Below are 279,744 nucleotides of genomic sequence, written 5' to 3' on the forward strand. Positions count from 1 at the left end.
CACTGCTCCCTCATGCCCACCCTGCACTGCTCCCCTAGTGCCCACCCTGCACTGCTCCCCTCATGCCCACCCTGCACTGCTCCCCTCGTGCCCACCCTGCACTGCTCCCTCATGCCCACCCTGCACTGCTCCCTCATGCCCACCCTGCACTGCTCCCCTCGTGCCCACCCTGCACTGCTCCCCTGGTGCCCAGGCTCCCACCCACGTTGTGTGGCTGTGTCGGGAAGAGGTCATCCATGCCTGAAATGCTTTTGTACTCCCAACCCAAATCCCCGAGGAAGCAGGGATGTGAATGGAGTCAGGAATAAATTGCTAACCCCATTTCTAAACATGGGGCAGGGGAAAGAGGATGAAAATCTGTGCCAGGGAAGCTGCGGTCAGGCTGAGGGTCTGTCCTAAGTGCAGCACAAAAGAGGGCACAGCAAAGACGCCTGTCAGAGAGGAGGGGGCTGGGCTCATCCGCACATCACAGTCGTCTTCCTGCCTGCAGGTAGCTGAGGAGAGCTTGGGCTTAGCAGCAGCAGCCTGTCCTTTGTTCACTGCCTTTCTGACCTGGGGAAAAAAAAAAGCTGAATTGTACTCCATATGTAGGATTCTTGTTAAAATATTCCACATGATGAGACTGCTCAGGGAGGGCAGAATAGCAAGCGAAAACGAGCTAGGATTTTAAGAACGTTCCTCTCAAAGGGACCATTATGAGCCTGGCCCCTCCCGGGTCTGAGAGAGCAGCGTTTGCTGGTAATGCAGCAGAAGGCAGCAGGTGATCTGCTGCTGTGCTGGCCACAGGGCTGCCAGGACCTTGCTTTGGCTCTGTCATCTGCAAACTGGGGCAGCGAGGATGGACATGTCAGCCCTGGAGGAAAGATCATAGAATCTTGGAATGGGTTGGGTTGGAAGGGGCCTTCAAAATCATCTAGTTCCAACCCCCCTGCCATGGAGGTCCCTTCCAACCCCTACCATTCCATGGTTTCATGAGTCCATGATTCATGGGAGAGAGCTTAAACTATTTTTGTTTTGGTTTGGGTTTTTTGAGACTGTGCACACAGAACTGCGCTGATTTTGGTGGGGCTTGGTGGGGTCTTTGCCAGTGCAGATCAACAGCCCAGAGGCAACCCCAGCTCAGCACCCAGAGCTCTGAGCTCAAACCACTGGAGGTGTTTTTGGTGCCTTTCTGAGCCGTGGGAGCTTAACCTGGGCTAGAGTCGGACGGAGCCCATATGGCAGAGCTGTGACTGTGCTCCCGGTGAGAAATCCCTCTAGTGGGGAGGGGAAATGGGCAAAGGCACAAGGCCCCACATGTGCCTTCTGCAGGGCACGATTTGCACATGATTGCCTCCTCATTTGCATCCAGGAGAACATGAGGGAGCACAGAGCTAACAACTGGGTAATGAAAAGGGCAAGCAAAGACTCCAGATCCCTGGGGGTGCTGCTCCCTCTGACTGACATCCTGTTAGGAGCAGGGAGCCTGTCCCTTGAGGGAGTACATTTTATGAAGGGATCTTTGATTATGTGGGCACAGTAATCACGAGTCTTAATTATTATTACTGGGAGAGAATGGGCTCCAAATCTCCAGGGAAGGTGTCAGTCACAGACACTGTGCTGGTGCAGGCTGGCAGGGTGTGTTTTCCCCAGGATCATTTTCATTCCAACCTGCTCTTTAGCTGAAGTTCCTTTGACTACCAGTCATGAAACATTAAATATAGATTAGAGGCAGAGAGAGGCTGGAAGTTAGCAGTCACGGGAGGTGCACACCCCATGCACTTGAGAGACAGCCCCAAATGTTGTCCAGATGTTGTAGCAAGAAGGCTGAGGGTTCCCAAGCTGCGGTGCAGCCACAACAGAGGAGAAAGTGGATGTTTAGCATTCCAGCAGCCTCCTGTTCAGTTGACTTGCAGTAGATTTATTTAGCAGAGTCCCAGCAGCCTGTTAGCTGTAGCTGTTACCAAGTGTGCACTAGCCTGGAAAAAGGAGGAAACCCTTTTTACAGCAGTGAAGGGAATGATCCCAAAGCGTGGCACTGATGTGCCACACTTGCAGCCTGTGATGAGCATCAGCCTCCTCAGCACCCACACGTGTGTGCACTTCGGGCGCTGCTCCTCGAGGAACTGGCAGAACACCAGCTAGCAATCTCCAGTGACTGCTTAGAGGGTTGCCATGCCCTGGGCATGTCAGCAGCTATTGAAGCACTTGCCAAAAAGATATCATCTTCTAATGGACTCAGCGGTGGTAAGGATTGGGATTTGCCACTGCACGTTTTTGTGATTAGTTAAATCTCATTCCTCTCCAGGAGGGACAGGACAGTAGAACAGAGAACCACAGAATCACAGAGTCATAGAACTATTGAGGTTGGAAGAGATCTCTGTGGGCAGGCTGCAAGACTTGGGGCTGTTCAGCCTGGAGAAGGCTGCAGGGAGACCGTAGAGAAACCTTTGAGTACCTGAAGGGGCTGCAGGAGAACTGGGGAGGGACTTTTGACAAGGGCTTGCAGTGACAGGATGAGTGGTGATGGCTTTGAGCTGGAAGAGGGGAGATTGAGACTGGAGATGAGGAAGAAATTCTTGACAGTGAGGGTGGGGAGACACTGGAACAGGTTGCCCAGGGAGGCTGTGGATGCCCCCTCCCTGGAGGTGTTCAAGGCCAGGTTGGAAGAGGCCTTGAGCAAGCTGGGCTGGTGGGAGGTGTCCCTGCCCATTGCAGGTTTTGGGACTGGATGATGTTTAAGGTCCCTTCCAAACCAACCCATTCTGTGGTTCCAAAATCATGAAGTCCAAGAGCTCCCCTAGAGCTCACAAGGCTTTCCCAACAAGTTCTGGTGACTTTCATGTGCTGTCCTCCTTTACCTCTTCCATTCTTATCACTCCTCAGCTGCAGAGTGGTGGCAGGGCGAGTCTCTTGTCTTTGGTCACCCTTGCAGCATTTCCATCTCCCAGTCATGCAGTTCTGCACCCCAGTCTTCACAGTGGGTGTTAAGGTACTCTGTGGGAGTCCAGTGAACCTCCTGGGTGTTGTCCACCAGAGGAACTCACAGCAGAATCCATACAAGCAATTTCCAAATGCCAGGCCATGCACTTGCTGAAGGATGCCTAGAGAAGGCTCAGGTGAACTCCTGCAGCTGTCACTGACAGATAGAGTTTAAGTTCAGAAGTAACATTTGGACTTATTTAACCTGCTCTTTTGCCTCAAACAAGCCACAAAATTGCATCAGAAACAGCTGCATCAAATGTAAGAATTTGAGGGTGTGCAGGAGCTTATCTTCTGGGGAGATAGCTCATCTGGATTTAAAGGCTCCAAGGAACAGAGCTTCCAGCAGACTCTTCAGCAGCTGCTCTCATTCGGCAGTTTTGCTGTTAACAGCCTGCTCCTCTCCATATGAGCCACCTCAGAATGCACCACTGGACTTCAGGAAGGGGTTTGGGTTCTCCTGACACCCAAGAAGACAGCACAGGGTGCAAGGGCCAAAGCAGAGCCAAGCCACAGGCACTTGCCATGGTGCTGGGATTCTTTGGGGCTGTTCCCACTCTGCCAGCCCTGGAGCAGATGGGTGGGTGCAGTCTGTAAGCTCCAGTGGGCACACCAAGCCCTGAACTGCAGCCTGGGGCTCCTCTTGCATTTCAGTGAACCCTGTGGAGAGCAATGTAGGGTAGGCTGAGATGGTGCCAGCACCTACCAAAAAACATCAACATTTCCAGTGGCCAAAGTAGGTATGGGAGAGAAACAAGCCCCACATGTCATTTGCCATGACTGTCATGTTAGAAGACTTGCCAAAGGCAAAGGGAAACAGCTGGAAGGGCTTCCTGCCCACAGCCAGGAGGAAAGAGGGTTTTTGCAGCACCGAGGTAAGGAAACCATCTGCTGGCATGGCAAGGAGTTGGCAAGGCTGACTGAGAGTCAGCAGGGCAGTGGAGGGTCGGCGGGGAACAAGCCCTCAAAGACTAGAAGCAAGCTGGCTCATGTTTACTCCCTGGGGCCAGCACAAAGCATCCCCCACAGCAGATGACTTTATAGATCTGGAAACAGGAAAGTGAGCTTCAGAGTGCAGGAAATGGGGAATGAGGCTCTTTAAGCTGAAGTCTAAAGGTTTAAGGCTGGCAGGCAATGGGAGGAACTACCTAAATTTGACACCATCGCACTACCACTGGGTGCCAGGTAGCAGCAGATGACCATCTTAGAATCACAGAACTGCCTGGTTGGAAAAAACCTTAAGACATTTCAGTCCAACCCTAACCTAACATCTTCCAGTACACAACTCCTAGACCATGTTCCTAATCTTCTCACCCAAACATCTTTTGAACACCTCCAGGGATGGTGACTCCACCACTTCTCTGGGCAGCCTGTTCCAGTGCCTCAGCACCCTCATGGAGAGATTTTTTTCCCCATATCTCACCTCAATCCAGCTTCTTCCAGTCTAAAGCCATTAGCTTCAGCACCTGAACTGAGGCAGGTGCTTGTGGTTATGGTCTGGGCATGGAGAAAAGGCAACCCCAGGGGCAAGACTGGCTGCTGGGCATCCCCAGGTTGTGACAGTTCTTCTGAAAGCAGGGCCTGGCTTTGCTGGAGCACATGGTTGTGGGTGATATGTTGAGGGTGCTGCATGAAGAAGGTTTTTAAAAGACATGGAGTAGGTTGGCTGGCTGAGCTGTTTGCTGCTGCAGCCCCCACAGCACCCAGGCTGTTTGCAAAGTCAGGAGGCTTCTCCTCTACAGAACAGGAAAACTGGAAAGGCAAAGCAGGGGCAAGCTCATTGCTCTGTTTTATCTGACAGCAAAACAAACAGAATCCCCAGTGGTGGCTCCATCCTATCCTTCCTCCATACGTGGTACCTCCTTTGCAAAAGGGAGAACAAAGAAGGCCCATGGTCACCTTCCCCGGGGCTCAGCAGAGCTGCTGTCTGCAGTGGCCACCCGAGGCACTGCTGTTTACACCAGGACACTCCCAGAGCCTGAATGGAATGCCAAAGCTCCTTGCTTTGCAAGGAGTAACACAGAACCACACAACTGTGAGGCTGGCAGAGACCTTTGAGATCACCAAGTCAACAGCTCACACAGAGCTCACAGTCCCACCGCTGCTGTTCAGCCACTGCCACTAGCCCACATCCTCAGCACCACATCCAAGTGGCTTTCAAATACCTCCAGGGATGGGGAGTCCACTACCTCCCAAGGCAGCCCAGCTGTGCAAAGAGATGGGAACTGAGGGTACTCAGCTACAGACAGAACTAACCCCTCCGTAATCCCAGCCCATGTTGCCCCCCCAGTTCAAGAGATACATGGAATTACTGGAGGGAGTCTAACAGAGGCTCCAAAGATGCTGAGGTACCTGGAGTATCTCTGTGAGGAGCAAAGGCTGAGAGCCCTGGGGCTGTTTAGGCTGGGGCAGAGCAGCCCCAGAGGGATCTGATCAATGCTCAACAAGAGCTAAAGGGTGGGGAGCTCTTGTCAGCTGTGCCCAGTGACAGGACAAGGGGCAATGGACACAAACTGGATCTCAGGGAGTTCCACCTCAACATGAGTTAAAACTTGTTTGGTGTGAGGGTGCTGGAGCCCTGGAGCAGGCTGTCCAGAGAGGTGGTGGAGTCTCCTTCTCTGGAGACTTTCCAAACCTGTTTGGATGTGTTCTTGTGTGACCTGCCCTGGGTGACCCTGTGCTAGCAGGGAGGTTGGATTGGGTGATTCCCTGGAGGTCACTTCCAACCCACTCCATTCTGTGATTCTACTTTCAATATGCACCAAAGAGCCCCAAACAAACAAAGCCCCCACACTGCACCACTCAACAGGCAGCAGATTTATTTCTACTGCTTCTAGCCTTTGTTTTGTTTTGTTTTCCTGTAGTTGAAAGAAAAAGAAAAGGCAAAGCTCCAGGAACTGTTTGTGCCTCCCTGTAAATGCTGCTGCTGATGTCATTCTTTTGGAAGTGAGGAGCAATACTCCTTTGGAGGCTAATGAGAAGAGGCTGAGGCCCTGCACAGCAAGGCTGTGCTCTGGGATCACTGGGAGCCAGGCTTGCGACTGGTGCGGCACAGGCAGGCTAAGCCTCAGAGCGGTTCTGATGGGTGCCAGCGGGAAGTGGCAGTGCCACAGCTGGGGTTGGTCTGCACTCTGCCTGCTCCTGCTCTGCAGGCTGCCTTTGTGGATGGGACACATCATGGTCTCCTGGCAGGCATCAAGAAAAGTCTGGCCAGCAGGTCAAGGGAAGTTCTCTTACCCTTTGAGTCTGCCCTGGTGAGGCCACAGCTGGAATATTTGGTCTAGTTCTGGGCTCCCCAGTTCAGGAGGTTCAGGGATATACTAGAGAGAGGCAGAGGCCATAAGGATGCTGAGGGGCCTGGAACATTTGTGTGAGGAGGGAAGGCTGAGAGCCTCAGGGCTGTTGAGCCCAGAGAGGAGCAGTCCCAGAGGGGATCTGATCAGTGTCTGTAAGTATCTGAAGGGCGGGCCCTTGGGCAGCCTGCTCCAAGGCCTGGCCACTCATTCAAGAAAGAAATTCTTCTGATATGCAATTTAAGGTAGCCTTCAACTCCTCTTGGCAGGAGAGGCACCAATCCTGCATAGCCATTGCTCTCAATTCATCCCAAACCTGGCCCATATAGACAACCATCTCCTACTGCCTTCCCCCTGCAGTTCTTCCTCATATCTCTCTGACCTCTCATCACCCACACACCACAGCCCCCAGCCTTTTCATCTCTCTCTCCCATGTCCTCAGCACTATCTCCTCAGCTCTACATCCTGACCACCATCACCTGGCCAAGGGTGCCAGGTCTAGTAGCCTTTGTCACAGTGGTCTCCATTTGTTGTCACATGTGGGCTTACAGCTGGTAGGCTCCACCACTCAGGAACTGCAAGTCTGAGCAAGGTCTCCTCTTCCTGACCCAAAGGCAGAAGCTGAGGAGTCTGCAACCCTGGAAGTGTTGAAAGCCAGGCTGGATGGAGCCTCCAGGTTTTGAAGGGGGCTCCAGGAGAGCTAGAGTATGACTTTTGGTAAAGGCCTGGAGTGACAGGATGAGGGATGATGGCTTGAGACTGGAAGGAGCTGGATTGAGATGAGCCATGAGGCAGCAATTCTTGCCCAGGAGGGTGGTGAGACACTGTAACAGTTTGCCCAGAGAAGCCTGGCAGTGCTCAAAACCAGGTTGGATGGGGCCTTGAGCAAGCTGGTCTAGTGGGAGGTGTCCCTGCCCATGGCAGGGGGCTGGAACTGGATCTTGAAGGCCCCTTTGAATCCAGATCGTTCTGTGCTTCCATGATTGTAAGCTTCCACCTTATCACAGGTCACTCACATCCAACACTTTGACATTGCACCAAAGCCTTGGGATTCTTGGATCATAGCTTGTGGGGGTGTCAGCCCAGCAGCTTCTTCACATGAGGCTGGTGGCTGACTGTGGGTCTTCATTAAGTGCTGTGTAGAAGACTAGAGTTTATTTATTCAGCGTCAAGATAAGCAGCTTAATGTTGCTGATTTGAATGCAAACAAGGGCAAGACCTCATGCCTGGAGGACTCTCTGATGTGGTTACACTGGAAGTTTAGACTAAACACAAGTTGAAATCTGAAACAAAGTTGTCCCAGCCTACCAAATCAGTTTGCTTAAAGCATGGGCTTGGAAAGGCATTGTCTGCAACCAACCCCTGCAAGTTGTGCTGCTTTCATCTGGAGAATGTTGCACTTGCAGAGATGTGCTCCTGTTTTGCTAATTCACTGAAATGCCACCTATAGCACAGAACCACAGAATGGTTTGATTGGAAAAGCCCTTTCACATCACCCAGCCCCACCATTCTCTAATTCTACCAAGGCTGGGGCTAAACTATGGCCCTCAGCACCACATCTCTGCCTCCAAGAAACATCTCTGGGGATGGGCATTCAGCTGCCTCCCTGGGCAGCCTGTGCCAAGCTCTGAGAACACTTTCAGTCAAGAAGTTTCTTCTCATCTTCAACCTAAACCTCACCTGGGGCAACTTGAGGCCTGGCCTTCTTGTTCTATCACCTGATCTCAGGGAGAAGAGACCAACCCCCACCTGACTCCAGGCTTCTCTCAGGGAGCTGTAGAGAGCAATGAGGTCTCCCCTCAGCCTTTTCTTCTCCACACTGAACACCCCCAGGTCCCTCAGGTGCTCCTCACCAGCCCTGTTCTCCAGACCCTTCCACAGCTTCCTTGCCCTTCTCTGGACCTGCTCCAGCACCTCAACATCCTTCTTGGAGTGAGGACAACCCTCACTTGTCAGGGAGAAGAGAACTAGGCTTTGTAAGAAACTGCTTCCTGCTGTGATGGTACCTTCTGGTAGACATGGTTCATCAGTTTCATAAAGAATGTTGCAGAAAAGAACCTCTCTAAATTCCCTGACTTTGTTTTGAAGTGAGGCAGAATATCAGTGCTGCCAGAGAAGCTGAAACACCTTTGGATCACCCTGGTAAGGGCTCAAGTCCTCAATGTGCCAGGGGATAAACATACAAACAGGCAGCAGCACAGCATGCAGCAAAGGCTGTGAGAGACCTTTGTGAACCACTGCCCTGGGACAGCTCACACAGATCAGCCAACAGGACATTGCTGGCGCTCTTTTAAGCAACCTTGCTTAGTGCTGTACTAAATCTGTTGAAGTAACCAAGCACAGGGCTTTAGCTTTGCAATCCGTAAAATGCCCAAAGGCTGCCAGGGGATCTAGAGCTGCTGTAGAGCATGAGCTGCAGGTGTTCATGTTTTCCCTTCCTGTGGAGACTTCCATTTTTCATCTCTGAGAAGTATTAGAAAATAAAAAACCCAAACTGGTCCTCCAACCCTGCCATAGACACCAAGTCTGCATTATGACTAAATCTGTTCTCTGGTGCATAAATAACCCACACAGACTCAGCTGCAAGGAAACTGCTCCGAATGCCTCAGATACACTGACCAAAAATTCCAGCTGCAGCTGGACTCAGCTTGGACTTGGAGGTGATCAGCTCAGTGCTGAGCAGTGCAACTGTAAATGCTGAAATATCAAAAGAAAAAAAAAAGGGGTGGGGGGAAGAAAGCCTTGAGAAAAATGTGCACAATATCTGAGGAAGCAGGAACTGTGTTTATGTAAAACAAAATTTAAGATAAGAGGAAAAACCCTGCCCTCTGGTCCCACCTCATTAGAGGGGTTTTGTTAAGCTTCCCTCCCTCCTCCATGGCTGATCATGCAGCATGAGGTGAGAAAAAGGAGCCAAAACTCAGTTCCATCACCCTGTGGCCTGAAATGCTGTAGGAGCTTCTAAGACTAGAAGTCAGCAATCAATTCTCAGCATTAGCCAGGCTTTCCTAACAAAGCCATTGGAACAAGGAATTCGGAAAGGGAGAAAAGCCCGAGCAAGGTCTGTTGTGGTGGAAGGTTTAAAGCGAGAGTGCTGTCCACCAAACTGGAATGCTTCCAGGCACATCCCGGTTAACTCTGGAGTGACCAAACCCGCTAAACGCCGGGAAACGACAAACTGCTCCACTCTTTAAAATCCTCTGACAAACTGCAACAGTGGCTGGCACTCCGAGGCAGTCAGAAAAACCTTTTGGTTGTATTAGAATAGGAAAGGGGAAAGTCTGAAGCTGAGCGAACCCTTTAACAAAACACGAGGGGGGGGAAAAAGCACAAACTGATGAGCTGCTTTCTCCTGCTGTACAGATCTCTTCCTGGATTTCACAGCAGCGATCACAGCTCTGCCACATCCTGTGCAGTTCACACTGCTCCTATGGAGGGGTTAATCTAGATTGGGCCAGAGATAACACCCCAAAGTGCACAAAGAATTCCTGCACTGAACTCCAGCTCCTTACTGTGAATCAGCATAAAGAATCTTTAACAAGGAATGCCACACATCTGTTGTGTTCTCGCACAGTATTGGAGTCAGAAGGGTATGGAAAGGGACGAGGCAGCTTTTGTACAAAACCTCCATTTATTTCAGAGAAATTAAAAATATGGTATTTAATATATATAAATTTCTATTCCTCTATAAATATAGATGATCTGGTGATAGTGGACAGAAATAAATGCATACCAAGTTCAAATAATCTTGCATTTCAGGGTATGGCAGCATAGATAGTGTGTTTATGAACCTCAATACAGGCTTTGTAATGGGGGGGAGTGTAAAACGATACAGTCAGGAGAACAGCATTCTGATGGTTTCCATACAGAGGACTAAATATTCCAATGCATTTGTCCCAAGTTACATTTCAGGTTTGCCTCTTTCTTTCGTATGAAGCAGCACAGCCCCACACAGCTGGCACAGGCAGGGCAGCAGATAGACTGCCCACACGGCAGCTTCGCTTTGCGGGAGGCAAAGTTTTTACTGTACCGAGAAGACGGGGGAAGACAGCAGAGGCTCTTTTATGGTCTCACATCCCACCAGAGCGCTTAAAAATTCCGCTTTTGTTTTTATTACTGGTAAAAATAATCACACCCTCATTACATGTCGTGAATTAAAAGCCAGTGAATTAAAAGCCGATGAATTAAAATTCAGAGCAACGGCTCCAGTGTTTCCTGAACGGAGCCAGCGTACGGATACAATTAAGAGAGGCAAAAAACACAACCTCCAAGCTGCGGTTTATTCTGTTGAAGCTCCTCTCCGTTCCCCCCTCTCCACCCGAAAGTGAGCTCCGAAACACCCCCACACGACGGGGAATTTGGAAAGTCTGTGTCCCCATCCACCTCCCGAGCCTCAGGACTGCTACAGGTACAGCTAGTGTCCACTCGGGCAACAGGCCAACTCCTCTTGTACCGACGTGGAGCACTGGAACTGATCTTGTGAGACTGGAAGCGGGCACCCGGCAGCCGAGCGCCCTCAGCCCGCGGAGCGGCGCTCCCCGCAGGGGAAGGCCGCGCTGGGCCTGGCTTCTGCCCGCCCCACAACGCGGGGTGCCGGCTTCCCGCCCCGGGCCAGGGGGCTCGGCTCGGCCCAGGCCTCCCCTGCGCCACGGCCCGGCGCCTGCCCGCCTGGCTGTCCTCCCCTGTACGGGGACAACGGCGCCTCCGTCCTGCCTCCAGAGCCTCGGCGGCAAGCGGCTGCTGCTCCCCAACCCCACCTCCGCCGACGGGCCGGGCCCGGCTCGCCTCAGGAGCCCTGGGCAGAGGCAGCGGCCACGCTCCGAGCCCTGCCGCTCCTCAGCTCCCAGCAGAACCACGGCAAACCCCGCGCCGTGCGGGGAGGGGAAAAGGGGTTGTTTTGGTTTCTCTTACCGGCATTTTTTCCCCCATCCTTGCCCTACGAAATAAAAAAATTCAATGCCGCCTTTTTTTTTTTTTCAATTAAAAAAGAAAAAAAGGAGGGGGAGCGAGGAAGCGAAATCCGCCATGGGGTTAAAAGTGTCCTAAATAATTAAAAAAAGTGAGTTGGCTTTTTTCTTTTGTAATTTAAATACAAATATACTTACAAAATCTTACAGAGGCTATTTACATCCCTCTCCCCCAAACTGACAGTGCGTTTGCAGTTCCTACAAGAGAAAGACCAAGAGGAGCTGGGAAGATTCAGGAGGTCAAAGCCAGAAGGTCCCCAGACATTGAAGTCTCCACCTGGCTCATCCTCTGCTCCCTGCTGTCTGCAGAAGCCACTCGTGGTCCCCAAAGTTTGCCCAAGCTGGATAAGGAGCTGCTTCCTAAGACAGAGCCCCGGCTTTCCAGCTGCCTGCCATCCCTCTGGCCCGACGGGCAGGGGTCTCAAACTGTGGTCTCTCCCTGCTTGCTGTTGGTGAGTCTGGTGTAAAACTTCCTCCAAGAGTTCAGGGTTTTCCCAGACCAGATCCAGAAGCCCGAGGTGATGCCCACAATTAAGGTCATGAGATACTTGATCATGAAGACGGTGAAATCGGGGCTCATGGGCGGGTGGTGGCTGCTGTGGTTGTTGGGGCAAGGGATGGCATAGCTCTTACAGCTCTGCGTGACCCAGCTCCTCTCCCACTGTTCCCTAAAAGCTTGCTCATAAAAATAGCAGGCAATGACGATGGTGGCCGGCACCGTGTAGAGGACGCTGAAGATGCCTATCCTCACCATGAGCTTTTCCAGCTTTTCTGTCTTGGTGCCGTCGTGCTTCATGATTGTCCGGATCCTGAAGAGAGAGACGAAGCCGGCCAGCAGGAAGGAGGTGCCGATGAACAGGTAGACGAACAAGGGGGCCAGCACGAAGCCCCGCAGCGCATCCACGTTGTTGATGCCCACAAAGCAGACACCGCTGAGGACATCCCCGTCCACTTGCCCCAGGGCCAGGATGGTGATGGTTTTGATGGCCGGCACAGCCCAGGCGGCCAGGTGGAAGTACTGAGAATTGGCCTCAATGGCCTCGTGGCCCCACTTCATGCCGGCGGCCAGGAACCAGGTGAGGGAGAGGATGACCCACCAGATGGAGCTGGCCATGCCAAAGAAGTAGAGCATCATAAAGAGGATGGTGCAGCCCTCCCGCTTCGTGCCCTGGGCCACGGTCCGGGAGCCGTCCTCAGCAAAGCGCTCGTTGCAGACCACCCTCTCCTCCAGAAGGAAGCCGGCGATGTAGGCCACGGCCACCGCCGTGTAGCAGCCCGAGAGGAAGATGATGGGCCGCTCCGGGTAGCTGAATCGCTTCATGTCCACCAGGTAGGTGAGGACGGTGAAAAGGGTGGAGGCGCAGCACAGCACCGACCAGATGCCGATCCAGGTACGAGAGAAGCGCAGCTCCTCGGGCCCGAAGTACATGAGGCCGTAGAGGCGGCCGGGTTCACAGGGAGCCCCGCAGTCCTTCTCCCCCAGGAAGCGGTAGTTCAGGTAGGATGGCACCTTCAGAGCCCGCGGGCAAGAGAAGCGCCCGCGGGGCTCGCCGGGCCCGGGGCCGCCGCCACCGCTGCCCCCTCGGTGGGGGTTGCTAGTCCAGCTCTCGGGTCGCAGGGCGGGAGTGGGGGTACCGCGCTCGGAGGCGTTTTGCCCCACGCAGAGCTCGCCGGCACCGTGCACCGGGAACTTCTCGCAGCGCAGCGTGTCGGGCCACTGGAAACCGAACTTGTTCATGAGGGCCTCGCAGCCTTGTCGAGCCCGCTCGCAGAGGGAGCGGCAGGGCGGCAGGGCCTGCTCCAGCACCGTGCACACCGGGGCGTACATGGAGCAGAGGAAGAACTTGAGCTCGGCCGAGCACTGCACCTTCACCAGCGGGTAGAACTGGTGCACTTCCAGCCCAGCGTCCTCCTGGTTGGTGTGGCCCAGCAGGTTGGGCATGATGGTCTGGTTGTAGGCGATGTCGGTGCAGAGCGGGATGGAGATGGGCTGGCAGTAGCCGTGGTCCGGGATGGAGATTCCCCGTTCCCCGTTCGGAGCCGAAGGCTGGCCCCCGGCAGGCAGCGCCGCCGCCCACAGCAGCAGCAGCAGCGGCGGTAGCAGCCGTCGACAGCGGCTGCAGCCGCTCTCCCTCCGCCCGCCGCCAACTTCCCCTCCGCAGCCGCTCGTCGCCGGCCCGCGCCTCTCGGCCATGCTCAGTCGGTGTCGCCTGCCCAGCCGGGCTCCCGTCGCCCCGCCGCCGTCTCCTCCGCTGCTCCTCCCGGCCCGAACTTGCGACTCATGAAGGGATCGGCGGGCAGGGACGGGGTGGGGAACAACCCCGGCCGCCACTCGAGGGGGGCCGCGGCCGCGCAGCTCCGGCCCCGCACAAGCGGCAGCGCCCGGCCGCGCCTCCCGAGACTCTGCCGCTACCCCCGCCGTCGCCGCCGTCGCCGCCGCCTGACCATTTGTGCCGGCCCCTCGAGCCCGCGCCCCTCGCCTCGCCGCGCTCCCTCTGACCGGTTTCCAGGCGCCCCGCAGTCTGCCTTTCACCGGCAGGGAGGAGCCTTGAAACCGACGCCGAACTTTCCTTGCGTAAAGGGACCGGCTCCCAACGCCCTCAGCCGGGGGCGGGCGCGGGGCGGGGAGCGGGGCTGCCCCGCGCCCGGCACAAAAGGGCTGAGGCGCCGGGGAAGGGGAGGCGGCGGCGCTGTGGGGCTTCGTGCGGTTCCCCGAGGGGGTGATCGGGGCGGCTTGTGGGGGGATGTCTTTTCGGTCGGCACCGCGGAGGGGCTGGGGGAGGCCGGGCTGGCTCGGATGGATGGTGGGGGTTGCACCACGGGGCCGAGCCAAACCAAGCCCGGCGGTGCCGGCGGTGGTTTTGTTGGATTCCCGGGTGATGACGATAGCTGAGGGCATGGAGCTGGGCTCCAGGGCTCGGCAGGCTCGGCGTCTGCCCCGGCAAAAAGGCAGCTGTGCTAATTTGGGCTCCATTCAGAAGCCGGAGGGGGCGGCAAGGGGGTGAGGGATTGAGATGCGCTAAATAGCAAAGGGCAGGCTCGAGGGGTGCCCGGGCTGGGGGCGAGGCCAGGGCTGTAGTGAGGAGGCTGCTGCAGGCAGTGGGGAACAATCCGGAAGCGTCTTTGGAGCGCGGAAATCCAGGAGATGGTGTTGCCGTGTTAATTTAGGGGCAGCTGGAAGGTACAGAGCGAGATGTGTGCACCTCACGCCGGCAACCGGCGGTGTGCGAGCGGCCAGCCCTCGGCTTACTGCGGGTTTCGATGTGCCTCTTCCTCTTCTGTCTACAGGAGCTTGAAATAGGAACATCATCACATGGCTTTCCTATTCCTTATCTTCCCTTTGCCCAGTGGGCAGCTATTCCGGTTTAATTCAAAATCAGTGCTTGTGGCGCTGTCCCAGATCTGGATACTTTACCTGGTGTGCAAAATAACACTGGACACAGAGTGGAGGTGCTTGTGGAACTGCTGCCTAGCACCCTTTTTCTTTTGTACAGAATTGGATTGAAACAACAATCTTCACTCTGAGAACTGGGATCAAACGAATATCCTGCCTCTGTGTGTCCTTTAACTCAATAACCTGAGAGGGCTTTTCCAACCTTAGTGATTCTGACTCGTTTTGTGTCAGCTGGTTTTTGCACACCAAATAAAGACCCCAGGTTTGGAACAACAGTGGGACTGGGAAGTACCTCATCAGGTTCTTTAAATATTTTATTCTGCAGAGGGGGTGAATGCAGTGACCACCAACAGCGGCCATTTCTGCAGATCCTGGTGCCTCTTCCAAAATCTGTAGTCTGGGAAATGAGGGAGGCTGAGTGAGGGATTTACTGTACTCTCTGGAATTCAGTAAGAATAACAAACCATATTCCTGGAGAGGAGGAGGAGAATCCACACATTTGGTAACCAAGTCATGTACATGAACATCCTCATATTTGTCCAGCAGTTAATGCTGCCATTCAGAGCTGAACCAGGCATGAAACTTCTCCAGTCAGCTGTCTTCCTTCTCTGGGGCATGCTCCCATCCTTTCCATGTTATCCTCTAATGAGCTGCAAAACCCCTTTAGGAATAAGGCGAGCGCAGCACTTATTTCCAGCTGTCACAGGTGGCAAGGGTTAAAAAAAGGTATCCATACTTCTTGGAGAGCTGCAGACAGCATTTGGACCATGCTATTTAGGCCGCTTGCTTTCTCCCAGCAGTGCTGTCCCACATTCCCACTAATTAGCAGCAGGATCTGTGCTGTGTAAGGACTGCGGGAGCGGGATCCTGTTTAGGAATGGCACAGCCTCACATCTGTCAGGTGCTGGTGGCCTCGTTTGCTGAGGTGCATGGAGTTTGTCAGCTCTCAGAGGACTGCAGTTCAAAAGTGATCTGCACAAATTACATCTTCCATCTGCTGGCAATGTTTGGCTCCTAGCCTATCAAATTTACAGTTGTAAGCTACAGATCTTGTCTCGCCAGGTCTGCACAGAATTACTGATTCCTTCATAGCTCACACCCTGATTCCTGTTAGTCCTAAGGGACAGCATTATTTTCCTGCTCATCCTAAAACACCTGAGCACTGGATCTTACATAGCAGCAGCTACCAGATGTGCTCTGGCCCGCAAGAAAATGAGTGTCAATATCTAACTAGTCTCAGGAAGCCTCCGAGGCTTTCTGCCTGTGGTCTTCAGGCTTGAGACCTCATCACACTGTCCAGGAAAGGACACCTGAGTCCATCATCAGTTGACTGCAGTTCTGTCCACATGTGCATTTGAAACGTTTGGGAAATGGTTCTCAAGCTGAAAACCCTCTGAAGGGCTGTAAGTTGCCTTGTGCAAGAAGCCAGAAGGGTGTTCTACGAGAAGGGTCCACATATCAAGGACAAGGTTTGTAGTGTTGCTAACAGCCTTGTTCAGTCCAACTGATGGAGAAGAAAAAGTAGACAAATTTCTGTGTTAAAAACCTATCTTTATGGTTTGGAAGTGGTAACCAGTACAGAATCATATAATGACCTGCATTGGAAAGGATCTTCAAGATCATCCAGTTTCACCCCCCTGCCATGGGCAGGAACACCTCCCACTAGCCCAACTTGCTCAAGGCCAACCTGGCCTTGAACACTGCCAGGCTTGGAACCTCCACAGCTTCTCTGGGCAACCTGTCCCAGTGCCTCACCACCCTTCTGGGCAAGAATTGCTTCCTTATGGCTCATCTCAATCCAGCTCCTTCCACTCTCAAGCCATCACCCCTTGTCCTGTCACTCTGTGCTTTTGACAAAAGTCCCTCTCCAACTATCTTGGAGGCTCTCTTCAAATTCTGGAAGGCTGCTCCAAGTAACTACCAAAGCTAAATACAGCTTGAGCACAATTGCTTATACCTTAGGGATGTATTAGCGCAGCTCAGAAAGACAAAGTGGAGATGAGAATGGAGGGGATGTTGTGGGAAGAATGAAAGCCAAGAGCTGGGAAATTCAGGGAAGTTCCTAAGAGTTGGTGGCTTTAACTGTTTAATGATTTTCAGCATGACAGAAAACCCTGTGTGGAAAGAGTCTTCCCAGAAGCGCTTGGCCTACATTTTAAGCACACCAAACCACAAAACTCATAATTAGAAGAGTTATTCTCTGTGGTCCAAAATGCCAGAGCAGGTTAAATTATGCCTGAGCAAGAAAAGTAAGATGGCACTTTGGGACATGGTGGTCTTAGGTTGATAGTTGGACTCCATGATCTTAGAGGGCTTTTCCAACACAAACAATTCTGTCCTTCTGTGTGTTGATGCCTCCCATAATGGAGTGACAGGACAAGGGGTGATGGCTTTACATTGGAAGAAGCTGGATTGAGATGAGCCATGAGGAAGCAATTCTTGCCCATGAGGGTGGTGAGGCTCTGGGACAGGTTGCCCAGAGAAGCTGCAGAGGCTCCACAGTTAATATTGAGGAAGAAGATGGAAAGAAAGGATTTTTGGTAGCTGGGTAATGAGAGAGATTAGAGACAACTGTGATGTCTGTGTGGAATCCATGAAGTCTCTAGGAGTGACCTCTGGGTGTCCAGATGAGCCACTGCAGGTCCACAGCTCTGGTAGGTCTCGTTTGGCTCTCTGTCCCAGGGCTGTAAATGCAGTGAGGGGAAGGAGAAGCCATCACAGGGTGATCCAGCTCAGACTGCTAGATGAAATAAGGTCCCACCTTACGCTGCCATAGTAAAGCTACTGCATATTTCTAGTGATAAAATCCTGAATCCAGATAACAGACACTTCTCAAAGGAAGTTGTCTGACCCCAGGGGCTGCCACAGAGATCTGCAGACCAGAACTCTAGAGAGAAGGTAGACTCCCAAGCACCTTTTCCAGTTGCATGGTTACTGAGGTAGTTTTCACTTTGCAACGCGCCCATGACAAAGCCACCTGCCCCAGGGCCACAGACCATAGCAGCTGACAGGTTTAGTCCTTCCAGAAGAACAAAATCCTTAACATTTCAAAGCCTACCTTGGACATTGACTGTTTCTTGGAACCCCCAGAAGACTCTTGGAAGCATGCCTGTGCTGACAAAAATAGCAAACACATGGAGTGATTTGCAACGAAAATCAGTAGGAGCTGAATGTGAACCCGAGGTGATGGAGCAGGCAGCAGCCAAATTGCTAACTGCAGGGAAGGGTCTCAAGGCTGTGCAGCCAAATGCTCAGAAGGTCACCTTGGTGCAAAGGCAGTTGTTATTCATAGATATCTGATGAGATACCTGGTAAGATTCTCTTACCATCAAATGGCCCAGGTTATCTTACCCTCAAATTCATCCCAGATTCCTTTATATCTGGTTTTTATTAATGCATAGCATAGGCTCATAGAGTCATTTCAGTTGGAAAGGGCCTTTAAGCTTATCCAGTCCAACCATTCTCTAACTTTATGAAGGCTGGGGCAAAACCATGGCCCACAGCACCACATCTATGCCTCTTGGAAACACCTCCAGGGGCAGGGATTTGGCCACCTCTCTGGGCAGCCTGTGCAAGGCTTTGAGAACCCTTTCAGTCAAGAAGTTTCCTCTAAGATCCAACCTAAACCTCCCCTGGGGTAACTTGAGGTCATTTCCTCTTGCCCTATTTCTTGTTCCCAGGGAGAAGAGACCAACCCCCACCTGGCTCCAGCCTGCTTTCAGGGAGTTGTAGAGAGCTGTATCATGGAATCACAGAATGGGTTTAGTTGGAAACCACCTCCAAGATCATCAAGTCCAACCATCAACCTAAGACCACCATGGCCATTAAAGCATGTCCCAGAGTGTCCTCATGTTAGGTCTGTGATCCATGGGTTCACAGAAGGGATTGGGTTGGAAGGGTCCTTACAGACCATGCAATTTGCCAGGTCAAAGTCTCAGTTTTGTTTGTATTTAGGGGTGATGGGAATACAAGAACTAGACTGGAAGTGCAGGTCTGGCCACTAGGTCAGTGGTAATTTCCTCTTGCAGCCCAGACTGCTCCTCTTTCAGCATGGGCTAGGAGCAGAGCTTTGAGCAGCACCTGTGGCTGCCAGCCCCCCACACCATGACTGTAAAGGGGGAGGAGAGGACCCTTAGGTGCCATCCATGCGGGACTGCTAAGAATTCCTGCCTCCCACCACCCACAGCATGCATCCCTCCTTGCTGTGTGTTCCAGACCTAGGGGGTGAGGGCTTGGGTTGTTTTTCTTCTCCTGTCAGAAGAAATGCAGAGGCTCCCTCACAAATGAGAACTCTGCCTGACAACCTTCTCCACTGGGGCAAGAGGGGCTGCAGCCTGGCTGCTGCTTCAGAAGTGCTCCAGAGATCAAGGAAGAGTCACAGCCCTTAAAAGGGCAATTGCAGAGCACAAGGAATGGGAACATTTTTATTCTGGTTTTGTTTCCCTCTCTTGAGTTCCTCTGCGGTTCCACACAGAGCCTGGAAGCAGCCTGCCTCTTGTTCCTCCAGCAGAGAGGCTGATGGCAGGACCTGAGCCCTTGCTGCCAGGAGCAGCCCTGCTGACTTCACAGCTGCAAGGGAAGCTTCACAAGGCTGTGATGCAAGGAGGAGGGACGTGATGAGTTTTACTTCTGGCCTCACTGCTTGTGCCACGCTTCAAGTGGAAGAAATGAGTCCCTGTGCCCCTGCTGCGAAGGAGCCTCGGAGGATCCTGTTTTCTGCATTAGTGTTGTGAGACACACAGCGTGGAAAGGGATGTGTGTGGGATGTGGGGACAGAGAGGAGGAGCCTGGGGTTGGTGTGTGTCCTGGAGGTGTGCAGGTATTCTCTGAGGAAGTTATGGAGAGAGTGAGCAGAAGCAGATAAGAGCAGGGAGTCATCCCCAGCCTGCATCTGCCTGTCCCTGTGGAATGTGGCTTGGGACATGCTAAAGGACAATCTCAACTTTCACTTCAGAGAAATCATCCCTGGGGGGTTGCTTTACTTCAGAAAGACAGCTTTAAACATTCATCCAGTGTAAACAGGCAAACAAGACTGCAAAGAATGCGCCACTGGATCTGCTCCTAAGCACTTCATTCTTCTTGGGGTGGGACTGGATGATCGCCAGTGGGCCCCTCCAGCCCTTGCCAACCTGTGGGTCTCTGATTCATGTAGGAGGGGCAGCTATGTGCTGAAGAAAATTCTTTTCAGAAACTGGGGGCTGGTTCCATGAAAGGAATTGTCCTAGGGATAGCCAGTACCTTCTAGATTTTCATCCAGGTGTGCAGCTGACTTGTCTCAATTGAATCACAATGGATTGGGTTGGAAGGGACCTTAAAGCTCATCCAGTTCCAACACCCTGCCATGGGCAGGGACACCTCTCACTAGAGTAGGTTGCTCAAGGCCTCACCCAGCCAGGCAGCCTGTTCCAATCCCTGACCACTCTTGCAGCAAAGAAGTTTTTCCTCATCTCCAACCTAACCCTCCCCTGGTACATCTTGAGGCCATTTCCTCTTGTCCTGTTGTGGTAGTTACTTGGGAGAAGAGACAAACACCAGCCTCACTCCAGCCTCCTTTCAGGAAGCTGTAGAGAGCAATGTAGTTTCCCCTCAGCCTCTTCTTCAGGGCAAGCAAGCCCAGCTCCCTCAGCCTCTCCCCATAAGACCTGGCCTTTAAACCCCTCTCCAGCTTTGTTGCTCTTCTCTGTACCCGCTCCAGCACCTCAATGTCTTAATCACAACATGCAGACCAACTGCAGAGCATTCAAACCTCTGCTCCTCCAGCGCCCTTGTCAGGACCTCAAGCTGCTGCGCACTGGTGCCGGTCTCTTTGCTCTGGGTTTGATGCTGCCTCTGTTCCCACAGTGACTAACAGGATTGTGTCATTTTCACTGGATTTGGACTCCATGTGGAAAGCCACACACTCACCAGCAGCAGGGCTGTGACTGCAGCTCCATGTCCTTTCCTAAGGTATTGCTGACACTAACAAAAGTGCAAAACTGAAGACCAGCAGGACAAGCCACGTCACCTAGTGTCCCAGGTCTGCTGGTCCCTTCAGCTGGTCTCATGCCAAACACAGATTCATTTTGAGGCCAGGTGGTGACTGTAGAATCTTAGGATGGTTTGTCTTGGAAGGGACCTTCAAGATCATCCAGTTCCAATGCCCTGCCATTGGCATGGACACCTAGCCCAGATTGCTCCAAGGCCTCATCCAACCAGGCTTGGAACACTGCCAGGCTTGGAGACTCCACAGCTTCTCTGGGCAACCTGTTCCAGTGCCTCCCCACCCCCATGGGCAAGAACTGCTTCCTCATAGCTTGTCTAAATCCATCTCTTTCCAGTTAACACCATCACCCCTTGTCCTGTCACTCCCAGCCCTTGTCAGAGTCCCTCTCCAACTCTCCTGGAGGCCCCCTTCAAATCCTGGAAATCAGTATGGTCTGATGAACAAGCTGTGACAGAGCTGTGTTTCCACACAATGTGATCGACAGCAGCAGAGGTGAAGATGCTCCACATCACAGCAAGCCTTATTCTGAGCCACTGCAGCACTGAGTGCTGGGGACAGGACAGATCTTAACCTGGCTTTGCCATTTCTCTTCTTTTTTAGGCTGTGTCCCTTCTGAAATGCACACCACCAGGGACTTGGGGCTTAAAGGCTTGTCTTCATGGGGATTAAAAAAGTGCCAATGTTCAGCTGCCCTCTGTGCAGCCTCTGCCTGCAGTTTCCAAGTGCCTTTCATGGCATTATCAAGTGGATGCCTTGCTGACAGAAGCTGATCAATACCAGCCGCTCAGCCTGGGAGAAATTGGTCTGAGGGAAGGAGCTGCACCAAGTTCCTCACACATCTTTGAAAAGCCATTTTGTCCAGCCAGTTGTTTCTTCAGACTGGCAAGGCTTCACTCACTGAAGACCTGCAGCACAATGCTAGGGCCAGCTGGAAAATGACTCACTTAAGGGTACAGTGACAAATTCTGTGCCTTTGCCACCCATTAGAGCTCTGGAAGCTGCAGAGGTCAATAAACTTGGATCAGTTTTGCATCTGTCTTCAGCATCCCCATTTGTAAATGCAGGAAGCTAAAAGTGGAGAAGTGAAGCGTTAGCAAGGTCACAGGGAGTGTGGAAAGCTGGAGAGAAAAATGGAGAGATGTAGTTTTATCCCCAGCTCTCCTTTAGCCCACTTCTGATACTGAAAATCTGCTCTAAGGTCTCCCTGGAGCCTTCTCTTCTCCAGGCTGAACCCCAGCTCTCTCAGCCTGTCTCAATAGCAGAGGTGCTCCAGCCCCTGGATCATCTTCATGGCCTTCTCTGGACCAGCTTTACCAGTTCCACATCCATGTCCTTGTTTCCTGGCTGTGAGCACATGCTCAGAGCTGTGCTTTCCATCTCTCTATCACCAGTAAGCAGCAGAAAATGTGTTTGCCTTCTAGTGCAGGAGAGGTGATGGTGGACATGCTGGACTCTGTCATCTGCCAGCTCCTGCCTACCCTTCCCTGCTTCCGACTTGCAGCAGTTGGAGCTTTCAGGTGGTGATTGCTCCCTTGTGCTTTCCACAGGAAGGTGGTGATGATTTCTGCACAGTTGTGTTGTCAAATGAGTTATATTGAGAGCCTGATTTGCGGTACCCCGAGCACCCCTCTAAAGGCAGTTAGTAAACTCCCAGTTTTGGCCTTCATGGCAACGTTCAGGGAAGCTGCTCAAGATCTGCAGTGGCGACAGCTCCAGTTTTTCTCTGCTGTGTTGTCAGGCAGCCTGTGAGCTAATAGAAGAGATCTGCTCTCGGCTAGGGAGAGGATGAGCTGTGAAGTGTTCTCTGCTGGAATGCTCCTGCCTTCGGACATCAAAGCTTTGAGAGCTTCCACCCAGCAGAATGGAAACGGACATTTTATCACCTGGGGTGCTCTGCCCGCTCCCTGCTGCTCTGCCTGCCCCCTGCTGCTCTGCCTGCCCAGCAGGTCCCCAGGGCAGCAGAAGCAGTTCAGATCAGTGCCCAGGAGTGGGGGTATGCTCCTTGGGCAGTAGACAGAGGCCAGGACTAAAATGTAAAAGCAAGGCCAGCTGGGTTTGTGGGGAGCTTGCTAAAGACAAGGAGCTGCAGCTGTGTCCCTCTCGCTCCTGGGCGGGTACAAAAATCAAGCACCTGCAGACGTTTCTTCACTCTTTAAAGGCTCTGACCTTCAGCATCGGCTCTTTCTTCTCCTCCAGCATAGCATGGAGATAACATGGAACTGTGTGGCAGTGCCAGTCTGTTAAAAAGATTTCCTTGTCAGAGGCAGGATCTGGAGGAGGTTTTGTGCCCTGTCTCTTGCAGACAGAGCTGGAAGCAATTTGCCATTCCACACGGAGTCTGGGAGGAGGCAGCAGCAATGCCCCCTTGTCCCAAGTTTCACTCATGGGGAGACAGACTGAAGGCTCTACCATCACAAAGGGTGAGGACAAGGAGCTCCACAAAGAACACAGATGAGAACATCTCCAGGTAAGGGCTTTAAACTCCAAGAGGGGAGATTTGGACTAGATACAAAGAAGAACTTTATGGTGCTGCGGGTGGTGAGACACTGGCCCAGGGAGGTGGCAGATACTCCATCCCTGGAAACATTCCAGGGCAGGTTTGGATATTAGGAAGAATTTCTGTACTGAAAGAGTGAGCAGGCACTGGATCAGGCTGCCCAGAGAGGTAGGGCACTTTGAGATGTGGTCTGGTGGTTATGGAAGTGTTGGATGGAAGGTTGGACTTGATGATCTTAAGAGGGCTTTTCCAACCTCAATGATTCTATGAGTCAGGTTGGACAGGACATTGAGCAACTTGATCTGGTTGAAGATGTCTCTGCTTACTGCAGGGTGGTTGGACTGGATGACCTTTCAACTAGGTCCCTTCCAGCTCAGTGCATTCTGTGATTCTGAGGTCAAAGGCAGACAGTCCACAGGCTGCACAGAACTGGTCAGGGAGCAGTGTAAAACAGATGGCTGCTGCTGTGAATTTGCAAGGGGTCTCTGAACTATGTCAGATAGGAGCAATGTCAGATATGAACAGCATAAGGTATGAAGAACAACAGCAGCTATGAGCAGCACCAGACATGAACAATGGGGAGGCACAAACAGTGTCAAAGAGGAATTGGAAGGGTGACATTTTTTAAATGTTTATTGGGTGATTATCCACTTGTGAGAAATAAAGGCCAAGGCTTGGGGAAAACTAATGATGTCTGGAATTTATCTTGATCAGACAGCAAGATTGTGTTCCTGGAGTCCAAAGCTGTTAGCACAAGTATGAGATTGAGTTCCTTGCTTCTTTCCTGCTTTAAGAAGGGGGCAGGGGAGAGATTTTGTGAAGAGGCAGACCAGCAGTGCCATAGTGCATGAGTGCAGCCAGGGAGGATCTGCTGGCCAGGCTGCTGGGTACTTCTACAAAATACTGGTTTTACTAGGTTTAGGTGTCATGCCCCTCAGGCAAAATGCTCTTCTCAAAAGCCCTTTCCATGGTTTGTCTCCTTGTTTCCAAAAGACCCTGCAATCATCTAATCCTAGCATGGGCTGGAAGAGACCTTAATGATCACCCAGTCCCAACCCTCCCACCATGAGCAGGACACCTCCCACCAGACCAGGTTGCTCAAGGCTTTGTCCAGCCTGGCCTTGAACACCTGCATGGAGGGTCACATCTTTTGGGCTGTTGAGCCCAAGAAAAAAGGTGGGGAAAGTGGAAAATTATTCTTTTAAATTCAAACTGTGTACAGAAGGAAAACTCATCTGCATGTGCTGTCAGCTGCAGGTGAAGTTCCTCTTACTGTATACAAGAGCAGGAGAAACATTTGAATACACACTAATGGCACCTGCAGTACTGGCTCTTCAGGGAGCCTTGTGTCCAGCTCTGGAGCCCCAAACACAAGGACATGGAACTGATAGAGTGAGGCCAAAGGAGGCCACCAAGATTATCAGAGACCTGCAGAACCTCCCCTGTGGGGATGGGCTGAGAGAGTTGGGGCTGTTCAGCCTGGAGAAGAGAAGGCTCCAGGGAGACCTTAGAGCAGCCTTCCAGTACCTGGAGGGGCTACAGGAGAGCTGAGGAGGGACTTTAGACAAGGGCTGGGAATGACAGGACAAGAGGTGATGACTTCAAACTGGATGAAGCTGGATTGAGATGAGCCATGATGAAGCAATTCCAATTTGGCAGGCGAGTTGGAGTCGGTGATCTCCAGAGCTCCCTTCCAACCCCTAGCATTATGGTTCCATGATTCAGTGATTCTCTGATTGTCTGATTCACCACTTTCAGCTGGTAATTAAAATGCTCACAGTTTCTACAGCCCTAAACTTTAGCTGCCTGGCTACAGGAAGGGTCAGAAACAGCCAACGAAGAAGTCAGGGTGGCTTCCCTGTGCTGTGGACCTAGCACACCTGCAGGCATCTGCACAGTGAGGAGGCAGAAGAGCCAAATCAGAGGGAAGCTGCAGGATGTGCTTGGCAAGGCTCAGACGCCAGCCTGCACAGGAGCCTGCTCCTGAGCCAACTGCGATTTGAATAATTGAAACAGCATCTAATGGAACTGGAGCACAGACAATGAGACGGGGCGTGTGTGTTCACCTTCCTGACAAAAGCATCGATACAAAGGGACAATGTTGAGATTGTCTAGGAAAACATCTTGTCCTAGAAACCGTGAGAGCTTTGTGCTCAAAGGACTGGGAAAACAAACTGCCTCTCTGTGCAGCCCTGCCCCTTGGGATTCGGCTCAGAAAGAGAAAGAGAATTTCTGAGAAACAGCAGCTTCTTTGGCTGGCACAGTTTAACTTTGTTCTGACTGGAAACAACTCGAGCTCAAAAGGTAAATTTCCTTGAGTGTGGATTTTGCTAAGTGTGGGTTTATCAGAGAAAACAAAAGAAGGGGGAGGGTGCACTGAAACACGACTGCGCTTCCCAAGCCCTTTCTTCTTCCCCTTTGATAAGCACTTACCAGGAGGCTACTCGGCAAAAGCTGCCAGTTCCCATTTTTGTCCTGTATGTGCGGCTCCAGAGTGTCAGAGGAGACGTGGATGGCAAATGAGGGTGAAGTCTGTGGCCTGAATGTTAAATGAGAGGGCAAATTCTGCAGGATTTGTCCTAGGCTTTCCCTCTCCTCATTTGTGATTGCTTTGGGCAGGGCACCGCTGTAAGACTGGCTTGGAGATAGCCTCATAATGGAATGGTTTGCATAATAGAAAACAGCACTTGCCTCGGATCTCCCTGGGCATGGCAAACCCCTGATTAGAGAAATAATAGGATGGGGATGGAATTGGTGTTGATACAGCAGGCAGCAGAGCCAAGCTCAGTCCACCGCAGAACTGGCAGAGGCAGCTGCTAAACTGCCTGGAGATGAGGAAGAAATTCTTGACGGTGAGGGTGGGGAGACACTGGAACAGGTTGCCCAGGGAGGCCGTGGATGTTCCCTCCCTGGAGGTGTTTGCAGCCAGGCTAGATGAGGCCTTGAGCAAGCTGGGCTGGTGGGAGGTGTCCCTGCCCATGGCAGGGCATTGGAACTGGATGATCTTCAAGGTCCCTTCCAACCCAAACCATTCCACAGTTCTATAAAAACCTCTCTCTTTACAGTAAGTTTAGTTTGGAAATAGACTGGGAAACAAGGAGGAGTCTCTCCTATGGTGAGAAGTTCCTTTGCATGAGAAAAGGCTCATAGCTGTGGTTGTTTTGTGACAGCCACAATACAGCCCTAGGAAAATGGTTTGATATTGAACAGAATGTTCCCACTTTTCCATTACACATCTGATTCAACTTTGGCTGCTTGCAGTTTCTAGGTCCACCCATCATAGAAGCCTGGAATGGGTTGGGTTGGAAGGGACCTTCAAGATCATCCAGTTCCAACCCCCTGCCATAGGCAGGGACACCTCCCACCAGCCCAGCTTGCTCAAGGCCTCATCCAACCTGTCCTTCAACACTTCCAAGCTTGGAGTCTCCACAGCTGCTCTGGGCAGCCTGTCCCAGAACCTCACCACCCTCATGGGCAAGAATGGCTTCCTCATGGCTTATCTCAGTCTGGCTTCTTCCGGTTTGAAGTCACCACCTCTCATCCTGTCACTCCAGGCCTTTGTCAAAAGTCCCTCCCCAGCTCTCCTGTAGCCCCTCCAGGTACTGGCAGGCTGCTCTAAGGTCTCCCTGCAGCCTTCTCTTCTCCAGGCTGAACAGCCCCAACTCTCTGACAACTATGTATGCCAATGTTGGTGAAAGAGACCCAGGAATGCAGCTCCTCAGTGCCTGAAGAAGCAGGCTTCAGATTTGCTGCAGACTGATCCCAGTTTCAAGTGAGCTGTAAATGGAATAGTTGATGAGAAGACTCCAAAGATAACCCAATGTAATGATCACACAGAACATGCCTACCTAGATCCCCTCCCTGAACAGTGGTGTAGCTGCTTCCTTTGAGGAATGCTCTGCAGTTGATTAAGAGATGAATCTCCCCTCTTCTTTGACAGCCAGAGCCTGACAGCCAGACAACCCCCCCACCAGCAGGCTGAGTGCAGAAGCCCATCCATCCACGGGCCCAAATGCTGCTTAATAGCCCTGCTATGAAGTGCTAGCAACAGAATCATAGACTCAAAGAATGGTTTGGGCTGCAAAAGTCCTGTAAGATCACCCAGCCCAACCATTCTCTAACTCAGCCATGGCCTTCAGCAGCACATCTCTGCCTCTTGGAAACACCTCCAGGGATGGGCATTTAGCCCAGGGCAGCCTGTGCCAGGCTTTGAGAACCCATTCAGTCAAGACGTTTCTTCTCTTGTCCAATTTCAACCTCTCCTGGCATAATTTCAGGCCATTTCCTCTTGTCCTGTCTCTTGTTACCAGGGAGAAGAGCCCAAGCCCCACCTGGCTCCAGCCTCCTCTCAGGGAGCTGTAGAGAGCAATGAGGTCTCCCCTCAGCCTCCTCTTCTCCACACTAAACACCCCCAGGTGCCTCAGCTGCTCCTCCCCAGCCCTGTTTAGGTGGGTTGGATTGGTTGATGGGTTGGACGCGATGATCTTGAAGGTCTCTTCCACCCTGGTTCATTCTATGTATTCTATGTTCTTCAGACCCTTCCTCAGCTTCCTTGCCCTTCTCTAGACCTGCTGCTGCCCTTCAATGTCCTTCTTGGAGTAAGGACCCCAGAACTGAACCCAGCTCTCAAGCTGTGGCTTCCCCAGTGTTGAGTGCAGGAGGACAATCCCTGCCCTGCTCCTGCTGGCCACACCACTGCTGATCCAGGCCAGGATGCTGGTGGCCTTGTGGGCACAGCCTGGCTCATCTTCAGCTGGGCATCCATGGTAAAGTCCTGCACTAAGTCCCGCTTAAGGAGGGAGCTTTTCAGGCTGGTTATTGTACAGATTTGTTCTTCCCACTCTGCTTTGCATTACTGAGTTTCTGTCTCAGAGCTGTCCTTAGAGCCTTAGTTTCTTTCACATGCAAAAGCTTCTGTCAGAAAATGTACTGAGATCAGGCCCTGAGCTCTCCTAAGGCCTGGGCAGTCCCAGCTCAGAGCAGCTGTGAGCATGCCCCTGGATTACTGTGCAGAGCCAAACAAAGCCAAGCCCTGTAATGACACCCCTGGGAATTCCAGCAGGGTTTTCTCCTCTGCCCCACTTCCAGTAAGCTGCTCCTGCTGCCCGGCAGCCAGCTTGGTGTCTCTGCTCGTGACCCACAAGCAGCACACAAACAGATCCCGTAAGGCAGGCCAGAAGCTGGGTGAGCTGGTCAGGGTTACTGTCACTGGGGAAACCACTTCCTTAGCATCTATCTGCTCAGCACATCTGGCTGCCTCTGGCTGCCAAGGCCCAGGCGATGGCATGGGATGAAGAGCAAGGGGAAAATGAACCCAAGCCAGCTACCAAAGGCTCCATGAGTGTGCAAACATCAGCTTGGTAAATCAGCCCTGGGCAGCAACATCTTCCTGTGATCTGCTCTTACAGAGTCACAGACTGCATTGGGTTGGAAGGGACCTTCCAAGGTCATCTTGTCCAACCCCCCTGCAGTCAGCAGGGACACCTCCAACTACAGCAGGCTGCCCAGGACACAACCAAGTGTGACTTTGGCTGTCTCCAGGGCTGAGACCTCCTCCACATCCCTGGGCAGCCTGTTCCAGTGTTCCACCACCTTCTTGGCCACCTGGGCACTGTTGGCTTCCAGCACAACTTGCATTTTCCATGAGACCATCCTTCTATGACACTTCACCTTCAGGTCCTGTCTCTAGCATCCACCCTGCTCCATGTCCTGTGTGAGGCCTTGTGCCTGTGGCCCGCCTGTGCCAGCTGCGAGCACAGGAGGCTTTGTGCCAGGCAGGGCAGCTGCAGTGGTGCTCAGCAGGGCCAGCAGACCCAGAGGTGCTCCTTATGCCTTCCTGGCTCCTTCTCCTGCCAGACATGTCCCTGCAGTCAGGGTGTTTTGGTGTGATGCAAGCCCAGCAGCCCCAGCTGAGGGCTGGCAGGTCACCAGTGAGTCATGCAGTGACTTCTGGGCTCTTCAGTGGTGGCCAGTGACAGGGGCAACTGGCACAAACTGGAACCCAGGAGCTTTCACTTGAACTTAAGGAAAAACTTGTCTGGTGTGAGGGTGCTGGAGGCCTGGAGCAGGCTGCCCAGGGAGGTTGTGGAGTCTCCTCTGGAGACTTTCAAGCCCCATCTGGATGTGTTCCTGTGTGACCTGCTCCAGGTGACCCTGCTTCAGCCAGCTGCTCACCATCACCCCCAGGTCTGCTGAGCCTTCATGGCCTCTTATCTAAAGAAGGTTTGTGTGTAGCACTTGGCAGCAGGAAGCATACTCGGAATGAGCTTGCAATTAGAATCATAGACTGCATTGGCTTGGAAGGGACCCTTGAAGATCATGTTGGATGGGCAAGGATTGAAGCTTGAGGAGGGCAGATTGAGACTGGAGATGAGGAAGAAGTTCTTGACAGTGAGGTTGGGGAGACACTGGAACAGGTTGCCCAGGGAGGCTGTGGATGCCCCCTCCCTGGAGGTGTTCAAGGCCAGGTTGGATGAGGCCTTGAGCAAGCTGGGCTGGTGGAGGTGACCCTGCCCATGGCAGGGGTTGGAATTGGATGATCTCCATAGGTCCCTTGCAGCCCCTGCCAGCCAATGGCTCTGTGAAGGAGGGGAGAGATTCTGCTTGGCTTTATTTGATCTGGTGTGACAAGAGAGTTACAGCTGACAGAGCTGGGGACACAGACACACCACAGCTGGGAATGCCACATTTATTGCACTGCACTGCTGGCTGTGCCGCTCCTCTGGAGCGTGGATAGACACAGACCCTTCATTACAGTAACGCCATGGCCACGGCCCAGCTCCCCTGGACATGGAAACACCCAACAAAAACAGCAAACAGAGGCCCCCCCCCCGATGCCCCACTCCAGGGGGAAGCTGGCAAGCAGAGATTTGGGCTGCAGCACCTCTGGAGCATGGGTTGATTTGGGGTGGAGATGGGGATTATTGGGGCACCCTTGCATTTTAGGATGGTTTATTTTTTGCCTCTTTGAAAGGTGCAGGCACCCCACGCCGGTGGTGGCAGGGAGAGGGTTGTTATGGTCAGCAATGCAACATGCCTCTGGCAGGGCGATATGGAACTGGGACACCTCTGTGAGTGGGACAGGCTGAGAGATTTGGGGCTGTTTAGTCTGGAGAAGAGCAGGCATCTCATCACTGCTGAGCAATACTTCAAGGATGGGTGGCAGGATGGGGCCAGGCTTTGTTCACTGGTGCCCAGGGATAGGACAAGGGGTAAGGGGCACAAACTGGAACATAAGAAGCTCATCTGAACATGAGGAGGAGCTTCTGTGATTTAAGGGTGCTGGAGCCCTGAGGCAAGCTGTCCAGAGAGGTGGTGGAGTCTCTATCTCTGGCGTCATTCCAAACCCACCTGGATGTGTTCCTGCATGACCTTCTCTAGGTGACCCTGCCTTGGCAGGGGGTTGGACTTGCTGATGTCCAGAAGTCCCTTATAACCTCACCATTCTGTGGCTGTGTGATTCTGTTTCCAGGGGGTGTCTGCATTTTGCCCCCCAGTGTGTCCAGCCTGAGATGTTTTTCTCTAACAAAGATTCTAACCCAGACAGCCATGGATGATGTTTTGGCTGTGAACACACCAGAGCAGTGACCACCCAGTGGGTTCTGAGCGCTGGCATAGAGCACACAGGGGTGCAGAACAGCTACCAGCCTGCAGGGAATCCTACCTAGCCCCAGGAGTCTGCAGTGCAGGAGCTCTGGGCACCAAAGAGAAACCAAAGCTCCCTGTGCTTCTGTCTGCTGCAGGGAGATGTGCGGTGTTGCATCTGCTGACCTACCTGCATCAGAGCATGGTGCTGATGAGCAATGAGAATGGAAGGACCCAGGTGCTCCAGGACACCACACAGGAAGGCAGTGTTGGTACTAATGCAGTGTCCTGCCTGGTGGGGAGCCTGCTGGGTATGGACTAGGGCTGATCTGAACCCAGATGGAGAGGACTAAGCCGTCTCCAGCTGGTTGACTTGTAAAGTCAAGCTCTGTGAACCTGATTGTGTAAGGAATGGATTCAGACTCGAGCTGATTGAGGCTGGAGATGAGGAAGAAATTCTTTCCAGTGAGGGTGGGAAGACACTGGAACAGGTTGCCCAGGGAGGCTGTGGATGACCCCTCCCTGGAGGTTGAAGGACAGGTTGGATGAGGCCTTGAACAAGCTGGGCTGGTGGGAGGTGTCCCTGCCCATGGCAGGGTGTTGGAACTGGATGATCTTGAAGGTCCCTTCCAACCCATTCTATGCCTCTCTGTATCATGCAGTCCATTTCTATCACCATCCTCCTTTCCCTGCTCACTTCATATCAGGTCTCATTCAACATCAGAACTTGTCCTCCCACTTTGATCTGCCTGCTACCCCTGCTGCCCTGGGGCTGCTCTGCCCTCTCACAGCAAAGCCTCATCCTCTGGGTATCATCAGCAGGGATCTCTTGGGGCTCAACCAAGTGGTAGGAAAATGAGGCTTCTGCTGCTGCCAGCTATCAGCTCTTCACAAGTCCCTCAGGCGCTCAAGGACCATGCTCCAGGCACCACTGGTCACTTGAGCCAACTTTTGACTGTTGACAGCACAAATCATCAGGTCCCCAGCACCCACTGTGTGTCTGGAATAGCCATGCTGCTGCTTGTCCCTGTGAAGACTCTGGTGGGGATCTGAGTGGGGAAGAATGAGAGAAAAAGAGGGCAGTTCTACTACTGATCTTTGCTGGAGCTGACTCAAGAGCATTGATGGGGCTTCAAGAGTTCTGCAACACTGAGAAGAGTGGTGGTGAACCCCCAAACTTCTGCAAGGCGCTGGAGAGGTGAGCTAGCTGCCAGGGGGTGTCAGCTGGGCTAACCAAGGGCTCTGCCATGGGGTCCTGGACAAGGAGCTTCTCTTTTCTCAAACCCCCCCATGCTTCCCTGTAGATTTGATGTTCCAGAGGAACAGCTCACAGCAGCTTGCTGAGCATGGAGAAGTCCCCAGGGCTGATGATCCCACTGGAGAGCAGCAAACTCAAGTCACTTCAGGCTGCTTGGGAAGCAGGTGCATAAATGAGAGACCCTGGTCACTCCCTTGCTGAGCAGCAGCTGAGATGGCCCCAAGGGGCTGATTAGGAACCTAGAGCATTCTACCCTTCCCTTGGGAGCACTTGGGCCAACCTGATCTCAGTGGCAGTGGAGCAGAGGAGATAACCTGATGTGCAGATGTGTGCACACACACAGGCCTTAAGCAAGCACTGCACAGGAGTCACCGCAGGTAGGAAAGTGCCTGTGGGAATGGCTGAGGAATTCCTCTCTGTGTTAAACCTTCAGCCCCACCACTTGCCTCCCAGGTGAAGCTGCCAAGCAGCAGCAGCATCCACAGAACTTCCATTTCCTAACTGGAACCTGTGGCAGAGTTCCTAAAACCCTTTCAGGTTTTTGCAGCAGGTTTTGTGGCTTTTCTCTACAAAATAGCTACTTTGTAGTCATCAAACTGCACACGGTTTAAGTAGCAAAGATACTGTATAAAAAGACTTCTTCTCTTACAAAAAGAACCCAAACAAACCGAACGTGAAACCCCAACAAACCACCGGCAAGGCCCCTCTGGGGCTCTGATCAAGCCCAAAAGTTCACTGGTCACTTTCTCCCCCCCACCTCATAAACACTGGGGGGAAAATTATAGTAAGGTCCTGCCCAGAGAGGTGGTGGAGCCTCCATCATTCAAACCCCACTGGGACCTGTTCCTGGGTGACCTGCCCTGGGTGACCCTGCCTTGGCGGGGGGGCTGGACTCGATGATCTCCAGAGGTCCCTTCCAGCCCCACCATTCTGTGACTGTGATTCTGAATAGAATGGTGACTGAAGGTGGCTTTCAGATGGCTTTTGGCAGGATGTCAGTGGGGAAGATGTCTTCTGATGGCTGTGCAAATACAGAGAAGGTTGCCATGGTCCAGCAGAGCCCCAGATCCTTGCACACACCAGGATTTGCCTAACTGGGTGGCTATTGCACTGCTGGAGCTCACTAAAATGACAGTGGCACAAATCTTCTTCCCCTCCTTTCAGAGCCTGAAGACCCCCCCAGAGCCTCACCATGCTTGTTAAATGGCATTCAAGCCAAGGAGGTCCCATCTCTGTGGAGCTGTGGCTGGCCAGGCAGGCCCGGAGCTCGTGGCAGGGCTCTGCACCACATGCTGCCCTCTGAACACCAAGCAGGGCACTTGCAGCCCACCCCCAACCCACAATGGAGCAGGGGCTTCCTTCTCTACCACCACACCACCCAGGTGTCCTGCAGAGCTTGCATTTGAATGATTAACCCAGAGACACAGCATCTCCCAGTGCCTCCCCATCAGCTCAGAATCCCTGTGGAAGGGAGCTCAGGAGGTGCTTTGGTGTGGCAGGCAAACAGCCTGGGATGAGGAAAGCTCTGCACTGGGCTTTGTGTGTGGCACAGCTCGGTTTAATGCCTGGTTCAACAGAAGGTTTTCTGTACCCCAGGATCTGCTTTGAGTTAAACCAAACAGTTTCATCACCTCAGCTTTGCTTTTTTTTTTTTTTTTCAATAAAACATTCCAGAAAGCTAAATAGTGTGAGGAAAAAACAGAGAGATGTTAGCCAGGACCCATCAAAGAAAGAAATCTTCTTGAAGGGAACAGGACCCCCAGAAAGAACCCCTTGTCTGTCTGTCAGCTGCTGACGTCCCCCCGTGGCTTTGCTCCAGCTTTCTCTCCTGGAAAGGGGCGTGCTCCCCTGCCTGAGCAAGGACCCAGACTCACAGGTACAGAGGTACCCAGGCAGTTATTGCCAAGGTTCTGCAAATGGCCATGAACCTTCTGAGGAGATGATGAAGAGAGAACCTGACAGCGCTTCGGAAGGGGGGCAAGGTGCTGTCACTGCCAGCTGACTGGGCAAGCCGGGCTCGCTCTGGCAGAAATCCTCTTCCCATTGACTGCAGAACGTGCCCAGCTCTCACAGAAAACACAAGCTCTTTCCTGCCACCATTGGCTGGGGTTTCTCTGGTTGCTGCTGAGGAAGTGTGAACGCCGAGCGTGGTGTCTGAGCGTGTTTAAGACATGGCTGGTGGAAGCATCCGAATCCTTACGAAGATGCAGCGCCATGGTGGGAAAACAAACCAAACAGCCCCCAAACACAAAAGACTGCAAGAGTCCATGCCATGGATCAAGTAAGCAACAGCTTCATCTTCACACAGGTCTCTGAATTCACAAGGTATCCAAAACACGTGCAAGGTTGGAAAGAAACTGCAGGGGAAAAACCCAAACCCAAACAACCCAGGGTCTTGCCAGCTTCAGTTGTCCCTTGAATGACATTCACCGTGGAGAAAGAGAGGAACCGGGCCCTGGTGCCTCCCTGCTCTTGGCCGCCTCGCTAGCTTGGTGTTTCCCTCCTCCAAACTGGTGAATGCATCCTGTAAGGAAACAACACAAGTCACAGTCAGCCTCACGGGTGGCCCTTCCGAATGACACTCCACTTGGTAAAACGCAGTTGGTCCCCAGCTGCTCATGAAGCCGCTGGCTCGGAGCAAAGGACAGGGCTTCCAAAGCATTTCTGGAGCTGGGACCTCAGGTAAATGAACTCAAACCACCAGTGTTCAGATGGTGGTTGCCTACATGAGACCCATTCATCCATACTGACGTTTCTGCCCCGTGTGCTCCTCTTCAGAGGTGCCACCAGCACTGCCATTCCCCATGGAAACTGCAGGCAGGCAGGAGGGGACAGCTGGCCCTTCTGCAGCTGGGCACAGCCCTAGGTGCACAGGACCCTTGCCACGTGCTGCCACAGCTTCAGGACTCTTTGCCCCCTTTCTCATGGAGTCACACAGTATCACAGTATAACCAAGGTTGGAAGAGACCCCAAGGATCATCAAGTCCAACCTCTCCCAACAGACCTCACAACTAGAGCATGGCACCAAGTGCCACGTCCAATCTCCCCTTGAACACCTCCAGGGACGGTGACTCCACACCTCCCTGGGCAGCCCATTCCAATGACGAATGACTCGCTCAGTGAAGAACTTTCTCCTCACCTCGAGTCTAAACCTCCCCTGGCGCAGCTTGAGACTGTGTCCTCAGTGAACTGTTCCTTAGTGAACACCTTCACGGCAATGCTTGCAACTAGTTTATGGAAAGGCTGCCTCAGGTTTGCTACTCAAGAGTTATCTGGGGTACCCTGGGAAGGGCATGATGAACTTTTCTGCAAGCACAACCAGGTTGAGCTGTATTGAAACATACTCAGCCTCAAGAAGAGAAGGCTGCATGGCTCTTAGAGCAGCCTTCCAGTACCTGAAGGGGGCTACAGAAGAACTGGGTAGCGCTAGGATGAGGGCAGTGGCTTTGAGCTGGGAGAGGGGAGATTGAGACTGGAGATGAGGAAGAAATTCTTGACAGTGAGGGTGGGGAGACACTGGAACAGGTTGCCCAGGGAGGCTGTGGATGCTGTCTCCCTGGAGGTGTTCAAGGCCAGGCTGGATGAGGCCTTGAGCAAGCTGGGCTGGTGGGAAGTGTCCCTGCCCATGGCAGTGGGTTAGGACTGGATGATCTTGAAGGTCCCTTCCAATCCAACCCATTCTGTGATTCTGTGAACATACCAATTCCTGCTGCAGGCTCTATCCAGTACAGGCTGCCCATCAGCAATGAATCCCTCATGCTTCTCCCTCCACCACACTCTCCCCACTGCTCACCCTCCCTGACACAGTCCTGTGCTCATAGGTGACTTCTGTGGAACCCTTTTCAAAGCCACCCAGGCATTTCCAGTGCTGTCTGCAGCCGGGCAACAGCGAGCTGCAGCTGGCTGCTATAACTGTTAATGAAGTGTATCACCCATGCCCATGACGCAGCTCCCCTCTGCCCCACAGGCCCTGGCAGCCAGAGACAGCCTTTTCTTCATTAGTTTTCTATTTTTGAGGGCATTCAGTGTTCTCAAAAACAGCCATCAGCATCCTGTGCCAGAAGAGATGGAGCTGGAAATGAGCATTCCCACAGCACAGGTGAGTGACCTGTGGGAGCCAGCTCTGCCTGCCAGGGCTGTCACCAGCAGACACAGAGCAGCTGATGAGCTCAGAGCCTACCCTGCCACCAGCCAGGCTCAAGAGACTCATTAGAGAGAGCTCTGCCTGCACAAGCACCCCAGTGACACCTCATCTGCTCAGCCCCAGCCTCTGGGGACAATGCATGATCTCTGCAGCTGCACTCCTGCATTCCTGATTTGGAGGCACAAGTGAGGAGCACCTCCTTGCTCTGTGGAGCAAACTGGGGAAGGGAAGCCCTCTGGGTGCTAAATAGAGCAGACAAATGAACGCTGGCCAGCCTCCCCTTGCTCGTTTTCTTCTGCAGATACCTGTCTGCATGCACCAGGCCCTGTGTCAGATCTGTGCCTGTGACAGGAGTGCACAAACATGCAGAGAGTGTGCATGGTGCTGGGGGTGAGGTGGAAGCTCAGACACGCTCCTGTAGCTGTTCAGCCTGGAGAAGAGAAGGCTCCAGGAGAGCCAGGGAGGGACTTTTGACAATGGCCTGGAGTGACAGGACGAGGGATGATGGCTTCAAACTGGAAGAACTGGATTGAGATGAGCCATGATGAAGCAATTCTTGCCCATGAGGGTGGTGAGGCACTGGAACAGGTTGCCCAGAGAAGTTGTGGAGGTTCCAAGCCTGGAGGTGTTCAAGGCCAGGTTGGATGTGGCTTTGTTCAAGCTGGGCTAGCAAGAGGTGTCCCTGCCCATGGCAGGGGGGTGGGACTGGATGATCTTTAACCAGTCTATGATTCAAAAAGTGACATAACCTTTGAAAGGTGAGAAGTCTGTGGCACCATGGATACGGGGCAGAAATCAAGACTGGCTTTTGTCACTGTAGGTGGCCATAGGCAAGTGACTTTATCCTCCTGTGACCTCTGTTCTGTAACTAGGGCTCTGCTTTCTCCCCCAGCCTCCTCCTTCAGACTGTCTCCCAAAACAAGTGCCTGGTTTCAGCTGGAGCCACCAATAGTTCAGATTGCAGAAACACAACAAAATCTATCAAAAAGGCAAGTGTGGAACAGCTGCAAGCTCTGGATGGTGTGAAAACCTGACCTGGACAGCCGGGTTTCCCAGCTACAGCTCCATGCACGCTGAGAGTCCCCAGCCCTCACTGAGGGCTCTGTGAGCCTTCACCAGCAGTGCTGTGGGGAGGCTGCTTCAGCAGAGCCTGGAGCCAGCACTCAGCCCTGCAGCAGCTGCTGGGCAGCACAGCTGCAGAGCACTCATTCAGCCCAGCTCTGCAGGCCCTGAGCTCTTCAGAACTGGTGAATTCCTCCAGAGGCTGTTCTGTTAGGGCAGCTCCTGCAGCACCAGCCCTGATCTCCACCGGGATGCAGTCCCCATGCCCCTCCCGGTGACACCTGAGAAGGTGTCTGGTTTCACAGCTGGTTTGCAGGCTCATCTTTGAGTGTCTGTGCTAAGTCCCAGATCGGTTTCCTTCAATTCTTTCCTACCCTAGCAGCCCACAGCTGAAGGTTGTTGGTTCTTTTCCTTTCCAGTTGGGAACCAAGTCCACAAAGCCTCCTCCAGTTACCATCTGAATGAGGTCTCAGATGAAAAATGACCAGGACTGAGTCTGCCACGAGCCTTCTGCTGCTCAAGGATAACACAGCAGCCTTCTGTGAGTGAGCTCTGGGCACACTGAAGCCACCACAGAGCCAGCAGTGACACTGAGCTCAACACAGTTTGTAAGCAAAGGCAGAGAAACCCTATTAAAAACAACAAAACAAAAGCAAAACCTGAGGCTTGGGGGAGCACACTAAGGCCAGAAAAACATCAGAGCTATTTGTCTTCAAGAATGTCCTTCTGCAAGCTGACCAACAGCCAAACTCTACAACCTCAGGGATCACGCCCCTGGACTGGGCTCTGGGGAGGCCACACCTCAAATACTGGGCTGGGTTTTGGGCCCTTCACCCCAGGGCGGACACTGAGGGGCTGCTTATCATCTCCAAAATAAACTCATTTCTCCTGCCTAATCCACACTGCCAAAGGCAAGCAAGCCAGGTGACCTGCCCCCCCAGCTTCCCCTTTTCCCTCCCTCCCCACACAACAAGTGATAAATAGCTGCAGAGAGCTTAGACCTTCAGCCCTGGTGCTCCCTGCCGCAGCCTCGCATGTTGGCACACAACCACCACGTGAAGGCTGCAGCCTAGGGGCAGAGTGGCTGTGCCCAGCACAGCCAGACCCTCCCACTCCCCTGCCCCCATCCTGAGCCTGTGGGTACTGGAACCTTACCTTCCCTGCATTCCTTTACCTTGGCTGCTTCCCAAGTGGGTACAAGATAATTAAACAGGGGTTTGACCCTCTCACCTTCCCCACAAACTGCATCCCTACCTAATGCTGTTTACATAAATCAGATTAAAAAAAGAAACAACAATCATGCAGCAGAAAATGGAATTTTACAGCTGCAGAAAACCCCAACCATGCCAAGGGAGCTTATTTGGAAGCAGCTGGCAGAGCAGCAGCCCAGGGCCATGGCTGAGATTGGTTCCAATAAATCTGGGTGGGCACCTCGGTTACTTCAGTGACACTGGGGAGGCCACGCCGCACACACTGTGATCAGGCTTGGGGCCACCACTGACACAGAGGACATGGAGGGGCTGGAGCAGGTCCAGAAGCTGGGGAGGGATCTGGAGAACAGGGCTGGTGAGGAGCAGCTGAGGGACCTGGGAGTGTTTAGTGTGGAGAAGAGGAGGCTGAGGGGAGACCTCATTGCTCTCTACGGCTCCCTGAGAGGAGGCTGCAGCCAGGTGGGGCTTGGTTTCTCCCTGGCAACAAGTGATAGAAGAACAGGAAATGGCCTCAATTTGTGCCAGAGCTGCCAAGGGGACCTGGGACAAGTCCAGACAACAGCTAAGGAGCCCAGGCTGGCAGAGCAGAGCAGAAGGACATTCTGCAACCCAAGACAGGCAAGCACACAGCTACTAAGGCTGGGGTTCCAGTGCAGAAGCTGCTCTAAGATGGAAATGGATTCCTACCCTCCAGGCCCAGTTGTCACTACACCAAGCCCAGCTGAAGCTGCCAGCTGAAATGAGCAATTTCACATGAGCTTGGCAGGGGAACTGCCAGCTCTGAGCTTGTTTTCCACTGGTGCCACCCACTCTGCTAATCCCATTCTGCCTCCTGATTTGCTTTTAAATCATAATGAAGGCAGCAGATGGGAGGGGAGCATGTTCCCTGCAGTGAAGCCAGCAAGCAGGGGGGCTCTTTGCTTTCACAGATCTTGTGCAGAGCTGGCTGCAGCTGCAGTGCCAAGTGGTTAATGGTGGGTAAGGAGAACACCAGCACTTGCCATATTCTCAGGCAGCCCAGCCCTGGCCAGGAAGGGCAGGCAAACAAAGCAGCCAGGAGGATGACGCTGAAAGAGCCAACGCTAGACTTTGCCAAGCAGAGGGATGGATGACTGCTCCTGTCCTTGCAAACACCATTTTTGGGGGGGGGGTATGAGGAGTGGAATAAAGGGGGTTCAAATCAAACACCCAGGAAGAAAAGAGCAGGCTGAGGGGAGACCTCATTGCAGTCCACGGTTCCCTGAAAGGAGGTTAGATTGAGATGGGGGTTGGTTCTTCTGCCTAGGAACAAGTGATAGAAGGAGAGGAAATGGCCTGAAATAGTTCCAGGGGAGGGTTAGGTTGCTGCAAGAGTGGTCAGGGATTGGAACAGGCTGCCCAGGGAGGTGGTGGAGTCCCCATCCCTGGAAGTATTTAAAAGCCACATGGATGAGGTGCTGAAGGACGTAGTTTAGTGGTGGTGGCTCAGCAGGGGTGGTGGGATTGTGAGCTCTTGGTGAGCTGTTGGACCTGATGATCTCCAAGGTCTCTGCTGTTCCATCTGATGTCGGGAGCCGAGCACCCTGCCAGGAATGGAACAAATTTCATCCAGGCATCTGTGCTGGGCTGTTCCTTGAGCTAATTAAATTAGTTTCCTGTTGAGTAAGTAAAATCCTGGTGGCCAGGAACACTTGAGGTGACAGCTCAGAGGCTTGAGCACTGAACCATGAGGTGTCCCTGCCCATGGCAGGGGGTTGGAAGTGGATGATCTTTGAGGTCCTTTCCAACCCAAGCCATTCTGTGATTCACTTTTCCATGCCAGAGCTCTCTCAGACTCCAAGCTGCTGCCATGGGCATCTCAGTGCTCCCCACACCATGCAGGCACCACCATCGTGTCTGTGAGAGCTTAGCTCTGAGCTGATCTCTGCAGAAAAGCCCCTTCTGGAAACAGAGCTTTATAGAGAGGGACACAGAGAAACTTCCAGCTCCAGGGCCTCTGGTGGGCACTGCAAAACCAGAGCTGCAACACAAGGCCTGGGTGATTTTGTGGAGCACCCCATCAATCTTCTTTTGTCCCGTGAGCTCCAGCTTCCAGCCAAGAAAAACAACATTCTTCATGAAATTAATGAAAACAAGCTGCTCTCTGCCTACAGGAAAAAAATGAGAGATTTTTCTTAATTACATTTTTTGCTTTGAATCACATCCTGTAGGTTGATTAAATCCCCTTAGAAGTCCACACACACAAAAAAAAAAAGGGGGGGGGGGGGGGGAAGAGCAGAGCTCTGCAATGTGAACCTCAGAGGTGGTGGTTGCTTGGAGAGGATCAGCTGGGCTCTGGAAGCTGCTGTTCAAAGCAGGGTAAGAGCAGCCCACAAGACAGTTTTTATTGTTTCCATCATGTCACTGCATAAATTTATGTCCAGGGCTCTGGGCTGCAGAGAAATCTGAGCTGGGCAGTGTGTGTTAGAAATAAATGGGCTGTGGGAAGGGCTCAGGTAAAGGCAGAGCCCTGGAAGGCTGCTGAATCCCTTGGCGCAGCAAATCAGCCTTTCTAAAGCACTTCATGCAAAGTGGCTGCATCAAGGGGTTAAATACAGAAAATCTGAACAGTCAGAGGACAAGAAGTAGAGTGAAAGGTGCTGCAGAAAATGAGCCTGCTGCTGAGCAGGCACCCTGAGACTTTCACCTGTGCTCCGGCTGCAGCTGCTGGCACGTGCTAGGGGAACTCCAACAGCAACCAAGTCCACTCCTAGATCACTTTTCAGTACCACAGCAGAGCACTGTCTTGTGAGAACCAGCACAGGAACTATGTGGACAGAACTGTCACAGAATCACAACATCACATGGGTGGAAAAGGCCTGAAGAGCATCAAGTCCAACCATAATCCAAGGTCTCCCTGTACACAACTCTTAGACCATGGCTTTGAGTTCCTCATCCAAACATCTTTTAAACCCTGTCTCCTAACTCAAAAATAAACATGCCAGTTGTCTGTACCCTCACTGGGGGCTCATGGGCACAGGTCAGAGAACTGTTTGGGTTGGAGAAGCCCTCCAAGATCACTCAGCCCAGCCATCAACCCACCACCACCACGGCCACTAAACCATGTGCCCCAGTGCCATGGCCACACATTTCTGGAACCCCTCCAGGCATGTGGACTCATATCCTTCCTGGAAGACTGAATCTAACCTCCAGTGGAGACAGCAGACAGTAAAAAGACATCACTCATTCAGTTAAGCACTGATTGACACAGGTCCTGTTCACCTGAAAACGTCCCACCAGTCCTGAGTCAAGCCAGTCCAGAGAACAACCTTTACCAGGACTGACTCCTCACTCACACACCTGGCACCCAACGATTCCATCCAGAAGCCACCTTCCAAACTCTTCTTTGAATGCACTACTAAAGATCTACTTAAAAACCTGCCAATCCCCCAACCAATGACAAACAGTCACAGAATCACAGGATTATAGAAGTGTTTTGATCATCCAGCCCAACCCTTCTATAACTCCACCAAGGCTGGGGCTAAACCATGACCCTCAGCACCACATCTCTGCCTCTGGGAAACACCTCCAGGGATGGGCATTCAGCCACCTCCCTGGGCAGCCTGTGCCAAGCTGTGAGAACCCTTTCAGTCAAGAAGTTTCTTCTCATGTCCAACCTAAACCTCCCCTGGGGCAACTTGAGGCCATTTCCTTTTCTCCTGTCACTTGTTCCTAGGAAGAAGAGACCAAGGCACCCACCTCACTGCAGCCTCCTCTCAGGGAGCTGTAGAGAGCAATGAGGTCTCCCCTCAGCCTCCACCAGACTGAACAACCCCAGCTCCCTCAGCCTGTCCCTGTTGGGTTGACAGTGGGAGTTGTTGATCTTAGAGGTCTTTTCCCACCTTAATGTTCCCGTGATTCCACCTTATCTCCTGAAACCTTTGGTGCCCTACAATGGCATCTTTCCAGGCTTTCTCTGCCTGTGTGGGGGATGCTCCACTCCTATCCCCTGGACATTGTCAGGGCTTGGCCAGCTAAGCAAGCCTCAGGGCATCTTCTCACTTGTTATTTGGCATCTGGAGTACCACAGAGAGAAGCTGAAAGACAAAGGCCAAGAAAAGCCCAGGGCCCCACTCACCTGAGAGGCCCCACCGCAAAGGGAGCTGCTGCCAGAGCTGAGCTCACACGGCCCAAAGGCGAGCTGGAAGCTGTGCTCTCTCACTGTGCAAACTGGCTGGTAGGGTGTGTGCAGCTGTCACAATTCAGTGTAAAATGGCACTTCTGGGACAACCCAGCTTTACACTGGCACTTAAAAATAAGACAATACCCAAGCACTTCCTTGGGAGAAGCAAATCTTGCCCCCAAAAGACCACTTCATCACTATTTGTGTTCATTCACAACGCTGATCCCCTTACTCCCATGGCTCTGAGTGAGGGCGTGAAAATACAGCGATGAGGCAATGACAGCATTGCTGACTCGTCTGGGTTTGACCTCTGAGGAGCAGCTCAGTGTCATCCTGCAGCAGGAAGCAGTGGTAAAACATTTGTCTAGATGAAAGACCTCAAGCAGTTAACCTGCTCAGCAGAGGCAGCGCAGCTGGGCACCATGACTATGACCTCTGCCCAGAAGGGGAAGGAGAGCGGTGCAGTGCTGTGGCAGCCAGACAAAGGCTGGTGAGGGCTCAGCAGGACAGCGCCAGCAGTGAGAGAACTCATGGCACTCTGTGCAGAGCCAGCCTGGCTTTCCTTTCTGATGATCTCAGGCTTAGCATCTCTGTCTCCACATCACATCTCACTCTGGTCTTCAGCTCCATTCAAATCTCTTGCTTCCGTTCCAGTTTAATTCTTTTGCCCCCTCAACAAAGCTCCTGGTGGCACTGAGCACCCCATGTGGGTAGAAGCCACTGCAGAGGGACTTAGCCTTCCCCTCTGGCACCTGGCTGTTGGTCTGACTGCAGGGAGCTGTGACACTGCTCTCCAGCAGAAACCAGAGGAACCTGATCAGCCTCTTTAGCCAGTCCAACCTGTGCTGGCAGGTTCACTAATTCCTTATGCAGATATGAGGGCTGGGGATGCTTCTCATTTTTGATCCTAAGCTCTCCTCCTTTTTCCCAAGGAGCCACTGTCACACATCCACTTGTCACCAAAGCAGAAGGCCTTCAATATTTAGCCACTATTCTTTTTTTAGCACCACACAAAGAAGTTCTGGGCTTCAGCAGTTTGTTTCCAAAGCAGCAGCATGCTCAGACCTGTCTGTCTGGAGCTCTCTGCCTCAGGAGGCACAGCTCAGGCTGTGAGCTTTCCTCTCCACATGGCAGGCAGCTGCCAGCAGCAGAGCAGGGCAAGGGGTCACTGCAGCTGCTCAGCCAGCTCCCAGGGTTCCACCACCACGGCCAACAGCCTGCAGTGTGGAGCTGGGGCAGGGCTGCAGCAGCCTGCAGCGTAAGGTGACAGCGTGCCTGGCAGAGTGGCATCAGACTGGCTGGCTGCACAAGGCACTGCACTGTCCTCTGTGCTCAAAGGATGGACACGTAGGGCAGAGTTCAGAACAGGACTCCTTGCTGTCCTGTCCCACAGATGGGCTGGCTGAGCCCACGGAGGATCTGGAGATGTGCTGGCTGCATGAGCAGATGCTGCTGGGAGAACTGCATCTCCTGACCTTTGCAGGTCAGACGTGAGCGAGATGGAAACCATTGGCACTGACTGACCAGCAGAAGAGATGGCTCAGAGCAGGCAGATGCTGCCCCTCACCCTGTAGCTATTGATCAGCGTTGATGAGATCCTCCCTCAAGTTTCTTCATCTCCAGGCTGTTTAGGGTCTAGGCCTCTCCTCCTAAGGTGGATTTTCCAGCCCCCAACAAAGGGAAGCTGGGAAATGTAGTGAATATATCCTTTTATAAAGGAAGTGAAGAAATCAGCAACTTTATCCCCTCAAGGTAACTCCAGCATTAGGACAGGAAGGTGGCAAACATAAAGTTCTAATTTGCAGGTAGGGCAGAAATCACCTCCAAACCTGCCTGCTTTAGAGGACACTTACAGGGTACTCTAGTCATGGTTACAGAATCACAGAACCACCTGGCTGGAAAAGACCTTAAGACCATCCAGGCCAACCATAACCTAACATCTCTCTGTACACAACTCTTAGGCCATGTCCCCAAGCTCCTCATCCAAACTTCTTTTAACCCCCTCCAGGAATAGTGACTCCAACACCTTCCTGGGCAACCTGTTCAGTGCCTGAGAACCCTTGCTGGGAAGAAATTGTTCCTAATATCCAGACTGAACCTCCCCAGTGCAATTGAGGCCATTTCCTCTCCTCCTGTCACTTGTCCCTAGGGAGAAGAGCCCAACCCTCACCTGGCTCCAGCCTCCTTTCAGGGAGCTGTAGAGAGCAATGAGGTCTCCCCTCAACCTCCTCTTCTCCGGACTGAACACCCCCAGCTCCCATACCCTGTTGCAGACACTGCACAGACTCTGGGTGTTTGCAATGCTCACCATGAAGGTGAGGAACAAAACTCTGCTCCCTGACCAACAGAAGAAAGCAGCTGCAGTGACAACTTGCATGAGGGCAGAGGGAACGGGCAGGGCAACAGGGTTTATTTTGCTGCAACATGGAAGACAGGAGATGAGCAGACAGCAGATAGTCTCTCCTGTTTCTAGGGATCTCGTGCACACTGAATGCTGGTGGAGTTCCCCAGACAAGGAGCTTTAGCAAACCACATCTGTCTGCAGGGCTAACAAGCTGATGGCACTGGAACCTTTTCCTGCAGTTTCACACTGCCTGGTTCTCACTTTCAGAGCAGAGAACGCAGCCCCCAGGTGCACAGAACAAAACCTGAGCAAGCCTCTCAACTGCAAACCGCAGGGTTGTGCAGCAGGAGCTGCTGAAACAGTCTGAGTGCTAGGCTGAGACTAAAGCCTCCCAAACACCTGACCCCACAGGACTCTGCAACCTTCCAAGCACCTCTGAAAATTCTGGAGATCTATTGTTTAATCTGCTTCCATGGAGCATCCACCATGGGGACCACTGCTGGGGAGAACTGCTCACCCTGCTGAACGCTGGGAGGTTGTCAAGAAAGAGAAGTCACCACCCTGAAGGGAGGTAAATTCCTATACTTCCCATTCTCCTTACCATGAATACCAGCACTTGCACAGTAAGGGCCAGAGCTTCACAGATTGCATTGAGGTGGAAGGGACCCTCAAAGGTCAGCCTGTCCAGCCCCCCTGCACTCAGCAGGGACACCTCCAACTAGAGCAGGCTGCCCAGGGACACATCGAGTCTGATCTCTAATGTCTCGAGGGATGGGGCCTCCACCACCTCTCTGGGCAGCCTGTTCCACTGTCTCACCACCCTCACTGTGCAGAAGTTCCTCCTGATGCCCAAGCTGAACCTCCCCTGCTCTGGATGGTATTTATGGAGAGCACAGTGGTCCATGCTGGTTGCTGGGGAATCACCACAAAGCTGCTGCTTCAAAAAGCCTCCCACCAGAATTCTGAGCACTTCTGTCCCCCTTTTCCCTTTCAAATCCCCTCTCCCACATCCCTTACTGCAAAACCACAGCACAGTCCCTCTCTTTATCCCATCAACTCCTTCCCCTCACATTACTCAGGTTAGAGACCAGCTCCCTACAGTTGGTAGAGCACAGTGGGAGCTGAAAGGTGACCCTTGGAGGCATCCCCATGTCTGTGGACCCGAATTCCCAGCTTCCACTGGGATAGGAGCTTCCTCCCGTGGTGGGGCACACAGCAGCTGTTCTGTGGGGTGCAGGAGTTTCCTCTTGGCTAGGCCAGCCAAGCAGATGATCAATGGCACAGCAGCAGGCCACGATCAGCAATAAGCAGGATAATTGCATCCCAGACATGTAATTAACAACATGCTCCACTTAATGAGTGGCCACGGCTGTGATTCACAGCACAGCCCTCTGCAAGGCTTCCATTTTAGGCTACAAAGCTGGAAGACTCAGAACCCTTCCACAAAAAGGTCCTGCCTGTGATGATGATGTTCTGCTTGTGACATCACTCCAGCTGTAATTGTTATCCCACACTAGAGGAGCAGGGCAGGCAGCAGCTTCCAGCAGGCAGCTGGCAATTGGCTCATGGTGGTTTCACTGCCTGGCACCTTGCTGCCTTGCAGAAAGCTCCCTTGGTTTCTTTCCTAAAATCAGAGGCAGAATTGCTGACTGAGAAGCTCCACATCAGCCCTGAACTGCTACACTTTAGTTTCCAAATAAATTGTAAAGAGATGCATAAAGGGAATCATGGAGAGGGTTGGGTTGGAAGGGACCTCAAAGATCATCCAGTTCCAACCCCCTGCCATGGGCAGGGACACCTCCTGCCAGCCCAGCTTGCTCAAGGCTTCATCCAGCCTGGCCTTGAGCACCTGCAGGGAGGGGACATCCACAGCCTCCCTGGGCAACCTGTTCCAGTGTCTCCCTACCCTCACTGTCAAGAATTTCTTCCTCATCTCCAGTTTCAATCTCCCCTCTTCCAGCTCAAAGCCATCACCACTCATCCTGTCACTCCCAGCCCTTGTCAAAAATCCCTCCCCAGCTCTCCTGCAGCCCCTTCAGGTACTGGAAGGCTGCTCTGAGGTCTCTTTGCAGCCTTCTCCAGGCTGAACAGCCCAAACTCTCTCAGGCTGTTCCCATAGGAGAGGTGCTCCAGCCCTTGGGTGATCTTGGAACCGTAACTCAAACCAGAAGCCTGGAGCTGGTTGTTTCCAGTGCCAGCATTCCATGCTTGGTGACTGTTAAGTGAACTGTTCACAGGTTAAGCAGTGCATGGCAGCATTTTCCTAGAAGAGGGAAGGCCGTGGAGCAGCAGCATGACCACCATGGCTGTTGGCAGTCCTGGCCTACACCTTTGCATCCCGAACCTTTGCAGTCAGGCTCTGCCCAGGCAGGTTTTGTCTGCTTGGTCTTTTGGAAATGAGATGTGTTTGCTGCAACAGAGATTTCTATGGAGGTGCTCCAGAAACCTGTGGACATGGCACTCTGGGATGTGGTTTAGTGGCCATGGTGGCCTCAGGTCATGGTTGGACCTAATGAGGCCTTTTCCAACCCAAACAAGTCTCTGATTCTGTCTGTGTTTTCCTGTGTTTAGGTTAAAGATTTATCCAAGACAATTTCTTACCTTCCTTCTTGTCTTGAGCTCCTGCACCACCTAAGGATGTGCTGAAAACCACCTCATAACTGAGCCAAATGAGCGAGGCCTGAGCACAGATCTGTGTAACCCAATGAGATACAAGTCTCCTGTCACCCCCTGTGACACAGAGCCTGGCACAGCTGAGGACCACACTCTTCTGGAGATGAGTCTCCTTCTTCTGCTTTCCACTCCATGGGAAATGAAGAATGGCTGGTTGGTCCACATAGCTGCACACCCATTGCCTTTCCTCACCTCCTACACATCACCCAAGCTGCCTCCAAGGCTCTGAAAAAGGAGATCCCATGAAGCACAGCTCCTTGGAATACCAGCAGAGGACATCTATACAATCAGAGAGCCAGCAAATCATTCAGGGTGGGAAAGCCCTCTGCCAAGGCTGGGGTTAAGCCATGGCCTTCAGCACCACATCTCTGCCTCCGGGAAACACCTCCAGGGATGGACATTCAGCCACCTCCCTGGGCAGCCTGTGCCAGGCTGTGAGAACCCTTTCAGTCAAGAAGTTTCTTCTCATGTCCAACCTAAACCTCCCTGGGTGCAACTTGAGGCCATTTCCTTTTCTTCTGTCCCTTGTTCCTAGGAAGAAGAGACCAAGGCACCCACCTCACTACAGCCTCCTCTCAGGGAGCTGTAGAGAGCAATGAGGTCTCCCCTCTGCCTCCTTCTCTCCCAAAGGATGGACTTTGGCAGAAGTCCCACACTGTGGGTTTGACTCCCTCTGAGTCCAACAGGAGCAGGAGAGCTCTGCCATGCACTGCAGAGCTGGTTGGCAAAAGCTTTCTCTCCAAAGATGCCTTCTCCTCTGCTCATGACAGCAGGCTCAGCAGAGCTGGCCACAGGAGATGGACAACAAACGTTCCTCTTACTGCAAGGGTGGATCTGCTTGCTCTTACCCCTAGGGCTTGCCTCTGAAAGGCTAACAGGAGAGCTTTAGGCTCTCTCAGGGTCTTGGGGGCAGCGCCAGACCCCAGGAGCAATGCTGAATGAGGTGTAGGAAGCCCTGACCCCAGCCTGTCCCTCACAGCTAGCTCCTGTGGTGGTCTTTCCATAGGAAGGGTCTCTGTGAAGCACAACACAGCACATGCAGAATGAGTCCTTACAGGATGTGTAGATGGACAAGCAGCTCGCTTTCTAAACTGGTAAAGCCAGAGGCTAAGGAGGACTGAGGAGAGTTTGGCACAGGACAGGTTTTATCCTGCATAAACCAGGAGGATTCGAAGGTGGAATAGCCCCTGGGACTCCTCTGGAAACTCAGCTTCTGTCCAGAGTCTTGCTCTCAGCTCCATCATTTTAAGCATCCCATAAAGACACCTGGTGGGAATGAGGGGCAGGGATGAGGCAAAGAAAAAGAAGGGACCAACTCTCACTGACAACAAATGGGACCAACTTCCACCAGGAAACACCAAAGGGACTGACTCTCACTACCAACAAATGGGACCAACTTTTACTCTCACCCCAAACCAAGCAACCCAAACATCAAAGCAATTTACTCTTCATCTTAATGGCAGAGTGGCAGCAGCTGAGAGTTTCCTAAGCATTCTGTAAGTATGATGATGATGATCCTGACTGAGCAGGAAGCTGAGTACCTCTGGTTACAAGCTGTACAGTTTGCTAGGAGCTGCATAGATTTCCCAGCCTTTGGAGTGTGGCTAAAATAAACTCTCACTATGTGCTAGAAGCTTTTCTTTCTCTGCTGACAGGAACCCAGTACACTTTTGCCCCCTCTTAACCAACCCAGTGCACTTTTCACTCCATAAATCTCACATTACTTCCTTCCTTTGCATTTCTTCTGCACCAGAAGGAGGAGCTTTTTTTAACAGAAGGCTTCTATGGCAGCAGGAGGAAAACAGCAAATCAGGGGGGAAGCTGCATAAGGAAAGTAAATCAAAAGTAGTAAAATGATGGAGATCCAGCAAGCTTTGTTGGGGGGAAATGGCTTTGGAGTTGAGTGAATCCAGAGCTGGAGAAATGTGGCACGTGAGAGAACACCACTAAAAATCAGCCCTGCCCCTAACAGAAGAGATGGGAAATGAAGCAATAATTTGTAACAGAAACAGGGGCAAAACCTGCTAGGTTTGCAGGTCTGCAATGAGATGCACGTTGGAACAACTGCTAATGGCAGGCAGGCAGAGCAGTCTTCAGGGGAGAACAGCACAGAGCAGTTCATGAAGAGCCTAACAATCTGCTCTGCAACACAGCATCAGAAAGAGCACACTGCCTGCTGCTCCTGCCCAGCTAACCAGGGCTTGCTCCAACAGGGGAAGTCCTTCCTGGATTGAACTTGATCTGAAAAAATTATCAGTAATGATGCAAATCTTTCCTGGCAAGTGTTTTTAAGCAGTTCTTTAAGTGACAAGAGTGCAACACAAATGGAAACATCTGTGGTCACAAGGGCTTCTGCTAGGCACCGGATCCGAGCCACAGAATGGTGGGGTTGGAAGGAACCTCCAGAGATCATCCAGTCCAACCCTCCTGCCACAGCAGGGTCACCCAGCAACACATCCAGATGGGGCTTGAAAGTCTCCAGAGAAGGAGACTCCACAACCTCTCTGGGCAGCCTGCTCCAGGCCTCCAGCACCCTCACACCTAAGAAGTTTCTCCTCATGTTAGAGTGGAACTTCCTGGGTTCCAGTTTGTGTCCATTGCCCCTTGTCCTATCACAGGACACCACTGAGAAGAGCCTGGCCCCTTCTTCCCCCTCCCCTCCCCCAGATATTAACAGACATTGATCAGATCCCCTCTGGGGCTGCTCCTCTCCAGGCTCAACAGCTCCAGGGCTCTCAGCCTTTTGCTCCTCACACAGATGTCCCAGTCCCCTGTTACAAACACTCCAAAGGCATCTTGCAGCCCAGCTGCCTGCACCGTGGCCGGGACATTCAAAGGGTTAATGGCAGAGCTGAGTGTCTGCTCCATTTGCTGATAAGCAGAGAATGTTGTAATTTGGGGGATTTATGAATGGCTGGGGTCAGGCAGCAGCCTGCAGACAACAGGGTCTGTGCCTTACCTGCTGGGCAGGGACAATCCCTGCACGCCTGAAGCCCCTCAGCCCTCTAAGCTGCTCACTCTGTCACCCTGGCAGCTGGCACCGACTCAATTCTTCTCTGGTAGTTTATCTTTCTTTCTTCCTTTGTAGCTAAATAAAAACTCCAGAGCCCTGTTAGCCAACAACTGAGAGTGAAGTCACCAGGCTGCCACCCCCACCCCGAGTCACTCCACTGAGGTTTTCATTATGGATTTGCCAAGCCAGGGTCAACCAGAGGAAAACAGAAAGCACGTGGAGCAGCATGGCAGAGGATCCTCTGCCAAGCTGGCAGCTCCCTTTCAGCATGAGGAGGTGCAGCCTGCAAAAAACCATGCATTTTTCAAACTAAAAATGAAGAAACCCCAGTGGCCAATATTGCTGCTTGAGTGTGGACACAAAGCCAACTCCACAGCCTGCTCTGATGCAGCTTGGTAGAACAATCCCTTTGACATTCCAGAGGTTTGCTATTCCTTTCAAGAGTAATTAAAAAAGGACCTAATTTTCCATCAAGCAGGCAGTAGAAGTGACAGGTCTGAACTGCTCCATTTGCTAGGTGACATCTTCCTTGCATTAATTAGCAGGAAGGAGGATTAGCTAAAGGGATGGGGCTAAGCCAGTGTCAAGCCAGCCCAGAATCAAGGCCAGCCGGCTCTACACCACCAGTGCTTACTCCCACCCATTTCCAACAAGGTTTTGGCTCAGTAGAAGACGCTGGACCACTCATTCTCCTGAGCCATGCTGAAGAGGAGTCCCATGGAGAAGACAAGGGGGCATGGGGGACAAGTTACTGCTGGGGAGATTCCCACTGGACTCCAGAAGGAAATGATTCCCCCTTGGACATGGGAATCATCTCGCGAGGGAAGCTCATTTCCACTGCACCATCACCTGGAAAGGCTGGAGCAGGTGACCCCTGGGGTCCCTGCCAAGCTGGCACACTGTGATTCTCTGCAAGCTGGCTCGAGTTAGAGTCAAGAGGCTCTTCCAGCCCCATGCAGCCAATGATTCAAAGGCAGTGCAAAGGTGGTCACCTGCAGGCTGCCACCACCTGGACCAGGCAAGCTCTATACTCTACATGATGGCAAGGTGACAGCCTCAGCCATGAAGCTGCTCACAGCAGTGAAGCCCACAGCTGCACTTTAAACCCCTTGTTTGATTTTGGGTACAATCGAATATTTGGCTGAAATGACATTGTTCACAGATCACAGCAAGGGGGGTCTTGGAAGAGACCTCTAGAGATCATCCAGTCCAACCCCACTGCCAGGGCAGGGTGCACAGGATGGTGTCTTCTGCTGGAGGACAGTCAACTGGGTGGGAATGTGCCACTTCCTTTGTAACTTCCACTCTCAATCTGTCTTGCTCCCCTAAATTCCAAACCCTTTCTCCTCCAAACAGCCAAAGGAGTTCACCAAGACTGCAAGAGCCAAACCAGTCCCATTGTCATCCACAAACTGCAGGTCTGGTGTGCTTGAAGTGGCTTTTCCAGACTCAGCTGTCCTCCATGCCTGTGCCAAGGAGGAGCAGTGACCATGGACCTGAGGTGTGGCAGGAGCAGCCAAGGCTGGAAACCTTCCTTGGTGTCAAGAGTAAAGGAGAGCAGAGCTCTGGAGCAGTCTGCCCAGAGGAGGTGGCATTGCTGTCATTGGGTTAGTCAAATGTCTGTCAGTGACACAACCACAGCTGCTCCTGCCTGGGGAAGGCAGGAAGGGCCAGCTGCCTTCTGCAGCCTCCTGCTGCCCTGTTTTCTCTGATCCCTGATTCAGCCACAGCCTTGAAGCACCCTGGGCTGGACTCTATTCTCACCTCGGGGTATTTTTAAACTGCTGCAGCCTTGCTGACTTCAGTGCAGCTTTTCCTGCCTGTCCTGCAGGTACATGTGAGAAGAACCAGCACTCACCTTTCTCACCCAAGGGATCTGCTCTCCCCTGTGCTGCACAGCTGGCCCCTGAGCTGACTTCTATAGCCTCATTAAAGCAGGCAGTGGCAGTGACTTGATTAAATCCCTGCACTGCCTCAGTGAAAATCTAAGCTCCATTGTATGCAGCAAAGGCAAAACCAATGCTGAGTAGAACCACAGAATTGTGGGGGTTGGAAGGGACCTCTGAGTCCAACCCCCCTGCCAGAGCAGGGTCACCCAAGGCAGGTCACAAAGGAACACATCCAGATGGAGCTTGAAAGTCTCCAGGGAAGGAGACTCTACAGCCTCTCTGGGCAGCCTGCTCCAGGCTGCCAGCACCCTCACACCAAAGAAGTTTCTCCTCATGTTGAGGTGGAACTTCCTGTGTTCTGGTTTGTGTTCATTGCCCCCTGTCCTACCACAGAATGCCCTCTAAGATCATCCAGTCCAGCCATCAGCCCAACACCACCATGGCCACAAAACCATAGCCCCAGGTGCCATGGCCACGCATTTCTGGAGCACCTCCAGGGATGGCGACTCCACCACCTCCTGTGGCAGCCTGTTCCAGTGTCTCACCACTCTCACTCTAAGTGGGGTCACTCACTTTCCATGCTCCCACATCCCAGGAACAGAACTTCATGGTGAAGATACCAACTTGTTGGCTGCTGACTCTGCTCGTAACTGAACCTGGCACATTTCCTCTCTTCTGCTCTAATTGGGATTTGAATATTTGTTTACCTCAAGTCAAAGTTATGAAATCCCCTGAAACACAAAACTCTTGATGAAGAAGTCCCCAGAGCACAGAGGAGATTTAATTTACTCATGCAGGGCTTTGAGGTTTGGGTCTCCACTGAGCAGGACTTTATTTCCTTGGGATGCTGCAAGATTGCATAAAACCCAGAGGAGCCCTTCCATCCCACCCCATTCTTTAATGCTATGCTCTATTGGTATCTAATATACCCAGAGTAGCTGATAATACATCATAAACCTGTGAGCAGTTCTGGGCCCCTCAGTTCAGGAAAGATGTTGAGTTGCTGGAATGTGTCCAGAGAAGAGCAACAAAGCTGCGGAGGGGTTTGGAGCACAGCCCTGTGAGGAGAGGCTGAGGGAGCTGGGGTTGCTTAGCCTGGAGGAGACTCAGGGGAGACCTTCTTGCTCTCTACAACTACCTGAAGGGAGGTTGTAGCCAGGTGGGGGTTGGTCTCTTCTCCCAGGCAACCAGCACTAGAACAAGAGGACACAGTCTCAAGCTGTGCCAGAGGAGGTTTAGGCTGGATGTTAGGAAGAACTTCTTCCCAGAAAGAGAGATTGGCCATTGGAATGTGCTGCCCAGGGAGGTGGTGGAGTCACCATCGCTGGAGGTGTTTAGGAAGAGACTGGGTGAGGCACTTGGTGCCATGGTTTAGTTGATTAGATGGTGTTGGGTGATAGCTTGGACTTGATGATCTCAGAGGTCTTTCCCAAGGTGGTTAATTCTGTGATTCTCTAAAATCACAGAATCACAGAATTGGTTTGGCTGGCAAAGACCCCTAAGACCATTGAGTCCAATGTGTGACCTGCCCTGGGTGACCCTGCTGTGGCAGGGGGGTTGGACTGGATGATCTCCAGAGGTCACCACCACTGTGTGCTAACTTTCTATAAGAGAATCCAATCTATTATTGGAGTGTAGATGACTCTAAAAAGCTCAGGATTCCCTTTTGTTTTTAAAGGGATTTTTTGGTGTCCCCATTATACATAAAACCTCTTTTCTTTCAGATTCCCTTCTCAGCAGCTCGCTCCCTGTTTACAAACCTGCCCTGCCTGAGGCACGTGAAAGCAGTGACTCAGAAACTGGATGCTCTCATTTTCTTTCTAAATAAAATAAAATAATAAAAGGAAATAAAAGAAAATGCACTGAGACAGACCAAGCCTTCCGAGAGGACTGCAGCAATTATATCTGCACAGCTACAATACAGCCCAAGCCTTGGCCCAGGCTTTGATTATTGAACCATGGCTGAAGTGAATGGTTTGGCTTTCAGGCAGCAAAGCAGCACATTCACTCAGCCCACAATGCAGAGAGGCAGCTTTAATTAAACCTTATCAAAAGATGAAGGGACAATAAACTCCATGCCCATTCCACAGCACTCTGCTTTTCAGCTGCTGAGCTGAAGCTGGCCGTGTTCAGGCAGTAATTAAACCAGTGTCCAAGGAATGCTGGGCTTGTGTTAATGTTGGTAAAGATTTAATTAGTTCAATTATCTGGAGAGCACCGAAGGCTCAGCACAGCACCCATTTCTTCAGGCTTTTTGTACACACCTTAGATCAAAATACATTAAACTGGAATAGAAGGGAACAAAGAGAGCTCTGCTGTTGCACCCCAGCTCCTTGAATGGCTCATTTTATTGCCCTCACTGGAAAGCAAGGTCTCAGAAAGGGGAGAGCTGAGCTCAGACTTACCACAGCCAGCTCTTGCTGCCCTTCCCAGCTGGGATTCACCCATTCTGCCCCAGCCATTTGTCCCTTCCTAGCTGTCTTATCCATTCTTCCCCATCTTTTTCCTTTCCCAAGCCAACTCGCAAAGATGTTTTGCACAAAATCCATGAGATTTCAGCAAAGCAGCCTCAACACTCCTTTAAATGAGAAACAGCAGAGGTGCTTTTCCACTGATGAATGTTGTGCCGCCTTCCAGTGGCAGATTGCAGTCCTTTGATGGACAGTGAGGCATGGAGGCAGCAGTGGGAGCAGTGACACAGACAACTGTTTCAATCTGTCAGACACACGGACAGACAGGAGGGAGCAGCTCGAAGAATGGAGTGGCCCCAGGGCGGCCTGACCTTCCTGGTGGGAAAGCAGCAGAGCACAGGGCTCGACAAGCTCCCAACAAAGGAGGGGGTCTGGGCCCCCCCCGGGCTCTGACACGCTTCTCACAGCAGAAAAAACAACCCAAAGGCAGAGCTGGGGCAGGGGCTGTGGAGTGCTACTGACAAAGGCTGAGTGCTGCCTGGGGATGGCAGCCCCACGGCCTTACAAGCAGCAGAAGATGCAGACCACAAATACTGTCTCCTCCCTGGAAGGGTTCCAGGCCAGGCTGGATGGGGCCTGGAGCAACCTGGTTCAGTGGGAGGTGTCCCTGCCCATGGCAGGGGGTTGGGACTGGATGATCTTTCAGGTCCCTTCCAACCCAACCCATTCTGTGGTTCTCTGATAATTTTGCTACACACAAGCTGTGAGCCCTGCAGTGAGCCCTGCAGTGAGCCCAGCTCCTGCTCTGGAACACTCTTCAACTCTGTATCTGCAATGGTGTGGCCAGCAGGAGCAGGGCAGGGATTGTCCCCCTGCACCCAGCACTGGGGAGGCCACACCTGGAGTGCTGGGTTCAATTTTGGGCCCTCACTCCAAGATGGACATTGAGGGGCTGGAGTTGGTCCAGAGAAGGGCAAGGAAGCTGGGGAAGGGTCTGGAGAACAGGGCTGGTGAGGAGCAGCTGAGGGACCTGGGGGTGATTAGTGTAGAGAAGAAGAGGCTGAGGGGAGACCTCATTGCTCTCTACAGCTCCTGTCTGGAGCCAGGTGGGGCTTGGGCTTGGTCTCTTCTCCCTAAGAACAAGTGACAGGAGGAGAGGAAATGGCCTCAGATTGCCGCAAGGGAGGTTTAGGTTGGACATGAGAAGAAACTTCTTGACTGAAAGGGCTCTCAAAGCCTGGCACAGGCTGCCCATGGAGGTGGCTGAATGTTCATCCCTGGAGGTGTTTCCAAGAGGCAAAGATGTGGTGGGCCATGGCTCAGCCCCAGCCTTGGCAGAATCAGAGAATGGTTGGACTGGATGAGCTTAAAGGACTTTTCCAACCCAAACCATTCCGTGATTCCACTGATTCCCAGGGGCTAGCTAAACAGCTCGGGATGAAGATGGTTTGACTTGGTTACCTTAGAGCTCTTCTCTAACCTTAATAATACTCTGCTATGAAGAGCTTCTGTAATTCTAGCTCTCCAAGATGTCTGGGAGAAGACAAAAGGCTTTTGCAATGCTGCTGTTCTATAGAAGCATTCCTTGTGAGCCCATGGCAGGCAGCAGAGCCTGCAGCCTTCAGTTCAGACTAGGTTTCAGCCACTGACCCTCTCTTTATTTGTAAATCCACACCTTCCAGATTTTTTTCCTGGAAATGAAATTGCATCATGCAACCCAAACTGTGCTCCGATGTGAGGCAGCTGACTGAGCATTGCAAATGAGCTCTGTTGTAATTTTATGGACAACAGAAAGATGGATTTTACAACAGCAGCTTGCACAAAACCCCCAACCCTGCACCGAGCCTTCTGCATCCAGACACAAGCCCCTGCCCCGCGCTCATCGCGCGCGGCTGCTCGCCGCTGCTGTCCCCGGCACTGCTGACAGTGCCCAGATAAACCATTTGCAAGTGTGTCAGGTTTAATTAATACAACATGACCTGATCATTTCCACAGCTGGGGGAAGAAAGAAGTTGGCATTCTTTAAAGGCAGAGCTCAACCTGGAGATTATGCAAAGCGGCCTCATCGCCGGCGCGGCTCCCGCGCACAGGCAGCAGGGCCGCGTCCGTCCCCTCCAGTGCTAAACAAATGAGACATGAAATCAATTCCACTCCACAGCCATTGTCCCCACTGGGGATTAGCTCTCCTCCTCTGCTCCCTCCACTGCGCCTTGCATCCTGTATGCTGCTAATGAGCTGGGGGCTCTCTGTTCCAGGTGGCACCCCCTGCCTGGAAGTCGTGACACTTCCCATTTGGAATGCTGCTGGCATTTTCCCGACAGCTCCTGCTAACCAGCCTCTGACCTGCTCCTCCGACTGAATCCTGGCCTGCCAATCAAGCCACCAAATGATCTTCACAGTCACTCCCAAAGCAGGAAGGGGGGGCAACAGAAAGAGAAAATGGGGGAGTAAGAGGAAAAGGCAGGGAGCGGGTGATGGAGCAGCTACCTAATGAGAGCGCTCCCAGCCTCCCTGGCAGCTGCGGCACCGCAAACCTGCTGGGAAAATGAGGCCGGGACAGAGCGGATCGCTCGGTGCCGTGATTGCTGATTGCTCCCCACCCCAGCTCGCCGGGGGAGCAGTGCCCCCGAGATGTGCCATTTTCCGAGGAGCACCAGCTAATGTCACCAGATAAACAGCAAACAGCAGAGTCCTTTCTTTCCCCTCCTTGCCACCATCAATATGCATACCTCATCGCTGCGCCCTGCCCAAACGCCTTCCGCCGAATTAATTAGGAGCTGCAAGCTCGTTAAGTGCTCGGCTGCACCTAGGGACGGTTATGAACGTGGGGGTGGTTGGGCTGTGTTGTTGTTGTTGATGCGAGCCATAAATAACATTTTTTTAACCTAATTTAAATGCTGGCAGCATTTCACACCTCTGTATTTCCAAGTGTCTGCAGAGGCTGGATGTGGCTCTGGGCTGGGAGCAGGCAGAGCCGTGGCAGTGACTCAGTGGTTGGGATTTTCTCCCGTTTGTGCTGTGACAGATGACTTGCTGCTGGATGCTGGAGCAGACAGGGACAGGCTCCCTCTGCAGCTCGCTCTTTACCTCCCGATAACCAGTGCTGCTCGTAATCCAACTCAGGCGGGGGGACTGCAAGCTAACTCGATTTTTAATCCATGTGCAATGCACAAGGGACAAGAAAGGGAGCAGAAAGCAAGAGGGAAATGCAAAATTCGGGGAGGGGGGGAACTTAAATAAAAGCCTTGTCAACACCCAAGGGAGCAAAAGCAATTGCACAAGAAAAATTTCAGGGAGAAAACATAAATAAAAAGCATTTAAGGGGAAAAAAAACCCACAAACTTTTAAATAAAAAGTTGTTGTTGTTTTCAACAGGAAAGGGAGCAAAAGCAATTGTACAACAACAAACTAGGGGAGAAAAACTTCAGTTAAAAGGGGTTTTGACCAAGAAAGGGAGCAAAAGGAAGTGCAGAATAGAATAGAATAGAATAGAATAGAATAGAATAGAATTAAGCAGGTTGAGATCATCAAGTCCAACCTATCATGAAAAATTTCAGGGAGAAAACTTAAGTAAAAAGCATTTCAGGGAGCAAACTTGAGTTAAAAAGCTTCTCCCCCAGTGCCACTGTGTCTGGCTGCAGTATAGATGCCAGACATGAAAATGCACAATTGTCTGTGTATTTGCTACAAATTAATGTCATAAGAGCTGGTACAGAGTGAACAGCTCCTGCTAGCTGCTGGCAGGTGCCAAGGGCAGGGAGTGAGCCCTCTGCTCACTGAGTCCCAGTGCAGAGATGGGCCAAGATCGCACAGGGTGGGTTACCCCACAGGGGCACAGAAGGATGGAGAGAGACAGGTTTGTTTCTGCTCCTTCACACACCCTAAGAGCCTAGGGGTTTTTGTTTGTTTCTTTGGGCTTTGTTTTGCTTTTCCTCAGTGGTATTCCTCTAAGTTAAGCTATTTTATTGGAGAAGTTAATACTTCATTGGAGAATTTAATGGGGGTTTTCCTGAATTTTTGGAAGCTCTTCCCCCTCAGACCTTTTTGGGGCAATTTCCAAGCAGGAGCACTTTGGAAACCCATCCACCCAGTTGATGGGGCAGAACTGAAGAATCTGAGTAGTTTATTGGAGAATGCCATATTTTATTGGAGAACTCAATATTTTTATTGGAGAATTTAAACATTTTTGAGCTTTTTTTTTTTTTTTCCTTCCTGAATTTTTGAGGCTTTTTCCTCCTCAGACTTTCTGGGGCAGTTTAGAAGCAGGAGCATGTGGGACCCCCCATGCACCCCGCATCTGGGGCAGGAAACTGAGTGTGTTTTTCTGGGCCGAGCTGTGAACCACTGCTGCATTTTTAGGCAGGAATCTGGGAGCATTCAGTGCACATTCTCCAGTGGGTGTTGCCTCCAGAGCCAGTTCAGTTTCTTTGTTTGGTAGAGACTCTGGCAATGCAAACTTCAGGCTCAAAATAGCAGCAAGCAGCTTCCCAGGAGGATGCCTCTGGAATGGGCACTACTCAGATGGATATTGTTATTTTGTGTGTACGCAGACTGGCTGCAAGGGGAACGCTCTGCTCATCCCCAGTGCTGCTAACGATGCCTCTCATTAGCCCAGCTGTCTCTCTGGGTTACAGGCCGTGTGTCAGAGCTGGAAGCCTCTGCTTTGTCTGGAAAACCTCAGTTTCTCCCCTTCAGTGGTTCCACTTTTCCTCTGATACAAAGCCTAACCCAGGAGTCACGTGAGAAAATAATCCTGAGGGAGAGGTGACTGTCCCCGGGAGAATGGGGAGCACTGGGACCCAACTCCTGCCTCCCTCCTGGTCATTGTCACTCACACATTGTCCTCTGCTCATTCAGATGTCATCCCAGGCTAGCAGCCCACTGCAGCTCAAACAGCCTTTCATGGCCAGGCACTCTTCAGCATCAGCAGCCCACAAAGAGTGTCTGGTGGGAAAGGTTTGGCAGCCTCAGTGCACACACAGCACAGGACTCTGCTGGCACAGAGGATCCCAGCTCCAGCTCCTCCACTCCCCAGCAGGCAGAGTGCAAAGCCAGACAAGCAGTGCTGGAGCTGAGCACTAGTGTTCAAACAGCACCCAGCTCTCCCTGCTGCAGGAGCCATTATCCAGTTAAACCCTTCCACACTCCACATGGCTCTGCCCAGTGCTGAAGGCCAGTTGCCATGCATCAGAAATGAACTGGAGATAGGCACCAGACAAAAAAACAGGATCCTGTCCTTGAGAAGAGTTCTGTGGGCTAGCAGCAGTGCTGCTTTTTCTCTTCTGCAGGCTCTGCAGCTGATCTGGCCACAAACACAAAGTCAATGTATAAGAAAGTATCATGCCACTAAGTTTGTGGCTGCTAACTTCACATAGAGTAACACGAAGGACATCACTGCAAAGGAAGTCACCAAGGCCTGCTGGCCATGCAGATCAGAAATATTTGTCCTACAAGAACAAGTGTGTGACTATAAATACAAAGTCCTCCCTTTCTGTGACAGAATCCCAGAACAGTGGAATTGGAAGGGACCTCTGGAGATCATCCAGTCCAACTCCCCTGCTACAGCAGGGTAACCTAGGGCAGATTGCCCAGGATCACAATGCCCAGGTGGGGTTGGAAAGTCTCCAGAGAAGACAACTCCACCACCTCTCTGGGCAGCCTGCTCCAGGGCTCCAGCACCCTCACACCAAAGAAGTTTCTCCTCATGTTAGGGTGGAAGGGGCCAGGCTCTTTTCAGTGGTGTCCATTGCCCCTTGTCCTACCACAGGACACCACTGAACAGAGCCTGGCCCCTTCTTCTTGCCCTCCACCCCTCAGATATGGAAATTAATCAGATCCCCTCTGGGGCTGCTCTTCTCCAGGCAGCCCCAGAGCTCTCAGCCTTCCCTCCTCACACGGATGTTCCAGGCCCTTCAGCATCCTCATAGCCTCCCTCAGACACTTTCCAGTAGATCCCTGTCCCTCTTGAACTGGGGAGCCCAGAGCTGGACACAAGAAACTCTGTCTCCATCAAAACGTCCTTCTGGTACCACAGCTTCCAAACCTACTAAATGAATCAGTTCTCGTCCCTGCCCCAGAAGTTAACACCAGAGCTGAGAGGCTGTCTCCACATCTGAACAAGGGAAAAAACACCAGACCAGACTGAAGGCAGGCTTTAATCTGCTGGCACCAGCACAACCTGCCAGTGCCACTGACGCTGCCCACAAGGCTCACACTGACCACTGTGGTGCAAATCCACCAGCAACATCAGCAGTGTGGGAAAGGCTCAGCTGAAGATTGTCTCCTGTTGCTCTGAGGAGTGCTGAAGTGAGGAGGACTTCCACAGACAGCTTGCAGCAGGGCCTTACCTGCACTCTCCTGGGAGCACAGCTCAGTGCTTGCTGTTGGAGACACCTTTGCCATGACTGTTGGTCTTCCCAAAGACTCTCATGCTTTCCCCAGACTCTGGCTGCAGCCTCACATTCGGGACAGTAAAAATAGAAGACACTGGAAAAAAATAAATAAAAAGGCAGTTCAGACACTGAGGTTTTACCTGCAAATGCCCCAAAGTAAACATGGTTGCTTAATGGACCTGCAGAGATGGAGTCTGTCCTACAAAAGCTCTGATTTAAAAACAATAGGATATTAGATATGGCCAAATACAGGAACAGGTGAACGTGAGCCAGGGTGTGCCCAGGTGGCCAAGAAGGCCACCAGCACCCTGGCCTGGATCAGCAGTGGTGTGGCCAGCGGGAGCAGGGCAGGAATTGTCCCCCTGGACTCAGCACTGAGGAGGCCACACCTCAGTTTTGGATCCCTCACTCCAAGGAGAGCATTGAGTGGCTAGAGCAGGTCCAGAGAAGGGCAAGGAAGCTGGGGAAGGGTCTGGAGAACAGGGCTGGGGAGGAGCAGCTGAGGGACCTGGGGGTGTTTAGTGTGGAGAAGAGGAAGCTGAGGGGAGACCTCATTGCTCTCTATAGCTCCCTGAGAGGAGGCTGGAACCAGGTGGAGGTTGAGGTCTGCTTTCTAGGATCACGTGATAGAAGGAGAGGAAATGTCCTGAAACTGTACCAGGGGAGGGTTAGGTTGGAGATGAGAAAACCTATCTTTACTGCAAGAGTGGTCAGGGATTGGCACAGGCTGCCCAGGGAGGTGGTGCAGTCCCCATCCCTGGAGGTGTTCCAGAAATGTGTGGCCATGGCTCTTGGGGCCATGGTGGTGTTGGTTTGATGGTTGGACTGGATGATCTCAGAGGGCTTTTCCACCCTATGATATATCTGCCATGGTCAATACTACTGACTGCAGAGCTGTGCCACGTTGTGTAGTAGTGAGGAGGCCACAGGATCTGTCTGTGTTCACACATCCGCTCTGCTGTCCCCGGGCCTGTCCCTGCATTTAATGAACTACAACAGCAAAGGGTTTCCCAAGGAGAAACTTTAACCCAGAGAAGCGGGCTCACAGAAGCTGGTAGCTGCAGCACACAGGGAACATCTCCCCACCCTGCAGAGCAGAAGGCTTCTTTGTTTGGTGAGGATGCTTGCAGGGGGATCCCAGCCTGACCAAACAGAGCCGCCTGTGGTGTTCGGGACTGGCGTTGTCCTGCCTTGCATCTGGGCTTGTGCTCCATAATGATAATCTGCCAGGCACAGAAACAGTCCTTCTGGAACTCAGAAATGTGACTGGAGGCATTCAGCAGAAGCTTGCTTTAAAAATCTAACGATTTTCCATCTGCATTCTGCCCCCTTCAAAAGGTTCCCCTGCTCCTGATGTTCGGCGTTATGCAAAGACGTGTTGCTGCCAATGGATATCACCTTATGGTTGTGCTGCTGCAAATAACCTGCTGTGAGCTGATAAAAGGATTAATGCAGCCAAAATTCTTAATCTGTGAAATTACAAATTAAATTCTCATATTAAAAATACCACCCTGAGGTATTTTTTGTGGTTTTAATTCCCCTCTGGTGTTCTGCATACATTGTGCTTGTTAATGACTAGGACAAGGCTGTCTCTGTTGGCAGCCTGCTGCAGAGTGATAATGTGCAGGCATTTGCTTCACTGATAGAGCTGGATTTAACCACTGCCTGATAAACTAAGTGGCAAGTGGGTAATAAGTCCACATTAACAGAAAAAGTGCTGCTGCAGGATGCAGAACTGGAAATCCTGGCTAGACTAAATCCCAGGCAGCAGGATTGAGCTGTCACTGCTGCGTGGTGAGGTTTTGTTTTCCCTTCAGTGGAAAAGGGATAAATGCAGCGGCACTCTGGATGCTTCGTTCATCCCAGAGGAATCAATCTCTTTCAGCCCAGGAAGACTTCCAAAGGCAGCACAGCATCCTTTGGATCTTCAGCTTATAGAGTCCCACAGCCAGCAAACTGCGTGGTGGGACAGCATGGCAGGAGAGGAGAGCGGGGATCTGTTTGCAAGGGCAGGACACAGACTGTGACAGGGCTGGGAATGGACAGAGGTTATGCTGCTAGTTTGAACTCAGTCCCAGAAACACAATGGTTTGGGTTGGAAGGGACCTTTAAATGTCATCCAGACCAACCATTCTCTAGCTCTGCCAAGGCTCTGTCCAGAGAAGGGCAGCAAAGCTGCGGAGGGGTTTGGAGCACAAGCCCTATGAGGAGAGACTGAGGGAGCTGGGGTTGCTTAGCCTGCAGAAGAGGAGGCTCAGAGGAGACCTTATTGCTGTCTACAACTACCTGAAGGAAGGTTGTAGACAGGTGGGGGCTGGTCTCTTCTCCCAGGCAACCAGCACCAGAACAAGAGGACACAGTCTCAAGCTGCACCAGGGGATGTTTAGGTTGGATGTTAGGAAGAAGTTCTTCACAGAAAGAGTGATTGGCCACTAGAATGTGCTGCCCAGGGAGGTGGTGGAGTCACCATCACTGGAGGTGTTTAGGAAGAGCCTGGATGAGGCACTTGGTGCCATGGTTTAGTTGATTAGATGGTGTTGGGTGATAGGTTGGACTTGATGATCACAGAGGTCTTTTCCAAGCTGGTTAATTCTATTCTATTCTATTCTATTCTCTCAGCACCACATCTCTGCCTTTGGGAAACACCTCCAGGGATGGGGATTCAGCCACCTCCTTGGGCAGCCTGTGCCAGGCTTTGAGAACCCTTTCAGGCAAGTGCAATGAGCCCCTGCTCATTAAACTGGACCAGGCTGTTCACAGCCCTGTCCAATCTGACCTTGAATCTTTGCAGGACAGGGTGCTACCACCTCTCTAGATGTTCATATACTACAAATGGGAGAGGTATAGCACAGTACTGGTATGAAAGGGGGTTGGACAGCCAGGCCACAGCACCAGCTCAAAATATGACTACTGATGATGAGGATGAAAAAGCCAAAGTTCTGGAAGATAAAAGTTTTCATGCTGACACTGATGTGACCAAAAGCTGTTGTTGATTAATAACCAGAAAGGGAGCTTGCTTTTTGCAAGTCAGGTTTCCAGTCAGTCACAGGTACACACAGGGGCCACTGCTGCAGGCCTGAACTCCTTGCCTGAGTACTGGACTTAGATCTTCTGCTAATGGATGTCTGCTTGAAGGCAGAAAAATCACAGAATCCCAGAATGGGTTGGGTTGGAAGGGACCTGAAAGATCAGTCAGTCCCAACCCCCCGCCAGGGGCAGGGACACCTCCCACCAGCCCAGCTTGCTCAAGGCCTCATCCAACTTGGCCTTGAGCACCTGCAGGGAAGGGGCATCCACAGCCTCCCTGGGCAACCTGTTCCAGTGTCTCTCCCCACCCTCACTGTCAAGAATTTCTGCCTCATCTCCAGTCTCAATCTCCCCTCTTCCAGCTCAAAGCCATTGTCCCTTGTCCTGTCACTCCCAGCCCTTGTCAAAGTCCCTCCCCAGCTCTTCTGCAGCCCCTTCAGCTACTGGAAGGCTGCTCTAAGATCTCCTTGGAGCCTTTTCCAGGCTGAACAGCCCTAACTCTCTCAGCCTGTCCCCATAGGGGAGGTTCTCCAGCCCTCTGATCCTCTTGGTGGCTTCCTCTGGACCTGCTCTAGCAGTTCCATGTCCTCCTTGTTCTGGGAGCACCAGGGCTGGACCCAGCACTCCAATGCTAACATTCACCCTTTGAACCCAAGCATGTTTCCCCTCCCCACACAGAGTGAAAGCCAAGTGCTGGTGGCTATTCCCCTGTGGAAGCTGTTTTGAACAGCAGAACCTTCTCTGAATCAAACATATCATGCATAACGATATTTCCCCCACCCCCCAGTAAAAACAGCAGTGTGCTTTTAACACTGAAAAGGATTGGACATGTGTGCTAGAAATGATTGACCAGCCTTAAGGAGAAGCCTGACAGCATATGTGGTGATGGGAGCATGTTTGCCAAGTCACCTGGAAGGCATTTTGATTAATAAAGGAAATGCAAAGCTGTCTGCAAGCATCCTGAGGTACCAACCTCAGCTCTTCCTGCACAGCAGCTCAGCAAATTAACTGATTGCCTGCTTTGTGCTTCTCAGGCTCCCCAAGGCCGACTCCTGGCTTAAAGGTTACTGCTCCAGCAGCCACAGATTCTGGCAATCAAACAGGGCTGGCTTTTTCCTCCTGCTTGCTGCAGCTAGTTAAGAGCTGCTGTACCTTACACAGTGGAGAAAAAGCACTCAATATGGAAATCGTGGGTTTTTTCCCTTGCCTTATGACAATTCAGATAATTCTCTTGGCTGCACACATAATCAAACACAGATAGCTGGCTGCAAACTGCAGAGCAGAGATAGCAAAGAGAAAAAAGGCAGAAGAACAAAAAAGAACCCATTTTGCCCTCTGTCATTTCCAGCCTCATAGCTTGTGTGTGTGGCTGTGGATATCCCTGAAGCTGGCTGCAGGTGAGGGTCAGCATCCACACCTGTGTGCCTGGGGAAGCAGCCATGAAGCAGGCTGGGGGGTCCATACTCACTGTCAGTCAGCTCCCATAGCCGTGGGGGCAGGTCACTGAAGTACTCATGGCTCAGGGCTGCCTGTGCTGACAGCCTGTTCTTTGGGAAGCACTGGAGCAGTTTGGAGGCGAGGTCTTCTGCGTGAGCCACGTAGCTGAGCCTGAAACACAAACCAGAGGGTGTCCTGAGAAGCAAGCTCAGTGCCCTGTTTGCTGATCCCATATGCAGCCAGCACACCTCACACACTGAGTCCTGCTAGCCAGGACACAGGGCAGAAGCTGTTTGGGAGCCACTACCAGGAAAGATCTTCATAGATCCCTAGAACCACAGGATGGTTTGGATTGGAAGGGACCCTAACGATCATCTAGTTCCACTAGAACAGATTGCTCAAGGCCCCAGCCAACCGACCTTGAACACTGCCAGGCTCAGAGCCTCTGGGCTCCAACTGGGCACAATGTCTCTTGGCAACCTGCTCCAGTGCCTCACCACCCTTGTGGAGAATTTCCTCCTAATGTCTCATCTCAATCCAGCTTCTCCCAGCCTGAAGCCACCCCCCTTGTCCTGTATGGTCTACAGTGAAAGCCACCAAAAATGTCTGTTACCATCTAAGAGGCAAGCTTAAAACAACAGCAGGATTCACACAACTTTGTGAAGAACTGAATTTTAACCTCCAGTGATGCTTAACACACAACCCATGCACCCTGTTGCATAAAGACCTTTGTCTGTTGGGAGGTGCAGGCTCCTCCTGTTTTCATCCTCCCCCTGTTGTCAGGTGTTATGGCAGTGCCCCCCTGATGCTGCCTGGGAAGCCTCTCTCCAGAGCTACAAGGGCAGTGTGAGGGAATTCCTTGCTTTCCTGTAGCCACCTGCTTGGGAATGTTGTAGGAAAATGTAGAGTAAAACCAGCAAGATGTGAGGGAAGAGAGTAATGCAGTCAGCAGCAAGATGTAAGTGGGTCTCGTTGGACTCTATGCTCTCAAAGGCATTTTCCAACCAACCTGAGAGCAGCCTTCCAGGACTGAAATGTGCTGTAGGAGAGCTGGAGAGGGACTTTTGACAGAGGCATGGAGTGACAGGATGTACCTGGCTGTGGCAGTTTAGGCTGGGTGCTTCCTGGACTGCCACATAAGTTACACCTCTGGTGTCCCAAGGGTCCAACCCAGTAAGTAGGTGGACATAGGAAACAGTGTATTTCATACCCATAATATCCTGTGCCCTATAAATCCAGCTGCAAAGTCTTTCTCTTCCTCTTTCTTCCCTCTCTGCTCCCATGGGAGATGCTCCCTATCAGGCAATGGTGGGGGAGCCTTTTAAGGCCTCTTAGACCTGGCTAGGCCTAATGCCAGGAGGAGAAGGGGGGAGGGACAGTCTCGACCTGGCCAGCCTGAGACTAGCCTAGCAGTGGGGGGGAAGAAAGAGCCCTGGGGGTTTTGGGTATACCCTCAGTGGGGGAGAAGGGAAGTGTTGGGAGGCTTTGGTTGTGATGTAAGGGCCTCTGTATGCTTTGGGATTCTTTTGTCACTATGCTTTGTAGTCTCTGTAAAACACTTACTGCTTTTCCATTTAAACTTTCCATCACTTTTGCAATCCATTTGTGTGATGAGTGTCATTCTTTTGCCCTTCTCAGGGCAAGAGAGGATCTGCCCAGCCCCCAGCCAGGACACTGGCACACTAAGATTTTATTTCAGCCAGAAAATCAGATAAATTAATATAAACTGAGAACATTTTGAGTAGAAACAGTTTAGGAAACCAAGGTCACAGAAGCAGACAATCAGAGTGGTAGGGGTTGGAAGGGACCCCTCAAAATCACTGAGTCCTCCCAGTTTAGAGACAAAGAAGATACCTGCTTAACGAGATCCCAGAATGGTTTGGGCTGGAAGGGACCTTAAAGATCACCCAGTTCCAACCCCCTGCTTTGGGTAAGGACATCCCTCCTCAATCAAGAAGATCAGTCAAGAAGCCAAAGAAGCAAATAATCAAACAATTCTACATGAAAGGGATAGGAATGCAACGAAGATACCTGGGGCTGCAACATAACCACAGCAGCTGAGGAAAGAGTTGTGCCCTGAATCAAGATTAGAACTGCTTTGAGAACTAATAAATAACTGTGGAGCTGAGAGCCATGGCTTAGCCCCAGCCTTGCAGAGTTAGAGAATGGCTGGACTGGGTGAGCTGAAAGGGCTTCTCTAATCAAAAGGATTCTAAAGAGAAAAAAAAAAAGACCAAATTCATTGCCCAGAAATATTCCAATCTGATTTCATTATTATGTTTTCCTGCCTAGATATTATCTTGAGTAGTGCTGGGGGTGGTGTTAGTTGTTCCTGCAGTGCTTTGAAGATTCCAGATATCCCACTATCTGTGTTTATTCCCAAGCATTTACAGATTTTCAGCTCAGAAGGGACCACAACCATCAAGTCTCACCTCCTGTGTAATACAGGCCAGAGGTCATCATCCAAGGAACTCAGGGCTCACATCATCACCTTTAGCTGGGCTCAGCTGTCTTTTTGAAGACCTACATTCTACCTTTGTTAAGGGAGCTTTGCACAGCAAGGAATCAAACCCTTCTCCAAACCCCCATGACTTCTGCAAAGGTCACTCCTGGAGCCCATGGCCACTGCAGAAGGCAGATGAATGTGGGGTGCTGAGGCTGTCAGCCTCCATGGAATGCATGGCTGCTTTGGCTGCTTTGTTTCAGATAGGCTGTTCTTGCACTCCTGAAGAATGCACTGCATGCAGATGTGTCTAGATTACATCTTCTGCAGCAGGACTGCTTGGGGAAGGCCATGTGGTGGGCACCCTCGCTGCTCTGGGATGGCAGAACGTTTGGCCCCATTTCTTTCCTGGTTTTTTGGCCAACATTATCCTTAAAGCCTGAATGGTTTGTCCCAGGGAAGGCTGGAGCAGGAACAAAAGCTGAATTTTCTGATGGGGCTCAGTGGTTAAATGTCTACTAGAGAGCAGTTAACAAAAAGGACTAAAGACCAAAAAAAGCCAGATTTGATTTCTGAAAGCTCCTCCCTCAGTATGTGACAGGATGGAATCTGGTACAATATGGCTTTGTGTCCCCAGCATAATGGCAGGTTTTGTCCCCAGCAGTAGGGCCACACAGGCCCTTGGCATGCATGCTATGGCCAGTCCAAAGGTTCACGCTTGGCTTGCTGCCACCCTAAGCACTGGGGAATAATGATTAGCCCTGACAGCAGCCAGACCTGCAGCACCCAGACCAACCTCTGCAGCAGGCACTCAGTAATGCACAGATATGGATGTGGGGAACCCTGGCAGCATTGCTGCCTGCCTGCACTCTGGCATCTGTGCAACACAGTGGTGTGAACACCACTGTCAGCCCCAACTGCCCTGTGCAGCCTGAGCTCAGGAGAAATGAACAGCACATGGACCTGCCTCCCTTCAGACATCCATGAGTCTGACCATGAGGAGCTGGAAATCTCACCAGATCACAAGAATTTGGTTCCATTTCAGAAACAGGCCTAAAGGTCTTTCTGCAGCAGAGGAAGGAGTATTTGGTCAAGCAGAACATGCCTTCAGATCACTGAAGTTTGGTTTTAAGCTCTTGAGGGGAAAAAAAATAGAAAAGTTTTGGGTGTGTGCAGTGAACTCCTGAAGCTGGGGTGATTTGCTTTCCAAGGCACTGCAGAAGGCAGCTCCTATCCACATGAATCAGTAAGACAAATGCTGCCTGGATGCCCCCAGCAGCAGGTGAATCCTCCCAAAGCAAACCTTTTGCTGTGCAGTTTGCCACGGGAGGGCACAGCTCCTGCAGCCCAGCATTAACTAACCCAAAGCAGGAGGGCACCCAGTGCCCTTTGGAGACCTCAGCTCTGCTCCTTCATTCTGTGTCATCTCCTGCAATCTCAAGTTTTGGACGGCAACACCACACTCGACATGAACAGAAGAATCACTCTGTCTGGAAAAACCCTTCAAGATCACCCAGCCCAACCATTCTCTGCCTCTGCCAAGGCTGGGGCTAAACCAAGGCCCTCAGCACCACATCTCTGCCTCTGGGAAACACCTCCAGGGATGAGCATTCAGCCACCTCCCTGTGCAGCCTGTGCCAGGCTGTGAGAACCCTTTCAGTCAAAAAGTTTCTTCTCACGGCCAACCTAAACCTTCCCTGGTACAACTTGAGGTCATTTCCTCTCCTCCTGTCACTTGTTCCTAGGATGAACAGACCAGCCCCCACCTGGCTCCAGGCTCCTTTCATGGCAGGGGGTTGGAACTGGATGATCTTTGAGGTCCCTTCCAACCCAACCCATTCTGTGGTTCTATAATTGTTTTGAAATTCTTTACTGGCTGTAAGTCAGGGACAGTGGCTTTTCAGGGCATACTTCATGCACCTTAGCAAGCTGAACAAAATACCCTTGGAATAGAAACAGAGCTAAAAATACTGAGGAACACCCCCACACCACCTTCTGAGCCATTATTGCACCAGGAAATGGAGAAGAGAGATCTCTAATCCTGAACAAGAACTCTTCAAGGTTTATGTTCCCTATAAACCTTTCAGGGAGAACTGAAAATATAAGTTGGTAATGCACTAAATGCCCTAACAAATAGATCAGATTTTTCACTTAATGCTTTTTACAGGCTTAAAGCAAAGGGAGTGAAAGAAAATCACCTTTTACAGCCTGGCTGTGAGGGGAAGAATGCCTTCCTGCTATGCTTCTTACAGCAGGGCACGGTGAATTTATATCAGCTGCACTCAATCTGGGGGCATGAGAAAAGGAGGAGAATGCAGCAGTGGAGTTAACATTCCACAGCATTCTTTCCTCACATATTTATTTCCTCACTGCCTGGACAGAAGCCAAACACCACCACCCCCCACACACCCCCCCCAGAAACAGCAGAAATAAACCTTTGGCACACAGAGCAGTCACAGCTCTCTGATTTTCCTCCTCCCCCCCAACAACCTGGATTGTTTCTTTCCAAAGACATCCAAGCAAAAAAATGCTTCAAAGGAAAAAGCAAAACAAAACCAAAACACCAACCCAACTCTGAATTTCAAATTTGCCAGGTGGCTGCAGCAACAGATCCCCCTGATTTCCCTTAGGAAATGACTGCAGAAGGAAAAGCTGAGCTGTCTGTGGGCATTAGCGAACAAAGGCAATGGATTACCGGTACTGAAACATTAGCACCACCTTAGAAAGCACTGAAACAGAGACTCATGGAATTGTTTGGGTGGGAAAAGCCCTCTAAGATCATCCAGTCCAACCAGCCACCCAACACCACCATGGCCATCAAACCAGGGTCCCAGGTGCCATGGCCACACGGTTCTGGAACACCTCCAGGCATCATGATTCCACCACCTCCCTGGGCAGCCTGTGCCAATCCCTGACCACTCCTGCAGCAAAGAAATTTTTCCTCATCTCCAACCTAACCTTCCCCTGGCACAATTTCAGGACATTTCCTCTCCTCCTGTCACTTGTTCCTAGAGAGAAGAGACCAACCCCTACCTGGCTCCAGCCTCCTCTCAGGGAGCTATAGAGAGCAATGAGGCTTTCCCTCAGCCTCCTCTTCTCCTCACTGAACACCCCCAGGTCCCTCAGCTGCTCCTCCCCAGCCCTGTTCTCCAGACCCTTCCCCAGCTTCCTTGCCCTTCTCTGGACCTACTCCAGTCCCTCAATGTCCTTGGAGTGACAGGCCCAAAGCTGAATCCATCACTGAAGGAGGTCCCTCAGCACTCCTCTTAAGACTTGTTCTCAAGCCCTCCTGTCTGATATTTTATTCTCTTGGGTTCAAGAACTCTTCTTTCACTGCAATGTAAGAACTGGGCTGTTTGCTGAGGCCTCCAGCAGGTGTTTGCTGCCAGGCTGCAGCAGGCAGGCAGTGCCCCAAGCAGGGCACCTTGCTGTTACTGACCAGTTCTCACAGTAGTTATCTCACTGTGAGAGCAATTCTCACAGTAACCCCCAGACCTGACCTGCTGGGGCCTCAGAGCCACCAAGCCCTTGGGAGCACCCACAGCTGCCCACAACTTCGATGGTCTGATCTCCTCTCAGGTGACAGAACAGCTTTGTATGGCCACAGCAGCAAGAGGAGTGCTCTGGATTCATTTGTGCAGCTCACTGAAGGTGGTGGAGATCTGGAGGCTGAGAGAAGGCCCCCAGCCCAGAAAGCTCAGGAGGACAGGCCCCAGGCACACGTCTGCAGTTAACTTTCTGTGCTGGGGTCTCCTGACTGAGACGCCCCCGAGGAAGCAATTACATACAAAGAAGCATCCAGGGCTGTATGCAGCCACACTCCTCAGACATGGCAGAGACATGATGCAGGACCTGTAAACATTGTGTAAACATTGAGAGGAGGAGACAGAGATGGTTCTAACGAGAGCCCGTGGGCAGTGGATCCACATCCAGGCAGTCAGAGATCCTTTAATGTGGATCATTATGCCTGTGGATTTTGAAGGGCTTGAAGGGTGATGGCTTCAGACTGGAAGAAGCTGGACTGAGCTGACCCATAAGGAAGCAATTCTTGCCCAGGAGGGTGGTGAGGCACTGGGACAGGTTGCCCAGAGAAGCAGTGAGGGCTCCAAGGCTGGAGGTGCTCAATGCCAGGTTGGATGAGGCCTTGGGTGAGCTGGGCTGGTGGGAGGTGTTCCTGCCCATGGCAGGGGGTTGGTGCTGGATGTGACCTGACCAACCACCTGATGGTCAGGGAGCTGCAGCTAGTTCTGTAGAATCACAGACTGGCTTGGCTTGGAAGGGACTTTCAAGATCATCCAGTTCCAACCCCCCTGTCACTAAGCAGGGCTCAGCAGAGAGCCTGACTGCTCAGCTAACAATGTAAGGTGCCCACCATGCCCTCTGCATTGACTATTTTAGCCCATGGCAACCAGCATTCTCCAAAACCACTCCTAGACACAGATCTGGAGCAATTCATGCCAGGGACCATTCCCAGGGACCCCCAGGCTGGGGTCAGAGTGGCTGGAGAGCAGTCAGGCTGAGAGGGACCTGGGGGTGCTGGTCGACGGTAGACTGAACATGAGCCTGCAGTGTGCCCAGGCAGCTAAGAGGGCCAATGGCATTCTGGCCTGCATCAGGAACAGTGTGGCCAGCAGGAGCAGGGAGGTCATTCTGCCCCTGTACACTGCACTGGTTAGGCCGCACCTCGAGTACTGTGTCCAGTTCTGGGCCCCTCAGTTTAGGAAGGATGTTGACTTGCTGGAATGAGTCCAGAGAAGAGCAACAAAGCTGGGGAGGGGTTTGGAACATAAGCCCTACGAGGAGAGGCTGAGGGAGCTGGGGTTGCTTAGCCTGGAGAAGAGGAGACTCAGGGGTGACCTTATTACTCTCTACAACTACCTGAAGGGAGGTTGTAGACAGACGGATGTTGGTCTCTTCTCCCAGGCAAGCAGTACCAGAACAAGAGGACACAGTCTCAGGCTGCGCCAGGGGAGGTTCAGGCTGGATGTTAGAAAAAAGTTCTATACAGCAAGAGTGATTGCCCATTGGAACGGGCTGCCTGGGGAGGTGGTGGAGTCGCCATCACTGGAGGTTTTCAGGAGAAGACTTGATGGGGTGCTTGGTGCCGTGGGTTAGTTGTTTGGGCGGTGTTGGATTGGTTGATGGGTTGGACGTGATGATCTTGAAGGTCTCTTCCAACCTGGTTTATTCTATGTATTCTATGTAAAGTGTGGCATGTATCAGGCTCCCACCAGCAGAGCCTGAATTACCTTCAGTCTTATGCTAGCCAACACCAATGCCCTGGTCTGCCACGTGGCTCTTCTGCTAGTCTGGAGATGCTGAATGAAAAAGTAACCCTGAACCCCCTGCAAAGGAACAGCTGCACCTGCAGCAAGCCCACAGGAGCTGTGGGTCCACAGTGTTCCTTTGTGCATCTGTGGCCAAAGGTCTGCCACATGGCCTGGGGGCCAGAAAGTAGTTCCTGGCTTTGCTTTAGTGCAGCATTGTAGGCAGAGGCTGGAGCTGACAGCAAAATGAGATTCACCAAACACTGCCTGTCAACATCTCAGGAAGGATTCCTGCCCCCATGGCTGCAGAAGAAAGCTTGACTCAAGGGCACTGCAGTGATCAAATATGAACAAATGAAAGGAATATGGAAGGTTCTGCTTAAGTCACCATGCTGAAGGGAGGCCAGCAATCATCTGGAGCAGGGGGCTTTATGTCAGGGTGGAGAGATCAGTTTGAGGCACACCAAGAGTACAGACCAAAAGCCAGCGCTTTGTGGCTGCCCCAGAATCTAACCAAGAAGTCAAGGCAAAAACTGTGCTTAACATGCAGTGGAACCAGAGAGGGAAGCATGAATTTCATCTGCTCTCACCAGAGTGCCTTGGGTTTTGTAAGCTTGGACCCAACAGCACCAATATTTTAAAGCTGTTCTGGATTCCTAGACAATAGGAACGAAAAAGCAGCCAAGATATTTATGGGATGGGACAGGAGACAGAAAAAATTGGGGTTTCTGGTTTCTTTTGTTTGTTTGTTTTTTGTTGTTTTGTTGTTGGGGGGTTCCCCCCCCATTTAAATTCCTTGCAGTCAAATTCTAAGTTGATAAACCCAGCATCCCCCCTCCAAATTCAAGCTTTTATTCATTTGTATGTGCAGCAGCAGCGATCACAAAGCAAACACAGCTGGCATCTCTGTCATCTGATTCACTGAAGGGTTTAGCTGGACAAACATCACAAAGCTGTGGCTGCTTCCATTGAATTTCTCATCAAATATGCTCCAGCAGCACATCAGCTCCCTTACAGCAATTATCATGGCATGTGAATAATTGAACAGCAAAGGTGTCTGTGTGGAAAGCAGATCTCAGAGATGGGAATTCAGCTGAGGCAGCGGGCAGCGGCCATGCACCATGCTGTACTTCACAGCATTTAAAGGGATGCAGGTTTTGGGGTGAATCTTGTACATCCTGGCATTCACATTGTGGTACCCAGAGAGCTGCCAATGCAGAGAAACGAGATGGCAAGAGGTTATCTGCAGCTTCACTTCAATTTAACAGAGAACTTGACTGCTTTATTGATGTCTTTCAGGATGACAGAACATATCTGCCAGGAAAACCTTCATGTCCTTCATAAAAAAACAACACACAAAGCCCCATCACCAGCAGGCTGGGGGTGGGGGGGGCTTTCCCTAGAGCCTCACCACAGTGTGTTCAGCTTCAGACCAGAGAGCTGTAATAATTTTAAGCAAACCCTTCATTTCTGTCATTAAAAATGATACAAACCCCCCATCACCATCGTTTTTGGTGGTTTCTTTCCCCTAGATTTGCAGCACAGTTTGTTCAGCTTCAGAGAGTTAATGAAGTAATTTTAAGGGAAATCTTCATTGCCTGCATTAAAATTGCTACAAGCTCCAACCCCATCACCAGCATTTCTGGTGTTTTTTTCCCCTAGATTTTCAGCACAGCCTGTTGTTCAGTATAATGCCAGAGAGTTACAATGATTTTAAGGCAGAATGATTGCCTTTAGGATATGGGATTGACTCAGTGCCTGAAAGCAAAAGGTCAGCTCCCTCTGGAACCACTTTGCTTCTGTGCCCTCCAGCACTGGCAGGTGCAGCAGCCCTGTGCTGACAGTGTGCTGCTGCAGAGGCAGAGCCTAACCTCTCCAGTTCCACCCAGCAGCCAGGATTATTGCCTTCCTCTCTTCCCATTCTGCCACTCAGGTCAAGCAGGCATTGCACATAATCTACATGGGGATCTGCCTGCAGCCAGCATGGCTCTCAAATCCTCAAACAAAAGCTTCAACCTTTCCAAGCTATTTAAAGACATCACTGAACTGAATTATAAAAGATGATGGCTAGGAAATAACTTCCAGTTTTGCACCAAATCCCTGTTTTCACTAAGGCTGCTGCAATGCCATCCCTGTGTTCTGCATCACTAACTCAAACCCCACACAACTGTATGAAAAAGCAGAAAGCCTTGGTTGTCTGTCCTCTGTGTTAGGAAGGCAAACAGCAGCTGCAAGACGTGTCCCAGCTAAAAAATGGCAGAAAGGAAGCAATTCAATTTTCTTGCCAAAACTGGTATTAGTTTAGGGAGACAAACACAGATTCTCGTGAGTGGCAGTCATGGAGTCACAGAAGAGTAAGATCTGTGAGACCTCTAAGATCATTGTCACAAAAGCGACAAAAAGCAGTGGATGGTATCAAGCCACTTAACCCAACAGCAGCTGCTGAGCACTCTTAAATGCCAGTCCAGTTCCTGAGGTGCTTGCCACTGTGGCTCCCATTTGGGGAAAATGGGCATAAAGCTGCTGAGAGGCCTGGAGCATCTCTGTGATAGGGACAGGCTGAGAGCCCTGGGGCTGTTTAGCCTGGAGAAGAGCAGCCTGAGGAGGGATCTCATCAATGCTGGTCAATGCCTCAAGGGTGGGTGGCAGGAGAATATATAGAATACACCAGGTTGGAAGAGACCTTCAAGATCATCGAGTCCAACCCATCAACCAATCCAATCCACCTAATCAACTAACCCATGGCACCAAGCACCCCATCAAGTCTCCTCCTGAACACCTTCAATGATGGCGACTCCACCACCTCCCCAGGCAGCCCATTCCAATGGGCAATCACTAAAATAACAGGAGGATGGGAGCAGGCTTTGTTCAGTGGTGCCCAGGGACAGGACAAGGGGTAAGGGGCACAGCCTGGAACATCAGAAGTTCATCTGAACATGAGGAGGAACTTCTGTCATTTAAGGGTGCTGGAGCCCTGGAGCAGGCTGCCCAGAGAGGTGGTGGAGTCTCCATCTCTGAAGACATTCCAAACTCACCTGGATGTGTCCCTGTGTGACCTTCTCTAGGTGACCCTGCTCAGGCAGGGGGCTGGACTTGATGATCTCCAGAGGTCCCTTCCAACCCCTGCCATCCTGTGGTACTGAACATCGCATGACATTTCCACTTTCCTAAAGCACCAACTCCCAATTGCCTTCAAAGCTGCCCTCAGTCTCTGCCACTTGGTCATTAACCCAAGTTCTGATCACATCCCAGGCTGACTCCAGAGCTTTTTAATGTCTAAGAAAAGCTCTTATGAAAGAAGTCTTTCTAGGTTTGCCTGCTCCTGGCAGAAGCAGGAAAGAAGTTGCACATTTGTGCTGTCCTTCAGAAGGACAGAGCCAGGTCAAGTTAACTAGGTTCACTACAGCTTGGCATGAGTCATATCCTTGAAGAGTCCAAAGAGTAATTAAAGGAAAGAACCCCAGAGGACTTACTTGTTCCATGCTTGTCTAAGACTTTTCGGGCTGTAGTGTGTGAAGTGCTCTGGAAGAACAGAAGAAGCACATTCAGTTATTTGCATTAAACCCAGGGCTTATTTATCAGTATCCAGGATTTCTGTGCAAGCACTGCAGCTCAAGTCCCAAGACAGAAAAAAGAAAACAGCACTGGAGCAACTGCCACATGAACAGGGAGAAACCCCCCACATCAAACCACCAAAACCCAAAGAAGACCCCAGCTTGTTAAACAAACCAACCAAAACCCAAACCACCATGATGCAGCCACACAAATGTTCTCCCAACAGAAAACTGCAGTGGGGCTGCTCTTAGCTTCAGGCCTTGCAGCACAGCTCACTCAGTGCCACATCTGCCCAGAAAGGATTTAGGACTGTGCCTCAAAAACAATAGCATCAACCAACCCAGAGAGAAATGTTGGCTGGAGAAGAGGAGGCTGAAGGGAGACCTCCCTCTCTACACCTCATGAAAGGAGATTGCAGTGAGGTGGAGGTTGGTCTCTTCCCCGTATCAGGTAATAGGAGGAGAGGAAATGACCTGAAATTGTGCCAGGGGAGGCTTAGGTTGGAGATGAGAAAAAATTTCTTTTCTGCAAGAGTGGTCAGGGGTTGGCACAGGCTGCCCAGGGAGGTGGTGGAGTCCCCATGCCTGGAGGTGTGCCAGAAACGTGTGGCCATGGTGGTGCTGGGTGGCTGGTTGGACTGAATGATCTTGGAGGGCTTTACCAACCCAAACGGTTCTCTGGTTCTATGATAATGAGTACAAAATGGAAACAGAAAGGAGCAGAGGGAAAAGAGAGAGTTGCTTGATTTGACAAACCTGATGTGTAAAGGACCAAGAAAGAGATATTCCTAAAACAGTGCTCCCAGCTGTCCTCAGCCTGAAGGTTTAGGGGACAAGCAAGCCCTGTGCCAGCCAGCTCACTCAGCACCCAGTGTTTGCAAGCACTGCTACAAACAGCAGCAGTTCTGTTGCTTTCTACTTTCTGCCTTTGGACAGCTTCTGCACCACAGCTCTGCTCTCTGCACCCTCACTCGAGCTCACACAGCTCTGGGCTCTGCACTGCCAGCACCATCAGCTGCCTGACAAGCAGGCTCCATCTGACAGCCCTGCATCAAGGGCAGCTTCAAACAGAGGCAAATTGCAGCAGAATTCACTGGTGAGCTGATTAGCAGCCCTGGGAAGGAGTTGGAGAAGGAGAGCAAACAAGCTGCTGCATTTCAAGTTACACAAAACAAGAGGGGGGTTCTCCGCTATCAGCCAGGGAATCACATCCACTGCTACGCCTTTGCCACCTTTGCCTTGGAAGCACCTCCCAGAGGCAAGGAAAGCCTGATGAGGAAGGAGAAGCAGAGCAGACTTGTGACTTTTCAGCTCCTTTTTTAGCACTATTGATAATCAGCTCCCAGTCTAAAGCAAAGCACTTAAAATGCAGTCTGACTTCAAGGCATTTCTGTGTGCTGCTAATCAAAACACAGCAGCTAATGTGCATTCCTTGATTACTGCTGCTCTCCATCTGAAACCAAGTGTGATTAGCTGAAATGCAAATATTTAAACATCACCATAATTAATATTTTGAGAAGCCTAATGCCTGGTGCCTGTCAATAGCTCTTCTTTACATTTAAATTAAAGTCTGGAGTGACTGAGCCTGCAGTGTGCTGCCTGAGCCTCAGCTGCTGCTTTAGTAAGGATTCACTTCTAAAGATACCACAGATGGCACCAAGCTGCAGGCAGTGTTGGTCTGCTAGAGGGCAGGAAGGCTCTGCAGAGGGACCTGGACAGCCTGGATCCATGGGCAGATGCCAACAGGATGAGATTCAACAATGCCAAGAGCTGGGTCCTGCACTTGGGTCTCAACAACCCCATGAAGGCTCCAGGCTGGGGGCAGTGGCTGCAAAGTGCCCAGCAGAGAATGACCTGGGGGTGCTGGGTGACAGCAGCTGGAGGTGAGCCCAGGGTGTGCCCAGGTGGCCTGGATCAGCAATGGTGTGCAACTAGCAGGAGCAGGGCAGGGATTGTCCCCCTGCACCCAGCAATGGGGAGGCCACACCTGGAGTGCTGGGTTCAGTCTTTTCCAACTGAAATTGTTCCACCAGGAATACAAAATGGTCACCATTTGGTTTGCCACTGAAAGAGCCAGAAAGCCACTTGCATTTTATCTACCTGTTTGAGACCTTTGATTACTCAGCACCACAGCTCTGCCTCTTGGAAACACCTCCGGGGATGAGCATTCAGCCACCTCCCTGGGCAGCCTGTGCCAGGCTGTGAGAACCCTTTCAGTCAAGAAGTTTCTTCTCATGGCCAACCTAAACCTGCCCTGGCCCAACCTGAGGCCATTTCCTCTCCTCCCCTTAGGACAACCCAACATGGCCATTTCACAGTCAGAATTTCAGGATAGAGTAGAATAGAATAGAGTAGAATAGACCAGACCAGACCAGGTTGGAAGAGACCTTCAAGATCATCGCATCCAACCCATCAACCATGATGTTCAGCTCATGTTCAGCTCAGTCAGCTTCAGCTTTAGCTGATGTGAAGCCAGCTGCAGCTGGCCTCAGGAGCACCTTTCAGCAGTGCTGCTGCATGCCAAGCTGTCAGAGACCATTGCTGTCCACAGTGATCAGAGCTTTAGCCACTGGCAGAGCAGAGGCTGAAGCCTTGCTCTCCAGTTAGCTATGGTGAGCTCTCCACAGCCCTACCAAATCACAGCATGAAAGCAGCCAACAGGAAACAAAACCAAAGTCTCTGCTGTCAGGAGGCTTCCCAGCTGCATGTCCTGTGCCTAGGGTTTCAGACCACAGGAGCTCTTTAAGCCTAGTACTTGTTTTCCTGCTTGCACAACTCAGTTTCCAGCACCAAAGCCTTGCCCAACTGGCTGTTGATATCCTCAGAGCTCTCAGTTCATAGAAAGGTTTGGGTTGGAAAGGACCTTCAAGATCATCCAGTTCCAACCCCCTGCCATGGGCAGGGACACTTCCCACCAGAGCAGGTTGCTCAAGGCCTCATCCAGCCTGGTCTGGAACACTTCCAGGGATGAGGCATCCACAACTTCCCTGGGCAACCAGTTCCCGTGTCTCCCCACCCGCACAGTAAAGAACTTCTCCTGTCCATCCTGCCCTCTTCCTCTGTTTGTATAACTATCACAGAATCACTAAGAGTAGAGAAGCTCTCCAAGATCATCCAGTCCAGCCATCAACACAGCACCACCAGGGTCACTACACCATGGCCCAGAGTGCCATGGCCACAAGTTTCTGGAACACCTCCAGGGATGGGAACTCCACCACCTCTGTGGGCACCAAACTCCATAGTGTGGGATGGAGAAAATGAAGCAAATCCAACCCAATACTTGCACAAAAAGCCCAGACTGAATGAAGTGCCTCCTGCCAGGTTATTTCCTGGTCTTCTGTGGCAATAAACCCAAATCCCTTAACACACTTGGAAGTCCAACAAGAAAATGAAATTTCTTGGCTGCCATCTGCTGTTGAAAAGGTTTCTGTCTCACACAGGAAGGCAGAGCAGAGCAAGCTCAAGGAGCCTTTCACTGGCACCTCCAGCTCTTCTTCCTCTCCTTACAGGTCTCTGAACCTCTGTCAGAACCCTGTTGCTGTAAGAGTTCATCTCTTAATCAACACCCAGAATGAGAGCCCCAGAAGCCTGTAAGCCCCATGAACCCCTGATCTGGGGAGAATTCTCTGGTATTTTAGTGTTGCAGTGAAAAACTGAACCAGCTAAAAAAAAAAAGTTCTACTCATTCACTGCACCTTGCTCTTGGCTTTGTTGAACTTCAGGAGGTAGGCACTGGCCTAGCTCTCCAGCCTGTCAGAGCTTGACAACTCCAAGACACTGAAAAGGTTCTACCAGATGGCCCAGTGCAAACTTCAGCTCTCACAAAGCCTTTTCTCTGCTCTTCAGCCTCCTTCAGTATTCCTCAAAGTTTGAGGTGTTCTACTGCTGAGGACTCAGCAACACCAATGAAAGGCACAGAACCTGCATCAGGGCTCATTTTGTACTCAAGAGGAGAAAGCACAAAAGAAAGCAAGGTGAAAGTAAAGAAAAAACCCCACCCTGAGCACAACCACCAGCAGACAGAAAAAGGGCTTTGTGCTTTGGGCACTGTGTCTTGCCATGCTGGAGCTGGTGGCTTCTCCCAGACACCCTGCAGTGGGAAAACCACGGGAAACTTGATAGCATAGCATCACTAAGGTTGGAAAAGACCTCTAAGATCATCCAGTCCATCCAGTCCAACCTTCTACAATATTTATGATTGGAAAAGCCCTTCAAGATCACCCAGCCCAAGCATGCTCTAACTTTACCACGACCCTCAGCACCACATCCCTGTCTCTTTAAACACCTCCAGGGATGGGCATTCAGCCACCTCCTTGGGGCAGCCTGAGGCCATTTCCTCTTCTCCTGTCACCTCTTCCTAGGGAGAAGAGCCCAACCCCCACATGGCTCCAGCCTCCTTTCAGGAAGCTGTAGAGTCAGAAGGTCTCCCCTCAGCCTCTCTTCACCTTGCAGAAGCACACATGGAAATCCTTCCCAGGCCCTTAGCATAAAATCACAGACTCATAGAATGGCCAGAATTGGAAAGGCCCTTAAAGATCATCTAGTCCCAACCCCCTGCAGGGACACTTGCCACTAGAGCACGTTGCTCAAAGCCTCATTCAGCCTGGTCTTAAACACTTCCAGAGATGAAGCATCCACAACCTACCTGGGCAACCTGTTCCAGTGTCTCCCACCCTCACTGTCAAGAATTTCTTCTTCATCTCCAGTCTCAATCTCCCCTGCTCTAGTTTCAAACCATTGCCCCTTGCCCTAGTTTCTATCTTGCTTCTTTCCAGGAAGAGAACTTGGAACTCACCTGGTTTGAAGTGGGGTAAGGAGTGGACTCCAGGCCACGTGTCTTCATTTGGTGTTCCAAGTACCTGTGCACAAAAAGAGAAGGAAAAGCCCAGACTGAAACCCCAGAGCTTGCTGTGATGGAGAATACTGAAAAGCCAGCACTCCCCATGGGGTGCAAGCTGTGCCAAACAACCTGGACTCGCCACAGGAACCATTACTGGGAAAGGGGGAAGCAGGAGGGGCCAAATGGTCCAACAATGGCCATGGGTTCAGGGTACCAGGGGTGTCAGTGAACAGCTGTGGTCTTGTGAGGCTGCTGCTGAACCAACACCTCAAAGCTGCTCTCTGCTGCAAGTGCCAAGCCCCTGCACATCTATGGCAGAGGCTGCAGAGTTTAGCGCAGAAGTCCTCTAACTCACTATAAACTTGGAGATGATACTTAACAGATGCTATGGTAGAAGACTTGCACAGATGGTGAAGCAGATCAGAGAATGATAGAGTGGTTTGGGTTGGAAAAGATCACCCAGTCCAACCAGCCACCCAGCACCACCACGGCCATCAAACCATAGCCCCAGGCGCCACGGCCACACCTTTCTGGAACACCTCCAGGATGGGGACTCCACCACCTCCCTGGGCAGCCTGTGCCAATCCCTGACCACTCTTGCAGCAAAGAAATTTTTCCTCATCTCCAACCTAGCCCTCCCCTGGCACAATTTCAGGCCATTTCCTTTCCTTCTATCACCTGATCATAGGAAGAAGAGACCAATCCCCACCTGGCTGCAGCCTCCTTTCAGGGAGCTGTAGAGGGCAATGAGGACCAAGAGCACAGCACGAGCAAGAAGGTACAGCAGAGTTATCATTTGAAGTGGATGCAGCATCCACAAACCCAGCACATTCTGAGCAGATTCAGATCTGCAGATCTACAGATCCTTGCACTGTGCTTGCTTTCTGTTCATTCCAACTGCCCCCCTTCTGTCTGTGCCAGACCAACATCCTGCAGCAAAGCAAACTCTCACAGCCGTCCCCCTTCTTCCAGCAGTGTGTGCAGTGCTGAGCTCCCCAGCTCAAGGACAGGCAACTGCTGGAGAGAGTCTAGCTGGGAGGGTCATGATGATGCTGAGGGGCCTGGAGCACCTCTGTGAGGAGCAAAGGCTGAGAGCCCTGGGGCTGCTGAGCCTGGGACAGAGCAGCCCCAGAGGGGATCTGATCAATGAACAGCAAGAGCTAAAGGGTGGGGGGCAGGAGGATGGGGCTGGGCTCTTGTCAGTGGTGCCCAGTGACAGGACAAGGGGCAAAGGGCACAAACTGGAATCCAGGAGGTTTCACTGCAGTTTAAAGAGACATTTATTTGGTGTGAGGGTGCTGGAGGCCTGGAGCAGGCTGCCCACAGAGGTTGTGGAGTCTCCTTCTCTGGAGAGCTCCCATCCTCACCTGGCCATTATGATCCTGGGCAAACCACAGCAGGCACCCTACTTCAGCAGGAGAGTCAGACTGGATGCTCTCCAGAGGTCTCTTCCAGCCCCACCATGCTGGGAGGCTGTGATTTCATATGTACCAGGGTGATTTGCAAACACAGCTTGCAGGACCCTCCTTACAGTCCTGGGAAGTCTGTGAACAAGAGAAACTTGTCCCTGTACTCTGATCCCCCAGAGCCCCCTGGGATGTGACATCACAGCTGCTGTCTGAGACAGGACAGCTCTTGCATTAGAGACACTTTAGGAAATACCACCAACACGGTGGCATTCGATCCATTTGCTCAGTCATCTGCTGCAGGCACCAAGCTGCCGGTGCCCAGCTCCTCATGCACCAGGAGAGGGAGCCCCTGGATTAAAGAAGAGATTCTTGCTTCCTCAGTTTGAACGGAGAGGTCTGGTCTGCAGCTCTGCAACCCCTCTGAGCAAATCAGAAAGGAAGATTCTCCATGGAATGTTATAAATGCAGAAAAATCAGCCACAGCCTTCTGCATATCTGAGCTTAACCATCTGTGATGTAGAGTGAGGGGACAAGGACAAGGGGTCAGGGGCACAAACTGGACCATCAGAAGTTCATCTGAACAGGAGGAACTCCTATAATTTAAGGGTGCTGGAGCCCTGGAGCAGGCTGCCCTGAGAGGTTGTGGAGTCTCCTTCTCTGGAGACTTTCAAGCCCCATCTGGATGTGTTAGGGGACACAGTCTCAAGCTGTGTCAGGGGAGGTTTAGACTCGAGGTGAGGAGAAAGTTCTTCACTGAGCGAGTCATTCGTCATTGGAATGTGCTGCCCAGGGAGGTGGTGGAGTCACCGTCCCTGGAGGTGTTCAAGGGGAGATTGGACGTGGCACTTGGTGCCATGGTCTAGTTGTGAGGTCTGTTGGAACAGGTTGGACTTGATGATCCTTGGGGTCTCTTCCAACCTTAGTGATACTGTGTTCCTGTGACCTTCCCTGGGTGACCCTGCTCTGGCAGGGGGTTGGACTGTGGAGGTCACTTCCAACCCAAACCCTTCTCTGGTTCTATGAAAAGTCTCTCCTTGGTGGACCTGTTTGGTTCCCAGCTCCCCAAGTGCTGACTGAGGGGTTGATTGTTTCAGTCATGTGGTGCAAGACCCTGATCCATTCTGGCCTGCAGAGCTGTTCACCATCATGCTTCACATGGCTCACTGCAGAAGGGATGGGTTCGACCCTCCTGTTCCAACACAAACCCAGACAGGAAGAATCCTTTTGCTTGGTAACTTCTGAGTAGATAACTTAGACCCTTAATGATGCTTGCAGCAATTCAGGAAGGCACTGACTGAAGCTATTTAGCTAAGGGGAAATAGAGGCCTCCATTAGAGAGCTTAATGAATTACCTCTGATTTACAACAGCCCATAAAACCACCCAGTCCACATTTGTATTTGAAGGTGTGTGAAGAAGCAGCATTAATAAATGATCCCCTCTTATTTCAACACTGTTCTCGCTATCTGCAGCTGCTGACAACCTAAAACACCCAAAGGCAAAAGCTCCTGATCCTTGGCTGCATCATTTCTGACATGAAGAAACAAGTGGACATGGATCAGCCATTCCTCTGTTGTCTCAGGCACATTACACCAGCAAGAAAGAACTCACCAGAAATATCCTTTCGAGTTGATCTTGGATGTCTTTCATTCCTGGGAAAGCAGCAACCCCTTGGATCATCTCTACAAAGATACAACCCACGCCCCTAGAAGGAAACAGAAGGGAGAGAACATCCAACCTTAGCATTTCACGGCCAGCAACAAGGCTTCTGTAGCCATCACCAGGCTTTGGATAACCTCTCACAGCATCACAGACACCTCTGTCTCTTGGAAATACCTTCAGGGATGGGCATTCAGCCACCTCCCTGGGCAGCCTGTGCTGCTGTGAAAACCTTTTCAAGTCAAGAAGTTTCTTCTCATGCCCAACCTAAACCTCCCCTGGGGCAACTTGAGGCCATTTCCTCTCCTCCTGTCACTTGCTGCTAGGCAGAAGCACCCAACACCCAGCTGGCTCCAGCCTCCTTTCAGGGAGCTGCAGAGAGCAATGAAGTCTCCCCTCAGCCTCTCTTCACCTTGGAAAAGTCTAAGCACTCACAGAAATCCTTCCAAGGCAACAAACACAGAGTCACAGAATGGTTTGGGTTGTGAGGGACCCTAAAGACCATCCGGTTCCAACCCCCTGCCATGGGCAGGGACATCTCACACTACAGCAGGTTGCTCAAGGCCTCACCCAGCCTGGCCCCAGAACAACTCTGTGATTCTGGTCACATTTGAGAGTAGCTCAGGTGTTTATGCAAGAGAGGTCAAAATTTCTGTTCCATCTGCTTCTGCTGGTTAGCAGCTGAGCTGAAGTGGCTGAAGTGCCATTCATCATCTAGCCTGGTTAGAGCTTCATTAGGCACAGAGAGGCATCATTTGTCTTAGTCACACTCCTACAAACAGGCAAGGCAAAAAGTGAAGCTCTCAGTCAGCAGCCATTTCTTCCAGATGAGAACTAAACCAGCTGATTTTAGACTAAAGAAGAGAAGATCTGAGTTCTGGCCCTGCAGGCAGAAAGCAGACATCTGCTGCAAGCAGGGCATCACTGAAGGGATGTCCTGCAGAGAAACCTCAGCATAGAAATGCTCTGCAGGCAACAGAAAAGTTCTGTTGTTGTCCATCATCCATTTAGCAAACTGTCCATTTCTGCAGGTCTGGCACAAGCAGGAGCCAACCCAAATACCAAGAAGGAGCTGCAAGCAGTGCTGCTGGTGAAAACATTCCTGTTTGGAAAGCACTGTCTTGGCCTCTGGGTAACCCAGTCACAAAATGAGTCAGGAACCGGGAGGAGCGGGCAAGAGCACTGGAGTTAACCAAACAACTCACACAGAAACCAAAGGTTAGTAAAATGACTGAGCAGAGGAACACAAACAGCTTCTGAGCTGGAGGCCTGCTGGCCACCTGAAGATGAAGCTTCTGTCTGGTGTCACAGCTTCTGGTTTTCAGAGACTCAGAGCATTGCTTTGTAAGAGTTTGTGTGTGATTGGCTGCAGACCATCCATAGGGGCCTGCACAGGGAACTTCCATCAAAGACAACTGTCCAGGTTAAAATGTACAAGGAATTCTGCAGGCTGTGGCTAGCCAAGGCGGGCAGCTCCTCTTCAAAGCCTTTTTGCTGAGGGAACATAAACTCATCGATGTTCTTCATGCAGAAAAGAGGCAAATGCAGGCTTGCCCTGTGCTGTGCCTCTCGGATGCAGGAAGACCACAGGTTATTGACATTTCAGTTACAGAGGCACAGAAACTTCCCTCAGCTTTGGAGAGTCCATTCTCTGCGCTGCAGTCCATAGAACCAGGGAGTGCTTTGGGTTGGAAAAGCCCTTTCAGCTCATCTGTTCTCTAACTCTGCCAAGGCTGGGGCTAAGCCATGGCCCTCAGCACCACATCTCTGCCTCTGGGAAACACCTCCAGGGATGGGCATTCAGCTGCTTCCCTGGACAGCCTGTGCCAGGCTGTGAGAACCCTTTCAGTCAAAAAGGTTCTATTCTGCAGGCCCTTCACCAGCTTTGCTGCCCTTCTCTGGGCCTGCTCCAGCCCCTCAATGTCAATTCATTTTTTTCTGCTCCCTTGAAGGAACTCCTGGATTTGAAGAAGTCAGTCAGATGCTGCCACGTTGCTCAGAGCGCTGCCCAGTGGCAGTTAGAACCTTGTGAAGCAGAAGTGACAGCCATTGCATGTCCCACTGGTGGCTTACCCTCTGAGGACAAAGAGTGTGACTAACCCTATTGATGTCTCCATGACAAGACCATATGTGGCCATACCATCCAATGTTGCCCTTCCATTGTCCTCCTTCTTTCCTGGCACCCTGGCTGTCACCACACAGCCTTCCACAGAGCAGGAGCTGACAGCACAGCTGAGAGAGTTAATCCTGCACTGCAGCTGGCAGCAGGCCTGGCAAAGGCAGCTGAATGCCTGAGGAAAATGCCCATTCTTATTGTGGAGGGTTTGCAGCTCAGGGGGCACTGCCTTAGAATGAGCTTGCTGAATGCTGGGCTGGGCTTTGTGCCTCTGGGTAACACAGATCCTTGAGCTGAGAGACTCCCCAGCCTGCCCCTGACTGAATAGTGAGAAGCAGCCAAACTTGGGTGATGACTTGGGCAGGCACCATCTAGAGAAGGTTCTTGCACTATAATCTCTACTGACAGGTCATGGCTTGCATTCAGGAGAGAATTCTGTGAAAGAAGGGATTTGTAAAAAGCAAACCAACAGCAAATGCAAACAAATAATGATAATGTTAAAATAATAAACCAGCAGCTGCTAGCAAAGAGTGAAAGCCAGCTGCACTCCACAATCAGACATCCCTGGTGACCTCCTCATGTGAGCAGCCCAGGTGCATTCCCAGAATCATGATGGAAGAGCTTTCACACCCTGGGGAATGGCTTCATTTCCTAGCAGCTATTGTTCCTGTCAGGAATAAACACGACAGGTGCACCTGGGGGGGTTGGGCTTCTTTCCTGTGCTTCTCTATTACCTGTCCATGGGGTTTAGTCATTCCAAAACCTTTCATCCCTTGAAGCTCTTTTCCTTGCCTGGCCTTTCCAGGGAGTGTAAAACTCAGAGACTGGGAGCAGCTCCACCAGAGGCAATGCAAAGCCACTCTCCTAGTCACTAGCAAGTTCTCACCAAGAGGGAAAAAGAGGAAGAAAAAGGTCAAAGGTTCTCAGAGCTCTGTGGTGCATTTTTGGTTAGGGGAATGTCTTCAGTGAGCAATGCTGGATCAGAAGCTGTCAGCAGCACACCACAAAGCCACTGCTCTGCACCACCAGCCTGCCACCACCACTGCTCCTACATCTTCATCACTGTCACTGCCAGGGGCTGTTTGTTGAAGGAAGGCAGGAGAAGGCAAAGCTGCACGGGGGGGTTTAGCTTTGAGTTACTCCCCTAATGCCCTCCGCCAGCAAATGGAGTGGAAAACCAGGCTGAGCCTCAGCCACCTGCTCCCACCACTGCCCAGGGCTGAACACTTGGAATCCTTCCCAGGAAGCTGGCTTTGGAGGGCTGGGGGGGTTGGGTAAAACTGAGAGGACTGGAACTGCAAAAGGTGTGGAATTTGGGAAGCTGCAAGGCCCTGGAATGTGCCAGGAGAGGTTTAGGTTGGACACAGAGCTGGTGAGGAGCAGCTGAGGGACCTGGGGGTGTTTAGTGTAGAGAAGAGGAGGCTGTGGGCAGACCTCATTGCTCTCTACAGCTCCCTGAAAGAAGGCTGGAGCCAGGTGGGGGTTGGGCTCCTCTCCCTAGGAACAAGGGACAGAACAAGAAATGGCCTCTAGTTGCCACAGGGGAGGTTTAGATTGGGCACGAGAAGAAACTTCTTGACTGAAAGGGTTCTCACAGCCTGGCACAGGCTGCCCAGGGAGGTGGCTGAATGCCCATCCCTGGAGATGTTTCCCAGAGGCAGAGATGTGGTGCTGAGGGCCATGGTTTAGCCCCAGCCTTCGTAGAGTTGGTTGGGCTGGATGAGCTGAAAAGGCTTTGCCAACCCAAACCATTCTGTGATGCAGCTCAGCAGGACCCTACCTTCCTCCCCTTGGGAACCACCATGGAATGGCATTGATCATGGCTATAGCAAAGCAGCAAAGTCTCTGCTTTTTTCCTAGCTGGAATGAGCAGCTGCTGCTTCTGCCTCCACATTATTTGCATCTTTAGTGAGGTGGCTCCTGGTACTGTCGTGGTTCAGACCGTGGCTAAGGACATGTCAGGGCTCAGACTGCCTGCCAGGAGGACACAATGCCAGCTGCAGCCAAATGCTGATGCTGCAAACAGCCTTTGGCTGCCAAGTGACTGAATTACCTGGGAGGCTGATGGGACCCTGTGTTCTCCACGCCTCACTTCTTCCTGCTCTGGGAAGCCCCCAAATGGTTTCAGTGTAATTATGGCCTAGCTGCCTGCAGCTGGTATGTAAGCAAAGCCCCAGTCTGCAGCAGAGCCCACTGCCTCGTGTGCCAGAGAAGCAGAAGTGACCTGCAGCTACAGCTCCTGCAAGCAAGCTACCAGTGCTGGCAGTCACAGAACCATGGAATGGAAGGGGTGGGAAGAGACCTCTGAAGACCATCCAGTCCAACCTTCCTGCTAATGCAGGTTCATCTACAGTAGGCTGCCCAGGATTGCTTTGTCCAGGAGGGTTTGGAATCTCTCCAGAGAAGGAAACTCCACAACCTTTCTGGGCAGCCTGCTCCAGGGCTCCAGCACCCTCACACCAAACAAGTTTCTCCTGAAGTTCAAGTGAAACTTTGGGCAGCCTGTTTCAATCTCTGACCACTCTTGCAGTAAAGAAATTTCTCCTCATCTCCAACCTAACCCTCCCGTGGTACAATTTCAGGCCTTTTCCTCTTGTTCTATCTCCTGATCCTAGGCAGAACAGCCCAATCCCCACCTGCCTCCAGCCTCCTCTCAGGGAGCTGTAGAGAGCAATGAGTTCTCCCCTCAGCCTTCTCTTCTCCAGACTAAACACCCCCAGGTACCTCAGCTACTCCTCACCAGCTCTGTGTCCAACCTAAACCTCTCCTGGCACATTCCAGGGCCATGCAGTTTCCCAAATTCCATACCTTTTGCACCAGCCCTGTTCTTCACCCCCACCCCCCCCCCATTTAACACAGGAAAAACAAATAAACAAAACAACTCAGAGCCCAAGCTGCTACAGGGAGTCTCCTGCAAGGTTTCTACACTTACCACATGTCAAGGCAGGTGGAATACTCTGTGGATCCCAGAAGGACATCTGGAGGCCTGTACCACAGGGTCACCACTTCATTGGAATAGGTGTGGCTGGGCACGGACTTAGCTCTTGCGAGACCTGTGGGATAGAGACAGAGAATTGGTGGTGTCCAAGCATAGAATAGAATAGAATAGAATAGACCAGACCAGACCAGACCAGACCAGGTTGGAAGAGACCTTTGAGATCATCAAGTCCAAGCTATCACCCAACACCATCTAATCAACTAAACCATGGCACCAAGCACCCCATCCAGTCTCTTCCTAAACACCTCCAGTGATGGGGACTCCACCACCTCCCTGGGCAGCACATTCCAATGGCCAGTCTCTCTTTCTGTGAAGAACTTCTTCCTAACATCCAGCCTAAACCTCCCCTGGCACAGCTTGAGACTGTGTCCTCTTGTTCTGGTGCATAGATGCAGGCTGCCAGGGAGGTGGCTGAACACTCATCCCTGGAGGTGTTTGAAGAGACAGAGATGTGCTGTTGAGGGCCATGGCTTAGCCCCAGCTTAGGGCCAGAGAAGGGTTGGACTGGGTGATCCTGAAGGGCTTTTCCAACCCAACCATTCCATGATTCCATGAAACCTCAGATCCATTACAGATACCCTGCTGACAACCATTTTGGTTTCAGCTTGTCTGGAATTCAGTTTCCTGTCCAACCATGAGCTATCCCATATCAAACTGGAAAGGTTCTGGGAGAGCCCCTCACATGCTAGCAGCAGCAGAGACCACACTCTTCCAACAGTTCTACAGCAGCCTAGCTCCTCTGGGGAATGGAAGAATATTTCAGGGCTGTGGTTACTGTTCCCATCACAGCCCTGCAAACATATATTCCAAACAGTCACAGCCCCTGGCCTGTCACCCTCCTCTCCCTCACTGGGAGCACTGGACTTGCAGGAGTCATGAGAATCAGGAGAGCACGCTGCTGGCCTGGTCTTCTGGGCTGCCTAAACAAAGAGCTACCCAAACAATGGCATCAGTAAAGCAGAGCCATAGAACCACTGAGGCTGGAGAAGCCCTCTAAGACCAGTGGTTCCACAAGTCAACCCAACACCACCATGGCCACTAAACCACAGCCCCAAGTGCCATGGCCACACATTTCTGGAGCACCTCCAGGGATGGTGGTGAATTACTGGTACAGAAACATTAGCTCCACCTTAGAAAGCACTGAAACAGAGAATCATGGAATTGTTTGGGTGGGAAAAGCCCTCTAAGATCATTCAGTCCAACCAGCCACCCAACACCACCATGGCCATCAAATCATGTCCCCAAGTTACACATTTCTGGAACACCTCCAGGGATGGTGACACTGCCACCTCCCTGGGCAGGCTGTGCCAATCCCTGGCCACTCTTGCAGCAAAGAAATTTTTCCTCATCTCCAACCTAACCCTCCCCTGGCACAATTTCAGGCCCTGTCCTCTTGCTCTATGTCCTGTTCCTAGGCAGAAGAGCCCAACCCCCACCTGCCTCCAGCCGCCTCTCAGGGAGCTGTAGAGAGCCATGAGGTCCCCCCCTCAGCCTCTTCTTTTCTAGGCTAAACATCCCGAGCTCCCTCAGCTGCTCCTCACCAGCCCTGTTCTCCAGACCCTTCCCCAGCTTCCTTGCCCTTCTCTGGACCTGCTCCAGCCCCTCAATGGCCTTCTTGGAGTGATGATTTGAAGAGCTTAGAAAGAATGCTTTGGATAGCCACACATGGAGCACTACCAAGCTCCTGCAGCTCTTGTTTGGATGCTCCAGGTGCCTCTAGGTGACAGCTACCAGGGTGGGTTTTTTCAAATATCCTTCTGCAAGAAAATTTGCTCCCTGTTTGCCACCCTTTCCACATCCAGATGTGCTTACTCATGCAAAATTCATTTAACCATATCCTTCAAGTGACAGAGAACTGAAGGGCTGGAGTAATTAGCCCAGCATGTTCCATCACTTTCTTGAAGGGCTCCCTGTCTGTTTCCATGGCTACACCACGGGAAGAGTGGCAGCCCCGTCTGGAACAGGCAGAGCTCAGGAGGGATCATCCAAACTTCAACCCCTGAATGGCCAGTGTGCAGAAGAGCCTAAAGGTCCACGCAGAGATGCCCAGGTGAGCACACAATATTTACATCTTGCTGCCTGAGCACTTTTCCAGCCTGGGAAGGTGGAGTAAGGGCTTCCTACCACCAGCCAACTCCCATTCCAGTTCCTGTGCCTTCCCAAAGACAAAAGGCCAACAGCTATCCTCCTGCTGCAGCCAAGCAGAGAGCCCAGCCAGTGGAAGTGAAGCTGTGTCAGAGCTGCTGGGAAGCTGTGTGCAGTTCTGGGGAGAACAAGCACTGGGGAATGCTCTCCAGCACTTCATGCTCTGGCCCTCACTGCGCACACTGAATGAAGAAGGTGCTGGATGCATCACAGCCTGCAAGGCTTGCACAGGCAGCAGCCATGAACCATGCCTTGGTTCTAACTCATCCACTCATCTCAGCAGCTCAGGACACCCTGCCATGCCATGTGTTCAATACACAGAGGGAACCTCAGAACAGGAAGGGACCTCCAAAGGTCATCTAGCCCAAACTCTGCACTCAGCAAGGACATCTCCAACTAGATCAGGTTGCCCAGAGCCCCATCACGCCTGACCTTGAATGTCTCCAGGGAAAAGGCTTCCATCACCTCCCTGGGCAACCTGTTCCAATGTTCCATCACCCTCATAGTACAGAATTTCCTCCCTGCTTCCAAGAAGCAGAGATGTGGTGCTGAGGGCCATGGCTTAACCCCAGCCTTGGCAGTTACAGAACGGTCGGACTGGGTGGTCTGAAAGGGCTCTTCCAGCCCCCAGGAGCTGATGATTCTGTGATCTGTACAAGGGGGCAATAAACAAATCCATGGCAGCCAAATTCCCAGCACGGGCTGGGGGATCATTCTGGCACTTCATTTCCTTAGGAGACATCCTAATACACTTTCATTTCCTCTGAGAAACAACGGCAGGGCTGGAGATCAATGACTACTGATAGCAACCATTACTCCAGCCGTGGTCTCCCTTATTCTCTGTCCTGAAGAAAGCCATTTTTCACAGCTCATCCATTTTTAATCTGACAAAGGCTCTCTGCTCTCCCTTTTCATTTGCCTGCTGAGCCTTCCCACCACTGTTTCATTTCCTGGCAGCTCCAGCACAAAGAGGAGGAAAGCAAAGCAGGCAGCACCTGAACAAAAACACTCCCAATGATGATCCGTGTCTGGGAGCCCTGCTATAGGAGAAACAGAGGCCCACAGCCACTCCTGGAGTCCACCTCAGGCATCAGCAGCCTTTTCTCACCTTGTTTATTCAACAACTACCACTCACTATAGCCTGCTGTGGAGGATTTGATGTCCCACAGCCAGCAGATTAAACAAACCTGGAGCCCAGCGAACACCTTCAGTCCTGCTGCTGATACTGTGTAAACTCCTGAGCCATCAGCTGAAGGTCTGGTCCTGGGAGGCTAGGAGGCCTTTGCTCTGCGGCTGTGCCAGCAGTCAGTGTGCCTCTGACAGAAGCTGATTTCTGGGTGGGTTCTGCCCTGCCTTGAGTGCATTATGAAAGCAAAGCAAGCCTTGCTCTCATCTCCAGCCTGCTCCTCACATCACTGATCAACTGCACAACCCAGAGAGACTCCCCTTCCAAGCACCTCTCTGCAAATTAGGCATTGCTGGGAGGAAAGACATGAAGAGAATCAGAGCTGCATTTCACACCTTCCTTCAGAGGAGCCTGGTGTGCTGGGAAGGTGGGAGAAGGGCTGTGGTAACCCAGTGCTGAAACAGCCTGCACCACACAGAGCACAGGGCTGGGCTCCAATGAAAGGGGTCATGGCCCCTCAGAATTTAACCTCATCCCTCCTCATTTTTCATCCTGGTTCTCAGAAGAGAACTGGAGCCCATCTGGTTTTGCAATTTTATGAGGTCATGGAGCCAAGAAAGAAACCCCAGCTTTACAACAATAAAATATGGAGATATTTCATCTCCCCTCAGGGCCTGAGGGCTCAAGCAGATGACAGCTCCCAGGGAAATGCCTTTCTGGTTTTTTTTAAGCAGCACAGAATCACAGAACTGTGGAGGCTGGCAGAGACCTCGGAGATCAGAGAGTCCAACAGCTCACCCAGGGCTCACGACCCCACCACTGCTGCTCAGCCACTGCCACTAAACCATGTCCCCCAGCATGCAGCTTTTACACACCTCCAGGGATGGTGACTCCACCAATAGCCTGGGCAGCCTGTGACCATGCCCAAGAACCCATTCCAGGAAGGGTTCCTCCCCTGGAACAATTTGAGGCTGCTTCCTCTTCTCCTGTCACTTGGTGAGGTGAGAAGAGACCAACCCCTACCTGGCTCCAACCTCCTTTGAGGTAGTTGTAGAGGGAGATGAGGTCTCCCTTAGTCTCCTCTTCCAGAGACTAAGACAAGCACAGCTTTAGAAGGCTTCTGGCACCTTCCAAGTGCTGAAAAGCACCAACAGAAAATGTATGGAAAGCAGCCAATGATTATTTCTGACACCATTTCTCCAAGTGCCTTACAGTCCCAACCCTGCTCTTGCCACCTCTGTCCACCTCCAGTGCTGCTCTCCAGCACAGCAAACCCACACTGAGCTGTTAATTGCAGCAATGCAAATTAAAATACCAAAAAAAAAAAAAATAATCCATGTCTACATTAACAGTGAAATGGCCAATTAGCACATAAGGCTCCCTCATTACTGCTGCTGCCTGAAATGTGGAGCCCGTGGTGGGCAGCAGTCCTAAAAATCAAAGGCACTTTACAGAAGCCAAGTTTTCAGCTTGCTTCACAAGTCCTGCTGGAAGCAGAAGCTGAGAAGCTGACCCACAGGAAGGAGAGAAAGTCCCACAGTGCCTAAAACCACTGCAGAAAGGTCACAGAACTGCTTGGGTCATCCCTGGAGGTGTTTAAGACCAGGCTGGATGAGGCTCTGGCTGGCCTGATCTAGTGTGGGGTGTCCATGCCCATGGCAGGGAGGTTGGAACTAGATGATCCTTGTGGTCCCTTCCAACCCTGACTGATACTATGATACTATGAAAAGCCCTCTAAGATCATCCAGTCCAACCATCAACCCAACACCACCATGGCCACTAAACCATGGCCCCAAGTGCCACGGCCACATGTGTCTGGAACACCTCCATGGATGGGGACTCCACTACTGAAATTTCAGCCTTTTGGCCTTTTTTGAAGTTTACATTCTTACAGCCACCTTCCAGTGAGCAGAGCAGGACTACTTCCCCTTCCTCTGACAAGCCCTGTGAATGCAGGTCTGGACAATGAATGGAGTGGAATGGAATGGAATGGAATGGAATGGAATGGAATGGAGCAGAACAGGTTGGAAAAGACCTTTGAGTTCATCAAGTCCAAGCTATCACCCAACACCATCTAATCAACTAAACCATGGCACCAACTGCCCCATCAAGTCTCTTCCTAAACACCTCCAGTGATGGTGACTCCACCACCTCCCTGGGCAGCACATTCCAATGGCCAATCTCTCTTCCTGTGAAGAACTTCTTCCTCACATCCAGCCTAAACCTCCCCGGTGCAACTTGAGTCTGTGAGGAACCAGAACACACTACTCAGGGAGGTTGTGGATTCCCTGGTCATCCTGAGGTGATCAAGGCCAGGCTGAATGAGGCCCTCAGCAAGCTGGGCTAGTGGGAGGTGTCCCTGGCCATGGCAAGGGGTTGGATCATGAAGGTCCCCCCCAACCCATTCTGTGATTCTGCCATTCTAATTTGGTGGTCCCACAGCCAATGAAATGAAACCCTTTGAGGGTTCCCCTCCTTGGCAGAACTGCAGTGGCTTTGCCTTCCACCTGCTACCTTTTCATCAAGCATTGTGTTGCCCACCATCACTGCCTTGGCTCAGGAGACAGCCCTGCAACTATCTCCATGGAGGGATGCCTGAGGCACAGGGCTGGGTCAGAGCTGGAGGGTGGGATGGGAAACGACTGGACCCATCTGCCTGACACCCCTCCAGGAACAGCAGAGCCTGGTAACTGACTGCTTGCCTACCAAAGTCTGCCAGCTTCAGCTCTCCCGTGTCGCTGATGAGGAGGTTCTGTGGTTTCAGGTCCCTGTGCAGGATGTAGCGCTGGTGGATGTAGGAGAGGCCACGCAGCAGCTGGAACAGCAGCAGCTGCAAGAGAGGGGACAGACAGCAGGCACCTCTGTTAATGTTCAGTGCACACAGCCACAGCTCATTTGCTCCACCCCACGCAGGCTGGGTACCAAGAGTGCTCCCAAACTCTCCTTCATCCCACCCACACTCAACACAACCAGATTTCCACCCAAACCCCTTGTGCTGGGAGGGCTCCCAGCCCAGCCTGAGAGCCCTGCCCCACACAGAACAGCACCAACCCAAGGCGTCTGCAGCAGGCTCCCTTCCTGCCCAGCCCTCAGTGTGTTGCAGTCACCCACGTGGCCCTGGAGATGAGGAGGTGGCCTGGGGACAGCTGCATGTCACCTCTAATTACAGGGAACAGCAGCAGGGGGGAAGGGCCACTGCAGCTAAAACAAAGAGGAAATTAATGGCAGAACAGCAATGCCAGGGAGCCACAGCAAGAGGGAAGGAGGGGAGGGGTTTTTCTTTCAAAGCAGGATTTTATTCCTTCAAAGTAGATTTTTTTTCCCCTCAAAGTAGGATTTTTTCCTTCAAAATAGGATTTTTGCCCTCAAAATAGGATTTTTGCCCTCAAAATAGGAACTTATTCCTTCAAAGTAGGACTTATTCCTACAAAGTAGGATTTTTTCCCCTTTAAAACAGTATTTTATTCCTTCAAAGAAGTATTTCATTCCATCCAAGGAGGACTTTTTTAACTTGAAGCAGGATTTTTGTTGTTCAAAGTTGGATTTTTCCCTTCAAACCAGGAAACATTTCAAGAGGAACCTAACTGAGCCCCCACCATGTAACTTTGTACTCTGAACTGGGCTCTATAAATCACCTCTCCAAGGACAATGGGGGGCTGGAGCAGGTCCAGAGAGGGGCATGCCCACTAAACCATGTCCTCAAGTGCCACAGCCACACATTTCTGGAACACCTCCAGGGATGGGGGCTCCACCACCTCCCTGGGCAGCCTGTGCCAGCCCCTGGCCACTCTTGCAGCAGAGAAATTTTTCCCCATCTCCAACCTAACCTAAGGCATAACTTGTTTGGGCTTTTCCACCCCAAACCATTCTGTGACTCTGTGAATAAGAACAGACTGGAAGCTCCTTCTCCCTCTGGTCACAGCAGACACAGCAGCCTTCTGTGCTGCCTGAAGGGAAGATTTGGAGAGGAATCAAGGGACAAGAGACAGTTTCTGTCTGGGTGACAGCCCTGCTGTCATTCAGACTGAGGAGCAGGGCTCAGAAGCAAAGGTCTTCCTGGTTTGTCAGAGGTGGCTTTTGCAGTCAGCTGCTCACACAAATCACTGTTTACCTCCAACACTGCAAGCAGAGGGAAAAGGCAGGACAGAACCTAAGCGAGGATGCTTTCCCCAAGGGCTGCAGCTATTTCCGTGCAGCAGCACTAATTAAAGAGCAAATTGGCTTCCCTGCACAGATTCATTGCTGAGGCAGAAAGGCAAACAAGCAACACAGGCACGACAGATGCAAGCCTGTGCTCGCAGCTACTGGATCCTCCAGTGACAGGAGCCCCAGAAAATGGACTCAGCTGCAGAAGAAAAGCACCAGATATGGATTTGCTTCCATTCCTGGGGATGTAACAAGATAGGTAACAGAGGCAGTTAAATTAAAGGTGATATTGGAGAGTTTAAAGGCAGTTAAAGACAGCTGCCTCTTCACAGGCTGTGCTGAAATGAACTAAAAAACACCTTAGAACAGGAATACAACTCCACAAAACTGTTCAGGGCAGCTGCAAACAAAGGGTCAGGAGAACCAAGAAGACAAGGCAAAAGGCCACTGGAAGGAGCCCTGCACCAGGCAGACAGGAACACAACAGCATGAACACCATCATTAAAAAAACAAATCACTGCTGAGGTCAGCTGCTGCCATGACCCAGCAGAAGCAGTGGAGTTCCTGCTGCAGGAAGCAATCCAGATGTTTCACCTGCTAGGTCAGGAAGCATGGGCTGTCTCTAAAGGCACCAACAGCTGCAGGAAAGCAAGCCAGGAGAACAGATCTCAGTAGGTCAGACCATGAGGAACAACACAAGGAGAGAAGCAGCAAGTCCTGTACCCCTCTGTGCTGTGGTACACACCAAGGTGTGCAGCCATAGGGAGCAGCTCATAGCTCCAAGCAGGGGCAAGACAGCAGCGGTAGCCTCCAGCAGAAACACAGCCCCCTGTGGGGCCACATCTTCAGGGTTCAGTGATTGCCTTCAGTTTGGGGAAACCAGAAAGATGCCCTGAAAACCACAGAGAAGATGAGGCTCTGCCTACAAACAGGGACTTGTGAGCTGATGGCCTCATCTTTCCTCTCTAATTCTCACACCGTACACAGCACACTCAGAGTTAGCAACAAATGGTAGCTCTCCAGACTTGGCAGCTCCCCAGGCTGTGTACAATGGTTAGGGAGAATCCCTGGAGAGACACAACTGCTTCTGTCCATGGTCCTTCTGATACAGACACTGCAGGTGCCTAAGCACATTTCTGTCACCAGGATATTTCATAGAGTCTCAGTCACCAAGGTTGGAAAAGCCCTCCAAGATCATCCAGCCCAACACCACCATGGCTGCCAAACCACGGCCCCAAGCGCCATGGCCACACATTTCTGGAACACCTCCAGGGATGGGGACTCCACCACCTCCCTGGGCAGCCTGTGCCAATCCCTGACCACTCTTGCAGCAAAGAAATTTTTCCTCACCTCCAACCTAACCCTCCCCTGGTGCAACCAGAAGCAACTTCCTTTCCTTCTATCATTTGTTAGTTGGTAGAAGAGACCAACCCCCACTTCATTCCAGCCTCCTTCCAGGGAGTTGTGGAAGCCAGCAGGTCCAGTGAAACGCCACAGAAATTACCCAGTCTGCATTCCACAGCCAGTGGTGCACAACAACCATCGGTTACTGCCCAGAGCCCTAATTCAGTGCTCTTTTGCAAACATTATCCTTTCTTGAATCACAAAAGCTTCCTGACATCTCCAGCAAGGAGAGATTGCTTTTTCTTTTTTTTGCATGAGCTTCTCAATTTCAGGAAATTAAAGACTGGAGTAAAGCTCCCAGTGTGAGGACTGATGACTGAAATTCTTCCAAGGTGGAACACTGAGACTGGTGCCAAAGTGCAAGACAAGTGTCACAGACAGCATCAGGGGGATCTCTGCACACTCTGCAGCGCTGACTGGCTCCCCTCTGATGTTCAAATCACTTGGCTGGCTTCCCAGGAAGTAACTGGATCAGGTCTCTCCCAATCTGTCTTTCCATTACATCCTGCTAATAAACTCCCTCCTCCATCCTCTGGGATGATTCTCAGCAGATAGCTCAGAGCGGGGGTAAAATAGGGTTTACAAGTGAGATCAGCTCTGGAAATGCTTTATCATAAGCCCGGAGCTGAGAGATGAGGAAAGATCTGATACTGAATCATAGAACCCTGGAATTGTTTGGGTTGGAAAAGCCCTCTAAGGTCATCCAGTCCAGCCATCAACCTGACACCACCACAGCCACTAAACCACGTTCGCAAGCGCCATGGCCACGTGTTTCTGAAACACCTCCAGGGAGGGGGCATCCACAACCTCCCTGGGCAGCCTGTGCCAGGGTCTCCCCACTCTCACCACCAAGAATTTCTTCCAGCTCTCCAGTCTGCAAGGAAGACATTCCTTCCAGTAAGGGAGGCAGACTCTGGGAGATGCTTACATGAAGAATGTCCTGAAAGACTCTTGTAACCCATGGCTGCTGTGCCAAGCACCCTCCCTTCAGCTATCCATCAGTTCCCATGGACCACCTGAGGTGACGTGCCACACGCAGCAGCTACTGCTGCTCTAATGCCTGCTCTTCTGGGCTCTTACCTTCACATTCTCTGGGTGAAGCCCTCCAGGGTGCTTGTCCATGTACTGACACAAATCAGTGTGCTGCAAGAGAGTCAGATGGAGAGCAAAAAAAAGCATTAATATCCGTGTGAGTGCAGCAAGAAACATCCTGCTGAGGAGCAGGCAGGGAACACGGCAAATGGGGAGACTCTTCAGCCACAGACAGCACACACACGTGGGGTTTGGCAGCCCTGGAGGCTGACTGCTCTGAACATCACCACATGGCAATTCTTCACTCTTCTCCTAACATTCTGCACGTGGTAAATTCGTGACAGAATCACAGCATCACAGAATGGTAGTGGGTAGGAAGGCACCTCTGTAGATCACTGAGTCCAAGCCCCTGCCAAGGCAGGATCGCCTACAGAAGGTCACACAGGAGCACATCCAGGTGGGGTTTGGAAGCTCTCCAGAGAAGGAAACTCCACAGCCTCTCTGGGCAGCCTGCTCCAGAGCTCCAGCACCTTCACACCAAACAAGTTTCTCCTTAAGTTCAAGTGAAACCTCCTAGGTTCCAGTTTGTGTCCATTGCCCCTTGTCCTGTCACTGGGCACCACTGACAAGAGCCCAGCCCCATCCTCTTGCTCCCCAACCTTCAGCTCTTGCTGAGCATTGATCAGCTCCTCTCTGGGGCTGCTCTTCAGCCCCAAGGCTCTCAGAGAGAGAAATAAATGGAGAATTAAAAAACAACAGAAAATCCCCAGTGTCCTCCTGACCAGCTCCTCTCTATGCTGCACTGTTTTCAGCTCAGCACTGCCACAGTCACACCAAGATGTTTCTGTGAACAATGAACTTTTCCTGATCTTCATCTGTCAGACAGTTTTTAAAGACTGCCTTTTATTGCTGCTGCCCCCCCCACCTCCAAGGTTCAAGTCCAAAGCTGTGTCATGTTCCCAGCTGACAGACTCCCCACACTCATGCTCTAATTCCAGGTGTCCAGAGAGTTCAGTCACTGCCAGGGCTGCTTCCTGAGGCTCTCCTGCTCTCAGCTTTTAACCTATCACTGGGATGCACTCTTGCAAGGAAAGGTGCTGCATGAAGTTAAATTGCATTGTCCTCTTTCAGGGTCAGTGCTGAAAGCAGCCCCTCTGACCACCTCAGCTGTTCCATCAGCACTCATTTCCCAATGGAACCGTCGCCAGCCCAGTGTGACCCAAAGCTTCCATTTTTGGCAGCCCCTGGATCACTAAGAGGCCAGCACTAATTTAATCAGGACATCTCCCTCAGTGTTGGAAATGGGCAGCAGTGATTAATGGCAACAGTGCACCAGCTCCATGATGTCAGCCCCATTAAGTCAGTTGAACCCAGCCCCTCTCAGGTTTGTTAGGTCTCAGGCATTCCCCAATGGAATTGCTATTACAGGAATATTGCTGGTCCCAGACACTCAGATTACTGAGCCAGCACAGGCACAGGTGTTAAAAAAGAACCAGAGGAGACATCACAGATCTAGACCTCAGTAAGGCCAGTGACAGAGGTGGTTCAGTCCCCCAGCCCAGCTTTGGAGACTGCAATGGGGAACTCTAAAGTTCTTCACAGAGAGAGTTGTTAGCCACTGGAATGGGCTGCCCAGGGAGGTGGTGGAGTCACCATCCCTGGAGGTGTTCAAGAGGGATTGTAAGTAGCATTTGGTGCCATGGTTTAGTCATGAGGTCTGTGGTGACAGGTTGGACTTGATGATCTTTGAGGTCTCTTCCAACCTTGGTGATTCTGTGATTCTAAGTGTTGCCTCTGCACATTCATATTACTGGATGCAGTATAGCCTGGGGTTGAACCAGGAGAGGTTTAGGCTGGAGATCAGGAAAAACTTCTTGACTGAAAGAGTGGTCATGAACAACCTACAGCCAGAAAGCAGAGTATGGAACCACTCTGAAAAGTCAGCTGAACATTACAAGAGCCCCAGCAGCCACTTCCCCACCTCTGAATCTGGTGTAGCCTAGCCCTCCACTTGTAGCCCACTTCACTACAAAGCATCACCTCTTACAGCCTCCGTTCTCTTGGAGGAAGCCAAGGGTAATTCTGGCCTGACCACTGGTCATCCATGGCATGGGAAGCTTGTCCAGCAGATTCAGCACCCTCTAGACCACTCCCAGAACAACAGGTACTTCACTCACCACATATTCAAACACGAGTGTCAGGGTCTCCTTGGTGTGGATGATGTCATGGAGCAGCACGATGTTGGCATGCTTCAGTCCTTTCAGAAGAGAAGCTGGAAAGCAAACCACAGAGGTCATCTTCAGAAGGATCCAAAGGTTTTACACTGACCCAAGGGTTTTACACTGACCCAAGGGTTTTACACCTATTGCCTCTTTTTCTTTCTTTTTCCAGTGACTTGGATGATCTGAACCTATTCAGCCCTGGCTTTAAGGGTGCTGGAGCAGGCTGCCCAGAGAGGTCTCCTCCTCTGGAGACATTCAAGCCCCATCTGAACGTGTTTCAGTGTGACCTGCCCTGGGTGACCCTATGCTGGCAGGGGATTGGACTGGATGGTCTCCAGAGGTCCCTTCCAACCCCACCACTCTGTGGTTCTGTGATCTCCCCCACTGGTCCTTAAGAGAACAATAGTGATGTGTTCTGTGAGCATCACCCTCAGATTTCACATGAAGTTGCCTTCTTTTAAGGTAAAAAGCCTAAACTGTTGTTGAAAAGGCAGTGCAAGAGCTCACAGCAGTGGGACCGAGGTGCTAGGACTCGCCGAGTGTTTCTGAAGACAAATCCTGCTGCTCCAGAACTGCTGCCACTCTGCTTCGCTTCTTTACCCTGGGTATGAAATGCCAACAAGCAGATGGCAGTCCTTGGAATTCCTTTTCCCTAAGTGTTTGGAGGAGGCACAGCAACACATAAAGGTTTTTTTACACCACTTTGGGCAAAATATTGCAGAGGCTTGCAGGGGCAGGAGCTTGCTGTGCCACCTGTTCTCGCACGGCCCCTGACAGCAGCCTCCAGCAGCGCACCAAGCAGGGCAGAGGGCTGCTGCCGTTCTCCAGCAGTGAATGCCAGCCCTGATGGCACTGCTGGGATTTGTACACAAGTTCACGACCTGAGCTGCTGAAAGCCCCAACGCTCAGCACTGCCCCATTTAGCATTTGCATAGCTAAAGCAAACCCTTTGTGTTTGCCTGAACACCCACCAGACACTTCCCCTCGACAAGGGGATGCTCTCATCTCTCAGGAGCTCCTGCCAAGCTGCCTCATTGCTGGTGCTGGTCAAGGAGCTCTTTTGCTGCTCCCAGAGGAGCTGGGCTCTAAGCTTTGCTCACTGCAGCAGCAAGCCAAGGCAGATGGACTGCAGCCAGCTCTTACCCACAACCTGAGCAGCATCAGCAAACCACTGCTCTGCTCCCTGTAGGGCTCACAGCACAGCCCAAGCCTCACACTCTGAGAAACAGAGAAACATGGAATTGTTTGGTTTGGAAAAGCCCTCTAAGATCATCCAGTCCAACCATCAACCCAACACCACTATGGCCACTAAACCATAGCCACAGGTGCCATGGCCACACCTTTATTGAACACCTCCAGGGATGGAGACTCCACCACCTCTCTGGGAAGCCTGTGCCAATCCCTGACCACTCTGGTAGCAAAGAAATTTTCCCCCATCTCCAATCTAAACCTTCCCTGGTACAACTTGAGGCTACTTCCTCTCCTCCTATCACCTGATCCTAGGGAGAAGAGCCCAACATCCACCTGGTTCCAGCCTCCTCTCAGGGAGCTGTAGAGAGCAATGAGGTCTCCCCTCAGCCTCCTCCACACTAAACACCCCAGCTCCCTCAGCTGCTCCTCACCAGCCCTGTTCTCCAGACCCTTCCATAGCTTCCTTGCCCTTCTCTGGACCTACTCCAGCCCCTCAATGTCCTTCTTGTAGTGAGGGACCCAAAACCAAACCCAGCACTCAAGGTGTGGCCTCTCCAGTGCTGAGTCCAGGAGGACAATCCCTGCCCTGCTCCTGCTGGCCACGCCATTGCTGATCCAGGCCAGGATGCTGGTGGCCTTCGTGGCCACCTGGGGCACACCACATTCCAGCTGTTGTCACCCAGCAACCCCAGGGCCTTTGCTGCTGGGCAGTTTCCAGCCACTCTGCCCCAAGCCTGGAGCCTTCATGGGGTTGTTGTGGCCCAAGTGCAGGACCCAGCCTTTGGCCTTGCTGAATCTCAGCAGTTCAGGACGTTCTGTGTTCCAGCACAGACCCATCAACAAACATGCAGAAATTTCCCCCTCAGTCCTGCAGTCCCCAGCCCTGCACTCTGCCACTTCCCCTTCACACACCTGAATTCATTCCCTACAAGGAAGCAGATTTGCTCTCCTGGATCCTGCATATCACAGAATGCAATTCACTGAAACTGGACTGCCTAAGGGAGACCACACTGACCACACACTTCCCATTTCTCCCCACAGGATGTATTCTCATTATTTGTGATCCCAGCCTCATTAACTCATAAAACCCCCAGTATTAACCCAACCTCCCCAAGAAAACAGCACACAGCACCTTACACCCTTCTGAGACAGGATCATGGAATCACAGAATGCTGGGGTTGGAAGGGACCTCTGGAGATCATCCAGTCCAACCCCCTGCCAGAGCAGGGTCACCCAGGGCAGGTCACACAGGAACACATCCAGGTGGGTTTGGAATGGCTCCAGAGATGGAGACTCCACCACCTCTCTGGGCAGCCTGCTCCAGGGCTCCAGCACCCTTAAATCACAGAAGTTCCTCCTCCTGTTCAGATGAATTTCTGATGTTCCAGGCTGTGCCCATTGCCCCTTGTCCTGTCCCTGGGCACCACTGAACAGAGCCTGGTCCCATCCTCCTGCCACCCACCCTTGAAGTATTGATCAGCAGTGATGAGATCCCCCCTCAGGCTGCTCTTCTCCAGACAAAACAGCCCCAGGGCTCTCAGCCTGTGGCACTCACCAGGATGTTCCAGACCCCTCGCTTTGTAGTCCTTCGCTGTCCCTCTCCAGCAAGTCCCTGTCCCTCCTGAACTCAGGAGCCCAGAACTGGATTCAGTACTGCAGCTGTGGCCTCACGAGGGCAGAGTACAGGGGCAGAAGAACCTCCCTCAACCAGCTGGCCACACTCTTCTGAATGTCCCCAGGTCACCATTGGCCTTTTTGGCCATGAGGACACATTGCTGGCTCATGTTGAACTTCTTGTCCTCCTCATGAGAGCACAGCCACAGAACTGGAATCCTCCAGCTGCTCCCTATAGCACAGTGCAGAAACAAGACACGTGCTTACAAACCCCATGAGTCATCGTGCTAAGGGGGGCTTACCTTCCCTGATAGCAGTAAATGGGGTTCCTTCCTCTTCCTGCAATCTAATCACCTTCAGTGCCACCAGCTTTCCATTTACCCTGCAAAGGAAAGAGGGGAGGGGAAGGAAGAATTCATAAAACACCACAAATGGAAGCAGAAACAGCATTTTAGCTCCTTGCAGTGAGAGGGGGGAAACACTGCAACAGGCTGCCCAGGGATGTGGTTGAGGCCCTGTCCCTGGAGACATTCAGGGTCAGACTTGATGTGATCCTGGGCAAGCAAGGGTGGCCCTGCTGTCTGAAGGGGGTTTGGACAAGATGATCTTGGAGGGTCCCTTGGAACCTGATGCATTCTGTGAATCTATTTCTCCTTGTTTCCCATCATGTCCTGCTTCAGTATCTCTTGTCAGTGCCAGTGACCCATTCAGAGCACTGCAAGAAACTCTCTGGAGCTTCCAGAATGCCAGCTTCATGTTTTGACTCTCAGATGCAACCCAAGGAACAATCTCAGTTTTTCTGGGAGTCCAATCTTCTGCCTCCCCTCTATCACAGCACTAAACTGAAACCTAGTTAAGAGGCACCACGTTGTAAAATTGTTTAAAGTCTCTGCCCTTGATCTGATCACATTGGTCAAAGCAAAACCTGATGCTTTTCATGCAGTACAGCCATGGCCATGCTGACTGACTCCTTCCCACCTCAGCACCCCCACAATGATCACCCTCAAAAAGCTGTGGGAGATGGCAAATACTTCTCAGGTCATTCTGGCTGTTTCCCACTGGGCCAGGACTGTTCCTGAGGCACATTCCTGCCTATGTGGCCCAGGCTGGCTTTAGGAATGACTCTCATTTAAAAGATTAAAAATGTTTTGTGCTTCAAGGGACCAAGCTTCACAGCAGGTCACTCTGGTTGGTGATGTGTTTGGCTGCTTTCACTTCCATCATGCCAAATTTCCCCACATAAATGATAAAATCATAGAAATATTTGGGTTGGAAAAGCCCTCTGAGATCACCCAGACCAACCAGCAACCCAACACCACCATGGCCACTACACCATGGCCCCAAGTACCACAGGATCCCAAACCAGTTTTGGTTGGAAGGGACCTTCGAGATCACCCAGTTCCAACTCCCCTGACACAGGCAGGGACACCTCCCACCAGCCCAGCTTGCTCAAGGCCTCATCCAACCTGGCCTTGAACACCTGCAGGGAAGGGGCATCCACATCCTCCCTGGGTAAACCATTCCAGTGTCTGTCCACCCTCACAGTCAAGAATTTCCTCCTCCTCTCCAACGTGCAGCAATACCAGTCAGTGCTTCCTGCTTCTCTTCACTCCCAGACAGACCCACCGGAGAAGACCCAGCACTTACTTGCTCTTCCCTTTGTAGACCGTGGCATAGGACCCTTCCCCCAGCTTCTCCAGCTTTTCATAGGAGTCTGCTTTCCCAAACTTGGGGCTTGTAGGCTACACAAAACACAAAGAAGATGACCTTGCAGAACCCATCACGTTAACTGACCGGATTCAGCCTTTAGGGACCAAGCAACCAGTGCCACCAACACTCGCGGACCTGCATGCTTCCAGCAGCTAAAAGTGAGCCCCAAAACAAGGGAGTGGCAGAGCTCAGGAAAGAAAGCATCACCCCACAGCCCAGGTCGTGCTTCTTGGTGTCAGCCCCAAACAAACCCCACTGCAGCTGTCAGAAGGATTTTGTTCTTCATCAGGGAGATGTTTCTGGTTTGTTTTTCCAATGTATCACTTTATCTCATAAAAAAAGATCATTAACAACAGAACCATCTCATCCTGGTTACAAGGTTTGAGCCAGGTGGAAGGAGCAGTTTCCTCTTATTTATTTATTTTTAACCTAAAACCCACCCAAAATCATTGCTCTAAGAAACTGATGTCCCAGCACATAAACCATCAGTCAGACACGGGTCAAGCCACAGTGCCTCGTGGGCAAGAATTGCTTCCTCGTGGCTCATCTCAATCCAGCTTCTTCCAGTCTGAAGCCATTGCCCCCAGCCCTGTCACTCCAAGCCTTAGTCAAAAGTCACTCTCTAGGGAGCCTTGTGTCCAGCTCTAGAGCCCCCAACACAAGAAGGACATGGAACTGGTAGAGCAGGTTCAAAGAAGGCCACAAGCAAGAGCTTCGATCAAAGGGCTGGAGCACCTCTGCTGTGGGGACAAGCTGAGGAAGTTGGGGCTGTCCAGCCTGGAAAAGAGAAGGCTGCAGGGAGACCTTAGAGCAGCCTACAGTACCTGAAGGGGCTGGGGAGGGACTTCTGACAAAGGCCTGGACAACAGGATGAGGGGCAATGGCTTCAGACTAGAAGAAGCTGGATTGAGATGAGCCATGAGGAAGCAATTCTTGCCCCGGAGGGTGGTGAGGCACTGGGACAGGTTGCCCAGAGAAGGTGTGAATGCTCCAAGCCTGGCAGTATTCAAGGCCAGGTTGGATGAGGCCTTGAGCAAGTTGGGCTGGTGGGAGGTGCCCCCATCCATGGAAGGGGATTGGAACTGGATGATCTTTGAGGTCCTTTCCAGGCCAGGCCACTCTCTGAGTCTGTGATTTTGCTATCCAGCTCCTGAATATTAACAAAGTCCTGTAAATTTGCCATCTAGAACCTCTCAGATCGCATTCCTTTTCCATGGTTTGGAGCACTCCAGCACAGATGAGGCAGCAAAATTCCCAGCTCCCAGTCTGTGCTTAAAGCCCAAATTCTGCCTGCTGAGGAACACAGGGGCTGTACTTTGGTTAATCCCAGTTTGATTGGAGATGTCACTGCCAGAGGGGATGGAGCCACCAACTGAAGCAGCCTTCTCCTTGAAGTATCCAATGCTGGACTAACACCATGATACAGCTATGGAAAACAAGCAGTGCTGAACTAGCTCATTGGCTGCCATCTGCTGAAGGGGGCTCACCAAATGTTCCCCAGTCTGCAGAGAGCACCCAAGGGGTGGAACTGCTGCCCCAGTTCACAGGGCTCGCTGTGGGCTTCCTCACAGTGAGGACGGGAGAGGCCACAGGTTTCTGCAGTTGCTCCACAGCCATCCTCATCTGCACTGAGACTTTCATTTTCTGCTGCTAGAAATGAGAATATAAAGGTCACAACAACTTGTAGTACCCCATGATCCTGATGGGAAATAGGATGTCTTTAATCCATCAGCCCCAGTAAATCACCAGCAGGAATTCCTACTGCAAGCTCCAGCTTGCTCCCCTGCGCTCCCACTGCCAGCAGCACAGATTGAAGGTCATGGCTTGGAAGCTACTACATCCTCTCCCTGAGAATGGCCAAACACCAACAGCTCACATGGGCAGAGCTCCCTCCTGATCTTACAAAAGAGGTGATGCTTGCCAATGTCTTGTCCTCAGGCTCAAACCCTGCAGTGCCCAGGGCTCAGCTCTGCAGCAGCGAGGCTGCCCTGCCACCCCCATAGTAGCCCAGGTCTGTTCTGCAGGGCCTGCTCATGCTGGATAAAAGAAAACCAGAAACCACAGAACAGAACCATGGAATCCTTTCAAGATCATCAAGTCCAACCATTAACACAGCACTGCCAGCTCACCACTAACCCATGCTCCACGGCACCACATGTACCATGGCTTTGACACCCCTCCAGGAATGGGGATTCCACCACTGCCCTGGGCAGCCTGGGACAGGCCTTGACAACCCCCTTTGGGGGAAGAAGTTTTTCCTAATGTCCACCCTAATCCTCTCCTGGTGCAATCTGAGGCTTTTTCCTCTTGTCCTATCACTTGCTGCTACAGAAAAGAGACCAACACCCACCTCACTAAAACCTCCTTTCAGGGAGGCCACCAGCATCCTGGCCTGGATCAGCAATGGTGTGGCCAGCAGAGGCAGGGCAGGGATTGTCCTTCTGCCCTCAGCTTTGGGGAGGCTACACCTGGAGTGCTGGGTTCAGGTTTGGAGCCCTCACTCCAAGAAGGACAATGAAGGGCTGGAGCAGGTACAGAGAAGCACAAAGAAGCTGGGGAAGGGTCTGGAGAACAGGGCTGATGAGCAGGATCTCTGGCTCTGTGATTGCATCTCAGTTAATTCTCTTGGCCTACCTTCTGCTCTCAAGTTTTTCTAGCAGGGAATCTCTTTCTTTGGAGCTCTGTAACAAAGCAGAGCTTCAGTTTTGATTTGCAATCACTCTCAGTGCTCCTCTGCACACAATATTTCCCCCCTGAGGACAGTTTGATATTGAAGTTTAATATCCTTCAGTTAAAAAACAAAAAAAGAGAGAAAAAAAATCCTTTTTGAATGTAGGCTCTGGGAGGGGGGTGGTGAAGTGTGACATTCCCAAGCTGTTCTACAGCTATGAAAAATGCATGAGAACAGAACCCACACAGCCTCTGTGCCATCAAGCAGGTGCTGCTCAGGGTAATTTTCCATTAAAGCTGCCTCTGCTACACAGCTTTGGATGCCTCTGGACACAGAGGGGCATCCACCTGGCAGAGTACAGCACAGAGTTGTAGTGCAAGAGCTTGGGTCAAACCTGATGCCCCTCCGCAGGTCTTCCAGGACCTTAAAGGCCTCTTCCACCTGAGAGAGTTCCATGATTCCTGCAGTCCCTATCAATGAAATGGCTACTTGAAATGACCTGGGCAGACCTTTGTCTTCTCAGAGGAGGCCACCAAGAGGATCAGAGGGTGGAGCACCTCTGCTATGGGGACAGGCTGGGAGAGTTGGGGTTGTTCAGCCTGAAGAAGAGAAGGTTCAGGCAGACCTAGTAGCAGCCTTCCAGGATTGGAAGGGGCCCTCCAGGAGTGCTGGAGAAGGACTTTAGACAAGGGCTAAAGTGACAGAAGTGACAGGAGTGACAGGATGAGGGGTGATGGCTTCAGACTGGAAAAAGTTGGACTGAGATGAGCCATTAAGAAGAGATGTTAAGAAGCAGTTATAAAGTGGTGAGGCACTAGGACAGGTTGCCCAGAGAAGTTGTGGAGGCTCCAAACCTGGGGGCCAGGTTCAAGGCCAGGTTGGATGAGGCCTTGAGAAAGCTGGTCTGGTAGGGGTGTCCCAGTCCAGGGGGGTGGGGTCCCTCCCAACCCAAACCCTTCTGTGATTTCTCTCTCCTTTACCCTCAGCTGTGTCCCACCACTCTGCAATCCTCACTGTTTCTATTGCTGCACTCCACACTTTGGCTCACTCTTCCCAGCCTTGCTATGATGGGCAGTACTTCCTTGCCCAGAAAAAATAAACACCACCTCTGGGTTTCTGCCTGCTGAGCTGCTGAAGATGGTCACTGCCTGTGCTCCTGGGCTCACCTGAGACTGGGAATAATGTAGGCTCAGGAGAAACCCACCTTGATGGGAACTGTTTGTAAGGAAAATGAGGAAAAGAATCAAGTAATTCAGTGAAGGGTCTGGAGAACAGGGCTGGTGAGGAGCAGCTGAGGGACCTGGAGGTGTTTAGTGTGGAGAAGAGGAGGCTGAGGGGAGACCTCATTGCTCTCTACAGCTCCCTAAAAGGAGGCTGAAGCCAGGTGAGGATTGGGCTCCTCCTAGTATCAGGTGACAGAGGAAATGGCCTCAAGTTGCACCAGGGGAAGTTCAGGCTGGGTATCAGGAACAATTTCTTCCCAGCAAGGGTGCTCGGGCACGGGCTCAGTCTGCCCAGGGCAGCGGTGGAGTCCCCGTCCCTGGAGGTGTTTAAAAGCCACCTGGATGTGGTGCTGAGGGACATGTGTCAGTGGTGGTGGCCGAGCAGCAGCGCTGGGACTGTTTGCCCTGGGCAAGCGATTGGGCCTGGTGATCTCCAAGGTGCCTTCCAGCGCAGCAGTTCTGCGGGTCTGAGCCCTCTCCCACAGCTGCCAGCTCCTCCCTCCGTCTGGGAGGGCTCAGCGAGGCCACCTCTGCCTGGCGCGGGGCCAGGCGCCGCCGGAGCGAGGACTTACGGAGCTGGGGCTGGAGTGCCGGCGCACCTTGGGCGACTCCTTGCCCGCAGAGCCGGTCCTGGCGGTGATGCAGGCGTTGTTCTCCGAGTGCACCCTCTTCACCTGGTTGGCTGGCTTCTCAAAGGGGTCGAAGCTGCTCTGCGTCCTCTGCACCCGCACCTTCTTATCTTCAGGAATCGTGTCCAGAGGTTTGATCACCGAGTCCATGCCCTGGCAGTTCCGTGTGGACATCTTTGTGACACATATCTGCAAGGACAAAGCCCACCGTGACCGCTGAGCCCAGCGGCCTCAGAGCCCAGGCCACCCCAGGGACCAGGCAGCTGCGTCAGCTGCAAAAGGCCACTAAGGCTGAAGCAAGAGAAGTGTGGCCAGCAGGTCAAGGGAGGTTCTCCTACCCCCTGCTGTGCCCTGGTGAGGCCACATCTGGACTATTGTGTCCAGTTCTGGGCTCCCCAGTTCAAGAGGGACATGCAACTACTGGAAAGCGTCCATTACTTGTCCCCCGATCCAGTGTGGGGTCCTCCAGGGGCCAGAGGCGGGATTCTGCTCCACCACTGATCTCCAGGGGCTGTCCAGGGGACCTCACAGGATCACAGTATCACCAAGGTTGGAAGAGACCTCAAAGATCATCAAGTCCAACCTGTCACCACAGACCTCATGACTAAACCATGGCACCAAGTGCCACATCCAATCCCCTCTTGAACACCTCCAGGGTGGTGACTCCACCACCTCCCTGGGCAGCCCATTCCAATGGTGAATGACTCTCTCAGTGAAGAACTCTCTCCTCACTTCGAGCCTAACCCGGGTCACAAGAATGGGAATCTTGCATGATACCACTACACTCCAGGCTCAGCCTGCTGTCTCACCACAGGCTGAGGAGGAATAACCGCTCTGGCGTGCCAGACCCCCTCCTCCCTCATGGACCTGAGTGTCCACATGGTTGCCACTCTCTCATCCTACATTTCTCCAAAGAAAGAACTCCCAACACAGAAGGACCCTCAGAAGAGGTTTTCCCTCTCTGAAATGGGTTATCACTAAGGCACTGATGGACTTGTCCTTGGCCAGAGGTGGGTCCAACATGAAGCCAGGAGAGCTTCTGGAAGCTTTTGACAGCCCCCCTGCCCCTAACCAAACCCCCTCCAAACCCAAGCACCCAACACAAACTGCCTCAGACATCTCCCACAGCCCACCTCAAAGGCACTCCCCACAAATGGCTGCTTCAGCTCTGAGTCCCAGCTGATGTCGAACCAGCTGCCTGTGTCAGATGGCAGCAGGCAAACAGGGAAAGGTCACTGGAGTGGCAGATGGGATCAGTGCTGAACTGGGAGCTCTACCCTCCACTCTGTGTGTCTGCAACACTGAGCCCAGTGAGCAGATGAGAGGCTGTGCTGAGCTGCAAGGCAGGCAGAAGCCACTCACAGCAAGGCAACTCAGCAGGCCTGGAGCAGCAGAGCTCAGATCACCCAAATCAAAAAACTACTTCAAAAACCTGAATCAGAAGAAAATTAAGTTTTGAACTGGGCCAAGTTCAAAGTTTTATTAGGCCAAGTACAAGGTCCTGCACCTGGGTCAGGTACACAAATCCAAAACACAAATCCAGGCTGCGCAAGGAGTGGCTGGAGAGCAGGCTGGAGGAGAAGGCCCTAGGGGTGTCAGTTGATGACAAAGTCCCCATGAGCCAGCAATAGTCACTAACAGCCCAGCAGGCAGCTGTGTGCTGGGCTGCATCCAAAGCAGGGAGAGCAGCAGCACAGGGAGGGGATTCTGCCCCTCTGCTCTGCTCTGCTGAGACCCCACCTGCAGCACTGCCTCCAGTTCTGGGGAACTCAGCACAAGAAGGACATGGAGCTGCTGGAGAGAGTCCAGAGGAGGCCACAAAGATGATCAGAGGCTGGAGAACCTCCTCTATGGGGACAGGCTGAGAGAGTTGGGGCTGTTCAGCCTGGAGAAGAGAAGGCTCCAGGGAGAACTTGGAGAAGTCTTCCAGTACCTCAAGGGGCTGCAGGAGAGCTGGGGAGGGACTTTTGACAAGGGCTGGGAGTGACAGGACAAAGGGTGATGGCTCTGAGCTGGAAGAGGGGAGACTGAAACTGGAGATGAGGAAGAAATTCTTGACAGTGAGGGTGGGGAGACACTGGAACAGGTTGCCCAGGGAGGCTGTGGATGTCCCCTCCCTGGAGGTCTTGAAGGCCGGGTTGGATGAGGCCTTGCACAAGCTGGGCTGGTGGAAGATATCCCTGCCAACGGCAGGGGGTTGGAAATGAATGATCCAGAAGGTCCCCTCCAACCTAATGCTATGATTTTGGGCAGTACTTGCACAACTCTCTTCTCCCACCACCCCCATCCCCAGCAGACCTGCACCACCTCCCTGGGCAGCCTGGGACAGTGACTGACAACTCTTGCTGGGAAGAAATTGTTCCTGGTATCCAATCTGAACCTTTCCTGATGCAACATGGACCAGCACCTCACTCCAACCTCCTTTAAGGTAGTCGCAGGGGGATATGTGGTCTCCTCTCAGCCTCTTCTGAGGACTAAACAACCCCAGATCCCCAGATCTAGCTGAGGATGTCCCTGCAGGGCATCTGGACTAGATGACACCCAGAGCTCCACCCCCACCCAGCACTTCCTATGATCTAAGACACATTCCTGTGCAGCCTGCTCTAGGTGGACCTGTGATAGCAGGGGGGTTGCACTAGGTGGTCTCCAGAGGTGCCTTCCAACCCCCACCATACTGTGAGTCTGTGACAGAGGGGCAGGATCAGCAGAGGTGTTGGGAGTGGGAGAGGAGGCTTCCAGTGCCAGACACGAGCCAGTGACTCCTTGGTAACCAGCAGAGTGGTGGAGAAAGTGTCTGAAGATAAACACTCTGCCATGGAATCGTGACAGGTGGCTTCTCTACTCTTCTAGTTACTCATTGCTGTCTGCTGTCTGTCCTCCTCTCTAACCATATGAGCAGAACTTAAAAATAAAGTAAAAAAAATATTTTCAGACCCTTTCCCATCCCAGCCTCCTGCTCCAACAGATGGCTTCATGTGCAAGGCAATGCAGACTGCTTCCCAGAAGGGCACTCTCTGTGGTTTTGATAGGAACATGATCACAGAAGCATGGAATGGTAGGGGTTGGAAGGAACCTCCAGAGATCATCCAGTCCAACCCCCCTGCCAGACAAGTCACACAGAAACACATCCAGATGGAGCTGGAAAAGTCTCTAGAGAAGGAGACTCCACAACCTCTCTGGGCAGCCTGCTCCAGGCCACCAGCACCCTCACACCAAAGTTTCTCCTCATGTTGAAGTGGAACTTCCTGGGTTCCAGTTTGTGTCCATTGTCCCTTTGTCCCTTGTCCTATCACAGGACACCACTGAACACAGCCTGGCCCCTTATTCTTGCCCCCCACCCCTCAGATATTTACAGACATTGATCAGATCCCCTTTCAGCCTTCTCTTGTCCAGGCTCAACAGCCCCAGGGCTCTCAGCGTTTCTCCACAGCAGAGAAGTTCCAGTCTCTCCATCATCTACTTGGTCCTGAAGTCCTACAGGACTGTATCCCACCCTCCAGCAGTCCCCTGGGTGGTGAAGCTACCAAAGGCACAGCCAGAACTGCAGAGAGGCTTCCCACTGCCACACTCAACTGTGAGAAATCTTGAGAGACTTGACAGCAAAATGCCAACTCCTGCGAAATCCTGAGGCTGCCAGCAAGGGCTGTAAGAGAGGAAGAGGTAAACAATCCCATGTGTGAAACAGGCTTCACCTCGGTCCTCCCGGCTCTTCTGCCTACTCCTAGGAAGCCTCTTGATTTCTTCACAGGTACATTCAAGTACTTGTGACAAAAAATAAACCCAAGAATTTTTCTCCTGCAAGCACAGACTGCAACAAAAACACTGCAGTGGGTCAGCTCTGGTCAGACAACTGACAGCAGGAGGTGGTGGAGTCCCCATCCCTGGAGGTGGCTCCAGAAATGTGTGGCCATGGCATTTGGGGCCATGGTTTAGTGGCCATAGTGGTGATGGGTTGCTGGTTGGACTGGATGATCTTGGAGAGCTTTTCCACTACAAATAATCCTCTGATTCTCTAGGACTTAAGGTTAACTATGCAGCCAGTAAGTCAACTTTTGTTGGTGAGCCTGAAGTCAGGAGAAAGCAACAGGACATGAGATAAATACTTCATTTAGATGTACAATGAAGCAGAGTTTGTCTCAGATGGAGAAGTGGAAGGACTCAAGGACAACCTTCACCTGTTATGCTGAAGAGCACTTTTCTCACAAAAAGGCAAGAGGAAGGGCCAGGATGCAAAATCACCTCTGCAGAATACCTGCAGCTGCAGGTGGAGAGAGGTCTGACAGCCAGGTTGTGACAGGTCTCCCACCAGCCTTCACTGCATCAAAGCACCAAGTTCTGGCCTTTACAGAGCCATGGGGCTCTCACAGCTTCTTCAGCAGACTCTTCAGAAAGGCTTCCCAAGAAATCATTCAATAATTCTAGGCAAATTACTTTGGCTCTTCTTCATTCAGACCAATTCCTTCAGTAAATGAAAACAAATACTTGGCTCTCTTCCCTCTTTCCTCCATCTCTTATCCTTTCCTTCCTTCTCTTACCAAGCTCCTTTTTCACTATCTTTAGCAAAAGCTGGAGGAAGGATGAGCAATAAGAACTTTTTATGTTATTCTGCTAATGCCTTTCAAAGTTCCATTCCAGTCCCAAGAAGGAAATCTGCCCTGCTCTGAGCTGCTTCATCCTTGAGGTCAACAACCCTACACAGCTTGAGAAATGTAGCCTGCAAAGCAGATCAGTGTCACAGGGAAAGACCAGCTCTGCTCCCTTACACTTTAACTTCCAAACCACTGCATCTGACAGAATCTCTTCTCTCACATCAGCACAGGAGAAAGGTATAGACAGATAGAGAGCCTCAGCTCTGGCATGCTCCTCTTGGGCTCCTCAGAGCTCTCAATAACCTAGATTTCAGTTCAGCCTTCCAGAAACCTCAGCAGCAGCCATCCATGACCTTTTTGCCACTGCTTTCTTTCATGGAAGTTGGAGGGTTCAGATGAGGACACGTCCAGCTCCACAAACAATTCAATGAAGAGAGTCCTCACCCCTGTTTGGATCTCACAGACACCTGACTTCTTTTTTTAACTTGTTCTTTCTTTCTTTCTTTTCTTCCCCTCTCAGGTGCCTGGCCTGGTTGCAGCATTCTACAGAGCCTAAGCGGAAAGCCTTAAAGGGATCTCTAGCAGCTGCTGTCATGCCTGCAGAACACAGTGACTTTCACAGCAAAAAGGGGCAAAGAATCACAGAATGGATTGGATTGGAAGGGGCCTTCAAGATCACCCAACCCCAACCCCCTGCCATGAGCAGGGACACCTCCCACCAGAGCAGGTTGCTCAAGGCCTTATCCAACCTGGCCTTGAACACCTCCAGGGAGGGGACATCCACAGCCTCCCTGGGCAGCCTGATTCCATGACATTAAAGAGCATTTCTTCATCCAGTGCTTAGCAGTGCCCCTAGTTGCTCCATACCAACCCAGCTGTCTCTGGTTGAGGACTGGCAGGCACATCACACAACTTCACTGCAAGCTTCCTTTGCACTGCCACCAAAATGAAATAAAGTGGGACAGGACATACTTATGTAGGAGATATTCATAACCATGCAGGCATGGCAGTTTGGGCCATGGTTTAACGGTCATGGGGGTATTGGGTCAACAGACTCAATGATCTTAGAGGGCTTTTCCAACCTTAATGATTCCATGAGCTTTTTCCATCAGAAGCTGCAAGTGATCTCCTAGTCAGCAGGATGAGCCAGCAAGCTCTGCTGTACTCACCCAAATCCTAGCCATGGATTCTAACAGTGGTAGGAAAAGAAACCAAAAAGTTTCTCCCACACCCTTCACACCAGTTCTGGCTAGCACACCACAGGTTATGACAGGAACCAGACAGAGCTGCCTGCTTCTGCATCATGGAAACACAGAATCATTTGGGTTGGAAGAGACCTCCAAGATCATCGAGTCCAACCTTCCACCCAACACCAGCATGGCCATTAAACCATGTGCCCAAGTGCCATGGCCACACATTTCTTGAACACCTCCAGAGATGGTGGCTGAGTATTTCTGCCTTGCTGGGAATTCAAAGGGAAGTAACACCCTCAAGAGCTGCCTGCACCTGCTCCTGTGGGCTTTAAGGGACACATCTACTGTCACATTTTGAGAGAAGTCATCAAATACAACAGCCTGAAGCCTCACTTGGTCCAGACCAAGCATTCACACATGCTCTTGTCCCAGAAAATTCCTGCTGGTAATCACAGAATGGTAGGGGTTGGAGGTACCTCTGAAGATCAAGTCCAGCCCCAGATCATTGAGTCCAACTGCCAGTAGAATCATAGAATGGTTTGATTGGAAAAGCCCCTTCAGTTCATCCAGTCTAACTCTGCCAAGGCTGGGGCTAACCCATGGCCCTCAGCACAACATCTCTACCTCTTGGAAACACCTCCAGGGGTGGGGATGCAGCCTGTGCCCGGTGTTGAGGACCCTTTCAGTCAAATTTCTTTCCCTAGTATCCAGGCCAAGCCTCCCCTGGTGCACCTTGAGGCCTTTTGTACCTGCTCAGGGAGGGCAGGCCAGGCCAGCATCCTGAAACCTGCACAAGGCAAAGCTCAGCAGAGCCAGCACCCTGCAAGGCTCTGCCAGCCTCTCCCCTCCGACAGCTGGAGCTGTGCAGAGCTGGTGTGACTCATGCTCACAGTGCCCACCAGCCAGCCCTTGGGATGCACTGGGCATCCTGGCACTGAGGTCCTTCTAATGGGACCCTCCCTTTTCCTGGCTGTGGGGTCACTTGGAAAAACAAAAGCTTCCTGCCTGAAACAGCTTGGAGGTCAACTTTTCAAACAGCCCACCCGAGCTGACAGCACGAGGGGAAACCAGTAAGACTCTGTGGGTTTGGCTTCAGCGATCTTCTGTTTGGTTTTCAGAGTGATAGAGCAAAACAGCTAAACCAGTTAGGTGATCACTTTTGCTACACGACTTCAAGGTTGACCAACCTCCATGCACTTAAGTTTAACATCGATGAGTTTTAACTTGCTCAGCTGCCCAGGGAGGTGGTGGAGTCACCTTCACTGGAGGTGTTTAAGAGGGGACTGGATGAGGCACTTGGTGCCATGGTTTAGTTGATTACATGGTGTTGGGTGATAGGCTGGACTTGATGATCTCGAAGGTCTTTTCCAACCTGATCTATTCTACTCTATTCTATTCTATTTCCGTTTGGAAGTCTTTTCTGTCTGGAATCAGGGAGAAGATACAAAGGAGAGCATGACAAACATGCAGTCCTCAGGTGAGCTCTTATCTCCTGTTTGATGGACCTCAGCCCCACTACAAAACTGACCCACAGAGGAGCTTGTAACCTTTAGAGAGGACTCAGCACTGTGGCCAAAAGTTAGGAATGCAGATGGGGAAAAAGGCGGGAAAGGGGGGAAAAGGCGGGAAAGGGGGGAAAAGGCGGGAAACAACTAGCAATCCTAGAGTGAAATGCAACTCAAACTATAGAGTTAAATATGGATATGTAGGGAATATAGAGTTAAATATAACTGGAGTTAATATCTATTATCTCTACCAAACTATTTATTTCTTACATTCCCATCTGCATTCCTAACTTTTGGTGACATTTTTCCACATTTGAAGTTATTTTCCCCCCTGTTAATATGGGATCTGTCTTTAACTGAATGTTACCATAGGGAGTTATTTACTGTTATTGAGTTGTTAGGCTTAGAAAACCAAAAATGGGAGAACTCCAGAGACAGCAGGCTCAGAGCAAACAGACCTGATGTGTTTACATTTGGGGAGGAACAAAACCCAACACTTGGAGGAAGAAGCTGATGGAAGCGACAACTTTCACATCTGTATGTGCATTAAAAAAAAAACCACCACTAAGAAAACCCACAAATGAACCCATGCCTAAGGCTGTCTGGGCTTTCATACCCTGCACAACAGACAGGTGGCTGAATTATTTCTGTGCCTTAAAGCAGGGCAAACACACTGAAGGGTTGCAGTTCGCTAAACAGGTGCCACGCATTTTGCATACAAGCAGAAGCAAACTTCCCTGCAAAGATGTCTGCAGTTGCAGTAATTACTGTGTTAGAAGCATTCAAGGTTATTCTTCATGCAAAATAAAACAATCAAGTGTCCTGTGAGGCAGAGCCAGGCACATTGAGTTTGTGCAGGGCGTGCAGCAGCTCGTTCCGCTCACGCTGCAGGCTGGAGTGCGCACAGGCAGCTGTGTGACAGACACTGTCACAGCCACAAGACGTGGGGGTTTGAGCTAAGGAGCTCCAGCACAAGAATAATGAAATCTTCAGAAAATAATCGAGACAGGGCTGAATTCTGCCTCTTTAATCATATTCAGTGAGACAGAAGAAAAACCCCTTAATTGGCAAGTACAGAAAAAGCAAACATGAATCCCTGTCAAAAGAGTTATTTGATCCCACACGGAGACACAACTCAGCTCTTCTTGGGAGTAAAATTCACACACTGCATGAAAATGCTGCTCCAGAAATAAAACCCTTGGCTTTTACCCTTTCATAACAGCAGCAAAACCCATAGCCCAGCACTCAGCCACTACTGCCACGCTCAGCTTCCTTTACATGCTAAAACATGTGGTGAAATTTATTTATTTATTTATTTATTTCTCTGGTCAGTAGATTTCTGCTCTGCTCACCACCACACTCACTTTGTTTTAAATACTAAAACATATGGTGGAATATTTATTGAATTTTTTTGGCCAGTAGATTTCTGTTCTGCTCCCTACCACACTCAGCTTCCTTTTACATGCTAAAACATATGGCCAAATAGTATTTTTGGGTGAGTAGCTTTCTGTTCTTGTCACTGGATTTTCTGCTGAGCTCAATCTATGGCTTGATCTACAACTGAAACAAGCTAGCTAGCACCAAAAATAATTCTAATGGGTTTTGGGAGGGGACCAAACATTTTTTCTTTTTTTCTTTTTTTTTTTTTTTGGTGACCAAATAATTCCAATTCTTCTGAGCTGCCCAAAATAATTCTTAATTCTTCCACACAATTCTGCCTTGGCCTCATGCCAGCTGCTGGGTTTGCCTCCTCTCTCTCCCTGAACACGCTGCTCTTCCTAAGCTTTCATACATTGAAATATTCCACTCCAAAGCTCTGTCAGCACCTAAATGCCTGCATAAGCATTCAAGAATTCACAGACTGCACCGGGTTGGAAGGGACCCTCAAAGGTCATCTTCTCCAAGAATGGCTACTTAAAACGACTCCCTGGCTTTGGGTCGTAAGAAATAAAGCAAGCATGCAAGAGAAACGGGAACAATCACGGAGGCTAACAAGGCAAAAAAAGCCCTTCTGCACACCTATGGTCACAGCATGGCTTGATAAAGGATCTGATTAATTCTGTCTTCTACCAGCAAGCAAATCTGCAGCTGATAAAGACATGTATTCAGAGCCAGACTTGTTAGCAGGGATGAGAAAGTGGCTGATCACGTCCTTCACTCGCTCGTCCCAGAGGGCGTTCAGCCGAGCGTGCATCGGCAAAAATTGCCCACACGACCCTCTTCATGCAGCAGGAAATCCGAAACAATCATAAACAAGGCTGATGGAAAGACAGACACCAAAGCACACCCAGACAAGCATCGTTTTGAAGCCTTTCCCCTACCTTCTCCCTGCTATTTACATACCGCTGCCGGGGAGCCTCACCAGGGTGGCTGCCGAGAGGTCTCATGTGGCGGCGTTCCCAGCTTCCCACCTCCTCCCTCCGCCTGGAGTCTCAGTATTGCCCAGAAAACCCACCCTGACATGCACAGAATGGATCCTGCTCAAGTTGGAAGCATGTGATAACCAAGCTTCAGGCTGCACGGGGAAACACCAGCCCCTAATTAAGGCAGAGATGGCAAGCAGCCCCATCTTACCGTTCTGCCGTTGCCCCCAGATCAGGTTGGATTCACCTGCAACTCTTGGCCATCTCTCCAGCAGTGCTGGGTGTTTGCAGCCAGGCCAGGCTCATTCAGCAGCTGAATTCACAACATCTTTTCTGCACTAGCAAGCTGGAATGGCACGGCTGTACTACAGCTAGGAAAGGGGGAAATCTAAAGCAGAAAACAAAGAAATCCCTGCAGACAGGGAGCTCGGCGGAGCCAAACACCCAAGGTGCAGATGAGCAGCGAGGGCACAACGCTCCCCTGCCCCAATTGCATCAGCAACACCATGCTCTTTCTGAAAAGGGTTTTTAGGTAAAACACAGGATGGACTTGCCTGTGGAGTTCCCAGGGAGGCAGAGTACCCAGGCTCTGCTGCAGCATTGCAGCCCAAGTAACCATGCATGTGCTAGGCAGGGCGACTTACAGCAGCCTCTGGAGAAGGCACTGATGTGTAACTGCCTCAACGCCAGCCCCAGCCCAAATTGCTGCTGCTCACTGTAGGGCAGTTAAGGGAAAAAACCTTCAACGTTCCAGCAAAAGGATACAAGCAATCATTCCCAATTCAACTGCACCCCAGTCCTGAGGGAAATCAGCTCTTCAGAGACAAATGACACTGAAGCAATCTAGGGGCATCTGGAAACCAGCGCTAGGGGTGCCACCGGCCACTCTTCCAGACACAGGAAACAGCAGCTCAAATGTATCCACAAGTGAGCTCTGAAGTGAATGAGCCTAGCAAGGACGACGTACAGCCATTGATTTATGGACACACAAAACAGGAGGAGCTGGCAGTAAGCAACAGCCACCTGCTCCGTGCTGGGAACCCACTGCTGAGCCCAAGCAGGCTTGGGTGCGGTAGGAGGGAAGAGAGGGCAGCAGGAACAAACCCTCAGGGAGGGCTTCTCCAGAAGGGAAGCAGTGAAGCTCCTCCATCTCCTGCTCCTGCAGCAGCCCCTGCTGGTCTGTGCTTCAGATGCCTTCTGGCTCCCCAGAAACGTCCTGGGCTTGGGGAAGCCCTGGAAGGCTGCACTAGGGCTGGTATCAGTAACATGCACAAGTAAAAGCTTCAGCAGAGAACTAACACAGGCCAGCTGAGTTCCACTGTTACCTGCTGAGGAGGGGCAGTGAAGGAGCAGCGGAAACACCCCAGGAAGCTCCAGTGACCCCTGCCAGGAGATCATCATAGAATTGTTTTGGTTGGCAAAGCCTTTTGAGCTCATCCAGCCCAACCTTCTCTAACTCTGCCATAGCTGGTGCTAAGCCAATGGCCCTCAGCACTACATCTCTGCCTCTTGGAAACACCTCCTGGCCCAACCCAGCTGCAGGACCTTGCACCGTGACTTGTTGAACCTCATGCAGCTGGCACTGGCCCTCTTCTCAGGCCTGTCAAGATCCCTCTGGCTGGCAACCCCCCCAGGGAAGAATCCCTGCAAACCCTTCATTCCTGGGTGCCAGCCATCGCTCCAGCTGCCCAGCCAGGGACTCCAGCTCAAAGTCATCCACAGCACTGGAGCTGGAAGAACAAAGCCTTCTGTAAATGAATCAAACCTGAACACAAAATGGTGAGCTCAGCTTCAGCTCTTCCTCAAGTGCAAAGATGTCATGGGCAGAAACTCTGATTTGAAGGCGCTGGGTTTCAGCTCCCCTCTGCTTTCCCTTTGAGGTGCACACATGAAAGGCTTTGCTGTTTGCTTGGGTTTTTTATTCCCCCTGATGTCTTTCTACATTGCAGTGGGGAAAGAAAAAAAAAAAGTCTCAGGTTTTCTAACTAGAAGATTTATGGACCAAAATATAGGATATTGTGGTTAGAAAAAGATATCAGCCCAAACCAACCTGCACAGCCCCAGGATGCAGAGAAAAAGCAGGAATAAGCTGCACGTTCAAGGGGCAATGGACACAAACTGGAATCCAGGAGGTTCCATCTTGACATGAGGAGAAACTTCTTTGGTGTGAGGGTGCTGGAGGCCTGGAGCAGGCTGCCCAGAGAGGTTGTGGAGTCTCCTTCTCTGGAGAGCTCCCACTCCCACCTGGCCATTATGATCCTGGGCAAACTGCTGTGGGTCCCTGCTTCAGCAGAAGAGTTGGACTGGATGCTCTCCAGAGGTCCCTTCCAGCCCCACCTGGATGGGTTCCTGTGTGACCTGTCCTGGGTGACTCTGCTGTGGCAGGGGGCTTGGACTGGATGATCTCCAGAGGTTCTTTCCAAGCCCCACCATTCCATGAGTCTATATTTACAGTCCCCACTTTGCAAAATCCCTGACTGTTCTGCTCTGCTTCACTGTGGTTTGTTCCTCTGAGCCACAGTTTCAGTCTTTGGGACTTTTGCTATCTGCTGTGTTTGCCACATGATGGAGATGGTGAATTTGTGTTCTGAGAATGGTGGTGCAACCACCTGCTGACAACTCTTGCACTGAACCTGGAGGACCAACAGACAAATGGAAGACTTCACCTCACCCACACTGTCCAGCTGCCTCTACACCTCCATTAGACACTTGAGTCACAGGGAACAAGTGACAGGAGGAGAGGAAATGGACTCAAGTTGCACCAGGGGAGGTTTAGGTTGGGCATGAGAAGAAACTTCTTGACTGAAAGGGTTCTCACAGCCTGGCACAGGCTGCCCAGGGAGGTGGCTGAATGTCCATCCCTGGAGGTGTTTCTAAGAGGCAGAGATGCGGTGCTGAGGGCCATGGTTTAGCCCCAGCCTTGGCAGAGTTAGAGAATGGGTGGGCTGGATGAGCTTAAAGGGCTTTGGCAACCTTAATCATTCCATGATTGAAGAAATTACTGAGAAAAACTGAGACAGAAACCCTTAGGTCATACCTGATCCAGTATCACTGGTTCTCATGATCAGATATGAGAAGCAGCTGTGAAAAATCATCTCCATTCCTTCCAACTCTGTTAGTCTACAAGGCTGCACAGCCTAATGGACAAGAGTTTCCCTGCAGTCACCCAAACCTTTGTTATTCAGTAACTGAAGTGGCCCAGAGTGATGTACACCAACAAAGCACATCAAAGCTCAACCTGCTGCCATGCTGAGTCAACAAATACCAGAACTGCAGGTACTGCACAAACATCTACCTGCTCTTTGGATGAATACAAAGTGTGGGGCTTGAACCATCAAGCTCTTTAGAGGCAGGGTCACCAGCACCTTGCAGCCTGCTTCTCTTGTCCTATGTTCTGGCAGTAATTCAGACCAGAGGGCTGCATTCACCTGGCAGTGCTTACTGAGGGCACTTCAGGCCAGAAGGTGATGAAGCTCTAATGCATGCTGAGCAGTTTTATCTATTTCCCCAGCACATCATAGGCAAGAAGTAGAAAGCACCTGGGAAAGGGGCAGCTGCTGGGGCACCCACAGCAGGTTGCACAGGAACACAACCAGGCAGGTTTTGAAAGTCTCCAGAGAAGAGACTCCACAACCTCCCTGGGCAGCCTGCTCCAGGCCTCAAGCACTCTCACACTAAACAAGTTTCTCCTTAAGCTGCAGTGAAACCTCCCAGGTTCCAGTTGTGCCTATTGCCCCTTGTCCTGTCACTGGGCACAGAGCCCAGCCCCATCCTCCTGCCCCCCACCCTTTAGCTCTTGCTGAGCATTGATCAGATCCCCTCTGGGGCTGCTCTGTCCCAGGCTCAACAGCCCCAGGGCTCTCAGCCTTTGCTCCTCACAGAGATGCTCCAGGCCCCTCAGCAGCTTTGTAGCCTCCATTGGACTCCCTCCAGCGGTAACCACTCTGTCTTGAACCAGGTAGCTCAAACTGGACAGAATATTCCAGATAAGGCCTCACCAGGGCAGAGTAGAGGGGAAAGTGAACCTCCCTTGATCTGCTGGCCACACTTTTTTTCATGCACCCCTGGAGACCATTGGCCTTCATGGCCCCAAGAGCTCACTGCTGGCCTATGGGCACCCTGTTGTCCACCAGCAGTGCCAGGTCCTTTTTTCCCAGAGCTGCTCTCCAGCATCTCAGCCCCCAGCCTGTGCTGGTCCATGGGGTTCTTCCCCAGCTGCAGGACTGCACCCTTGCCCTTGTTGAACCTCATTAGATTTGTCCCCAGCCAGCTCTCCAGCCTGGCCAGCTCACACTGATGGCAGCACAGCCTGGGGGGTGTCAGCCACTGCTCCCAGTTTGGCACCATCAGCAAACTGGCTGAGGCTCCACTCTGTCCGTTCACACAGATCATTGAGGGATAGATTGAATGGGGCTGCAGCCAGTCCTGACCCTTGGGGGACACCGCTGGCCTAGACAAAGTTTAAAACCCACCAACATGGGTCTGCTTTAGCAAAGTCCAAACATGGATGAAGGAGGTACCCATAACAGAACCATTAACACACAGAGAGCACAATAAATAAACAGCAAACCCACCCCAGCCCCCCTCAAACAACCCCAGAATGCCATGAGCCCAACTCTACCCACCACGGTGTCCATCTGAAGGGCCAGCAGCATTCCCTGAACCACTATCACATAGCTGGCATGCTCCAGAGCCTGCAAAGCCTTCCTTAGCAGCCCAAGATGACAATGTGAGCTTGGCAAGAGGCCAAACAGCACAGTAAGATGAAAAACTGATGACTGCAGCCCTTGTGCTTAAAGGAAAACAGTGAATCCAGAGCCCTCCAAGGTGGGCGAAGGTAGGATGGGGACCTGTGCCTCCGCACTGCAAAATGTGGTGAAGAGCCAAGGGACAGGAGGAGAGGAAATGACCTCAAGTTGCACCAGGGAGGGGAGGGGGTAGGGTGGAGATGAGGAAAAAATTCTTTGCTACAAGAATGGTCAGGGATTGGCACAGGCTGCCCAGGGAGATGGTGGAGTCCCCATCCCTGGAGGTGTTCCAGAAATGCGGGGCTATGGCACTTGGGGACATGGTGAAGTGGCCATGGTGGTGTTGGGTTGCTGGCTGAACCTGATGATCTTGGAGGGCTTTTCCAATTGTGATGATTGTATGGCCTTACCATAACAGAGCATCTCCAGAGCAGAGCCAAGACAGCTGTTCTCCAGCAGAGAGAGAGACTTTCCTTAACCAGTCCCGTGAAGGCCCCTTCACTTCACACAGCAGGACTAAAAGGGCTCCTTCACAAGCAGGTTCCAAGCTCCAGTCTCAGCAGAGCTTCATTTCATTGTTTTTGATCAAAAGCCTAAAAAAACCAGAACCCATCCAAGAAACACATTGGCCAGGACAAAGCCTCTTTGTGTTCTAGAGCAAAGCAACAAGGACTAACTTGTGTGAGTTCACTTTCTGTTTCCAAGGCTACCTTCACTTCCTAGTCCTGCAACCTCTGCAGATCCTCAAGATGTGTTAAGAAAGGTACCTAAAGCACTCACTGAGGCAGCCAAACCTTTCCTGCTCCCTCAGGAGGGAAATGAAGGCTCAGGTATTTAATAACCTGCCAAAGGCATCAGGGCACTCTCTGCCAGCAGAAGAGGAAAGGTGTTCGACTGCAGCTGGGCTCTGGGGGAGTCCTGGCAAATCTGATCTATTCCCTTAGCAAAACTGGAGACAGAGTGTACTCTGCTCTCAGGCTGGCAAACTCCAATGAGAGCATTTCCTTTCATGTCACTTTAAGGCCTTTCACTCAGCAGAACAACCTTAGGGTTTTAAAGTTTGCCTGTTAAACTCTTGCCTTGGCTTAACATGAGCTGAAATCAGGTTTAAGACATGGTGACAACACCATAAGGATGCCATCCTTGCTCCTGCCATCCACATCTTCCTTTCAAGCCATTTCCCTCACTGTTACCTCTGGAGATGTGCTTCTGTCATGAAGATATGCTCCTAAAATGCCCTTTTAAAAAGAAATTATGATGCTTAATAAGCCACAGAGTCATAGACTGCACTGGGTTGGAAGGAATCCTCAAAGGTCTAGATCAGGCTGCCCAGGGCCACATCAAGTCTAATCTTGAATGTCTCCAGGAATGGGGCTTCCACCACATCTCAGAGCAACCTGCTCCAGTGTCTCACCACCCTCACTGTCCAGAGCTTCCTCCCAATATCCAACCTAAATCTGACCTGCTCCAGTTTGAAACCACTGCCCCATGCAATCTACAACTGCTGAAAAGCAGCACTGACCATGGAAGACCTGCAACACTTGAGAAGCTCCAGGATTCTATCACACCACAGCTACAGCACAGACTGCAGAGGGAAATGTGCTGTGATTCATTCATCTGCAGGGGCAAAGTAATCCCATCATGGAAATGCTTGGTCACCACACCATGGGTGGCACGAGGTCAGTGCTGCTTCATCTCAAACTTGGCAGCTTGCTCAAGGCCCCAGCCAAGCTGCTTTTCAACACTTCCAGCCTTGGAGCCTCCACAGCTTCTCTGGGCAACCTGTCCCAGTGTCTCACCACCCTCCTGGGCAAGAATTGCTTCATCATGGCTCATCTCAATGCAGCTTCTTCCAGTGTGAAAACATCATCCCTCGTCCTATCACTCCATGCCTTTGTCCAAAGTCCCTCTCCAGCTCTCCCCGCAATCCCAATAACAACAACTCATTCCAGTTTCAATTTGCAGCCTCGACTCCCAGCCACACTGTTAACCACACCAGGAACACAAGAGGCTTTTTCCTGTATGCCCTCAGAGGAACAACACCCTTCCTCACAACAGCCTCACACAATCACAGAATGGTAGGGGCCTCTGGAGACTGAGCCCCTGCCAAGGCAGGCTCACCTAGAGCAGGCCACGCAGGAACATGACCAGGTAGCTCTGGAAACTCTCCAGAGATGGAGACTCCACCACCTCTCTGGGCAGCCTGCTCCAGGGCTCCAGCACCATTAAATTACAGAAGTTCCTCCTCATGTTCAGATGAACTTCTGATGTTTCAGTCTGTGCCCCTCACCCCTTGTCCTGTCCCTGAGCACCACTCAGCCTGGTCCCATCCTCCTGACACCCACCCTTGAAGTATTGATCAGCATTGATGAGATCCAACTCCCCACCCCCCAGTCTGCTCTTCTCCACACCAAGATGATCCAATTCTCTCAACCTGTCCCCATCCCAGAGCCCTCACCAGAACATCCCCACTGCTTGTTTCCAGGATCCATAACTCAGCTGAGCATTGGTTAAGTAGCAACCACATATACCACATATACAAAGCTCTGAACACCACACAAGCAAACCCAGCTCCAAATGGATTTCTGCTGCAGTTAGCTCCCAACAAACAGCACCAGTGGCCCAGCACTGACACAGGACTCAGCTCTGCAAAGTCTAATGAGGTTTAAGGAGGCAAAGGGGAAAGCGACTGAACATGATTCCAGGCTTGGTGTCACGTCCCTCCCAGCTGCAGCAGTCACCACTTGGCTGAGCAGCCCAATCTCCATAACCTGCGCAGCAGACTCGGTTCTCAGGGGTGTTTTAGGTTGGTTTTCAGTTGTTTTGATTCATGAGGATAAACTTCTTTGGTGTGAGGGTGCTGGAGCCCTGGAGCAGACTGCCCAGAGAGCTTGTGCAGTGTTCTCCTCTGGAGACTTTGAAAGCCAACCTGGATGTGTTCCCATGTGGCCTGCCCTGGCTGATCCTGCTCTGACAGGGGGGCTTGGATCTGATGACCTCTGGAGGTCCCTTCCAACCCCTAACACTATGATTTATGGAGTGTTTCTTGTGTTTAAACAAAGAACAGGCAGGGTAACCTAGGAAGCAGAAAAGGTCATAAGAGGGAAAATGTTCTGCAGTAAGTCCATGGAAGCTCTGGATGAATGCAGCTGACCCTGGATTCTTCACTGTCTGCTCTAACAAGAGAGCCCAGGGACCTTTCTCACACACATTAGCTGGGGAGCTGTGGGGCCCCAACCACATCTTTATTTTCAGCAGAGTTCAGATTTAACCCCACCAGCTCTCTCTAGAGTTTCTATGGGCCACTAATGACACCATTTATTGTCTTCAAGAATAAAGGTTGCCCAGGGAGGTTGTGGATGCCCCCTCCCTGCAGGTGTTCAAGGCCAGGTTGGATGAAGCCTTGAGCAAGCTGGGCTGGTGGGAGGTGTCCCTGCCCATGGCAGGGGGTGGGAACTGGATGAGCCTTCAGGTCCTTTCCAACCCAAACCATTCTATGGTTCTATGTTGTAAATTTTTTTTGCTAAATAGATCCATTTTAAATGCTACACAAGCAAACACATTTAAAACTCCATTTTGTCTTTGGTGTCTGCAGCTATAAACCAAGGAGGTTTCTCACTGCTGCTTGCTGTCTGCTTGGAGAACTGGTACGTGCCGTGGCTCCAGGCTCCTTTGTGCAGATCCTCTGAAGAGGAGAGCACAGCATCCTGATGCTCAGCTCCCAGCTAGCTCCCAGTCCCTGAGTAAACTCATTACTGCATTAAGAAAACATTGGGTGGAATTTTTACCTCTGCAGAACTGTTACTGCTAGAAGATGATTCAGCATCTGAGAGGGTCAGCAGCTTTGACTTCAAACTTCATGCAGAGAAATATTCCTTCCCACCCTGCCCAGTTCAACTTCCTAAGCTTGTTTCCAAGCTGGTTTAAATCATGGTCCTTTGCAGGCTGACATAATGGCATCAACAATGTCATTTTTCTCTCACTTGTCTTTAAAGTGATTTATCACCACCCCAAGCATTTGCATAGAATCATGGAATGGTTTGGGTTGGAAAAGCCTTCTGAAATCATCCAGTCCAACCAGCAACCCAACACCACCATGGCCACTAAACCATGGCCCCAAGTGCCATGGCCACACATTTCTGGAACACCTGCAGGGATGGGGACTCCACCACCTCCCTGGGCAGCCTGTGCCAATCCCTGACCACTCTGGCAGCAAAGAAATTTTTCCTCATCGCCAACTTAACCCTCCCCTGGCACAGCTTGGGGCCATTGCCTCTCCTCCTATCGAAGTCTGTCTGTTTTTTTCCCCTTTTCTGTAACTGAGAAGATGATTCAATGAATTCCCATTATTTATTCATTTCTCTTTATGAGGGAATTTCTCCCAAGAGACCAAGATGAACCTCCAAAGCTGCTCTAATGTGACAGAGGATGAATAAATTAACAAATGCACTCCAACAGCCTCAGAGCAGACACAGCTTCTGCCCACACACACTCAGGGTCACTTCTCAGTGCCAGTATCCACAGAGACCAGGCACCAGGCTCCACAAACTCAGCAGCTGATTGAAGCCTGGCCCAGGAGGACCAAGACCAAGCACACCAAATGCAAGCACACAGCCTGCAGCTCCACACTCCAAAGAACCACAAAATTGCTTTGATCTTTCAGCCCAAGCCCAACCATCCTCTAACTCTGCCAAGCCTGGGGCTAAAACATGGCCCTCAGCACATCTCTGCCTCTTGGAAACACCTCCAGGGTGCAGAGACTTTCGACAAGTTCTTGCAGTGCCAGGACAAAGGCCAATGGCTTTGAGCTGGAAGAGTGGAGATTGAGACTGGAGATGAGGAAGAAATTCTTGACAGTGAGGGTGGGGAGACACTGGAACAGGTTGCCCAGGGAGGTTGTAGATGCCCCCTCCCTACAGGTGTTCAAGGCCAGGATGGATGAGGCCTTGAGCAAGCTGGGCTGGTGGGAGGTGTCCCTGCCCATGGCAGGGGGTGGGAACTGGATGAGCCTTCAGGTCCTTTCCAACCCAAACCATTCTATGGTTCTTGAAAGTCCCTTCTAACCCAAACCATTCTAGGATTCAATGAATCTTGTTCTGTTTCTGTCTTTGCACCCTTCCATCCCCACACAAATCCTCCCTTTCACAATGCCCTTCATTTCCCCCCTCTCTCTCTGCACATCTGGCTGTCCTGCTCTTCCCTCTTCCCCCCTCCAGCTTCTGCTCTCGTTTCTGAAGCTTTGTTGCACAAAGCCCATAATTAAGAGAAAGGCTCGACAGGGCTTGACTCTCCTTCTGTTAATTGAGCAGGGAGAGGGGAAGCAGAGGAAGAGCAGCTAGGAACAATAGCAGCTGGCACTCCTTGGGTGTGTAATTTGCAGTTCCTGTAGGAGAAAGCTCATCCCTGGGAGGAATTTTCCTAGCACAGTGATGACCAAAGCCATGGAGGCTTCTCCAGAAAAGGGCTAGAAAGCTGCTGAGGGGCCTGGAGCATCTCTGTCATGGGGACAATCTGAGAGTCCTGAGGCTGTTTAGCCTGGAGAAGAGCAGCCTGAGGGGGGATCTCATCAATGCTGATCAATACTTCAAGGGTGGGTGGCAGGAGGATGGGACCAGGCTTTGGTGTTCAACAGGAGGCTTCTCTGGCTAACTCTGTCTGGTTGCTGAGGCAGGTCCCACAGCTTGGGCACCCCACTGCCCTGGGTCAGAAGGAGCATTGTGTCCAGCTCTGGAGTGCTGATGCTGTCGTGTCACACTCACAGATTCACATCAAAGCCCCAGCCTGAGACCAAGTGACATTTCTGAAGGACTTAATCATTTCCAAACACATTTTTCCTTCCATGCACTCACAGAACCACTTTTGACTTCCTCTCCTCTTCCTGTTTTACCTTGGGGCAATAAAATTCCACTTCATTTCATCTGAAAGACTTCCTTTGAAGAAACAAATGGTACTTCAGCAGACTGGATCAGCTCTAGGTTCCACTGCCATTCCTTTGCCTCCCCCTGTTGCAGCCGACTGAACTGGAGCCAGTCCATCTCTCCAAATGACTTCTGGAGCTGCTGTCTGCTGCTCTGACCATCACTAATCCCCTAGTCCAGCTGGACAGGATCCTGACCCTTCACTGGCTATCTGCAGACATCTGTGGCTGTCCCCAGAATCACTCTGATGAAAGAAGGGTTGCATTCCCTTCCATCCCCCTCCTTGTATTCCTCTGTGCCTCTGGCAGATGCTCCTACATGAGACAGTTCCTTCTCCCCTTTACCACAGTCTGCAGACCAAAGGGTGTGTGCAAGACTCCATGTTCCCTCATTATTCTCTCTTGAATGGAAGCCATTCAGCAGCTGAGAACCCAGCAGGAAAACAGCCCCAGAGCACAGCCATGAGACAGCCCCATGTCCAAGGCATCAATGGGGCAGCTGTCTCTGCTCTGTAAACAGCTACGGAGGGCCTGCACAATGTGGCTTTGCAACACAAGTGAGAGGGAGCTAGGATGCTGCTTCCCAATGCTTCCAGCCTCCTGAGACCTTCTCTTCAGACCTCCAGGTTGCCCTCTCCCAGCAAGGAAATAAAGAGAGTCAGTTCCACCCAGCACTCATGTCACCAAAGAAAGGAATCATGACAGCTGTGACTGCTGTCAACCTTCATAGCTGCTGCAAGGAGCAGAGATTTCAGGTGGGTTTTGTCTGTAAAAGCATCAAAAACATCCTCTATTCTTGGCACAGAATCCCTGAATGCCAGCTTGGAAGGAACCCCAAGCATCATCTGGGCCAAGCTTCCTAGGTGCCAGTGAAATCTAAAAGGTCCAATCCACTTTTATGTTGTACCTTTGGGAGAAAGGACAAAACAACCTCCTGGGGTCCCTTCTGACCTGCATGATTCTTTCCTTCCTGAGGAGCTTTTGGGATGCCACCTTCCTACAGGAGCTACTTCATTATACCCTTATGAACTGATGGTGAAATTCAAGGCAGGGCTGCCAGACCCCTGACCAGAGCACTGCAAACAAAAGCCCCTCACGCCAAGGACTGAAAACAACAATAACCACCCCACTTGGTTAGAAAATCCTGCAAGAGAAGCTGCTGCGAGAGAGGCAGAGCTCTGAAGCGTGAAAGCCAACACAAAGAGAGGAGGAAATGGCAGTGATGGCACAGAGTGAGGCAGGGATGGTACAAAAGGTGACTTGCTATTCACAATGCCCTCCGAGCCATTATGAGCAGGAGCTTGCAGCTACCATTAGAGCTGCAGGAGAGATAATTGAAGTCTCGTGCACAAACAGGTCTGAAACCCAGACAGCAAGCACCAGGGGAAGAAAGGGGCCAACACAGCCCAGAGTCCTGCAGGGGGGGTTAGGAGGGATCTGAAAGATCATCTAGTTCTGACTCCTCTGCAGGCAACAGGGGCACCTCCAACTACAGCAGGCTGCCCAGAGCCACCTCAAGTCTGACTTTGAAGGTCTCCAAGGACAGGGTTTCAAACACCTCCCTGGGCAACCTGTTCCAGTGTCTCCCCACCCTCATTGTGCAGAACTTCCTCCTGATGTCCAACCTAAACCTGCTCTGCTCCAGTTTCAAACCACTGCTCCTTGTCCTATCCCCACAGGCCCTTCTGAACAGTCCCTCCCCAGCCTTCCTGTAGGTCCCCTTCAGATACTGAAATGCAGCTCTAAGGTCTCTCTGAAGCCTTTTCTGAATTCTTTCACCCTGTCCCCACAGAAGAGGCTCTCCAACCCCCTGATCATTTTCATGGCCTCCCCTGGATCCTCTCCATGAGGTCCAGGTCCTCCCTGTGTTGGGGGTCTCCATATCAGGACACAGCACTGCAGGTGAGGTCCCCCCAGAGCAGAACAGAGGGGCAGGATCCCCTCTCTCCATCTCTGGCCACACTGCTTTGGATGCAGCCCAGGCTGCCCTTGGCCTTCTGGGCTGCAAGTACTCAGGACTGGCTCTTGTCAAGCTCCTCCTCCACCAGCACCACCAAGTCCTTTCCTGCACAATATCAGAGGTCTTCTCCAACTGAAACAATTGTGCGATTCTGTGATCACAAAACTCAGCTGGGCTCTATGACCTGCATGATGAAACACCACCAGCTTCTTCCCAGTGGGCTGGATCTTTAAAGGAAAGTTAGAGGAGGGTTTTGGTCCTGGTACAGACCAAGAACAGCATCTGAAACCTCAGTTCTTCAAAGGGAGAGAAAATATTTCATTTCCCAGCTCAAAGCTCACTACAGCTGCACAGCAAAGCAGCCTTCATGCCCAGCTCCTCCCTGGTGTCATACAAAGCCCAAGAAAATAGCCCCCAGAGATGGGAAATGGGGAAAAAACAAATGAGAGCAACAAGTCCCTGTGGCCTCATCTGGAAACCCTGCACAGGAGAATCCCACATTGGAGGGTGAAGGCATTCTGAGTAGAATGGGAATGGAACTAAATGTCACCAGAAGCTGCAGAAGAAGAGTCAGGCTGCCAGGCAGTGCCAGCAGTTCAGGAACCATGCAGAAGACACAGAGCAGACAGCTTGATCCCCCACCACTTGCTTTTCATTAGCATTGCTGTGCAGTTTGTCAGAGCCCAGAGACTGCAGCCAGACTTTGCATCCTGTGTCAGCACCAAGCCAGCTTCCCCTCCCTTGCGAACACCCAGATGCCTTCACTCTGCTCCAGTTTTCCTTCTCTTTCTTCTCCTCTCTTGGCTCCAGGCTATCCTACAATGGATTTGCCAGCAGCCCTAGAGACTAGGTGGACTTCTAAGAGACAGCTCAGAGCAGCAACAGTAATTCTTTTCTTCTCTTCCTTCACAGCAGGCTTTGAGTCAGAGAACTCTTGAGCTGCAGCAGATGACCCAAACCAAGCTAGGCTGCAACAGCAGTTGTCCTGTTACACAAAGCCATCCCTAGGAAAGGCTGTCACTGTGATTTCCATGAGCAACAAACCAAACCATCAGAATGCCAACACTGGAGAAGACCCCTCAGCCTGCCATGCTGGCTCTGGCACTCCAGAGGTCAGCTCTGTGGTTTCTGCTGAGAGTCCACAAACCCTTGCATTGAGAGTCACCTCCAGATGGCTTCCATTTGTCCCCTCCTCCAGCATCTGCTCTGTTGCCCAGACAGGCTTCACTCTCCCAAATCTTTGGGGGGCAGGGAAATAATAAATCACAGAATCATAAAGGTTGGGATTCAGCCTCCTACCCAACACCACCATGGCCACTAAACCATGGCCCCAAGTTTCTGGAACACCTCCAGGGATGGGGACTCCACCACCTCCCTGGGCAGCCTGTGCCAGTGCCTGACCACTCCTGAAGCAGAGAAATTTTTCCTCATCTCCAACCTAAACCTCCCCTGGCACAATTTCAGGCCATGTCCTCTTGTTCCATCTCCTGTTCCTAGGGAGAAGAGCCCAACCGCCACCTGGCTCCAGCCTCCTCTCAGGGACCTATAGAGAGCAATGAGGTTTCCCCTCAGGCTCTTCCTCTCCACACTAAACTCCCCCAGGTCCCTCAGCTGCTCCTCACCAGCCCTGTTCTCCAAACCTTCCCCAGCTTGGTTGCCCATCTACACTATTCTATCTCCAATATTATTGTAAACATGATTTAGTATTATTACTATTACAGATCTGATTTAAGCCCTGCCTAGACTTTCCTAAGCAATACAAATCCAATCAGTACTGAAAACCCTTTCCCAAGTCAACCCAGAGCATGCCATGGGTGTGGAGCTCACCCTCACTCCAGTGGGAGCCTGGTGCCATTTTCAAGCAGCACAGCACAGAGCTCATCACTCAGCAAAGCCAAAGCACACCCCACCCACACCTCACCTTTTGTTGTCTCATCCTTAACTAGACACAAAGAAGTGATCTGTTTCCATCCCTACAAGTCACCAACCCAAAGCTGATCTTTCCTCATGCAATCTGGGATTCATTTTTCGCTTAGCATTTTGCAGATGGCTGAGTTTGGGAGCAAGCCCTCCTCAGGGGGTCATTCATAAATTAGAGACCTGTGGTTTATGAATGCATCTTTTTCTTGTCCCAGCCTGTGCAGTGAGAGTGAGCATCATTTAGCCCCCTCTCTTAAAGCCACGAATTGGTAAGAATTCTGGTTTACTGCACAACTAATGAGGGCCCAGTTCTGAAGCCTCCCTGAGTCTGAGAGAGCAGGAGCCTTAGGGTACCAATTTTGAGCATAATAAGCTCAATCCTTCAAACTCTCCTGCTGAAGAAGTTTGGTGCTCAGGACAGAGCTTCAGAGAGGAGTTTGTAGGATGCAGGCTGGAGCTTTGAGGTCCCTTCCAAGCCAAAGCAGTCTGCTGTGCTGCTGTGACAAAGCAGGGCTGCTCCACAGCAAGAGCACTCGGGGGGCAGCGCCACACAAGGGCAAGGTCATATGGAGCAGGTTACACCTTAAGGGGTAAATTCTGTGCAACCATGGAGGAAAATACCTGATCACAGAAATCAGGCTGGTTTGGCCTGGAGGGGACTGTTAAAAGCCATCCAGTGCAACCACCCTGCACGAGGCAGAGACCCTTTCAGCTACATCAGGTTGCTCAGAGCCCCAGACAACCTGTCCTTGGGGCCGCTCTCACCTCCCCGGGCAGCATAGGCCAGCGTCTCGACAGCCCCAGTGCAAAACATTTCTTCCTTCTCTGGTATGCAGCTAAAGGCTGTGGTGGACATCATGAGATTTACTCTGGATGTTGATGTCTCTGGAGTGGCTCAAACCACTCTTGACAGGCCTTGAGCGCAGGTTATGTGGTTCTGTGGTGAAACAGAGAGGATGTGACTCACGGAAACTCAGTCCAGCTTCTGCCTAAGACCCACGGCTGACACTCAGAAGGCAGCCAAGAAGCAGACTCAGTGCAGAACATCTTCCCCCTGAACATCTCCAAGCCCATGTCTGTCCTCTGACAAAAGACAAGACAACCACATTTGCCCTTGTTTGCCCTTCTAACAGAAGGAAGGCAGCCCTGACACCCTGCCAGACTTCCAAACCTTCAAACATGCCAGAACTTTTCTCCATAGCAGCAACTTCAGTGGTTTTTTGCTTTGAAACAGCACTTCACTGACTACCATCATTTGGTTAAAGCCCCTAGTTTGAACCCATTGTCTCAATGTCAACACGAAATGCATGGCTTAGCAGTCTCTCCATACCACTAAGAAGACCTCTTCTTGAGATATAAAAAATATACAGGCTTACTTTAACTCAGAGCTGCTCAGTTGGAATCAGAGAGCCATGAAATTGTTTTGGTTGGAAAAGCCCTTCAAGATCAGAGTGAAACTCTGCCAAGGCTGGGGCTAAACCATGGCCCTCAGCACCACATCTCTGCCTCTTTAAACCCCTCCGGGGATGGGCATTCAGCCACCTCTCTGTGCCAGGGTTTGAGAACCCTTTCAGTCAAGAAGTTTCTTCTCATCTCCAACCTAAACCTCCCCTGGTGCAATGTGAGGCCATTTCCTCTCCTTCTATCCTTTGTACCTAGGGCGAAGAGACCAACCCCCACCTGGCTGCAGCCTCCTTTCAGGCAGTTCCTCCAAACTTACTTCCAAAGACAATCCCACTGTCTCCTTACTAATGTGGACAGCCCTGAGCAGCTCCAGCAGACCTTCTGAAGGTCAAGCAGTTTAGGCACAGCCCATCACCTTCTCTGAGTTGCTGTCAAGCCCTGATGATGGCCAGGCACAGCAAGTTCCCCTCAGCCACAGCACTCACAACTGACTGCAGGAAAAAGCTCCAACCCTGCTCCAGATGCTGTGCTCTGGAATTCTGTGCCTCTCCAAGGGCAGCAGCAGTGCCTGTAACAAACATCCTGTGTCTGTCTAGGTCCCTCTGTGCAGGAGGAGCCAAGAGAAATCACAGCTTTTTCTTCCTCTCTTTTCTTTTTGTTTTAGGGACTTTTATTCCCCTCCAAAATGAGAGAACTTGCAGTCATGACAGAATTTCAACACCCAAAGAAGCCAAGGCATGGTAAGAGTCATCAGGGATTGGACAACTGCACCAGGAATCATTCTCTGCACATAGGAGATGAACACAGAACCTTTCTGAGCACTTGTATTGTGAAACTGCAGCAGGAGCCAGCAAGGACAAAGCAGAGCAGCTTGGAGAGCCTTTTTAAGGGGGCCTCCAGGAGAGCTGGAGGGACTTGTGGCAAAGGCCTGGAGTGACAGGATGAGGGGTGATGGCTTCAAACTAGAAGAAGCTGGATTGAGATAAGCCATAAGGAAGCAATTCTTGCCCAGGAGGGTGGTGAGGCACTGGGACAGGCTGCCCAGAGAAGCTGTGGTGGCTCCAGGACAGGAGGTGTTCAAGGCCAGGTTGGAAGAGGCCTTGAGCAAGCTGGGCTAGTGGGAGGTGTCCCTGCCCATGGCAGAAGGTTTGAACTGGATGACCTCTAAGGTCCCTTCCAACCCAACCCAGTCTGTGATTTCCAAGTCTGGCTGTTTAGAAGACCAATTAATAACTAAAAGCCACCAAGCCTCTGCCAGGGTCTGCCAACACCATCAGCCCCACCAGCTCCCTTCTCCCCATGCTCTCTGCACCCAGGGCCTGGGCTGCCACTGCAGGTGTGCTCTCCTGCCTCCAGCTGCCGCCTCAACAATTGGCAGGGACTGCAGCAGCATCCCTGTCAACAGAGATGAGGAAATAAAACCATCTGGAGAACAAAAGAAAGAGAAGGAAGAGAAACGGTGAACACAGAGAGCTGCCCTGAGCCCTGCCAGGAATGAAAGCAGGCACAAACCAGGGAAAACAAAGACAAGAGGAGATTTCATCTGTGCCTGAGTGCACCACAGCTGCTGGCACTGTACTGGGGCTGTGTTGCAGGTTCTGTCACCACACCAGAGAAAGTTAAATTACGACAATGAAACCCCAAAAAATGACTGAAAAGAAACAAAACAAAGGGGAAAAATAAAAAATCCAACAAACAAACAAAAAATCCAACTCAAGAGAAGCACACAAACGAAAACTACTAAAAAGAAACAAAATAATGACTAAGAAGAAACCAAACAACTGAAAAGAACCCAGAAACGTTTTCTAACCAGCAGTAAGAGGACAACTAACTCCAAAAGACACAGAAGAGGCCGGACAAAGCAGTCCCTTGGGGGAGCAGGGGAATGTGTGTGTGGCTGGCTTCCAAAGAAAGGCAGACTAACAGCCACCAAAATCCAAAGGAATGCCAGAAGCTAGCATGGGAACTGCTGGGCTCTCTGGCAGAAAGTCCCAGCCTGCTGATGGAGACAAAAACAAGGGGACCCTGGGGAAGCTCTCCCTGACATTCAGCATCTTCTCTGAGCTGCTCCTCGAATGCAGTGAGGGGAAGTGCTTCAGCTGGGAGGGAGGAAAAAAGGAGAGACGGGAGGGAGGAAAAAAGGAGAGACGGGAGGGAGGAAAAAAGGAGAGAGGGGAGGGAGGAAAAAAGGAGAGAGGGGAGGGAGGAAAAAAGGAGAGACGGGAGGGAGGAAAAAAGGAGAGAAGGGAGGGAGGAAAAAAGGAGAGAAGGGAGGGAGGAAAAAAGGAGAGACGGGAGGGAGGAAAAAAGACTATGACCCAAACCACACGTCCCAGCCTCTGCACTGCTTTTTGCAGCATGCTTGGGAGAGCAGAGCCTTCCAGATCTCCCAGCTGCAGGGCGTATCTGACCTCATGAACCACAGCAAGTGACCTCCCTCCAACAAATTCCTTCACTTGGATTTTCAAGCCAGAAATCAGAAAGCAAGCTCCAGAGCAGCAGGAAGCCAGCCTCAGGTAGAGTTTCAGGATCACCGTTGCCACAGCTCTGCCCGAGTCTGAATGCTGCGATTCGGTGGAGGAAAAGGAAGAGAAAAATCCCCACAACAGTGCTGAGTGCAGCTGGGGGTGAATTAGAGGCTACTGGTGACAACAAATTTGTTTTACTGTCACTAAAAGAGTCACAGAATGGCTCAGGTTGGGAGGGACCTCAGAGCTCATCTCCTCCAACCTCCCCACCATGGGCAGGGACACCTCTCAGCTAGACTCAGCTGCTCAAGGCCTCATCCAGCCTGGCCTTCAACACCCCCAGGGAGAAGGCAGCCCCAGCCTCCCTGGGCAGCCTGTGCCAGAGTCTCACCACCCTCATACTGAAGAGCTTCTTCCTCAGATCCAGTCTAACTCTGCTCTGCCTCAGCTTCAAACCATCCCCGCTTAACACCCTCAGGAGAAGTCCCTCTGCAGCCTTCCTGTAGGATCCCTTCAGGTCCTGGCAGGCAGCTCTAAGGTCCCCCTGGAGCCTTCTCTTCTCCAGGTTGAACAACCCCAGCTCCCTCAGCCTGTCCTCACAGCAGAGGTGCTCCAGCCCTTGGATCATCTTTGTGGCCTCTGGAATCACTCCAAGAGCTCTATGTATGTATGGAGAACAACTTTTTGTACCTGTGAACCATCAGACTAAGAAGCTCACAGACAAAACAAAGCCCTTCTGAGCACATGGCAGCAGCAGAACTACTGTAAGCCACTGCTTGTCCTGGGCAGCAGGGACAGCTTCCAGAACTAGGAACATTACTGGGATTTCTCAACACTGAAGAACACCTGGATCCATGGCACTTGGGGCCACGGCATAGTGGCCATGGTGGTGTTGGGTTGATGGTTGGGCTGGATGCTCTTAGAGGGCTTTTCCAACACAAACAAGTCTGTGATTCTATGGTTTCATTTCCATGGTAGTCTTAGGTTGATGGTTGGGCACAATCTTAGAGGCCTTTTCCAACCCAAATGATTCTACAATGGTATGGCCCTACCAAGAAACTCACTACTGGTTAAGCAGCTGTCTCAGGAGAGTGCACAGCTGCTACCTGAACTGGTGACAATGCACTGCCTGCTCTCTTGGTGGCCTTGCCTCCAGCATTGTTGGGCTGGATGATCTTAGAGGGCTTATCCAACCCAAACAATTCTATCATTCCATGATTCATCCTCCAGTTTTCAGCAGCATTTGTTCTCTTCTCCAGTTGCTGTCAACATTTCACAGTTAAATAACCCACAATATTTAAAGAATCTGGAGTGAGGAGGATCTCAGCAGCTGAAAGAACAAAAGGAGGCCTGGCAGTGCTGTGACTCAGGCAGCACCTAAGCAGAAAGCTTTGCTGAGAGGGAAAATCAACAAATTGCAGGAGGAGGCGCAAGACAGTGGCAATTTCCTCATGTGCTGAGCTGCTCACACTGACACTCTGTGCACATCAAACCCATCCTGCTGAGACAAACCAGGCACAGCCTGCAAGCACTTTCTCTTATCCCCTCTGAAGAAACAGCAAGAGATGTGAATTGGCTCAGAACCTTGATTATGGGATGGGAGCTGTAAATACAGGGTTGTCAGAGATGTTGTGACACAGCAGAGGAGGCAGGACACGTGCAGAACTGCTCAGGAAAGCTGAAGAGCAGACAGAACTCATCTTCTACCAGAGCCTTTCAGAAGGAGAACTAAATAGTCACCTGTTTGGTAGTTGTGCGGCTGGGGAGAAGGAAAAAGGCTGCAGGGGACCTTAGAGCTGCATTGCAATATCTGAAGGAGACCTACAGGAGAGCTGGGGAGGGACTGTCCAGAGGAGCCTGCGGGGATATGACGAGGGGCAGTGGTTTGAAACTGGAGCAGGGCAGGTTTAGATTGGACATCAGGAGGAAGTTCTGCACAGTGAGGGTGGTGAGACAAGGTGAAATCTCACCACTCTTCTCTTTCTTCTCACAAGTGTCATCTGAAGCTGCAGAACCACTTGATGCCAATGTCACAACCAGCTCTTCCCTCCTCACAGCAGAGGGAAGAGAAGTCTTCTGTGCACCCTTCCCACAAAGCCATCTCACACTGCCTGTACCGCAGCTCCCATCAACAAGCTGTCAGGTCCCATTAAAGCCATCCATGGACAAAGGGTGTGCCACAAAACCTCATGAATTGAAATAAAATTCTGCTTAAGCTGTCTCCTGCTCAAACACAAATCCACATGTAAAGGCAGGATCTGCAGGCTGCAGAGAAACTCATGACCTGTGCCTCACTTCTGGGGTCAGCTTTGGGGCCCTCATTCCAAGAAGGACATGGAGGGGCTGAAGCAGGTCCAGAGGAGGGCAAGCTGGGGAAGCAGAGGAGGGGAAGCTGGGGAAAGGTCTGGAGATCAGGGCTGTTGAGGACTAGCTGAGGGACCTGGGGGTGTTTAGTCTGGAGAAGACTGTGCCAGGCTTCAAGAACACTTTCAGTCAAGAAGCTTCTAATTTCTAATCTAAACCTCCCCTGGGGCAAAACCTGATGCCATTTGCTCTCCTCCTGACACTTGTTCTTAGGGAGAAGAAACCCCCACATGGCTCCAGCCTCCTCTCAGGGAGCTGTAGAGAGCAATGAGGTCTCCTCCTAGCCTCCACTTTAGACTAAACAACCCTCAGCTGCTCCTCACCAGCCCTGTTCTCCAGACCCTTCCCCAGCTTCCTTGCCCTTCTCTGGACCTGCTCCAGCCACCCAATGTCTCTCTTTCAGTGAGGGAAATGCTACCACCTGCTTCCATCCATGGTGGCAGAGGGAAGAACAACTACATGACAACTCATCACTTCAAGAGCTCTTCCTGCATAAACTTGCTCTGCAGGACACCTTGCCCTGACCTGGGCCTCTCAAAGTCTATCATGGGTGAAAGCAAGCAGAGCTCATGAGCAGCATCTGTGACAAATGAACCCCAAACTGCTGTACTGAACAATTCAGCAGCTGCTTCACCAGAACAGCTGCTACTGCTGTGGGGCTGGGGTTTGGAGTTCTCTATCATAAGCAGCAAGGACTACAAAGCTGCTGAGGGGCCTGGAGCATCTCTGTGAGGGTGAATGGCTGAGAGTCCTGGGGCTGTTTAGTCTGGAGAAGAGCAACCTGAGGGGGGATCTCAGCACTGCTGATCAATACTTCAAGGGTGGGTGGCAGGAGGATGGGACCAGGCTCTGTTCAGTGGTGCCCAGGGACAGGACAAGGGGCAATGGGCACAGCCTGGAACATCAGAAGTTCATCTGAACATGAGGAGGAACTTCTGTGATTTAAGGGTGCTGGAGCCCTGGAGCAGGCTGCCCAGAGAGGTGGTGGAGTCTCCATCTCTGGAGCCATTCCAAACCCACCTGGATGTGTTCCTGTGTGACCTGCCCTGGGTGACCCTGCCTTGGCAGGGGGTTGGACTCGGTGATCTCTGGAGGCCCCATCCCACCCCTGTGATCTCTCTCTGTTGACATAGCCAGGAAGAAGACAAGGCAGCAGCACTTTCCATGAGGTGGTGTCTCCAGGCTGATGCCCTTTCACTCTTCCAGCACAGGTGTACAGTTACTGTGGATCAAGTTCTAGAAAGCATTTTCTCTGCATGCAGCATCTGTCTGATGGAACATTTCTGAATGACCAATTCTCAAACACCACTTCAGTTTTCCTGCATTACACCCAAACCCCAATGCATTCCACTCAGAGTCTTCAGCCACCAAATTCACCTGATAGTGACCTGGGACATGAGGAGATGTTCAAGCAGGGGATGCTGGAACACAACTGTCTAGGGGTTTCTCCTGGACTAAGTAAGGTATAAAGATATTGAACCTACCTCATCAAAGCTGCTCTCTTCTTTCTTCAAGGCTTTAAAAGAAAAGAAGAAAAGAAGTGGTTATCCAGCTGCATTTCAAGGAGCACAAGGTAAGAACCACCAGAGAGCAGCACAAGAGAGCAGCAGCATCCTGCTATCACAGCAAGGAGCAGGCTGGCAGGAATGACAACTGGACACCCAAAATGTGAGTCTGTAGCAGAGTAGAGGACTGCAGAGGTGCTCAGAAAGCCAACTGACATCATGTGAAAATATCCTTCTCCCAGGTTAGAGACAGTAAGAGTTGGGGAGGTTAGGGGCTTTGTTCTCAGTCCTAGGGAGTGTGAAAAAAGTAGCTCATGGAGAAGCTAAGTGAATTTCAGCAGGGAAAGGTACAAGCAACAGAGCACCTGTCCACTCTGTGAAGTACAAAACTCTTATGCATTAGTAGGGGTTGTAAAATACTCCAGACTCGGGGCAGAGTGGCTGGAAAGTGCCCAGCCCAGAAAGACCTGGGGGTGCTTGGTGATAGCAGCTGAAGATGAGCCAGGGTATGCCCAGGTGGCCAAGAAAGCCACCAGCACCCTGGCCTGGATCAGCAATGGTGTGGCCAGAAGGAGCAGGGCAGGGATTGTCCTCCTGCACTCAACACTGGGGAGGCCACACCTGGAGTGTTGGGTTTGGTTTTGGGTCCTTCTCTCCAAGAAGGACATTGAGGGGCTGGAGCAGGTCCAGAGAAGGGCAAGGAAGCTGGGGAAGGGTCTGGAGAACAGGGCTGGTGAGGAGCAGCTGAGGGACGTGGTGGGGTTGGACTGGAGGAGAGGAGACTGAGGGAAGACCTCATTGCTCTCTGCAGCTCCCTGAAATGGTTTGTGATTCGATGCTGGTTTTGTCCCCCTCCTTCTCCCCCTGTTTTCAAGTAGATTTCTCTCACACCACAAAACAGAAACTCATCAACAAACAAGGCAGAGGAGCACAGTGCAGAAATCATGAACCAGGAAAGAAAGAAAATAAAGACAGGAATAGTGCTGAAGTTGCAGCAAAGACTGGCTTGAAATTTTTTCCTTTCCAGGCAAAGTTCTCCTTGTACAGGAAAGCAGGGATGGCCCAGCCCCCTTTGGCTCTCAAACTCCCATTTTTTTGTGACATGAACCACATCTGCCCTCAGATCTCTGAAAATCTCTCCTCTATAATTACTCATCTGACTTCATGCTCAGTAACAGAAGAGAGAAAAAAACCCCACGCCTGGGCTCTTGCTGAGGAGCTCTGAGGCACACATTGTCCATCCTCATCATGAAGTGCTTTTGTACGTTCTTGAAGGCTGGACAAAACATTTGCAAGCTGCCAACCCCAAGCAACCAGAAGAACCATGAGTCAGCACATCTAAAAGGAAAGGAAAGGAAAGGAAGGAAGGAAAGAACCCAACTTGTAGAACAGTTTTTGAAGAACCCATTTCTAACCTTTTTGTTTCCCCTTCAGAACAGACAAGCCACAAATTAGCCTCTGACACACCTAGGTCATGCTGGCCACCTTTCCTCCCTTCTCAAAACACAAGAATTCCAGGTAACTAAAATATGCTGGCAACAGTCAACCAACAGAGAACCAAACCAAATCCTCAAGGTAAGAGAATCTGCAAACTCAGGATGGGATTTGATCTTGTTGCTGCTTTAACCTCTATGTTTATTAGTCAAAGGAGAGGTTTACATTCTCCAGAAACTAAGAACAGGAAAGTTGTGGCCACTCACCTAATCAGATTCTGCTTCATAACAACTCTACTCAACCAATTCACTACACAGAAGAGATGAAATCAAGGCACATTTTAGACATGAAATTAGAGTAGAGACTTTTTTTTCTCCTCCCTTTTCGTTTTAACTGATTAAAAGAAAAGCTTTGCTGAGGTTAAAGAAAATTAACTGTTTACAAAGGAGCTTCTCATTAGCTCAGGTATGTGAGCTATGTAAGTGTGCACCAGAGATCCCTGCAGATAACCTTTGTGTTAGTGAGGAGCTGCAAGCAAAACCCAGCCATGCTCAGAAGGGCTGCAGACTGCTTGCATCCCAGCTTTGTGTCTTCCTTCCTTCTTTCCATGTCTCCTTCCTTTCTGCTACCCTGCTGTCAGTTTCTGGTTAAAGAGTTTACATGACAGAGGATCCATGGTGGGAGTTGAAGAGATCTCAAATATGACTGAGATGAGCCATGAGGAAGCAATTCTTGCCCAGGAGGGTGGTGAGGCACTGGGACAGGTTGCCCAGAGAAACTGCAGAGCCTCCAAGGCTGGAAGTGTTCAAGGCCAGGCTGGATGAGGCCTTGAGCAAGCTGGGCTAGTGGGAGGTGTCCCTGCCCATGGCAGAGAGTTGGATTTGGGTGGTCTTGCAGGTGCCTTCCAACCCAAGCCAGTCTGTGATGACTCTGGTGCTATAGGAACGTTAACAAATGCAAGGCCAAGAACTCTACCTAAATGCAAACTGAGCATCACTTATAAAATGACTCATTATTCATTTTCATCACACAATTATCCTAGCCTAAAACTAAGAACCAAGCCTAGCAAAGGTTTAAACACTCAAATAAACAGTGAGGCTACTCAGGCTCTACAAGGTGGTTGCCATGCAGTATGCTCACATGGACAACACCTTGGAAGCAAGGACATCACAACTTTTCCACTGATCTGAGGTCTCTATAAAAATGGGCAGGCTGCCAGAAAGCCATCAGTGAAAACAGTTCTGTACAGCTCTCAGATTCTGAACCTCCCCTCCTTGGAGGTTTTCAAGGCCAGGTTGAATGAGGCCTTGAGCAACCTGGGCTAATGCAGAAATTACCAGCCAGAGGGGACCTGCTCCCAGAGATGAAGCAAGGGGACTGTTCCTGGCACAACAAAGCAGCATCCTCACTCCAGATGTTTTCCTGGTTAACAAGCTCCCATGTGTCCATGCAGACACCAGACACCTGATCCACCTGACTGCTTCTCTTTTCTCCTAATCAAACATATTTCAATGCACTTCACAAGTTTAAGAGTGATGAAGAATTGGTTTGCTTAGAAAAGACCTTTAAGATCCAGGCCAGCCATCAACCCAACACCACCATGGCCCCTAAACCATGGCCCCAAGTTTCTGGAACACCTGCAGGGATGGTGACTCCATCACTTCCCTGGGCAGCCTGTTCCAATCCCTGACCACTCTTGCAGCAAAGACACTTTTTCGTGATCTCCAACCTAACCCTCCCCTGGCACAATTTCAGGTCATTACCTCTCCTTCTATCACCTGAGACTAGGAAGGCCAACCCCCACCTAACTCCAGCCTCCTTTTTTCAGTTCTAATCAAAGACATTTCAATGCATTTTACAAGTTTAAGCTTCATGAAGAATTTTCAATGCATCTTACAGCTTTCAGACTGCTGACAGCTTTCACCTATTTATGGAGGCAGAGAGATTTATAACCATGGCTTGACAACCCCTTCACAGATGAAATCTGGCATCTCCCCATGGTTTACAAAGAGGTTGCCCAATATATTGGGCTTTTTAAGTAGGAAGGAGGTCTTTCTGAGTCTTTTTCATCTTGCAGTAGGACAATAAAAAGATGTCCAGTCTCAAGATGCCATCCTGCACATGATGTTTGCAATCTTTCAGAGCTAAAAGCAGTCACTGAGTGCATACCCAGCATGGAACCAACCACCCAGCCCAAGCACTCTGCACATCTCCTTGGCAGGGCTATGAAGGGGGGATGCAACACCACAGCTCACAACTGCAGCACAGTCACCTCAGGCCCTCACTGGGACAAAGCAGCTCCTCAAGTTGACCCACATCTGCCAGTCAGACTGCCTAGAAGGAAAAACATCCCAGTGGGACAACTGATGGGTGAGGGCTATGGAAGCGCCATCGCAGAGGGTCTGCAAGGCTGGTCACGGATTCATAGAATCACAGAATCATAATGTCATAGAATCACAGAATTGTTTGGGTTGGAAAAGCCCTCTAAGATCACCCAGTCCAAGCAGCAACCCAACACCACCATGGCAACTAAACCACGTCCCCAAGTGCCATGGCCACGCATTCCTGGAACACCGCTGGGCATATCCATCCCAGCTTTGTGGCTCTACCTCCAGCTGCTCGTCCAGCCTGGGGACCTCACACTTCCTCCACGGTACCTTCTGTCCCTACGCGTGGATGCTGTCAGTGGGCATGAAGGCTCTAAAGTGAGAATTTACGGCAAGCAAAGGGCAAGGAGCATGGAGGGCTGAGCGGACGAGAGCAGAGGGCTGAGCAGAGAACTCTCGGGCATTGTTCTCGGTGACAAATTCCGCCGCAAAATAAAGGAGTGCCAAAGGCAAGCGATGCAGCGATGCCAGGAGATAACGAGCTCAGCAGCAGCCTCCAGGTCACGCCAGCCCAGGCTGCTTTCTGGCAGTGAAAGAAGGAAGAGAGCTCGCAGCAATGACAGACAGACTCCTTTTGTCTGCCCTCCCAAACCGCCGGGCCGCCCGCTCCAGCATCTCAACTTAACACAACGGCAGCCCCAACAAAACAAATTCGTTAGCAGAGCAGCAGCACAAAAAGAAAATAAGCTTTGACTTCTTGCCAGGCTTTCTCCCTGGCGATGGGGGCAGGCTGGCCAACTCCGGGATGCAGTTTGGGTTTTTCTAGCCTATTTTGGGCTGCCTCCATCACACAGCACTGCTGGGAATCATCTTTCTTCCCCGCAGAAAAGCTCATTCCCGAGCTTTCTTCTCCAAGCAGCTTTTCTCAGGGCTGGGCTCGGCGAGGGTGTCCCCAGCCTGGCAGCCCGGCCACCCCCCACCCGCGGCGGCCGGGACCCGTCCCCGGGGAGCGGGGCAGCGGCACTCACCGATCCGGCCGAAGCTCTCCGATAAAGTTCTCCTTAACTTTTTCATCCTGCTGATCTTCTCGGCGGACTGCGAGTCGATCATGGCACACATAGGGGTGCGGGGGGCAAACGGCCACCCCCGCTCCCTCGGCTCCGTGGGGCGGGAGATGCCCCCACGCCCACCCTAACCCCGGCTCCGGGGCTCCCCCCGGGGCGCAGCCCGGCTCCTGCCCGGGGAAGGAGCCCTACGGCGCGGCGGCGGCTGCCGCTGGGCCGGTGGCCACCGCCCGCCTCATGGCCCCGTCCCGCCTACCCCCCCCTTCCCCTTCCCCGAGCAGCCCCGGCAGGGCCAGACGCGGCGGGGAGGGAAAGGGGGAAGCGCAGCGCCGAGGGGACACGGAGCGGGGAAGGGGAAAGTCCGGCGAGGGGCTGCGGGCGCCGGCGAGGGGAGGGACCGAGGAGAGAAAGGCGGAGGAGGAGCCTGAGCGGGCCGCAGCCGAGCCCCCGCCGCCCCCGGCCTCCCTCGGCCCTTCCTCAGCCCTCCCCCGGGCGGTGGCACCGGCGGGTGCCGGGCTGGGGCGGCAGGGAGAGGAAGCGGCGGCGGCGGGAGCCGCGGCGGGCTGAGCGGGGAGCGGCCGCGGCTGTGTCCCGTTGTCTGCCGAGCGGGGCGATGTGGCAGGCGGAGAATCAACGAATCGCTGGAGCGGTTGGGGTGGAAGAGCCCTTTCGGATCACCCAGCCAGACCGTTCTCTAACTCTACCAATGCTGGGGCTAAGCCACGGCCCTCAGCACCACATCGCTGCCTCTGGGAAACACCGCCAAGGATGGGCATTCAGCCACCTCCCTGGGCAGCCTGTGCCGGGCTGTGAGAACCCTTTCTGTCAAGAAGTTTCTTCTCATCTCCAGCCTAAACCTCCCCTGGTACAATTTCAGGCCATTTCCTCTCCACCTATCACTTGTTCCCAGGGAGAAGAGTCCGATCCCCACCTGGCTGCAGCCTCCTCTCAGGGAGCTGTAGAGAGCAATGAGGTCTCCCCTCAGCCTCCTCTTCTCCTCACAAAACACCCCCAGCTCCCTCAGCTGCTCCTCACCAGCCCTGCTCTCCAGCCCCTTCCCCAGCTCTGTTGCCCCTCTTTTCACCTGCTCCAGCCCCTCAATGTCCTTCTTGGAGTGAGGGCCCCAAAACTGAACCCAGCACTCAAGGCCCTCACCAGAAGCCATCAGAAGGAGAAGGAAGGCAGCACAGAAGATGTTTGGCATGGGAACCATTATGGGATGTCTACCCCAAGCTTGTGCAGCAGTCTCCTAGGGGTGCATTTCATTATCCATGAGCTGGCAGGTGTCACCATGTCTGGTGTCAAGGGGCTTACTGAGGGCTGGCAGAGGTCTGCTCCTGCCCAAGGGAGCCCTCAGCTCTCCCTTGGGTGATGGCTTCCAAAGGCCAGTGCAAGTGGTGTTGGGCTGGTGCTGGCAGAAGACACCCTCCTGGCCTAACTTTTGGGTGGAACGCCATCCCAGTAAGGGAAAGGCAACTTGCCCCAAGTCTACCCCTGCATGGAAACCTGGGCTTCTCTCTACTCAGCTCCCAAGGCACAGGCAGACAATGCAATGCCCCAGCCTGCTCCTTCCTGAGTGCTGGGAGCTGTTGATCTTGTTAGCTCCACTGAACCAGCCTGACTGAGAATCAGTTCACCCCATCGGGACAGATGGCCACGTCCAGTCTGAGCCATAAAGGAGGTCCTTGTGGGGAACAACCATGTCAGCCCCTGCTCTGCATGTCTCAAATCATCCTTTAATGAATCTTCTCCAACTGAAAGGAACTTGGGCTTTCATGAGGCTGCCTAACACAATCTGCTGGGATCGGAGTCCAGTGTTAAATCCACTGTAGAAGCACATTTGTCTGGGTAAGTGTTGAGGTGAGGTGGGTCCTGCAGCTCTGAGATGGGACCTTCGTGATATGACGCCCCTGGTGAAACAACCCCTGAATCTACAGCTCAATAAAAAGGCTTCCAGAAGCCTGAGTCCTGCTGACCCTGGCAGCATCTTTGAAACAGGGGCTAAAGTGGCACTTTCCACATTGGCTGTGTCATAGTGGTTTGACTCAGTGATCTTAAAGGTCTTTTCCACCCAAAATCATAGATTCATAGAACGGGTTGGGTTGGAAGGAACCTTCATGATCATCCAACTCCAACCCCCTGCCATGGGCAGGGACACCTCCCACCAGCCCATCTTGCTCAAGGCCTCATCCAGTCTGGCCTTCAACACCTCCAGGGAGGGGCCATTCACAACCTCCCTGGGCAGCCTGTTCCAGTGTCTCCCCACCCTCACTGCAAAGAATTTCCTCCTGATCTCCAGCCTGAATGATTCTGATTGTCTGTTATGGAAGGAAATTGAGAAAGGGTGGAAATGGAAAGGTTGTAGACAGCAATGCAGGAGAAAAAAAAAAGATAGATCAAGTTTAGAAGAAGCAGAGAAGGGGGCAGAGGCATGAGGACGCAAGCACTTGAGGATGTTGGATTCAGTCCATGCAAGAAACAGAACTGAGTCTGTAACAGCAGGTGATGGTTTCATCCTTGTTTGACTCTGACATTGGTGACCCATCCTGCTCTGCGTGGAGAGGAAGATGCCATGACCATCAATCAAATATTCCAGTCCAGGAGCTGAACTGGAGTTGAGGACTGGGACCCTTTGCTTAGACTAGATACAAGGAAGAGTTTGTTTTGCACTGAGGGTGGTGAGAGCCTGGCCCAGGTTGCCCAGAGATATGGTAGTTTGCCCCGTCCCTGAAACCACTGAAGGTCAGGCTGTTTGGGGCTCTGAGCAACCTGCCCTAGCTGCAGATGTCCCTTCTGACTGCAGGGCAGTTGGAGTGGGTGAGCTCTAAGGGTCCCTTCACACCCAGCCCAGACAGACATCTTTCTGATCAGGTCCTTTTTCCTTTCTCCTACCCAAGCATCTCCTGTTTCCAAGGACACTGGTGTTGCCAATGCACTGAATGAAGGACTTGAAATCCCTTCTGGAGCTTTGATGGAGCTCACAGGCTAGTGGTTGTTATTTTTCTTCTCTGCACTTCCATCACCCACCTCAGGAAAGCAGGAAAGCAGAAAGGTGCAATTAGCAAACCACAGAGAGAGCAGCTACTCTAATGAGGGGATTTTGCTCCCTCGTCAGGGCAAGCCTTCAGCTCAGGCTGTGTGCTCAGCTCTGTCATTTGTGGCAGCAGACAATTAACATAAACAATAATAAAAAAGCTAAATCATGTTTGCTGCTTGCTGCCTTCTTCCACAAGCCTCTGCAAAGTTAGAGCATGTTCAGCCTTTGATGGGCTTGGCAGAGCTGGGTCAATCACACAGAATGGTGGGGTTGGAAGAGACCTCTGGAGATCATTGAGTCCAAACCCCCTGGCCAAGGCAGGGTCACCTAAAGCAGGTCACACAGGAAGACATCCAGGTGAGCTCTTGGAAGGCAGGATACTTGTGTTGTATTCCTGGGTCAAGTGTTGAGGTTTCAGCAACCTTAGCGGCACAAAAAGCAGCAGTGAGTGTTACAGAATCACTGTGGTTGGAAAGGACCTGGAAGATCCCTAGAACTACAGAATGGGTTGGGTTGGAAGGGACCTTAAAGATCCTACACTTCTAACCCCTTGCCATTGACAGGGATACCTCCCACCAGCCCAGCTTGCTCAAGGCTTCATCCAGCCTGGCCTTCAACACCTCCAGGGAGGGGGCATCCACAGCCTCCCTGGGCAACCTGTTCCAGTGTCTCCCCACCCTCACTGTCAAGAATTTCTTCCTCATCTCCAATCTCAAGCACCCCTCTTCCAGTTCAAAGCCATTGCTCCTTGCCTGTCACTTCCAGGCCTTTTGAAAAGTCCCTCCCCAGCTCTCCTGCAGCCCCTTCAGGCACTGGACTCTCCCCTTCCCTCCCCATCTCCTGAGCAAGAGGCAGACGGTGCTGTTAGTTTGCAGTTCTGGGGGGCAGAGTAGTGTCCACCTCAAGCAGCTTGCCCAAGGAGAACAGCAAGCTTCTCCTGGGGAACAAACCAGCCTGAGTTCTCTGGAGAGAGCACAGCCTTGCCAGGCCTTCTGCTGCTGGGATGAAACAGATCTTCATCACCCTCCCTGGCTGCAGGCCAGGCTGCTCACCTTGAGAAGCTGTCCCTGAGCAGCCCGTGGGAGCTGTGCTGCTTGCTAGCGCAGCAGGCTGTGCTGCCTGACGCTGACGGAGATGAATGGGGAGCCACCTAACAGCCCCCCCCTCCCCTTCCCCCACAGCCTCACTGCTCCTCCAGCAACACTCAGCCTGAGGTGACTTACCCCCAGAGCAAACCAGGCTGTGCTGACACAAATGGTGCCAGGCCCCTGGGGATGTGACCTTCAAGCTGTGCTAGCAGAAGGCAGGAGTGACAGAGGAAACTGCAGCAGGAGTGGCAACGGACAGTGTGAGCTGGGCCCCCAGGCTCTGAGCTGGGGGCTCCTCTCTGGCCCCATTGCTGGGTTTTATTCAATCTCAGCCTTTCTGAACCTGTGCACATCCTCCCTGTTGCTATTCCCTGTGAAGAAGCAGGGGGCAAATAGGCTCAGGTGTTGCCTCTCCAGCCTGGCTGCTGTTGCCCTGCTCCCTGGGGTAGGGAAGGATGAGTTTGGGCTCACACACATGGCTCCAAAGGTGTGATGGGAAGACCTTGATTTTCCTGGCTCCTTATGGCCTCTTGCTGTCTAGAGGTGACCTCCTGAACCACCATCCATGGCTCAACATCTCCAGCACAAGTGACCACCTCCAGTGATCACCTCCTGTAGCAACATGTGGGGCTGCTGCCTTTCTGTTTGGTTCTCGACACCATCATGTCAGGGCTGAAATGGCTGCAGCTGGGCCACAGCGTTTTTGCCTTCACAGTCTTCAGAGCCCTGTAAGAATAAGAGACCAGATTTGGTTTTGTTGGGAGACCTTTAAGATCATAGAATCCTAGAATGGTTTGGGTTGGAAGGGACCTTAAAAACCATCCAGTTTCACCCCCCTGCCAAGGGCAGGGACACCTCCCACTAGCCCAGCTTGCTCCAGGTCTCAGCCAACCTGGAACACTTCCAGCCTTGGAGCCTCCACAGCTCCTCTGGGCAACCTGTCCCAGTGCTCCCCCACTCTCCTGGGAAAGAGTTGCTTCCTCATGGCTCATCTCAATCCAGCTTCTGCTGAATGTTGTTCCTGGGAAACAGGTGGAAAAAGCTTTTAAGGAGATCATTTTCTTGTGCCATCTTGATAAAAAGCCAATAAAAGGGAAAATGTCATTTCAAATGCAATGACCTCAACGCTTCTGATACCAGATCCTGGTGTTTTGAAGTCACTCAAATGTTCCACAAATGCTCTCATGATGAAAATGATGCAAAATGAAATAGCAGGAGGGCTGAGGCTGATCCATTTAGCTGCACTCCCAAAGCATGTGTGAATCATGTCACTGTGTCATCAATATTGAATGAAGGCTGCTCTGTGGAACATCAGATGCCTCCTTGCAGCACAGCCTTCAGCCAGCAGCACAACTGGAGCACCATTTCTGCAGCTCACAGCTCTGCAGACACAGCCCCAGCTCAGCCTGGGAAAACAACACTGAGCCTGCACAGCCAGGAGAAACCTCCCATGAGCAAGGGTCTCCTTACAGGTGCCCCAAGAATTCCCATTCCTGGAGGTGTTTCCCAGAAGCAGAGATGTGGTGCTGAGGACCATGGTTTAGCCCCAGCCTTGGCAGAGTTAGAGAATGGTTGGGTTGGGTGGTCTTAGAGGCTTTTCCCAGCCAAACTGATTCTGTGACTCTGTGATTCTGCAAAGACAAACCTGCAGATCCCAGGGGATGCTGGCTGTGAGTATTGCAGATTTAGGTGCAGTGTCACAGCCCCTGTGCTGACAGCTGGTGAGGACAGGCTTGGGATCATAGACGGGTTGGCACTGGAAGGGACCTTCAAGATCACCCAGTTCCAACCTCCTGGACTGGGATTTACAACCAGTGCTCCATGCAGTTATTTCTGTGCTGTATCCAGGGAAAAAGGCCCCTGAGGAGAGACTCCCAAGAGAAATAATCTCAAAGATAATATTTCCAGGCAAAAGCTTCACTTGGCAGCGTCCCCACTAAAGAAAATGTCTTTCAGGTAAAAGCCCAGGAGGCTGTGGTCTCACAGCCCTCAGGACAGGCCCTGTTCATTCCAGCTCCATCAGGTCACAAACCAGGAGTCTCATATTGGCATGTTGTTGGCATCCCTCAGGAGGTGACACTAAACCCTCCTTCCTCCACCCCAAGGACATGAAGCAGAAGCTCTGTGCCTTTAGACTCACCTTCTCACCTAGCTCCTCAGGGTCATGGGCAGCTGCTTGGCTGGAGAAGATCCTCATGTGGCAGGGAAACGTCACATTCTAGTTCTGAATCTCTGCTGAGAACAAGAGCAGGAAACACAGAAAGCCAGGAACCCAGAGTAACCCATGCTGCCCCCTCCCTGGAGCTCTTCAAGGCCAGCTTGGATGGGGCCTTGGGCAACCTGGGCTAGTGGGAGGTGTCTCTGCCCGTGGCAGGGGCTTGGAACTGGATGGTCTTTGAGGTCTCTTCCAACCCAAACCATTCTGTGCTGTCCTCACAAAAAGCTCCTTGGTGCTAGGGAGCATCAGGAGCAGAGGAGGAGGAGTATTCTGGACATCCCTCAGAATAAAACAGGTGAGGAGGTGAAGGACTTTGGTTCTTCAGGGAACAGAAAGATGTCCTCAGCTGCATCACAGTTAAGAGCTCCTCAGTAGTGATCTATGCCTCTGGGCTATCCCCCTTCCTACTTACTGCATGCAGCTTCTGCAGCTCCAGGTACCGCACAGGATGACCAAGTTCACCTCTGGCTGCTGGTATCTAATGTGCCTTTTGTTTACCAGAAGCAGGATGGTTCCAGAGCATCACATTTACCTTTTCAACCTTGAGGTCTGGCGACTAGGTGGCCTTGGAAAGCAACAGGCAGTGACCTAGCTGGGTTTTCTGAGGGGCAGTGTGAGCCCAAGGTGACAGAATTCAGCTGCTGAGGTTCATGGGCTGTGGTTGATGTCAACAAGAACATTGCTCCCAGTAACCACAAACAGCTCAGGCTGCATCCAGTCTTCTGTCCAGCTGAGCAGCTCTCAGATGAAGTAAACAACCACAGCTGCTGTCATAGACCTGCTCCAATGCAAGGTGTCCTGCCCACAGCAGGGGGTCAAAACTGGATGATCTTGAAGGTCCCTTCCAACCCAAACCAGTCTGGAATTCTGTGATCTGCAAGTAACCCAGTATATGAGGTGCAGCCTCCTGTGCTGAGCCCAGGGGGACAATCCCTGCCCTGCTCCTGCTGGCCACACCATTGCTGACCCAGGCCAGGATGCTGGTGGCCTTCTTGGCCACCTGGACACACCCTGGCTCATCTCCAGCTGCTGTCACCTAGCAGTCCCAGGTCTTTCTGTGCTGGGCATTTTCCAGCCACTCTGCCCTCACCCCAGAGCCTTCATGGGGCTGACCCAGGCCAGCAGCTCAGCACCATTAGATCACAGAGTCCAACAGTTTCTAAACTCTTGCTCTGTTCTCCGAGGGCAGGAACCCAGCCTTCAGGGTGCCAAATCCAGCAGTGCATGAGTTGCTGTTTCCTTCCAAAGAAAAGTGAGGAGATTTCAGTCTCACTCTGCCTGCACTTGGCCTGTAAATGCTCTTCAACAAGGGATCTGCAAGGGCTTGGCTGAATGCCCATCCCTGGAGGTGTTTCCAAGAGGCAGAGATGTGCTGCTGAGGGCCATGGGTTAGCCCCAGCCTTGGCAGAGTTAGAGAATGGTTGGGCTGGGTGATCTTGAAAGCCTTGCCAAGCACAGCACTTCTCTGTTTTATGCCATCTGCACGTGACAAGAAGTGATGGCCTAAATTCGTGCAGTTCTGTGTCTTCCTTTCCACCCCCCTCGAGCAGCAGGCTGATTACCTCCTCTGGAGAGAGCATTTTTAATTCACTCATTATGTGCTAATAATTTTTCCACACAAGTCATTACATTAATCAAGGGGGCACAGCCCTTTGAAGTTCCATCTGGGAAGCACCACACTATCTGCATGGAATAAGCCTCACGGAGCAGTACCCTCTGCTGCTGTTGGGTCTGCTCCCTGCTACCAAAAGCTTGGTTTGCAGAGCTCCTTTGCTGCTGCAGTGGGGATTTTTACAACCTCCTTGCACCTCCTGACTGGGTGATCAGGGGTTCCCTGACACTTACAGAAAGACAGCAACCACTGCAAGTATGCAACAGGAACCATGGAATGGGTTAGGTTGGAAGGGACCTTCAAGATCATCCAGTTCCAAACCCTCCTACCAGCCCAGCTTGCTCAAGGCCCCAGCCACCCTGGCCTTGAACACCTCCTGTCTCGGAGTCTCCACAGCTTCTCTGTCCCAGTGCCTCACCACCCTCATGGGCAAGGATTGCTCCCTCATGGCTCATCTCAATCCAGCTGCTTCCAGTTTGAAGCCATCACCTCTCCTCCTGTCACTCCAAGCCTTAAATGGAGCTAAGAATCAGACACAGCTGGTGCAGTGTTCTCCAGCCCACAGCAAAAAGATGCAGCTGGTCAAAATCCATCCACTCAGAAAGGGAGACTCCAGATGTCTGTAGCCAGAGGCTTTTTACCATCTCCTGCTTGTGCCCTGTGCTAGGGCATCCAACCATCTTACTGCCAGTTCTGTCACCAGCTTGGGCAGCCTTGGATAACCAGCATCTGGCTCTCCTTCAAAATGCTGCAGTCACCATCCCTGGAGCTCTTCATAAAACAGATCATCCAGTCCAACCAGCCACCCAACACCACCATGGCCCCAAGTGCCATGGCCACATGCTTCTGGAACACCTCCAGGGATGGGGACTCCACCACCTCCCTGGGCAGCCTGTTCCAATCCCTGACCACTCTGGCAGCAAAGAAAATTTTCCTCTTCTCCAACCTAAACTTCCCCTGGTGCAACCAGAGGCCATTTCCTCTCCTTCTATCACCTGATCCTAGGGAGAAGAGCCTAAGAGCCTAACTCCCACCTGACTCTAGCCTCCTTCCAGGGAGCTGTAGAGAGCAATGAGGTCTCCCCTTAGCCTCCTCCTGTCCAGAGTAAACACCCCCAGGTCCCTCAGCTGCTCCTCACCTGCTCTGTTCTCCAGACCCTTCCCCAGCTTCCTTGCCCTTTTCTGAACCTGCTCCAGCTCCTCAATTTCTTCCCTGTAATGAGGGCCCCAAAGCTGCCCCCAGAAGTGATGCAGGGGCAATAAGCAACTGGGGCAGGTTGAAGAACAGCAAGAGCCTGATTCTATTTCAAGGCAGGTAAACAGCAGGGTAGAAGCAAGGTTGCCCTGGAGCTGCAGGTCAGAGATGCAGTTAGCTCAGGAGCTGTGACAAAAACAGCACCCTGCAAATCCACCCCAGCCTGGGGTCATTAAAGCTTCCCTAATCCTTTTGCTGTGCTGCTGCTCCACAGCTCGGCCTGAAGGGCAGAGTGAAAACCAAAAGGGCAAAAAGAAGAGGAAAAAGCCACCCCTGCCTGGAATGGCTGCAAATGACTTTATCTTCATCCTGCATCTAGCTTCATCCCCTTCATACACAAACACTCGGCCTGCACAGGGCTCAAAGTGACTTTGCTCCCTCCAGCACCCATTCATCTGCCACACAAGCACCTGACTGGAAGTGACAGCTCAGAGCTCTGCCCTCTGTTCCTTGTTCTCCTTTGGCAGCAGCTGCTGGGTCAGCAAGGGTCTCTCCATGTGATTCCCAATGCATCCTGATGCTCCAGGCTGAGGGCTCAGGCACCTCTCAGGCTGTTCAAACCCACCGGCCGCTTTCTCTGGCTCGAGGCTTCCCTTCCTGCCCTGGGGAAGCTCCCCGAGGACACCTCCCAAGTTTCTTTGGAAGCTGTGTGGGATAGGTCAGGAGAGTTGAGGATTTTCAGACACTCTTCCTGTAAACAATGAACCTGGTCAGTGCCACAGCATGGGATCCACCTGGGAATGCTGGGTATGGCCACGCAAGGTAGCTGCACCTTCTGTGCTCTTCTCTTTAGTGTGACAAACTACAACACCTTTGCTGACCCCTTCACTGCTGCTTCTCACTCCTGACAGCTCCCTGCAACTCCTTCTGGCTGTGGAGCCACAGTGTCTCTTTGGAAGAGACCTTCAAGATCATCCAGTCCAACCCACAACTGCAGGGTCACCACTAAACCATGTCCCTGAGCACCAGGTCCACACTGGTCTACACTGAAACACAAGCAGCAGCCTTGCTATGGGTAAACCAACCCCAGCATTGCTGTAAAAGGAGAAGGCAGACAGGGAAGGGGAGAAGCCTGCAACTAAAATATAGACATGGGGACATTTTCCATCCCACTGACAGGGTGAAAACAAAAAGAAACATTTCAGCTGAAAAAGCCTTTTGAGCTCATCCAGCCCAGCCCTTCTCTGACTCTGCCAAGGCTGTGGCTAAGCACCACATCTCTGCCTCTGGGAAACATCTCCAGGGATGGGCATTCAGCCACCTCCTTGGGCAGCCTGTGCCAGGCTGTGAGAACCTTTTTGGTCAAGAAGTTTCTTCTCATCTCCAACCTAAACCTCCCCTGGTGCAAGTTGCAGCTGTTTCCCTTCCTCTGTTCCTAAGAAGAGCCCAACCCCCACCTGGCTCCAGCCTCCTCTCAGGGAGCTGTAGAGAGCAATGAGGTCTCCCCTCAGCCGCCTCCTCTCCAAACTACACACCCCCAGGTCCCTCAGCTGCTCCTCACCAGCCTTGTTCTCCAGACCCTTCCCCAGTTTCTTTGCCCTTCTCTGGTCCCAGTGATGAAGAAACAGGAAATTCACCACAGAGCCTGCTCATAAAATGCTAAATATGGCTTCAGAAACAAAAAAAAAGGGGGGGGGGGGGGGGGGGAAGGAAAAACTGGCCCACTGCTGCATTAATTACATCTGTGTCATGAACAAAGCATTTCACTGACTGGAACACAGCCACAACCTAGGGAACAGCTTTATAGGAATTGCTGAGAAACTGTAAAGGCTTAGGTTGGAGATGAGGAAAAACTTCTTTGCTGCAGGAGTGATCAGCCACTGGCACAGGCTGCCCAGGGAGGTGGCAGAGTCCCCATCCCTGGAGGTGTTCCAGAAACTTGGGGCCACAGCACTTGGGGCCATGGTTTAGCGGCCAAGGTGGTGTTGGGTTGAGGGTTGGACTTGATGATCTGAGAGGTCTCTTCCAACCCAAACCTTTCTGAGGTTCTACTTACAGAGCTAGAAGCAGTGAAGGAATGGCAGTGAGCTGTCCCAGGAGCAGTGATGAAGTGACAGCAAGGCCTGGGCACATTCTGTGGCACTGCAGTGATAAAACTCACCTCACTGCCCTCCTCCCACAGCTACAGGCTGCTGAGGGCTTTCCTTCTGTGGGAAGAGCAGAAGCCAGGATGCATCCTTTCTGTGCTCCCAAGCTCAAGCCTGACCACTCCTACAGCAAGCCAGTTTCAAAGCACATGGAGCCACAGCAGAGAGCAGAAGCAAAGCCATGGTTACAGGAGTTTATTGTGGGAATGCTGGTCAGAAGTACATCTTCAACACTGCACATTTCATGGCTGACAACACAGGAGCCTATTGCAGCTCTGCAGAGGCAGAGAAACACAAGTTCACCATCAGCCAGCACTGCACCCTCATGGCCAAGGCCAATGTTCTCCTGGGGTGTATCAAAGAAGAGTGAGGCCAGCAGGCTGGGGGAGGTTCTTCTCCCCCACTAGCCTGACCTGCTGAGCCCACACCTGGAGTCTTGAGTCCAGTTCTGGGCTCCCCTGTTCAAGGACTGGGAATCAATGGAGAGTCTAAAGGAGGGCCAGCAGTATGCCAAGGGGCCTGAAGCATATCTGTGAAGAGCAAGTGCTGAGCCCTGAGGCTGTTGAGCCTGGAGAAGAGCAGCCCGGGAGGGGATCTGATCAATGCTCAGCAAGAGCTAAAGGGTGGGGGGCAGGAGGATGGGGCTGGGCTCTTGTCAGTGGTGCCCAGTGACAGGACAAGGGGCAATGGGCACAGACTAGAACCCAGGAGGCTCCATCTGAAATTTGGTGGGAGGGTGCTGGAGCCCTGGAGCAGACTGCCCAGAGAGCTTGTGGAATCTCCTTCTCTGGAGAGCTTCCAAAGCCCCCGAGCATTGTGATCCTGGGCAAGCTGCTGTGGGTGCCCTGCTTTAGGAAGGGGGGTGGACTGGATGATCTCCAGAGCTCCTCTCCAACCCCACCATGCTGGGATTGTGTGAAAGGGGAAGTTGCACTAGACTGGGGCAGTGGGGAAGGGGAGCTCTCTGCTCACTGCCTCATCCTGGGAAGCTCCATAGAACAGCTCTGTGAAGAGACAGGAACCCAGGCATGTTCTGGGGAGCTTGGCAGAGCAGCCCCAGGCCATACAAACACTGCTTCTGCCCTGCCCTGGACAGGCTAGGGTACAGGCACTTCTCTTCAGAGCAGCCTGCGTGGTGCTGTGCTTTGGGTTGGGGCTGCAGCAGTGCTCAGTGCTTTAGGCTTGTGCTGAGGAATGCTTGCACAGCAGAGAGCTGTTCCCCTAGGCCAGGAGCAGGGCGAGAAGCTGGGAGGTGACGGAGTTGGGACAGCTGGCAGTGACCCAAGTGACCTAATATTCCAGTCCATTCATCAGGCAGGGTGGGCAGAGGTCTGCTCCCGGGGGGTGAGGGTCTCAGCCCAAGAATCTTCTCACTTCTGCTGTTCCCCTTCCCTCCCGTGACCCACTGGAGGTGGAGGATCAGCTCTGGGTGGTGCTGAGCTGCTGGCCAGGGTCAGCCCTGGCAACGTGCAGAATCTCAGCAGTTTTTTGGCTGATTCTAGACAAAGCTTGGAGCAGGAAGTGTTGCCAGGCCCTCTTGCTCCTTCTGAAGGTGAGGCACACAGGATTCTGCTCAGTTCAAGAATGACTTTCTCCCAGTGTTAACTGAAATCAGTCACTTTTTCCATCAGTGATGCATCCAACTGTTCACAGTTCAGATTAGTCAAAGACCTCTCTGTCAGTCCTCAAGACTCAAGTTCTCTGCTCTGAGAGAGGGATAAATCTCCAGTCCATTGTCAGCTGAGAGGGTGGCTGCTGAATTTTCTCATCCATGCCAACATGAGCTATTGCTGCTGTGCTGCCCTCTCGACTCTAATTGTTACAGGGAAAAATTGCAGGAGGAAAGAACATTGTTTTCCCTAGTGAGGAAGGTGGGAACCACTTCAGCAGCAGTTAAGACTGAATTCCAACATGTTTTTGAGCATTAACCTCTACATTAAGTAATAAAATAGTTTTTAGAGGAGGAAAGAGTATTCCACACTTCACTGTCACCGTGAAAATCAGCAAAGGTGTCAACAAGCAAAGCACTGATACAAAACCTAGCTGTAGATAGGTAGAATAAGATGGAAATATGGATTGCATGGAGGCTTTTTCCACTCCTGGTCTTACAATTCAGGGAAAGCCCCACAGCTTTGTGGAGAAAAGAGCCCAAGGGGCACGAGGACACAAACCATCCTGCTGCCTTCTGAAGGGACAGCTCTGGCAGAAGGTGCTCAGCTCTACTCGTTCTCAAATCTGCTGTAGGGGTTGTCAGAGTCCTGCAGCAGACCTGCAAAACAAAACCTCTGTTACACAACAGCCTGCAGCTGCTGCTGTGCTCACTGCACTGGGGACTCCATACACCCATAGCTGCTCCATTACCCAACTCTCCAGAGGAGCTGAGAGGGTCAAGTGGGAGTGTTCCTGAGCACTCCTGCAAGGGGCTGCACCTGGGGCAGGGCAATGCCAAGCACAAACCCAGGCTGGGTGGAGAATGGCTGGAGAGCAGAGCTGAGGAGGACTCCTGGCTGCTGGGTGAGGAGCAGCTCCCCATGAGCCAGCAACCTGAGCTGGCAGCCCAGAAACCAACCCTGTGCTGGGCTGCATCCAAAGCAGTGTGGGCAGCAGGGGCAGGGAGGGGATTCTGCCCCTCTGCTCTGCTGAGACCACACCTCAAGTTGCTAAATCATGCAATGCCTCTTGTCACAGACTGCTTTGGAAGGGAGCTTCAAGACCACCCAGTTCCAATCCCCTGCTCCTTTCACTAGCCCAGGCTGATCAAGGCTTCATTCAACCTGGCCTTCAACACTGCCAGACTTGGAGCCTCCACAGCTCCTCTGGGCAACCTGTCCCAGTGCCTCACCACCCTCCTGGGCAAGAATTGCTTCCTCATGGCTCATCTCAATCCAGCTTCTTCCAGTCTGAAACCATCACCCCTCATCCTGTCACTCCCAGCCTTTTTCCAAAGTCCCTCCCCAGCTCTCCTGGAGCCCCTTCAGGTACTGGAAGGCTGCTCTAAGGTCTCCCTGCAGGCTTCTCTTCTCCAAGCTGAACAGCCTGAGCTCTCTCAGACTGTCCCCATAGGGGAGGTTCTCCAACCCTCTGATCACCTTGCTGGCCTCCTCTGACCCTGCTCTTAACAGTTCCATGTCCTTCTTGTGTTGGGGACTCCAGAGCTGGCCCCAGCACCCCCGGTGTGATCTCAGCAGAGGAGAGGGGCAGAATCCCCTCCCTGCCCCTGTTGCCCACATTGCTTTGTGTGCAGCCCAGGAGTATCTATTTTTTCTCCCCTGTGCTAACTGTGCAGCTTCTCATGGAGATCTGGCTCTCACCACACACCAGCCCCTAAATAGAATTAACAAGTGGGATATTTGCAGGAGACTGTACATGGTGGAAACAAAAAAGGCAAAACAACCTTTATTACTCCTCTGCCTTTTAACCCCTTATTCCTCCTCTCCTCTGCCTTTTAACCCCTTATTTCTCCTCTCCTCTGCCTTTTTAACCCTCAGATTAACAACTGTTAGACAAGTAGCAACAAAAGGCTTCCCTGCTTTGCATGCAGCACATGAAAGGAGGTCAAGCCAAAGTCTCTGTCCTGAAGGTAAGAAACACTGAAACATTTCCTGTGGCAAAGGCATGAATGCACAAATGAAGGTCTCACAGAAGACAGGAGGTAGGATTACAATTTCTGCATTAGCTGATCAAAGCTCTGCAGAGCTGCAGTGGTGTGAGAGCTCAAAACCACGCCAGGCAGTGATGTTTGAGAAATGAGCAGGAATCCTCCACTGAAAGAAACAAATCACAAAGCAGCTCCTCACTGCTGCTGCTCTGAGGATACAATAGCAGCAAATGTAGCAGCAATTAAACCCTTGCTCCTTTGTAGAGCACACAACTGCAAAGCTCTGCTTTCCTGTGTCCTCACAGCCAACATATAATTTGTGCAATCATGTGGCATTCATGTGTGTGAGCAGGGGACAAAACTGTCACATGGTGCCACAAAGAACCTTTCCAAGTGTGTGTGCCTGCTTGCTATAGCTCCCCTCTGCTGCCAGAGCTACCCAAGGGCTGTGGCTAGAGTGACACCTGCCATGCATGATAAACGTGGCATTACCATGTCAATGGGGCGAGGAAAGCTCTGGGTGAGATGGGGAAAGCCATTCCCTGAAAGCCAACCCAGCATGGAAAATTCAGGCCTGCTCATCTTCATCTCCAGAGTCAGGTTAACAAAGCCACTGTCAGCCTGCCACTCAGCCCTGCAGCTCACAACTGAGAGGGCTCTCTGCAGAGGGGGAACATCATCCCCTGGCTCCACAGGTCTTAGCAGCAGCTGAGGAACTGGTCAGTGTGCAGGCGTATGGGCTAGGCAGGGAGTGAAGAGAGGAGGTCGAGGGGTACAGCAAGGCTTAGTCTTAGTGAAGCACAGAGCAGCTTTGCTTGGAGAAGACCTTTAAGATCATTCAATCCAACCATGTGGGTTCACACAGCCTGGCACAGGAGGTGTGTGAATGCCCATCCCTGGAGGTGTTTCCCAGAGGCAGAGATGTGGTGCTGAGGGCCATGGTTTAGCCCCAGCCTTGGCAGGGTTTGAGAAGGATAGGACTGGCTGAGCTTAGAGGTGTCTTTTCCAGCCCAAGTGATTCAGTAACTCCCCGAGCTCAGGTGCTCAAGCACCAGCAGCAAGGGGCTCCATCACTTCCCTTTCTCACAGCTGCCAGGGCCTGCTGTGCATTTTCCCAAGCCAGACAAAGGGCCTGGGTTTGGACACAGAGCACCACCACAGGCGGCCACGTACCGTACTTCTTCCGTATCTCATCGTGCTTCACCTTCCTCTCGTGCTTCCTGCAGGACAGAAGGAGAAGAGGCATGAGAGGAACACTCAGCTCCTTCCCAGCCCTAAGCCCCTGGCTCCCAGACCGCAGCATTTCCCTTAGTGTGGGGTTAGGATGACAAAGATCACGTTTCTCAGCTGGCTAAGCTCTTCCTGTGTGCTCTTAGGAGGACAGGACTCCCCCACAGCTCCAGAAGCTCCATCTCCAGCTGCCAGGACTCACCTCTGAAGAGCCTGCAGCCTGCGCTCCTCTCTCTTCTGAACGAGCCGCTCCTCATCATCCTCTGGGCTGCTGCAGAACAAGGGAGAAGCAAAGCATTAGGGAAGAAAGCAATCCCCTGCCAGACAAACCCTGCTTGGCCACCCACCGAGTTTCAGGAAGAAGGGGCTGTTGCCCCCTGGATGCAGACTGATGCTTCGTAAGCCCTTGGTGGCTGAACAATTTATCTTCCCACCAACCAGCCCTGTCTGGTCTCAGGTTGCCCACAGGATAGCAACCAGCAGGAACTGCCATGGCATCTGCCTTCCTTCCCTGTCCTGGAATGACAAGGATCTACCTGAGAGCAGTAGCTGTGTGACTCTGAGCCCACACAGCACATCTGAGACAGCTCTTCTGGATGCTGAGTCTGACCTGAGCTCAGTGTCCTGCCCAGGAGAAAGAGCAGCAGCACTTGTATATGATGCAGGGAGAGGATGAGGGGTGATGGCTTCAGAATGGCAGGAGCTGGACTGAGATAAGCCATAAGGATGCAATTCCTGCCCATGAGGGTGGTGAGGCACTGGGACAGGTTGGCCAGGGAAGCTGTGGTAGACGCCTGATGTGAATAGACAGCCACTAGCAGCAGTGAAGAGCTGTAGCACCACAGCAAGCACAGAGAAATTAAGCAAGGCTGACATCCAGTGGCTGATGACAGCACGGAGGATGGCTTGACACAGCCCAGACACAACTGGACATCTGAACTGGTTTGCCATCTCTCCTCAGAATGGTTTGGTTGCCAAAGCGCTTTAAGCTTATCCATTCATTTAAGCTCAACCATTCTCTAACTCTGCCAAGGCTGGGGCTAAGCCATGGCCCTCAGCACATCCCTGCCTCTAGGAAACACCTCCAGGGATGGGCATTCAGCCACCTCCCTGGGCAGCCTGTGCCAGGCATGAGAACCCTTTCAGTCAAGAAGTTTCTTCGCATCTCCAACCTAAACCTCCCCTGGTGCAGCTTGAGGCCATTTCCTCTCCCCATCACTTCTTCCTAGGGAGAAGAGCCCAAACCCTACCTGGCTGCAGCCTCCTTTCAGGCAGCTGTAGAGAGCCTCTACAGCCTCTTCTCCAGAGAAAGACCTGGAGTGCTGGGTGATAGCAGCTGAGGATGAGCCAGGGTGTGCCAAGGGGGCCAAGAAGGCCACCAGCATCCTGGCCTGGATCAGCAATGGTGTGGCCAGCAGGAGCAGGGCAGGGATTGTCCCCCTGCACTCAGCACTGGGGAGGCCACACCTGGAGTGCTGGGTTCAGTTTTGGGGCCCTCACTCAAAGGACCTTGAGGGGCTGGAGCAGATCCAGAGAAGGGCAAGGAAGCTGGGGAAGGGTCTGGAGAGCAGGGCTGGGGAGGAGCAGCTGAGGGACGTGGGGCTGTTTAGTGTGGAGAAAGGGAACCAAGCTGGAACCAGACTGGCTGAACATCAGAGCTCCAGGCAGAAGGAAGCAGCACCAATCAACAAGGCCTCCTGGGTGTTCCAGAAGGGACTGAGCAGTGATGACTTCACACTGCAGCACCATTCACCTTGTTTAGCTACTCAACCATTTCCATCCCTTGAAGGATATCAGCCAGTTAGAGAAGACAGTGGAGAAAGGTTACAAGTCCTCCAAGATGTAAAGAACATTCTGGATCTGCAGTATTACTGCACTTGGAAATAAGTCACTTCAAGTATCCTGGAGCAAAAAACATCACCTTGCATTGAGGTTATTTTGTGGAACTAGCAAAGACAACCCATCAGTGAGATACTGGCCAGCTGTTGGCAGGGCCTAGGGCAAAGGCTGGGGCATGGACACCAAGTGCTGCAGGACACTGCTGCTCAGTTCCTTGTTCCCCACCTGGGCCCTTCCTGCTGCACCACGAGCTTGCCTTCAAAGAAGTTCTTTGTTCTGTGGTCACGAGAAGCGAGGATGTGGCCACTTCATGCACAGCCTTTGTGAGGAACTGCCAAATGTGTGCCTGAAGCTCTTGTGCTCCTGCATTTGTGATGCTACCCCTCAGAACACCACTGCCCCTCCAGCATCATGGCCAGCGTCTCACTGCCTCTTACTGAACTCCTTTTGTTTGTGGTTGTCTCTCCCAAAGCAAAATGACCAAAACTGCTTCTGAATTAAAAGATTCTTAAGTGTACTGAAGAGTGAAAACTGTCAGTAGCAGGGAAGAGCAGCACCCAAGGTTAGCAAAGGAACCAAATGCAATGATTTACCTCTTGGCACATCTCCTGCAGTAGCAGCAGTAACAGCAGAAGGCTGCTGTGGACACCAGAAGCAGCCCAGCTACTACAGCTATGGCAATGATCAAAGCCTCAACATTCACTGCAAAACAGAAGTATGTTAACTGGGCAGACTCCAGCATCAGCATTTGCCTGGCTGAGAATTCTTCCCCTCTTCCCCCAAACAAACCCCAAGGTTTTTAATCCTTTTATGCACAAAATCCACTCAAAATCCATCCTGTGCAACCACCCCAGCCAAAACCCAGCACACCCCATGGAGGCTTGGCTGCTGTGCAGAAGCTGCTCTGAACAGGCATGAAGGAAACTTGATCTTTGCACTGCACCAAACCGTTCCAGTGAACCCTGGAACGCTTCTCAGGGTACAGAGGCTCTGGGGAGTCCTTCCAGGGCTTAAAGGGGGCCTACAGCAAAGGGGAGGGGCTCTGATCAGGGAGCATCATGAGGAGCAACAGTCTGAAACTGGAAAAGGGGAGATTTACAGTAGATACTAGGAAGCAATTCTTGCCCAGGAGGGTGGGGTGGCACTGGGCCAGGTTGCCCAGAGAAGCTGTGGAGGCTCCAAGCTTAGCATTGTTCAAAGGGCAGGTTGGGTGGGGCCTTGAGCAACCTGGGCAAGGACCTTGTAGATCCCCTCCAACGCAAACTGTTCTCTTGCCTCTGCCAAAAGTCCCTCTCTGGCTTTCCCCAAGGCCCCCTTCCAATCCTGGAAGGCTGCTCTAAGGTCCCCCTGGAGCCTTGCCTTCTCCAGGCCGAACAACCCCAACCCTCTCACCCTGTCCCCATAGGGGAGGTGCTCCAGCCCTCTGGTCACCTTGGTGGCCTCCTCTGGACTCGCTCCAGCAGCTCTGTAATAGTTCCTGGGGTGTTGGTTCACTGCTGCCCCTGGAATGGGGAACTGAACCCTGGTCTCACCCAACATTTTAAGAACTGCCAAAGGTAAGAATGTCCCCTTTTGGCAGCAGGCAATGACCTTGTTCCTCTGCTCTCAGAAGTATGGGCTAAGCAGCAGGCAAATCCTGACTAGACACAAAAAAACCGCTGGGCACATTCCAACCCCACCGGCTCCCAGCGCAGGCTTCAGCAGCAACAGAACGCGGCTGCACAGTAAACGCTGCAGGGATCAGCTCACAAAGAACCCTTACCGCCTGCTGCTGAGCTCACAAGCTAAAGATCATGGTGCCAAGTCACAACCACCACCTCCTCCACCCACCCTGCCAAATAACTGATCAGGAAACAGGTCCAGAGAGGAGCAGCCTCACTTCAATCATACTGATGAACAGCCTTCTAGAGCCAGAACCAAAGGAGTACCTACACCAGCAGACTCCCCACCGAGCCTTGGGGAGTGAGCAGAGCGAGGCTGGGGGCAGGACATGCCTCACAGGGTAATCCACACATGTCTTGTTGGTGTCACACCACAGGCACTGTGCAAAGAAATGAGAAACCCCAAGTTATTAATCTTCACAAACAGGTTGCACCTCAGCGCTCCCCTCCACAGGCTGCTCAAGTGCAGGCCTGATGAAGTGCTTTGTGGGGTAAAACCTACAAAGATCAGCCCAAAAATCACAGAATCACAGCACGGTGGGGGGTAGAAGGGAGCTTAAAGATCATCTAGTTCTACCCCCCTGCCATGGGCAGGGACACCCAGCCCAGCTTGCGCAAGGCTTCAGCTAACCTGGCCTTGAACACTTCCAGGCTGGGAGCCTCCACAGCTTCTCTGGGCAACCTGTCCCAGTGCCTCACCACCCTCATGGGCAAGAATGGCTTCCTCAGGGCTCATCTGCATCCAACTTCTTTCAGATAGAAGCCATCACCCCTCCATGCCTTTATCAAGTACCTCTCCCACAATCCTGGCAGGCTGCTCTAAGGTCCTCCTGCAGCCTTCTCCTCTTCAGGCTAAAAGTGAGACTGTATCAAGTCCTACCTTCACTGCAAGTGGTGCTTTATGAGCCTCAGAGTTAGAGAAGTTACCACAAAATGTTTTCAGTAGGGGTCTTTGAGAAGTAAGAAAGCTGGGCTGTCTGAGGCTTGTCTTACCCAATCACAACCAAACTTGTAATTCTATGACATGAGCAAAGCCCTGCTCCAGCCCACCCCAGGGGCATCTCCAGATAAAGACATTCTCAGTTTGTCTGGTGTGCATGAATAAGACAAGGAACAACAGGTTCAAGCTTGAGGTTCACCTCAAGATGAGGAGAAATTTCTTTACAGTGAGGGTGATGGAGCACTGGAGCAGGCTGCCCCAAGAGGTTGTGGAGTCTCCTTCTCTGGAGACTTTCAAAACCCACCTGGATGCATTCCTGTGCAGACTACCCTAAGTGATCCTGCTTTGGCAGGGAGGCTGGGCTCGATGAACTCTTGAGGTGCCTTCCAACCTCTAACGTACTATGATACTGTGATACCTTCACTTCCCATGTTTCTCAGCAGCAGGCAAGAACCTGGCATTTCGGCCACAGAAACTCACTTTATCCAGTCCTGGTACAGGAAGGTAACTTCACTAAGTGCTACCTGGATCGTGAGGAAGCCAGCAGAGCACCAACCATCCGAGCTATGCTGTGAAAGCACTGAGCACAGGCTGACACCTGAGCCTTGGATTCTGCACTGTCCACCCCACTGGACACAGCAGAGAAACATCCTGAGTGACCAAATCATGAAGCAACCCTGACAAGTGAAAGCACACTGGCACCCAGCCTGGCAGAGGGCAAGCAGCACAGCTACCACCTCAGTAAGAATGCAAACATTCTCTTTGGCAGGGTAGCTTGACTGTACTCACCATTAAGAACAAAGCCAAGCCCGCCCCAAACAGCCAAGCCAACTCCAAGGACCTGCCTTCACCTGAGCTGGAACCCAAATCACCAACAGTCACCAAACTCTCAGACCAAAGGGGGTGTCAGTATCTCACCGAAACGTTCTGCAGACATTCATCACAGGAACTCCGGGAGAGGTCTGAGCAGGCTGGAAGAAAACAAACAGAAAACACAGAGAGGATGATGCCTTCTCCTCACTTACACTAAGCACTCAGTATTTCGGTTTTTCTTTCTGCTTCTAGACACAAGCAACCGTTCTGCTTGAAGCCAGGGAAGCTCAGTACTTCATAGCACGGCTCAGGGTGGAAGGGACCTCAGAGATCATCTGCTCAAACCTCCCCACCATGGGCAGGGACTCCTCTCAACCAGACAACAGCCTTGTTGCCATCACCCCTGCCCGAGTAGGCAGCCCGGGGCCAGCACCTCGGGCAGGCTGCCCGTCCCGTCGCACGGTGCGCTGGGCGGGCGGCCGAGCCGGAAGCCACCCGGGCCGCTGCGCTCCCATCACACGGAACCAGCCGGAGCCGAGGCGGGGACGAGCACCGAGCGGCCCCCCGAGCTGCAGCAGCTCTCCAGGCCCCGAGGGCAGCGCGGAGCACCGCCCGTGCCTCCCGACGTGGGCCCCGCAGCGCGGCCCCCCGGGGAGAAGCAGCCCGGCCAGCGCCGCCGCATCCCGCAGCCACGGGCGAGCCCCTCCGCGGGAAGCCAAAGCGGCGTCCCGCGTCCCGCGCCCCCCGCTTACCCCGCGCCCCGCGCTTACCCCGCGCCCCCCGCTTACCCCGCGCCGGTGCTGGCGGAGCCGTGGTGCTGAGCTGGCCGCACACGAGCGCCAAGCCCTGCAGCCAGAGCGGCCACAGCGGCCGCCAGAGCGCCATCCCCGCTCCGGGCCCCGGCCGCGCTCCCACCCGCACCCGACCCCGCGCAGGCGCCACGGGCAGGCCGCGCAGGCGCCGGCGGCTCCCGGAGGAGGGCGGGGCGAGGGCGCGGCTGGGGCGATAAGGGCCCCGCCCCGCGGGAGTCCGAAGGGCGTCCCCCGCCTCCCTCCGTCCAGGGAGGGAATGAATCATGGCGGCGTTTTGGTTAGCAAAGCACTCTGAGATCACCCAAGCCCAACCCTTCTCCAGCTCCGCCACAGCTGGGGCTAAACCAAGGCCCTCAGCACATCTCTGCCTCTGGGAAACACCTCCAGGGATGGGCAATCAGCCACCTCCCTATGCCAGGCTGTGAGAACCCTTTTGGTCAAGAAGTTTCTTCTCATGTCCAACCTAAACCTCCCCTGGTACAATCTCAGGCCATTTCCTCTCCACCTATCACTTGTTCCCAGGGAGAAGAGTCCAAGCCTCACCTGGCTCCAGGTAGCTGTAGAGAGCAATGAGGTCTCCCCTCAGCCTCCTCTTCTTCTCACTAAACACCCCCAGGTCCCTCAGCTGCTCCTCCCCAGCCCTGTTCTCCAGACCCTTCCCCAGCTTCCTGGCCCTTCTCTGCTCCATGAAGGAATGTTCACCAGAAGACCATAGGCCTTGAGAAACAGCGAGAACAGCCTCAGAAGAGGGCTGTATGTCCACCTTGCTAAACAGACCACAGGCAAGGAGGTTGGATCAAGGCAGGTGTAGGACCATCTAGGGAACTATGACCTTTCACTCCTTTCTTGGGATTGTGTAGTGCAGTTTCAGATCTGACTTGTCATCTGCAACTCTGGCCAGATGCTGTTGACCCCCAGGACTGCAGACTCAGACTCCTCCTCACAGCCAAGCTGGAGCTGCAAAGCTTAGTGGCACACAGGCAGCCACACCACCTCAGGTTTCTGGCACTGAAGCTCAGCAAATCCTGAGGTGCTGGTGGGGCTTCCAGCAGCTCTTCTGTCAGCTGCTGTGGGGCTACCCAGTTCACCATTCATTACAGGCTGCCAGCTCCAGTCCACTGACACTCTGAGACACCTTAATTAGCCAAGGAGTTATGGGAGCCTTGGATACTGCTGATAGTAGCAGCTGACACCTCTGTGTCTCACTTGAAAAGTCACCTGAGAGCTGCAATTCTGCCAGGCTTTCAGCAGTGATCTGCTTAGAGCTCCTGGAGGGGCTCTTCAGCACGGAGCAGAACAGAGCTGTTTGGACTGGATTCACTGCTCACAGGGAGAGTCAGAGACATCACAGAGACTTTGTGGTTTGAAACAGGGAAAGAACTCAGCAAGGCCTTGGTAGGTACATCAGATAAAACCAGCTTCATGGGATGAAACCTGCCTCAGAGCTGCTTGGGTGTGAATGCTGCAGCACAAACCAGCCCTGCAGCCTTTGGGTTTGACTCAGAAGGCAGCTACATAAATTACTTCAGAAGAATCTTCCTGAGAAGAAAACCTGCCTTTGGCAACTGTCCAGCCCAGGATTGTTTTAAGCAGGACTCCTGCAAACCCAGGGAGTTAGAACAGGGCCTTCACAGTGCTTTAAGGCAGCTGAAACCCTCTGGTGATCACCAGAGCAAAGTTGTTCATGTTCTGCCCACAGCATTCATCAGAATAAACTGTCTGCAGGAGAATGTTTTATTAGAAATGTCCACCTTCCGCTGCACAGAAAACCACCACCACCACTGGAGAAGCTGCACAGGAATTGCTTGCAAATAAAACAGATCCCTGTGACCCCACAGCACCCAACCTTGGACTGCAGCAGCCACAAATTCAACTCCCTGCACCAAATGTGCCCAGGAAGGAGCAGCTAGCTGCTGCAGTGGCTTTTCCCAGCCAGGCTCTTCTGCTCAGATCCAGGGAGTCCTGTCCCACCCCAGCTCTGCTGCTGGGCATGATGAGGACCTCCGCAGGAGGAGCCTCAGCATGATGGGAACCTTGGCTCAAGTGTCACAGATTGGTCACTTCTTTCTGTGGAGAAGCAGAGAGCAGCACTTCCAGTCCTCTTCACTTCAGACCCAGTAGAAACTCTCCTTGCCAGCACTGCTGGATGACACTCAGCCACAGAGACAGCATGATCCAACAGTCCTTTGGACAAAGATGGCCTTAACTCTCTGCTGGTATCCACTAACTTGGGGATCTCCACTTTTCCTGATCAGATCCATCCCAGACTTTTGGAAAGACACAATTCTCAAAGCAAGAAGTCATCAGCTTGGGCAGCAGCAAATACTGACTAAAAGAGGAGCGCATAAACCTCCAAGACCTGTTGGAGACATCTCCACTTTCAATGTCCAGAACAAACACTCTAGTAGAGAACATCAGTGTGCCAGGCTGCCTCTCATGCCCTGGAGATGCTGAAGGTTCAGCTCTTTTTGCAGTCACTGAAAGATGTGTCCAGCATCCCTCCAAACAGTCCAAAATGCTTTGTAGGTTCAGGCTCATAAGGCACACCAGACACTGCCTACAAACGTGCACTGGCCAACTCACAGCCTCAGCAAGGCACACGGAAGACAAGACACTGGGTGGTGGGAAAGCAAGCTGACACGACTGTGCCACAGGAGGTTTGGGATGGAGAGCAGGAAGAGTAGCAGGCTGCCCAGGGAGGTGCATCCCTGAAGGTGTTCCAGAAACATGTGACCATGGCACTTGAAGTTTAGTGGCCACGGTGTTGATGCTTAACTTGATGATCTCAGGCAGCTTTTCCAACCCAAACAATTCTATGACTCTTTAACATCATGAACCAGCAGCCCCTTGGCTTTGAGCTGACAAAGGCAACTGAAACAGCAAGTGTCTGAGGCTGGAGTGAAAACAGACTGACTACACAGCAAAGCTGAATTCTGAAGAAAGAAACTGGCTGCTGTGTCATGGTAGTGTCCTGATTCTGTACAAGCCATGATCTGAGTGAACCAAAGTGACAACTCGTCTACCGTCATCAAGCCAGGTTGGATGGAGCCTTCAGCAAGCTGGTCTAGGAGGAGGTGTCCCTGCCTACAGATGATTGTTAAGGTCTCTTCCAAGCCAAACCAGTCTGTGATTCTATGGTAAAAGGTGAAGCTCACAAGTTATTCAAAGCCTCATCTTAAGAGAAAATAAGGAGGGGAAATGTTCTCCAGTTGTGAGGTGGAAGCAACAGGATTGTGAAACTCAACCTGAAAGGTGTTGCAGAAGGTGACTGACCAGGTTAAGCCTTAATCAGCAACTCAACAAGCATAAATAGCCTTAAAGACCAGCTCTGAAGAACCCACAAGATCACTGCTATTCCTATGTACATTTGAAAAATAAACTAACTCTGGAATTAAAAACCTCTCCTGAAGGGCTACAGCCCCTGGAGAGATGCTGTGGAGCCTGTGTGGCATTCCAGAAGAATCTGTCCCAGCCTTCACCATTCTCCATAGTTTTACTGATCCAGCTGGCAGTGCCATCTCTCTGCACAGCTGAGGGGCACCCTCAAGCCTGCTTGAGAATCCACCTTTAAGATGGTCTCCAACCAAACCAGTCCAATTTCTAAGGAGGCTTTTGAAGCAGAAGTGGATCTTCAGTCACGGAATCGCAGTAGTGAGTTTGCCAACTTATTAAAACCCAGACTAGAAACAAATGTCACAGAAGTGTCCAGCTCCAGGTATTCACCAGAGCTCTTCCAGGAGAACGTTACTAGTTACATCACTTTTGTTTCTTCTGCTGGCAAGTCCAAGGGTGATTTGACACCAGCTCTGGTACAGAAGTGGCTCAGCAGGTGGCTTTGTGCAGAGAACAAAGAGGAGTGCTACAGACCTGCTCTGCCAAATGCCCTTCCCAGACACCACAGCCCAAAGTGAGGCAGGAGCTTGGTCAGCCCCCTGGGCCCACTTCCACTGCCCACACCTGGATCACACGTGGGTGCAGAGGTCCCCTACACAGCTCCTGCCCAGGGATCAGTGCCTGACAGCTTCTCAAACAGCAGAGCTCCTGCTGGGGTCCAAGGAGCAGAATGAGCAGCTGCCCCAGCATCTGTAACAGCCTCCTCTGGGGTGAGCTTAAACACAGCAAAGGTGAGTCAGGGAGTAACAGAGAACAGCAATGGACCAGGTTTTGTTCAGCAGCACCCAATGACAGGACAACAGGTAACAGGCACGAAAAGGGTCAGAAATTCCATCTAAACACAAGGAGGAACTTCTGTAATTTAAGGGTGCTGGAGCCCTGGAGCAGGCTGCCCAGAGAGGTGGTGGAGTCTCCATCTCTGGAGACTTTCCAAACCCAACTGGACGTATTCCTGTGTGACCTTCTCTGGTGACCCTGCCTTGGCAGGGGGGTTGGACTCAATGGTCTCCAGAGGTCCCATCCAACCCCACCATGCTGTGATGCTGTTGTTAATAAACTCAGGTCTCCACTGCTGTGCACTTTGGAGAACCTTCCAAATGGTTAGGCTGAGCACAAGGTAGCAGAGAGAATCCAGGCTGCAGCTGTCACCCCTCGAACGAGCACAACTTGGCTGCCAAAGCCCTGCTGTCCCTTAGGAGGTGTGCGAGACCACCGGGATGTCAATCTCCATTGGGGACAGGCGGGAGCGGGCAGAGTAGGGCTGGGGGGCGTAGCTGTGCATGCCCGGGGGGTGTGAGTAGAGGGGCTGCCAGAAGGGAGAGGGGAGGCTCTTGCAGGCACAGTACCAGAGGAAGAGCAGCACCGAGGTGAAGAAGAGCCCGCCGGCACTGGCGATGGCTATGAAGACGGAGATGTCAAAGCTGAAGATGGGCTCGTACTTCCTGTTCAGGTAGCTGTTGTAGAAGATGACCCAGACGGAGGGGGTGAGGCAGATGGCGCAGGCCAGCAGGAAGAGCAGGCCGGCCACCAGGTGACAGCCCGCGCTGTTGACCAGGCACCTGGCCAGCTTGACGTCGGGCACGCTGGACACGAAGGCCGTGTGGCACATGCCCACCAGGCAGAGCAGCAGGGCGGCGGCGGCGGTGGCCATGCTGAGGGGCAGGGCGAACTGCAGGACGCGCAGGTCCAGCTGGTCCACGGCCCTGTACCACTGCGGGTCGTAGATGACGCAGTCGCGGCTGCCGTCGAAGCGCGCACACTTGATCCACAGCCCCGTGAACACCGTCAGGTTCCGCTCGTTCCGGTTGAAGGAGCACAGCCGCATCTGCCGCCAGTTGGGCAGCAGCACCGCCGCCAGCAGCCCGGCCACCGACGCCGTGCCGCTCAGGAAGGCCAGCACCGTGGCTGCGTGAACCTCCCGGCAGCCCATCCCGGCCCCCTGGAGCTGCTTCCTGCAATTAGAAAGCATCGAAAAAATAAGAGGGGAAAGCGCAAGGAGCCAGCCCGACCGCGCTCTGCCTCTGCCAAGGCTGGGGCTAAGCCATGGCCCTCAGCAGCACATCTCTGTCTCCTGGAAACCCCTCCAGGGATGGGCACTCAGCCGCCTCCCTGGGCAGCCTGGGCCAGGCTCTGAGAACCTTTTCAGTCAAGAAGTTTCCGCTCATCTCCAATCTAAACCTGCCCGGAGACATCTTGAGGCCATTTCCTTTCCTCTTGTTCCTAGAGAGAAGAGCCCAAACCGCTACCTTCACCTCCTCTCGGGAGCTGCAGAGCGCAGCCAGCCTGTCACGCCTGTCCGATGCCTCTGGAGGCTGCGGGAAGCCCTGCAGCACGGCTCGTTACCGTCCCGCCCGCGCTGCCACAACCAGCCCAGGCCGAGGCCAACACCGCCGCCTCCCCCAGGGCGCTGGGCAGCCGCCAGCCGTGCCCCGCCCCGACGCCGATACCCGCTGGCCGGGCTCGTTCCCCCGGCCAAAGCGCACAAACCCCTCGCAGTCCCAGGCCTGGGGGAAGGGGCACGCCGGGAAGGGCCGCAGAAACCACCCACCCACCCACCAGCTACCGCGGCCTAGCGCACCCACCGCCGGCGGCCTGAGGGCCCCCTCCCGCCGTGCGCCTCTGCGGCAGCCGAGTCCCGGAGCCGCGCCCCCGGCCCGGCCCGCTCCCGCCGCTCACCTTCCGTCAGGTCGCGGGGGCTCGGAGAGCACCACCACCGCGGCCGCTCCGCCTGACGCCGCTCTCTCGGGAGGCCGCGGCAGCCCCGCGGGGTCCTGGTCCGAACGTTGCGCGCCGCCGCAGTGCGGCCGCCAGCCCGCACCACAACTCCCAGAGGCCCCGGCGGGGCGGGGCTCCATGGCGGGGCGGGGCGGGGCTCCGGGGCGGGGCTCCATGGCGGGGCGGGGCTCCATGGCGGGGCCGGGCCGCAGCCGCTGCCCGCACGCAAGAGCCGGAGCCGTTTGCATGCTTCCAGGGCGATGACGTCCCGCAGCTAAGGCACCTTCCAGGACCTGAGCTGCGTCTTATGTACCAAACAGTACCAAAGCCAGGGAGGGACCTTGCCCCTCCCCACGCCTCACGGGAAGGCAGAAATCCCCTGTCCCGATGCTTTCCGTTACCTTTGAGAGCCTTCGGTGCTCCCCAGGTGTGACACCGCCTCCCGCTCCCCACCCCTGCAGTTAACTTACTTACTTAAGTGCAGTTAACTTACTTACTTACTTACTGGAATTAAAGCCTTTCCTCTGGACAATGCGATGGTGCTGTTCCCGGGTATTCAGTGTAACTAGCAAGGGCATCCAAGGCCATCCCAGTCATCCACAGGCCATCTGTCCCCTCCCAAGCCCAGGGCCCTAAGGCTTATCATTGTGAAGCACCTTAGCCAATCGTCCAACAATTCCCAAGCACAGAGGCCAGCTCACTCCTGCAAGCTACATCTCTGAAGCCTGTTGAGCGTTACTCATTTTGGGCACAAACTGGAGCATCAGAAGTTCCATCTGAACATGAGGAGGAGCTTATTGAATTTAAGGCTGGCAGAGCATGGAGGAGGCTGCCCAGAAAGGTAAAGTCTCCATCTCTGGAGACTTTCAAAACCCACCTGGACATGTTCCTGTGTGACCCGCTCTAGGTGACCCTGCCTTGGCAGGGATGTTGGGCTGGAGGATCTCCAGAGGTCCCTTCCAACCCCATCACTCTGTGATTCGGTCATTTTTCCATTCATCGCTGAAGCTCATATAACTTCACACAGCTGAAATAAAGACATGCTGTCTCGTTTCAAACTTCCCCCCCATCCCATATCAGATTAAGATTAGTGTTCCTGAAGTCTGACCAAAAAACCCCAAACAATTATTGTTCAACTATGAAACAAACGGAGCATCAAAAAGTGCTGATGGCCCATACTTAGCTTTGATGAAAACACTTAAGCCCCAAAGGCAGGAAACTTGGAGGAAAATCAGAATGAGAAAGAAAAGAAGAGGAATGAGGAAATTCAGAACAAGACCCAACACTAATGACAGAAGAATTGGATGATGAGGATCTTTCAGACCTTTCTTTCCAGCGGCTGCTTTAAAAGCATCTGGAGAGGCAGGGTTTGAGAAGCACACTTACAACACAAAACCAGCCCAAACTGAGAAGCCTTTGATGTATTCAGTCTCTTTTTGCTTTGAAATCAGTTTAATAGCTTTGGAACAGAAATGTCCTGTACAAAAGACTCCTAATTTAGCAAGGAAAGTGTCAATCTGCTTCCTTAAAATACAAGAGCTGGAACATGAACTGTTCCCAGAAATGTGGAAAACAGCCAGCCTGTTCCCCCAAAAGGAGCTGCTGCCACTGCTGTGCTTCTGATGCCCGTGGCAGAAGATGCAGAGTGGTTGAACTTGCCCCTTCCCTACCTGTGAAGGACATTTTCCTTCCATTCACCTCACCTGGAAAAAAAACCCCACCAAAACATTCCAGGAAGTGTCAGTTATGAGCAGCGCTTTGTGCTGGGCATGTTCCGGTCTTTCAACTGCTGAGTTGGTTGCCAACATCGAAGAGAAACATCTGTTCTTTTCCCCACTGTGCTGGACCCAAGTGCGGAGAGACATCAACACAACAGAGCTTAGCAGAGAGACAGGTAGAGGGAGCAAAAATTAAATGGCAGGGCTGCACAGCAAGGGCTTCATGTGCAGGGAAGTTGTGCATGCCCCCTCCCTGGAGGTGTTCAAGGCTAGGCTAAACAGGACCTTGAACAAGCTGGCCCAGTGGGAGGTGCTCCTGATGGTGGCAGGGGGCTGGCATTGGCTATCTTGAAGGCCCCTCCAAGCTGCCCCAGCCTGTGGCTCTCTGTCCATACTGAGATCAGGAAGCTGTAGTGGGTCCAGCCAGCAGCGCTGCTACCTTCTATCCCCCTGCCCTGCTGAGGGCTGGAGGAGCTGCAGCTGCTTCTTCCGATATTCCTCATTCTCTTTCTCTGCTTCTTCATCTATGGCACTCCTGATACAGGCTTTCAGCTCCTCAATGCCTTCTCCAGTGTAGGTGGATATAGGAATTATATTCTTGAATTCCAGAGGCTTTGCAGGAATCATTTCTTCCTCCAGTAGGTGTGAGAAGTCTGAGAAAAAAACAATTGTACCAAAGAGTCAGCACAAGCACTCAAGGCTGGGTCACTGCAGAGCCCAGCAAATCCACCCAGAAAGGTTCAGAAGTGACAGCAATGTATGTAGAACTCCAGCTAACAGAGGAGAGCTTGTTCATAATTCATCTTGAAAACAGCTACAGTCTAAGAAGAGAAGCACTAACACGGCACTGACACCAGGCTCAGGCTCTCAGGAACAGATTCTGTGCCCTTCCTCTGAAATGGGTATCAAAAAACTCCAAGCTGTAGAATGTGGGGGGTGGATTCAAGCCCCCCTGGCTCGTCACTCTTCAGGAAAGATGAAATTGCCTCCAATGTAAGAGCAAAACTGAAGCCTAGGGCTGTGCTTTGACAAAGAGCCATAACAAACTGTCCACATCAGCGTCCATGAGAACTTCATGGAGTTCCTGTTAGCTGACCGGCTATTGGCTCTCCCAGATCACAGCTGGGCAGGATCTTCAGGGCTATGCCTATTAAAATACTTCCCACAAGTGATGCCAGCACTGCAAATGTACTCCCCCAGAGCTCTAAATGCAGGAAGCACAGGTTCAAATAAAACATTTAACAACCAGCTTCAGATTTAAGCATCTCCAGAGCTCCCTGCTGCCATCCCAGCACCACTGCTGCCAGAGGTGCCTGTGAGAAGCTGACTCACCGTGAGGGTGCTGCAGCTGCTTCAGAAGTTCACTCAGATTCTCCCTGGCATCAGGCAAATCCATTTTATTAATGGCGAGAAGTGCAGGCTTACTTAGAAGCTCCTCCTTGTACAGCTCCAGCTCCTGAGAGAGAACAAAATGTGCCTTAAGGACCTGAGGGTTAACAACTTCTCTTCAGGGTCTTTATTAACCACCTGGGTGAGGGGATTGAGGCTCCCTCAGTCAGTTTGCAGATGACACCAAGCTGCAGGCACTGCTGGTCTGCTGGAGGGCAGGAAGGCTCTGCAGAGGGACCTGGCCAGGCTGCACCCATGGACTGAGGCCAGTGGGATGAAAGTCAACAAGGCCAAGGGCTGGTCATGCACTTGGCTCACAACAACCGCATGAAGGCTCCAGGCTGGGGGCAGAGGGCCTGGAAAGTGCCCAGCAGAGAAAGACCTGGGTGAGAGCAGCTGGAGATGAGCCAGGCTGTGCCCAGGTGGCCAAGAAGGCCACCAGCATCCTGGCCTGGATCAGCAATGGTGTGGCCAGCAGGGATTGTCTCCCTGCAGTCAGAACTGGGGAGGCCACACCTGGAGTGCTGGGTTCAGTTTTGGGGCCCTCACCCCAAGAAGGACATTGAGTCGCTGTAGAAGGTCCAGAGAAGGGCAAGGAAGCTGGGGAAGGGTCTGGAGAACAGGGCTGGTGAGGAGCAGCTGAGGGAGCTGGGGGTGTTTAGTGTGGAGAAGAGGAGGCTGAGGGGAGACCTCATTGCTCTCTACAGCTCCCTGAAAGGAGGCTGGAGCCAGGTGGGGGTTGGGCTCTTCTCCCTGTGAACAGGAGACAGAACAAGAGGAAATGGCCTCAGGTTGCACCAGGGGAGGGTTAGGTTGGAAAACCAGGAAAATTGTCTTTTCCACAAGAGTGGTCAGGGGTTGGCACAGGCTGCCCAGGGAGGTGGTGCAGTCATGATGCCTGGAGGTGTTCCAGAACCGTGTGGCCATGGCACTTGGGGACATGGCTTAGTGGCCATGGTGGTGTTGGGTTGCTGCTTGGACTGGATGATCTCAGAGGGCTTTTTCAACCCAAACAATTCTCTGATTCTATGACATCATGATCAGTGCTGCTTCAGTTTTACTTCTCCTCAGTTGTCTGATTGCTTCATGCCCGAGAGTCACTCAGCTGCTCCAGGCTGATGTTGAACCACTGCTTTTTTGACTCAAACACAGATATTTCAGGGTAAAAATGCTGCTCAATTCTGACCCATAAAATCTGCTCTAGTGGGAAGTGTCCCTGCCCATGGCAGGGGTTTGGAACTACATGATCTTCAAGGTCCCTCCCAACCAAAACTATCTGATGAATCTGTGAACCCTAAGCTTGTCAAGCATCCTTAGATTGTAACACACCAACTTGTAAGAGTTCTTACTGAGCCTCCTCCTTGGCTCAACACAACTCCACCTGTCAGCTGTGAGGATGAGAAGTTACCTTTGTTAGCAGCAGAACAGTTTCAAAGGCTGTCCTGAAGGGAGCACTGATAGACAGCTGAAATCCAGAGACATCAACCTGAAAAGGTGACACAGAAGGAAGCTTTGTGGCAGTGGCATCTGTGAAAGAAACTCTTGACAGCGAGGGTGGGGAGGCACTGGGACAGGTTGCCCAGGAAGGCTGTGGATGCCCCCTCCCTGGAGGTGTTCAAGGCCAGGTTGGATGAGGCCTTGAGCAAGCTGGGCTGGTGGGAAGTGTCCCTGTCCATGGCAGGGGGTTGGAACTGGGTGATCTTGAAGGTCTCTTGCAACTCAAACCAAACCAATCTGTGAAGGTATTGTCCATCAGCTGCTTTGCAGTAGAACACCAATGTACATGTCCCTCACTCCTGGGCAAGAGACAGAGGACCACTACACACCAGAGGAACACCAGAGACCCTGGCAGCACAAACTGGCTGTTTCTCAAAGCTCTGATCTTCAAACATCTTTCTTAAGGGGTTCTCACAGAACAGAAGCATGAAAACCTCACCAGCTCCTGCTTTAACTGCTTCCCTGCTCCAAATTAATGAGAGGCTGATGACAAACTCTGTTTAAGGGTTGAATTTGCCACCAGCTGTGGGAGCATGCCGTGCCGGTCACAGGGTTACAGCTCTAGTTACTACAGACACCCAATTTACAAACCCTGCCTGCATGTCCTGCACTGCCTCTGCTTCCAGCATGCCCCACCTCTGCTGCACTTACCACCAGGAGCAGCTGCTTGGTTCTCTCAACGTGCTTCAGGAACTTGTGGCCCATCCCTTTGTTTGCGTGTGCGCCTTCGATCAGGCCTGGCAGATCAGCCACCAAAATCTGGGGCAAACCAACAGGAAACAGGGATGAGAAACCAGCCACACAATCCCAGCATGCAGGGGCTGGAAGGGAGCTCTGGAGAGTATCCAGTCTGATCCCCTGCTAAAGCAGGGCACCCACAGCAGCCTGCACAGGACCACAAGGGCCAGGGGCATTTGGAAGTTCTCCAGACAAGGAAGCTCCACAAGCTCTCTGGGCAGCCTGCTCCAGGCCTCCAGCACCCTCACACCAAAGAAGTTCAGATGGAACCTCCTGGGTTCCTATTTGTACCCCTTGCCCCTTGTCTTGTCACTGACAAGAGCCCAGCCCCATCCTCCTGCCCCCCACCCTTTAGCTCTTGCAGAGCATTGATCAGATCCCCTCTGGGGCTGCTCTTCTCCAGGCTCAACAGCCCCAGGGCTCTCAGCCTTTGCTCCTCACAGAGATGCTCCAGGCCCCTCAGCAGCTTTGCAGCCTCCACTGTATTCTCTCCAGTTGTTCCCTGTCCCTCTTGATAGGAGTTCTCAACTTGCACCATGGGAGGTTCAGGTTGGACATAAGGAACATTTCTTTCCCCAAAAGGGCTGTCTAAGCCTGGCCCAGGCTGCCCAGGACACTGGTGGAGTCCCCATTCCTGGAAGGGTTTCAAAAGTTGTGTAGATGTGGTGCTGAGGGACAGGATTTGGTGGTGACTTAGCAGTGCTGGGCTCATGGTTGGACTTGATGATCTTAGAGGTCTTTCCCACCAAAATGATTCTGTGATTCTATGACTAGAACCAGAGCGGGGAGACAAGAGCAGATGAGAACCCATTTCCTGAGGTGCTCTGAAGACAGCTCAATGCCACACTGCTGCATTTGGCTAGGAAGTTCTCCTCTGGTGACTTCATGAACACAGCTCTTTCTCCACAGCTTTCCTTGGCTCCATGCAACCTCATTTGCTGTGTCTGCAGCAGGTACAGTGTGGGAAAAAAACCCCACAAACTCCTTTTGTCTTTCTGGAATTCTACCAAGCAGGACAAAAAGCCCTTGCACCAGACCTGCACAGCCAGCCAGCAGGAACTTCCACACCCACCTGCTTGTAGTCTGCATACATCAGCTTGCCCAGCTCAGGCTGCACTGTTGTAACTGTGCAAGGGAAGGAAAAGCACACTGTTAGCCACACTGCAATCAGTGCTCCTGCTGCAGAACAGGCTTTCTCACTTCAGCTTCAGTGAAACAAATGTGCAGGGCAAAGACAGGGCAATGGGATGCTAAGAATTAATGGAAAAGGAATAAAGAAAGGCCAAATGAGAGAACAAAATGAGGCTACTCAAAGAGCCAAGGGTTCACCAGATCATGGCACTCTGTGCACTTCTCTTCCCATCAGCCCAAGAAAAGCACAGAATCATGGAATAGTTTTGGTTGGAAAAGACCTCAATGTCTCTCTTGGAGTGAGGGCCCCAAACCTGAACCCAGCACTCAAGGTGTGGCTTCACCACAGCTTGTTGAGTACTGAGTCCAGGGGGACAGTCCCTGCCTTGCTCCTGCTGGCCACACCATTGCTGATCCAGGCCAGGAAGCTGGGTGAACAGAGGAGCTAGAGAAGTTTCAGACACTAAAAGGATTATCCAGAGTATGGAAAAAGGCTGCAGAGGACCAGGAGAGGTGCACAAAGGCCAACAGCTCTCAGTACCTGTCCCCATGCTCTGCACTCAAAGCAGGAGCAGGTTGGCTGATCCTCATTTCCTGACAGAAAATAGCCCAACCTGGTGATTTTCAATGGACAGTTCCACCCCAATCTCTCTGCTGCAGGGTAGGAGCTGTTTCCAAAGCACAGGGAGCTCTCTGCAAAGCACTGGCTGGGGTGTGGGCAACAGACTGAGGACACCACACTGCACGGAGTCCCAGCTGCAACACAAGGGGCTGGGGCCAAGAGAAGGGTGAAGCAGAGCCTGCAGCAGCAGTACCCTGTGGGCCTGTACTCGACAGCTGAGGGACTGAAGGAAGTGGACACTGAATCACGTCTTGTGCTTAACAATCTGTGTGAGTTGTGGCTGGCTACATGGTGATCCCCTGCTCATCACACAGCAGGCCAGAGACAGCCTCCTTGCTCCTGGGAAGTGGAGCTGCTCCCAGAGCCAGGATGCACTTACATGGGTAGCTGGCGACCTGGGGCTTGGCATGAGACATCTTGCTCAGCAGGGACGACTTTCCTGCATTGGGAAACCTAGGAAGAAAGGCAGGATTCACAAAGGGAACAAACAGAGGTGATTGCTCTGCTCCTGCCTGGAGCTAGAATGGATTTTGTTTGGTGATTTGACTTTGTTTTTGCTTCCTTGTGGCTCATCTCAATTCAGCTTCCAGTTTGGAGCCATCCCCCCTCATCCTGTCACTGCAAGCCCTTGTCACAAGTTCCTCCCCAGCTCTACTGTAGCCCGCTTCAAGCCCTGGCAGGCTGCTCTAAGGTCTTCCTGGAGCCTTCTCCAGGCTGAACAGCCCCAACTCTCCCAGTGTGTCCCCATAGCAGAGCTGCTCCAGCCCTGATCATCTTGGTGGCCTCCTCTGGACCTGCTCCAACAGTTCCATGTCATTCTGGTGCTAAGGACTCCACAGCTGGACACAGGACTCCATGTGGGGACTCAGCAGAGCAGAGAGATGCTCACAGCCAGGGTGGATGGGGCCTTGAGCAGCCTGGTCTAGGGGGAGGTGTCCCTGCCTATGGCAGAGGGCTGGAACTGGATGAGCTTTCAAGTCCCTTCCAACCCAAGCCATTCTATGGTTCTACCATTCCAGCCCTTACTCCTTGTGTTCCAGCCCAACTCACAAGTAGTTCTTGTGACACAAGCAGATCACTGCTGTGCAGCAGGGATCAAAGCAAGCTGTGCAGCTGACTATTGGTGACAGACACAAAGGGACATGGCACCCAGAAAGCCACAGGCTCCCCCTTCCCAGTGAATCATGTCCCCAGTGAATGGGGACAGCTCCTAACAGCTAATGAAAAACAAACCCAGCACCGCATTAAGGGGCTTACAAAGGGAGTATATTTGGGGGTATCTTAAACAAGGATGAGCCACAAGGACTCCTGTGACAACAACAGAGCTCTTCAGGGCAGCTTTAATGCATTCTGGCCTTGAAGACACTCTGGAAGGTTACTCTGGTCATCTCCTCAAGTGGGTGCTTTTTTTCTGCTGAGGTACAAGCTGGGCTTTGAAGTTTACATTCAACCTGCACATCACAGCCTGTACCCAGCCCTGATGGGCCTCTCTCAGCTCTGGGGGCTTTGTCACCTGCTCTGACAGCAAACCACTTGCAGATCTACTGAGGACACAAAGAGATCAAAGTCCAGCACAAGCTATCAGAGGCTGTTTGATGCTCTCCACAAGAAAATAGCATGCTCCTTAATGAATGATTGATCCTTACTACTAATGAGACTTTGTGTCCACTCTAGAGGCAGCCATCAGCTAAAGTAGCAGCCAGGCTCAAGATGAAAGCAGCAGCAGTGCCACATAAACACCCCACATGAAGACCAAAATTCTCTGTCCTGTAACTTCTGATGGCCACCTGAACATTCATGGATCAGACTCAGATGATGGTTTGGGTTGGAAGGGACATTGAGGATCATCTGGTTCCAACCCCCTGCCATTATGCAACTTGAGACAAATCCGGTATAAAGAAAACCACTGGAGAAGGACCTTGGAGTCCTGGGGACAATAAATTCTCCACAGGACAGCAATGTGTCCTCATGGCCAAGAAGGCCAATGGTATCCTGGAGTGCACTGAGAAGAGTGTGGCCAGCAGGTCAAGAGAGGTTCTCCTCCCCCTCTACTCTGCCCTGGTGAGGCCTCACCTTGAGTGCTGGGTCCAGTTCTGGGCTCCCCAGTTCAAGTGGGACAGGGAACCATTGGAGAGAGTCCAACAGAAGCTATGAGGATGCTGAAGGGCCTGGAACATCTGTGTGAGAAGGAAAGGCCAAGACACCTGGGGCTGCTGAGCCTGGAGAAGAGCAGCCCCAGAGGGCATCTTATTAATGTTTATAGCTCTCTTGGAGTAACCTTCAAATGCTGGAAGGCTGTTCTGAGGTGTCCCTGCAGCCTTTTCTTCTCCAGGCTGAAGAATCCCTACTCTCTCAGCCTGTCCCCACAGCAGAGCTGCTCCAGCCCTCAGATCATCTTGGTGGCCTCCTCTGGCCTTGCTCTAGCAGTTCCATGTCCTTGTGCTGGGACATGCTGCTGATGCATTACAAGCTGCCTCAACACCATACCCAGCGCTTCCCAGCTTTCACAATGTTACACTCCAGCTGATGTGCAAGATAGGTTAGTGGCAGTGCAATGCTCACCCTCCAAACCCACATTGCTTTGAAACCCCATCTGAAGCTTGCTGCTTTGCTTTCCAGTGTCAGCTGACACTGCAGTACTCACCCAACCAGGCCAACATCTGCTATGAGCTTCAAATCCAGGCAAACAATTCTCCTCTGCCCTTTGCAGGGCACAAAGTTTGTGGCCAGAGAGCCCCCAAGACCCCCACGAGCTGCCAAGAATCTCTCCCCTGCTGCATTAAGCTCTCCTGAAAACAAACAAGCAGTGATAAAAGGGAGTTCCCTGCACAGCTCAGCTGGGGTTTCCCTCTGAAACCTGTCTCAGATGAAGAGAGAATCTCCTGCAAGCTCTCTTGCAAAACCTGTGTCCTCAGGTCACAGCACTTCTCCTCTGGAGACAAAGGAGAGCAATGGCAGCCCTCTGTCACTTGGTCAGTCACTGCAAGAGGAGTGCTGAGTACAGGCAGCCAGGGTATGGCCAGGGTGGTTGTTCTGAACCCTCGAACACCGCAGCTCTGCTGGACATATGGGCCAGATGATTTTGTGTAAGATGCAGGCCACAGCATCTCCCTTAGGGTTAGAGTGCAAGGACACCTTTGGACACTCTGAGAACCAGTGAAAAGCAGCAACTACTGCAGATGACCTGAGATGCTGCTGCTCAGAAGGGATTTTACCTGTTGAGCTGTCATAACCAGGCAGCATTCCAGGGATGCTTCCCTGGGTGTATGGACATCCAATTTATCTGAGGCCATTGATGATTCCATGGAGGAGCAGCCTGGCTGCCAGCCCTGACCACTGCTCTGCAAGGGCAGTTTTCCCTCTGCTGCACACTGACACAAGCTCACCACTGCTCGTTCCTAGGAGGCCTCCTTCCTTTTCCAGCTATTTCTCCACCTCACTTTCTGTCAACTCTTTGTCCAAACAAAGGGACACAACACACATTTTATGAGACATCTAACATTAAAATATCCCAATGGTGTTAGAAGCTTGCCAGATGCCATCAAGAAACCCAGCAGCATCAACTAGATAGATCAAACAATCCAAAAGTTCTTACCAATCTGCTTGCCATCATCAGAGAGCAGTGAGACTCCCAGGGGCACGTGAACCTCACAGTCCTTTCCTTTTTCACCTTTCAGCGCTCTGACACTGGGAGAAATTGAACCAGGCTCAGTAACAAGAGTGTCGGTGGACAGGGTGTAGAGAGAGCTTCAGCAAGACCCTTACCTGCTGTTGGCTCCTGTCCCAGCCACAAACCTCTTGTGAGGGTATCTGTCCCTTATGCTCTTCAGGGTAACTCTCTCCTGAGCGATGAGCCAGACATCACCACCTCTGCCTCCTTCTCCCCCCAGGCGAGGGTAGCCCATGCCCCCTGCTCCTCCTCGGACGTAGAGCCGCAGGCCATCGATGAAGCTGCCGTACTGACACAACAACTCTCCTGTCGTAACTGCGCCCCCGAGCCTTACACACAGCCTGCCTAAACAAGCCTCGGGCAGACGTTTCCTCTCCGAGGCCAGTAACGAACCTTCGGACACAGACACCTGACACTCCTGAGACACTGAACAGGACAAATGTTTGATGGGTATGCCCCAGCAGGGACACCCCCTGCAAAGCTCCAGGCTGGGGAAAAAGTGGCTGGAAAGTGCCCAGCCCAGAAAGACCTGGGGGTGCTTGGTCACAGCAGCTGAAGATGAGCCAGGCTGTGCCCCAGGTGGCCAAGAAGGCCACCAGCATCCTGGCCTGGATCAGCAATGTTGTGGCCAGCAGGAGCAAGGCAGGGATTGTTGTCTTGCACTCAGCACTGGGGAGGCCACACCTGGAGTGCTGGGCTCAGTTTTGGGCCCTCACTCCAAGAAAGATACTGAGGGGCTGGAGCAGGTCCAGAGAAGGGCAAGGAAGCTGGGGAAGGGTCTGGAGAACAGGGCTGGGAAGGAGCAGCTGAGGGACCTAGGGCTACAGGCTGGAGCCAGGTGGTTAGCCTCTTCTCCCTAGGAACAAGGGACAGGAGGAGAGGAAATGGCCTCAAGTGACCCCAGGGCAGGTTTATATTGGAGACATCAGAAGAAAGTTCTTGACTGAAAGGGTCCTCACAGGCTGCCCAGGGAGGTGGCTGAATCCCCATCCCTGGAAGTGTTTCCAAGAGGCAGAGATGTGGTGCTGAGGGCCATGGCTTAGCCCCTGCCTTGGCAGTTAGAGAAGGGTTGGGCTGGGTGAGCTTTAAGGGCTTTTCCAACCCAACCAAACCGTGGTTCTATCTCACAGCCCATCCCAGGCAGATGAGTGGATAGGGCCCTGCCCATGCCCCGGGTTCCAGCGCCCCGGGAACCACGCGTCCGTCCGCCACGGTGTCCCCTGCCCTGCGCGCCCAGCCCTGCTGCCAGGCCGGTTCCCGCCGACAGTGCCCGGGCGGCGCGGGGGTCCCCGGGGCCGCGGAGAGCAGCCCCTCGCCAGCCCTTCCCTCGCCGCCCCTCGCCAGCCCTCGCCGCGTGGGGCCGCGGGCACAGGGGCCCCATGCCCGCCCGGGCCGGCTACTGACCTTCCGCAGCACGGCCCCGCCGCACCGCACCATGCCGCCGGCCGCGGCCCAGGGGAACAGGCGGGCGGCGGCGGGCCCTGGAGCGCAGCGCCCGGGCCTCAGAGGGCGTCCGGGGAGGACAAGGCAAGGCGCCGGGCTGGTTCGGTCCCCGGGCGATGGCTACCGTCCGAGCGAAGGCGCAGGGCACGGAAGCGGCAGCCGAAGCGCGGCGCTGCCGGGGGCCGCCATGCCGGGCGGGGCGGCGCGGGGCGCCCCCGTGTGGCCGCAGCGCGCAAGCGCGGCCCGGCCGCCCCGGAGCTGGCGCCGCCTCTCGGCCTCGCCCCGCTGCGGCCTGCCGAAGTTGTTCCTGAGAGCTCACAGAACCGTAGAGTTGTTTCGGGTGGAAAAGCCCTCTACGATCATCCAGTGTAACCATGGCCACTACACCATGTCCCCAGGTGCCATGGGCACACGCTTCCGGAACACCTCCAGGGATGGGGACTGCTGTTTGGGCAGCCCGTGCCAATCCCTGACCACTCTTGCAGCAGTCCCCATCAGCTTGCTCTGTGTGCTGGGTACGTGCAGCATCTGTTGCTGGCTTTCCTGCAGTAAGATCCTTTAAAGCCATGAATAAGGCTGAAAGGGAAAATGCCAGCTTAAAGGGCTTGGCTTAGGATGATCTCAGTTGGTACTTTGTAATAAAATCAGCAGAAGCATACAGGTGACATCCGGTAATGACAGCCTTAGGAGCACACAGTACCTCACAATATGCCATTCAAAGTAGGGAGGTATTTGTATCACTGGTTAAGGCCCTAGAGACATCTCATTTGGGTCCTCTCCCTCTGCTGAGACCCCAACAATGCTGGGGCCAGCTCTGGAGCCCCCAACACAAGAAGGACAATGAGCTGTTAGAGCAGGGCCAGAGGTGGCCACCAAGGTGGTCCAAGGGCTGGAGAACCTCCTCTATGGGGATAGACTGAGAGAGTTGGGGCTGTTCAGCCTGGAGAAGAGAAGGCTGCAGGGAGACTTTAGAGCAGCCTTCCAGTACCTGAAGGGGCTCCAGGAGAGCTGGGGAAGGACTTTGTCAAAAGTCCTGAAGTGACAGGATGAGAGGCAATGGCTTCAGACTGGACAAAGCTGGATTGAAATGAGCCATGAGGAAGCAATTCTTGCCCAGGAGGGTGGTGAGGCACTGGGACAGGTTGCCCAGAGAAGCTATGGAGGCTCCAAGCCTGGCAGTATTCAAGGCCAGGTTGGATGAGGCCGTGAGCAAGCTGGGCTGGTGGGAGGTGTCCCTGTCCATGGCAGCGGGTTGGACCTGGATGATCTTTGAGGTCCTTTCCAACCCAAAGCAGTCTGGGATCCAGTGATACAGTGACTAATTAATTGTCTAATTAACTGCTCTGAAGCCGAGCTCAGGCCTGAGTGCAGAGGGGCCGAGAGGGCTTTGTGCATCAGCAGGCAGCTCAAGAGCCTTGGCACAAACATCTTTTGGGGTGGCTCAGCTTGTTTACCTCAGAACAGCCCCAGGCAGCCAGCTGTGCTGTCTATAAATACATCAGCAGAGTAAACAACAGGGAGGGAGCCCTTTTCATTTGCCAGAGGAACAGCAGAGCTGCACCGCTCATTAAGGACTGCATCAGGGAATTAGAAGAATGCCTCTGGGCATTACAGAATCCAGCTCCCAAACAGCTCTTCCCTGGAAGTGGTGGGAGCACAGAACACACCTGCCTGGAACGTGGGGCCTGAGCAATGCACGAGGGGCTGGCAGAGCAGAGCCTTCTGCGGTGGCAGGGAGCTCTGCCCTGGCACTCAGGAGGGCCTTGCTGTTCTGTGTTTCCCTGCTGATTCAGAGGACAAACAGCAGAACATTTTGTCCAGACTGATGGTTCATACTCCAGGAAGAGCTTCTCAGTCTGATCTGCAGAGCAGGCAGGGCTCAGACCTCCTCACCTATGCCCAAGGCAGGCTGTGCTGCTGTGACTTCAGAGAAGCCCATGGCACGAGCATTTGTCCTGCTATGAGCTGGAGCAGAGCTGGTTCTACTCACTGCTGGCACTGCCCAACTCAGGCTCTGCTCAGCAAGGCACCTTCTGCAGCTCAGGCCAGGTTTGCACAGCCAGGTGCTGCTGCTAGCAGGGAGAAGCTGATGGGCAGAGTTCCTGCCAAGGGCTGGGCTGAAGACCAAGGGCACTACCACATCTTGTGGGCCACCTTGGTGGGCAGGAAGTCAGAGGTGGCACCTGCAGGGAGAAGCAGATGGCTCAGTTTCTTTCCCACCCCATCACTCTCTCTCTCTCTTCTTCCCTTTCTCTTCCCTTTGGGAAGCAGAGGGGTTCCTCTGGCACTCATCTAGTGGCCAGCCCAGCCCTGACTCTGGCCATCTCATACAGAAAACAACAGAAAAGATGAGATAAGATGTGAGGAGTCACATCTTCAGCAGCACTGAATTCAAACTGTCCAGCACAAAGGGAACAGGGCAGGAAAGGGTTCTGACAGCCTGGCACAGGCTGCCCAGGGAGGTGGCTGAATGCCCATCCCTGGAGGTGTTTCCCAGAGGCAGAGATGTGGTGCTGAGGGCCAGGGCTTAGCCCCAGCCTCGGCAGAGTTAGAGGAGGGTTGGGCTGGATGACCTTAAAGGGCTCTGCCAACTCAAACCATTCCATGTGATTCCATGACCAATAAAACAGCATTGAAATCTTCTCTGGCACTTTATGGAGGTTTTGGAAAAATAGGGAGAAACTGTGGAGCTTCCACACAAGTGGAGCCTGCTGTGCCTGCCAGTCATGGGCTGTACCTCCAGCTCCCAGTGCTCTGAAATGCTCTCTGTGCTGGGTCCAGTCCTGGCTGGGCTCAGTGATCTTAGAGGTCTTTTCCAAATGGAACAATCCTGTCATTCTGTGATTCTATGGTCCTATGGATTCTGTGACTCTCTGCTCTGGTGTGCAGGCAGGACTGCAGATGTTAACCCAGGTTTATGACTTGAGAGCCTTCCTGTTACTGACTAGCAAAGGCTTTTCTCTCCACTGTATTTTCCTCCCTCTCACATCACCCTGCCTCTCTCCTTCCCTCTCCAATCACACCCCCCCTCTCAAGCTCAGTCTCCAGGTGAGACCCTAGCCCAGGCTCAGCTGATGCTGCAGAAAGAGGTGGGGCTGCCACAGCTCCCTCCTGCCTTTCCCACTGACCTGACTCCTTGCTGCTGCTGCTGTGCCAGTGGCAGAGTCATCCCTGTGCATCCAGCAGCTGCCAGGAGCGTGCAGCCCTCTCAGGGATTGCTTTCTCTCCACGTGGCTGACCACTGTTGTTTCAAGGCTCCTGCTTTCCCATCTCCTCACAGAAACACTGTAAGTAGAACTTCTCCTGTGGCTCTTTAGTTATTCTTTGGTGAAAGTCCTCTGTCTTGTACTGAATGGCAGGAGGTCAAAGTCTCTGGGAGGCTTGTTGTAGTCTCTGCTCCTGCTTGAGGTCTTCAAAGGGACCTTTAAACTTTAGTTTTCAGCTGGAGTAAAACATGCAAGTTGCAGAGTGGTTGGACTCCTGATCTTGAAAGTCTTTTCCAACTGAGACGCTGCTGTGGCTCTGTGAAGTCCAAACAGCTCCAACTGTTGGTGGCTTCCTGGCTGCTGCTCGCCTTTGTAGCTGAAGTGCTGTGAATGCTGGTGCCCAGTGAAGTGCAGAGAGGAGAGGAGCATTTCCCTCCCTGCTTGTCTGCTGGAGCCCAGAACTTCACTGCAGGCAGGCTGCTGAGGCAGGCTGCTCCTGCTGCCTGCCCAGGGGCTAGCCTGGGGAGTATCTGTGCTGTTCCCTGGAGTCCTGAAGGTGAGCTTAAGGAACACAGGAGTTCAGGGACCCCAAATCAACCCAGAACTCTCTGCTCACAGGGCTTGTTTCCTCACCCACCTTGGGACAGCTGCAAACTCCATGATGTCACCTCAACTCTCTTCTTCTGCACTGGTCACTATGTGTTGGTTAGCTCTGGGCTCTCTTGGAACTGCAGAGTGGACATCAGTGTGGTAACACTCTGAAGACATCCTAGGCTAACCTTTCATACTGTTAGTGCCTGAAGTGGAAGGTGCCTCTAGGGGCAGGGGGGTTGGAACTGGATAATCTTGGAGGTCTCTTCCAGCCCAACCCATTCTGTGCTTCTGAAGATCCTCTGGGTGGGGGAGCACTGCTGCAGTTCTGGCCAGGGTCCTGGTGAACTCTGCACAGCTGCCAAAGCATTGCCCTGCATCACAAACACTGACAGTGTTTTGCAGCTGTATTTTCCATGCCCAGCTGGCACAGGGGTTGGAACCTGGGGTTGAGCGTGGGAGTGCTTGGCTGGGGGCACCAAAACGAGGGGCACTGCCTGGGAGTCCTGACTGCCATCTTTATCTTCAGGATGCTTCCTGTGCTCTCTTGTCCTTTTTTTGGCTGGCTTTCCACTTCATGTTTCATTTTCCATGGCACTTGATGTTGAGGTCCTCATCATGCCTCCATCATTACTGCTCTTCCATGGAATCACAACATCACAAAATCATTTTGGTTGGAAAAGAGCTTTCAGATCATCAAGTCCAAGCATTCTCTACCTGCTCTTTCCATCTCCAGCTGTCCAGACAGTTTCTGTGCTCTGCATGTGTGCTAGAGAGAATTGTGGCCAAAGCTTGGCTGTTCTAAGCCATAATCATCATACAATGGCTTGGGTTGGAAGGCACCTTAGAGGTCATCTGCTCCAGAGTGAAGAAAGGAGATACCTTCTTCTGCTCTTGCCACAGCTGCAGCCCCACCTGTGCTCACCCTCCTGGTTTACTTGGGGTGTCCTTCAGAGCTGCTGGCAGAACCACTCTCATCTGACATGCTTCCTTGCAGGTATCCTCCTGGAGCATGGAGATCATATGGAAATGGAGGTGGTGTCTCCAGCTGGGCTGTGTGCTGCTGCTGCTGACTGGGGTCTGTGCCAACCTAGACTACCCAAAAGAAATCCCAGCCAGCCTGGGGCAGATTGACCATCAGTGCTGGGAGGTGTCATCACAGGGGCTGGTGGAGATGAAGAAACTCAAGGTGGCAGACACAGTGGTGGATCTCTGGGACTTCATGATGTTCCTGAAGGAATCCCCCAAGCCCAAGCACAACGAACTCTTCAATGACTTAGCCCAGAACTTCTGGGACATGTACGTAGACTGTGTGCTCTCAAGGTCCCATGGAATGGGCAGAAGACAACTAATGGCTCCCAGATATTCTTCCCCATACTCACACAGAAGTCTGGAAGGTAACCACAGCAGCTGCTGTAGTCTGCTAGGTCCTCACATTGCCCTGAACCTCTGCTCCATCCTCCTCCTTGCTTGTTCAGACAGCTCGGTCTAGGAACTACCAGGCTCCTGTCTCCACTTGAGGCCAGAAGGGTTTGCCTCTTGCAGTGGGAGCTGCTTCCCTGCTGCAGGAGTCAAAAGCAGTTGGGGTACTGCAGCTTTATTGAAGAAAGGGTAAAAGCTGCCAGGGGTGGCTGGGTGTGTGTGGACATGGGTGATGCACCCTCTGCTTATCACTGTGAGCATCTGAGGGACAACAAATTGAACTTCAGTCTCAACTCCATCTCTCTGGGACAGGGAAAGCTCAAATTCATGGCTACTTGGCTTCTGCTCTTCCCATTCAGACTCCTGACACAGCAAAGTGGTCTGGTGGCCACCGTGAGTCATCCAACAGTGACAAATTCTGGCCAGCATGGTCTGGGATGAGTCCAAACTGAGATCATGGAGCAGATGTGCTCTACATCTCATTAACCTGACCTCCCAGACCTGCTGGCTCTCTTCCTCCTCAGAAACTGACCCTTTCTGAGGCCCCAGTGAGATGGTTCAGGTTTCCAGAATGAACACAGAGAGACCTTCTGGCTCTCCACAACTCCCTGAGAGGAGGCTGGAGCCAGGTGGGGGTTGGTCTCTTCTCCCTAGGAACAAGGGACAGGAGGAGAGGAAATGGCCTCGGGTTGCCCCAGGTTTAGGTTGGAAATGGGAAGAAACTTCTTGACTGAAAGGATTCTCACAGCCTGGCACAGGCTGCCCAGGGAGGTGGCTGAATGCCCATCCCTGGAGCTGTTTCCCAGAGGCAGAGATGTGGTGCTGAGGGCCATGGCTTAGCCCCAGCCTTGGCAGAGTCAGAGAGTGGTTAAACTGGATGAGCTTAAAGGTCTTTCCCAACCCAAACCATTCCATGATTGTCATTGACCCCTAGTACTCCTAACCATGCTGCTTGGGAAATAACCACCTCTCTTTCCTCATCTTGCAGGCTCTGCTTTCACCAACCCATTTTAGGCCAAAAGGGGAGAAAAAAGGAAGATAGCTCAGCAAGGCAGCAGCCAGCTGCAGCAGCACAAAAGTACAGCACATGCTGCAGGGGCTCAGGCAAAGCCACTGCTGCGCTCCAGCCTTTCTTCTCTGCAGATGAAGCCCTGGTCACCTCCTCACCTGGTGTTTCAGCACTGCTTGGGCAAGGCATGGATTAATTAAAATATTTTTCTACCAGCAAGGTCTGAGCAGTGGTCATGTTGTTGTCTAGCAATGTCACCTGCAAACCCACAGGCTCCTGCATGGAGGGCAGGGCTGGACACTTCCAGACTGCTCCTGCCTTCCACATTCCTGTAGGGGCATAGGGTGCTATATCCCTGCCCTAGCAGACAGAGAGGACCCCCATGCACCAAGGGGTTTGAGAGAGCAAGAGACTGGCTTGACTACAGTGCCCAGTATGGGAAACCACCCAGCATGGGGCCTACAAGAGAGCTGGGAACAAAGACCTGCAGTGCTAGTGTGAGGGGCAATGGCTTTGAGCTGGAAGAGGGGAGATTGAAACTGGAGAGGAGGAAGAAATTCTTGACAGTGAGGGTGGGGAGACACTGGAACAGGCTGCCCAGGGAGGCTGTGGATGCCCCCTCCCTGCAGGTGCTCAAGGCCAGGTTGGATGAGGCCTTGAGCAACTGGGCTGGTGGGAGGTGTCCCTGTCCATGGCAGGGGGTTGGAACTGGATGATCTTTGACGTCCTTCCAACCCAACCTATTCTATGAATCCATGAATCAAGGGGTTTGAAAGAGCAGAGACTGGCTTGCTTACTGCTCCCAGCATGATTCAGCACCCAGCTAATCCACTTCTCCTGAGCATAGAGCCCCAGAGCTGCTGGCAACACTGAGGGTGGCTGAGTGCTCTCAACTTGTGCAGTCCCTGCTCTGTTCCAGGCTTTTACAAGTATTAACCTGGGCTTAATTGCTGTAGGACACAGCCCTTGGACAGAAGCAGGGCAGAAACCTTCACACCCAGCTGGAAATCCACCCCCCAGAGTGCCTGTCTCATACAAAACACAGACTGGGTTGGGGGCCTCCAGCTTGGTGTCAGCTGCAAACTGGCTGAAGGAGCCTCAGTGCCCTCACCCACACCGTTGAGGAAGACACTAAAGAGAACTGCCACAGCACTGAGCCCTGGGAACCCCACTGGTGCCCAGCCACCAAGTGGGGTTAACGCCACTCCCCACCACCCTTTGGGCCCAGCCATCAGCGAATTCTGCAGCCAGTGCAGTGTCCACACACCCGAGCCACAAGCCAAGGAAGAGATGCTGACACTGTCCTGTGTGGAAGGTGTCAACCACAGATGGAGGCCTCAGCTGGGCCTGCTGCAGGTGGGTCAGGGTAAGGTGACACTACCAGACAAAATGATCAGACTCAGGGTAGCCAGTGCCATCCTCTGTGGGCACTTTATTGACGTCACCCCCATCTTCACACCAGCTCAGAGTGCGGTGTGAACCTCATCAAAGCAGAGCAGACAGCTCTCATCCTGTCTAGGGTTCACCACCACAGCAGAGGCACTCTCTGGACACTGATCTACAGCTGCTGCCCCTCTCCTGACTCAGCCCAACCTTTTAACTCTTTTGATCTTTTTTAAGGCTCCTTCAGCAGCAGAGGGCTTCCCAAGAGCAAGGTCTCCCGCAGGCAGTGCCCCTCCAGTCAACCCTGGTGTGCTTCCAGCAGCTACCAAGCGACCAGCTCCAGGCTGAAAAACACAAGAGATGCACTGCTTGAGACTGGTGCTGGCACTGAGAGCCAGCTGAGAGCGCCACCAGGAGGGTGAGCCAGCTGCTGGAGGTGCAGGCCGAGCTTCCCAGCTCCCCTCCAACTCTATACTCCAGTCACAAACTATTCCCAGCCATGCAAAGGGAAGGACAGGGAGGGTTCTTCAGCAGTGCTCTGCTCTCCTGGTCCCGTGTCTGATCTCACCACCAGAGGAAGGGGAAATCAGGCCTTTATGGCAAGGAGGTCTGGGTTTGTGTGCTCAGCCACAGGCCCTGTCCTCAGAACTCCACTCCACATTAAGGTTTCAAAGAAAAAGGGAGGGACCAGAGCCTGCTCCTCTCAGAATGCACCTGCCTGTCCCTGCTGCTCCAGGACAGCCCCAAGGCTGGCAGGGACACTGTGTGGTCCCATAACTGCTCTGAGCACTAAATAGCTTCAGCTCCTTGAATAAAGCTCCCTGAGTGACCTCTCTGGCTGCTAACTGTGACCTACCAACCCACCCCTGCAGCTCCTCCAGGGCTTGCAGCTCACCTCTTTGATGCCTGACCTCGGCTGGTTTGCAACAGCCATCAGAGCTGAACGTTCATCTTTGGCAGGGAGCAGGTAAGAAGCTGGCTCCATGGACACAACTGCCATCCCAGCTGTCCTTTGTCACTGCTCCTGGCAGTGTGCCCAAGAGATGTGACCTGCTGCTGCTGAGGTGTTTGCCTTCTAAACACCCTTGGGCAAAAAAGGACTCTGCTCTTCCTTGCTTTTGTCTACAGGTGTGGGAAGCTGGGGAAGGGTCTGGAGAACAGGGCTGGTGAGGAGCACCTGAGGGACCTGGGGGTGTTCAGTGTGGAGAAGAGAAGGCTGAGGGGAGACCTCATTGCTCTCTACAGCTCCCTGAGAGGAGGCTGGAGCCAGGTGGAGGTTGTTCTCTTCTTCCTGGTAACAAGTGACAGGAGAAGAGGAAATGGCCTCAAGTTGCAGCAGGGGAGGTTTGGGTTGGACATGAGAAGAAATTTCTTGACTGAAAGGGTTCTCAGAGCCTGGCACAGGCTGCCCAGGGAGGTGGCTGAATGCCCATCCCTGGAGGTGTTTCCAAGAGGCAGAGATGTGGTACTGAGGGCTATGGCTTAGCCCCAGCCTTGGTAAAGTTAGAGAATGGTTGGGCTGGGTGAGCTCAGAGGGCTCTGCCAACCCAACCCATTCTGTGATTCTCTGTTGGAAGGGGAAGTGATGCTCTGCAGGGGACACAGGTTGGTTGGTTGTTACCTGCTAAAGGCAGAGAGAGCAGCAGTACACCATCAGCCAGAGTAAGCCCCAAACCTACCTACAGAGGATGAAACCCAACCCCCAACCATCACTGGGGGTTACTTACTGTGGTGCCCAGGCCCTTCCCAGCAGAATGGGCTGCTTCTGTCTGAGGCTTGGATTTCAGTCTGGGAGCCTCTACTGACTTTTCCTGAAGCCTTTTTGTTTTCTGAAAAGGATCAGACAAAAGGGAAAAACTATTTTAATCCAACTGCATTGTGTCAGTCACCTTGTTAGAGAATATCTGTAGTGAGGTGACAGCTCTGCTGGGCTGTAACTGGACTCTGGCTCTGAAGGGAGCCAGGTGGGTGCTGGTTTCTTCTCCCTAGGATGAAGGGACAGAATGAGAGGAAATGACCTGAAATTGTGCCAGGGGAGGGTTAGGTTGGAGATGAGGAAAAATTTCTTTGCTGCAAGAGTGGTCAGAGATTGGCACAGGCTGCCCAGGGAGGTGGTGGAGTCCCCATCCCTGGAGGTGTTCCAGAAGCATGTGGCCATGGCACTTGGGGACATAGTTTAGTGGCTTGACCATCTTGCTCAAGGCCTCATCCAGCCTGGCCTTGAACACTGCCAGGCTTGGAGCCTCCACCACTGCTCTGGGCAACCTGTCCCAGTGCCTCACCAACCTCATGGGTAAGAATTGCTTCCTCATGGCTCATCTCAATCCAGCTGCTTCCAGTTTCAAGCCATCACCCCTTGTCCTATCACTCCAGGCCTTTGTCCCTCCCCAGCTCTCCTGTAGCCCCCTTCAAATGCTAGAATGCTGCTTTAAGGTCTTCCTGCAGCCTTCTCCAGGCTGAACAGCCCCAACTCTCTCTGCCTGTCTCCACGGCACAGGTGTTCCAGCCCTCAGATCAGGTGGCCTCCTCTGGATCATTCTCCTGCATCAGTGTCAACATGGAATTCACTCTACTTGCTACTGAGTATCCCCTGATTCAATAAGTTGCCAAAAGTGCAGTGTTCCATCTGTGGCCTCTTACCTTCAGTGCCTCATAGTTTGATGTCCGAGCCAAGAAGTTCTCCCAGGACTTGGTCACCATCTCTCTCTGCTTGGGAGTGGCCTTGATCTGTAAGGGAAGGAGATGTGCAAGTTGTGGTGCTGTCCTCCTCTCCTGAGCTTCCCTGAGCTCTGTGCTCCTGCTGCTTGAATGGTGTGGTCAGAGCAGAGGTAGAGAATGGTTGGACTCCATGATCTTGAAGGACTTCTCCAACCAAAATGATTCTACTGTTCCATGATGCTAAGTCTAACTTCACAGGCCCATAGGAATCACTTCTCCTCACAGCACTGCTGATGCATCCCTGCTGCTGGCTGCTCCACTGCTCCATGCTACACTCTGAGAGCTGGCAAAGGGACACTGAACTTCCTATTTCACTACTGGGACATCAAAATGCCCTCAAGCAGTGCACAGCCAGGACATTCTCAGCATTACAGCCCCGTGGCCGTGGCACCTGGAGACATAGTCCAGTGGCCATGGTGGTGTTGGGTTGATGGTTGGACTGGATGATCTCAGAGGGCTTTTCCAACCCAAACAGTTCTATGGTTCTGTGCTAAATTAACACACACACAAAAGCCTCCATGAGCTCTGGCACCCCCTTCTCTTACTCTTGCATATGTTCTTTCCTCTTCTTGGATCTCTTGGCACTGTTGGTTCTCAAGCACTTCAGTCTGCACAGCAGCAACCATTCTCCCAATGTCTTCTGATCTCTCTGAGATAACATTCAAGGCTTTCTTATCCAACCTAACAAGTTTGAATTCTTCTTTCAGTTCTTCACACAGTTCACTCCAAACTTCTGCAACCTGTGTGTGAAACACAAACCACAGCTTTTGGTATTTGCCTTATTTTTTCAGCTGCAGACATTCAAACCATGATGGAGCAAACATGCCAAATTCTTTCATGATAACCCTTCCTAAGACTCCTCAGGACCAAGCTTGGCTCCACAGATGAGTAACGGGGTGCTGGTAACTGCAGAACTCAGATGACTTCAGAGCTGCACGTTAGAAGAGGGCAGTGTTGTGTCCTGCTGGCTGCTGCTTACAACTCCCAAACTGTGCCCTTCATCAGAAAAAAGTGCAGCATGGGACACAGACATCACAAACATCAACTGAGGGTTGAGTCTGGGTGGTTCCTGAACACTTCAGGTTCTCACAAGCTTTGTTTCTAAGCAGAAAATTGGTATAAGCTAATCTTTGGAGCAGGATGGAATCATGGAATGATTTGGGTTGGAAAAGCCCTTTAAGCTCATCCAGCCCAACCATTCTCTATACTCTGCCAAGGCTGTGGCTAAGCCATGGCCCTCAGCACCACATCTCTGCCTCCTGGAAACACCTCCAGGGATGGGCATTCAGCCACCTCCCTGGGCAGCCTGTGCCAGGCTGTGAAAACCCTTTCAGACAAGAAGTTTCTTCTCATGTCCAACCTAAACCTCCCCTGCTGCAACTTGAGGACATTTCCTCTTGTCCTGTCCCTTGTTCCTAGGGAGAAGATCCCAACCCCCACCTGGCTCCAGCCACCTCCCAGGGAGCTGTAGAGAGCAACGAGGTCTCCCCTCAGCTTCCTCTTCTCCAGACTAGACAGCCACAGGTCCCTCAGCTGCACCCACCATGGCAGAGTGGTTGGAACCAGATGATCTTAAAGGTCCCTTCCAACTCAAATCATTGTAGAATTCTAACTACTGGTTCTTTCTCCCTGTGAAACTAGAGGTGCCCTGTGCTCTTAAAGGGTTGGTTGTTTTTTGTCTCCTGAGCCCCAGCTCCCTGGCTTTGCAGAGCAGCTGCAGCAGGCAGATTTTCTTCCCCAGCACTCACTTTAAAGTCCAGGTAGTGCTGTATGATGGCAAGGGTGACAAAATCCTCAGCAGGTAAGACAGGCAAGTCTTCAAAACCTGAAAGAACATGGATTAGGGCAGCACTGACAGCACCATAAAGGAATCTTAATACAACATCATGAAAGGCAGGCACCACCTTCTCTGGTACACAGCCACGTGCAACACCTTCACCACACTCAGCCCAGGCAGACTCCTCTCACAGAGCCACAGAATTGGTTGGGCTTGAACTGGTCCCTTCCAACCCAACCCATTCTAGGAGTCTGTGATGCATCTCCAAGGTTCCTTTGGCCTTTCCTAGTGACTGTGTTGACAGCTAGTGACCAAGGTGACTGTCATGACGGAGAGGCCACTCTCTTGTCCTACCTAGCTTGCAGAACAAGCAGTAGAGCTTGGCCCGAGTGTTTTCTGACATTTCCATGATGGCAAAGCTGGGACAGTTGGCAGGCAGGGGAATGACCTCTTGCTGTTTCTGGAAGCTGCCAGCCATGGGTTGCTTCATGTCTAATCATTTCAAAAGACAGAAAGCAGAGCAAAAGAGTTGAGAGGTTTGTGTGCCCCCAGACCTGTTAACTCAGGGGAAATGCTGCCTGGGTAATGCAGAGGGAGGATCTTCAGCAGGCTGCTATGGACTTGTTCTGCTCTGGGATGCCTCCTCCAGCTCCACATTAATTTATGGACACCATGCACATAATTTTGATAGCTTGGCTAGGACTCTGAAAACAGGAGATATTAATTAGCAGGACTCATGATTTGAGAAGAGAGCACCCTCCTCACATCTCCTTACAAGCCAGCAGAGAACTGTGCAAGAATTGGAGTAGCTGAGCTGTCCAGCATGGGAAAAGCTCCTCAAGATTCTGGTCATGCTGCTGTACATCCCCTGGTCCATTCCCAGCTGGTGCAGAAAATGCCACAGAGTGGTCAGACTCTAAACAAAACTGCTAGATGGTGTTTGGGGTTTGAACTCCATCCTCAGTCTGTAGACATTGTCATTTATTGTCAGCAGGATTCAGAAGGGAAAAAGCAAACCCTGCCTTTGCTGTCCTTTACCCAGGAGCTGCTCTCAGCCTCACAGGCATCACAAAACTTACCAACAATCCTTCCCCATTGATCCCTGCTGACCCCCAGCTCCAGCTCCTCCTGCCTCCAGAGCTCTAGGAGAAGGCTGACTGCTGTCTGCTCTTTCTCCCCTCGCCATGTGCTGATATGTGAAGTAGTTTTGGGGTTGTCACAAAACTCAACCAAGATGCCAAGGATGATATTGCAGAGGTTCTTCTGCTTTAACTGGTGAAGGGGGAAAGAAAACCAACAGACAAGAGAAAGTGGGTAGTGTGCAATCAAGTTACTGCAGGCTTTTCAGTGACACTGGAAGGGACCTCTGGAGATCATTCAAGATCCCCTAGAGAAGATCACACCTGGGTCTGGAATGGCTCCAGAGATGGAGACTCCACCACCTCTCTGGGCAGCCTGCTCCAGGGCTCCAGCACCCTTAAATGACAGAAGTTCCTCCTCATGTTCAGATGAACTTCTGATGTTCCAGTTTGTGCCCCTTGCTCCTTGTCCTGTCCCTGGGCACCACTGAACAAAGCCTGCTCCCATCCTCCTGCCACCCACCCTTGAAGTATTGATCAGCATTGATAAGATCCCCCCCTCCCCAGGCTAAATATCCCCAATATCACCTGGAACAAGAGCACACTCGAGTGCTGCTTTTCACAAGAACATGATTTAGATACATTTCCAGCTCCCCCTAGTATTTCCTTTAAAACAGAGCTCTGTGGAGAAGCCCTGCCCCATGGAGAACCTGCTCTGTTCCTGAGCAGATACCCTGGTGTGCGGCTCCCTGCTGTGCACACACAGCTCTTTTTGTGAGCAGACTGAGCAGACTAGAGCAGACTGAGGAGATGCTGGCCCAGACACACTGCCATTTCTGATGTTTTTATCCCTGTTTCACCCAGAACAAGAGCAATCAGAGTACTCACTGCCAGCAAGTCCAGGAGCAGGCCAATGCCTTGTCTCTGTAGGAAAGAATCCTCTGCAATGGAGCAGCCAAGCACACAAGACCTTCAACAGAAACCATTGCACTGTGTAGACACAACCTGATGCTTCAGAGCACTCCACAAGCACCTCCTTTATTCCATTCATTACAGAAATGTTATTTGGTGTGCTGCATACCTCCAGGCAGCAGGAAAATCCTGCTTCAGTGCCTCTCATTTACACTGTGGACCTAAAGGCTCCTTAATTAGTAGTCTGCTGCCTCCTGGGGCCCAGGTCAGGGATGTTACCAGAAGGCTGCCTAATGTAGTACAGCTCTCTGATTACTATCCCATGCAGGTGGGAAGCGATGAGGTTGATACCAGAAGTCTAAATACAATCAAAAGGGACTTCAAGGCATAGAACAGAGCAGAACAAACCAGGTTGGAAGAGACCTTCAAGATCATCACGTCCAACCTATCATCCAACACCACCTAATCAACTAACCCACGGCACCAAGCATCCTGTCAAGCCTCATCCTGAGCACCCCCAGCGACAGCGACCCCACCACCTCCCTGGGCAGCACATTCCAATGGGCAATCACTCTCTCTGTGTAAAACTTCCTCCTAACCTCCAGCCTAAACCTCCCCTGGCGCAGCCTGAGACTGTGCCCTCTTGTTCTGGTACTGGTTGCCTGGGAGAAGAGACCAACCTCTGCCTGACTACAACCCCCCTTCAGGTAGTTGTAGAGAGCAATAAGGTCACCCCTGAGTCTCCTCTTCTCCAGGCTAAGCAACCCTAGCTCCCTCAGCCTCTCCTCATAGGGCTTGTGTTCCAAACTGCTCCCCAGCTTTGTTGCCCTTCTCTGGACACGTTCCAGCAAGACAACATCCTTCCTAAACTGAGCGTGTCCAGAGAAAAGGTGGGGGTTGGTCTCTTCTCCCAGGCAGCCAGCACCAGAACAAGAGGCCACAGTCTCAAGCTGTGCCAAGGGAGGTTCAGGCTGGATATTAGGAAGAAGTTCTTCACAGAAAGAGTGATTGGCCATTGGAATGTGCTCCCCAGGGAGGTGGTGGAGTCACCATCACTAGAGGTGTTCAGGAAGAGACTGGATGGGGCACTTGGTGCCATGGTTTAGTTGATTAGATGGTGTTGGGTGATAGGTTGGACTTGATGATCTTGAAGGTCTCTTCCAACCTGGTTAATTCTACTCTATTCTATTCTATGCTACTCTACTCTGCTCTGCTCTATTGTTTCCTTCCCTCACCTCCTCACTCATGGTCAGACACAGGAGCTGGAGGGATCCTTTCCTCCAGACTAACAAAATCTGGCTTTCAATACATTTACAAACTCTGCTTTAAAGCAGACCAGCTGCTGGTATCCTGTTCTCTGCTGCTATTTGAAGACAGCAACCTCTAAAACATTTCTAGCCCAGCACAAGCAGTTCACAAACACTTCTGAAATGACTCTAAAGCACCTCACTGACCACAAGCAGTCGAGCGCAGTGAAGAGGAGGTGGTTGTGACCCAGTCCACTGTGTATCTTCTTTGGATCCATCTGAAGGAATGAGATGAGGAGATCCACTCCTTCATGGCTGAAGAGTTCCTGTGGAAATGTTCATCAAAGCAGCATGACTCTACAATAACATTTACTGAGGGCTACAGCTAAGAGTGCAAAGCAAAACATCAAATATTTGTATTGCAGTAAAGGTGGCCCACTTGTAACAGCAGGGGACACTCTTTGTGATCACAGAGGAGTGTGGGATAATGAATCAGCATCCTCTCAGTGAAAGTGCACCATGTTTGGAGGCTTCATGCACAGTGGGAGGTCACAAGACAAATACCTTTCTGTGGAGATCACTTTCACAGAGAGCAGACAGAAGAAACAACAGATCAGCTTGGATCTCCAGCAGGATGGCATCTTCCTGCTCCTTAGATTTGTCTGCAGCATACTTTAGGATGTCTGGAAATGAACAGATTTTACAGAAGTGAATGTCCTCAAAGGCCTCAGGTTGCACCAAGGTGGGGGTAGGTTGGACATGAGAAGAAATTTCTTGACTGAAAGGGTTCTCAAAGCCTGGCACAGGCTGCCCAGGGAGGTGGCTGAATGCCCATCCCTGGAGGTATTTCCAGGAGGCAGAGATGTGGTGCTGAGGGCCATGGCTTGGCCCCAGCCTTTGCAGAGTTAGAGAATGGTTGGGCTGGATGAGCTTGAAGGGCTTTGCCAACCAGAATGACTCCATGACTCTATGCCATGCAATACAATGAAGGGAGAAGGGGCAGATTTCACTTCCACAGCTGTCTGCTTTGCTTAATTCATTCAGTTCTCTGTGCTGAACAAAATCCAACCCCGAATCAAAGGCATCTTGTGTTCACTGAGGGGTTTCAGTGTCTCAGCAGTAGAAGGAGCTGCACACTCAAAGCACAGCACCCAGAACTGCACTCCCTGGAGCAGAGCAGTGCAAGCTGTGCCTTACCCAGCAGCTGGCTGATTGCTCCCTGGTCACACAGGCTGAGGCTGACAGCCCCATCGTAGAGGGACACCACAGAGCGCAGCACCCGCAGGCTGTAGCGCATCTGGGCCAGCTTGCTGCCGTGGCCTCCTCTCGCATGGAAGCTGTTCCCTTGGCCAGAGAAAGCATCTGTGGAGCAATCACAAGGAGGACTTCTGATGTTTTGACAGGGGGTTCTCTTCCCAAAGCATTCTAGGTGCACTGAATCAATGAAGACATGAGCATCTACTGACCTTGGCTCACACACCACTCCAGGAAGAGCAGGAGCAGAGTGTTTGCCTGGCAGGACAGGTATTTCTCTACCAACAAGGGAGCCACAGAAGCTAAAACAGCCATTGCATGAAGCTGTAGTTCTTCATACTGGGCAGCAGACCAGTCATAAAATCCAAGCTTCTGGTTTGGTTTGACATAAGAAAGCAAGGCTGGCATCACATCATTGTCACTGAGAAGCTGCAGGGAAAGAGCAAGAGAGGCAGCCTGCAGGTTTCACCAGGAAAGCTACAGCAGTGACTTATCTTCAGCTGTCCTGCACCAGGAAGATGATTTGTTATGATGAAGGATGTTGTCAGCTCTGCAAGTGCAGATGAACTCTGGTTGCATTCTGCAGCATCCACACAGTGTGGTGTGTTGAGCTTTTGGTGTTCTCCAGGTGTATTTCAGCACTACATTGCTGATTCGCCTGCCATGGTCCTTGCTTCTAACTTGTAAAACACAGACTGCAGCTGCTTCCAAGCAGCAGGACTTGGTCTCAAGCTCTGCAGGAACTCTAGATTTGGAGGAGAACAGCTGATTTGGTGAGGCACTGGAACAGATTACCCAGGGAGGCTGTGGATGCCCCCTCCCTGGAGGTGTTCAAGGCCAGGCTGGATGAGGCTTTGAGAAAGCTGGGCTGGTGGGAGGTGTCCCTGCCCATGGCAGGAGGTTGGAACAGGATGACTTTTGAGGTCCCTTCCAACCCAAACCATCCTGTGGTTCTATCAATCTCTGATTTCAGTCCCCTGCACGGTGCCAGATGTGCAGCAGATTATCACAACACTCATGTGGTCCTTTGGACCTTATTCTATCTTCTGTTCTGTTCCAACTCACCTGTGCAGCACAGGGGTTCCTCGATAAGACTCCTATGACATTGAACAGTAACCTCTTCATCTCAAAGTCCTCAGGAGAGTTGGTCAATTTAAGACCTTTTAGCAAGGGATTTGGAATTTTAACTAGGAAGGAAATGACAGATAAGTCACCAACCATTCTGAATTAAAGCAAAGTGGTGTAATTATGGGGTAGGAATTCTCCTACCTTCAAAGCAGGAACTCTCCTACCTTCAGTAAATGTTGCAAGCACTACTAACAGCTCTGCAAATCCACTTTCCTACCAGACATTGAGAAAAACATACATTAATTAAACTGAATTCCAGTGAGATTAAGGCACAGGATTACATACATAGAATACATACATACATAGATTACATTTTAGGTTTACTTTTTCCCCCTCCAGAACAGAGTTTGATGTACCCATGGCAGAGTAAAAAGAATTTTATCAAAGAAGAGATCAAGCTTTTGGACACTGAGCAGTGAAACCTTTGTCTCATGCAATGTAAATCTGAACCTGCCTGGAGAAATCCCAAGCACAGGAATTCACTGCTGGAATCATAGAATCCTAGAATGGTTTGGGTAGGAAATGACCTCCAAAGGTCATCCAGTCCAACCCCCCTGCACTCAGCAGGGACATCCTCCACTAGAGCAGCTTCCTCAAAGCCTTGTCCAGTCTGACCTTGAAGATCTCCAGAGATGTATCTCAACCACCTCCCTGGGCAACCTGTTGCAGTGGTCTAGCACCTTCATGGTGCAAAACCTGTTCCTCATATCCAATCTCAATCTGCTCTGCTCTCATTTCAAACCATTGCCCCTCGTCCTGCCCCTGCAGGCCTTTGGAAAATGACACCAGTCTCCACCTGGTTCCAGCCTCTTCTCAGGGAGCTGTAGAGAGCAATGAGGTCTGCCCTCAGCCTCTTATTCTCCACACTAAACACCCCCAGGTCCCTCAGCTGCCCCTCCCCAGCCTAGTTCTCCAGACCCCTCCCCAGCTTCCTTGCCCTTCTCTGGACCTGCTCCAGCCCCTCACTGTCTTTCTTGGCCCACAACTGAACCCAGCACTCAAGGCATGCCCCCCCCAGTGCTGAGTCCCAGGGGACAATCCCTGCCCTGAGAGTGATGAACAGAGTAGAGAATGCATCAGCCCTCAGGGCTCTTGGTGTGTGGTATGGAGGCACAAGCACTTACCAGCATGGGTGCTGCAGGGTTTGCAGCCAGGAAGGAGGCCAGCACCAAGAGGTCGTTCCGTAGCTGTCGGTCAGACCGTCGGAACCCATGCAGGAGGAGCTCTACAAACACTTCCTTCAGGACACTGAGAAGAGAGTGCAATGCATTTCACCTCTCCATGCTCTAGTTAAAGACACCTTTAAGTATGCAAATCCTCATTTAGCTTCATGCTTTTCAAATCCTTAGGGTTTAAATGGGGAGAAAAAACTTCATGATGAAAATGAGATGCACAAATCCAGTGCTGAGTGCAGGAGGACAATCCCTGCCCTGCTCCTGCTGGCCACACCATTGTTGATCCAGGCCAGGATGCTTGTGGCCTTCTTGGCCACCTGGGCACACCCTGGCTCATCTCCAGCTGCTGTCATCCAGCAGCCCCAGGTCCTTCTCTGGTGGGCACTTTCCAGCCACATCCCACAACGGTATCTGACTCACTGAAACAGAAACAGATGCCTGAGGAGTCTGAATGATGCTTGGCTCTGCCCTGATCCAGCAGTGCTTCTGTTCTGCAGAGAGATGTTCACACTGAGAACTGAATGAGAGGCCTCCCTCCCCTGGCTCTGTCTGAATTTCAGACAAAATGCTGCATCAAACCAATGCTAGGGCTGTCTCCAGGTGACAATATCCATGCAGAAAATGCTTCTCTGTACTTACTGGACACATTCCAAGCTGCTGAGCTGATGAACAACTTCTTCTTTGGAGGCGTTCTCTAAGAGGCTCCAGAGGATGTCTGAGGAGCGGAAGAGCAGCTGTCCTGAGGGGTCAGCATCACCCAGATACAAACACAGCCTGCTGGCTGCTTGGGCCTTCAGCATCAGGCTGCAATTTACGCCTGAAAGGAGGAAAACCTGAGTAATTCATGCCCTGCAGGGCTCTAATTGGTTTAGGCCTGTTCAGAGTACAAACAATGCAAGATAATGAGGTTGTTGGAACAAGAGTTTGTACTAACCAGATCTGGAGAGGAGCTGGAGAGCTTTAAGTACCCACAGCTTCTCCAGAAGCTGATTTTCTACCAGTGCTAGTGACAAAACCAGAGTTTCTGCTAATCCTCCAAGCTCAGCCATCTGAATTTTGTAGTTTGCACTTGTTGGCTGGTAACCTGAACAGAAACAGCTTCAGTGAGAACACAGCAAAATTTCACAACTCACAGATTCAGCTTGGAGAGCTCACTGCCTCTTTAGTCCTGAATCCAACTGAAACCAAATTTCAACTAAAAGCCACTGAAATAAATCAACAAAAACCTGCTTTTCTGAGAGCTCAGCATTGAGAGTCCCTACAGCATAGCCAAGAGACTTGAGAGGAGGGGAGAGGAGGGGTGGCCCCATCCCCAGAGACATTCAAGGTCAGACTTGATGTGTCCCTGGGCAGCCTGATCTAGTTGGAGGTGTCTGCTGACTGCAGTGTGGGTGGACAAGGTAACCTTGGAGGGTCTCTTCCAACCCAGTGCAATCTAGGACTCTGTGAACATTCTGACTCTCTGATTCTATGATCCTCTGAACAGTTATAAAGAACAATTATCCCCTAGCTAATTAAAAGCCATTCCAAAGGAGCTGGGATCACAAACCACTTGATTCCCTGTGATAGTGGAACAGAGTTGTGCTGTACCTGATTGTAGCTTCCTTGGTGGCTCCATGTCATAAAAGCTAACAATACACTTACAGATTTCTATTCTCACTTGAGAGCTTGGCACCCTCATCAAACAACCTGTCAGAGACAGAAAAGAAAACGGCATTGACAAAGCTCCAGCCCCTTGCCATAGGCAGGGACACCTCCCACCAGCCCAGCTTACTCAAGGCCCCATCCAGCCTGGCCTTGAACACCTGCAGGGAGGGGGCATCCACAGCCTCCCTGGGCAACCTGTTCCAATGTCTCCCCACCCTCACTGTCAAGAATTTCTTCCTCATCTCCAGTCTCAATCTGCCCTACTCAAGCTTGTCCCAGCTGCTGTTAAAGAGCAGGAAGGATGGGTGCTGCCCTTACCCCACCTGCAGTGTTCAGAGCAATACATCAACTTCTCAGAGCAAAATGAAACTAAGCAGGCTGGAGACAGGCTCAGCTCTTAGCTGTAGGGATAAAGTTATCCCCCATGGCTTCTGACAGGTCAGCTGCACATCAAAGAATGGTTTCTAACACTAAAAAGCAGAGAGGAGCAGATGGATAATGGAAGGAATGACTGACATTTGCTAAGGAGGCAGCAAGAACTGGAGCTGGTGCCGATGCTCCTGTTCATTTTAGTATGGCACAGTGGCACACAGGTTTGCACTCACCCAGCTGGGCAATGCATTTGGAAGCTGTCTCAGAGTATCTCATCTCATCAGAGAATTTCCTCTTTAGGAAGGGCAACCTGCAAATGAGATTTTAAAACATCACAGCAATGCTTCAAACACTGCAGGTGGACACTCTGCATGAGAGCTGGACTGCAGGATCTCCAGAGGTCCCTGCAACCCCTACTGTTCTGTGACTGGGATTCTGTAGTCACATCACCAGGAAAGCTCAGTGGCTTTGCTCTTCTTCCCTGGTGCCTCAAGACACTTTTCCCAAGACAAACACATCCTTTGCAGTGCTCATCCCAGGGCCACCACCTGGCAGCTATGACAAAGGCCTGGAGTCACAGGACGAGGGGTGATGGCTTCAAACTGGAAGAAGCTGCATTGAGATAAGCCATGAAGAAGCAATTCTTGCCCATGAGGATGGGGACAGGCTGACAGAGAATCTGTGCAGGCTCCCAGCCTGCTGTCCATCTTTTTCCTTGTACTTGGGGCCTGTGAGGTCTAAGCAATCCTGAGTCTGCTTCTCTGCTGCTTTAGGCCAGGAATCTGTATCACAGCTGTACCTAGGACTGAGGCTGAGCAAATCCTTGCTGCACCAAGTTGCTTCAGCACAGAACAAGGCAGCTCTTTGCCATGTGAAGTAGTGGACAAGGTATGGGGGAGATTTCCAGAGTACACAAATTAAAGCCAGCCCCAGGGCTGCAATATTCCAACAGACATTTCCTGCAGAAACCACCATGACTGCTGAGCTGCTGGGAGGGAGAAGTCCTTCTCACAACGTTTTATGGACTTCAAACGTTCTCCATTAGCTTTGTCCCGGCTCTTGCACCAACACAACGGAACTCGGGGATGCATTTGCTCCTGCTCCCACTGCGTGGCAGTAAACGAGAGCAGGAAATTGCTGCTGCCCGGGCAACCAAGAGAGACAGACTAGTTTAGTATACCCAAGAGCTGAGAACTTTTGTCTCGCTCACACTCAACAGCTCAGCTCTGTCTCTCTTGCATCCAACAGCTGAGAGGAAGCTGTGTAACAACCTGCTGGATTATCTGGTTTACCCTGCCACTTGTATTCTGTCTGGTATCCTTGGTAGAGCTAGAGAATGGTTGGACCTGGTGATCTTAAAAGGCTTTTCTAACCAAAACTCTCCTGTGACTCTTTGATTCTCTCCCCTTTACTCTCTCCATCTGTAATTAAAGGCAGCAGTAGCTGCAGTAACAAACATTCCCCAGGTCACTTCATTCAGTCACTGAGGATAAGGCTGCTGACAGCTGTGGATAAGACCCAACTTGTATCTGCACTTAATTTCAAGTACAGTACAACAATGAAAACACCCCAAAGTTCATGCAATGTGTTTTTAAAGCAACTATAAACCCCAAGCCCTCCAGCTGTTGTGGTTCTTTACCTTCTGTAAGATGGTTTCTCATTTCCTCAAGCTTACCTTCAAGTATGAAAGTGCCCTGGTGTCACCTCAGGTTATTAAGCTCACTCAGAGAGCTTGTTTGGAACAGTAAAACACAACCTCAGCTGGACCTGGCTGCTCAGTCTTTTGAGGCAAGAAGATACCTTGAGGAACGCTGCCTCCAAGCAAGCTGAGGACAATTCTCACACAGCTTTCACTGATGCAATAGGAAGCTCCACAGACACTGAACTGCTGCAGTGGGCTCCTCCTTCCTGCCAGCAGAAACCGGCCCCAGGGAAAGAGAGCTCGAGAAGAGGGAAGGTGATTTAAGAGCTGCCTTGCAGACAGATGCTTGGACAGGTTTGCCAGCTGCCTTAGAAAACATCAACATGTCAGCCATGGGTGCTGTGCTGAGGGCTGGACTCGATGATCTTTGAGGCCTTTTCCAACCCAAACAGTTCCAGGGTTCTGTGCTGGTAAGCAGGGTTTGAACCTCTACAAGAGCTGAGGTACTTACCCACATAATTTGATAAGCTGAACCAAAGGCTCAGTGAAAGCTGCTTGCTCATTCACTTTCTCTGCACACAGGTTCAGAATGTCCATGACTTGGGCCAGATCCTTGAGTGGCTTTTACTTTCCAGTGAAGGAAATCAGATTGATTGCACAGCTATGAATCAGAAGGAAGAGCTGAGAGCTGCATTTGGCACACTGCAAAGACACAACCGAGCCAGAACAAGAGCAATGCTTTCCCAGCTAGCTGTCTAAGGTGGGGCAAAGCTCAGAGGCTTTGGGGCAGCCTTACATTTAGAGGAGTAAACCTTGCAGATCTCATACAGGCTGCTTATCAGCTGAACTCACAGATCCCTCTGCTAAGTCTTGTAGCAAATAAAGCTAGCATCCAAGACTCTTGCTAAGCTCCCAGCCTTGGCTGTGTGTGCACAAGAAGGCCAGTGATGAGAACATCGTGTGGAAGCCCAACACCCTTCTCTGCCTTGCAACCAGAAAGTTCTGAGCCACAAACCACCATGCCTTCAACAACCCTGCAGTGGCAGAAAGGATACAAGCCCAGCTCCAAAATGCTTGGCTACCTTCTTCAGAGCTTTCATCTGCTCTTTTTCCAAGTCTATCTACAGTGAAAGAACAAAAAAGCAGGTTTTAATTGCAGGAACATGAAATGATTCTGTTTATCCTCTTTAAAGTCTCCATGGAAGTGAAAACCTCATTAAAAAAATCACAAGACACAACAGAACTCTGAAGGTGCTTTGCAGCAGGATTAGCTCCTTGATTAAATCTAATTTCTCAGTGTGGAGTCTGCTCTTGCAACTGCACAGGCTTTTAAAATCCCTGCTTTGTGTCCAAGTGCATAGGCTCCGTCTCCTTCAAATATGTGGGAGTAAGTCAGCTAGGAAAACCCAACCAACCCCACACATGGCCTCAGATGCACACAAATAGAGCTCTACAGAATGGGCTGCACCTTCCAGACTGCCAACAGCAAAGTGAGGGCATCCCAGTGCTCTGCAGAGCTCACACAAAGCCACAGCATGGCAGGGGCTGGAAGAGACTTCCAGAGATCATCCAGTCCAACCCCCCTTGCCAAGGCAGGGTCACCTAGAGAAGGTCACACAGGAACACAGGAATCCAGGTGGGCTTGAAATGTCTCCAGAGATGGAGACTCCACCACCTCTCTGGGCAGCCTGCTCCAGGGTTCTGGCACCCTCACAGCTAAAAAGTTTTTCCTTATGTTCACGTGGAACCTCCTCTGCTGCACCTTGCATCCAGGCTGCCCAGAAAGGTGGATGTGTTCCTGTGTGACCTTCTCTAGGCGACCCTGCCTTGGCAGGGGGGGTGGACTGGATGATCTCTGCATGTGCCTTCCAAGCCCTATCACTCCAGGCCTGAGCTTACACTCTCCTGTATTTCTAGGCAGTTGTATTTGCTCAACTCTGAACTTTGTGTATTTCTCCTTTTCCTAAAACCCCCTCCCTGCAGAACTGTTAGCAGTTAACTTGGGCAGTGACACAAATTCCTGACATACCTCCAGTAACTCTGCCTGGATTTGTGTTTCTGGAGGTGTCAGCACTAAACCTCCCAAAGAAGCTAGAATTATTGCAGGGCTGGTTTCTGAAAGCACAGCCTTTTTGTCTTCTTTTAACTGTCTTGGGGAAAACCTGCCTGAGTGAGCCGGGTTATAAACAGAGAGGTGATAGCACAAGGAGGCAAGGAGGCATCAGCCCTACTTACCGAGTCTGACCCTTCCAGCAGTTTGATGACACGACTCAGATCCACCGGCCTTGACTGTGCGTCCTGCAAAAGCCACACCTTGAGCTGGGGGGGTGCTTCAGGCTGTGCTCTGAAAGTGCTTAAACCCTGAAGCAGTGAGTACTGCTTTCAGCCAGCACAGAAACAATGTGTGGCCATGGCACCTGGGGACATAGTGTAGTGGCCATGGCGGTGTTGGGTTGATGGTTGGACTGGAGGGTTGGATGGTTGGACTGGATCTGAGAGGGCTTTTCTACCCAAAACAATTATGTGATTCTATGATTTTAAATCTACCTAGGGATGGGTAAATTTAGGCTGAGTGTGAAGCACAACTCAGAGATTGTGGGGATTGAGGAGAGTGTGGCCAGCAGGTCAAGGCAGGTTCTCCTCACCCTCTACCTACTCTGCCCTGGCAAGGCCACATCTGGAGTACCTAGTCCAGTTCTGGGCTCCCCTGTTCAAGAGGGACAGGGAACTGCTTCAGAGGATACAGTGGAGCCACAAAGATGCTGAGGGGCCTGAAGCAGAGCAGTGCCAGAAGGGATCTGATTAAGGCTCCGCAAGAGCTAAAGGGTGAGGGGCAAGAGGATGGGGCTGGGCTCCTGCCAGCGGTGCCCAGTGACAGGACAAAGTGCAGCGGGCACAGACTGGAACCCAGGAGGTGTCACTTGAACTTAAGGAGAAACTTGTTTGGTGTGAGGGTGCTGGAGCTCTGGAGCAGGCTGCCCAGAGGGGTTGTGGATTCTCCTTGCCATGAGACTTTCGAGACCCGTGTGGACATACTGCCGTGGGATTTACTCTTGGCGACCCCGCTTTGGCCGGGGCTTGGGCTGGATGATGTCCAGAGGTCCCTTCCAACCCCACCATGCTGGGCTCAGACCGACGTGGCAGGGCCAGGGCTGGGCCACGGGCAGCACCTCCCGAGCCGGTGGTGCCCTCCTGGCCGCGGGGATCTCACCTGGGCGGCTGCGAGCTCCGCGCTGCTGTCCTCGGCCTTCCTAAGCGAGAGGCCGGCGGCCGGGGAGCGAGAGGCTGCCCGTGAGGCGGGGGCCTTGGCCACGGCCAGGGAGGACATGGCGCAGGCGGCCCGCAGCGGCAGCGCTGCCCGGCTCGGCTCCGTTGCCAGGGGAGCGGGGCGCAGCCGCCTCCCGCCGCCGGGGCCCAGGCCGCGGCCAGGCGCCGCTCCGCCCTGCCCGCCCCGGCTCCGCCCTGCCCGCCCCGGCTCCGCCCTGCCCGCCCCGGCTCCGCCCCGCCCGCCCCGGCTCCGCCCTGCCCGCCCCGGCTCCGCCTGCCCGCCCCGGCTCCGCCCCGCCCGCCCCGGCTCCGCCCTGCCCGCCCCGGCTCCGCCCCGCCCGCCCCGGCTCCGCCCTGCCCGCCCCGGCTCCGCCTGCCCGCCCCGGCTCCGCCCCGCCCGCCCCGGCTCCGCCTGCCCGCCCCGGCTCCGCCCGCCCGCCCCGGCTCCGCCTGCCCGCCCCGGCTCCGCCCCGCCCGCCCCGGCTCCGCCTGCCCGCCCCGGCTCCGCCCGCCCGCCCCGGCTCCGCCCCGCCCGCCCCGGCTCACGCCCGCCCGCCCCGGCTCCGCCCGCCCGCCGCGCCGCGGGCTCCGGGCGGCCCCGCTGCAGCCGGCACGGCCCCGCGCTGTGCCCTCCGCCGCGGGCAGGCGCTGACCGAGCCGAAACTTGGGCGGGTGGCAAATTCCACACGGAGAATCAGGGTGCACCATGCGAGCCAGGCGGCCGAGAAGTCCCCACAGCATCCTGGCTCCAGCCCTCGGGACATCTTGGTGGCCTCCTCCGGACCCACTCTCTCAGTTCCATGTCCTCCTTGTGCTGGGGGCTCCAGAGCTGGCCTCAGCACTGCAGGTGTGGTCTCAGCAGAGCAGAGCAGAGGGGCAGAATCCCCTCCCTGCCCCTGCTGCCCACACTGCTTTGGATGCAGCCCAGCACAGGGTTGGTTCCTGGGCTGCCAGCTCGTTGCTGGCTCATGGGGAGCTGCTCCCCACCCAGCATCCCCAAGTCCTTCTCCTCAGCTCTGCTCTCCAGCCATTCTCCACCCAGCCTGGGATTGTGTTTGGCCTTGCCTTGAGCCAGGTGCAGCCCCTTGCCCTCGGCTCTGTTGAACTTCATGAGGTCCATCTGGATGACATCCCTGCAGCCTGCTGACCACACCACTCACCTTGGTGTCATTACAAACGTGCTGAGGGTGCCTTGATGCCAGACCTCTACTTTTACTGCAGCTTCAGGGGTTCTCAGTTCTGTCATTGTGTTTCGAATGACAAAAGCACAGGGACCTCACCAAAACTGAGCAACTTGTCTATAAATGATAAGCTACAGTCATGTGCCCTGTGCTGGCTGCTGTTCCAAAGAGCAGACTGCAAAGCTCCCCCTGCACCTTTTTTATAAACCAAGCCTTTAAAAGCTGGGATGAAAGCTGCACTGTACAGGGTTGACTGCAAGGATTCTGTTGCTCTTGGTAAATGGCAAAGGTCCATCCTCAGAGACCTGCAGCCAGCTCTGAAAATATTTACTGAACAGCTTTCTGCCCCAAACAGGCTTTAGAGGGGATTTGTATCACATCTGCCTCTTCCTTTGGTAATAACACTTGAGGCACCCAGGCTGGAGTCCCTTCCTTACCATGGAGTTACAGAATGGTTTGGCTTGGCAAAGCCCTAGTTCATCCAGCCCAACCATTCTCTAACTCTACCAAGGCTATGTCCAACCTAAACCTCCCCTGGCCATTTCCTGTCCTCCTGTCTCTCATCCTAGGGAGAAGAGACCAATCCCCACCTGGCTCCAGCCTCCTCTCAGGGAGCTGTAAAGAGCAATGAGGTCTTCCCTCAGCTTCCTCTTCTCCAGACTGAACACCGCCAGGTCCCTCAGCTGCTCCTCACCAGCCCTGTTCTCCAAATCCTTCCCCAGCTTCCTTGCCCTTCTCTGGACCTGCTCCACTCCCTCCAGGTCCTTCTTGGAGTGAGGGACCCAAAACTGAGCCCAGGACTCAAGGTGTGGCCTCCCCAGTGCTGAGTGCAGGGGGACAATCCCTGCCCTGTTCCTGCTAGCTGCACTACTCCACACTAGTCCTCCTCTGGGCCTGCTCTAACAGTTCCATGTCCTTGTCCTTTTTATCTGAAAAATACCTAAATTCCCTTTGTGAGTGTGTGTGTGTGTGGGGGGGTCATGTGAAAGCAACATGAATCCTCTCGGCTTCACTGGCATGCTAGGGGCATCTAAGGCAGATTTCACCTCTCATGTTCTTCTCTTTCCTCTTCCATTGGCAGAAGCCTCTTTGGAGAAGCTCTGTACTCCAGAGGGTGGCTGGCCAAGTGCCTGCTGTGTTTTTCCCCTGTAAACAGCAATGCTTTCCACAGACACGACCAAACAGGAAGAGTCTCTCTGCTGGGCAAACAGAGGTGTGCCCAGCAGTCTGCATTTAGCCACACTTGGTGTTTGTTGCATAAATAGTGGACTGAAAAAATACTGAAAGTCCCTGAGTGATCTCTTGAGTTCTCAACTCATGGTCAGGACCTGACTGAAGGGTATGGGACAGAACTGCCTGGGGGCAATACCTGCTGGCCAACCTTTGCAAAGAATCCAACCACCCCAGAAAATGTTAATGAATCCCAGAATCCCGGCATGGTGGGGTTGGAAGGGGCCTCTGGAGTTCCTCCAGGCCTACCCCTCTGCTAAAGCAGGGTCACTTAGTGCAGGTTGCCCAGGATCACAATGAGGAAACTCCACCACCTCTCTGGGCAGCCTGCTCCAGGGCTCCAGCACCCTCACACCAAAGAAGTTTCTCCTTAAGTTCAAGTAACACCTCCTGGGTTCCAGTCTGTGCCCATTGCCCCTTGTCCTGTCACTGGGCACCACTGACAAGAGCCCAGCCCCATCCTCTTGCCCCCCACCCTTTAGCTCTTGTTGAGCATTGATCAGATCCCCTCTGGAGTTGCTCTGCCCCAGACTTGGAGCCTCCACAACTTCTCTGGACAAGCTGTTCCCCAGATGATTAGTTTTATTAACTGCTGATTTCCCACAGTCCCAGCTGGCAGTGTCTACAGCTAAGGACAGACAGACACAGACACACTGTTTTATAGGCAATTAATGCCACATCCAACTAGAGATGTTCTTGGCACATCACACCATGGATACTGCTGGCACAGAAGGTTAAGGGTGGCATCAGCTCACAGGAGCCATTGCCCCAAGCTAGATGTGCAAAGAGCTTACAAAACAATGACAAAGTGATCATTCTCTAAAGAGCTCCAGACCACAGGTGCTTAACTCACTGGTACAAGGTTGGCACAGTGAACAGAACTGCAGCACAATTACAGATACCTCTGGAAGCTGCAGGAGAACTGTTCTGGAGATCTTGTAGAGAATAAACACCTTAACAGCCACAGGAGACAACCAGCCTGTTGCTAAGCACACACAGGGCACCACATCCTACCAGGACAGGTACAGTCTGGGGTGCATGTCAAGCTTTATACTGAGCAGTCATGGAGAGAATTGGAACTTTATTCCATTGGTCAGCAGTGAGCAACTCAGAGAGAGCCACACAGAAATAGTTTTAATGCAGCTTATTCCTCAAAATAGTTTTTTATTCTCCTACAGTGACCACAAGGTTGAAAGGGTTAGAGTTGGCTATATTTAGGCAACCAAAACTCAACTGCCAGCTTCAGGTCATTTCCTGAGGACAAGTCCTAATGGAAGGTCTACAGAAATCAATGAGTCTGACCAGATGAATCAGGATCCCTTCTGTGACTAAACATATGCATAATATAGAACTACAGAATCATGGAATCACAGAATGGTTTGGCTGGAGAAGCCCTTTCAGATCACCCAGCCCAACCATTCTCTGTCAAGGCTGGGGTTAAACCAAGGCTCTCAGCACCACATCTCTACCTCGTGGAAACACCTCCAGGGATGGGCACTCAGCCACCTCCCTGGGCAGCCTGTGCCAGGCTGTGAGAACCCTTTCAGTCAAGAAGTTTCTTCTCATGCCCAGCCTAAACCTCCCCTGGTGCAACCTGAGGCCATTTTCTCGTTAATTACTTGGGAGAGGAAGCCAACAGTGGCCCCACTGTTTTGATGAGAAGTGAAGGCTCAGCTAAGGAGGTCAGAGATCCAACCAGTGCAAATAGAGAGGATAAAAATAGAATTTCATACAAGCAAAGAAGCTGAGGAGCAAACAGATCCTGACTCACTGCAAACTAAGTCAGCCTGAAGACATGAGCTGAGTCTGGCTCACTGTGCTGTAGAGCAGAACCTGCCAGAGCAGTGCTAGCTCATGGTGAACCTGAGCCCCACAGGAAATGCAGATGTCAGGCTGTGGAGAGAAATTCCTTTGGAAGTAGAAGAATAAAAGTTTAATTCTCCAAGAACTTCAGGCATCTTCCAGCCATTCTTGGTGTAAAAGTAAAACCTTTCTAGAAAAAACCTTCCTAGAAAAATAGAAGCTTGGATTGGCACAAAAAGAGAGGAAGGACTGAGGACAGGTGCTGAGGAGTGAACGTTTAATAACTGCAGCTCTGGTCTGGAGCCATGCAGAAGATGAGTCTTGAGATGCTGCCCAACAGAGCAGAGGTTCTCCAGACCCTTCCCCAGCTTCCTTGCCCTTCTCTGGACCTGCTCCAGCCCCTCAATGTCCTTCTTGGCATAAGGGACCCAAAACCCAACCTGGTGCCCAAGGTGTGGCCTCCCCAGTGCTGAGAGTGCAGGAGGACAATCCCTGCCCTGTTCCTGCTGGCCACACCACTGCTGATCCAGGCTAGGATGCTGGTGGCCTCCTTGGCCACTTGGGCACACCCTGGCTCATCTTCAGCTGGCTGTGGACCAACACCCATTGCACTGCATCCCGGGAATGATGGAATTCATAATTACAAATTCATTTGTTTCCCAACCTGATTATTTCCTAAATGATGAACTCTTTTAGTCTGGGTTCTCAACTCATCAACCTGCAAGGGTGGCATTCACAAATCACAGAATGGGTTGGGTTGGAAGGGACTTTCAAGATCATCCAGTTCCAACCACCTGCCATTGGCACAGGGACACTTTCCACTACACCAAGCTGCTCAAGGCCTCATCCAGCCTGGCCTCGAACACCCCCAGGGTGGTGCCAAGAATGGCTTTGGGTTGGAAGAGCCCTTTCAGATCACCCAGACCAACCATTCTCTAACTCTGCCAAGGGCTTGGCCTAGCCATGGCTCAAATGCCCCAGAGAATGGGGCACTAAGAATCAGCACTCAGACATGTTTGTTCTACAACAAAGAACTGTTTGGACAGCAGGGTTATGATCAAAGACTTTTGGGACAGAACTGTGCAAAGGAGCATTAAAAAAATCTGATTCCCTCACCATCTGCATTCTGTCACTCCCAACAGAACTAGTTTTGCAGTGAAGTTTCTCATAGTTTGGTTAAGAGCTTTGCTATATGGACTCACAGTGACTTGACTTTAACTAAACTCCTAAAAATATAAGTTTATGGCCAAAAAACCTCACCAACAAACACCTGCTAAGCAGTGTGAGCCTCTCATCACATGACAGTTATCCTCTCTGGGGAGGGATGTGGCAAAGACCCACTCACTTCTTCTAGGACATGGCTTTTCTCCCATCCTCGTCGAATTCTCCTCAGCTTCCTGCTGACACAGGGCAGCAGCAGGACAATCTTCCCTAGCACTACCATGGAAGGCAGAACAAGGGCAAGGACAAAATTGGGAGGAGTATAAAATCTGTAACAGTCTTCTTCAAAAGCTCTTTTCCAGCCGTAAATCAGGACGTGGAAAGTACTGATCACCAGAGCCACGTATCCCAGGGTGGACTTGGGAAAAAACAGGGAGAAGAGAAGAGACAATAAGGCTTGGTCCTTCAGCCAGCATCTCTAACCCATCACTCTAACATTGCTATTAGACACAGAATCCCAGACTGGTTTGAGTTGGAAGGGACCTTCAACATCCCTTATGGGACCTTATGGGCAAGAATTGCTTCCCCATGGCGTGTCTCAGTCCAGCTTCTTCCCACTCAAAGCCATCACCTCTCATCCTGTCACCCCAGGCCTTTGTCAAAAGTCCCTCCCCAGCTCTCCTGCAGCCCCCTTCAGGTACTGGAAGGCTGCTCAAAGGTCTCCCTGGAGCCTTCTCTTCTCCAGGTTGAACAACTCCAGCTCTCTAAGCCCCATAGCAGAAGTGCTGCAGCCCTCTGAAGATTTTCATTTAAGACCAAGGAGTGTAAAATGCAAATTTCAAACACTATATTGAGACTGGAGATGAGGTGAGGGTGGGGAGACACTGGAACAGGTTGCCCAGGGAGATCCGTCGGGCAGCCGTGCCGGGACCGCACCGGGACCTGCAGCCACCGGGGACCGTCCGACTCTCTCCTGTTGGGGCCGCCGGAGCTGGGAACGTCCCTTGACCACGCCGCGAGGTCGGCGGGAATTGGCTCTTCGCGCCGCTGGGGCCTGTGACTGCTACGTCACCCCCGGCTGATTTAAGCGCGCTTTGCTGCCGCGCGCGAGGGCCTTTCCGTCGGGCAGCTGTATTGTCACGGTTTCCCTACTTTTTTTTTTCTTTTCTTTTTTTTTTCCTAGTGGGTGCTGTGGTAAGGGACAATCATGGTAGTAACTCGTAGCAAAAACTCCCTAAAAAAGTCAGTGTCGACCCAGACTGAGGAAGAACACAAGCAGGTAGCTGTCCAGGTATCTGGCTGTAGAGAGTGCTGGAGCCTGGCTCTTGAGATGCAGAGTAGTAGGGGTAACTCTTGCATAAGGTGTGAGCAGATTGACTACCTACTTAATCTGGTGGCCAGACTAAAGGATGAGGTTGCTAGTCTTAAAAGTGTAAGGGAATGTAGGGAAGAGAAGAACATGAAGAGGAAAGAGATAAACCAGAGGGGGAAAGATATGAACAAGAGTAAGCAGGCTCTGCAGGCTCCCACAGCAGAGGCTGGTTACCCAAAAAGCAGAGGGGAATGGACACAGGTTCCTCTCAAAAGACACAAGGTTAAACCTCCTTGCCTTCCCACACCTTCCCCGCTGCTCTTGAGAAACAGGTATGGGGCACTGGAGATCGAGGGTGAGGTGGTCCTGTTACCAGAGGACACACCATCTGGGGTTCTCCCTGAGGCTAAAGAGCCTAAGGGTAAACAACCCAAGGTTAAACGGCCTAAGGCAAAACAGCCTAAGGTTAAACAACCCTCCCCTGGCATCAGGACCTGCTCCCTCAAAAAAAAGAGGAGGGTAATTGTTATTGGCGATTCACTTCTGAGGGGAATGGAGGGCCCCATTTGTCGGCCAGACCCATCTCATAGGGAACTCTGTTGTTTCCCTGGAGCCCAAATTAATGATGTTACCAGAAGGCTACCCAGGCTGGTACAGCCTTCTGACTATTATCCTTTGCTACTTATGCAGATAGGGAATGATGATGTTGTAGTCAGAACTCCCAGGGCTATCAAAAATGATTTCAGGGCCCTGGGAGATCTGGTTGAGGGGACAGGTGCTCAAATAATTTTTTCCTCAATACCCTTAGTTGCAGGAGGGAATACCACAAGGAACAGGACAGCAGCCATAATCAACAAGTGGCTTAGAGGCTGGTGCAGACAAAAGAATTTTGGGTTTTTTGATCTTGGTAAAATTTCTACTGCACCAGGCCACCTGGCAACAGATGGAGTACATCTGTCCCAAAGAAGGGGAAAGGTCACAGTATATGAGAATGGCCTGTCCCCCAAAGGTAAAAAGATTCTGGGGAGGGAACTGGCAGCTCTCATCGACAGGGCTTTAAACTAGTTTCAAATGGGGGAGGGGCTGAAACTAGTCCCCTCAGGCAAGAGTCTGGGGGCAGTAAGCTAGGGTCAGAGGCCAAACCAGCAGCCCAGCTGAGGTGCATGTACACTAATGCACGAAGCAGGGGAAACAAACAAGAGGAGCTGGAAGCCTTGTTGCAGCAGGAAAGTTATGACGTAGTTGCCATCACGGAGACGTGGTGGGATAGCTCACATGACTGGAGTGCTGCAATTGATGGCTACAGGCTTTTCAGGAGAGATAGACAAGGAAGAAGGGGTGGAGGGGTGGCCATGTACATCAGGGAGGCACTAGATGCCATTGAGCTAGAGATTAGGGACAATCAGGTTGAATGCTTGTGGGCAAGAATTAGAGGGAAGACCGGTAGGGCAGACATCCTGGTTGGAGTCTGTTATAGACCACCCAACCAGGAGGATGATGTCGATGAAGCATTCTATAGACAGCTTAAGGCTGTCTCAAGATCTCCTGACCTTGTCCTTATGGGCGACTTCAACCTGCCTGACATCTGCTGGGATCTCAACACAGCAGAGAGGAGGCAGTCTAGGAGGTTCTTAGACTGCATGGAGGACAGCTTCTTATCCCAAGTGCTGCGTGAGCCTACCAGGGGCAAGGCTATGCTTGACCTCCTCTTCACCAACAGGGAAGGGCTGGTGGGTGATGTGGTGGTCGGAGGCTGTTTAGGGGCCAGTGACCATGAAATAATTGAATTTTCGGTATTTGGTCAAACTAAGAGGGGCAGCAAGAAGACCTCCACTCTGGACTTCCGGAGGGCGGACTTCAGGTTGCTCAAGGAAATAATTCAGAGGGTTCCTTGGGAGAAAGCCCTTAAAAATAAAGGGGTCCAGGAGGGCTGGACCTGCTTCAAGAAAGAGCTGATGAAGGCTCAGGAGCAGGCTGTGCCAGTGTGCCGGAAGAGGAGCCGCCGGGGCAGACGGCCAGCCTGGCTGTGTAATGAACTTTTAATAGAACTAAGGGAAAAAAAGAGGGTGTATAATCTTTGGAAGAAAGGTGAGGCAACCCATGGAATGTTTAAAGAGGTTGCTAGGGCATGTAGGAGGAAAATTAGGGAGGCAAAAGCACATTTGGAACTTAAACTGGCCTCTGATGTGAAGGACAACAAAAAGTCCTTCTATAAATATATTAAGAGCAAGAGGAAGGGCAGGGACAACCTCCACTCCTTGGTTGACATGGAGGGAAATGTTGTAACACAGGATGAGGAAAAGGCAGAGGTACTTAACACCTTCTTTACCTCAATTTTTACTAGCTGGAAAGAATGTCTACCAGACAGCTGGCCTGCAGAGCTGGCAGAAGGAGCCAGGGAGCTGCATAGTTTCCCTGTGTTCCATGAGCAAGTGATAGGAGCTCTCCTCAGCAGCTTAGACCCCCACAAGTCCATGGGACCAGATGAGATCCATCCTAGGGTGCTGAGAGAGCTGGCAGATGAGCTGGCCAAGCCACTCTCCATTATTTTTCATCAGTCCTGGCTCACTGGAGAGATCCCAGATGACTGGAAGCTGGCCAATGTGGTACCCATCCACAAGAAGGGCCGGTTGGATGAGCCAGGGAATTACAGGCCTGTCAGCCTGACCTCAGTGCCAGGAAAGATTATGGAGCAGGTCATCCTGAGTGCAATCACACAACACTTAGAGGATGGCCAAGGGATCAGGCCCAGCCAGCATGGGTTTAGGAAGGGCAGGTCCTGCCTGACCAACCTGATCTCCTTCTATGATCAGGTGACCCGCCTGGTGGATGTGGGGCAGGCTGTGGATGTAGTCTACCTGGACCTCAGCAAGGCCTTTGACACCGTTCCCCATAGCAAACTCCTGGCCAAGCTGTCAGCCCATGGCTTGGATGGGAGCACACTGCGATGGGTTAGGAACTGGCTGGAGGGCTGAGCCCAGAGAGTGGTGGTGAATGGTGCCACATCCAGCTGGCAGACAGTCACCAGTGGTGTGCCCCAGGGATCAGTACTGGGCCCCATGCTCTTTAACATCTTTATTGATGATCTGGACGAGGGCATCGAGTCCATCATCAGTAAATTTGCTGACGACACCAAGCTGGGGGCAGGAGTTGATCTGCTGGAGGGTAGAGAGGCTCTGCAGAGGGACCTTGACAGGCTGGGCAGATGGGCAGAGTCCAAGGGCATGAGATTTAACACATCCAAGTGCCGGGTTCTGCACATTGGCCACAGCAACCCCATGCAGAGCTACAGGCTGGGGTCAGAGTGGCTGGAGAGCAGTCAGGCTGAGAGGGACCTGGGGGTGCTGGTCGACGGTAGACTGAACATGAGCCTGCAGTGTGCCCAGGCAGCTAAGAGGGCCAATGGCATTCTGGCCTGCATCAGGAACAGTGTGGCCAGCAGGAGCAGGGAGGTCATTCTGCCCCTGTACACTGCACTGGTTAGGCCGCACCTCGAGTACTGTGTCCAGTTCTGGGCCCCTCAGTTTAGGAAGGATGTTGACTTGCTGGAACGAGTCCAGAGAAGAGCAACAAAGTTGGTGAGGCTGTTTGGAACATAAGCCCTACGAGGAGAGGCTGAGGAAGCTGGGGTTGCTTAGCTTGGAGAAGAGGAGGCTCAGGGGTGACCTTATTACTCTCTACAACTACCTGAAGGGAGGTTGTAGACAGATGGATGTTGGTCTCTTCTCCCAGGCAAGCAGTACCAGAACAAGAGGACACAGTCTCAGGCTGCGCCAGGGGAGGTTCAGGCTGGATGTTAGAAAAAAGTTCTATACAGAAAGAGTGATTGCCCATTGGAATGGGCTGCCTGGGGAGGTGGTGGAGTTGCCATCACTGGAGGTTTTTAGGAGAAGACTTGACGGGGTGCTTGGTGCCGTGGGTTAGTTGTTTGGGCGGTGTTGGATTGGTTGATGGGTTGGACGCAATGATCTTGAAGGTCTCTTCCAACCTGGTTTATTCTATGTATTCTATGTATTGTGGATGCCCCCTCCCTGAGGGTGTTGAAGGCCAGGTTGGATGGGGCCTTGAGCAAGCTGGGCTGGTGGGAGGTGTCCCTGCCCATGGTAGGAGGCTGGAACTGGATGATCTTGAAAGGTCCCTTCCAACCCAACCCATTCCAGGATTTTGTTTCCTCATGATAATGGAGCTGCTGAGTGAGGCTATCTTGTTATTAACTTAGCAAAGACAGGAGCAAACAGTCTCTACCATGTCACAAAGCGCTTCTGCTCACTATCATGGTCAAGGACCAGAACAAAGCTCCCTTCTTTAAACAGCAACACACCTGAATGAAGCTGAACTCCCTCCAGTTCAAGGCAGTGCTGACTGAAGGGATGGAGGTGACAGCCAGCAGGGAGAGCAGCCCCAGGCTCATGATCCCAAAGGAGATGTACATCTCGATGCGCCACACCTCCTCCTCATTCCAGGAGTTCTCAACGTTTGCATGAACCTGGGGAAACAGAGGGAGCAAGGACTTTGGTCCACAAGAAAATTAAAAACACCAACAGAAGTTAATTTGAGAAGTAAAAATGTACAGCCAGGGGAGAGGTATAGAAAAGGGTCAGAAATTTGAGAGGTCTCATAGACTCACAGAATGGTTTGGATTGGCAAAGCCCTTCAAGATCACACAGCACAACCATTCTCTACCTCCACCAAGGCTGGGACTAACCCATGGCCCTCAGCACCACAACTCTGTCTCTGGGAAATAGCTCCAGGGATGGGCATTCAGCCACCTCCCTGGGCAGCCTGTGCCAGGCTGTAAGAACCCGTTCAGTCAGGAAGTTTCTTCTCATCTCCAATTTAAACCTCCCCTGGGGCAACTTGAGGCCATTTCCTCTCCTATCACTTGTTCCTAGGCAGAAGAGCCCAACCCCCACCTGGCTCCAGCCTCCGTCCCAGGGAGCTGTAGAGAGCAATGAGGTCTGCCCTTAGCCTCCTCTTCTCCACACTAAACACCCCCAGCTCCCTCAGCTGCTCCTCACCAGCCCTGTTCTCCAGACCCTTTCCCCATCTTCCTTGCCCTTCTCTGGACCTAATCCAGTCCCTCTGTGTCCTTCTTAGAGTGAGGGGCCCAAAAGTGAATCCAGGACTCCAGGTGTGGCCTCCCCAGTGCTGAGTCCAGAGGGACAATCCCTGCCCTGCACCTGCTGGCCACACCACTGCTGATCCAGGCCAGGATGCTGGTGGCCTTCTTGGCCACCTGGGCACACCCTGGCTCATCTTCAGCTGCTGTCACCCAGCACCCCAGGGGTTTGAGTAGTGCAGGCCCTGTGCCCCTGCAGAGCTGCAGCTCACCTGCTGGTAGGCCATGTTGAGGAGCAGGTAGCGCTCGGAGCGCCGCATGGGCAGGCAGAGGCTGTACACCACGTGCACTGCTGCGAAGAAAAAGCTGAGCAGCCCCAGCTGCTTGCGGCACTGCAGCCAGCTGTCCAGCCACGGGGGGAACCTCCTGTACTTGGTGCCAGAGTGCAGCTGGTAAGCAGCTGCGAGGAGCCCTGCCAGGTACACCAGGGACAGCAAGGTGATGGCCACGACAGGCAGCGTCTTGTTGACGATCTCAATGGGGATCTTGTAGAAGTCGCTCTGCTGATTCCTCAGGTAGGGGTGGATCACGTCTCTGACGAAGGAATAGATGAAGAAGAAGGTTGCCAGGCTAATTGCAATCAGCACAGGCCCCTTCCACAGCGTGAAGAGTCGCAGAGGAACGTTTTCAATCTCCCTGGAGGATGACAATGGCCCCAGGTCAATAGGGAAGAAGCCGAGCTGCCGGGCAAGCTCGATGACCTGCTGGCGAGCCTGGACGTTGTTACTGCAGACATAGACCTGTGGAGAAACCAAGAAGCTTGTCTGTGCTCAGAGGAAGAGATCCAAGGCAAAAAATAAACCAAACACACCAAAACCCACCTGAAACTTTAAGCTTGTGTCCAGGTTAAACAAACAGCTCTGCTGCGAGAAGTGTAGACTCTAATCCCAGCTCGTATCACCCAGGTGAGGATGGAAGCACACCCAGGTGCAGCCCAAGGGAAGACAGACACACTGGTTTGACAGCAGAGGACCCAGAGGACAGAGTGGACCTTCAGCCAGTTTGCTGATGGTGCCAAATGGGGAGGGGTGGCTGACAACCTCTCAGGCTGTGCTGCCATCCAGTGTGACCCGGACAGGCCAGGCAGGATGAGGTCATGATCAACCTGGTTCAGTGGGAGGTGCCTCTGCCCATAGCAGGGTATTGGAACTGGATGACCCTGAATGTCCCTTCTAGCCCAAACCAGTCTGTGACTCAATGGCCAGTTTATTATACAGAATTCACTGCTGCAAAGCACTTTCTGCTTCCTTCAAACTTGACAGGGGACTAGAGTGCCCAGTAGTGCTCATCATCTGCACCAGAGCAAACATGATCTGCTCTGACAGCAGCACACTGCTGATGGCTCAAGGATGTTCTGCAAGGGCATAAAACCACCACAATTAGGGTGATTTTAAAACCCATGCTAATGCTGTGGCAGCTGCACCACCATTAAACTACTAAAGTGCTGGGAAACTGAGTGTGGTGTCCAGGAGTCACAGCAGCTGTTTTACTATCTTTATCAATGAGCTGGGGAAGGGGATTGAGGATCCCTCAGTCAGTTTGCAGATGACACCAAGCTGCAGGCACTGTTGGTCTGATGGAGGGCAGGAAGGCTCTGCAGAGGGACCTGGCCAGGCTGCACCCATGGGCTGAGACCAATGGGATGAGAGTCAACAAGGCCAAGGGCTGGTCCTGCACTTGGGTCACAACAACCGCATGAAGGCTCCAGGCTGGGGGCAGAGGGGCTGGAAAGTGCCCAGCAGAGAAAGACCTGGGGGTGCTGGGTGACAGCAGCTGAGGATGAGCCAGGCTGTGCACAGGTAGCAAAGAAGGCCACCAGCATCCTGGCCTGGATCAGCAATGGTGTGCAACCAGCAGGAGCAGGGCAGGGATTGTTGTCTTGCACTCAGCAGTAGGGAGGCCACACCTGGAGTGCTGGGGTCAGTTTTGGGTCCCTCACTCCAAGAAGGACATTGAGGGAGTGGAGCAGGTCCAGAGAAGGGCAAGGAAGCTGGGGAAGGATTTGGAGAACAGGGCTGGTGAGGAGCAGCTGAGGGACCTGGCGGTGTTCAGTCTGGAGAAGAGGAAGCTGAGGGAAGACCTCATTGCTCTTTACAGCTCCCTGAGAGGAGGCTGGAGCCATGTGGGGGTTAGGCTCTTCTCCCTAGGAACAAGTGACAGGAGGAGGAGAAATGGCTACAACTTGTACTAGAGGAGGTTTAGGTTGGAGATAAGAAGAAACTTCTTGACTGAAAGGGTTCTCTAACCCTGGCACAGGCTGCCCAGGGAGGTGGTTGAATGCCCATCCTGGAGGTTTTTCCATGAGGGAGAGATGTGGTGCTTGGGACCATGGGTTAGCCCCAGCCTTGGCAGAGTCAGAGAATTGTTGGGCTGTGTGATTTTTAAGGGCTTGGCCAATCTAAACCATTCTGTGATTTTTCATCCATTTCCCAGAGGTCACAGATCCAGGATGTCCTGGGCTCTGAAGGGCTGAAATCCTTGGCAGCACTTCAGCATAGCATGACAAACACCCAGCTGCCTTTTGTCTGCAGGATGGACCTGGGGAGCAGAGTGTGAAGGGATTTGAACATGATGTTCCCAGGCAGTGCTGGATGAAGTGGGTGAGCACTCAGACATGTGTGCCTCCTTCTGCTTTCCAAGCAGTTCTCATTTTGGGGCTCTCTAAAAGCTGGAGAATTTCTCTCCCTCTGCTGTTATCTTGAACACAGTAACTTTTAAACCATCTGGGATCAGGCCCTCAGCTTTCTGTGCATCTCTTTCTGCAGGTGACCTCATGGAAAACAAGCCTGCAGCTAAGATATCCTGGGAAAACCTGCCTCTGTTCTTGTCTGGAGCATGAGGACCAAAAATAGCTGTCTCCTACAGGAGACATTAAGAATCAGCTCCTCCGCCTGCTGTCATCTAAAGGTCAGCTCTCTAGTTGAGCCACTGTCCACATTTCTTCTGCTGTCTTCAAGATAAGGGAAGGGATCCATCCAGAGGGACTTGGGCAGGCTGGAGAGGTGGGCCCCAGGCAACCTCATGAAGTTCAACAAGACCAAGTGCAAGGTCCTGCACCTGGGTCAAGGCAATGCCAAGCACAAACCCAGGCTGGGTGAAGAATGGCTGGAGGGCAGAACTGAAGAGGAGGACTTGGAGGTGCTGGGTGAGGAGCAGCTCCCCATGAGCCAGCAACCTGAGCTGGCAGCCCAGAAACCAACCCTGTGCTGGGCTGCATCCAAAGCACTGTGGGCAACAGAGGCAGGGAGGGGATTCTGCCCCTCTGCTCTGCTGAGACCACACCTGCAGTGCTGGGGCCAGCTCTGGAGCCCCCAACACCAGAAGGACATGGAACTGTGAGAGCATACTCAGAGGAGGCCACCAAAGTGATTAGAGGGCTGGAGAACCTCCCCTGTGGGGACAGTCTGAGAGAGCTCATGCTGTTCAGCTTGGACAAAAGAAGCCTCCGGAGACAGTTTCTGGTGGCCTTCCAGTAGAGCTGGGGAGGGACTTTTGACAAGGGCTTGCAGTGACAGGACAAGGGGCATTGGCTTTGAGCTGGGAGAGGGGAGATGAGAAGGAAATTCTTGACAGTGAGGGTGTGGAGACACTGGAACACATTGCCCAGGGAGGTCCTGGATTCACCCTTCCTGGAGGTGTTGAAGGCCAGGTTGGATGAGGCCTTGAGCAAGCTGGGCTGGTGGAAGGAATCCCTGCCCATGGCAGGGGGTTGGGACTGGATGATCTTGAAGGTCACTTCTAGCCCAAACACATTCTTGGATTCTATGATTCTATGATTCTGTGAACTGGCATCCCAGGGGATAATGTGGACAACCTTCTCTGCATGCCTTCCAGGGGGATCAACTGGACTCTGACACTTTCATTGACTGCTAAATCTTATCACTTAAAGGCAGGAGAAGGCACAATGAATCCCATGAGCTGTGGCTGCTTACAGTCAGTTCCTGTCATCTACATCTTCCAAACAAGGCAAATTAATAGAATTGTAATATTTACCTGTCTGCTGGCATCCTTTGGCCCCAGCTGTAGTGACCAAGCTGAAACCACGTTGAATCCTTTGACAATCTGAGAGTCTGGGAAAAGTGATGCCAGATACTCTGCGTTGGAGTCTGGGTATTGGTCAACCCTGGTGTTATTGCTGACATCAATTAGGATTTTACCAGCAAGCAAATGTTTGAGGTCCCACAGGGAGGCATAATGTTCTCTGTGTATGGCTACAAAAATGATGTTAGCTTTTGCTACTGCATCTTCATGGTGAGTCACATCCACCACGTGGGGAAAGAACTCAGCAGCAAGCTTGGGGTTCCTGCTTCCCACCACCACGTGGAAGCCGCATCTGATCAGCCTAATAGTCAATGACTTGGCAAAGTCTCCACTTCCAATGATGCCTACTGGGGCCTTACTGCTGTCCTTGATGCCATTGGCAGCGTTTGGGAGGAAAGTCTCGTTGAGGTGCTTGGGGCTTCGGATCATGGAGATTGATTCCATGCTTTGAGGAGGCCAAACTTACAACGACTTCTTCTAGGGAAAAAGAAAGGAAAAACACAAGGCAAAATGCAGCAGCATACAATTGCACAAGACTTCAGAATCCATCAACACTTCTGGGAGAGAAATCTGTGGTTCCAAGTCTCACGCTGTAATTTTTTCTTCGTAAAGTATCTGCTGCTCAGTCTTGTGTGACACTGCTGCAAGGAGAAACACCAAACACTGCAAGCACTTCCATAACAGTTACAGAAGTAAAGGAGGGGAGACCTTCTGGCTCTCCGCAGCTCTCTAAACAGGAGGCTGGAGCCAGGTGGGGGTTGGTTTCTTCCTGGGAACAAGTGATAGGATGGGAGGAAATGGCCTCAAGTTGCCTCCAGGGGAGGTTTAGGTTGGACATGAGAAGAAGCTTCTTGAGTGAAAGGGTTCTCAAAGCTCGGCACAGGCTGGCCAGGGAGGCAGCTGAATGTCCATCCCTGGAGGTGTTTCCAAGAGGCTGAGTGCCATGGCTTAGCCCCAGCTGTGGTAGAGCTAGAGAATGGTTAGGCTGGATGAGCTTAAAGGGCTTCTCCAATCAAAACCATTCTGTGATTCTCTAAGAAGCAGCTCAGGTGAGTTGTTCAGGAACAGCCTACACCAAAGCCAAGCTCCTTCAACCAGGTATCTGCTTCGTGGCTATAAAAGCCAGCCGAAGTGACACAAACGTGACATTTGCCCTGAGATAAGCTAAGAAAACACGACGGAGCTGCCAGCCAGGAGGTGACACGGATGGGGAAACCGGCTGGTGGCAAAATAACTGCTAGAGGAGAAGGGAGCAGGAAGGGGAGCCGGGCAGGCCGAATGAGTGCCGAGGCGCGGGGGGAACTCACGGGGTGCGGGCGGCGCGGCCGGGCGGCAGCAGCGGGCCGGTGCCCCCGCAGCGGGCACCCGATGCCGGTCTGTAGCGCAGGGCAGATCGGCGGGGCCCAGCTCCTGGCCGGCATCTCCAGCTGCAACGACAACACCGCCCCCGATAGCACAGCAGCCCCCACGGCCCGCCCGCCTCCGCGTCCCGCCGGGGCAGCGCAGCGCAGCGCAGCCGAGGCCCGGCCGCTCCGCGGCTGAAGCTCCGCCGGGCACCTCCGCGCCCCTCGCAGTGACCGCGGCCGGGCCGCCCCCAGCCCCGCTGCTCCCGGCACCGCCAGGCCAGCCCCAGAGAGGGGCAGCTGTGCCGGAGGCCGGCCCTGCAGCGATAGGCGGCGGGGGAAAGCCGAGCACGGCCGGCAGAGGGGCAGCCCAGCAGGGATGGGGCCTCTCCCGGCCCCGCCGCGGCTCACCTCTTCCCGGCTGCCAGGAGCACCACGGCCACCGCTCCTCCGCCACAGAGCCCGGCTCGCAGTGGCGGCAGGGACGGAGGGGAGGGCGGGCGGGAAGGCGGCGCCTCCGCTGCCGCTGCGACCCGCCCCTGCCACCCGGTCTGCGCCGGGGGTCGGCGGCCTGCGGAGCCAAGGAAGTGGTTCTGGATGGAGAAGTCCTTAAAGATCGTACAGCCCAACCATTTTCTGACTCTGCCAAGGCTGGGGCTAAACCATGGCCCTCAGCACCACATCTCTGCCTCTGGGAAACAGCTCCAGGGATGGGCATTCAGCCACCTCCCTGGGCAGCCTGTGCCAGGCTGTGAGAACCCTTTCAGTCAAGAAGTTTCTTCTCATGTCTAACCTAAACGTCCCCTGCTGCAACGTGAGGCCATCTCTTCTCCTCTCACTTGTTACCAGGGAGAAACCAACCCCCACCTGGCTCCAGTCTCCTTTCAGAGAGCTGTAGAGAGCAATGAGGTCTCTGCTCTGCTTCCTCTTCTCCAGACCAAACACCTCCAGCTCCCTCAGCTGCTCCTCACCAGCCCTGTTCTCCAGACCCTTCCCCAGCTTCCTTGCCCTTCTCTGGACATCCTCCAGCCCCTCAGTGTCCTCCTTGGAGTGAAGGACCCAAAACCGAACTCAGGACACCGGATGTGGCCTCCCCATTGTTGACTGCAGGAGGACAATCCCTGCCCTGCTCCTGCTGGCCACACCATTGCTGATCCAGGCCATAGTTATATTGGACAATTATTGACAAAGTGATGAAATCCAAGAGGGAAGGAAGGGAAGAGGTTTAGGTTGGAGATGAGATAAAAACTCTTTGCTGCAAGAGTGGTCAGGGATTGGAACAGGCTGTCCAGGGAGGTGGTGGAGTACCCATCCCTTCAAAAAAGGTCTGGCCATGGCACTTGAGGACATGGTTTAATGGTCATGGTGGCATTGAGTCCATGATCATAAAGGGCTTTTCCCACCAAAACAGTTCCATAGTTCTATGATCTCCAATTGATGAAATCCAACGAGGGGAGGACAGGAAGAGATTTCATTTATTTGTATTATTTGCTTAGTTAGTGAGTTTTATCTTTACTCATCCAGTAAACGCTGATTAATTTAAAACAAATCAGGAATGAAGAGCAAACCCACTATTTGTTTCTACAAAAAAAACCAAACCCCAAATCCTAGGTTTCACTTTGCCACATCTCTCAGATCCATTTAACCCCTATAAATAATGAGCAAGAGGTCCAAGTTGTATTTTTAGAGTAATTGAAGGCTGCCATCGGAAAAAAAGATTAGCTGGGCTGAATGTTTCTTGCTGGGAAATTCTCTATTTTTCTTCTAAGTTATGAAATCAGCCACGTCAGAAACTATTGTATTTGGGTTTGTTACCCTGATAGGAAGCAAATTTTTATGTGTTTGTTGTCACTCCTTTTCCACGGGGAAATCCCCAGGGCTTTGCTTTCCCCTTGCCAAGAGGAAGAACCAGAATATCTGTTTCCATTGGCCAGCTGGAAATGCCTTTGTTATATTCTATCCCTTAAAGGAAGAAATAACATTGCTGCCCTGGACTGGGCTGAAGGAGAAACACCTGCTGAGAGAAAAGACTCTGCTTTTATAACAGATTGTGGCCCAGAGCCTTTGACTGAGCCCACACACCTCCATGTATCCCTTCACACAGCTGGAGCCTCCTTCTGGTGAATGAAATTAAACAATGCTGGATCATAAAAGATGAAACCATTCTCACTGATTCTGTGCTTGGGTTGCCTTAGAAATACAGCTGTAAGCCTGAATCCCTGCACTTTTGGTCACTTTGGGCTTTTCCTTGGTTTGGGTCTCTTATTTTTGTGAGGGTGCTGGGTTTTGAATGAATCACCCTTGGATTGCAATTCCTCTTGGGAAGGAGATACCTTGTACCTCCTTCAGGGAGCTGTAGAGAACAATGAGGTCTCCCCTTGGCCTCCGCTTCTCCAGGCTAAACACCCCCAGGTGCCTCAGCTGCTCCTCACCAGCCCTGTTCTGCAGACCCTTCACCAGCTTTGTTCCAAACCCTTTCATCTTGTTGTTTTGTTCTTTCTAATGATCCCTTCATGCCACTTTAAGAAAGTCATATAGAAATTTGTCCTAATTTGGTTAACACCACATTTCATGGATCCATATCCAACCTTCTCCAGGGAGGTGATTGAATTTCCATCCCTGGAGGTGTTTAAAGAGGCAGATAGTGGTACTGAGGGCCATGGTTTAGCCCCAGTCTTTGCAGAGATAGAGAATGGTTGGACTGGATGAGCTTAAAGGGCTTTCCCAGTCAGTTGGATTCTGTTATCAAGGGATAGTTCTAGAAACCATGGCATTAACCCTTGACAGGATGTAGCAGAAAAGAAGCGGAGATCTGAGCCCTTTTTACAAAGGCCTGTAGTGACAGAACAAGGGGCAATGGCTTTGAGGATGAAATTCTTGATAGGGTGGGGAGACACTGGAACAGGTTGCTCAGGGAGGCTGAAGATGTCCCCTCTGTGAAAGTGTTGAAGGCCAGGCTGGATGAGGCTTTGAGCAAGCTGGGCTGGTGGGAGGTGTCCCTGTCCATGGCAGGGGGTTGAAACTGGATGATCTCGAAAGCCCCTTCTGTGGGCCCCAACCCATTCTGTGATTCCTTCCAAGAAGTGTCAGAATAGAATAGAATAAAAACTTTCAAGATCATCAAGTCCAACCCAACACCATCTAATGAACTAAACCATGGCACCAAATGCCTCATCCAGTCTCTTCTTAAACACCTCCAGTGATGGTGACTCCACCACCTCCCTGGGCAGCCCATTCCAATGGCCATTAACTCTTTCTGTGAAGAACTTCTTCCTAACATCCATCCTAAACCTCCCCTGGTGCAGCTTGAGACTGTGTCCTCTTGTTCTGTTGGTGGTTGCCTGGGAGAAGAGACCAATCCCCACCTGGCTACAGAGGTCGAGGTCCCTCAGCTCTGCATGTTTTTCAGTGACAACTCCTAGAACCCATTTTTGCCTTGTGATCCATGGCAAACTAAGAACACAACACATCAGTGAAGCAAGAAAACATTCTTGCTCCTGCAGTAACTTCAGCTGTGAATTTCAGGAGCACTTGGAAACGTGCAGTTTCAGCTGCTCTAAGTTATGATGCCCCTTTGTGCCATTCCTCTTCCCATTCTGCCTGCTGGCACTGGGCATGACTGCCAGGTGAGTCAGAGCAGTGCCTGGATCTGTCTGAATCACTCTTTTCCCTGCATTTCAAGTAGATCCAATTCCCTGCTTGGATTAACTTCAGAGCCGTGAACACTTGGGGATCTGAGAGAGCAGAGGAGCAGCCAGGGCAGGCACTGCTGACAGTAAATGCTTGAAGTACTTGGGTTGAGCTTTTGTGTAAGTCACATGGATTCAGAGGCCATCTTACATCAAAATGTCACCAAATCCGTATCAAGAGTCAAACATCAACTTCTAATGTTTGTCTTCCAGTCCCACAATGGTGCTGGCCCAAGAGTAACAGCCATTTAGCTGGCACCAGTTATGCCACTGCAACAGCTTGTGTGAGTCAAAGCTCTGCAGGTTTGGTTCAAAAGTGTGGAAACTGGCCAGCAGCAGCAAACAAAAGAATGTGGTCATGGAATAAGGAATGGGAAATGCTTTAATGCATTAAACAAAGAGAGACACACCTAGCCCTGCAAAGATGGACAGGAGTCTAAATACTCTTTTCCCAGTCTGTGCCCAAGCCTCAGCAGAGCTTTACCTTCTCAGTTCAGACAGTCACAAAATGGGTTGGCTTGGAAGAAACCTCGAAAGATCAACCAGCTCCAACCTACCACGGGCAGGGACACTTCCACTAGAGCAGGTTGCTCAAGGCCTCATCCAGTCTGGCCCTGAACACCTCCAGGGAGGGGTCTCCTTGCAGTTCTCCTTGCCCAGTTGTCTCAGCTCAAGCCCTGATGGGAATACAGTTTGTGTCTGGCTCATGTGCCAAGGTGCCCAGTCCTCAGGGTGACCGATGGGATGCAGGCAGCAGGGATGAGAACTACTCTGACTGTTGTCCACCAGAACACTGAGAATTCAGCCAGGAACAGATGTGGCTGTGGGAAGCAGACAGCATTTCTGGGGGCTGTGCTGGAATTGTTTCTTTCCTTTCTGTGGTTGTTCGGAGCAAGAATTTATGGCTGCCTTTGCTTAGGGAAGAATCAGGACTGAGTCAGTGGAGCCCCTGGGTTTGAGAAGTATAGAATAGAATAGAATAGAATAGAATAGAATAGAATAGAATAGAATAGAATAGAATAGAATAGAATAGAATAGACCAGATTGCAAAAGATCTTTGAGATCATCAAGTTCAACCTATCACCCAACACCATCTAATGAACTAAACCATAGCACCAAGTGTCTCATCCAATCTCCTCTTAAACACCTCCAGTGATGGTGACTCCATCACCTCCCTGGGCAGCACATTCCAATGGCTATTAACTCTTTCTGTGAAGAATTTCTTCCTAACATCCATCCTAAACCTCCCCTGGTGCAGCTTGAGACTGTGTCCTCTTGTTCTGGTGCTGGTTGCGTGGGAGAAGAGACCAACTCCCACCTGACTACAACCTCCCTTCAGGTAGTTGTAGACAGCAATAAAGTCTCCCCTGAGCCTCCCCTTCTCCAGGAAACTTCTGACTCCAGTGAGTCAGAAGGAAGAAGCAACCAAAGCCCAGCACACTCAATAAAGGGTAAAATCTTTTCTTTTTTTCATGTTTTGGTTTAGCCAAGGTCCAAACAGCATCAAGAACCCCATCCTCCTGCAGGAGAAATAAGAAGAGAGCAAGAAACATCTACAGAACACAGGAGAATGGAGCTTGTGAGTGAACATCTCATAGCCTGAGCAGGTGGACATCCACAGACTAATGTCCTTGTGAGACCTACAGTCTGGAGGTGATGCTGGTTTGATTGGAGGGTGTATCAGCTTCCCAGCCACACCTGATCTGTTTGATCCTCTTCCTAAAGCATGGCAAGAGCAGTGTGCCTTTGCCCAGCAGGACGACCAGAGGAAGGAACACTGCTACCATGAAGGAGGGTGGCGTGTACAAGATGAACTGGTTAACATCAACCCACTTGTTCCAAGCAAACACCAGGGCGTGCAGGGTGCACAGCAGCAGAGCTAAATATCCCATCTTGCCCTGGAAAGACAGAAATAAAGCACAATGAGCTAGGGGCTGGGATCCAGCTTGGCACAAGGGGGACTCTGTTGAGTAAATATGGAAATCAGGAAGGGCCTCAACAGGGTCATGGAGTCATAGAATTGTTTGGGTTGGAAAAGCCCTCTAAGATCATCCAGTCCAACTATCCACCCAACACCACCATGGCCACTAACCATGGCCCCAAGTGCCATGACCACATACCAGCTGAACCTGACAGCCTTTTCCCCTGACAAAACAAGAATTGAATATTTCTTGCAAAGCAATCAACAAGAGTATGGAAGAAGCTTCTAGACTGGACTCACTAATTCCTCTGTGCCTCATGTTCCCAAGCCCTGCTGGCCTTAGCTGCTGACACATAACCCTACAAAGGCCTCGTGACATCAGCCATGACACCAATAGCTACCTGGATACAGTGGAACTCTCTCCAGGTCAGGGAGTGACTAACAGATGGGATTGATGTGATTGCCAGCACGGCCAGCAAAGCAAGGCCCAGAATTCCCACAGACACATAGATCTCCATCCTCCAAACGTCATCTTCAATCCAGGCATTTTCCTTCTTCTGTTTCACCTGCCAAAACAACACAGGATTTGGAATGGAAGCTTGGACATGGAGCTGCTGTGTGAAATACAGGTGAGGTCACCTGAGTCATGGAATGGTTTGGGTTGGCAAAGCCCTTTAAGCTCATCTAGTCCAACCTTTCTCTAACTCTGCCAAGGCTGGGGCTAAGCCATGGCCCTCAGCACATCTCTACCTCTTGGAAACACCTCCATAGAATCATAGAATTGTTTTGGTTGGAAGGCACCTCCAAAGGTTATCCAGTCCAAGCACCCCACAGTCAGCAGGGACATCCTCCACTAGAGCAGCTTGCTCAGAGCCTTCTCCAGCCTGACCTTGAATATGTCCAGGCATGAGGCCTCAACCTCTTCCCTGGGCAACCTGTTGCAGTGTTCCAGCACCCTCATGGTGCAGAACTCATTCCTCACATCCAATCTAAATCTGCTCTGCTCTCATTTCAAACCATTGCCCCTCATCCTGTCCCTGCAGGCCTTTGCAAACAGTCCCTCTGCAGCATTCTTGTAGCCCCTTCACATATTGGAAGTCTGCTCTACTTCTCTTCTCTGGGCTGAACAAGCCCAGTCCCCTCAGCCTGTCCCCATAGCAGAGCTGCTCCAGCCCCCTTATCATTTTCATGGCCCTCCTCTGGATCTACTCCATCAGGTCCATGCCCTTCCTGTATTGGGGGGGTTGAGGTCCTGTCCCAGGAACCATTCAAGGTCGAACTTGATGTGGCCCTTAGCAACCTGCTCTAGTTGGAGGTGTCCTGGCTGACTGCAGGGAGATTGGACAAGATGCCCTTCCAGGACCCCTTCAAGGTTGATGCAATCTGTGAGTGCCCAAAGTGAAGGTTTTCAGAAGAGAGAAAGGTTGGCAGCTGTGCACCCATAGTACCTGCTGGAAGGCCCAGTTCAGCAGCTTGTATCTGTAAGACCTCCTCATGGGGTAGCACAGGCTGTAGCAGGCATGCATGGCAGCCAGGAGGAAACTGAGAAGTCCAAACTGCTTCCTTGAGGACATCCATCTGTCCAGCCACTGTGGGAACCTCTTGTACTTGGTGCCAAAGTACAGCTGGAAGGCAGCAGCCAGCAGTCCTGGCAAATACACCAGTGCCAAAAGGGTGATAGAAACCACAGGCAGCACTTTGTTGACCACAAGGATTGGAATTTTATAGCAGGCATTTTCCTTCCTGCTCAGAAAAGGATACAGGACATCTCTGAGGGCAGTGTACACAAAGGTGACTGCTGACAGCACAGCAGCTATCTTCAGAGGCAAGTGCCACTTAGGGAACAGAGCCTGCTGCCACTTCTGCTCTGGAGACAGTTTAAACTCACCAAAAGGCTGTGCTTGATGGACTGCTTCTGGTGGACTGATGGCTTGGATGTCCACAGCCTGCAAGGGACAGAGAGGATACACCAGGTCAGTTCAGGATTAAACACTGGACACTGTTTAGTTGCCATGCTAGCATCTACACCAGACTGCATCCAAAGCAGACACAAAAGATACACACTGGAGCTTGGGAATTGGCTTGAGTGTGCCAGGGGAGGGTTGAGTTGGAGATCAGGAACAATTCCTCCACTGCAACAGTGTTCAGGGATTGGCACAGGCTGCCCAGGGAGGTGGTGGAGTCCCCAGCACTGCAGATGTTCCAGAAACATGTGCCAATAGCACCTGGGGCCATGGTTTAGTGGCCAATGTGGTGGTGAGTTGATGGTTGGACTGGATGACCTTCAAGGTCTCTTCCAACCTTAATGACCCTGTGATTCAAACAGCACAGCCAGGAGCTGAGCAGGCACTTTCAGCAGATTCCTCACTCATCATTCATCATCTGTGGTGACACAGATTTGAGTTCCAGGATGTTTTGCCCCCAAAGCAAGATGGGTGCCCTGAAGTGGAACATTGCACAGCCTCTTACAGCACCAGCTGTTGAGGGTCCCAGAGCTGGCCCCAGCACTGCAGGTGGGGTCTCAGCAGAGCAGAGGGGCAGAATCCCCTCCCTTGATGTGAAGACTTCTCTAAAAATAAATTTTCTATTATAAATCCCAAATGATTCCTCCAGAGCTTTGCTCCTCTGGTCAAATGCACCCAGTGCCTCAGCTGCTGCAGTTGCAGCTGGCCCAGGCTGTGTAGTTCTGAGTATGGGCTGTGGCTGAACTCAATGAGATGCTCTTGATCTTTTTATCTCTCCATGTCAATATTGTGACAAGCCTTTAGCAGAACTGGTGACACACCAGTGTGATAGGAACCCAGTGATTCTGGACAGGATCCAGTTGTGTGGGACACAAGAGCTGCTTTTTCCCAGGGACATTACCCAGCTGCTGAGGTTTCCTGTGTTTCTGCTTGGCGTGATGCTCTGGCCTGCATTCTGATCAATGCCAGGACTCTCACCTTCCCTCTCCTCCATTGTGCAAACTGCCTGCAAAACAAACACAGGATGGAAAACAAGTTTGGAAATGCCCTTCTGGCAGTTTGAAGCCTGTTCTCCCTCAAAATGTTTTCTCCCCTCTCCTCTGCCATTTGCTGGAGTTACGATAACCTAGGGAAAGGGAAACCCGTCCTTGGAGGAAAGTTCAGCTGGGGTTTTTTGAGACCAAAAGAGGAGATGAATCAACACAACAGCAGCACTTATGACAAATAATTAAGCTGAGTGCTCATGTCACCCCTAAAAGGAATTCGTTCATTCAGGTGAAGGTTGTCAATTGCACCAATAAAGTTTGTGGCTCAGGGACCTGGGGGTGTTTAGTCTGAAGAAAAGGAGGTTGAGAGGAGACCTCATTGCTCTGTACAGCTCCATGAAAGGAGGCAGGAGCCAGGTGGGGGTTGGCCTCTTCTGCCCAGGAACAAGGGATAGGAGGAGAGGAGATGGCCTCAAGTTGTACCAGCAGAGGTTTAGGTTGGACATGAGAAAAAACTTCTTGACTGAAAGAGTTCTCAAAGCCTGGCACAGGCTGCCCAGGGAGGTGGTGCAGTCTCCATCCCTGTAGGTGTCCAAGAAATGTGTGGCCATGACACTTGGGGCCATGGTTTAGTGGCCATGGTGGTGTTGCGTTGATGGTTGGAGTTGATCTTAGAAGGCTTTTCCAACCAAAAGAATTCCATGACTCTCAGACCCTGCGGGAAGGATTCTTCCCATGTGCATCACTCTGTCACACACAGCAGGAGAGGCATTTTCACAGCTAGAAACAATGTGAATTCCAGATTGATTTCTCACAATTGTTCAGAGCAGCCTGTGGCTTGGATCTTTGCTACTTTGTCATTCTTTTTCCTCTGCTGGTCTCTGCTGAACTTTCAACTATTAGCATCACCAGTCTGCAGCAGCTCACACAGTGATAGACTAGACTAGACTAGACCAGACCAGAATAGAATAAACCAAGTTGGAAAAGACCTTTGAGATCATCAAGTCCAACCTATCACCCAACACCATCTAATCAACTAAACCATGGCACCAAGCGCCCCATCCAGTCTCTTCTTAAACACCTCCAGTGATCCCAGCCACGTGCTTCTTCTGACTACCACACTGCCCTGGGAGCTAGAAGCATGTTTTAGACTGGGACATTCTTTGTGGAAAACCTTGATGCACCTGATTCTTACAGTGCCATCAGTCTTGAGTTAGAAAGCTTTGAAATGAAGAGTCCAGGAGTAGCTCCTAGCTCAGGGTTAGTGTTGATCATAAACAGTTCTTGCCACACATCCCATTCCCAGAGAATCACAGAATGGGTTGGGTTGGAATGACCTGAAAGATCATCCCCTGACATGGTCAGGGACACCTCCCACTGGACCAGGCTGCTCAAGGTGTCATCCAAACCTGGCTTTAATTTTATCTAAGCCACAAGTGTTACTAAAGAAAACAGTTGTAGTAACATTCAACCTCAGTTCACACCCCATGTGCTCTGGGAGGCAGCTGGGGACAAAAATGGAAGAGGTCCAGCTGCAGAAAGCCAAGTTTCCAACGCTGCTGTGTTTTGTAGGCAGCAAACACGCTCAGTGCAGCGCTGAACCCACAGGGATCTGCACTGTGCAGGCTGATACTATCCCATGAAAACATCCTCCAAGGTCAACAGGAGCTCTTCTGGAGTGAAGGGCTCCAGATCTGGCTCCACCACAAAAGAACAGTGGACAAAACAAACAGGCTGTGATAATAATGATGAGGTGATGGAAGAGGCACAGGACAGTGACTAAGTCCCTTTCATAGAATCACAGAACTATTTGGGTTGGAAAAGCCTTCTAAGGTCGACTCCAACCATCAATGCACCACCACCATGGCCACTAATCCATGGGCATTCAGCCACCTCCCTGGCCAGCCTGTGCCAGGCTATGAGAACCCTTTCAGGCAAGAAGTTTCTTCTCATCTCCAACCTAAACGTCCCCTGGTGCAATTTGAGGCCCTTTGCTCTCCTCCTGTCATTTGTTCCTAGGGAGAAACCAATCCCCACGTGGCTCCAGCCTCCTTGCAGGGAGCTGCAGAGAGCAATGAGGTCTCCTCTCAACCTCCTTTTCTCCAGACTAAACACCCTCAGGTCCCCGAGCCACATCGGATAGTAACAGCCTGAAGTCTCAGCCACAGCCGCCTGGTTTTAAAGCGCCTGCTGCAGGGCGCTGAAAGCTCTGGGGACACCAGTGCAGAACTTCCCCAGGCGAGCTGCGTGGAGAGCGAGAGGAGGCAGGGGTGTGAGCAGGACCGGGCTTTTCTGCTCGGTCAAAGTCCGCCCGGGGCAGCCCCAGAGCCCTCGGGGCGGAGCGGGGCCGGGTGGGCGCCAACCCGACGCCCCTCAGCCGCGAGGCGCTGGGACGCCGAGCCGGGTCCGTGCCGGTGCGCCTCGCTCCCGACAGCGGCCAAGGGGCAGCCGAAGCCCCGCGCCCCGCGCCGGCCGCAGCTCAGGGGTTCACCTACCTCGGGCCGCCGTCCGCGCTGCCCGCGCTGCCCGCTGGAGGCCGGGAGGCGGCGGGGCCCGGCCCGGCTCCGTCAGTGGGGCGCAGCCGGTGCCCTGCCCTCTGGAAGAAGGCGGGCTCCGGTTTCCCGCAGGGCTCAGCCGGCCTCAGAGGAGGGGAGCGGCGCAGGGTTTCTACCCGCAGCCTCCACCTCCCCTCGCGGCTCCGCCTTCCGCGCCCATCCCGCGCCCCTCCGCGGCGGCAGCGGCTGAACCGCGGTCCCCTTCCCCGTCCCGGGCACCGCACGGGCCGTGGCCTCGGGGTCTCCGTCCAGCATCGCCCGCCCGGCCGCCCCACGCAGCTCCCGGCCGTGGGGCTGCTGGGACCTCGGCCGGACAAAGGGCGGCTGCCACCTGCGGCCTCCCCGCCCTGCCACGGAGCAGCAGGGGCAGGCGCCGAGCTGCGCGGCCTCCCCGGCTCCCCTCGCCTGCCAGCAGCGCCCCTGCCCCCGCCTCTGCCAGGGAGCTCAGCAGGGTGCCCCGCGGGGGTGCCCCGACCCCACCAGCTGCCAGCGACATGCAGCTCTGGTGCTGCTCTTGGTGCTTGTGTTCACATCGCACCTATGGACTACGGGATGTAGGTGCTGTAGAATCATAGAATGGCTTTTGATGGCAGAGCCATCACCCAGCACAACCATTCCCTAACTGCCAAGGCTGGGGCTAAACCATGGCCCTCAGCACCACATCTCTGCCTCTTGGAAACACCTCCAGGGAAGGGCATTCAGCCACCTCCCCAGGCAGCCTGTGCCAGGCTGTGAGAACCCTTTCAGGCAAGAAGTTTCTTCTCATGTCCAAACTCAACCTCCCCTGGTACAATTTCAGGCCATTTCCTCTCCTGCTATCACCTGGTAGTAGGAAGAAGATCCCAACCTCCATCTGGCTCCAGCCTCCTCTCAGGGAGCTGTAAAGAGCAATGAGGTCTCACCTCAGCCTCCTCTTCTCCAGATGTTAGGAAACACCCCCAGGCCCCTCAGCTGCTCCTCACCAGCCATGTTTTCCAGACCCTTCTCCAGCTTCCTTGCCCTTCTCTGGTCCTGGCCTAGCCTCTCAAGGTCCTTCTTGGAGTGAGGGACCCAAAATTGAACCCAGCACTCCAGGTGTGGCCTCCCCACTGCTGAGTGCAGGAGGACAATCCCTGCCCTGCTCCTGCTGGCCACATCATTGCTGATCCAGGCCAGGATGCTGGTGGCCTTCTTTGCTACCTGTGCACAGCCTGGCTCATCCTCAGCTGCTGTCACCCAGCACCCCCAGGTCTTTCTCTGCTGGGCAGTTCCCAGCCCCTCTGCCCCCAGCCTGGAGCCTTCATGGGGTTGTTGTGAGCCAAGTGCAGGACCCAGCCCTTGGCCTTGTTGACTCTCATCCCACTGGCCTCAGTCCATGGATTCAGCCTGACCAGGTCCCTCTGCAGAGCCTTCCTGCCCTCCATCAGACCAACACTGCCTGCAGCTTGGTGTCATCTGCAAACTGACTGAGGGAGCCATGGATCTTGTCCAGATTGCTGATAAAGGTAAAACCTTCTCCTTGCCTTCCAGTTTGTCCTCCCTTCCCTGCTGCTTCTTCCAAACCTGTCCCTCTCCCAGCACGACCCAACGCTGTATTAAATCCTGCTTCTAACCTCAGCTGCTCTCACTTTACAGTTCCTTTTTTCCCCCCATTTGCCATCATCTAACATCTTTTTGTGGTGGCATTTCTGAAAAGGCAGCTGTCTCCTGAAATCTGGGTCACAATTGTGTTAGCTGTCATTACCTTGGGTAGCTCTCCTTTCAGTGGGTATTTTGACTTCTTTCAGTGGGTATCTTGAGTTCTTTAGTGGGATTTCAACATCTCCTGACTTGCTGACATTGCAGCAGTCGTGGCCAGTCTGTCCCACAGCTGTCTGTGTTCATTCAGAGCTCATTGTGTCTTCTTCAGGATGTCTTCCTAGAAATGATGCCATGTTCCATCTCTTTCTACCCTGGGAATATGTTAGGTTTTTTTCTTCTTCTCAGTAGATGTGCAGTGGATGTGGACTCCAGCTGAACACTGTATGTGGCAGAAAAGAGCTTGCCTTAGAGGGGAGAAAAGAAGAATTCTGTCTCTTTTGTTGGAACAGAACCTTAACTTCTTGGGTTTATTTTGAGCTGCCTTTACCAGTGCATTTCTGCTTTGCTTAGTTACTTTTCTGCAAGGGATGCAAGGACATGGACCTGATGGAGGGGGTCCAGAGGAGGCCACAAAGATGATCGGAGGACTGGAGCACCTCTGCTGTGGGGACAGGCTGAGAGAGTTGGGGTTGTTCAGCCTCATCATCCAGCTCAACCATTCTCTATCTCTGCCATGGCCCTCAGAGGCACATCTCTGCCTGTTGGAAACACCTCCAGGGATGGGGATTCAACCACCTCCCCTCATCCTGTTATTCCATGCCTTTTCCTGGATTCCACACTCCCTCTGGTTTGCACTGTCTTCACAGGAAAAAGGTTTTTTTTCTAATACCCCAAAAGAACCTACAAATGGCAGTTTGTGATCCCTGACTCCTCCTATGCTCTCTGGCAATACCAGCAGGAGCTGAGCTTCCTCACCTTCCATGACACCCCTACAAGGGTTAGAGGGTTGCTACTGCACCACCCCCTAGTCTGCTCCTCACCAGATCAAACAAGCCCAGTTCCTCCATGCTCCTCCTCAGGGAGGATCTGCTGTAAGCCATAGAATCATAGAATGGTAGGAGTTGGAAGGGACCTCTGGAGATCACCCAGGGCAGGTCACACAGGAACACATCCAGATGGGGCTTGAAAGTCTCCAGCGAAGGAGACTCCACCACCTCTCTGGGCAGCCTGCTCCAGGCCTCCAGCACCCTCACAGCAGAGAAGTTTCTCCTCATGCTGAGGGGTGGAACTTCCTGAGTTCCTGTGTGTGTCCATTGCCTCTGGTCCTGTCACAGGACACCTCTGAAAAGAGCCTGGCCCCTTCTTGTCCCCTACCTCTGAGTTATTTACAGGCATTGATCAGATCCCCTCTCAGGCTGCTTCTCTCCAGGCTCAACAATCCCAGGGCTCTCAGCCTCTCAAGTCCCTCAGGACCTCAGTGACTCCTTGACAACCCCCTCCAGCACCATCCTGGAAAGCCAACCATTGTTTCAAAAGCTGAACCAAACCCTTCTGACCTTGTTTAAATTACAGGGAATGGTTTCCACCCTTCCACACCACTTCCCCCTGTGCAGTATCATTCCTGAGTCACCCAAGGGCACCCTAGTGTCACCTTCCAGACCACAGTAGTTACGCTTAGCTTACTCAACAACTTTAGAGCACAAGTAAGGGCTGGTATGATGATATGCAGGCCTGGGAGTTACTGGAAGGCTGCACCACTTCTCCAACCATTTGGCAAGCTGTTCCCAAAGCTCTCTAGAGCAGCTGCAGCTGCAGATGAACTGCTCTGACCACAGACTCCTCCCAGTGAAAATATTCTCCAGAAGAAAGGGCTGCCAGGCTGCCAATAATGCAAGAGTGTTTTGCCTCCAGAAGATGACTCCTGCCATATCCTTACATATTTGTCACCATCACACACATGCTCTGTTCAGCATGAAGGACTAAACTACAACCAGGATAAGACAGGCTTACCAGAGCATTGTTCAGCTCTGGAAAATGACAGAATGGGTTGGCTTGGAAGGGACCCCAAAGATCACCCAACCCCATGCCATGGGCAGGGACACCTCTCACCAGCCCAGCTTCTCCATTTAGCCTGGCCTTGAACACTTCCAGGGAGGGGGCATCCACAACCTCCCTGGGCAGCCTGTGCCAGCATTTGAATTGCATTTGTACCACCTTGCACGTTCTGGGACTCTGGGTGTGCTTCTGAGTTTGCAGTCTGGGGCTTTGTTTTGCTCTTTGGGTCTTGCTTTGAAAGGAAAGAAAACAAACAAAACCAATAAAAACCAATAAAAGACCCAAATAAAAAAGAGACAAGCAGCAAGGAGGGAGTTTGACCAAAGGGTGGCAGTGAAGGCACAGGAAAAAGCAGCACTAGACTCGTGGAAGGTTTGCACGGAAGGCTGAATGCACCTGAGGCTTGAGAGGCACAGAGTCAGAGAACTGCCTGGGTGGGAAAAGCCCTCTAAGATCACCGAGTCCAACCACCAGTCCAACATCACTATGCCCATCAAACCTTATCCCCAAGTGCCATGGCCACACCTTTCTTGAACACCTCCAGGGATGGCTCCAGCCTCCTTTCAGGGAGCTGTAAAGAGCAATGAGGTCTCACTTCAGCCTCCTCTTCTCCAGGTCCCTCAGCTGCTCCTCACCAGCCCTGTTCTGACCCTTCCCCAGCTTCCTTGCCCTTCTCTGGACCTGCCCCACTCCCTCAATGTCCTTCTTGGAGTGCAGGACCCAAAACTGAACACAGCACTCCAGGTGTAGCCTCCCCACTGCTGAGTGCAGGAGGACAATCCCTGCCCTGCTCCTGCTGGCCACACCATTGCTGACCCAGGCCAGGATGCTGGTGGCCTTCTTGGCCACCTGGGCACACCCTGGCTCATCTTCAGCTGCTGTCACCCAGCACCCCCAGGTCTTTCTCTGCTGGGCACTTTCCAGACCCTCTGCCCACCGCCTGGAGCCTTCATGGGGTTGTTGTGAGCCAAGTGCAGGACCCAGGCCTTGGCCTTGCTGAATCTCATCCCCTCTGTCCATGGATTCAGCCTGGCCAGGTCCCTCTGCAGAGCCTTCCTGCCCTCCATCAGACCAACACTGCCTGCAGCTTGGTGCCATCTGCAAGCTTACTCAGGGTGCAGTCAGTTCCCTCATGCAGCTCTGTTAATCAGGCCCCAGTTCAACGCCCCCCAAGCTGGAACCACCTCAGAAGACATTTCCTAGTTTATACCAAAAACTTCAAGCTGGAATTGGGTCCCCCTAGTGCAGGGCTTGGAGATGGTACATTCTTAGAAGGTTTTCCTGGCTGGTGGGTATTGGTGTAGGTCAATCCCATTAAAATTTGAAACAAATTAGCTTGACATTGAGGATGGGAAAATCAATCCTGACTCTGCTGGGAGCAATCCTTTAATCCCACACTGGGCATTGGAGATGCTGTTCCTCTTTTCCTCAGCTTTCAGTCAATTTATTGAAGAATTCATGTTTTTTCTCACCATGACTCAAGTCAAGCAGGGAAGGACACTGGCAGGAGATACGCTGAATGTGTGGAGCCACATGTCTCTCTGGATGTACAAAAGTTGTGATTATATTGAATGAAGGTGCTGCAGGGATTCTGTGCTTTGGGTTTCTCCTTCTTTTGAGGACCCCCAGCTATAAATTCCTCAAATGAGCTCAGTTTGCAATGTCTGGGCAGTTTTGATAGCAATTGCAAACAGCTGTTAACTTGTCCTAATTAAATCATAGAATCCCGGATTGGGGTGGGTTGGAAGGGACCTTCAAGATCACCCAGTTCCAACCCCCTGCCATAGATAGGGACACCTCTCACCAGCCCAGCTTGCTCAAGACCCCCATCAACCTGGCCTTTCAACACTTCCAGGCTTGGAGACTCCACAGCTTCTCTGGGCACCCTGTTCCAGTTCCTCCCCACACTCATGGGCAAGAATTGCTTCCTTATGTTGAACTTCTTCCTGTCTGAAGCCTTCACCCCTCATTTCGTGGTGGTCTTGGAGCGCTGGGTCAAAGGTTGGACTAGATGATCTTGAAGATGTCTTCCAACCAAAGATATTCTGTGATTCTGTCCTGTCACTCCATGCCTTTGTCAAAAGTATCTCATCCAGAATGTGATGATCTAAAAGGTCTCTTCCAACCTTGACAGTTGTATGATTCCATAATTCTATAATTCTATGATTCCATGACTCTCTGACTCCATGATTCCATTATATAATCCTCGGCTCTGTGACTCTACCCCAGACAATAAACTGGATGTGGATAATCTGTGGATTTTATATTTTGTCTCTAACTCTGGTTACACCAAGAACTGATGACTTAACTTCTCCCTTTGTGTCCAAGCCACATCTCTCTTCAGGTCCCCCTCCTTACCTCATGCTCTTTATTTCTCTCTCAAGGTATCCAGTGAATGCTGACAGAGCAAGAATGGTCTGGCTGCAGGGATGCTCTACTCTGCCCTCTTCCCAGGGCCAGTCCTGTTCCCTGGCAGCAATTCTGAACTTCCCAAAGGAGCCTGAAGGAACCACAGGTTAGTGGGACATGGGAGCTTTTCATGCTCCTTCCAAATCTCCTCTGAACCACGAGGGAACAACTTGAAAGCTTTGCCTCAATGGCCTCAAGCTATGACAGGCAGGTTTAGAGGAGATATTAGGAAGAATTTCTTTGCTGAAAGTGGTGGGGCACTGGGACAGGCTGCCCATGGAGCTGTTGGAGTCACCAGCCCCAGAGGGGTACAAGAAACATGTGGCCATGGCACTTAGGGACATGGTTTAGTTGCCATGGAGGTGTTGGGTAGAAGGTTGGACTGGATGATCTTAGAGGGCTTTTCCAGTCTTAATGATTCCATGATTCTATGGTCACCTGTAGCCATGCTTGTTACACCATCAAACAGACCCATGCAGCAAGTGTGGGCAGCCCTAGGAGCAGCAGAGATGCACCTTCAGCTCCCAGCACGTTCCCAGTGGTTTCCCAGCAGCTTTTATCCATTATCACAGGACAAAGCCAAAACGAGCAGCAGCCACTAATGTTGCAACCAAGAAAACAGCATGGAGAGGGGGTAAAGAAAGGATGATTTAGAGCAGCCAACTGCAAACATTTAATGCTAAGAAGGTGCTTTTATGCAGAGCTTATCTTAGCTGGAGCCCTCCTTGCCCACAGCAGCCTTTCTATTTCATTTCCCAAACATCACAATTTTATTAACATCTAATGGGGCTTTAAACATTTCCTGAGCACTTTTGTCCAATTTCTTCCACTGCTTCTCATACCCTTGGTATGAGGCTTCATGGGGAGAGCATAAAGCAGCCTTCACCTTTCTTCTCATTGAAAACCTTTTGCTTCTTACACCACGGGAGGTGATGGCAAGGAACAAAATGAAAGCAGCAGACAAGTTCTAAGTGGGAAGTGATGTGTTCTGATCAAAGGCACAGGGCTCAAAATAAACCCCAAGCTCTTGATGGCTCTTAGACTAATGTCAACCAAGCTTAAAGTGGCAGGGATGTGCTGCTGAGGAACATGGCTTGGCTACAGCCTCGGTGGAGGTAGAGAACAGTTGGACTGGATTATCTGAAAGGGCTTTGCCAACCCAACCCATTCTGTGATTTCTAAGCAGCAGCTCAGGTGGCTTGTTCAGGAACAGACCTCAACAAATCCAGCCTCCTACAGAATGTCTGGCTGCATAGCTGTGAAAGAACAGGCTGCCAGGGAGGTGGCTGAATCCCTGGGCCTGGAGGTATTTCTAAGAGGCAGACATGTGGTGTTGAGGGCCATTGGTTAGCCCCAGCCTTTGCAGAGTTAGAGAATGGTTGGGCTGGGTGATCTTGAAGGGCTTTGCCAACCAAACTATTCTGTGATCCTCTTTACTTTGAGGATGATGTCATTGATTTGTGTGTCTGGAAACTGCAAGCCTGTTGACATCTGCTGGTTTGAGGCTAAAGCAGGCTGAATGCCACTAATGGTTCCTGTCCCTGGGGAGCCTTTTGTGCAATTAGAGCACATTTTTGGATAAGGAAATCAATTTTAAATTAATGGCTGCACTAGGAAAGGTGTAGTGAAAACTACAAAGAAATGGAGAACTCCCTGAGTTGCAGGGTGGTTTGGCATGCAGCAGCTCTGGGATTTCTGCAGTGAATTTGGCACCTGAAGAAGAGCTTTTTGCAGAGTCCTAGAAATCACAGAATGGTCCCAATGCAATGAGGTTCTCAATGTGTTTGCTGAGCCTGTGCTGAAGGGTAGCTTCTGTCTCACAAGGTTCAGTGCATCTCCAAAGACATGCTCATTGGCAGGGCAATGTTCATACAGTCACAGAATCAGCAAGATCATCCAGTCCAACCATTCACCCAACACCACCATGACCCCAAGTGCCATGGCCACACATTTCTTGGAAACAGGGATGGGCATTCAGCCACTTCCCTGGGTAGCCTGTGTCAGGCTGTGAGAACCCTTTCAGGCAAGAAGTTTCTTCTCATCTCCTACCTAAACTTCCCCTGGTACAAGGGGGAGGCCATCTCCTCTCCTCCTATCCCTTGTTCCTAGGGAGAAGAGACCAAACCCCACCTGGCTCCAACCTCCTTGTAGAGGGCAATGAGGTCTCCCCTCAGCCTCCTCTTATGATGACTAAACACCTCCCCAAGCCCTGCATAAGCCACTGGACCATGCCCTGAAGTGCCACATCGGCCATTTCTGGCAATCTCTTCCTGGCTTGTTGTTACAGAAACCAGAAAAGAGCAGGAAAAAGCCCCCAGAGGTTGCCTGTCTGGAAGGTACTTGGGATGCAGGCAGAGTAGGAGGTGTTCCTCAGAGAAGGAATCTGTCTGTGTGATTGGTTTGCTGTCTGTGCTTTGGGAAGTGGCATGGCTGAGGACGTGCTCTGCCAGCTGAGGAGGTGAGGCAGGCTCCCTGCTTCTGGCTCTGCACATGGAGGGTTATGGAAGAGGCAACACAATTAGCCCCTGCAAAAGGCTTAATAGCCAAGATCTAGCAGTAAACCCACCACAGATGGGACCTTGGAGGGGGAATTGCTCCTTCCTTTGGGTAGGTAGGCTGGAGGGAATGCTGGGCATGCCTCTGGGGCAAGAACCAAAGGCAGCTTATTGAAAGACGGGCATGAAAATGGGCAAAGGACTGGAGCTATAGGGACAGACTGTTCAGCCTGGGGAAGAGAAGGCTCCAGGGAGAAGAAGTGGCCTCAAGTTGCACCAGGGGAGGTTTAAATTGGAGACTATACAGTATTAGTATCACAGTATCACCAAGGTTGGAAGAGACCTCAAAGATCAATTAGAAGAAACTTCTTGCCCAAAAGGGTTCTCAAAGCCTGGCACAGGCTGCCCAGGGCGGTGGCTGAATGCCCATACCTGGAGGTATTTTGAAAAGGCAGAGACCTGGTGCTGAGGGCCATGGTTTAGCCCCCAAACTTGGCAGAGTTAGAGAATGGTTGGGCTGGGTGAGCTTAAAGGGCTTTGCCAACAACAATGGTTCAATCACTCTGTGGTCTTTAATTCTAATGTGCCACGATTGGACTCCACAGAACAGCTGCAACACCCCAGGAATCGCCATCTGAACCAAACTGCTGTGTAATTTATGCTGGTTCTGAGGTGCACATAGGAAGGCTGGCAAAGTCGAGAAAGTGTTAAAACCCTTGCCTGGTGCCTTCTGTGGAAGAAAGCATCTGTCAGAATGGCACTAGAAAGGTCTTCTGCAAGTGGAAATGGAGAGAGGAGAGAGGGAGTCAGGCTTCCAGGAAGTGCTTTCAATATCAAAAGCAGTCCCTGAATATTTCATTTGCTTTGAAAGGACCCTGATCAAGGTCTGAATGTTTCATTTGCATTAAAAAGGGACAGGAATACAGAATATGAGAGAAGTCATCCAGGATTGGAGGGAATCACCCAGCAGATGGAGTGATTTGTGAGTCCTAGCTTTGTCATCAGGAGGTCATGGCTGATTGTTGTTTCTTGAGCACCTAAGGAGAAACAGTTTTGCTGTTCAAAGTCAGGTATCGTGTTTTAAATGCATTTACTATTGGCCAGCCCGGTTGGAAGCTGGAAGACAGGTCTGGGGAGCAGCTGAGGGAACTAGATGAGCTTTAAGGACCCTTGCAGGCTTTCTTTCCCTCTGACTTTAACTGCTCTGTGTAGTTGTTTGGATTAGTGTGTGTCATAGAGTCACTTAAAGGTGGGGGATCGAAGGGACCTGTGGAAATCATCCAATCCAACCCCCCTGCCAAGACAGGGTCACCCAGGCCAGGTCACACAGGAACACATCCAGATGGAGCTTGAAAGTCTCCAGAGAAGGAGACTCCAGAACCTCACAACCTCTCTGGGCAGCCTGCTCCAGGCCTCCCGCACTATCACACCAAAGAAGTTTCTCCTCCTGTTGAGATGGAATCTCCTGGGTTCCAGTTTGGGTTCCCTTGCCCCTTGTGCTATCACAGGACACCACTGAAAAGAGCCTGGCCCTTTCTGCTTGCCCTCCACCCTTGACACCCCACCTCAAGAGGTTCCGCTTTGCCCAGCTCTCCTGCCTGGCCAGGTCTCACTGGATGGCAGCACAACCTGATGGTGTCTCAGCCACTGCTCCCAGTTGGGTACCCTCAGCAAAGTGGGTGAGGGCCCATCCAGCCCCTCATCCAGGTCACTGACGAAGCTGTTGAATGTGAACAGCTGTGTCCTCCTGAGCAGTGCAGAGGGGCTGCTTTGTTTGATGAGCAGGCAGCCAAACACGGAGAGAATGTTTTCCTCTCTTCTCATCTGACTTTTTTCCCTCATGTTGACACAGCTTGTTTGGTTTGCTTAAAAACTCCAAACCCAACAAACACAGAAGCAGAGGAAGGTTACAAATATTTACTAAATAATAACTGGGTTTGTTGACAGGCAGTGGACAGGACAGCAAGGAACACTCCAGCAGGGATGTTAATGACAGCACAGCCCCAGCAGGAGGGGAACACAATGCTGTGGAAAGAGATTCAGAGAATGGGTTGGGTTGGAAGGGATCTTACAGACCATCCAGTTCCATTCTCATGTCAGTTCATGGACAAACTGAAGTATACCTGAAGGGATCCCACAGGAAGGCTGCAGAGGGAGTTTTCCTGAAGGTGTCTAGAGACAGGACAAGGGGGAATGGTTTGAAGCTGAGGCAGAGCAGGGTTAGACTGGATCTGAGGAAGAAGTTCTTTAGTAGGAGGGTGGTGAGATCTTGGAGCAGGCTGCCCAGGGAGGTTGTGGCTGCCCCCTCCCTGGGGGTGTTGAAGGCCAGGTTGGATGAGGCCTTGAGCAGCTGAGTCTAGCTGAGAGGTGTCCCTGCCAGTGGTGGGGAGGTTGGAGGAGATAAACTCAAGGTCCCTCCCAACCCAAACCATTCCATGATTCCATCACCACTTTTAGAAGACTTCTGACCTTCTAAAATCTACTGATACATGATTAAAGGCAGGTCCAGTTTCTGCAGCCAGAGCTTACTCACTGTCCAAGACAATGGCATTGCCCATTCACATCATGAGGAGAAAAAGGACTTCTGTGGTGGTTTTAGGTTGATGTTGGGGGGAAACTTCAACCCACCACAACTTCTCTTTGGAGAACTCTTTAATTTCAGTCCTGTGCACCTGAGCTCTGTGCAGATTAGCAGAACTTCTCTGGGTCTGCAGGATCAGCTGAGGGACTTCTGCAAAGGATGGGTTTTAATTTAGAATGGAAATTCCCTTTCTGTGAATTCCCTTTGCAAAGCAGCAGGATTAGGGCTGATTCCAGTGGCAGACAGGAACTGTTCCACTGCATCAGCTTACCTGTATTGCTGCTGATTAAGGGCAGGGTTTATCCTCTTACAAGATGAGTAGAAAATAAATCTGTGGGGAAGAAAAACATTTAGATGTGGGTACATTGTTATGGGACCTCTAAGAACGAGTTGAACCCTCAGTCCAACACCACCATGGCCACTACACCATAGCCCCAGGTGCCATGGCCACACATTTCTGGAACACCTCTAGGGATGGGGACAGCACCACTTCCCTGGGCAGCCTGTGCCAATCCCTGACCACTCTTCCATCAAAGAAATCTTTCCTCATCTCCAGCCTAAACCTCCCCTGGTGCAACTTGAGGCCATATCTTCTCCTCCTATCACTTGCTCCTAGGGAGCCCTACTTGGCTCCAGCCTCTTTTCAGGGAGCTGTAGAGGGTAATGAGGTCTCCCCTCAGCTGCGGCTTCGCCAGACTCAACAACCCCAGGTCCCTCAGCAGCCCTACATTCTAAACTGGATGGCAAACAGCAAATGCATTCTAAAAAGCATCCCTCAATTTTAACTGCAAATATTTTCCTAATATCCAAAATAAATAATCTGAACTCCAAAGAAAACACCATCAGATACCATGCTGAAGAGCCTCAGATGTCAGCATCCCATCCTGGGCAATTCTTACAAACTACAGGAAAATGCAGGTGAAAGGCTTTGAGGTTTTTATCTTTCAGTGAACTGGAGAACAGCTAAAAGAGTAAATGAACCTCTTGGGGTTTATTGTTACAGCAAGAAGGCAGCTTTGAATGAGAGAATGCAGGGATTCACAGAAAGGTTTGGGTTGGAAGGGACCTTCAAGATCATCCAGCCCCAGCCCCCAGATATGGGCAGGGACACTTCCCACCAGCCCAGCTTCCTCAAGGCCTCATCCAACCTGGCCTTGAACACCTGCAGGAAGGGGGCATCCAGGAACATTCCAGTATCTGAAGGGGGCCTGCAAGAAGGCTGGGGAGGGACTTCTCAGGATATCAGGTAGTGATAGGATTAGGGGGAATGGAATGAAGCTGGAGGTGAGGAGGAAGTTCTTCCCCATGAGAGTGGTGAAGCCCTGGAATGGGCTGTCCAGGGAGGTGGTTGGGGCCCCGTCCCTGGAGGTGTTTAAGACCAGGCTGGATGAGGCTCTGAGCAGCCTGATCTAGTGTGGGGTGTCCCTGCCCATGGCAGGGGGGTTGGAACTGGATGATCCTTGTGGTCCCTTCCAACCCTGACTGATACTGTGATACTATGATACTAACTCCCTGGGCAACCTGTTCCGGTGTCTCCCCAGCCTCACTTTTCCTCACCTCCAGTCTCATCCTGCCCTCTGAGGAGCTTGAGGGAAGAGAACAAGTGAAGGAACAAGTGAAGAAAACTTGAATGTCATCATAAACTGATGAACTATTGACCTGCTGCTCATGTCTGTGATAGTTTTGTTTGCCAGAGACAACTTTTTCCAAACATTTATTAGCTGATTGAAGAAACTGATGAACAAGATGAAAAGGGACTCTTTTGTTGTGCCCTTTGTTTTTCTCCCTTCCCTCATGCTGTTTGTTGTCTGGCACAATGAGGATTCCATTGTCAGAGATGTTTTCCACCTTCTGCTCCTGATTAAATTCCTGTTTGGTTTCCCTGCCAAATCTCATGGATTAAATTAACAAACTCTGCCTACTTTACTGGGAATGACCTGTGCTGACCCTTAGTTTCTGCACTATAATCTCTGCAGTGATTTATTGATCCAGGGCTCTTTATGTTCTCCTAAAGAAATGGGCACTGGAAATGTTTGCCCTCACCTGGCCTCAGTTTGGAGACATGCTCTGCTTATTTCATTGTGCTGGAAACTTCAGAGAACCACAGAATGGCTTGGGTTGGAAGGGACATCAAAGACCATCTAGTTCCATAGGCAGGGACACTTTGCACTAGCCCAGGTCGCTCAAGGCCTCATCCAGCCTGGCCTTGAACACCTCCAGGGAGGCGGCATCCACAACCTCCCTGGGCAACCTGTTCCAGTGTCTCCCAACCCTCACTATCAAGAATTTCTTCCTAATCTCCAGCCTCAATCTCCCCTCTTCCAGCTCAAAGCCACTGATTCTTGCCCTTGTCACAAATCCTTCCCCATCTTTCTTGTAGAGGCATTCAGATACTGGATTTTGGCTCTTGATATAGCATCCTGGCCTGGATCAGCAATGGTGTGGCCTGCAGGAACAGGGCAGGGATTGTCCCCCTGCACTCAGCACTGGGGAGGCCAAACCATGAGCCCTGTGCTCAGTTTTGGGTCCCAAGAAGGACACTGAGGGGCTGGATGTGGTCCAGAGAAGGACAAGGAAGCTGGGGAAGGATCTGGAGAACAGGGCTGGTGAGGAGCAGGTGAGGGACCTGGGGGTGTTTACTCTGGAGAAGAGAAGGCTGAGGGGAGACCTCATTGCTCTCTACAGCTCCCTGAGAGGAGACTGGAGCCAGGTGGGGGTTTGGCTCCTCTGTCTAGGATCAGGTATTGGAATGAGAGGAAATGGCCTCAAGTCACAACAGGGGAGGTTTAGCTTGGATATGAGAAGAAACTTCTCGACTGAAAGGGTTCTCACAGCCTGGCACAGGCTGCCCAGGGAGGTGGCTGAATGCCCATCCCTGGAGCTGTTTCCCAGAGGCAGAGAGGTGGTGCTGAGGGCCATGGCTTAGCCCCAGCCTTGGCAGAGTTAGAGAATGGTTGATCTTGGTGATCTTGAAGGGCTTTTCCAATCCCAACCACTCCATGATTCTATGATTGCTTCAATATTTTTCTCTCCATTTTCATCTTTCTCCTGTCTCAGGTTTGCTAAGTTGAGGATATTTTTATTTTAAGGTATTTGCTGTCACTTCACTTTTCAAACCAGCTTCAATAGTTCTGCTGTCATTTGCAGATCTCCAGCCCCTCAGGTAAATGTTGTTTTTTACCTTTAGACAAGTGGGAAATCTTAAAAAAGGAAAATATTCCCTTTCTGCCTGACTTTGGAGGGGAAGTTTTTCCTTTGTTGTCAGGAGGAAATGTTTAAATCTGGGTTTTGTTGCCATCACTGCAGCACGAAACCATTTCTGGGCTATTTCAGTAAATGGCTTCTGTGGTTTTATCCCAGTTGCACATCTCCAGCAAATCCTTTTTATGGGGAACTTAACAGAAAAATGGTTGCAATCCGTTTGGATCAAGAGACAGGATGAGCACTCTGCAGACGCCTCCTTAAGTGACCAATTGATTTGTTTGCTGACGCTGATGAAGGCCAGTGTCCTCTGCCACAGAGGAGGTGCCCAGCTCAGGCTGTGATAGCAGCGCGGTTGTGTTATCGCTGATAAGAGCCAGAATGGCCCATTTCAGCCATCCTCCAGTGCCTCTATTGATTGCTGGTTCTCCAAGCAGCCCTGTGATGAATCGGTCATTTGTCACTTCAGAGGGAATGAACAGCCAGCTCCGGGCTTGCTGCTCGGGGCAAGCCTGCGGTGAGAGGCTCTGCAGATGAAAAACACAACAGGCAAGGAGAAAACAGAACGGAGAGCTGCATTTGTCTGCCCTCGCTAGTGGCAAAGAACCAGGAGAGCTCAGGATGCTCACTGCTGGCACCTGGGCTGCTGGGACACCAGGACTGCACTCAAAGGAGATTCCCTGCAAAGTGTTTCAGTCTGCTAAGGGTCTGGAGAACAGGGCTGGTGAGGAGCAGCTGAGAGAGCTGGGGTTGGTTAGTCTGAAGAGGAGGCTGAGGACTGACCTTCTGGCTCTCTACAGCTCCCTGAAAGGAGGCTGGGGCTGGGTGGGAGTTGGTCTCTTGGCATCAAATTATGAGAGGAAATGGCCTCAAGTTTCACCAGGGGAGGTTTAGGTTGAACATGAGAAGAATCTTCTTGACTGAAAGGGTTCTCAAAGCCTGGCATTGGCTGTCCGTGAAGGCGGTGGAGTAACCAGTGCTGGAGGAGTTTAAAAGAGGCAGAGATGTGGTGCTGAGTGACCTGGTTTAGCCCCAGCCTTGGCAGAGTTAGAGAATGGTTGGACTGGGTGATCTTGAAGGGCTTTTTCATCCAAAACCATTCTGTCATGCAATTCTTCTATAATTAACAGAATCACAGAATTGTTTGGGTTGGAAAAGGCCTCCAAGGTCATTGAGTCCAACCATCAACCCAACACCACCATGACCACTGAATCATGTCCCCAAGTGCCATGGCCACATGTTTCTGGAACACCTCCTGGGACAGGGTCTCCACCACCTCTCTGGGAAGCCTATTCCAATCTCTGACCACTCTTGTGGCAAAGGAATTATTCCTCATCTCCAACATAACCCTCCCCTGGCACAATTTCAGGACATTCCCTCTCCTTCTGTCACCTGATCCTAGGGAGAACAGACCAGCCCCACCTGGCTCAAATTTCCTCTCATGGAGATGTAGAGAGCAGTGAGATTGGAGTGACCTTGGTGTGGAAGGAATTCTGCTGCACTGGAGAGGAAGACAGACGTACAGGGAAGATTGTTAATGATTGTTCCATTGAGTCTGTTCTTCCTTAATACTTTTTTATTAGAGGCAGAATCGATTCTTCCCTTATTTTAAAATATCATTGCTGTCTCGAAACAAATAAATATCCTGCCAGGGTGATGGAAGAGGCATCCTTCCTCTGGGAGAGAAACACACCTGCAGCAGGCAGGGGCTGTCCCACCACACATTGGTGAGAGATGGGTTGCAGCTTCCTCTGGAACCCTGTGCTGGGCTGCATCCAAAGCAGCAAAAGCAGCAGGACAGGGAGGTGATTCCCACCTCTGCTCTGCTGAGACCCCAGCTGCAGCACTGCCTCCAGTCCTGGTGACTCCGACACAAGCAGGACATGGAACTGTTGGAGAGGGTCCAGAGGAGGCCACCAAGATGATCAGAGGGCTGGAGAACCTCCCCTATGGGGACAGGCTGGGAGAGCTGGGGAAGAGAAGCACTGAAGTCAAAAGCTAGGGCCAATGGGGAGTGCAGGGAGCTTAGGTTAAAAGCTCACTGGGGATGCAGAAGTGGAGCTGCCTTTCTTCTGCAGTCTGAGCTTTCCCAGCTTCTCTTAAAGGAGGGTATCAATCACTCTGCAGCAATGAAGCTTCAGTTTGCACCTTTGTGCTGGCTGCTTCAGAGGCCTTTTGTCTCATTTTGGACACATGCTTTTATGTGACTCCTTCAGCTCTTCCATCAGAGCAGCCTCACCTTTTGTTTTTGAACTGCTTTGTCTGGAGTGTTGCTGTCACTGTGACCAATCTTCTCAGGAAAGAGGAGCTGCTGAGTATCTGCTTGACATCACAGAGTCATAGAATGGGTTGAGTTGGAAAGGACTTCAAAGATCATCCAGTTCCAGCTCCCTGCCACAGGCAGGGACACCTCCCAGCAGCCCAGCTTGCTCAAGGCCTCATCCAACCTGGCCTCGAATATCTCCAGGGAGGGAGCATCTACAGCCTCCCTGTTCCAGTGTCTCCCCACCCTCACTGTCAAGAATTTCTTCCTCATCTTCAGTCTCAATCTGCCCTCTTCCAGCTCAAAGCCATTGCCCCTTGCCTGTCACTCCCAGCCCTTTTCAAAAGTCCCTCCCCAGCTCTCCTATAGCTCCTTCAGGTACTGGAAGGTTGCTCTAAGGTCTCCCTGGAGCCTTCTCTTCTGCAAGCTGAACAGCCCCAGCTCTCTCAGCCTGTCCCCACAGTAGAGGTACTCCAGCCCTCTGATCATCTTCTTGGCCTCCTCTGGACCTACTCCAACAGTTCCAACATGTCCAGTTTGTAGAAGCAGAGTCATAGAATCACAGAATTTTTTGGGTTGGAAAAGCCCTCTAAGATCATCCAGTCCAACCATTGACCTAGGACCACCATGGTCCTCAGGTGCTATGGCCACACATTTCTTGAACACCTCCAGGGATGGTGACTCTACCACCTCCCTGGGCAGCCCATTCCAGTGCATGGCCATTCTTGCAGTCCAGAGGGGTAGTGAGGTCCAAGGTGAACATCACTCTTAAACATTTCTGAACATTGCAGAACTTCCTGCTCTGAACAGAGAGCTGGGGGGCAGGTGCTCAGGTAGAGTCAATCAATGCCTTGCTCTGATGCCAATGGAAGCTGTGTTGATTTACAACTGCTGAGCATCCCCTCCTAGACATTGACTGAATTTCTTATGTTCTGGTGGGAACGGGACCTGAACAGCTCCTGCATGCTGTTTGCTTCCGCTTCCCCTCCTGTATATCAAAAAAAAAAACCCTAATTTGATTCTTTTCATAATAAATCCTCTGGCAGTACTTTTTTTTTTCTCCCCCCACTGTGTAACAGAGTCTCTGAGGAGCATTTACGGAAGTACATTCATTTAGTTATGCAAAATTCCTGCCTTCTCCACTTTGGCCTCATTTTTCATGGTGTTCAAATGCAATCTTTTATTCATTGGCTGCAGTTGTGCCCACCATGCAGATGACTCTCTTCTGACAGGATGAGATTGATGTGCTGCTCTGGACTCACCTATCTCTACATGCTGGCTTTGTCAATACCGCCTCATCTTTCTTCTCCTTTGCCAAGAGGAAATTAGATCAGCTTGTGTCATATTGGTTCAAAATTAAGTTTATGACATGAAATTTGAGAAGAGTTGCCATAATCATAGGAGACAGCTGGACCCAGCCCAGGCCATTCTTGGAAGGCTCCATACTGTTATCCATTGGGGGCTTTTGTCAGTGTTCTCTGTAGGGTTTGGTGGGTGGCTATCACCAACATCGAAGTATGTTCAGCTCACAGAAGAGTCTGTGAGTGGTTTATTGCACTTGGAAATGGACAGAGGTAATTTGGGGACTGGAACATCTCCAGGCCTTTAAAAACATTGAGTCCAACCATCAACCTAGCACTGCCATGGCCACTAAACCAGAGCCCCAAGTGCCATGGCCACACATTTCTGGAACACCTCCAGGGATGGGGACTCCACCACCTCCCTGGGCAGCTGGTGCCAATCCCTGACCACTCTTGAGCAAAGAAATTTTTCATCTCCAACCTAAACCTCCCCTGATGGAGGCCATTTCCTCTCCTCCTATCACTTGTTCTTAAGGAGAAGAGACCAACCTGGTCCTGGCCCCAGGGAGTTGTACAGCTGAGATCTGTCTTGTTCAATAATTTCTTTACTTCTGTGGAACCCCCTCAGTTATCTTCTCAGGAAGTGAACAAATGCCTCCTATTCTTCTTTGCTGTGTTTTCACCATAAATACAAACAGAGAGACAAGCCCTGCTCTGGCATCCAGGCTGTAGCAGCTGCTCTGCCATGTGCTTCATGTCTCTGACAAATGGTGAGGATTCTGTGTGCCTGTCTGAAGAGGAACTCTTCAAAGGAATCACCTGTCACAAGCTGGTGATGTCACTGGTGGTGACAGTACTGTTGTTATCTAGAGACATTTGAGATGCATATGATGGAAACTTCTTGGAGTGGAGAAAATCCGAGTGCAACTTCTGCACCTACAGATACAGTAGCGGCTGCTGCCCTGAGGTGGGAGTGAGTTGATAAACTGGGAAATGCAGCTGCTGGAGACATATCTGAGCACGTCAGAAGTCATCCACTGTTTGAGACAACAGATACAAACACTAAAGTGAGCTGGGATAGCTCTTGAGAAGTGGAATTGTGTAGCAAAAGAAAGTCCTGCAGAGCCTTCTAACTCAACTGAGGCTACAAGGTTACATTCTTGATAGCAAGGGTGGGGAGACACTGGAACAGGCTGCCCAGGGAGGTTGTGGATGCCCCCTCCCTGGAGGTGTTCAAGGTCAGGTTGGATGAAGCCTTGAGCAAGTTGGGCTGGTGGGAGGTGGGCTGGGGGTTGGTCCTGGATGATCTTTGAAAGTCCCTTCCAACCCAAACCATTCCGTGAATCTTTGAGTCTATGATTCTATTTCATGTCTCCAGTCCTAGCAACTCCAAGTTTTTTTGTGGTAACATCAGGATCCTAGTGGAAAATACAGGAAAATGTTACCTGAAGAGATAATCCAACAAAAAAAAATGGAATAAGGAAAGCATTTGGGAAAATGTTGTGTTGGTGATTAGAAGGAACCCAGGAGGTTTCACTTGGGCTTAAGGAGAAACTTCAGTGTGAGGGTGCTGGAGCCCTGGAGCAGGCTGCCCAGGGAGGTTGTGGAGTCTCTTTGTCATGAGACTTTCAAACCAGTCTGGATGTGTTCCTGTGTGACCTGCCCTGGGTGACCCCGCTCTGGCAGGGGGGTTGGTCTCAGTGATCTCCAGGGGTCCCTTGAACCCCCACCATTCTGTGTCTCGGATTCTGCAGACTGTCTGGGATTGCTCCGTGTGACAGTGACGTTGCCCCTGGAGTCGCGGTAGAAAATTCAGGACCATGGCCATGGACTGAAGCCCATTAGCCAGCTTGCACTCCGAGGGAACACAAGCCCCTACCCTGTTGTGTTTGATAGTCCTCTGGAGTCAAGCGAGGAGGGTTTCCAACCATCTTTGGTCCCAGAGCTGGACTGGTCTCCTCTAAAAGGAAAAATGACAACTCACTCCAGCCCAGGCTTTTATTCGTTTAAAGTCAGGGGAGAAAAGTTGCTCTTCTGCACACGCCTGCTTTCGAGAAGGCCTTGGGGTGGACCTCTCCCTGGTACAAAGGCACAGGGTAGCACCAGAAGTGTTTGCGTTTCCCTGGGAGAAGAGAGCAGCCTCCAGAACCCGACCTGCCCGCGGCTGTCCCGGCCAGGGAGGCGCAGCCGCAGCCCCCGCGGGCTCCGCAGCCGCCTGAGGCCGCGAGCCGTGCGGGAGAGCCGCGGCACTGCGCGGGGTCAGGCACGCGGCGCTGCGCGGGAGAGCAGCGGCACTGCGCGGGGTCAGGCACGCGGGACTGCACGGGGCCAGGCACGCGGCGCTGCGCGGGAGAGCCGCGGCACTGCGCGGGGCCAGGCACGCGGCACTGCGCGGGGCCAGGCACGCGGCGCTGCGCGGGAGAGCAGCGGCACTGCGCGGGGCCAGGCACGCGGCACTGCGCGGGGCCAGGCACGCGGCGCTGCGCGGGAGAGCCGCGGCACTGCGCGGGGTCAGGCACGCGGGACTGCGCGGGGCCGGGCACGCGGCACTGCGCGGGGCCAGGCACGCGGCGCTGCGCGGGAGAGCAGCGGCACTGCGCGGGGCCAGGCACGCGGCAGCAGCGGCGCTGGCCGCAGCCGGGCAGGAGCTGTCGGCGCTCGGCCCCACGCAAACAGGTAGGGCTGCGGGGCCTGGCTGCAGCGAGTGCGCTGGCGGCGGCAGAGACAGCCCTGTGCTGCCCTGGGCGGGAAAAGGAGCTGCTCGGCCTGGTGGATGAGCTGGAAGAGGAGGTCGAGAGGCTGAGGGAGTGTGAGAGGGAGATGGGACTGCGGGAGCCTGGCTGCAGTGTGAGAGGGAGATGGACTGCGGGAGCCTGGCTGCAGTGTCAGAGGGAGATGGTTTAATGGTCATGGTAGTTTGGTTAAGGTTGCACTCAATGATCTTGAAGATCACGGAATCACAGAATCAAACAGGTTGGAAGAGACTTCCAAGATCATCAAGTCTAACCAGTCACCCAACCCTAACTAATCAACTAGACCATGGCACTAAGTGCCTCATCCAGTCTTCTCTTAAACACCTCCAGGCTTAAGGTGTTTCCCAACCTTAATGGTCTATGATTCTGAGATCACAGTTGTGGCTTTATAAGCAGAGGCGATCTGTGTGTCTAAGCCAGAGCTGTGTCACTGCTGTCCCAATGAAGCGCCTTCAGTGGCTCTCTGCAGACATTGTGTCTTTAGGTATTTCAGCAGCTTGAGCTACAGCATCTCCTGGGAAGCGTGATATTGACGTATGGAGTCCTTCATCCCCAGGTCACTGACTCTGATCTGCCCCTGTGTGAAAGAGCCGAAATAAATACCTCTACCTGATGGCCTTTAGATGATCTATGTGAAGAGAGCTACAGTCAGAGACGTGGCCTCATTGCAGAGCTTCTGACGGAGTCACTGATGGCTCAGCAAAATGGCCAAGGTCAAGCACAGAGACTCCACTTGCTGCAGATTCCTTCTGTCAGCTGCCAGAAGTCAGTGATGAGGGACACAGAGATGCACTATCATGGGACTGAGCTTCACGGGGAGTAGTGGTGGGGAGAGAAGGACTTCAGCCTCTCCAAAGAATGCATCTCATGATGTTGTCTGTGTGGTTCAGCTCTCATCTAGGAACAGTAAATTGTATCATAACACTTCTGAAGTCCGCTCACCCATTCTGAAGAAGGCTGAAGCCAGGTGGGGGCTGGTCTCTTCTTCCTATTATCAGGTGATAGGAAGAAAGGCAGTGGCCTGAGGTGCCACCCTGATGTGGTAAGAAGACAAGTGGGATTCAGTGTAGCCTGTTAGGCTGAGGACCAGACCTCTGAACTACATATAGAGAACTACTCCAGGAACTTTTAGCTTTGAAGGAGGGATTAGTAACTGTGGAACATCACTGAATTCAGTGGACTTCTTAATTGTCCTCTCTTAATTGTGCTCTGCCTAGCATGGTGCAGCATACTCAGAGCACCTGATCTGGATTTCCTTTGTGTGGAGCTTAACTGGAAGATGCACTCCAGGAGCTCTTCAGCGGCAAGTTGGCAGCCAATCTGCGAGAGCACAACACAGCCAAGCTGATGGAAAAAGAGCCATGGAACATGAGCAGGGAGAAGGTCAGGTCCCCACCAGCTATATCACTTCAGAGAACCAATTCATAGAATCACAGAGTTGTTTGGGTTGAAAAAGCCCTCTAAGATCATCCAGTCCAGCCAGCAACCCAACACCACCACAGCCTCTGAACCATGTCCCCAAGTGCCATGGCCACACGTTTCTGGAACACCTCCAGGGATGGGGACCCCACCACCTCCCTGGGCAGCCTGTGCCAATCTCTGACCACTCTGGCAGCAAAGAAATTTTTCCTCATCTCCAACCTAAACCTTCCCTAGGGTAGCTTGAGGGCATCTCTCCTTCTGTCACTTGTTCCTAGGGAAAAGAGCCCAACCCCCACCTGGCTCCAGCCTCCTCTCGGGAAGCTGTAAAGAACAATGAGGTCTCCCCTCAGCCTCCTTTTCTCCACACTAAACACCCCCAGGCCCTTCAGCTGCTCCTCACCAGCCCTGTACTCCAGACCCTTCCCCAGCTTCCTTGCCCTTTTCTGGTCCAGCCCCAGCCCTTCAATGTCCTTCTTAGAGTGAGGACCCCAAAACTGACCCCAGCACTCCAGGTGTGGCCTCCCCAGTGTTGAGTGCAGGAGGACAATCCCTGCCCTGCTCCTGCTGGCCACACCACTGCTGATCCAGGTCAGGATACTGGTGGCCTTCTTTGGCACCTGGGCACACCATGGCTCATCTTCAGCTGCTGTCCATCAACATCCCAGGCCCTGGGGTTCAATTGCTTGCTAATACAGATGGAGCTGAACTGGTTGGAGGGGTTTTGGTACCCTGTAGTTAGGGGATTTGTGTTTTGAGCCAGGCTCAGAGCTGTGTGCAGCAGTGTTGCTGAAAGTTGTATGGAAAGAAAAATACTACATTTGTGCTTGGCTGGGATGCCTGCCTCTGTCATCTCTTGCAGAGGGAACAGGCAGAATCCTGGTGAATTGAACACTTTGCACTTGGCAACAGTGTGTCAGCATAAAATGTAGCTTGAGACATCAGGCATAGCCAGTCAGGTTCTTCAGCTGCTATCAGGAGTTCTTGAAATGACCTTGGAGGTTGAGGATGGAGAACAGACCTAGCCAAAGACTTCACAGAATCCTAGAATGGCCTGAGTTGGAAGGGCCCTTCAAGCTCATCCAGGGGCAGGGACAACTCCCACCAACCCAGTTTGCTCAAGGCCTTGTCCAAATTGGTCTGGAACACCTGCAGGGAGGGAGCATCCACATTCTCTCTGGGCAACCTGTTCCAGTGTCTCCCCACCCTCATTATGCAGAATTTTCTCCTAATGTCCAATCTAAACCTTCCCTGTGCCAGTTTCAAACCATAGCCCCTTCTACCACCACCCTCACTGGAAAGAATATCTCCCTCATCTCCAGTCTCCATCTGCCCCCCTCAAGCCTAAATCCACTCCCTCTCATCCTATGGCTATTTCCCTCTCCTCTGTAGTCCCTGTGAAGATCCATTTTTATTCCACCTGCAGAAATCATGTCAGGAGGATACAAGCCACCCGTTCTGCCCAGCCGAAGCCAGCACAGCTGGCAGATGAGTGTTTGAACGGCTTCCTAAATGAAGCAAGAAAGGAAACACCCTGCAAAAATTCAGTCTGCTCCAGGGTTTAAAATCAAGTCCTTTTGAGCCGTGGTGCAGTGAAAAGCTACCTCAAGCTTGAGCATCCTGCAGTGGATTATCTTGCTAATGAAGCTTCTGTCCCCTCCCCACCCCCGCGCCCCAAGCATTCTGGAGGTGCTTTGTGTTTACACTGGGCTGCAGTGATGCCATGAGTTAGGGCAGGAGTGGCTTTTTCCTTCACTAAAGCTCTGTCAGGACTCTTCTCCTAGCAAATTAAACTGTGAATGAAAGCAATTGGGATAAGAAAGGCCAAACAAAGGCTGCCTGTAAGTGCCAGGGAGCTGTTTAATTCTCCTGAAATTGGATTTGTTGCAAAAAAATTAGTAAGGGTTTGGGAAAAGGAAGGAATTAGAAGTTTGTTTCTTCTTGGTATTTGGTTTAATGCCTTTTTTTATCTCTGTGGCCAGCAGAGGCAGAGAAGGAATTGTTTCCTCAGCTGCTCCTCACCAGCCCTGTTCTCCAGACTCTTCCCCGGCTTCATTGCCCTTCTCTGGACCTGCTCCAGCCCCTCAATGTGCTTCTTGGAGGAAGGGCCCCAAAACTGACCTCAGCTGTCCCACAGGCTAACAGATCACAAAAAGAGGAAGCTCATTTTTCTTCTGCCCTTGGCAAGGCTTTCAGCCTCTCAACTGTGGTCCATCAGGACTCATTTTATTGTACTAAATATTTTCTATATCTGAAGGTACTTCAAGAAAACTAAATATAACAGCAGAGAGACATCACCATGGCTCTGTGTAACCTTTTCATGGCAGCCTTTCCTTGCATGGCTCTCTGGGAGGAAGAAGAGGGCAGAGGGCATTCACCTGGCCCTTGGCAGCAAAAAACTTCTAAAGCCTGAGCAGCTGCTCGTGTTTTGTGCTCTCCACACCAGCTGATGTATTCAAATCCTGGTACCTGCTAAGAGGATGACATTCTCTCTCTCCCTCAGTGATGGCTTTTGCCTCATTCTTAGAGAGCCTTTTCTTGGACTCCTTTCACTTGTGGTCCTGCTAAATGTTTTCTGTGGAGTTTTCCTCCTGCAGCAGTCTCAGTGCCAGCCCTTTCCTTGGTGAGGGCAGCCTGGCATTGTCTCTCCTCACGGCAAAAGGACTATTTTCAGCCTTAGCCAAGGCCAATGTGTAGGCTCTCTTCTCCCTAGGAACAAGTGAAGAAGAGGAGGCTGAGGGGAGGCTCTTATTGCTCTCCACAGCTCCCTGAGAGGAGGCTGGGGTGAGGTAGGGGTTAGTCTCTTCTCCGTAGGAACAAGTGACAGGAGGAGTGGAGATGTCCTCAAGTTGCCCCAGGGGAGGGTTAGGATGGAGGTGAGGAAAAATTTTGTGGCTGCAGGAGTGGTCAGGGATTGGAACAGGCTGCCCAGGGAGGTGGTGGAGTCCCCATCCCTGGAGGTCATGGTTTGATGGCTATGGTGGTGTTGGGTTGCTGGTTGAACTGGATAACCTTGGAGGGCTTTTGCAGTGCTCACGGTTGTTTGTGCCACATCTCCGGAGGGTTGAACAGTTGTGTATCTCCCTGGCTTCAGCTGAAGCTGTGGGTATTTGAGACCCTGCTAGCCCAGACCCTGAGTGCAGTGGCAGTTCCCATCCCACTGAAGCCTCATTCTCCAGATGTGTTGCTTTCAGGCTGGCATATCTCCCCATTGTTTAATCAATCTTCATGGCATTACATTTTTATTAGTCACCACATCTAATTATTTTTTTTTATTGATTATTTTTCCTCCACAAAGCAATTAAGTGATGCATGGAAGGCAGAGAAGTAACAGAATTAAATTCAAAAGGTTTAAGCATTTGAATTTATGAAGATCAATTGAACTGTAGATCACACCCACCTGACTCAAATCCCTTACTACAGCTTTAACACATTTTTGCTACTCAGCTTCCTACTCCTTGCAGGGGAATGGGAATGCTGTATATCTCAGAGTAGTGCCTGTATGAAGTTTGGTCTGTCTTAGAAATAACCTCCTGTTGTGACCTGCTGAGGATTCAATATTCGCAGGAGGTTGCTTCAAGGGAATTAGAACCCAGGAGGTTTCGCTTGGACTTAAGAAGAAACTTCTTTAGTGTGAGGGTGCTGGATGCCTGGAGCAGTCTGCCCAGAGAGGTTGTAGAGGCTCCTTCTCTGGAGACTTTCACACCCCATCTGGATGTGTTCCTGTGTGACCTGATCTAGGGGAACCTGCTTCTGCAGAGGTGGTTTGACTTGATTTCCAGAGGTTCCTTCCAACCCCCACCATTCCATGGTGCCATGGATGAAGGCAGGTTGCAGAAGAAGCGTTGCTGAAGGGTAGAAGGCAGCTTAGCAGAGATGAGTCTCACAGCTGATGGCATCTGCTCTCAATAGCAGTGCATGAACCATAGCCAGGAGACAGCAGGAGTAGGAAATGGGTATTATTTAGGTGGCCGATTTTTAACATGCCTGCTGGCAGTCTCCTTGCTTAGGTGGGTTGCTCACATATTTAACTGACCTTCACAAGGACATCATCTGAGAAGGGCAAGGAAGCTGGGGAAGGGTCTGGAGAACAGGGCTGGTGAGGAGCAGCTGAGGAGCAGCTGAGGGTCCTGGGGGTGTTCAGTGGAGAGAAGAGGAGGCTGAGGGGAGACCTCATTGCTCTACAGCTCCCTGAAAGGAGGCTGCAGCCAAGTGAGGGTTGGGCTCTTCTTCCTAGGAACAAGTGACAGGATGAGAGGAAAAGGCCTCAAATTGCACCAGGGGAGGTTTAGGTTGGCTGTGAGAAGAAACTTCTTGGCTGAAAGGGTTCTCCAAGCCTGGCACAGGCTACCCAGGAAGATGGCTGGATGCCCATCCCTGGAGGTGTTTCCCAGAGGCAGAGATGTGGTGCTGATGCCATGGGTTAGCCCCAGCCTTGGTGGAGTTAGAGAGTGGTTGGACTGGGTGATCTGAAAGGGCTTCTCCAACCCAAACCACCCTATGCTCTCTCTTTCCTCTTATCTCTTTATGCACTGACTGAGCTGCTGACACTCACACCAGTTGAGTGACTGGCATGGCTTCTCCAGCTCTGTGATTCTGCTGAGAGGAAGCAACAAGCGGAGCACTGAGGTGGGACAAAATTCCATGCAGCATAATCTGGTAAGCTTTAAATTGTCTCAGTCACCTAACTCAGGTGTGATTCAGGAGCTACTTGGTAGAGCAAGAGAATGGTTGGATCTTATGGTCTTCAAGGTCTAAACTGCAGATGAGGAAGGAATTCTTGACAGTGAGAATGGGAAGACACTGAGACAGGTTGTGGATGCCCCCTCCCTGGGGGTGTTTCCCAGAGGCAGAGGTGTGGTGCTGAGGGCCGTGGCGTAGCTCCAGCCGTGGCAGAGATAGAGAATGGTTGGGCTGGGTGAGCTGAAAGGGCTTTGCCAACCCAAACCATTCTGTGATCCTCAGCTGTGAACCATCCTGGTTTCTAACAGCTGAGAAGATTTGTGTCCATGCTGTGCCAGGTACCTTCTGAGTTATTTCCATCAAGGGGCTGATTTATAAGAAGGACTGGGAAAATGAAGCTGCTGAAGGTGGGTTTCTCTATGAAATATGTAATTGAAATCCCCACTAAAGCAGATCTGTCTTCTGCTTGTCAAATGCTGCATTTGGTGGTGGATGCTGAGTGGGTTTTGTGTTGACAGTGTGCTTGGAGTGCAGAGCAATATTTCCTGTAAGTACAGGAAGAAATAAATCACAGCACACTGTTTGTCACATGAAATACAAACTAATAACCTCATTATTAGTACTAATAGCCTAGGATCTCTACTGATCCTGTACTATGTCCTGTGAGCCTCCAGATACCCTGTTGTTGGCAGTACTTGATTGACTGCAGCAGAGGGCATGCCTCCTCCCTGGGGGTGTTGAAGGCCAGGCTGGATGAGGCCTTGAGCAGCTCAGTCTAGTTGAGAGGTGTCCCTGCCCGTGGTGAGGAGGTTGGAGGAGATGACCTCTGAGGTCCCTTCAAACCTGAGCCATTCTGTGATTCTGTGAAATGCAGCTCCAACAAAGCAGTATTTGTCTAGTAGACTGAACACTCCAATTCCATGCCCAAGCATGTATTTATCTTCACAGATAAATGGATATTTTCTCAGCCATGCCTCTGCTGAAGTAGGTTTAAGGTTGGCATTGATGAACTTAAAGGTCTTCTCCAACTAAAATAATTCTGTGATTCTAAATATTCAATTACCTGGAAGGATTCTGAATGATTTTGTTTTCTTCCCATTGCATCAGGAGGAAAACAGCTCTGCCAGAGCAGCACCTGGGGACTTTATTCTGTGGATGAATGTGGTTTGTACACCAAAGCAGGGAAAGCAGTAGCTTGGTTCAGTTTGACAACTGAAATACTTAGATTTACGTAGACCTACCAAAAACATGTTTGCTTTTCTGCTCCTGACTGAAACAGGGTGGTGAGTGAGTGGGTGGAGGAAATGAAAATCATATTTTTGCTGGGGGAAAATGGGTTATTGTTTTTATTTTTCAAATAAACCCATTTTTCATGGTCTTGGCCACCTTGAACCAACTGAACTTTTCCGTTCAGAGAGTCCCTTTTAGGACGCCGTTGTGTGTTGGTTCCTCTTCCAGGAGGCTGTGCCAATACATGGTGCTCTGGTGACTGTTCCACAGAGGGAGGAAATGACTTCTTCTTGGATCAGACACCTGATTTTTCATTAAGTGAAGGAGCAGAGGTCAGTGGTTTTGCCACCAAGTCACTGTCCTATGGCTCCCCAAGGAATATTGGGTGGGTGAGTTTTGTTCTCTATCAGATGGATGCAACACATGGGTTTCAGTAGGCTTCAAAGTCATCAGCTCCATAAACTAATTTAAGAGAATCAACTCCTCAGCCCAGCCAAGTCTTGCTTGTTTCCTCTTTTTAAATATTTTTCCCTCTGGAGACAGCAGTAATGACCTCTCCTGTAACCATAGAATGATTTGGGTTGGAAAACCTCAGGGAGATGGTGGAGTCCCCATCCCTGGAGGTGTTCCCATGGCACTTGGGACATGGTTTGATGGCCATGGTGGTGTTGGGTTGATGCTTGGACTGGATGATCTTAGAGGACTTTTCCAACCCAAACAATTCTGTGATTCTGTGAAATGAATCTGAGATGCAGGAGAAAAGTTACTGGGACTGGAGGGAAGGGAAAGATCACAGTATCACCAAGAGAGACCTCAAAGACCATCAAGTCCAACCTATCACCCAAGACCTCATGACCAGACCATGGCACTGAGTGCCATGTCCAATCCCCTCTTGAACACGTCCAGGGATGGTGACTCCACCACCTCCCTGGGAAAGATGAAAAGAGAGATGAAGGACTGGACTCTCTTATGATTAATGAAGGACAGGGTTCCTTTTGTGATTATGTTTTTATTATTGTTGTTACTACTATTATTTTTAGTAGCCAAAAGCTATGCTCTTGCAGCAATCTTCTGAGGTGACCATTCAAAGATCTCCACAGCCTTTGGTTTGCTAAACCTTTAATTTAAAGCTGATCATGTAATGGACTTCTTGTTTTGGTAGCAGGATAAAAAAATAATGAAGTGAGGTTGAAGATTGATTAGTGCAAGCATCTCCAAGAGCTGCATCTTTGGAGATCTCATCTGTGGTGTTTGTAACCTTCCCTTCCAAAGGCATCTGTGGAATGAGAAATGCCATTTCAAAATCAGGATAAAAGTTGCCATCAAATGGAATGTCAAAGCAGAGTGAGTCAGGGGCTCAGAAATAGCTGCTGTTCTCCACTGCATTCAGCTGAAGCTGTTTTCCAGGCATGGGCTGAAGGCCATTCCCAGCTACTTCCATCCAGACTCACATCATGCTGCATTTATTTTCTGACCTGCTCTTTGCCCGCTGTTGTGGCCAGTGCTAGTCTGGCTTTGCTGTGAGGGAGGCTTTCAAAACCACTTCTCCCAGTGCTTAGAGGTACCTCTACCTGCAGCAGAAACTGCTTGCTCCTGCCTGCCAGGAGAGCAGAAACTGAGCAGGAGGTGAAAGTCCTGGTTAGAATAGAATAGAATAGAATAGAATAGAATAGAATAGAATAGAATAGAATAGACCAGACCAGGTTGGAAGAGACCTTCGAGATCATCACGTCCAACCCATCATCCAACACCATCTAATCAACTAAACCATGGTTAGGGTGAGGGTTCGGGAATGGGCCTGTGCTGCAGCATCATAGAATGGTTTGGGTTGGATGGGACCTTAAAGATCATCTAGCCATTGTCAGGGAACCAGACCAGCTTGCTCAAGGCCTCAGCCAACCTGGCCTTGAACACTGCCAGGTTTGGAGTCTCCACAATCTCTTTGGGCAGCCTGTTCCAGTGCCTTACCACCTTCATGGGCAAAACTTCTTTCCATCTAATCTGAAACTACCCTCTTTCATTTTGAAGGCTTTTATATCCAACCTAAATCTCCCCTACTGCAACTTGGGGTCATTTCCTCTTCTCCTGTCACTTGTTCCCAAGGAAAAGGAGCCCAACCCCCACCTGGCTCCAGCCTCCTCTCAGGGAGCTGTAGAGGGCAATGAGGTCTCCCCTCAGCCTCCTCTTCTCCAGGCTAAACACCCCCAGGTCCCTCAGTTGCTTCTCACTAGCCCTGTTCTCAAGACCCTTCCCCAGGTTCCTTGCCCTTCTCTGGACTTACTGCAGCTCCTCAATGTCCTCCCTAGACTCAAGTCCCCAAAACTTCACCCAGCACTCCAACTGTTCACAGCCCTTCTCTGAGCAAGAAGCAAGGAGCTTCTGCAGTCCTCTGCTTGCAATAATTTGCTGGGCTGATGGCTTCACTGCAAGGTTTTGACTGTGAATTGGGGAGTGGAAGGGTTAAGCTCATTTCCTGTAGTGCTTTGTAATTTTTCCAGTCCTCTCCTTTTATTGGGCTTGACTATTGGCTGTGCCCCCCATGCAGATGCTGTTCTTAGAGCTACTCTGTGCAGATGATAAGCAGATAGGGCTTTTTTTTCATGCAACTTTGGAAATGAGGTCAGTAAATCAATTTCAAAGTGAGCTTTATGAAGCTGAGATTTGTTTTGCAGCAGTCACCCTGAACAATAAAACATCTCTTTGATAATATACAGCACATTTAATCCTATCTATAATTTATGGCCCTGCCACCTTATCACAAGGCTGACTGGAGAGGGAAGGAATTGAGAGGCTGGCTGCACAAAAATCCACCTTAGTGAGATGTCTTCTCTGCACATTCAGGGGTTATTGATCCCCTGCCTAGAGTGCACCCTAAAATTGTTTTTAATGCTAGAATCACAGAATGGGTTGGGTTGGAAGGGACCTCAAAAATCATTCAGTCTCAACCCCCTGCCATGGGCAGGGACACCTCCCACCAGCCCAGCTTGCTCAAGGCCTCATCCAACCTGGCCTTCAACACCTGCAGGGAGGGGGCATCCACAGCCTCCCTGGGCAACCTGTTCCAGTGTCTCCCCAACCTCACTGTCAAGAATTTCTTCCTCATCTCTAGTCTCAATCTCCCCTCTCCCAGCTCAAAGCCATCACCCCTCATCCTGTCACTGCAAGCCCTTGTCCAAAGTCCCTCCCCAGCTCTCCTGTAGCCCCTTCAGGTACTGGAAGGCTGCTCTAAGGTCTCCCTGGAGGCTTCTCTTCTCCAAGCTCAACAGCCCCAGCTGTCTCAGCCTGTCCCAGTAGCAGAGGTGCTCCAGTCTATGAATCCAACCATTTTTGTCTCAGGATGGAGACTACACAGACCTTGCAATGTGTAGGAGCAGAGTTGGTGAACATGAAATGAAGAGTTGAATGTGAGACCCTGAGACAGCAATTTGCTAATTACGTAGGAGTGCTGAACTTGTGTTTAATTGCTTCACGGTTCTGGGGAGTGAAATGTACCTGAAGTAACAAGGTAGAGCTCAGTGAGTGCCCTCATTACCATGGTCCTCTGATACCCAGATCAAAGTCTTTTAGGATCTAGAGGTGCTGGCTGCCAGTGAAGTCCACAGCAGACACCTGCCTGATCAGATGCAGCTGGTTGTGTTCTGTGTTTCACCTCACTGAGGAGAGCGCTGGAGGGCCAAGATTGCTCAGTGGTTGTTGGTGTGATGTTGGGAATATCTGCTCTGGTATTGAAGTCAGCAGCATCAGGACTTCCCAGCAGCATCAAAGGACAGAAAACATCCTGCAGGCTGTGCTGCAGTTCAGCAGGACCTGGCCAAGCTTGTGGAGCTGGGCAGAGGGGAGCCTCCTGATCTTCACCCAGGGTGGGTGTAGGGTCACATGGGGAGGAGTGATGGGGCACAAGTTCTCTGTGAGCTAGCGATGGACCCTTGTGGCCAAGAATGTCAGTAGTGTGCTGGGGGGACATTCAGAAGAGTGTGGCTGAAGGAGGTTCTCCTGCCCCTGTACTCTACCCTCATGAGACCACACCTGGAGTACTGGGTCCAGTTCTGGGCTTCCCAGGCTAGAGGGAGGTGTCCCTACCACGAGGTGCCTTAACTTGCACAGCAGTGAGATACAGTTTTACTCCCCAATTTTCTTCTTCAGACAGCTCAGGAGGATGCTGGTGCCAGCACATTTGATTTTTACGTGTGCCTCAGCACTTCTGCAGGTTAATAACATCCTGCAGGCTACAGGATTCCCTTTCTGCTTCCCACAATTACTTCTGCATTATTGCAAATGAGCTCTGCCACAAAGGAATGCAGGATGGAAACATCAGAGGGAATTAAAGTGCTTCTTATCAGGCTTGAGCTTGCTCCATTAATCTGAGGGCAGAATGAATGGAGTCATTATGTTCCTGGATGGTCTCAGGGACCAAACAGGGCAGCTCTGGCCCACCTTGAAATTAGTAGTATTATTATTATTTTCACTGTCAGGATTTTCTTGCTGGGGAGTGGGTCAAGTCCTGTGGCAGCAAATCCAGAGAGGGTAATTGAAGTCCCTGGGAAATGTTTTAATTCAGGTTCTAATCTTTATGCACAGAGGCAGCAGGTCATGGTTAACTATCAAGAGGAGCAGGATGGATGTGCTTGAGAGGAGAGTGCAGGACCACAGCTGTCTTTGGCTGTAGAATCATTTGGCTTTAGAGAGTTGTCTTCTCATTTCTGCCTGCAAGACTTCATTGCATGTTCCTTGAGGTGTGAAAACCATCAGGCAGCTGAGTATTTATAATAACACTGGCATGTTAATCACAGAAATGTTTGGATTGGAAAAGACCTCCAAGATCATGGAGTCTGTCAACCTGAGACCACCCTGGCCATCAGACCACCATGGCCATAAATGAAGAAGCTCAACATAAAGAAGCAGCTCCCCATGAGCCAACAACATTAGCTGGCAGCCCAGAAACCAACCCTGTGCTGGGCTGATCCCCAGCAGTGTGGGCAGCAGGGGCAGGGAGGGGATTCTGCCCTTCTGCTCCTCTCTGCTCTGATGAGTCCATACATGCAGTGCTGTGCCCAGCTGGAGTCCCCAACACAAGAAGGACCTGGACCTGACAGAGTGGGGTCAGGGAAGGCCACCAAGAGAATCTGAGGGCTGAGACACCTCTGCTATGGGGACAGGCTGAGAGAATTGGGGTTGTTCAGCCTGGAAAAGGGAAGCCTGCAGGGAAACCTTAGAGCAGCCTTCCAGTACCTGAAGGGGCTCCAGGAGAGCTGGGGAGGGACTTTTGAGAAAGGTCTGGATGAGGAGTCATAGCTTCAGACTGGAAGAAGCTGGATTGAGATGAGTGATGAGGAAACAATTCTTGCCCATGAGGGTGGTGAGGCACTGGGACAGGTTGCCCAGAAGAGCTGTGGAGGGAAGGCTAAAGCTGAAGCTGTCAGGCATGTGAAAGCATTCCTTTAGTGGGAATATTCCAGCTGTTAGTCAGCATGTCCCCTGGAAAAAGATCTCCCTGGAAACACAAAGAGAAACCTCTCTGGTCTGCAGGCTCTGAGACTGGAGCATCCACAGCCACAGCACACCATGCCAGCTGTCTCATCAAGGATGCCAGGGCTTGCTGCTCCCAAAGCAGGGAGATGCAGTTCCAGCTCAACCCCCCTTCTTAGGACGGATTTTGGCTCTCCTTATGTCTGTGTGCACATGCTCAGCTCTGGGGAAATGATCCATTTCATTTTGGAATGAAGTGATGGAGCTTCTCCATGGAAAACCTCTTTGATAGCTTTTGCCATCTGCAGCATTTTTAAAATGAAGATGTCAGTTCATTCTTGTTGCCCTTCACTCATCATCCTCAGGCACGGAACAGCACTGTTCAGATTGCTACAGTCTCCTGAAAAACTGGAATTGTTACCCCAGCTCTGGTTATGGATTCTAGCTGCTGCCAGGCATTGTTGGCTGCCTTTGCATTGCCACCAAAGAGAGCTTTAGCAGCAGGGCTCAGGAGCTTGCACACAGCCTGGATGAGAACATGCCACAGCTCTTTCATGGCTTGGCTGTTGTTGCTGATGGCTCTTGTTCTTCCCTTCCCCCAGTCCTAGTCTCTGCCATTTCATTTGCTCTTTTTAACTGCAAAATGCCTCGTTAATTATCGAATCATGGCATGGTTTGGGTTGGAAAAGCCCTTTAAGCTCACCCAGCCCAATCATTCTCTTAACTCTGCCAAGGCTGGGGCTAAATCATGGCCTTCGGCACCACATCTCTGCCTCTTGGAAACACCTCCAGGGATGGGCATTCAGCCACCTCCCTGGGCAGCCTGTTCCAATCCCTGACCAGTTTCACAGCCAAGAAATTTTTCCTCCTCTTCAACCAAACCCTCCCCTGGCACAATTTCAGGCCATTTCCTCTCCTTCTATCATCTGATCCTGGTCCCTCAGCTGCTCCTCACCAGCCCTGTCCTCCAGACCCTCCACCAGCTTCCTGGCCCAGAGGTGTTTTCAGAAGTGTGTGGTATTTTTCCCCCTTTCCCCCAAAGCTGCTGGTGCAGGAACAGTTTTGCTGAGACAGCCCTGGAAAAGCACACTGAATCTTGATCACTTTCCCTTTGAGGCTCCTGCCATCGTTGCCAAGCTGTCCATTGGTGGCAGGGTATGTTGCATCTCAGTCCTCACCAGCCTGGAAGCTCAGCTCTCTTGTCCCTTCCATTGATCCAACAGCTAGCTGCCAGCATGTTTGCACCATCTGTCACACCAGAGGCAGCAAAAGGGGGGTGAAAGATGACCATTTGGTCAGACTGGAGAGTGTCACAGGGAGGCTATGAGAGTGCTGAAGGGACTGGAACATCTCTGTGAGGAGGAAAGGCTGAGAGCCCTGGGGCTGTTGGGCCTGGGGAGGAGCGGTCCCAGAGGGGATCTAGTCAGTTTCTGTAAATACTGAGGGGTAGGGGACAAGCAGAAGGAGCCAGGCTCCCTGTGATAGGACAAGGGGCAGTGGACACAAACTGAAACCCAGGAAGCTCCATCTCAACATGAAGAGAAACTTCTTTAGTGTGAGGGTGCTGGAGCCGGCTGCTCAGGGAGGTCGTGGAATCTTCTTCTCTGGAGACTTTCAAGCCCCATCTAGAAGTCCTCCTGTGTGAAGTGCCCTGGGTGACCCTGCTCTGGCAGGGGGGTTGGACTGGATGATCTCCAGAGGTCTCTTCTAACTCCCACTACTCTGTGATTCTGCTCTGAGGTGTAAGAACAGCAAAACTGTCCAATACCATCTTTTAAAACAGTTGTTTGACTAAGAACTTCATTTTGGAGATTTTTTTCCCCCCCCCCAGTTTACTGATTTTCTCTGTAATTACAGAATCTATCATCCTTAGCAGGGGATGTGTGGAGTGTGAAATATTTTTAATGGCAGTCTGGAAAGGGAGCACGAAGGCATTCTGGGGAAAGAAGGTTTTCTTCCCAGAAAAATCAATTCCTCCTGCAGGAGGCTGTAGTTTGATCCAAGTACAGGGACAGCTCCTTGAAGCAGCTTTGACCTGTGGCAAGGAGAATCCATAAAAGGAGAATCCATAACAGTCCCAAGGTCACATAAAAAAAAGGGGGAGCTAGGGATTTGCTGTTGTCCCATTGAGAGGGTGACACAGAGCTGCTCACAGGTTCTGAAATGCTGGCAGTCTTCTAACCCTTCATGAACCAGCAGTGCCAGCGAGGACACAGAGGTGAGAGCTGGCATCCACTGGCAGAACTCCATTAGGGGAAAAGCAATTCCCACTGGTTATTGCTCTTGCATGGGGCAGTGTGGGGATCACAGAGTGGTGGGGTTGGAAGGGACCTCTGGAGATCATCCAGTCCAACCCCCTGCCAGAGCAGGGTCACCCAGGGCAGGTCACACAGGAACACATCCAGATGGGGCTTGAAAGTCTCCTGAGAAGAAGGCTCCACAACCTCTGTGGGCAGCCTGCTCCAGGGCTCCAGCACCCTCAAACCCAAGAATTTTCAACTCCTGTTGAGGTGGAGCTTTCTGGGTTCCAGTTTGTGTCCATTGCTCCTTGGCCTGTCACAGGACACCACTGGAAAGAGACTCAACCTGGAAGTTGAGCTGTGATGAATCAGATACCGAGACCTGGGCAACCTGTTCCAGTGTCTCCCCACCCTCCCTGTCAAGAATTTCTTCCTCATCCCCACTCTGTCTCCCCTCTTCCAGGTCAAAGCTATTGCCCCCTCATCCTGTCAGTCCCAGACCTTGTCAGAAGTCCCTCCCCAGCTCTCCTGTAGACCCTCTGGGTACTGGAAGGCCACTGGGTCTCCCCAGAGCGAGCTTTTCTGCAGGCTGTGCTGTAACTCAAAGCAGGACAACAGTTCAGGTGCCCAGGATCATTGTCAAAGCAGTGGAGTGGGAGTGGTGCACACCCCTGGGGTTCCCTTCCTGATGTTTCTGTGTTCTCAGTGCGTTCAGCAAAGTCACTGCAAACAGATATTTGTGAGGGGAGCTGAAATCAAAGCCTCCAAAACAAACCAAAACAAAACCAACAAACAAAACCAATCAACCACCACCACCAGCAGCAGCAACAAAACCCCAACAACCACCCAGCCCAGGTCCATCATGTTTTAAAAGGCATTTTCAGTCCTAGTGCAGCCAATTGAGAGAGGCACCAAGGCTCGCTGGGCTTGCTTCAATTCCCTGTGAATCCCATTGGCTTTAAGCAGGAATTAGAGTAGCAGGATTTATGGAGCAATCAGGTTGGGTCTGTGTTAGGAAGAGGAAACTCTTGAATTATCCTTTTTTTTTTCTGAAGGAAATCAAATCTCTCTCCCTTGGCTCCAGGTTGCATATTAGCAAAGTGGGAGGGAAAGCCAGAGTTGCACTTAGCTCAGGCTGTGCTTGCTGCAGGATGTGGAGAGGCAGGAGATGCCCTCCCCAGCAGGAGGCTTTGAGAACCTTTTCTGTCAAATAGTTTCTTCTCATGTCCAACCAAACTAACCCTCCCCTGACACAATTTCAGGCCATTACCTCTCCACTATCATCTGATCCTAGGGAAAAGAGACCAACCCCCACCTGGCTCCAGCCTCCTCTCAGGGAGCTGTAGAGAGCAATGAGGTCTCCCCTCAGCCTCCTCTTCTCCACACTAAACACCCCTAGGTCCCTCAGCTGCTCCTCACCAGCCCTGTTTCTCCATCTGAGATGGAGTGCTGTCTCATTCACCTCTGGTCCCACAGCTTGCACTTGTGTTCTATCATTCTTAGAGCTGCAGCTGAACCTCTTATGGTAATTGGGAGGGAAATGTTCTCCAAGGCTTGCAGGTGGCAGCTGCATTATTAGTTTCCATTGCTGCCAAGGAAGGTGTCTTAAT

General features: G+C 51.9%; 9 protein-coding genes and 1 non-coding gene across 15 annotated transcripts; 1 reads left to right on the plus strand and 9 right to left on the minus strand.

Annotated features, from left to right (window-relative positions):
* Positions 1–527: 527 nt before the first annotated feature.
* On the minus strand, positions 528–148,225 carry CDK14 (cyclin dependent kinase 14). 6 transcript variants are annotated; one of them, XM_054161029.1, is made up of 15 exons: positions 147,804–148,225; positions 142,994–143,025; positions 111,022–111,267; positions 106,493–106,587; positions 105,148–105,227; positions 101,996–102,090; positions 99,867–99,929; positions 95,943–96,066; positions 89,900–90,020; positions 84,804–84,897; positions 81,741–81,804; positions 76,865–76,913; positions 65,713–65,852; positions 61,173–61,311; positions 528–552 (listed from the first exon to the last, which is right to left on the minus strand). In XM_054161029.1, exons 1-14 carry the CDS (start codon positions 147,892–147,894, stop codon positions 61,196–61,198), a joined length of 1,410 nt encoding a protein of 469 aa, XP_054017004.1. In that variant the 5' UTR covers positions 147,895–148,225; the 3' UTR covers positions 528–552; positions 61,173–61,195. The 6 variants fall into 6 exon arrangements, with proteins under 6 accessions (XP_054017004.1, XP_009903065.1, XP_054017005.1 ...); XM_009904763.2 differs by lacking the exon at positions 528–552 and adding an exon at positions 33,765–34,461; XM_054161030.1 differs by lacking the exon at positions 528–552 and adding an exon at positions 33,765–34,461 and having other exon boundaries at positions 111,049–111,267; positions 147,804–148,224.
* Positions 11,222–13,629, minus strand: FZD1 (frizzled class receptor 1). Its single transcript, XM_009904777.2, has one exon. The coding sequence runs from the start codon at positions 13,413–13,415 to the stop codon at positions 11,643–11,645; it is 1,773 nt and encodes a 590-aa protein (XP_009903079.2). The 5' UTR covers positions 13,416–13,629; the 3' UTR covers positions 11,222–11,642.
* LOC128897220 (small nucleolar RNA SNORA17) lies at positions 97,084–97,196 on the minus strand. The gene has a single exon (XR_008462239.1). It is a non-coding gene; the product is annotated as a small nucleolar RNA SNORA17 (small nucleolar RNA).
* An 11,027-nt stretch (positions 148,226–159,252) lies between the features above and the next one.
* LOC104304071 (pituitary tumor-transforming gene 1 protein-interacting protein) lies at positions 159,253–170,293 on the minus strand. Its single transcript, XM_054161276.1, has 7 exons — positions 170,005–170,293; positions 169,322–169,374; positions 167,735–167,843; positions 166,396–166,504; positions 164,166–164,234; positions 163,907–163,953; positions 159,253–161,404 (listed from the first exon to the last, which is right to left on the minus strand). The coding sequence occupies exons 1-7, from the start codon at positions 170,291–170,293 to the stop codon at positions 161,355–161,357; spliced, it is 726 nt and encodes a 241-aa protein (XP_054017251.1). The 3' UTR covers positions 159,253–161,354.
* A 2,504-nt stretch (positions 170,294–172,797) lies between these two features.
* Positions 172,798–176,144, minus strand: CLDN12 (claudin 12). Its single transcript, XM_054161034.1, has 2 exons — positions 176,098–176,144; positions 172,798–175,373 (listed from the first exon to the last, which is right to left on the minus strand). Exon 2 carries the CDS (start codon positions 175,349–175,351, stop codon positions 174,614–174,616), a length of 738 nt encoding a protein of 245 aa, XP_054017009.1. The 5' UTR covers positions 175,352–175,373; positions 176,098–176,144; the 3' UTR covers positions 172,798–174,613.
* A 1,399-nt stretch (positions 176,145–177,543) lies between these two features.
* GTPBP10 (GTP binding protein 10) lies at positions 177,544–188,438 on the minus strand. The gene is made up of 10 exons (XM_054161035.1): positions 188,306–188,438; positions 186,997–187,190; positions 186,827–186,918; positions 185,876–186,020; positions 183,611–183,684; positions 182,551–182,603; positions 181,392–181,499; positions 180,652–180,729; positions 179,187–179,310; positions 177,544–178,507 (listed from the first exon to the last, which is right to left on the minus strand). Exons 1-10 carry the CDS (start codon positions 188,336–188,338, stop codon positions 178,290–178,292), a joined length of 1,119 nt encoding a protein of 372 aa, XP_054017010.1. The 5' UTR covers positions 188,339–188,438; the 3' UTR covers positions 177,544–178,289.
* Positions 188,439–193,153: 4,715 nt separating this feature from the next.
* FAM237B (family with sequence similarity 237 member B) lies at positions 193,154–194,577 on the plus strand. The gene is made up of 2 exons (XM_054180220.1): positions 193,154–193,538; positions 194,552–194,577. The coding sequence occupies exons 1-2, from the start codon at positions 193,154–193,156 to the stop codon at positions 194,575–194,577; spliced, it is 411 nt and encodes a 136-aa protein (XP_054036195.1).
* Positions 194,578–196,022: 1,445 nt separating this feature from the next.
* Positions 196,023–214,349, minus strand: CFAP69 (cilia and flagella associated protein 69). The gene is made up of 23 exons (XM_054161036.1): positions 214,118–214,349; positions 213,142–213,204; positions 211,962–212,027; positions 211,418–211,527; positions 209,498–209,574; positions 208,836–208,934; positions 208,180–208,329; positions 207,885–208,062; positions 207,195–207,318; positions 206,235–206,283; positions 206,008–206,129; positions 205,155–205,371; positions 204,886–205,050; positions 204,253–204,371; positions 203,896–204,014; positions 202,418–202,499; positions 201,530–201,722; positions 200,805–200,942; positions 200,422–200,498; positions 199,219–199,413; positions 198,596–198,682; positions 197,683–197,784; positions 196,023–196,299 (listed from the first exon to the last, which is right to left on the minus strand). Exons 1-23 carry the CDS (start codon positions 214,232–214,234, stop codon positions 196,156–196,158), a joined length of 2,793 nt encoding a protein of 930 aa, XP_054017011.1. The 5' UTR covers positions 214,235–214,349; the 3' UTR covers positions 196,023–196,155.
* A 2,809-nt stretch (positions 214,350–217,158) lies between these two features.
* Positions 217,159–231,443, minus strand: STEAP2 (STEAP2 metalloreductase). The gene is made up of 5 exons (XM_054161037.1): positions 231,328–231,443; positions 229,973–230,497; positions 226,192–226,719; positions 225,182–225,346; positions 217,159–219,966 (listed from the first exon to the last, which is right to left on the minus strand). The coding sequence occupies exons 2-5, from the start codon at positions 230,462–230,464 to the stop codon at positions 219,682–219,684; spliced, it is 1,470 nt and encodes a 489-aa protein (XP_054017012.1). The 5' UTR covers positions 230,465–230,497; positions 231,328–231,443; the 3' UTR covers positions 217,159–219,681.
* Positions 231,444–236,545: 5,102 nt separating this feature from the next.
* On the minus strand, positions 236,546–242,521 carry STEAP1 (STEAP family member 1). Its single transcript, XM_054161382.1, has 5 exons — positions 242,415–242,521; positions 239,839–239,939; positions 238,422–238,919; positions 237,375–237,539; positions 236,546–236,950 (listed from the first exon to the last, which is right to left on the minus strand). Exons 2-5 carry the CDS (start codon positions 239,929–239,931, stop codon positions 236,693–236,695), a joined length of 1,014 nt encoding a protein of 337 aa, XP_054017357.1. The 5' UTR covers positions 239,932–239,939; positions 242,415–242,521; the 3' UTR covers positions 236,546–236,692.
* Positions 242,522–279,744: the final 37,223 nt, after the last annotated feature.

The sequence above is a fragment of the Dryobates pubescens genome, chromosome 4, assembly GCF_014839835.1.
Source record: "Dryobates pubescens isolate bDryPub1 chromosome 4, bDryPub1.pri, whole genome shotgun sequence".
Taxonomy (NCBI): Eukaryota; Metazoa; Chordata; class Aves; order Piciformes; family Picidae; genus Dryobates; species Dryobates pubescens.

What these genes read in the sequence shown, in the direction of transcription:
- FZD1 (XM_009904777.2), bottom strand. Translation starts at nt 13,415, where the DNA reads ATGGCCGAGAGGCGCGGGCCGGCGACGAGCGGCTGCGGAGGGGAAGTT.
- CDK14 (XM_054161029.1), bottom strand. Translation starts at nt 147,894, where the DNA reads ATGTGTGCCATGATCGACTCGCAGTCCGCCGAGAAGATCAGCAGGATG. An exon ending in CACTCGTGTTTGAATATGTG is followed by an intron (nt 99,930 to 101,995) that starts GTGAGTGAAGTA and finishes ACTCTCTTGCAG; the next exon opens with CACACTGATTTGTGTCAGTA. An exon ending in AACTCGAAAGGATATTTCTG is followed by an intron (nt 81,805 to 84,803) that starts GTGAGTTCTTTC and finishes TTTTGTGCACAG; the next exon opens with GTACTTGGAACACCAAATGA.
- LOC104304071 (XM_054161276.1), bottom strand. Translation starts at nt 170,293, where the DNA reads ATGATTCATTCCCTCCCTGGACGGAGGGAGGCGGGGGACGCCCTTCGG. An exon ending in TCGGTGGGGAGTCTGCTGGT is followed by an intron (nt 166,505 to 167,734) that starts GTAGGTACTCCT and finishes TCTGTTTTGCAG; the next exon opens with TGAATGTTGAGGCTTTGATC. An exon ending in TGAGATACGGAAGAAGTACG is followed by an intron (nt 161,405 to 163,906) that starts GTACGTGGCCGC and finishes TTTGTTTTGCAG; the next exon opens with GTCTGCTGCAGGACTCTGAC.
- CLDN12 (XM_054161034.1), bottom strand. Translation starts at nt 175,351, where the DNA reads ATGGGCTGCCGGGAGGTTCACGCAGCCACGGTGCTGGCCTTCCTGAGC.
- GTPBP10 (XM_054161035.1), bottom strand. Translation starts at nt 188,338, where the DNA reads ATGGTGCGGTGCGGCGGGGCCGTGCTGCGGAAG. An exon ending in GGGACAGGAGCCAACAGCAG is followed by an intron (nt 186,919 to 186,996) that starts GTAAGGGTCTTG and finishes AATTTCTCCCAG; the next exon opens with TGTCAGAGCGCTGAAAGGTG. An exon ending in CTGTTCTGCTGCTAACAAAG is followed by an intron (nt 179,311 to 180,651) that starts GTAACTTCTCAT and finishes GTTCTCTCTCAG; the next exon opens with GAGCTGGAGCTGTACAAGGA.
- FAM237B (XM_054180220.1), top strand. Translation starts at nt 193,154, where the DNA reads ATGGAGATCATATGGAAATGGAGGTGGTGTCTCCAGCTGGGCTGTGTG. An exon ending in CTCACACAGAAGTCTGGAAG is followed by an intron (nt 193,539 to 194,551) that starts GTAACCACAGCA and finishes CTCATCTTGCAG; the next exon opens with GCTCTGCTTTCACCAACCCA.
- CFAP69 (XM_054161036.1), bottom strand. Translation starts at nt 214,234, where the DNA reads ATGTCCTCCCTGGCCGTGGCCAAGGCCCCCGCCTCACGGGCAGCCTCT. An exon ending in AAAGTGATCTCCACAGAAAG is followed by an intron (nt 204,015 to 204,252) that starts GTATTTGTCTTG and finishes ACATTTCCACAG; the next exon opens with GAACTCTTCAGCCATGAAGG. An exon ending in ACTGCGCTCGACTGCTTGTG is followed by an intron (nt 202,500 to 203,895) that starts GTCAGTGAGGTG and finishes TTTCTGTTGAAG; the next exon opens with GTCTTGTGTGCTTGGCTGCT.
- STEAP2 (XM_054161037.1), bottom strand. Translation starts at nt 230,464, where the DNA reads ATGGAATCAATCTCCATGATCCGAAGCCCCAAGCACCTCAACGAGACT. An exon ending in TCAACATGGCCTACCAGCAG is followed by an intron (nt 225,347 to 226,191) that starts GTGAGCTGCAGC and finishes CTGTTTCCCCAG; the next exon opens with GTTCATGCAAACGTTGAGAA. An exon ending in GGGAGTTCAGCTTCATTCAG is followed by an intron (nt 219,967 to 225,181) that starts GTGTGTTGCTGT and finishes TTTTTTCCCAAG; the next exon opens with TCCACCCTGGGATACGTGGC.
- STEAP1 (XM_054161382.1), bottom strand. Translation starts at nt 239,931, where the DNA reads ATGGAGGAGAGGGAAGGTGAGAGTCCTGGCATTGATCAGAATGCAGGC. An exon ending in TGAACTGGGCCTTCCAGCAG is followed by an intron (nt 237,540 to 238,421) that starts GTACTATGGGTG and finishes TTGTTTTGGCAG; the next exon opens with GTGAAACAGAAGAAGGAAAA. An exon ending in GAGAGTTCCACTGTATCCAG is followed by an intron (nt 236,951 to 237,374) that starts GTAGCTATTGGT and finishes CTGTCTTTCCAG; the next exon opens with GGCAAGATGGGATATTTAGC.